At 47.8% G+C, this 288358-nt stretch overlaps 1 protein-coding gene across 1 annotated transcript; it reads right to left on the bottom strand.

The window, feature by feature from the left end:
* Positions 1-74273: 74273 nt before the first annotated feature.
* Positions 74274-252989, bottom strand: ARRDC4 (arrestin domain containing 4). Its single transcript, XM_075342830.1, has 8 exons — positions 252479-252989; positions 174855-174918; positions 127361-127508; positions 109782-109884; positions 97121-97377; positions 86897-87059; positions 84620-84774; positions 74274-74612 (listed from the first exon to the last, which is right to left on the bottom strand). Exons 1-8 carry the CDS (start codon positions 252708-252710, stop codon positions 74580-74582), a joined length of 1155 nt encoding a protein of 384 aa, XP_075198945.1. The 5' UTR covers positions 252711-252989; the 3' UTR covers positions 74274-74579.
* Between the last annotated feature and the right edge of the window lie 35369 nt (positions 252990-288358).

The following is a 288358-nucleotide window of genomic DNA, read 5'->3' as shown; positions in this document are numbered from 1 at the left end:
GGGACAACCTGCCCTGACAAATCCTCCCGTGGGGCTGTGCCCTGATTACTCCGCTTCACCGGGCTCCCACTGTCGGTTACACACACCCCGGACCCACACCGGTTGCTTCACTCACGAGGATCCGTCACCTCCTTTCTCTCCGGCGTCCCCTTTTCATTCAGCCCCCACACTCTGCCCCTAGATCTTCACCCTCTCGCGTCCCGGATCCAACAACCTCTCTCCCACACATACACACTCTCTCCCCCCCTGGTTTCTGCCGGCTCCTCCTCTCCCTGTGGTGACAGCCATCACACCCGGCCACTAGGGGTGCCCTATCACTGCAATACAATACAATATTAAAATACAACATTTTTATTAACAACATTTCCGGTCCTTTAGTAGGGGTTATGAGCACCCACTACATGAGGATAAAGCCTAATGCTACAATGGGCGCATTGTAAACTGCTATGGAGTATATATTCCACTATCTGAGCCTCAATGAGGGAGGGCCCACACCCACCCAAATGTATAAGTAAAAGCAGTCTCTCCCAAATGTATGTTACTGGGCTGCCTCTGGCCCAGCTGAAAACACACTCTGAAATCCCACTAGCAACCGGGTAGTACAGCACCTCCAAGGCGTATAAAGAGATGTGTGTTTAGTGTATCAGGCAGCACAAAATGCTAGTAGTAATACTTTGTATTTGGCAAACCCCCCAGGCAACGTAGTACCGTGGCTGATGTGGACGGCACAACTCAGGCTGTGACCACCTAAATATTGTGGAAACAGGAACGGTGTGTTTACTGTATCAGGCAGCACAAAATACTAGAGTCCTGCTTTGTATTTGCAAAGGCCACTAGCAACGTATCAATGTAGCTGATGTTGACGCCACAAGTCAGGCTGTAAACCCCTAAATATTGTGGAAACAGAACCAGTGTGTTTAGTGTATCAGGCAGCAGTAAATGCTAGACTACTACTTTGTAACTATTTGCAAAGGCCACTAGCAATGTATTAACGTGGCTGATGTGGACAGATGGCACAAGCCAGGCTGTGAACCCCTAAATATTGTGGAAACAGGCCCCGATTCCCTACCTAATCCACAATGTCTTCCTCCCTGCTGTGACCTTGTTCAGTGGTTTCAGCTCTTAAAACAGCCATTGTATTCTGGACAGTACTATGGAGGTAGTGACATGTTGCTTTAAACTCTATCCCTGCTCCAAAATCTGTCCTTCCGTACGTTACACTGACCTGTACAGTGCAGGTAGCCCTAAAAAGGGCTTTTTGTTTTATTAATAGGCCTACACTCTCCCTAGTAGCTGCTCGCTCTATCCCTATACTCATACTATGCTGGCTCCAGATGCAATGTGCGCAAAATGGCGGTGGACGGGCTTTTAAAGACCCTATGACGCTGCATGGCCAGCGAATCACAGTAATCCCACAACCAAGATGTTTTCGGCATTGCTATAATTGCTTAAGAATCCCAGCATGTTTACTGACTGCAAATCAGGCACCAAAATGGCTGGGCAGGACATCCGAATATTGTGAGGTGAATACACAAAAACTTGTAATATAAGGAATACCCCGAATACTGTGCTATTTGTGCGAGTAGCGGATAGTAACAATTACACTTGCTCATCACTACTCATATTGTCTAATAAATTATTTTTCCTACTTGGATGGTCAGACGACCATTATCATATATCTTTCAAAACAAAGGTGATAAGAGGACGACTGTCATTCTATCATCTATATGAGAGTATTAAGGCTCTGTAAGAGTGATGAATACTAGACATATGCGATCGACCATTGCATGCGATACGCACCATACCACAACCCCTTGAGTCCCTGTAAAAGACCAAAGGTGTTGGTCGAAACGTCGGACTTGTCTTATTCGCATTTCTTGATATTCTCACAAGAATACAATAAAAACACTCTCAGAAAAGCAATTTTGTAATCATTTATTAGTGTGCCAGATTCTTCACATCTACTCATATTGTCTGGCATTTTTGAGTGATGTGTCCAGATTCTCACTAAATTGACTTCCTATGGAATCTGTCCTCGGTCATGGAGGAAAACCCTGCTTAACCAATCAATTTTACTCCTTCATTTTTCTGATTCCTGCAAATCCTAGCCCCTGCTGATCAAAACTTCTTACATTTATTTTTGACATGGGAAAACATTTTTGAAGCTATAGTTACATTTTAAATATTTCTCTAGGAAAATTCAAGCTTGTCTCTGTTGCAATGTGGAGGTACAGGTTTTTGCAGTGTTATGCAACTCCTTACGGTATACAGTGTGTCCACCCATATCCTGTCCACCGCCATTAACTTGAGAATGGCGGCAGCTATAGGCATAGAAGGGGTGTCTAGGTATAGTAAAGTAGCCATGCGCTATGCAATGAAACCACCTATAACGCCACCTGGTGGAAAACAACGGAGATAGCATTTTTATCTCGAAAACAGAACGAGATAGAGAAAAAAAATGAATTACAAAGTTGTAGGGCATCATCAATTCAATACGAATTGACACCTTGCATACAGAAATGCTATGACAAGAAAAACTCACAAGGCTGCGGACGTGAAGCGATACCTCATGGAGACCTTCCTACAAGTCATTGGGTATGGTGGTTACATGGAGTGACCTCCACGCTCACCTGACCTGACCCCATTGGACTTCTTTCTGTGAGGTTGCATCAAACAGCAGGTGTATGAGACCCCTCCACCAACATTGCAGGATCTACGACGACGGATTACAGATGCATGTGCAAACGTGTCAGCTAACATATTGCACAACGTGCAGCAAGATAACGTATACTGTCCAGAGTCCAGATGTGTATTGCAGCTGACGGTGGCCAATTTAAGCATCAAAATTAAATGAGTACCATATGCGTGACCAGCATTCAATGTTTTAGGAGGGTCATGGGTTTCATATCATAGCATTTCTGTATGCAAGGTGTCGATTCGTATTGAATTGATGATGCCCTACAGTTTTTTAATTCATTTCTTTTCTCTATCTCATTCCGTTTTTGAGATAAAAATGCTAACTTCATTGTTTTCCACCAGGTGGCACTATAGGTGGTTTCACTGCGTAGCACATGGCTACTTTACTATACATAGACACCACTTCTATTCCTATAGCTGCCACCGTTCTCAGGTTAATGGCGGTGGACAGGATATGGGTGTACACACTGTATACTTGTATGAACAACTGTTTATTGTCCACACAGGTATGTAAATATGGCATACTGGATATGTGCTGTCAGCTGATCCTTCATATAACTGTTTGCAGAAAATTGACTTAAATAACTGTTAGATAAAAATGAGAAAATGTTTCCCTATCTTTCAGTTTTTGGCAAAACTTTCAAATGCCACTTTGACCTCAAAATGGACCTGGACAAATTGCCTCCATTACTTTGTATAGTGAAAATCCCTTCTAAACATAGTGGTCCCACACGACTTTTAAGTTGCAAATTTGGCATCAGTCATGTAGAAGAAATTCATGGTCTAAAACATACTAATTTTAAGTAGAATTTCACTACACTCCTATTTACATTTACTGACTGAAGACAATTTAATAAGGTAGTGGTCCCTGCAGAGAATTAGGCATGATACAATTAGAGAAAATGGATAAAGACGGTAGATTGAAGTCAAATCTTTGTTCACGATATCCTTTCTTGTGCCGTAAAGTCAAACTTAATTAAGCTTTGGTGGCAATTTCATCACAAAACTGTGCTTCCAACTACAGGTCATAATTTGCCTTGACCCAGAAATTAAGAAAGGCTCCATTTATCCAATGCACTGCAACGAGGCACTGAGGAGGGTGACATATTAAGCTCTTTAATTGTATTAAAAATTGTTGGCTAAGAGTTGTGCTGTCTCAGTTCTGGATTTGTCCGCCTATGATGAATGTAATGTAGACCATGAGCAGAGAATTTCACAGTGGGGAGCAGTCAGTGTGAACTCCAAGCTAGAAAACACATTCGAACAGAGGGATGAAGAGAGGCTGCAGGTATTCAATTAAATTCTGCCTTCTATTATCATTGCTATAAAAAGTGCATGGTTCAGCATTTTTTGACAACTGATTTAATGTGGCCTGAATGAAAAAAAAGGAAAATGGGACACATACATAGTCTCATGCACTTAGAAATATACTTTTACAAACATTCAAAGTTCAGAAGCTTAATTAGTAGATAGATAGATCACTTTGTAAATAGGTAGGTACCTGTTTGGGGCCCGAGTTTCCTTTGTCACATAAGTAGGCACAAATATTATTAATGGCATTTGAGAGGTGCACGGACTCATTAGAGTACGCTATGCTGCAGTAGAAATATTGTCTATGCACAGTTGCCAACAGTCCCGAATTTTACCAGGGTCATAATATCACGAGGGATGACTTCAAGAGTCAAAAGAAGCCTTGTCTGCAGAAGAGAAGTCAGCAGAGAAGACAATTAAGTAATTAAAGGGATCGAATTTATCATCTTAAATATTGGATGTGAGATGTGGTCTGGGGTAGTAGGAATACTGGAGTTTGTATTATGGAGTTTGAGGTCCGAATATTGAGGTTTACCTAATGGGGTCTGAATAGTGTAGTCTGGCTGGGGTCTCAGACATACAAAACGTACACTAGTGCCTCATATAATACCTGCTTGCTTTTCTATATTTGCAACTATCTGATTATAGTTCGGTAGTTGAACATTTTGGGTTTTCTTATTTGGCATATCAGAAAGGAGAACTGTTTGTTTCTTCCTATGATTTGACACATATTCCATCTTCAAGCAGTGTGACTTCTTGTTGTCATGAATGTATTAGTTTCTATGTACATACAGTCATGCTCGAAAGTGTTGGTACTCTTGAAGTTGTTCCAGAAAATAAGTACGGTATTTCTCTCAGATAATTATTGCAATTACACATATTTTGTTATACTCATGTTTATTTCCATTGTGTGTATTTAGTCAAATAAAATCATACATAGTAAGGAATACATAGTAAGGAAGTTTTACCTGTTTGATACGTGTACTAGTTTTATAATGCTGAAAACAATCTTTTTATATGTTTGATCCTTGTACTAACTTTATAATGACAATGATTCTTTGCAAAAGGTTGTAAATGTAGAAAACTTTATGCTGCTCATGACCAGTACTTGAAAATGTTTTGATTGCCGTATTGAACCAGTGAACTGTGCAGTTAAATTGTTTGCAATGTTAATGTATGTGTGTCGCCCACCTGTAGCGGTGGTCGTCCCTGGGACTTCACTCCACCTGCCGGGACGCCACAGGGGCTCCACTTGATTACCGCTGGCAACAGGTATGTCAGGTTCACTTGCATAGGAGTCGTGACGCCACTCTCGGTTTGCGGTCAGGGTGGTGACCGCCACTGCAGTTTAATGAGCATCTGGGGCTGATGGTGTCTGCAGTCTGGTGGTATGGCCTCCCGAGAGTGAGGCGGGCCCCAGGGGCTCAGGTGTGTGTGTAGAACAACAGGTCGCAGAAGAACTCAGTCCAAAGTGTCTTTCAACTCGTTTACTCACGTTCTGCTGGTGGTGTGAGATAACCCGGGCGATACTGAGATACACAAGGTGGGAACCAGGTATCCTTTAGGCTGGAATAAGGGTGACTGCTGGCTCGCCTTCCTAGCACTTCTTGTTTCGAACAACCCCTGACTTAAAGTACCTTGGGATTTATCCAGGGAAGTCGCAACTGCCTTTTCTCCCCTTTCTGGCCCGTTTGCTGGCAGCGTTGACCAAGGTGGATAGCTGCAGGCTCGATCCTCCTTATGGGCCCCCTCGTTGCTGCTGATGCTCGGACTCTGTGTTGGTTGGTGTGGGTCTTGTTGTCCACCCCACCAGCAGGTTTAGCAGACCACTAAATGGATGTCTGGCTCTAGGGACCTGTTCCCCGTGCATGCCTAGCCACCAGAAGTCTCCGTACATTACCAGCTGGCTCCCTCAGCATCCTCTTGACCAACTGACTTCCTCAGCGTCTTTCTGTCCAACTTCTGGTGACCATTCTCCCCTGCCAACAGCCACTACACGTGCAGGGTCTGATTAGCATGTCTGCGTGCCCGCTCCCCGCTTCAGACTCGGCTTGATCCTCTGCTCCTTTCTCTCTGACTGCCACTGAAACACTTCACTTCCAGGCTCTCTCCTCACCACTAGCTGAGATGTGGAGGCCATGCCCCCTCCTGGGTCTGCCCAGGGGTCCCCTCTAGGGTGTGTGTGAGACCTGGTCACTATGTGTCTGTGCGTACACATCCTATTCCAGCCTTCAGAATTACCTGTTTTCACTCACCCAGCATGGGTGCAGTACTCAGTGGCGCCTGACCACGTCAGGGGCGCCACATATGGTACCTCCCATAAAGGGAAGGTTGTTAACCTGTTATTGCATATAAAAATTGAGCTTTATTTGTTTGCAGCCCGGGAGTGCTGCCATTTGCTGTGGGGCAATGAAGCTTCAGTCGCCACAGAGTACTGCACCTGACTTAAGGTGCAGTGCTCAACCCGAGTCCAGAGGAGGTCAGTGCCGGTTCCACTTACACAACTCATATACACAACCAGGTTGCCCTCCTTTACTGTGGTCTGGGCTAGGTTTGGGTCAAAAGGGGTCACCAGCATGGTTGGGTCCTTAGGACACCACCACACCTGAGATCCCCAATCTACTAGTGGCGGGAACCTGGGACGGGAGGAGCAACCACCTGGGGGAAGTTTGGAGCCAACACAACAGTTAGGGAGTTTTCCACCAGGAGAGCAAGAGAGCAGTCGGGATTTACCAGTGGCCCTGGTGAGATGCAGGAGTCAATACAGTCGCCAAGGGGAGAGCTTGATTTCTCCCTTGGGACAAGCGCTGACAGGGTGCAGAATCCTAGGGTGGGTTATACTCCAGGCTGTCCACCAAAATCTGCAGGCTTGGGGAATTGCACGTCTTTCCAGCCCTCACAATTCCCAGAGCACAGTGGCAGATAGGATCTGGGGGCGTGTCCTAAGGCAGGCAGGCAAGTCCTACAGCGGACCTGCGGCACCTGCATACGGGAAGGGAGTATGCACTTATTAAAAATCAGGGGTCCCCAAGAGCTTTAAGCTATGGGGATCCACACCAAGTGCAAAAAGGAAGGTCCCACCGCCCATTTCCCCGGTTCTGACCTCTAAAGGATCCGGGTTCAACGGGGCCCATCACAGCGGGTGACTGGTACTATCCGGGCAAGCAGCACAACTGTGAGTAAAATAGCTGGAACCCGCAGAGACTGTGTCCACCTGTCATTCCTGGAGCCACCGCCGCGCGCCTTGGCGCCCGCCATTACTACTCCCCTCATCATCCTCCCCGGGGCCCGCTCCACCTGCGGGGAGCAGAAACATCTCGGCTGCTACTACCATCCACTTCGGAGGACAGTGACAGCAGCGGCGGCTAATTCCCTTTCCGCATACCGCAGGTGGCATCACGAAATCAACCTCCACAATTATCCTTGTAACATGTTAGCGATTCTTTTAGGTAGGCCTCTAAACATTAGTACTAGGGCATCATACACAACCATGGAAAAATAATAGTGAAGGTTTCATCATGACCCTGTTGATGTGGTGAAGGAGGACACAATAAGGCTATGTGCGCATTTACCGGATTTTGCCGCGGATTTTCCGCGGATTTGCTGCATGTTTCGCTGCAGAAAATGTTCATAACATCTCTGCAGTGAATCACCAGCAAATCCTATGGAGAAAAAGAATCCTGTGCGCACTGGGCGGAATTTGACAGCTGCATGTTTTGCTGCGGGAATCCCGCAGCAAAAACAAGTGCATGTCACTTCTTTTCCGCACATCGCTGCGGGATTTCACTCCATTGACTCCAATGTTAATCATGAAATCCCGCAGGGAATAACGCAGGCAGCAAATTCTGTGCGGTTCACTGCGTTTTCCTGCGTTATCCCCTGCGGTATTTCGCGGTTTACCTCCGGTAATGTACATCGCCTGTCTGCGGTTTTGCAGGGAAGTGATGTCATTACAGGAAGAGGAAGCAAAGCAGAGAGTAACACAAACACATCACAGACACAGATAGACATCACAGACACATAGAACACAGACACAGACACATAGAACACACATAGAAAGCAAACGGAAATATAGAAAACAAAGAACGTGGGCTCCGCTGTATATTTACCGTCCAGCCGAGGTAAGCACACAGCAGCGGCCCGGTATTCTCAGGCTGGGGAGGGAGAGGGGCAGGGTTAATGTCCCCTGCCTCACTCCCCCTCCCGCAGCCGAGAATATAAGCCGCAGCTGCCCCAGGACTGTCGCATGCATTATGCGGCAGCACCGGCGTGTCCTCGGCTCTTCTTGCCACCGTGTAGCAGTGGCAGCAAGGTAATACAAGGGGTTAATGGTGGTGGGGGACCACCGCCATTAACTCCAGGCTTGATCATGGCAGCGTCTATGTGACAGCTGACATGATCAACCCGTAAGTAAAGTGAATAAAACACAGACACCGAAAAATCCTTTATTTTAAATAAAACAAACAAGCCTCGTTCACCATTTTATTAACCCCTCCCGCACCAAAGCTCCGGCGTAATCCACAGGTCCGGCGCTGCTTACATCCAGCCGCGACTGTCACAGACACAGCGCTGAATGAAAGCAGCAGACAGCAGAGGTAATTACCGGTCATTTCCCACGGCCGGTAATGTGAACTCACAGCCGACCGTGGGAAATGCAGCGATCTGTCATCTATCTATCCCTCTATCTATCCCTCTATCTGTCTGTCTATCTATCTATCCCTCTATCTATTCTCCTGTCTATCTACTATCTCAGAATTAAATGACTTTTTTTTTTTTCTTCAATGTGCTTTATTGCATTGAATGCAATAAAGCACATCCCAACCCGCACGCGGCAAAACCGCGGCAATACCATGAATAATACCGCGGTAAAACCGCAGCAAACCGCGGCAAACCGCATGCGGTTTTCGGGTGCGGTTTCCCGCGGTTTTTTACCGCGGGTGCGGTAATCTTTGAGAGGATGCCGAATTTTCTCAAGAAAATTCCATTTCCCAGTGCGCACAAGGCCTAAAGAAAACAAGCTCCTCAGTGCGGTGAATAATCAGTGAATATAATTAGCGGGGGTCAGAAGCGGGAAGCAGCAGAGCCGAAGAAAACAGCTCTGGATACAGGTGACTATAGAAAATCTCTTTATTTCAAGGACCCGTGTTTTCTCCAGTACTTGTCACCCGTATGCAAACACATGTCACACATTTGACATACGCGTGACACACATATGACCATAACCATGCATGTGGCTTTTACCTGATTATACACAGACATCTGAAACTGGCCTTAGGCGGGGTTTGCACACTGCGACATCGCAGGCCGATGCTGCGATGCCGAGTGCGATAGTGCGATATGTGGTGATAGCTGGCGTAGCGAAACTTATCGCTACGCCAGCTTCACACACACACTCACCTGCCGTGCGACGTCCCTGTGGCCGGCGACCCGCCTCCTTGTTAAGGGGGCGGGTCGTGCGGCGTCACTGCGACGTCACACGGCAGGCGGCCAATCAGAGCGGAGGGGCGGAGATGAGCAGGATGTAAACATCCTGCCCACCTCCTTCCTTCCGCATATCCTACGGAAGCCGCAGTGAGGCCGGTAGGAGACGTTCCTCGCTCCTGCGACTTCACACACAGCGATGTGTGCTGCCGCAGGAGCGAGGAACAACATCGGACCATTGCGTCAGCGTAATTATGGATTACGCCGACGCTGTACCGATGATACGATTACGACGCTTTTGCGCTCGTTAATCGTATCATCCAGTCTTTACACACTGCGATGTCGCATGCGATGCCGGAAGTGCGTCATTTTCAATTTGACCCCACCGACATCGCACCTGCGATGTCGCAGTGTGCAAAGTGCCCATTAGAGTGAGTAGATTTTAAGTGTTTGATCTAGATCTTTCCTATATATAGAGAGATATTATAGTACCTTATTTTAGACACACATCAGTGGTCTGGCTCTTTAACCCCTTCAGCCCCCGGGCACTTTCCGTTTTTGTTTTTTGCTCCTTTTCTTCCGAGAGCCGTAACTTTTTAATTATTCCGTCAATCTTGCCATATGAGGGCTTGTTTTTTGCGGGACGAGTTGTACTTTTAAATGAAACCATAGCTTTTACCATATATTGTACTGGAAAAAAGCAAAAAAATTCTAAGTGTGGAAAAACTGCAAAAAAAGTGTGATCGCACAATAGGTTTTGGGATGTTTTATTCACCATGTTCACTATATGGTAAAACTGATGTATCTATGTGATGCCTCAGGTCGGTGCGAGTTTGTAGACACCAAACATGTATAGGTGTACTTGTATCTAAGGGGTTAAAAAACTTTCACAAGTTTGTCCAATAAAAATGGCGCACGTTTTGCGCCATTTTCAGAAACACGTAGCGTTCTCATTTTTCGGGATCTATGGCTCAGTGACAGCTTATTTTTTGCGTCTCGAGATAATATTTTTAATGGTACCATTTTTGCGCAGATGCTACGTTTTGATCGCCTGTTATTGCATTTTGCGTAAAACATGCGGCGACCAAAAAACGTAATTTTGGCGTTTGGAATCTTTTTGCCACTACGCCGTTTATCAATCAGATTAATTGATTTTATATTTTGATAAATCGAGCATTTCTGAACGCGGCGATACCAAATATGTGCATATTTATTTATTTTATAACCCTTTAATTTTCAATGGGGTGAAAGAGGGGTGATTTGAACTTTTAGGTTTTTTGTTTTTATTTTATTTTTTAAAACTTTTTTTTACTTTTTTTTTCTTATTTTATTAGTCCCCCTAGGGGGCTATAGCGATCAGCAATCCGATCGCTCTTATCTATCTGCTGATCACAGCTATACAGCTGTAAACAGCAGATTCAGTCACTTCCGGTTTCCCTCTGCTCCGTGCCGAGGAAAAATGAAAGTGAAACTTCGTAGCTGCAGGCGTCATCACATGACCCTGTGCTACGATCGCAAACACCGAACGTCACGTGATCACTCACGTGACTTCCGGTGGGGGCGGCGGTAAGTAAAAAACATGGCCGCTCTCATATAGATCTCGCTGCCAGACTTTGGCAGCGAGATTTAAGGGGTTAAATGTTGCGAGTGGAAGCGATTCCACTCGCAACATGCAGGCACACATGTCAGCTGTTGAAAACAGCTGATATGTGTGCCGACCGCCGCCTGCCCGCGGCAGGGGGCGGGGTTTAACGGGACATGATCCTTGACGGATAGATCCGTTCAAGGTCGTGAAGGGGTTAATATATAACACATTGGGCCTGGCACTGGAGATTTAGGCTATGTTCACACAGGAATTTTTTGGTAAGTTTTATTCCTGACCAAAACCTTATCTTGTGGCAGGAAGTCTCCTTTGAGTCATCTGCGTTTTTGGTGCATTTTTCATGCGGTGTTTTTGCTGCAGATTTGGTGCGGATTTGCTGCTTTTTTCTGCAAAATTGGTTGTATCAATGAAAAAATGCAGCAAATCTGCAGCAAAGAATTGACATGCTCATTTTTTAAAAACCTGACCAAAAACGCAGGCATTTGACAAAACAGTCAGCCAAAAACCTGATGTGTTTGTGTGTGTGTGCATGAGATTTCAAAAATCTTATAGACTTTGCTGGGACTGTAAAAAACAGCTTTTTATTAGCATGGATTTGCATAAAACCAAGGCAAATCTGTAGCTAAAAATCGCAGCAAAAACTTACCAAAAAAGCCATGTGTGAACATAGCCTTATACTGTTTCTTTGGGGCCTTATTGTCCATTTTTGTGCAAATCCTTGATTGTTTAAACACTCCTATGTGACTGTTTTCTGTGTTTTTTGTTCATTATTTATTCCTTAGGGCTAATTAGGGTTTCTAAAGGTCTAGGGTGCCAACCTCCGTGGCAAGGTAGGGATAACTTAGGGTGAAATAGGGTTAATCTACAAAAAAAAAACCTCCAACTTTCCTCTATGTATAATATCGTTGTAGTTGTAAGAGATCTACTAAAAATACTCGGTATAGAATTGGGAGTGCTGTCTCTTTGGTTTTCATTGATTATACTAGAAGGTCTCAGAGTATACGTGTGATGCCCTGGACTAGCCAGATAGACATGACACCACACACACCCCTTCCCCGGACAGGTGACAACAGTCAAACAGAAACCCTTGTTGCCACCCTCCAGGGTCTGATGTCCACACCAGGTGGGGCGGAGCCAGGTGGTTGGCCCCGCCCACTGAGGAGTTCACAGGCCTGGAGGCAGGAAAACAAAGACAGTTGATTACAGTTGAGGAGAGTTGAGTCGAGAGAGTAGAGGGGAGAGGAGAGACACGCATGGGCAGACCTGGGATCAGGCCTGCCACGGACTGTCTAGGTGTCTGGGTTGGAGCCCAGGCACCTCCAGCAAGGTCGGCAGACAGTGGTGGCCGTCTGCAGGAGTTGGCGCACGGTCGGTGGAACCGTAGGATCAAGGTCGGGCGGTGGCCTACCGGTACCGAACCAGGGAGCCGATTGGAGCCAAACACCAGGCAGGGTACTCAGACCCCGACTAGGCTAGAAGCCGCCCTGATAGTCGAATTTACTGATTGCGGTCTGGACCTCAGGGGGTCATTCCCACCTAAGTCCCGACTGACGGCAACAGCCCAACCATCCCGGATAAAGTGCCACCGCCACAGGCAAGAGATCCAAAAGGCAAGCGCCTGTGGGCAAACGGGCTCCTACAACCCCTTACACGCCAGGGAGCGGACTACCAGTGCACAGGCACTGGAGTCATTCACAACATAACACAGGTGCAGGGAAAGGACAGCCATCACCAACCCATCCAGGGAGAGCACCGCAGCCGGCTGTGGGCCCCGTCCATCCTGCCGTTTGATTTATCAAAGACTCAGTTTTTCCTGTGTCAGAGTGAGTACACCAGTGCCGTCAGGTACAGCACCGCGCTGCACCGCACCCCTGCGCCCTGCACCCCAGCCTCCATCCCTCCCCGTACGGGCCCCCAGGACCATCGCCCCTGTCCACAGAGGGGTTAACACCAAGCTGCATAACACCGTCACCGGGAGGCCTAGTCAATGGCAGCGGGTGTGTCCATCCTACGAACACCACAACCCGTGGGTGGCGTCACGAACTTTACCAAACAACCACCCCAAACACCTGCGTGCACCGCCACTACATCCTTCCAGAGCGACGTGACCCCCGGGTCCGGAGGCGCTTGAGCCACTGACACGTGAGCCCGGATCCGAGCGGCTTAGCGGCCGCAGCCGAGGCCGCGGGGCGGTACATATGTTTACCCTTTTAATGTATATTTAAGATTTTATAAGAGTTTTTTCTTTTTGCTTGCTCAGGCAAATCTGGATAGGTTTTCAGGAAGCACTGAACCACTAAGTTCAGCATGTGGGCCAGACATGGTACGTGTATCAGCTTCCCAATCTTCAGAGCAGCCCCCAGATTATGGTCATTATCACACATGACCATTTCTGATTGGAGGTTCAGCATCTAAAGATATGAGTTTCAGCGGAGCCTGTTGCCGTCTCATTGAGGCTGTGCTGCAGTGCTGCCAATGTGCAACTAATAGGGACGACAATTCGGTAATGAGGAGGTGGCAGTGCAGGAACATGTGTAGCGCCCCACGGGGCAGATGTTTTAACCTACTCGTTGCCGGGCTGGGAGTGCTGATCCTCTGCGTTGCCATGGGGTGGCCTGGCCCGGTTCCGTTGCCCTGAGGCGTACAGGAAGGAGGATAGCAGGGTGGCAGGGAGGATGGAGGTAGTAGTCAGAGGTTTAGGAAAGTCTTTAAAAGTGATCGTGACGCCACCTGTGGTATGCAACCAGGGATGGGGGCCGCTGCTGCAGGATCTCTCACCGGGGCAGATGTTAAATGCAGTCGGGATAGTGTCACTCCCCATAGGCGGAGCAGAATTACCCCGGGGAGGATGGCAGGGGTAGTGGTAGTCCCCGTTGGCGCCGCAGCGCTGGGCTTTTTTCTCACAAGTCTTTCAAGCGCTGCCCAGGGTACTGTTCTCTGCCATGATGGATACGCTAAGTATCGGACCCCCGTGGTGTGAAGCACTTGAGGGTCCCGGTGTCAGTAAAATGTCCCGTTCTGTATGCTGATAGCGCGGTTCCGTTATGGGGCCAATCCTCAACTCCAGATCCTATGTGCTATTTGCTGCAGACTCGTGGGACAGGTCCGGTGACTATTCGTAACCGTTCCCTGCGACACTTGCAGAGTTGGTAGACAACATGAAGTATGCCTACCCTAGGATTTTGTATCCCAACAGCGCCAGTCCTGTGGATGCAGCTGCCCTGCTTCTTCCCAGCGACTGTGTTGAACGCCTTGCCCCACAGAGCTGCTCGTGGCATGTCCTCTCTGCTCTGTGTCTGAAGCTGAACTATCCTGTTCTGGTGTGTTGTGGTGTGTTCTGAGCTGTTTCCCCCAGCCACTGCTACCAGCTGGTTCACCACTCTCACTAGGTCAACCTGCTTTTCCCACTGTGTGCTCCTAACTCCCCCTGGTGGTTGCTTCTCTCTGACCCTGAATTCTCAGTCCAGTGCATTTGGGGAGCCCCTGGTGCGGTGCCATCCTGTGAACCCAATACTGTAGTGACCCCCCCAGTGTGATACAACCCTGGCCCATTGGGGAGAGCAACCCAGTGACTGCATGTTTGTGTGTGTGTGTAAACCGGCCTCGACCTTCTTTGGACCCAGGATGAATACTACACCCTAATGGGGGTGCAGTACCCTGTAGCACTTGAAGCCGCAGGGGTGCCACATTCCCCAGTGGCAAATGGCAGCACTCCCAGGCTGCAATATTTTACAATGATCACCGCATTTTTGTTATGCATCTAAACCAAAAATATTATTTCTTCCCTCTATGGGAGGCACAGCATCTTGAATGTTGCAATCAGGATAACTCCGTACGGTTTTTCCTAGCATTATCATCACATTCACACATGAGGTATATATTCTGTACATGGTAATAAACATGGCAATATTTACATTACTTCAACACAGCATATTTACATGTCATTTACATTCGGTACATTATTCAACATTATTTACAGTTTCAGCAAAGCATTATCACACTTTCATTAAGGGCAAAACCGACCATTACGGATGGCGGTTGAGTCCAGTGTGCCACCGGTCAGTGCTCCACTTTTAGCAGTTGTCCCTCTGGACCAAAAAGGTTGCATTCATTTTAGAAAGGTGCTCAATGGGTGCAATTATTTACAGGTAAAGTTCTGACCACACAATGTCCAGTTGCCCAATTATCCATAATTTTCAAACAGTAAACATCTTAAAACTTTACTGTGAACCTGGGAGTTCCTGACCGGCCGGTCTCAGGTAACTTTCCCTTAGAGATAGGGTGGATTTGTGGCAATACCCCTCTTTGCAAGGCTCTTTAGGCACAACAGGTACCGGTTTTGGCTTTACTACTGGTGTGGGTGCTGTTACTGCAACTGCCGCGTCCCACATCCAGGGCAAACCAGCCCCACTTCCCTTACTGCCGAGTGTAAATTCCCTACAAGGATGACCTCTAGAAAGATGGGCTTCTATATCCCGCCGTGACACAAACATTTCCCTCCCCAGTCCCGGTTCAGTGATGAACCCCCACCCCTTGCTCAGGTCAAACTTGGTGACAGTACCTTTATGGAACTTTCCACGGGTCGATGGACGGGCCTGGCAGAGATACTCCACGTTAGCCAGATTCCTCCGCTCTATTGCAGCCAGCCGGGCCTGCTGCTTGCTTTCTTCAGTGGCAAGCTGGATCAGGGTGGCCTGACGGTATTCCTCATCAGTATCCACAGACATGGAATCCTCCATTGGGTCCACAGAGGAGGCAGAATAGGACCGCTCCCACACCAGTCCCGGGTGGGTGTCCTCCGGTTGTCCGGTTAGAGTCTCGGATCCTGGTTCTCCACACACTCCTGATTCAGTGGCAACAGGTCCCCTGCTACCGATGCTCATGAAACGTGGCAGGCGGTCTGGTTGATGGCAGCCTGTTCTGTGGCTACCTGGTAAGCAGTAGCTGGATCCGGGTCTGGGTCAGCAAACTGATCTTCCCCACTCTGGTCGTCATTGGCGTAGGCGTTGGCTGCCGGGTTGGAAGCAGCGGGGTCGTCAGCTACAGGGATATTGGCGACCAGGTCCCCAGCCACTAGCTTGACGGCGGCCAGTTCCAGAGTTGGGTCACAAAGCTCCCGTTCAACGGCTGCAACTTGCAGACAGGTCGGTTGGTTCTGGATGGCATCACTTTCGGCAGGGGCAACCAGGTCAGTTGTCACCCCTCCACTTTGCTCCTCCTCCAGGTGGAGTGGCCCTGGTTTACCATAGGCTCGCATCACCACCACCGAGCTACTTCTCCTGTATCCCTAAATGACTATCGTCCTGTAGCCTTAACATCTCATGCTATGAAGGCCTTGGAAAGATTAGTGCTTGCTCTCTTGAGTCCGAGGGTGAGGGCTTTTATTGATCCCCTACAATTTGCTTACCGGCATAGATCGGGGGTGCACAATGCTATTCTTTCTCTGTTACATACCGTACATTCATTTTTGGAGAATGACGGAACCACTGTGCGAGCGATGTTCTTGGATTTTAAAAGTGCATTTAACACCCTGCAGCTACTTTTTCTACACAAAAAGATGACTGATATGAAGGTGGAAAAGGGGATGAGAAATTGGATAACTGATTACCTATCAGATCGGCCACAGTTTGTAGAGATGGGAGTGTGATGCCCTGGACTATTCAGGTCGTCCCGGGTAGTCACACACACAACACCACACCCCCTTCCCGGTTAGGTAACACCAGCCAAACCAAAACCCTTGTCACCACCCTCCAGGTTTGATGTCCACACCAGGGGGTGGAGCCAGGCGGTTGGCTCCGCCCACCGAGGAGTTCACGGGCCTGGAGGTGGGAACCTAAGTAGTCAAGTTCAAGTTGATGTACGGAGTAGTGTTTTGACAGTGAAGGAGAGAGGTTGAGTCCAGAGGCAGACCTGTGCTCAGGCCTGCCATAGACTACTCCGGTGGCTGGGTCAGAGCCCAGTCACCATTGGCAGGGAGGCAGACGGTGGTGGCCGCCTGCAGGAGACCGGGAATGCGACCGGTGGAACCGTAAGGGACCGGTACAGGGTAGTGGCCCGCCGGAACCGAACCGGGGAGCCAACTGGATACCGGAGCACCAGGCAGGGTACTCAGACCCAGCACAAAGCCCTGAACCGACAGGGCCGAGTCGAATCAACTGATTGCGGACTAGACTTAAGAACCTACCCCACACAAGTCCCTTTAGAAGACAACAGCCCAACCATACCGAGTAACGCCACCGCCAAGGCATAGAGACCCAAAGGGCCAGCGTCTGCGGACAAACGGGCTCCTCCGGCATATACCAGTCGGGGAGCGGACTACCGGTGTCTAGGCACAGGAGTCAAAACATTTACACAGAGTTGCAGGAGAAAAGAGGAAACCACCAACCTAGTCTGGAAGAAGCTGCAGCCGGCTGCGGGCCCCGTTCATCACTTCGTTTGGTTTACCAGCGACTCCAGTGTCTTGTGTCAGAGTGAGTACACCAGTGCCATCGCACCACACTGCACCGCAACACTTTACCCTGCACCCCGGCCCTCGCCTACCAGGCCCTGGGACCAACAACCCCTACCCACGGAGGGATCAACACCTAGCTGCGCCATTTCACCGCTCCTGGGATCCCCGCACCTTCACCGCAGCGGTGGTGTCCACAATCACCACAACCCGTGGGTGGCATCACGAACTGTCATTCCAAATCAAACACCCAAATCCCCGCGTGTAGCGCCAACTCCCTTGCAGAGCGACGTGACCCCCGGGTCCGTGAGAAGCTCGAGCCACCACCCACAGTACGAGCACGGATCCGAGCGGCTCAGCGGTCGCAGCCGAGCCCGCGGGGCGGTACAGGAGCAGTTGTGTCTAGCAGATTATTGAGCAGTGTAGGTGCCCCTCAGGGAACGGTGCTAGCGCCCTTTCTGTTCACACTGTATACATCAGACTTTCGGTATAAATCTGATTTTTGCCACCTTCAAAAATTCTCGGATGTCTCCGTGGTAGTTGGATGTATTAGGGGGGACCAGGGTGATGAGGAATATAGAAGGGTGGTGTCAAATTTTGTGTATTGGTGCCATGGTAACTATCTACAACTAAATGTTAAGAAAACTAAGGAATTGGTGGCCAACTATAGCAGGAGAAAGATGGAATGTTTACTGATCACTATTGCTGGTCAGGAGGTGGAGCAGGTGGGGAGTTACAAATATTTAGGCGTCCACCTGGATTGCAAACTGGACTGGAGATGCCACTCAGAGAGGGTCTACAAGAAGGGGATGAACAAACTGTATTTCCTAAGGAAACTGAGGTCTTTTAATGTGTGCAGCAAAATGTTAGAAATGTTCTACCAGTCTGTAGTGGCAAGTGACATCTTTTTTGCACTCATATGCTGGGGTAGTAGTGTGCGGGTCTCTGATGCTAATAAGCTGAATAAGCTATCAAGAAGGCGAGCTCCGCTGTTGGCTGCAATCTGGACTCTTTTGAGAAGGTAGTGGAGAGAAGAACTCTGAAAAAGTGTATGGCGATTATGAATAATAATGCACATCCATTATATGAGCTATTCATGAGACAGAAGAGCACCTTCAATAACCGGCTAATCCTTCTGAGGTGTAAGTGTACCGCCCTGAGAGGGGCCCGGCCGCTTCCTCCACTTGCTCGGGCCGAGCCGCTCGAGGTCCGGGCCCGGGTTGATGGTGGCACGAGCGCCTCCGGACCGGGGGCCACGTCGCTCTGTTAGAGGGGAGAGGTAGCGGGGTGGTGGAGGTGGTGTGGGACGAGGCGCGCAGCCGGGGAGGGCCGCGCTGTTGTCCAACGGGTCATGATGCCACCCACGGGTCGTGGTGATGGGATGCACCACCGCTGCGGCTGGAGCGAAGGCGGGCTCGTCCGGGATCGGTGTTGCAGCTGCAGCCTAGATGTTAGCCCCTCCATGGGTAGGGGCGGTGTGTCCCGGGGCCCCGGTGTGGTTGGGGACAGGAGCGCTGATGTTCTTGTCGGGGTGCAGGGTGCCGTGCCGCGGTGTAATGTCGTGCCCGGATGGCACTGGTGTACTCACGATTGATTCACACTCAGAGTCACTGGTAAACCAAAGTTCGGATGTGGTCGGTTCCCGCGGCCCCTGTGGGGTTGATGGTGGCCCCTTTTCCTGTGCACCTCTGGATGTTGTGTTTTGGCCCCCCCTGCCTAAGCAGTGGTAGCCCGCTCCCCGGAGTTGAGCTGCCGGAGGAGCCCTCGGTTGCTCGCAGGCGCTGGCCCGTTGGGTTTTTGGTCCTTGGCGGTGGCGCTCTGTAAAAAACATTAAAATTAATACATCTAGTTATCAAATATTTTATAGTAGGACATATTATATGTTTTCACAGTTTTGTCTATGTTGGAGGGCATAGCTTATTGATAACAGTACTTAAGTTAAGATAAAGGTATCTGTATTGAATATCTGTATCGAATCTAGGGAAATGCTGACATGGTATGATATCTATATCCATCTGGAAGCTTCTAGTGATTACATCATATGTAATTGCGTTCAGCTGAAATACCCTATATGGATTGGACAGTTGTCATATAACACACGGTGGGAGGGGGTGGCTGCTCACTCCTGCTCCGAGAGTCAATTCACATATGTCGAAGCGGATCCATCCCATCCATCCAGCCTCTAAGAAGCATGTCTGTCTGTTCCTTTGATCCTGCTTTCACCCAAGATGAAGCAAGATATGGTTGCTCTCTCAGGAACTCAAGAAAGACTAATTGAACTCTTTTACGTAAGCTTATGCAGTATAGTTTTTTTTCCTTTTCTGTAACTGAACTACAACTTTATAATTTAGCAATCATTTTTATCAGATATAAACTACATTTATTTTTTACACATTTTGTAGTCTATTTTTCATGCGTCTTATCGCGTATTTAAAGAAAAATATATTTAAGGGTATATTTTTAACACGCTCACCCGGTCTCGGTGGGCTTTTGCCTTCTTTCGGGACTTTGGGTGTGGATGAACCCGTGAGGTCCAGCCAGCAATCAGTCAATTTGCCTATACTCAGTGGCTTCTAAGCTAGGACGGGGTCTGAGTACCCGGTTTCTGGTGCTCCGGTACACGGTTGACTCCCCGGTTCGGGACCTGCGGGCTCCAACCCAGGCCCAGTCCGTACGGTTCCGCCGGTTGCTGTACCGGTACTCCTGCAGACGGCCACCACCGTCTGCCTGCCTGACGTTTCCAAAGGGGCCCAGGCTCCTACCCGGGTCCCTGACAGCTGCTCCACTACCACTCACTGTCAACTCCAAAACTACTCTGTTTGAACTTCCTGCCCCAGGACAGTAGTCTCCTCGGTGGGCGTGCCTTTCCACCTGACTTCTCCCACCTGGTGTGCTCTACTAGCCCTGAGGGAGGCATCAGGTCTCCCTTTTGGGTGACATGTGTGTGACCTCACAGGGGATGGGAATGTGTGTGTATGTGGTTGATGTAATTACCTGTGACCCCTGGGGTCCAGGGCGTCACATACCCCCTTGGTTTAATGCAGACCGTCCGCGGGCTGCCCGACCAACTCCACTTTATTTTTATTTTTCAACTGTAAAAACGGGAAAAACGAGAAAACACTTACAATTACAATAACATTTATACAAACTATGGTTACTGAAGGTCTTCCCATAACGGAAGGCATTCTGCTTTAATGTTTCAAACTTTATTTAACGGAACGGGTTCATGTCCTTCCGCCTTTCCCACCCAAACAACCTAGCCTTGATGCTGCCCCTAAGAAATGGGCAGCACCCCTTTTCCGACACTTAGAAATCTATTTGTGTAGGTAGAAAATCAAATATAGAACCAGCAGACTACCTCAATTTAAATCTTATAAAACACTATTTATTGAAATTCATTTAAAATTCAAAAAAGTTCCACCTGTGAAAAAAATGACACACAGAACACATATATCAGGACCATGGAATGACTCCAAAAAATATCTGCCCACAGGAACAAAACCAATTAATTCATATGTTGATAATAGTCCTGCCCAAGATCAGATCTAAATGACCCTCACTCTTTCTCTCCTCTACCTACCAATGGAGGTGTGACATAAAGTCACAATTCACCCTAAAGGTAATGAGGTGCCCCCATTCCTCGGCGGCTTTCCCTTCTACAGGTATCCCTAATCTCCCTCAACTTATAATGTAGGCTAGGGGTACTTAATTTTTCTAGAGGGGAGGATGAAAAATTAAACTTATCTGAGAGATGAGTCAAAAATTAGTAGTCCCTCAGCAGTCCATTCTTTTCATAATGTGCAGGCATCCGAGCTTTCCATGGTCCTCAACCCAAAAACATAGATACACATAGTCTCAGTCTCAACGCGTTTCTCCCCAAATGATTAGTCAGGGTTCATCAGGAGACAAAATGAAAGATAGCTGGCCCAATCGCCTGTGGAACAAACAAATATCAGAGCCCCAAATCTAAACCACACAAAAACAGAGAGTCCTAGAAGCACATGGAAGACATACCTGATAGCTGTTAAGGGGGCTACTCATTTAGCAGCACACACCTCTCCTTGTGGATATGTATAATGGCCGCTTTACCATGTGCCTCGCCCTCCTTAAATAACCTCAAATTAGGGGCTGGCCCGTTCAATCACCGCCCCCAGGAACGCCCCAATTAGAATGGGACACCCTCGATGTATACATCACATGCAGTTAATTGGCTGCCATCATCCTGGGCAGCCACCCCCACAGACATCCCGTCCCCTAGGAGACCGGATGCATGCTAAATGTGCAATCACCATTTTTACAACCGGAAGTGACATATAGTCCAGATCATCGCATATCTCAGCTCACGTTGCCCAGGTGGGCATCGCCCACTATCATTTAAGGGCACGGACCATCCCCAGTCAGGATGACGATTACCTTCCATAAACGCCCTGTTGCTCAAGGACCCCGGAGGTATACAGCACGTGCATTCGCCATGTGGAGGAAACCGGAGCCCAAACCGGAAGTAAACAGACCCACGTGACCCGCCCGAATCACGTGGCTCCAGGGTACCACGTGATCGGATCGTCATATCTTCCTCCCGGCACAGGATGGGGAAACCCGGAAGTGACGTACGATCTGAGACGTCACACACCCCAAACCGGAAGTGAAAAACCTCACGTACGGGTCAAGTGACTAAAAATACCACGTCATCCGGTCTTCACGTCCTCCTCCCAGCACGAGATGGGGAAACACGGAAGTGACGTACGATCTTAGAAATGTCACACATCCCAGCTCACGCCGCCCAAGTGGGCATCGCCGCCGATAACCTGACAGCGCGGGCCGTCCCCCATATACTCCCCCCACCTGATTCAAAGCCCTCCAATCCTACACATAGTATTGATCAAATTCAAATCCAGACCCCAACTACAGCCTCTAAGTACTATACAAGGGAAATTGAATATAGACAATAGGCAGTTCAATCATCCCAATACATCATCATTTCACATAGAGACCTGAGGTCACACCGATAATATACAGACCCACATGTTCCCTCCTGATAGTATAGCAGGACAGGCAATGATACCGGGCAATATATATCAAAGGCACATGTCGACCCTATGTTCGAGAGGAATTGGAGGTAGGGAGGGGAGGGGGGGGGGGGAGGCCAAAGAGACCACCAAAGATAATCACTGCACTGATGTTAACACCCATAAAGATGTTTCCAATACGTTGGTTCCCATAAATCAGCATCCCACATAGGTTCAGAGAATGGGGTAATATAGATAAATACAGATTAATTGAAAATGGGATGGTGAAAAATAATTCCACTCATCCAGACATGACTTCTTCCTTTACGGAAGGATATTAGTCTGGCGGATATAGATAGAAATTTATTCTGATGTAGCCTAGGGTATTTATCTCTTCAGGACAGACGCCACCTATAAAAAACAACCGAACGTCAGCTGTTCATTCAGACCTTTTGGATGTACACAGTCAAAGCGATATATCCATTTGGTCTCCTTTTGTAGCAAAAGTTTATTCCAATTGCCTTTCCTAGTTGGTTCCGGGACCACTTCAATGACTTTAAAGCTTATGGAGTTCAGATTTCCCCCATGCGCTTGTCTAACATGTCGTGAGATCGAGGTATCCCTTTCATTTCGTACATCCCCCAGATGTTCCCCGATCCGCTTTCTCAGTTCTCTTTTCGTTTTCCCAATGTAGTCCAAGGGGCAAGTGCATTTGGCCACATAAATAACCCCCTCGGTACTACAATTGGCAAAATCACGAATGTCATATTCACGATGCGTACATGCCGACACTACCTTCTTCCCTGGTGAAATCCAGTTACAGAATTTACATCGTCCGCACCTATAAACTCCATTCACCTTCCTATCCAGCCATGTCCCGTCTTTTTGTGGGGCTTGATAAAGACTGTGTACTAATCTATCCTTTAAGGACCTCCCCTTACGAAAAGTAATCATGGGCCGTACCCCAATGAAATCCTTTAGGTTCGGGTCCGCCCTCAAAATTCCCCAATGTTTGTCCAAGATTTTGAAAACCTCCCGGTTACGATTATCAAACGTACCAATCACCCTTGTGATGTTCTCCGATTCCTCCCTTTCTCTAGCTACTAGTAGCTCTTCCCTATCTCTCAATACCGCGTGTTCGTATGCCTCTTTTAGGGGACCAGCCGGATACCCTCTTTCAGTGAACCTCTGACAAAGATCCCCCGCCTGTCTGTAAAAAGCGTCGCTCGTGGAACAATTACGTTTCAGTCTTAAATATTGGCCCTTTGGTATCCCTCTTTTTAACGGCTCAGGATGGTGACTGGACCAATGTAAAAAACTATTGGTTGCAGTCTTTTTTCGAAAAACCTGGGTTTCTATCTGCCCCCCAGTTCCCCTCATCAGAAGGACATCCAGAAAGGCCATTTGGTCAATGCCTATATCATAGGTAAATGACAGACCTATATCGTTCCTGTTCAGGTGTTTCACAAAGTTCTGAAAGGAGCCGACTGTCCCGGTCCAAAGGACCAGGACATCGTCGATGTAACGGCCCCAGTAGACGATATGTTTTATCCATTCCGAGTGCGGTTCCCTGTTCAGGTGTTTCACAAAGTTCTGAAAGGAGCCGACTGTCCCGGTCCAAAGGAACCGCACTCGGAATGGATAAAAAATCTTGGACAAACATTGGGGAATTTTGAGGGCGGACCCGAACCTAAAGGATTTCATTGGGGTACGGCCCATGATTACTTTTCGTAAGGGGAGGTCCTTAAAGGATAGATTAGTACACAGTCTTTATCAAGCCCCACAAAAAGACGGGACATGGCTGGATAGGAAGGTGAATGGAGTTTATAGGTGCGGACGATGTAAATTCTGTAACTGGATTTCACCAGGGAAGAAGGTAGTGTCGGCATGTACGCATCGTGAATATGACATTCGTGATTTTGCCAATTGTAGTACCGAGGGGGTTATTTATGTGGCCAAATGCACTTGCCCCTTGGACTACATTGGGAAAACGAAAAGAGAACTGAGAAAGCGGATCGGGGAACATCTGGGGGATGTACGAAATGAAAGGGATACCTCGATCTCACGACATGTTAGACAAGCGCACGGGGGAAATCTGAACTCCATAAGCTTTAAAGTCATTGAAGTGGTCCCGGAACCAACTAGGAAAGGCAATTGGAATAAACTTTTGCTACAAAAGGAGACCAAATGGATATATCGCTTTGACTGTGTACATCCAAAAGGTCTGAATGAACAGCTGACGTTCGGTTGTTTTTTATAGGTGGCGTCTGTCCTGAAGAGATAAATACCCTAGGCTACATCAGAATAAATTTCTATCTATATCCGCCAGACTAATATCCTTCCGTAAAGGAAGAAGTCATGTCTGGATGAGTGGAATTATTTTTCACCATCCCATTTTCAATTAATCTGTATTTATCTATATTACCCCATTCTCTGAACCTATGTGGGATGCTGATTTATGGGAACCAACGTATTGGAAACATCTTTATGGGTGTTAACATCAGTGCAGTGATTATCTTTGGTGGTCTCTTTGGCCTCCCCTCCCTACCTCCAATTCCTCTCGAACATAGGGTCGACATGTGCCTTTGATATATATTGCCCGGTATCATTGCCTGTCCTGCTATACTATCAGGAGGGAACATGTGGGTCTGTATATTATCGGTGTGACCTCAGGTCTCTATGTGAAATGATGATGTATTGGGATGATTGAACTGCCTATTGTCTATATTCAATTTCCCTTGTATAGTACTTAGAGGCTGTAGTTGGGGTCTGGATTTGAATTTGATCAATACTATGTGTAGGATTGGAGGGCTTTGAATCAGGTGGGGGGAGTATATGGGGGACGGCCCGCGCTGTCAGGTTATCGGCGGCGACGCCCACTTGGGCGGCGTGAGCTGGGATGTGTGACATTTCTAAGATCGTACGTCACTTCCGTGTTTCCCCATCTCGTGCTGGGAGGAGGACGTGAAGACCGGATGACGTGGTATTTTTAGTCACTTGACCCGTACGTGAGGTTTTTCACTTCCGGTTTGGGGTGTGTGACGTCTCAGATCGTACGTCACTTCCGGGTTTCCCCATCCTGTGCCGGGAGGAAGATATGACGATCCGATCACGTGGTACCCTGGAGCCACGTGATTCGGGCGGGTCACGTGGGTCTGTTTACTTCCGGTTTGGGCTCCGGTTTCCTCCACATGGCGAATGCACGTGCTGTATACCTCCGGGGTCCTTGAGCAACAGGGCGTTTATGGAAGGTAATCGTCATCCTGACTGGGGATGGTCCGTGCCCTTAAATGATAGTGGGCGATGCCCACCTGGGCAACGTGAGCTGAGATATGCGATGATCTGGACTATATGTCACTTCCGGTTGTAAAAATGGTGATTGCACATTTAGCATGCATCCGGTCTCCTAGGGGACGGGATGTCTGTGGGGGTGGCTGCCCAGGATGATGGCAGCCAATTAACTGCATGTGATGTATACATCGAGGGTGTCCCATTCTAATTGGGGCGTTCCTGGGGGCGGTGATTGAACGGGCCAGCCCCTAATTTGAGGTTATTTAAGGAGGGCGAGGCACATGGTAAAGCGGCCATTATACATATCCACAAGGAGAGGTGTGTGCTGCTAAATGAGTAGCCCCCTTAACAGCTATCAGGTATGTCTTCCATGTGCTTCTAGGACTCTCTGTTTTTGTGTGGTTTAGATTTGGGGCTCTGATATTTGTTTGTTCCACAGGCGATTGGGCCAGCTATCTTTCATTTTGTCTCCTGATGAACCCTGACTAATCATTTGGGGAGAAACGCGTTGAGACTGAGACTATGTGTATCTATGTTTTTGGGTTGAGGACCATGGAAAGCTCGGATGCCTGCACATTATGAAAAGAATGGACTGCTGAGGGACTACTAATTTTTGACTCATCTCTCAGATAAGTTTAATTTTTCATCCTCCCCTCTAGAAAAATTCAGCACCCCTTTTCCCCAGTCTGGAAACAGGAACATGGCAGGTCACCCAGGCGGGAACGGGTACGGTGTGGCGAACCCGACAGTTGTCAAGAGCTCCCTGGAGGATGGTCACCGGTCCGGTGGTGACCGGACCCCAGCCTGCTCTGCTGCGGGTCCTAACTCCAATCTGCCTCTCCGGAGGCCAACGGAACGGAAAGGCATGTTAAAGGGGGGTAGGGCAATATTTACAAGCCCAAAAGTTTTTGGGTGGCCGGCAAGTTCACGGCCTTGTCCATGAGCAGTCACTCACGCAACAGGGTAAACGAGGTTTTAAACACAAGTCCCAACGGGGACGGGTCCTTTTCAGTTAATCAGGTGAGTGTCTCGTCAATTGGTTACTAGTTCATTCAACTTATATACATAATCAAGTCTTGCACCCCTAGATGGCAGTCTCCCTGTACCTAAGCGAGGGCCTACCTAAGTTGGGGTGAGTGGATCGTCTCAGTACTGAAGCGTCAATGGAAGGTAACGGGAGAGCGGGGACAACTGGCCCCTCTTCCCGGGTGTCGGGTGGACTAGGTAGAGGCCTAGGAGAACTGGGGGTAGGTGCATCCCTGGGCACTGGCTCTGCTGGTTCTCTGGCGGGTGTTTCCGTCTCCACTTCTTCCGCGGGTTGCGGGAACATTATCACGGGAACAATCACCGCACCATTCTGCATTGGCCAGTCTGCTGGAAAATCTCCCATCACGGTATGGATCACCCCTGTCTTTGTTGCTTCATCACGGGGCACGGCAACTGGGGCTTCTTCTACCAACTTCAGGGGATCCGGACACTTCTTCAGGTGGTCCCTGGAAACAGTAGCCGTGGTTCTCCCCTGGTCGCGACTGATCAGGTAGGTCTTCTCATTCTCCCATCCGGTGGGCTGTATAATATACGGGGTCCTTTCCCACTGATCGTCAAGCTTATGAGTTCTGCGTTTACGCTTCAGCACCACATCTCCTGGTTCGAAAGGAGTAGCCAGAGCTCGTTGTTTAAAGCGCTGTTCCTGCTTCTCCCGGCTCTGACGCTTCATCACGGGGCACGGGAACTGGGGCTTCTTCTACCAACTTCAGGGGATCCGGACACTTCTTCAGGTGGTCCCTGGAAACAGTAGCCGTGGTTCTCCCCTGGTCGCAACTGATCAGGTAGGTCTTCTCATTCTCCCATCCGGTGGGCTGTATAACATACGGGGTCCTTTCCCACTGATCGTCAAGCTTATGAGTTCTGCATTTACATTTCAGCACCACATCTCCTGGTTCGAAAGGAGTAGCCGGAGCTCGTTGGTTAAAGCGCTGTTCCTGCTTCTCCTGGCTGACGCAGGTTCCGCTCCACATACTCCTGAATCCGCCGGTACTGTACTTGGCATTTGGCATCCCAGTTGGCGGTGGAGGGAAGGGCTTCGGGCACTTCCAAGCCCATTTCTAGATCTACCAGAAGTCGCCCGGGTCGGGCCCTCATCAGGTACGCCGGGGTACACTTGGTGGAACTACAGGGTATGTTGTTGTACATATCTACCAAGTCGGGCAGCTTCTCCGGCCACAAGTTCCGCTCTTCCAGTGGCAATGTTTTGAGGAGGTTCAGGACTAGATGGTTCATTTTCTCACACATCCCGTTCGTCTGGGCATGGTAAGGGGTGGTTCGGATTTTCTTGCACCCGTACAAGTGGCAGAATTCCTGAAACACTTCTGCTTCAAAGGCCAGACCCTGATCCGTAAGCACTTTCTCCGGGTAGCCGTGGGGCCGGCAGAAGTAGGCTTGAAAGGCCCTGGCGGCAGTGCGGCCAGTCAGATCTTTTACCGGGACAACCACCATGAATCTGGAGTGGTGGTCCACGATGGTTAAGGCATAGGTGTACCCGTTTCTGCTGGGCGCAAGCTTGACATAGTCCAAGGCAACCAATTCCAGCGGCTGGTAGGTAAAAATCGGCTGCAGCGGGGCTCTTTGGCTAGCTTCATCCCGTCTTCTCAGCGTACAAGGGCCGCACTCTCGGCACCACGCCTCTACGGAATCCCGCATCCCACTCCAGTAGAACTGCTCTTGTAACATCATCTCCAGCTTCTTCCAACCGAAGTGCCTAGCGCCGTCATGATAAGCTCGAAGGACCTTGGGTACACAATCCTGAGGCACCACCAACCGACGAACCTTCTCGTGGGTCATCAGGTCGATCACCTCCCAGTACAACTTCTGCTGGTACAGGCACAGGTGGTCCCTCTCTTTCCACAGTCGCTGGGCCTCGGAGGGGGCCGCCGGGTCCATCCGGCGCACGCCTTGGGCTAGCAGGGTCTTAACCAGTCAGACCGCAGGCACCTGGTCTTGGGCTTCTCGCCACTCCTGACTGGGCAACGGATCGAGATCCACCTGCTGCTGGGCCACACAGGGCTTCTCCTCCTGTGGCCGGTGGAACGCGGGCAGCTCTATCTCTTCCAGATGGTCCTCTTCCGCCCCCTCATCAGATAGATGCGGCATCCTGGATAGGGCGTCTGCATTGGTGTTCTTGCGACTGGCCCGGTACTTTACGGTGAAGTCGTAGTTAGACAGCTGAGCCATCCACCTTTGCTCGAGGGCGCCCAGCTTGGCCGTGTCCAAGTGCGTTAATGGGTTGTTGTCCGTGTAGGCGGTGAACTTTGCTGCGGCCAGGTAGTGCTTAAACCTTTCGGTTATTGCCCACACCAGGGCCAGGAACTCCAGTTTGAAGGAGCTGTAGTTCTCGGGGCTCCGCTCGGTGGGTTGAAGCTTTCGGCTAGCATAGGCGATCACCTTCTCCTTTCCGTCCTGGATCTGGGACAGTATGACGCCTAGGCCCACATTGCTGGTGTCCGTGTACAACACGAAGGGAAGGCCGTAATCGGGGTAGGCTAGGATCTCCTCTCCTGTCAATGCCGACTTCAGTTGCCGAAAGGACTCTTCCTGCTGTTCATCCCACACAAACGGGGCCCCGGATGGTCTACCGACCTTGGCCTGTCCCACGAGGAGGTCTTGCATTGGGGAGGCCATTTTCGTGTACCCCTTGATGAAGCGGCGGTAGTAGCCTACCAGGCTCAAGAACTGTCACGCCTCTCTCACTGTGGTCGGGCGGGGACATTCCTGGATGGCTGTGATCTTCTCCAAGTCCGGGGCCACACCCTCAGCACTCACCACATGACCGAGATACTGCACTTTGGGTTTCAACAGATGGCATTTGGACGGCTTCAGCTTCATCCTGTATTTTGCCAGGGCCGCAAACACTTCTGCCAGGTGCTCCAGATGGGATTCATATGTACTGGAATATACGATCACATCATCCAGATACAGCAGGACTGTTTCGAAGTTAAGATGACCAAGACAACACTCCATCAACCTCTGGAAGGTCCCTGGGGCATTACACAGCCCGAACTGCATGCTGTTGAATTCGCAGAGTCCCATCGGGGTAGTGAGTGCGTTTTTTTCACGGTCCTCTGGCGCAACAGCCACCTGCCATTAGCCACTGGTGAGTTCAAGAGTGGAGAAATAGTTAGCGGTTTTTAACGCAGCCAGAGACTCTTCGATGCGGGGGAGAGGATAGGGCATCTTTATGTGTGATCTGGTTGATTTTGCGGTAGTCCACGCACATCCTCATGGTGCCGTCCTTTTTCACTAGCACCAGTGGGGCTGCCCAGGGACTACAACTATCCCGAATGACCCCCGCCTCCTTCATGTTGTGCAGCATATCTTTAGCGCACTGATAATGTGCTAGGGGAATTGGCCTATACCTCTCCTTAGTGGGCGGGTGTGTGCCTGTAGGGATATGGTGTTGGACCCCCTTAATCCTCCCGAATAGTGATGAGCGAGCATGCTTGTAACTACTCGGTACTCGCACGAGTATCACTGTACTCGGGCTGCTCGGCGGGTACCGAGTAATTTTGCAATACTCGTGCTTTACTCGTGGTCTTCATCCCTGCATGTTGGCGCTCTTTTGAGAGCCAGCCCTCATGCAGGGATTGGCTGGCAGACCACTGCAATGCCACAGCCCTGTTAGTTGTGGAATTGCAGTGATTGGCCGGCCTGCACAGCGTGACCGAGCCTTTATACCGGCCGGCGCGCTGTGCTCTGTACACAGCCATCTCATATTCCCTGCTTTCCACGCCCACAGGCGCCTATGATTGGTTGCAGTGAGACACGCCCCCACGCTGAGTGACAGGTGTCACACTGCACCCAATCACAGCAGCCGGTGGGCGTGTCTATACTGTGCAGTAAAATAAATAAATAAATAATTAAAAAAACGGCGTGCGGTTCCCCCCAATTTTAATACCAGCCAGATAAAGCCATACAGCTGAAGGCTGGTATTCTCAGGATGGGGAGCCCCACGTTATGGGGAGCCCCCCACCCTAACAATATCAGTCAGCAGCTGGCCAGAATTGCCGCATACATTATATGCGACAATTCTGGGGCTGTACCCGGCTCTTCCCGATTTACCCTGGTGCGTTGGCAAATCGGGGTAATAAGGAGTTATTTGCAGCCCATAGCTGCCAATAAGTCCTAGATTAATCATGTCATGCGTCTATGAGATACCTTCCATGATTAATCTGTAAGTTACAGTAAATAAACACACACACACCAGAAAAAATCCTTTATTAGAAATAAAAAACACACACATATACCCTGGTTCACCACTTTAATCAGCCCGAAAAAGCCCTCCTTGTCCGGCGTAATCCAGGATGATCCAGCGTCGCATCCAGCGCTGCTGCATGGAGGTGACCGGAGCCGCAGCAGACACCGCCGCTCCGGTCACCTCCACACAGCAAATGAACACAGCCGCGCGATCAGCTGAGCTGTCAGTGAGGTTACCCGCTGTCACTGGATCCAGCGGTGGCCGCGGGTAACCTCAGTGACAGCAGCTGATCGCGCGGCTGTGTTCATTTGCTGTGTGGAGGTGACCGGAGCGGCTGTGTGTGCTGCGGCTCCGGTCACCTCCATGCAGCAGCGCTGGATGCGACGCTGGAGCATCCTGGATTACGCCGGACATGGAGGGCTTTTTGGGGCTGATTAAAGTGGTGAACCAGGGTATATGTGTGTGTTTTTTTATTTCTAATAAAGGATTTTTCGGGTGTGTGTGTTTATTTACTGTAACTTACAGATTAATCATGGAGGGTGTCTCATAGACGCCTGACATGATTAATCTAGGACTTATTGGCAGCTATGGGCTGCCAATAACTCCTTATTACCCCGATTTGCCAACGCACCAGGGCAAATCGGGAAGAGCCGGGTACAGTCCCAGAACTGTCGCATATAATGTATGCGGCAATTCTGGGCGGCTGTTGGCTGATATTGTTAGGGTGGGGGGCTCCCCATAACGTGGAGCTCCCCATCCTGAGAATACCAGCCTTCAGCCGTATGGCTTTATCTGGCTGGTTTTAAAAATGGGGGGAACCGCACGCCGTTTTTTTTAATTATTTATTAATTTTAATTATTAATTTTAATTATTTATTAAATAATTAAAAAAAACGGCGTGCGGTTCCCCCCATTTTTAAAACCAGCCAGATTACCGGCGGGTAACCTCAGTGACAGCTCAGCTGATCGCGCTACTCACCTCATTTGCTGCGTGGAAGTGACCGGAGCGGCGGTGTCTTCTGCAGCTCCGGTCACCTCTATGCAGCAGCGCAGGATGCGACGCTGGAACATCCTGGATGACGCCGGACATTAATTATTTATTAATTTATTTTACTGCACAGTATAGACACGCCCACCGGCTGCTGTGATTGGGTGCAGTGTGACACCTGTCACTCAGCGTGGGGGCGTGTCTCACTGCAACCAATCATAGGCACCGGTGGGCGGGGAAAGCAGGGAATAGGAGATTGTTTAATGAGCGGCCGGCTTTTTCAAAATAGTAAAAGCCGCCGGTCACCTCCACGCAGCTAATGAAGGGAATAGCGCGATCAGCTGCTGTCAGTCAGGTAACTCCCGGCCACCGCTGGATCCAGCGGTGCCGCGATTAACCTCAGTGACAGCAGCTGATCGCTCTACTCACCTCAGTTGGTGCATGGAGCTGACTGGAGCGGCGGTGAGTAGCGCGATCAGCTGAGCTGTCACTGAGGTTACCCGCGGCCACCGCTGCATCCACCGCTGGATCCAGGTAACCTCAGTGACAGCTCAGCTGATCGCTATACTCATCTCATTAGCTGCGTGGAGGTGACCGGAGCGGCGGTGTCTTCTGCAGCTCCTGTCACTTCCATGCAGCAGAGCTGGACGCGACGCTGGAGGACTGTGGAGTACGCCGGACATGGAGGGTTTGTCGGGGTTAATAAATTGGTAATGAGGGACTTTGTTAGTGTTTTTTATTTCTAATAAAGGATTTTTCGGGTGTGTGTGTTTTTTAACTGTAATTTACAGATTAATCATGGAAGGAATCTCGGGGAGACGCCTGACATGATTAATCTAGGATTTAGTGGCAGCTATGGGCTGCCATTAACTCCTTATTACCCCGATTTGCCAACGCACCAGGGTAAATCGGGAAGAGCCGGGTACAGCCCCAGAACTGTCGCATCTAATGTATGCGGCAATTCTGGGCGGCTGCTGACTGATATTGTTAGGGTGGGGGGCTCCCCATAACGTGGAGCTCCCCATCCTGAGAATACCAGCCTTCAGCCGTATGGCTTTATCTGGCTGGTATTAAAATTGGGGGGACCGCATGCCGTTTTTTTTAATTATTTAATTATTTATTTCACTGCACAGTATACACACACCGGCTGCTGTGATTGGTTGCAGTGAGACAGCTGTCACTCAGTGTGGGAGCGTGTCTCACTGCAACCAATCATAGGCGCCGAAAAGCAGGACAGCAGGGAATAGGAGATTGATTAATGAGCGGCCGGCTTTTTCAAAAGAGGAAAAGCCACCGGAGTTTGAACAGCTGTGCAGCGCCGCGGCAGTGATCGGGGAACGGTAAGTAAGAGAGAGGGGGGGGAACTGACCGACAGACTGTGAGAGGGGGACAGACAAGACAGAGAGAGACAGACCGACGGACTGAGGGAGATAGAATAAAAAAAAAAAAATGACCGACATCGCTAGTAAAAAGCACAAAACGTGCGTTTTGGACATCGGAGTGCCACACAAGGTTTTCATGTAAAATCTTTCATGTATTAATCTCAAAAAGTAACATACACCAGCTCTATCTCACTATTGAGTATGTGCCCTTAACATTTCCGCCATGAAAATTCATTTTGGTGTCATTTTGGAAGGTTTTCTGGTGAGTCCGTAAAAATGGCGTAAAACTCGGACAAAATTGTTCACATCTGTGACTTTTGAGTGATAAATGCTTCAAGGGGTCTTCCCCATGCTGATGCCATGTCATTTGAGCACTCTTCTGAGACTTTTGTGACATTTTTAGGGTTTCTCCATGCTGCCGGGGGGTCATTTCACAAAAATACTCGGGTCTCCCATAGGATAACATTGGGCTCGGTGCTCGGGCCGAGTACACGAGTATCTTGGGAGGCTCGGCCCGAGCTTCGAGCACCCGAGCTTTTTAGTACTCGCTCATCACTACTCCCGAAGTCTAGTGCATATTTGCTAAAAACTTGCCCGTACTCCTGAACCACCGGGTATACCCCCTCTTTGTAATGTGCTGGGATAGATTCGGTGCCGACTTGCAGCTCCCGGCACCAGGCCTCTGGCTGTAAGGGTGATATATTGTGGCTAGTGTCAGGTGCAGGGACAGTGGGAGTGGTCTCATGGATGGCGTGGGTGTCAATGGTGAACAGCTTAGCTATCGTGGCGTAGCGGCCTCTAGCGGCCATTACAGTGGGCTAGTGTTCCGAAGGCGAGGGTTCCACCCCTCCTGTCGTGGCGGACAACTCCTGCAGCAAGCTCAGCACTTCACCCATGCAGTGCTCCATCACATTCGTCCCTAACACTATCTTCGGGTTACGGTCACTGGACTCATGCAGCACTACAATCATTCCCTGGCGCTTCGGTTCTGTCCTTCCCACAGTCATGGTCACTTCCTTAAGCCCCACTTGCGTCATAGAGAGTCCGTTAGCTGCAACAACAGTCATGCCACTATCGGGAGGACTAAGTTCACTGTCAGTTCAATACCGCTGGTACAATGTATAGGGCATGGTCGTTACCTGCGATCCAGTGTCCAGTAAGGCTGTGGTCGGGATCCCATCCACTGCCACCGAGATGATAGGGCGGCCTCCAACATACTGTATCCACCAGTCCGCCAGGAGGGTCTACTCCTGAGGGTTGGCCCTTGGCCCCAGGGGTTGCTCGTTTAACAGACAGTGGCGAGCATAATGGCCAGGCTGGTTACACCGGTAGCACACCGGCGGCCCATACCGGGGGTCATTTGCCCTCCTCCGCTGCATCCACGGGACATCCTCAGGGCGATCGGCGAGCTGGATGGTCTCCAGGGGCTTGACTCTTGGCAGAAGTTTGAGGGCGGCAATCACACGGGCAAGATCCTCATTCATGCGTTGCACTTTATCAGCTAGTTCATCTCTTGCTCCCGTGGGTGCAGCCGGGGCTGGTAGGGACAGCAGTGGGGGTAATACAGCTACAGGAGTGGTGGCGGCCGGCCAGGGGGCCGCGTCCGGGGGTTGATCTCCAGGGGCTGCAGGGCCTTGATTGCCCGCTCTTTCACTACTGCAAAGTCTAGATCAGGGTGCTCGAGGGTCCTCAACCGCAGCTGATTGCGGTCTTCAGCAGACCCCAGGCCCCGTAGAAACTGCTCCACCAATATCTTGTTGCTATCGGCCTTGCTGATAGTATCCACCCGCTTCAGGGTGCGGAGGGCTGTCTGCAGACGTAAGGCGTAGTCCCTGATGCTGTCTGCTGGCCGCTGCTGGCAATGGTAAAACTGCATCCGGAGTTCGGCTGCGGTGCGAGTCTCGAAAGCGGCTTGGAGCTTTTCAAAGATGGTGGTCACAGAGGCCCGGTCCGCGTCAGCTTAGGTCTCCGTCTCCTGCTCAGCCGCCCCAGTCAGCTGCCCTAAGACTACCACCGCACGCTGCTTGCCAGTCATGGCATACAGGTCGAGAACCGAGCACATCTTTTTCCAGAAAGCCTGCAATGTATCAGGCTTCCCGTCGTACTGGGGTAGCCAGGCTGCACTGGGCACATAGGGCAGGGAGATCGGCATTACCTGGGCGACCGCCGGGACCGCGGCCTCTTCTGCTCGTGCGACCTGAGCAGGGACAACCGCATCCCCACCATCGGGCGCCGCCGCTCCGGCAGCCTGCGCCATCCCATCGTTGCCGTCGATTGCCGACATGTTCTTGCCGCTTCCCCCTAGGTTTTCTCTTTGCACTCCTCCTTCGGGGTCGGGGCTTCAGTTTTGCGCCTTCACTGCTCGGGGAAGACGACTCGAGCGGGAAACTTTCGCGCCAAGATGGCGGGGCTTCAATTTTTTCGACTGGACGCCGCTGACGGATACTTCTAAGGCGCACTTTCCACAGGTAAGTGGACTGTCCAAATCCAGTTCGTGACGCCAGAAGAGTTGATGTGTACCGCCCTGAGAGGGGCTCGGCCGCTTCCTCCGCTTGCTCGGGCTGAGACGCTCGAGGTCCGGGCTCGGGTTGTCGGTGGCACGAGCGCCTCCGGACTAGGGGCCACGTCGCTCTGTTAGAGGGGAGAGGTAGTGGGGTGGTGGAGGTGGTGTGGGACGAGGCGAACAGCCGGGGAGGGCTGCGCTGTCGTCCAATGGGTCGTGACGCCACCCACGGGTCATGGTGACGGGATACACCACCGCTGCGGCTGGAGTGAAGGCGGGCTTGTCCGAGATCGGTGTTGCGGCCGCAGCCTAGATGTTAGCCCCTCCGTGGGTAGGGGCGGTGTGTCCCGGGGCCCCAGTGAGGTTGGGGAGTGGAGCGCTGATGTTGTTGTCGGGGTGCAGGGTGCCGTGCCGCGGTGTAATGTCGTGCCCGGATGGCACTGGTGTACTCACGATTGATTCACACTCAGAGTCGCTTGTAAACCAAAGTTCGGATGTGGTCGGTTCCCGCGGCCGGCTGCTGATGTCCCCTGTGGGGTTGATGGTGGCCCCTTTTCCCGTGCACCTCTGGATGTTGTGTTTCGGCCCCCCCTGCCTAAGCAGTGGTAGCCCACTCCCCGGCGTTGAGCTGCCGGAGAAGCCCTCGATTGCCCGCAGGCACTGGCCCGTCGGGTGTTTGGCCCTTGGCGGTGGCGCTCACCCGGTCTCGGTGGGCTTTTGCCTTCTTTTGGGACTTTGGGTGTGGATGAACCCGTGAGGTCCAGCCAGCAATCAGTCAATTTGCCTATACTCAGTGGCTTCTAAGCTAGGACAGGGTCTAAGTACCCGGTTTCTGGTGCTCCGGTACACGGTTGACTCCCCGGTTCGGGACCGGTGGGCTCCAACCCAGGCTTGGTCCGTACGGTTCCACCGGTTGCTGTACCAGTACTCCTGCAAACGGCCACCACCGTCTGCCTTCCTGACGTTTCCAATGGAGCCCAGGCTCCTTCCCGGGTCCCTGACAGCTGCTCCACTACCACTCACTGTCAACTCCAAAACTATTCTGTTTGAACTTCCTGCCCCAGGACAGTAGTCTCCTCGGTGGGCGTGCCTTTCCGCCTGACTCCGCCCACCTGGTGTGCTCTACTAGCCCTGAGGGAGGCATCAGGTCTCCCTTTCGTGTGACATGTGTGTGACCTTACGGGATGGGGGTGTGTGTGTATGTGGTTGATGTAATTACCTGTGACCCCTGGGGTCCAGGGCGTCACATAAGAAGGAAAAATATAGGAAATCATTTGTGCCAACTTCTATGGGAATGTACAACAATACCATTAGTATTAAATTCATCAAGGTGAATGTTTCCTTCTTTATTTCTTCTACTTTTCAGTTTACCCACTGTGTATGACCTAATCTAATGTATAATGTTCTTCTGTCAACTCTACTGTCTTGTCAATTAAGTAATTCATGTTATTATTTAAGTTGTGCTGCTGTGATACCATAATTTCCCACGGGATCAATAAAGTGTATCCTATCGTATCGTATCATGGAAGCCTCCCATTCCCTGATGGCGTCTAGCTGCTGCAACTTCAGCTGCTGGGTTAGGCGTAGCACCTAGAGATGAGCGAACCGGTCCCGGTTCGGCTCGAGGTCGGTTCGCCGAACGGAGGTCCCGTTCGAGTTCGGCTCGTCGAACGTTCGACGAACCGAACTCGAACTGCATAGGAAACAATGGCAGGCAATCACAAACACAGAAAAACACCTAGAAAACACCCTCAAAGGTGTCCAAAAGGTGACAAACAACTCACAACACATGGGAAAGTGACAAGGACATATACTCATGGGAAAACAAAACAGCTGGACAAGGAAAAAGAGGAGGACACACAGATATAGGCATGGCACGCCCTTCTAAAATCATGTAAAACACCGCAAGGTGACTCCAAGCGTAGTCTCCCTTTTTTTTCCAAAAATTGGGCCCCACACACACCCACCCATTCAGTGGCAGCAGTTGTGCCCTAGTTGTACACTTCACAGCTAGATTTGCATCAAGCACATTCCAAAATACGCCATAATTAACCGTCCCCAGGATGACACCAGGGTAGGTAGCAAAGTCTTTCCTGATCCCAGCTCTGTTCATCTTGGCATCTTTTAAAAACAATGTAAGCAAGGCTTACTCCAAGCGGAGTCTCCCTTTTTTCCAAAAATTGTGCCCCACACACACCCACCCATTCAGTGGCAGCACTTGTGCCCTAGTTGTACACTTCACAGCTAGATTTGCATCAAGCACATTCCAAAATACGCCATAATTAACCGTCCCCAGGATGACACCAGGGTAGGTAGCAAAGTTTTTCCTGATCCCAGCTCTGTTCATCTTGGCTTCTTTTAAAAACACAGCAAGCAAGGCTTACTCCAAGCGGAGTCTCCCTTTTTTCCAAAAATTGTGCCCCACACACACCCACCCATTCAGTGGCAGCACTTGTGCCCTAGTTGTACACTTCACAGCTAGATTTGCATCAAGCACATTCCAAAATACGCCATAATTAACCGTCCCCAGGATGACACCAGGGTAGGTAGCAAAGTCTTTCCTGATCCCAGCTCTGTTCATCTTGGCTTCTTTTAAAAACACAGCAAGCAAGGCTTACTCCAAGCGGAGTTTCCCTTTTTTCCAAAAATTGTGCCCCACACACACCCACCCATTCAGTGGCAGCACTTGTGCCCTAGTTGTACACTTCACAGCTAGATTTGCATCAAGCACATTCAAAAATACGCCATAATTAACCGTCCCCAGGATGACACCGGGGTAGGTAGCAAAGTCTTTCCTGATCCCAGCTCTGTTCATCTTGGCTTCTTTTAAAAACAATGTAAGCAAGGGTTACTCCAAGCGGAGTCTCCCTTTTTTCCAAAAATTGTGCCCCACACACACCCACCCATTCAGTGGCAGCACTTGTGCCCTAGTTGTACACTTCACAGCTAGATTTGCATCAAGCACATTCAAAAATACGCCACAATTAACCGTCCCCAGGATGACACCGGGGTAGGTAGCAAAGTCTTTCCTGATCCCAGCTCTGTTCATCTTGGCTTCTTTTAAAAACAATGTAAGCAAGGGTTACTCCAAGCGGAGTCTCCCTTTTTTCCAAAAATTGTGCCCCACACACACCCACCCATTCAGTGGCAGCACTTGTGCCCTAGTTGTACACTTCACAGCTAGATTTGCATCAAGCACATTCAAAAATACGCCATAATTAACCGTCCCCAGGATGACACCGGGGTAGGTAGCAAAGTCTTTCCTGATCCCAGCTCTGTTCATCTTGGCTTCTTTTAAAAACAATGTAAGCAAGGGTTACTCCAAGCGGAGTCTCCCTTTTTTCCAAAAATTGTGCCCCACACACACCCACCCATTCAGTGGCAGCACTTGTGCCCTAGTTGTACACTTCACAGCTAGATTTGCATCAAGCACATTCAAAAATACGCCATAATTAACCGTCCCCAGGATGACACCGGGGTAGATAGATAAAGTCTTTGCTGAACCATGACTTGTTCATCTTGGCTTCTTTTAAAAACAATGTAAGCAAGGGTTACTCCAAGCGGAGTCTCCCTTTTTTCCAAAAATTGTGCCCCACACACACCCACCCATTCAGTGGCAGCACTTGTGCCCTAGTTGTACACTTCACAGCTAGATTTGCATCAAGCACATTCAAAAATACGCCATAATTAACCGTCCCCAGGATGACACCGGAGTAGGTAGATAAAGTCTTTGCTGAACCATGACTTGTTCATCTTGGCTTCTTTTAAAAACAATGTAAGCAAGGGTTACTCCAAGCGGAGTCTCCCTTTTTTCCAAAAATTGTGCCCCACACACACCCACCCATTCAGTGGCAGCACTTGTGCCCTAGTTGTACACTTCACAGCTAGATTTGCATCAAGTACATTCAAAAATACGCCATTCTTATCCATCCCCAGGATGACACCGGGGTAGGTAGCAAAGTCTTTCCTGATCCCAGCTCTGTTCATCTTGGCTTCTTTTAAAAACAATGTAAGCAAGGGTTACTCCAAGCGGAGTCTCCCTTTTTTCCAAAAATTGTGCCCCACACACACCCACCCATTCAGTGGCAGCACTTGTGCCCTAGTTGTACACTTCACAGCTAGATTTGCATCAAGCACATTCAAAAATACGCCATAATTAACCGTCCCCAGGATGACACCGGGGTAGGTAGCAAAGTCTTTCCTGATCCCAGCTCTGTTCATCTTGGCTTCTTTTAAAAACAATGTAAGCAAGGGTTACTCCAAGCGGAGTCTCCCTTTTTTCCAAAAATTGTGCCCCACACACTCCACCCATTCAGTGGCAGCACTTGTGCCCTAGTTGTACACTTCACAGCTAGATTTGCATCAAGCACATTCCAAATCCACAAGCATTTACTCTCCCCAGGATGACACAGGGGTTGTAAATTCCTTCTGGATCCATGACTTGTTCATTTTGATGAACGTCAGTCTGTCCACATTGTCACTGGACAGACGCGTGCGCTTATCTGTCAGCACACACCCAGCAGCACTGAAGACACGTTCAGAGAGAACGCTGGCAGCTGGACACGACAAAATCTCCAAGGCGTAAGTTGAGAGCTCTGGCCATTTTTCTAGGTTTGAAGCCCAAAAGGAGCAAGGCTCCAGTTGCACAGTCATGGCATCGATGTTCATTTGGAGATACTCCTGTATCATCCTCTCCAGCCGTTGACTATGTGTCAGACTTGTTGTCTCTGGTGGCCTTGCAAAGGAGGGTCTAAAAAAATTATGAAAAGATTCCATAAAATTGCTGTTACCAGCACCAGATACGGTCCTACTGGTACGTGTAGACTGTTGAAGATGACGAGACCGTCCCATGTTTGTCAAGTTACAACTGGGAGATTCACTCCCTGCACCTGCACGGTTGTTTGGTGGAAAAGCGGATCTAAGATCGAGTAACAGCTTCTGCTGATACTCCTGCATACGTGCGTCCCTTTCTATGGCTGGAATTATGTCACAAAATTTGGACTTGTACCGGGGATCTAATAGTGTGGCAAGCCAGTAGTCATCATCACTTCTAATTTTGACAATACGAGGGTCATGTTGGAGGTAGTGCAACAAGAAGGCACTCATGTGTCTTGCGCAGCCATGCGGACCAAGTCCACGCTGTGTTTGTGGCATAGAGGTGCTAACCATTCTTTCTTCCTCTGACATCTCCCCCCAACCTCTTTCAACTGAAATTTGACCAAGGTCTCCCTCATCTGCTGAGTCTTCCATGTCCATGGACAGTTCGTCCTCCATTTTCTCATGTCCTCCTGCACCTTCCTCAACATCTCGCCTGCTACCTTGCGCCCTTGTTGATCCCTGTCCCCCATGCTCCCATGCCTGGCGCCTTGGTGATGATGAACGTCTGGACCTTGGTGATGTTGTTGTGTCTTGTGCATATGAATCCTCCTGTAGTTCATCCCCTTCCTGTTGTCCCACCCCCTGACTCCGAATAGTGTTTAGCGTGTGCTCCAGCATGTAAATGACTGGAATCGTCATGCTGATAATGGCATTGTCAGCGCTAAACATATTCGTCGCCATGTCGAAACTGTGCAGAAGGGTGCATAGGTCCTTGATCTGAGACCACTCCATCAGGGTGATCTGCCCCACCTCTGCATCTCGTTGGCCCAGGCTATACGTCATGACGTATTGCACCAGGGCAGGGCAGTGCTGCCACAGTCGCTGTAACATGTGGAGAGTTGAATTCCAGCATATCCCGCTCGTCCCTCCACAATGTCACATCCAAGAAATCAACTTGCTGTTTTGACCACTGGTAGGTGATTTTAATATTCAACTCATTATGGTTCAACCAACTCATGAAATGATGGAGATCTTCCTCCGTTCCCTGCCAGATCAAGAAAATATCGTCGATGTACCGCGCCCAAAAAAGGACGCGGTCCATCGACGAATGTTGATCTGACAGGAAAAGGTCCCTCTCCCACAGCCCCAGGAATAGATTAGCATACGAGGGCGCATAAGATGCGCCCATCGCTGTACCCTGGAGCTGCAGGTAGAAGGACCCCTTGAAGGTGAAAAAATTATGAGTTAATGCGAACTCTAGGAGTGACATCAGGAGTTGACGAGTAGGAGCAGACATATTGGATGTTTTAAGGAAGAAATCTGTAGCATATAGACCATCATGGTGCTTGATGTTGGTATAAAGGGATTCTACATCCCCAGTCACCATGATGGTATCTTGTCCCAAATGTAACCCGTCTACCTTACGGAGGAGATCTCCGGTATCTTTCAAGAATGATGGTAGACATTCCACCAGAGGCTGAAGATGATAATCCAGCCACCGATTGATATTTTGCAAAAAATTACCACAACCCGAGATTATGGGACGACCTGGTGGTGTCGTCATATTTTTGTGCAATTTTGGCAACAAATAGAACGTAGAAATGCAAGGTTCCTTCACTAATAACGCGGTAACCAGATCTCTGGTGATAATGCCGTTCTCCACACCCGCCTCGATGATCTCAACCAATTCCTTATTAAAGCTCAAGGAAGGATTATACGTTAATTTCCTATAACAGATGTTATTTTGGAGCTGAGAGAAGGCCTCCTTCTCATACATCGAGGCGGGCCAGAGAACGACACTACCACCTTTGTCCGCTGGTTTAATAATCACTCCAGGAAGCCGTCTTAATTCGTTCAGACGTTTACGTTCATCACCAGATAAATTATCGCGTCTCAGATTCTTAGATAGCTTATGAAAATCATTGGAGACTACTTGCACAAAATGATCTACATGAGGTGACGTGGATAGGGGTGGAAACCTACATGATCGGGGTGCTATGCATGCTGGGACCTTACCTCCCTCCCCAGACGAGTGTTCAGTGGAAAGTTCCTCCAAAATTTTTAGGGCTTTTTGTTCTTTCTCTGATGGAAAAAGAGTCTAGATGGTATCGTCAAAAAAATGTTTCTTGAAAATTAAAGACCTAGCAAAAATATGGAGGTCCTTTATAGCTGTAAACTCATCAAATTTCATAGTAGGAGAGAAAGACAGGCCCCTAGCAAGCAAAGATAAATCAGAAGACGAGAGATTATAAGTACTCAGGTTAATTACCTTAGTCCTATCCATCTCATCCCCATTGTGTTGATGTTTTTTGTAAGTCCGACCATGAAAGCCTCCACCGCCATAACGCCGCATGCCAGATCATGTGGTTCTCATTTGGCCATCAGAGGAGTTACTCAATGAGGTCATTGATGAGGAGGAAGGCAACTCTTCATTAAGTTGTTGCATATGGGATACTTTTTTCCAAAAATAAACCTTCTTATCAGCAAAATCTTTCTGATCTCTTTTTAATTTAGACACTTGAGTCTCATTAATTTTGCGTACCAGTGTATCCACTTTTTGTCCCAAAGTAACCTCATATTCTCTGAGTTTTTCCTCCGAACATAACGATTTAAACAATGTTTGTTGGACATCAAGATTTTTATCAATTTTTTCAATGATTCAGACTAGTCTCTTCAGAAAGCCGTCAGCCACCAATGCACTGCTACATGCAACATCTTCCCATCCGAAGTTTATGATTAATGGTATCCCCACCGGACAATTTTTGCGTTTAAGACGTATTTGTTCTACCGATAGGGATTTTGAGTTACAATCTAAGGATCTGATGATAAGGTTCAAGAAACGTGGGTATAGTGGCAGAGTCCTAAAAAAGGCATACCACCGTGCTAAATACTCTGTAAGAGAGTCTCTGCTATACCCAAAGAACAACAGAGACATGCAAACTAAAGAAGTGATAAGATTTATCGCTACCTTTAATGTCGAGTCTGAACCTGTTCGAAGGTGTCTGGAGCGAGCGTGGCCGATTCTTCAGGCCGATTCAACCTTGGCTAAAATACTACCTCCCAAACCAAAAATTACTTTTCGGCGCTCCAGGAACCTTAAGGACCTTTTAGTCCACAGCCATTATGATGCTAGTGGTCAGAAAACCCTTTGGGATTTGCCTCCCAATAGCAATCAAGGTGGCTGCTCCCCATGTGGCTCTTGTATAGCTTGCCCTAATATCCTGACATGCCAAGAATTTAGTGATTCCAGTGGCAATAAGAATTTTAAGATCCGTAAACGTATTAATTGTAACACTAAAGCGGTAATATATCATGCGACATGCCCCTGCCCAAAAATTTATATTGGTCTTACAACCAGGAAATTAAAGGTTAGGGTTAGGGAGCCTGTCCTTGGCATTTTGGCAGCTTCAGAAGAGAGTGATGTATCAAAATTAAAATCAATCCCCCGTCATTTTCTTCAGTACCACAATTCGGATGGGACCCTTTTGAAGGTGAGGGGGATTGATGCTATTGACCTGGGGATTAGGGGAGGTAATATTAGCAAACGTCTTGCCCAACTTGAGACCAGATGGATATGGACTTTGTCCACTATGTATCCATCTGGTCTCAACGAAAACATTAGCTTCGTTCCATACCTTTAGTTTATAGTCCAATCTAGTTAATTTGGTGATACATTTTAATTTTAATTGTTTTTATTCTTATAGGTTGGTACAATAAATAACATCTCTATTGTGATCTGTTGATGCAGTCGTTATGGGATCATATCTAGCAAACCGATGTGAATGAACGGGACAAATATGACAAGGATTCCTTTGCTATGCAGTTCATGATTTGCATTTATGCGTATTACTTTTTCTTCGTCTCCATTTGGTCTCCATATTTTTAATGGGACAGGATTTGTCGATCATGTGACGCTCTGTTGAATATAGACATGTGTCTTCTGTAATACTCTTATGCTCTTTTAGTATATGTTTTTCCATTCTATATTTATGTAAATTATGGTGTATCGATCTTGCATATTTAATGCATACATTATCCCCCTGTTTTGAGGCTCATGTTGGTATTATATGTATGTCTATTCCTGTTATCTGTTGCATTGTATAGTTTTATGCATTATATAGTCTGCTGCATTTCTATTCATGATCCATGCTCCTATTTTCATTCACCCATTTTGCATCTACGTGTATGTGATCTGTACGCCTGCGCACCACTCTCCCTCCGTCTCCACTCGGCCTCCGTATCTTCATGGTGTAGGTGTTGACCGATCATGTGATGTGGCCGGCTCTCCTCCTCCATGACGCGGCGGTCGATTGTTGATGTTGGTTGTTGTGGTTACGCATGCGTCATCACTTAGGTCACTACACGCTGATTGGCTGCATGTTTGATTAAATACCGGCTGTTACCACCTATACCCCGCCCCTGGACGAAGGCGTGTGCCGAAACACGTGTAGGGCGTCCTGTGTATCCGGACACACTCTGAATTGTTGAATATCTATAAAGCTTTTCAGGTAATGTTGGTATCCTGCCTCCGTATGGCGACCCACTAGCCTACTCTATGTCCTTGTGATAAGCTATATCCTAGGCATTACATTGCCATATTTGTAGTATGGTTAGTACCAATTGCTGGTGATCTGGTCGATCTAATGGTAACTACTATTCTTATATAATGTGTATCATTATGTTGTATTAAATCCCATATTGGCTGGCCTGCCCTTGCAATAACTTGTTACATTGGCGCTAATATAATGCTGTATTTATAACCATTTATAATCATATCCGACTTGTTCGATCTAATGGTGACTGCATATTTCTCTGTAAATTTTACTACATAATATATTAATTCTCCTGACTGCTGGCTTGTCTCTATAAGATATTTTGCTCCTATACCAGCATTCTGTGTATAACAACATATCTCATAACACTTATTTGTTGTGGGCTATTTGAGTACTGTGTGGATATATTTTTGTCCCAACAGTAGACCTATGCAGCAAATTTGATCGAATGATGTCCATAATTTTATTATTATAATAGACCGCCTTTGTAATAGATTGCCTTAATGATAACATCCTATACCGCTGCGTTATCGGCTGTTTGTCCAATCAAATGGTGACTGTATATATTTCATGGCAAATTATATTATAATATATTCTATCTATATGATGACCTTATTGGGTCTTGCAGCCCAATTTTGATTGGACGGTGATTGGTTTCCTCGGCGGTGATCCTGTTGTTATTAACCAATACTGGCAGGTTGTGACAATTATGGGTTTGGAGCCCCATTATCACTATTGTGCCTAATGGTCATTTGCTTGGGTTTGTGGAAATATCGGATGCAATATAAATGGCATATTATCACTTTGAATTTTTGAATATCTCCATAAATCCTGCTGACTATATATTTTTTGATTGGTGATCTGTGACTCCACCCTTGACCTATTATATCACATGGCAAATACTTGATATATGTTATTTTGTCAATATGGTCGCTGCATGTGGCAGTTCTTCCTCTATATTTATATACCACAAGTATGACTTACTATAATCAGGAATGTGTCCGGATACTTATGATGTTTTATGGTGTTTTTACTTTCACTTGATCAATAAAATTTTGCACATTTATTGGACTGTTTGATCGCCCCTTTTTTTTTTTCCTTGCTTCTCCTCTTGATATTGCGATTGTCCCTGATGGTTCAGATAACCCACATAATATATTATATAGTATCCCATTGGATATGGGATTAATTATAAAATAATATATGGTTACTATTTATGTGGGTATTCGTTATGGTCTCAATGTATGTATAGTGTGACTGAACAGCTCTGCAGACTCAGCCATCTCAGTTCCACCATACTGTGCAGGGCTGATGGAGACTTCAGAGCTGGGAGAAATCAAGTTTGATTGGGATGACAACTCAGAGGACTGGTGTTTTTTGGATGCGGTACTTGAAGTGGCTGAGAGCGCACTTGTTGGACCACTTGAGATCCATTCAAGCATTTTCCTTTTTTGCCCATCATCTACCTTTGTTCCTGTTGTTCGTGTCCGTAAAAAAGGGAGCACATCGAATTGTCCACGGTAAGTAGTAGACATCTTACTTTTGCTGGTAGATGGTCTATCTTCAGAAGATGATAATGGAGCTTTGCCACCTTCCCCATGGACAAAACCTTTTTTGCCTTTTCCACCACGCCTCTTCCCCTTTCCACCAGCATCTGTCATTTTGCCACTCATGTTGATTGCGACAAGATTGTGGACTGACAATGTGGTAGTAAAAATTGAGAGGTGGTGTAGATTGCAGTGGTGGTCTAGCTTTATTAACAGCAGAATAATAAAGAATAAATATCCCTGACAAAGCAACTACGGCCCTTAAACTGGCAGCAAAAATTGCTAGTATAATGGCTTAGTTATAATGAGTTGGAGTGTGCAATGCAGGCAGAGGTGCTCTGCAAATGTGTTTGCACTAGTGTGACTATAGCAAAGTCCAATAGCCACGTTTAGGATGCCACTAGGTACACTGAGTGTTTGCTAGTATAATGGCTTAGTTATAATGAGTTGGAGTGTGCAATGCAGGCAGACGTGCTCTGCAAATGTGTTTGCACTAGTGTGACTATAGCAAAGTCCAATAGCCACGTTTAGGATGCCACTAGGTATACTGAGTGTTTGCTAGTATAATGGCTTAGTTATAATGAGTTGGAGTGTGCAATGCAGGCAGACGTGCTCTGCAAATGTCTTTGCACTAGTGTGACTATAGCAAAGTCCAATAGCCACGTTTAGGATGCCACTAGGTACACTGAGTGTTTGCTAGTATAATGGCTTAGTTATAATGAGTTGGAGTGTGCAATGCAGGCAGACGTGCTCTGCAAATGTCTTTGCACTAGTGTGACTATAGCAAAGTCCAATAGCCACGTTTAGGATGCCACTAGGTACACTGAGTGTTTGCTAGTATAATGGCTTAGTTATAATGAGTTGGAGTGTGCAATGCAGGCAGACGTGCTCTGCAAATGTCTTTGCACTAGTGTGACTATAGCAAAGTCCAATAGCCACGTTTAGGATGCCACTAGGTACACTGAGTGTTTGCTAGTATAATGGCTTAGTTATAATGAGTTGGAGTGTGCAATGCAGGCAGACGTGCTCTGCAAATGTCTTTGCACTAGTGTGACTATTGCAAAGTCCAATAGCCACGTTTAGGATGCCACTAGGTACACTGAGTGTTTGCTAGTATAATGGCTTAGTTATAATGAGTTGGAGTGTGCAATGCAGGCAGACGTGCTCTGCAAATGTGTTTGCACTAGTGTGACTATAGCAAAGTCCAATAGCCACGTTTAGGATGCCACTAGGTACACTGAGTGTTTGCTAGTATAATGGCTTAGTTATAATGAGTTGGAGTGTGCAGAGGACAGGAGGGTACAGTGGCAGGATTGTGGGGCTCTGGGTAGAGGAATGGAAGCCTGCCTTTCTATTCCCTCCTAATAGGGAAATGCAGGGAGGAAATCCCTGACCTTGGCTACACAGACGCTGTCGCTGTTTTCAGGACCTGTCACCTATGGCTCTGACCCTAACGGTTTGAGCCCTTAAAAGGACTGCTAGAAAGTGCTCTCCCTAAGCTGTCCAGCGCTGTGTATGGAGCGCATACAGCTGTATCAGCGATAGGACAAAGGACGGAGCTGCGACAGTGATGTCTGACACCAAAGACGCAGAAGAGATAATGGCGTCCTGGAGGAAAATGTCCGGTTTTATAATGCAGGGACATGTGACATGGACATCCTATCACACATGCCGTTGCTTCTCTGGCTAAAAGTCCACTTAGCTGTGTGTGTGTCTGGGATTGGCTGACATGCTGGCCCGCCCCACAAGACGCGCGCGCTTAGGGAAAGAAGACAAGGAAAAAAAAAAAAAATGGCCATTATAGAAACAGCTGTGATCTGAAGGCGCTGTTCACGCACACTATACACTGAAATGTCATAATAGTGTGATTCACAGAGTGACTTACACTATTACAGCGGAAACCAAGCTAGGAATTAGCTGTTTTTTTGATGCTAGAACCGTTCTCGAACGTTTCTAGAACTATCGAGCTTTTGCAAAAAGCTCGAGTTCTAGTTCGATCTAGAACAGGCCCCAAAATCACTCGAGCCTAGAACTGGTGAACCTCGAACCACGAACCGCGCTCAACTCTAGTAGCACCTCCACCTCCAGGTCCTCTGGTGTCCACATGCATAGGTGCACTGGTTTAACACCTTGGCAGCCGGGTTCTGCCATTCTGGAAGCTCCTCAGTAGAGTTGAGCGCGGTTCGCGGTTCGTGGTTCTCCAGTTCTAGGCTCGAGTGATTTTTGGGGCTGTTCGAGATCGAACTAGAACTCTAGCTTTTTGCAAAAGCTCGATAGTTCTAGATACGTTCGAGAATGGTTCTAGCAGCAAAAAGCAGGGCTTTTTACAGCTACAGTGTGCAGGAGCCATCGCTGGCAGCCTGCCACAAGCTGGTAACCAAGATAAACATCGGGTATCCAAGCAAAGCGCTTTGGTTATTAACCCAATGTTTATCTTAGTTACGTGCAGGAAGCCCACACTTCCCCGCTCAGCTCGCTCCGCCCCCTCCTGCCCGTGGCATGTACACACACACACACACACACACACACACACATGGTCCCGCTCGGCTTACCTGCGGTGATGAAGTCCCGCCATCCCGACCTCAGCGCTGTCACTGTCCTCCATGGCCGCCGCTTGTCACATCACCTCTCGCTTCCGACCCGAGACTGACTAGCGGTGACGTCACGGGCCTCTCGCGATACTTGGTGTGAAGGCGCCGGTCATTGAACTCAGTGACAGGGGCTGTCAGTGTGCTGGAGATCAGCGCAGGTAATGTACCTCGCTGACAGCAGCACTTGTCATCCCCTGCAGTGACCTGGGCTGACCTATTGATGTTAGCTTAGGTCACTGCATTGCTCTCCCAGCCAATGGGGAACATTCTGCTCTTCATTGACTGGGACAGTGTGGATCGTCATGGCAACCCCTTGGATTACACCAGACCTGGATTTGTTTTTCATTCTAATAAATTGGTTAAAGAGGGAATGTTTTGGGGAGTGTTTTTTCAAATAAAAATGTGTTTGTCGTCTATTTTTTTTTATTACTGACTGGGTTGGTGATGTCGGGTATCTGATAGACGCCTGACCTCACCAACCCCAGGGCTTGATGCCAGGTGACATTACACATCTGGTATTAACGTCATATATTACCCCGTTTGCCACCGCACCAGGGCGCGGGATGAGCTGGGGCGAAGCACCAGGATTGGCGCATCTAATGGATGCGCCACTTCTGGGGCGGCTGCGGCCTGCTATTATTAGGCTGGGGAGAGTCCAATAACCATGGACCTCCCTAGTCTGAGAATATCAGGCCCCAGCTGTCTGCTTTACCTTGGCTGGTGATCCAATTTTGGGGGATCCCTACGTGTTTTTTTTTTAAATTATTTATTTAATTTAAAATAACAGCGTGAGGTGCCCTCAGTTTTGGATTACCAGCCAAGGTGAGGTTGCCAGCTGTGGTCTGCAGGCTGCAGCCGTCTGCTTTACCCTAGTTGGCTACAAAACTAGGGGGAACCCTGCGTCATTTTTTTTTTCATTTTTTTGGCTAAATACAAAGCTAAGCACCCCTTAGTGCCACATGAAAGGCACCAAAGGGTGCTCCACTTTTTCTCCACTTTTTCTCCACTTTTTCTACATTTTTTTCTCCACTTTTTCTCCACTTTTTCTCCACTTTTTCTCCACTTTTTCTCCATTTTTTCTCCATTTTTTCTCCACTTTTTCTACATTTTTTTCTCCACTTTTTCTCCACTTTTTTCTCCACTTTTTCTCCATTTTTTTCTCCACTTTTTCTCCACTTTTTCTCCATTCTTTTTCTATGGTCGGTCTACCCATTAGCTCTGCCATGCATACTATAGCTCTACACCTACTGCACATGTTACTTTATGATTGACATCTCTTTCGTACCAGAGCTGTCTAAGTCTACTCTGACCCCATATTTGTCATTACTATATTGTCCTTGTACTGTATTATGACATTTGTATCATGTGTTTCATTTCTTGCTGTGTTGCAATTTTTTTGCTGCATCCCAATTGTACCTCTACATTGTTCGAGTTTATGTTATTGTTCTCTCACTCTTATGTGATACTGATTATTGTCATTTTTCATAATTACATGCAGATAAGTCCAATCTGACGAAGGCTCAGGCCGAAACGTCATTTGTAACTTGTTTTGGACAAAAACATATATGCTTATGAAAAAATTTTTTTTCTTAATACGGACCAATAAAGAGTGATTTTGCATTACTATCCGTTGTGACTTACTGACTTAGTCTGGGAGATTTAGAGTGCCGAGGTTACTCACTAATTTTATCTATTATTACCTCTGAGCACCTATATACCAGTGAGCAGAGCTTCCTCTACAGTAGTTCTCCTGATTAGGCATGCCCTTACCTCATGAGCAGGGCATTGCAGCTTTGGTAGCAACCATTACGACATGGACTCTGCTGCTGTGGACCCGAGAAGAGTGAGTGCAGATTCATTGCACCCACACTCCTCACATGAAGGGTCCGCACTGCTAGAAAATGGGGGATACGTTCCCTGAGTGTCTCCCCCCCATATTCTAGATGGTCCAGAGTCGTCGCGGGACCCCTTTATTTTTTTTCTTACAATAAATTGGTGAAAGAGGAAATGTTTTGGGGACTGTTTTTTTCAAATAAATTTCTTTTGTCGATTTTTTTTTTTTGTTAGTACTGACAGTTTATGATGTTGAGTATCTAATAGACGCCATGACATCACAAACTGCTGGGCTTGATCTCAGGTTACTTTACAGCTAGTATCAACCCGATTTATTACCCCGTTTGCCACTGCACCAGGGCACGGGATGAGCTGGGGTGAAGCGCCAGGATTGGCGCATCTAGTGGATGCGCCACGTCTGGGGTGCCTGCGGCCTGCTATTTTTAGGCTGTGAAGGCCCAATAACTATGGACCTTCCCACCCTGAGAATACCAGACCACAGCTGTCCGCTTTACCTTGGCTGGTGATCCAATTTGGGGGGGACCCTACTTTTATTGTGTAATTATTAATATTTATAAAATAATTATAAAAAAGAGCCTGAGGGGACCCCCACATTGGATCCCCAACCACGGTAAAGCTGCCAGCTGTGGTTTTCAGGCTACAGCCGTCTGCTTTACCCTAGCTGGCTATCAAAAATGGGGGGACCCAACGTCATTTTTTTTTTTAACTATTTTTTAAATAGAAAAAATTAATGGGCTTCCCTGTATTTTGATTGCCAACCAAGGCAACGGCAGGCAGATGGGGGTGGCAACCCATAGCTGTCTGCTTTATCTGCGCTGAGAATCAAAAATACCGCGGAGCGCTACGTCATTTTTTTTAAAGATTTATTTTTACAGCACTGTGATGTCCAGCAATCAAAATACAGGGAAGCCCATTTTATTTTTAGTTATTTAAATAAATAATTCAAAAAAATATATATGGGCTCCCGCTGCATTTTTTGTATTGCTAGCTAAGGGTAATCCGAGCAGCTACTGGCTGCTAACCCCCACTGCTTGGTGTTACCTTCACTGGCAATGGAAAATCCAGGGAAGCATTTTTTATTTTTTTTGCCAAAAAACTACAAAAAAGGACGTGAGCTTCGCCATATTTTTGTATGCTAGCCAGGTATAGCAGGCAGGTGCTGGAAGAGTTGGATACAGCGCCAGAAGATGGCACTTCTATGAAAATGCCATTTTCTGAGGCGGCTGCAGACTGCAATTCGCAGCAGTGGGGCCCAGAAAGCTCAGGCCAACCTGTGCTGCGGATTCCAATCCCCAGCTGCCTAGTTGTACCTGGCTGGACACAAAAATGGGGCGAAGCCTACGTCATTTGTTTTCTAATTATTTCATGAAATTCATGAAATAATAAAAAAAGGGCTTCCCTTTATTTTTGGTTCCCAGCCGGGTACAAATAGGCAACTGGGGGTTGGGGGCAGCCGTACCTGCCTAGCATACAAAAATATGGCGAAGCCCACATAATTTTTTCAGGGGGCAAAAAACTTCTGCATACAGTCCTGGATGGAGTATGCTGAGCCTTGTAGTTCTGCAGCTGCTGTCTGTCTGTATGGAGAAGAGCAGACAGCAGCTGCAGAACTACAAGGCTCAGCATACTCCATCCAGGACTGTATGCAGAATTTTTTTGCCCACCAAAAAAAGGACGTGGGCTTCGCCATATTTTTGTATGCTAGCCAGGTACAGCAGATAAGAAATCTGTGGAGAGAAAAGCGCATATAGGGTCTTACCCCAGTATATAAGGGGTGGGAGGAGGGTGAAACTACTCACCAGATGTCGTTGTGAGAGTCACAACAACTGTATTCGCATGTAGAATCTGATCCAAGGCTGCAGCCACCCAATTGGCAGATAACAGAGAGCAAAAGAGAAGGGTGTTTGATACTGCGCCAAAGGATCACAGGAACAGATGTTTAGATTAATGCATCTTTATTTCATCCAGGTCTACGCGTTTCCGGAGTCACTGCCCCCTTCCTCAGGACCGTCAGGAAAGACAAAACATCAAATCTGTCCTGGTGGACACCAGCATGCAGATAAATAGACAAGATAACATCATGACACCACCCCTTCTTGAAAAAAAGGGGTGGGAGGAAACAGTAAAAAAAAAAAAATAAATGTCCATGCTGATGCACTAAATGTATCTTTACAAATAAAATTAAACCATGACTGGTATCACATAATCGCAAATGTCAGTCAGGATACACATATTGGGTCAAGAAAAATAATAAATTATGAAAAACCAAAAAACCTGTGTTTGTTCAGTGAAATGTACAAAAATATATATTAATTTATATATTCCATAGTGTATATATGTCAACATGTGTGTTTTATACATATGAATCTGCAATCAACAGAAGAGAGTCAAGAACCCACTCCTGTCGGGCGTTCAAATGATCACCATACATAAGAGAGTGGAGGCATAAACCGGTGCAGCCACCCCTGTGTGACACATTAAACAGGAAATGAAAAGACAAAATCACTAAAATAGTGACAGTGAAGGATCAAGTGAAAGACAAGGATAACCTGGAATTTAGAAATGAAAAAACCTCCAGATGGGCTCCAGACTTTGAGGATCTACAGGCAGTTCACCAAAGTTCATAAACGTGGGAAAATGAGTGACTGCGCCTGCGTGCAAAGTCTGTGTCAAGAGCTCGCGGGTCAAAGGAGTTCAGGCCCGTGGGAACCAACCTACCACGCCTGCGTGATTCCCGACTCGTAGTAAGCTTACAAGTAGCAAGTCCTACATATTAGTATCCGTGCAGTGATCGCTAGAAAAACAGCGCTAGCAGTTGATGAGTGCTGGGAACACTGAGAGATAAGAGGAGATTAAAGTGAAAAAAGGAACAGAGACACTAGGAATTGAAATCAACCGTGAATATATAAAAGACATATAGAAGAAAAAGAAATAAACAATAAATAGGGGAAAAACAATTTTTATATAAACTATGCCGTGGGTTCATAAAACTAAAATAGAGGTATAACGCACCTTATTTTCGAGGCGCAAAAGAGTGAAAAGACACCAAGATCAAGGAAGAGATCACCCTGAAACTAATAGTGTGCTGGTATACAATCATAAAAGGAGGAATGTATATGTCACTAAAACTAGTGTATATGTATGTATACCCATGCGTTCATCTCCATCAATAAATAATAATAATAATAATAATAATAATATATATAATATATAATATAATATTTATTGATGGAGATGAACGCATGGGTATACATACATATACACTAGTTTTAGTGACATATACATTCCTCCTTTTATGATTGTATACCAGCACACTATTAGTTTCAGGGTGATCTCTTCCTTGATCTTGGTGTCTTTTCACTCTTTTGCGCCTCGAAAATAAGGTGCGTTATACCTCTATTTTAGTTTTATGAACCCACGGCATAGTTTATATAAAAATTGTTTTTCCCCTATTTATTGTTTATTTCTTTTTCTTCTATATGTCTTTTATATATTCACGGTTGATTTCAATTCCTAGTGTCTCTGTTCCTTTTTTCACTTTAATCTCCTCTTATCTCTCAGTGTTCCCAGCACTCATCAACTGCTAGCGCTGTTTTTCTAGCGATCACTGCACGGATACTAATATGTAGGACTTGCTACTTGTAAGCTTACTACGAGTCGGGAATCACGCAGGCGTGGTAGGTTGGTTCCCACGGGCCTGAACTCCTTTGACCCGCGAGCTCTTGACACAGACCTTGCACGCAGGCGCAGTCACTCATTTTCCCACGTTTATGAACTTTGGTGAACTGCCTGTAGATCCTCAAAGTCTGGAGCCCATCTGGAGGTTTTTTCATTTCTAAATTCCAGGTTATCCTTGTCTTTCACTTGATCCTTCACTGTCACTATTTTAGTGATTTTGTCTTTTCATTTCCTGTTTAATGTGTCACACAGGGGTGGCTGCACCGGTTTATGCCTCCACTCTCTTATGTATGGTGATCATTTGAACGCCCGACAGGAGTGGGTTCTTGACTCTCTTCTGTTGATTGCAGATTCATATGTATAAAACACACATGTTGACATATATACACTATGGAATATATAATTTAATATATATTTTTGTACATTTCACTGAACAAACACAGGTTTTTTGGTTTTTCATAATTTATTATTTTTCTTGACCCAATATGTGTATCCTGACTGACATTTGCGATTATGTGATACCAGTCATGGTTTAATTTTATTTGTAAAGATACATTTAGTGCATCAGCATGGACATTTATTTTTTTTGTTTTTACTGTTTCCTCCCACCCCTTTTTTTCAAGAAGGGGTGGTGTCATGATGTTATCTTGTCTATTTATCTGCATGCTGGTGTCCACCAGGACAGATTTGATGTTTTGTCTTTCCTGACGGTCCTGAGGAAGGGGGCAGTGGCTCCGGAAACGCGTAGACCTGGATGAAATAAAGATGCATTAATCTAAACATCTGTTCCTGTGATCCTTTGGCGCAGTATCAAACACCCTTCTCTTTTGCTCTCTGTTATCAGCCAGGTACAGCAGGCAGCCACGGGCTGCCTCCAACCCCCAGTTGCCTATTTGTACCCGGCTGGGAACCAAAAATATAGGGAAGCCCATTTTTTTTTAATTATTTCACTTATTTCATGAAATAATTAAAAAACTAATGACGTGGGCTTCACCCCATTTTTGTGTCCAGCCGGGTACAACTAGGCAGCTGGGGATTGGAATCCGCAGCACAGGTTAGCCCGAGGTTTATGGGCGCCTCTGCTGCGGATTTCAGTCCGCAGCCGTCCCAGAAAATGGCGCTCTCATAGAAGCGCCATCATCTGGCGCTGTATCCAACTCTTCCAACAGCCCTGGAGCCGGGTGGCTTGTTGGGTAATCATGAGTTAATACTGGCTTTGTTTTACTAGCCAGTATTAAGCCAGAGATTCTTAATGTCAGGCACGTTTGACCCGGCCATTAAGAATCTCCAATAAAGGGTTAAAAAAAAACCACACAGAGAAAAAATACTTTAATAGAAATAAATACACAGACACATTAGAGACTCCATCTTTATTACCCCCTGTCAGCCCTCCACGATCCTGCTCTTCTGTCTTCTTTCTTTCTAGTGTAGTAGTAGTGACGATTGTAGTGAGGATGAGGTGCACCAGCCCATTATGGGCTGGGGAACCTCATCCTCACTACAATCCTCACTACAATCGGGAAGCAGCGTGCAGCCTTCACTCCGTGAGTGATCAGTGCTGGCTGTCAGCGGTAACAGCGGTAACGCTGACAGACGCGTTACCATAGCAACGGTGCTCTCGGAGCCGCGGTTAGCGGTGACGTCACCGCTAACTGCGTTGCTATGGCAACGGTGATCTCCGTTAATGACCGGCTGTGTCAGCCGGTCCCTAACGGAACGGGGAGTCTACCGTGTGCTAGAGCATGTCGCCGGTACACGGCGATACACATATGTGCACCGTGTACCGGAGAGATGCACTCGCAGGTCCTACATGACGCGTCATAGTCATGTGACCAGTCTGTAGCCAATGAGATAATAGCCACGTGACTGGTCACATAGCTATTTTGACGTCACTATAGGTCCTGCATCTCTGCTGGCAGTGCCGTCACCGGGAGGATTCAGCGATCATCGGATGGAATAGCGGCAGGAGACAGAGTGCAGAAGGGATCGCGAGGACCGGTAAGTGTTATGGCAATGTTTATTAACTGTTTGTGTACATTTATAATGCATTTTTATGTGTTTGTGATTGCCTCCCATTATAGCCTATTGGTTCGAGTTCGGTTCATCGAACGTTCGACGAACCGAACTCGAACGAGACCTCCGTTCGGCGAGCCGACCTCGAGCCGAACCGGGACCGGTTCGCTCATCTCTACTCCTCAGCAAATTTACTGAAAACGTGACCACCTCCTTGGAGCTCCAGGAACGACTCTCTCTTTTGGTCACCTTTGTTTTGTTTCTCATCTCTCCTGGCATCCGGGGGGCAGAGCTTAACTTTCGCTCCACTCCAGCCCTCCAAGAGCGGGAATTTTCCCGCCACTGGTGTTCTGTAATGCCGGCTAAGTCCAAAGTTCAAATAAACAGTTCCATTTCCATAAGGCACAAAGTACCCGTTTGTTGTGGGCACGATTATCCTGTTCGTGATGCCACCTGTGGTATGCGGCCAGGGATGGGGGCGGCTATTGCAGGATTGGTCACCGGGGCAGATGTTAAATGCATCCGGGATGGTGTCGTCCCCCACAGGTAGAGCGGGATTACCCCGGGGAGGATGGCGGGGGTGGTCGTAGTCCCCGTTGGCGCCGCAGTGCTGGGCGACGGCGCTGGTAAAGGAGAGGCAGAGACAGGGGCTGCATTTTTAGGTCTTTTTACTCACAAGTCTTTCAAGCACTGCCCAGGGTACTGTTCTCTGCCACGATGGACTGAAGCCGATCCCGGATCCGTGAAAGGTCAAGTCTGGTGTGTGTGTCAGCCTATGAGCCCTTTCCTCCTTTGATGTGTGACGCCCTGGCCTATCAGGTCATCACAGGGTACTGTGCAATCTGCCCTTCTGCACAGTACCCACCTCCTCCTTTGTTATGGGTCCCTGACCTTTGGTGTTGCCAAGAACAAGCTAATAAAAATCTTAGGAACACACCCACTAGACACACCAGTGGCTGACCTGAAGTGAATAGGGTCTCCCACTTGGGAGTTGGTTAAGGGGAGGTCAGGAGTGTCAGGAGCAGTGGAGAACAGAAGTAGCTCTCAAAGTGAGAGGAGGTCAGGAGCTGGGCTCCTTGGTACTACTAGGTGGCAGTCGTTGGTTTGGGCCTGGTAGGAGTTGGACCCCTGTCGCAGGGGATCGTGACAAGGGGCACAGATTGTCGAGGAGGACAGCCGACGGCCTTGTGCCATCACCGGGCATGGGCCAGGGCACGACGGGATACGTGGACCCTAGGCCAGGAAGTAGCTTCAGGCATCCTGGTAATTTACCCGACGAGGACGGAGCCTTCAAGATCCATTCTCCACCCGCTCCAAAATCGGGGTACTAGTGCAACAAGGGGGATAGGACTTTCCCACTACATAGTCACTACATAGAAAATCCCAAGCGTGAACCCTGAGAGCAAGTTCATCCAGTTAGCCACACTGGTGAGCGGGACCCGACTACTTTTATGCTATAGGGACCAGTCAGAAGAAAAGGTGCCAAGGCAAAGATCACAGACTAACAGGCAACACCAATGGGCTCGGGATTCAGACGTGCTCCCTCCCTGCTGCAGCGATATCAAAAAGTTTGGTTTACCACAGTTGTTGGTTTCAGCGTTATTGTACTGAGTGAGTTCATAAGTTACCATTACCGTCCCCAATGGCACCTCCCCGCAGCCCTCATTGAGTCCCGGGGCATCCCCCCTACCCATGGAGGGGTTAAACACCTGGCTGCCCACACCGTCGCCACCGGATACTCCAATTGCAGCGGTAGTACTCCACCTTACCACACACCATGGGTGGCGTCACGAACTGTCCATACAGTCCCCTGTAAATACCCCCCCTTTTATTCTGAGTGGCCGCTCGACCCTGACCCCCAGGTCCAGAAATCCCTCGAGACACCGCGGATCCGGATCCGAGCAGCAGCGGCAGGCTGCTGGCGAGGGGGCGGCCCAGATGCGCTAAGTATTGGACCAAGTGCGTGAAGCACTTGAGGGTCCCGGTGTCAGTAAAGTGTCCCATTCTGTATGCTGATAGCGTGGCTCCGTTTATGGGGCCAGTCCTCAACCCCAGATTCTATGTGCTATTGGCTGCACACTCATGGGACGGATCTGGTGACTTTTCGGAGCCATTCCCGGCGACTCTTGCAGAGTTAGTAGACAACGTGAAGTATGCCTGCCTTAGGATTCTGTATCCCAACAGGACCAGTCCTGTGGAAGCAGATGCCCTGCTTCTCCCCAGCGACTGTGTTAAAACACCTTGGCCCACAGAGCTGCTCGCAGCACGTCTATTCTGCTCTGTGTCCGAAGCTGAACTCTCCTGTTCTGGTGTGTTGTGTGTTCTGAGCTGTTGCCACCAGCCGCTGCCACTGGCTGGTTCACTACTCTCACTAGGTCAACCTGCTCTTCCCACTGTGTGCTCCTAACTCTCCCTGATGGTTGCTTCTCCCTGACCCTGAGTTCCCAGTCCAGTGCATCTGGGGAGCCCCTGGGGTGATGGCGTCCTGTAAACCCACCGCTGTAGTGACCCCCTACTCTGATCCAACCCTTGCCCAGTCCCCATTGGGGAGGGTAGCCCAGTGACTGTATGTTTGTGTGTGTGTAAACTGGCCTAGACCTTCCTTGGACCCAGGATGAGTACTACACCCTAATGGGGGTGCAGTACCCTGTGGCGCCTGAAGCCGCAGGGGAGCCACACATGCGGTTTAGGATGTTCACTCAGTGTGCATTCAGGGAAATATAGCATCCCTGGCCACGAGCACTTGTCCATGGTATTGGTGGTTAAATGGACCTTCCTAGTAACTGAGTTGATGAGGGTACAGATGATGTTATGGAACACGTGCTTGTCTAAGGTGGGGATAGCAAACCGGGAGAAATAGTGACGGCTGGGAACAGAGTACCAAGGGATGGCCACCGCCATAAGGTTGTGAGAATCTTCAGTGTCCACAAGCCTAAACGGAAACATTTTCAAAGCAAGCAGTGTTGAAATGTGTCCTTTTAGTGATTAGGCGGGTGGGTGGCTGCGTATTTCCGCTTGTGTTCAAAGGCCTGGGGTAGAGACAGTTGGATGCTGTGCTGGGACAAGGAAGTCGACATGGTTGATCATGGTGTTTGCAAATGTGTAAAGACAGGTTCAGGGCAGGAGGCATCAGTGCCTGCTTCCTGGTCAGGGGGATTGGTTAGCACATAGCACAGTGGTTAGGCATTAGGGTCACTTGCAGATAATGATTGTGGAACCAGCCATTCGGCCTACCTAGTCAGGTGCTTGGCTGACAAGTGGCTGAGCATGCTGGTGGAGGTCAGGCTGGTAGTAATCTAGCCCCTACTGAACTTGGGATGGCACAGGTTGCAAATGACCATTTTCTTGTCTTCTGCACTTCTTGTAAAAAGCGCCAGACTGGGGAACACCTATCACTTGGAATAGTATCTGGCCTCATGTGAGTGTTCTAGGGAACAGTTGTCCGCCTTCTCTCTCTAGCCATTCCACTGCCTCCTCCTGCGTATTGTGGTGTTGTGGATCTTTCCCCCTCTGCACTGCTGTCCTCGCGCTGCATGCTACCTTCCTGGGTTGAGTCAGTCATCGTCCACCTCGTCTTCCACTTCCGCATTCTGGTCCTACCTTTAACTTGTAGACATAATATGATTTGTTGGCAACTGTGTCTCATCATCATCATCAATCTTTTGAGACCGTAATAGCTGTTGCCAAACTGCGCTTCTTCTGACTGTGGTTGCTCAAATATTTTGAGCACATATGTTCTCCTCATGTGACCCTTGAAATGTGTACGGTGAGAGGCCAGAAGAGGCCATACATGGAAAGATTAAGTGCTCCTCGGAGTCTTCAAGTGTGGTGTCACTTGTCTCCTGAAACTCGCCATGGGAACGGCTCAACGTTCTAAAATTTTTTGAAGCACCTGGGGGTTCAAGGTGCTCACCACACAGCTAGATAAGTTCCTTTGGGGGTCTAGTTTGTAAAATAGGGCAACTTGTGGTGGGTTTCTACTGTTTAGGCACATCAAGGGCTACCCTAACATGACATGATGCCCACAGATCATTCAATCAAAGATTGCACTCAAAGTACCCCTCTGCAATGTGTCAAAACAGAAATTTTTCCACCACACATGGGTTATGAGTGTATTCAGGAGATATTACATAAAAAACATTTTGGGGTCCAGTTTCTTCATGAAAAAGTCTTAATTTGAGCTCAAAGAACATTTTTGTGGGAAAAAGTAGATTTTTTTATTTTAACGGTCAAACTGTGATATACCTAGGGGTTCACGGTGCTCACCACACATCTAGAAGTTTCTTGAAGGGTCTAGTTTCAAAAATGGGATCATTTGAGGAGGGTTTTTACTGTTTAGGTACATAAGGTGCTCTCCACACGGGACATGGCATCTGCTAACAATTCCGGCCAATTTTGCGTTCGAAAAGTCAAATTGTTTTCCTTCACTTTTGAGCCTTGCTGTGCGCCCAAATAGTAGTTTTCCACCACATATAGGGTATAGGAGTAGAAGAAATTGCACAACAAATTGTGGAGTTCATTTTCTCCTTTTACCCTTGTGAAAATGGAAAATTTTGGAATAAAAAAATGTATGAAGAAAAAAGTAAAATTTAAACTTTTTCCTTCCACATGGCTTTAGTTACTGTGAAGCACCTGAAGGGTTCATAAACTTCTGGTATGTGGTTTTGAGAAGCCTGAGAAGTATTTTCTGTCACCTAGGCCTCTTAAAGTCCCTTCAAATGTCATATGGTCTCTAAACTAAATTGGTTTTGTAAATTTTGGTGTAAAAATGAGAAATTGATGATTAACTTTGAACCCTTCTAACTTCATAACCCCAAAAATTTATGTTTCAAAAATTGGACTGATGTAAAGTAGACCTATGGGAAAAGTTATTTCTTAACTATTTTTGTGTAAAATAATTGTCTGGTTTATGGACATAAAAATTCAAAGTTTGAAAATTGCAAAATTCTCAAAATTTGGCCAAATTTCTTACTTTTCATAAGTAAACAGTATCATCCTAAATTTACCACTACATTATGTCACGGAAGAACAACCTCAGAATCAATGGGATCTGTTGAAGTGTTCTAGATTTATAACCTCGTAAAGTGACACTGGTCAGAATTGAAAAAAAATGGCCCGATCATTAACACCTGACCGACATTGCATGTACTGTTCACGTACCAGATCATGTCGGTGTAATCACCGCCGGCAGTGATCCCTGCACATGTCTGCTGATTTGAACAGCAGACCTGTATGGCTATCAGGCGCAGGTGGATCCGCGATCCGCGATCCACCTACGCCTGTTAACCCCTTAGATCATGATGTCAAAATGTGACAGAACGATTTAAATGGCCGTAGCGGAGAAATCGCCTTTTCCCGCCACCAATGGAGGCCCCTTGACGTGATCGGTTGCCATGGTAGCACAGGGCCATGTGAAGACTCCTGTCGCTATCATGATGTAGTTCCTGTTACTGCCGACAGAGTGCCAGCTGTAAAGTAGAGCAGCATTTCTGCTGATCAGAGTTGTGCAGCCCTGATGAACAAAAATGAATCCATGATCAGACTGCTGATCCTTTTAGTCCACTAGAGGGAATAGTAATTTTTTTAAAAAAAGTAAAAAAAAAGTTACAAAAAAAAACCAAAAAAAAAACCTAAAAGTTCAAATCAAATGTACAAATGTTTGGTATCGCTGTGTTCAGAAATTCTCGATCTATCAAAATGTAAAATCAATTAATCTGATCTGTAAACAGCATAGTGGCAAAACAAAAAAAAATTAAAACGGTTGTCTCAAATTTTGTGCACAGCTCTATAACAGGTGACCAAAACGTAGTATCTGCACATAAATGGTACTGTTAAAAATGCCAGCTCGAGATGCAAAAAATAAGTTGTCATTGAGCCCCAAATCCTGAAAAATGAGAACGCTATGTGTCGCGGAAAATGATGCAAAAAGTGTGTCACTTTTTTTGGACAAACAGCTGAATTTTTTTTACCCCTTAGATAAAAGTAAACCTATACATGTTTGGTATCTATGAACTCGTACCAACCTGAGGCATCACACTGACACATGAGTTTTACTATATAGTGAACACGGTGAATAAAATACTCCCAAAACAATTCTTTTGCAATGTTTCCACACTTGGAATTTGTTTGCTGTTTTCCAATACACTATATGATAAAACTCATGGTCTCATTCACTCATTTAAAAGTACAACTCATCCTGCAAAAAACAAGCCTTCATATAAAAATGTATGGCTCTCGAAACAAGGGGAGCAAGAAACAAAATAAGAAAAAGACAGAAAATCGCCCGGGGGTGAAGGGGTTAAAGGTGAAAACCATGCTGTGGGGTAAAGGGGTTACGGTGTCTTATCTTTGTAGGGGGAATGAAGATATCTATATAGACCATAACTGTGACGGCCTGGCAAAGCACAGATGTGTACATTCTCCTTGTTACCATCAGAAACCCGCACTTAGGTATAAAGCGGGCTTTAAACGCTGCGACATCGCTAGCATCGGCTAGCGATGTCGAGCGCGATAACACCCACCCCCCGTCATACGTGCAATATTGTGTGATCGCTGCCGTAGCAAACATTATCGCTACGGCAGCGTCACACGCACATACCTGCTCTGCGACGTCGCTCTGGCCGGCAAACCGCCTCCTTTCTAAGAATAGAATTCTAATAGAAGTGGAGGGGTGGAGATGAGCGGGACGTAACATCCTGCCCACCTCCTTCCTTCTGCATTGCCGGTGGATGCAGGTAAGGAGATGTTCGTCGCTCCTGCAGTGTCACACATAGCGATGTGTGGTGCCGCAGGAACGAGGAGCAACATCGCTAATAAGCATTAAACGATTTTTTGTTTCAGGACGACCACTCAGCGGCAAATGATTTTGACCGCTTTTGCAATCATTTAGGGTCGCTCAAAAGTGTCACACGCTGCGATCTCGTTAATGAAGCTGGATGTGTGACACAAACACCGTGATGCCGACGATAATTCATTAACTATATCATAGCGTGTAAAATCCGCTTTACACACAGCCATTAAACCCTAGCCACCCCCTCATGGTAATAGTGGGCGGGATCAGGCAGATGAGAACGCCCACTGAGGGGTCCTGAGGTGTCAGAGGCGGGAACACGTCAGTTGAAGTTGAAGTTGGAGTTGAGTTGCAATTGAAGTCCAGTCTGAGTATAGTTCAGTTCAGTCTAAGTTGAGTCAAGTGCAGACTGTACAGTGGTAGTCAGGGGTAGAGGCCCTTGGACTACTTGGCTAGGTGGCAGATGGTGAGCAGAACCACAGGCGACGGAGATCCGGTCTCTGGAGACCTAAAGTGGACCGGGGCAGGGTTGTAGCCCGCCGGTACCGACAGCGGGAATCCGGTCTGGAGGCCGTGTACAGTCGGGGTGCCTGGACACTAGGGCGAGGAAGGTTGCAAGCCCCTCTCCAATTAACCAGTCGGGGACAAGGTCCCAGACATTGTCCCAATTTACTGCCCAGATAGAGCGAAACAGAAACCCAATGCAAGGGATAGGGTGTCTGCCAAGAACCCACTGAAATCCCAAGGGTCAGCTTTCGCGCTCCACAGCTCCCAACACATATAGGACCGGGAGTGGACTTCTGCATTCCAAGCAAAGTTGTCCAAAAGAGAAGGAAACACGAAGTGCAGGAGGAAGGGTTATCTGCTCATCAACCTGGGTGCGGGACTCGAATGCATCCTCCAGAGGCGGCCGACCACTGACAACTTGGTTTACTACTGGACTTGTGTGAAGTTATTGAACTGTGAGTACACCACTGTCCCCCGGTCCGGTCCAGCGTGCCACCTCCAGCAGCCATCACTCCCATGTTCGACCCACGAGCCTCAGGACTAAACCTCCCCTACCCGTGGAGGGGATCCCATCTTGCTGCCCCCTGCTCCATCAGCCCCGGGCGCCCCATTAACAGGCAGCGGCGGTGCCAACATCCTTCACCGCAACCCAGGGGTGGTGTTACAGACAACCTCCGTTGTAAATTTCCCCTTTACGATGGTTGTGAGGACGGGCGGCCGTGGAAGTCCGGTGGGGAAGATAGTGCCGGTCTCCGCCCCCATCCCTGATTGTGTTATAGAGTAAAATGAGTAGGTAGCTGTTCCCGACTACCCTTATACTGTTTAAAATGTTTACCCTTTCATTAAAAAGTTAAACCATGGACCATGGCTCATGAACTAGCAGAGCCACCACAAAAACTTTCTTGGGTCTTGTAAATACCCCACCTACTTTCTTGTTACCCCACTTCCAGGACTGGGATGCCCCTGGAGAGGTTGGTTGGAGGAAGGGCCTGCGGTAGAGTCGGCCGAGGCCCAGTCACTAACAAAACAGGTGGCCAACTTCCAGGCTAAGGGTTCCCGGAGTATGGAACTCTTGGGGTGGACTGGCTGGTGAGGGACCTTGCCCAGACATTGGAAATGCCCCCAAGAACCCGGAATGGTGTGCACTTGGGATTAGCGGTGGCACCGAGGGTGGGTTCAGGTGTTTTGGGTGGCGGGTGAAAATGGGAAATGTAGATGACTATTTTGGTTACTGCAACGTTCAAGTAATGCGCCTCCCATAAGGGATGAATGTTTTACTATGTTTTTATATCTTTGTTACTTTTCTACTTTACAGTTGCCGAAAAAAATAAATGTCATTGGCTGGACAGCCCACGGACGGGCTGTATTCAAGGGGGAGTGTGATGCCCTGGCAAAACCAGGTAGTCACAGATGGGTACATTCTCCATGTTACCATCAGAAACCCGCACTTAGGTATAACACACAGCCATTAAACCCTAGCCACCCCCTCATGGTAATAGGGACACACCAGTGGGCGGGATCAGGCAGATGAGAACGCCCACCTAGGGGTCCTAAGGGGTCAGAGGCGGGAACACATCAGTTGAATTTGGAGGGAGTTGAGTTGCAGTTGAAGTCCAGTCTGAGTACAGTTCAGTTCAGTCTGAGTTCAGTTCAGTCTAAGTTGAGTCAAGTGCAGACTGTTCAGTGGTAGTCAGGGGTAGTGGCCCTTGGACTACTTGGCTAGGTGGCAGATGGTGAGCAGAGCCACAGGCAATGGAGTTCCGGTCGGGGGAGACCTAAAGTGGACCAGGGCAGGGTTGTAGCCTGCCGGTACCGACAGCGGGAATACGGTCCTGAGGCCGTGCACAGTTGGGGTGCCTGGACCCTAGGGCGAGGAAGGTTGCAAGCCCCTCTCCAATTAACCAGCTGGGGACAAGGTTCCAGACATTGTCCCAATTTACTGCCCAGATAGAGCGAAACGGAAGCCCAACGCGGGGGATAGGGTGTCCGCCAAGAACCCACTGAAGTCAGCTTTCGCGGCCCACAGCTCCCAACACAAATAGAACTGGGAGTGGACTTCTCTGTTCCATGTGAAGTCGTCCAAAAGAGAAGGAAACACAAAGTGCAAGAGGAAGGGATATCTGTTCAACAATCTGGGTGCGGGACACGAATGCACCCTCCAAGGGCAACCAGGCATTGGCAACTTTGTGTTCTACTGGACTTGTGTGGAATTATTGAACTGTGAGTACACCACTGTCTCCCGGTCCGGTCCGGCGTGCCACCTCCAGCAGCCATCACTCCCGTGTTCGACCCACGGGCCCCAGGACTACACCTCATCTACCCTTGGAGGGGATCCCATATTGCTGCTCCCTGCTCCATCAGTCCCGGGCGCCCCATCAACAGGCAGTGGTGATGCCAACATCCTTCACCGCAACCCATGGGTGGCGTCACAGACAACCTCCCTTGTAAATATCCCCTTTACGACGGTTGCGAGGACGGGCGGCCGTGGGAGCCCGGGTCCGGTCACCACTCGTGCCGTACCAGTAACCCAGATCCGAGCAGGCCCCTGAGAGAGAGAGAAGCGGCGGCGGCCCCCGCTCGCAACATAACTATAACAATTCCCATAGCAACCACATATCCAAGAAATATGGTGGTGGTGGGGCCCAGTTGCCTTGGAATCTCTAGGACTACAGTTACTCTTCTGGTCTTCTCTCTACACTGTTTAGCTTCTAAACTCACACCGCTCATTTCCGATCCTAACCTCACCATTTTGTCTACATGACATAGTGCTCCAGTATGGCTTGTTATCATTATCCTAAAGAGGCTTAGCAAGCAATCTGAAAATACATTTAAATGATAGAAAATATTGATTTCCATCAAAAGTCAGGCAGGCCATATCTGTAATAGAGACCCTATCTGAGGAAGCAGGTGTGGAGGTCAACCAGGCTGAAATACTAGGGCTGAATTTCAGTCCCAGTCCAGGCTTGCTCATATTGATTTAATTTCTCAATGTTAATCAATTCGTAAGGAAGTCCACACCAAAAGCTGATCATGAATGGTACCAATATAACCTGCACAGAATATGTGATGCCACTCTATACTTTTACTAACTCCTATGAGATAAACTGTCAAATCCTTTTCAATGAACTCCACATGTTCCTCTGCAGCAGTCGAGTGCACGTATTGAGTAGATTTCATAAGTACCGAAATAATCTCTGCACAATTTATTTCAGTCTTTCATTCCACTCCGTAAATAGACATAATGAGATTTCCTGATGATAGCACTTTGTTCTTTTAGATTAATAACACAGCCAGTGGCTGAAGCAGGAAGGTGCATACAGTACAATGTCACTGCAGTTAATGAGAATTAGGCCCAGCAATGGTTCCAGGAGGCAGCAGGATAATTAGCTCTAACAAGAAAGACACATACGCTAGAAAAAAAAAACAAATATTCAAAACTTAAAAAGCACGCTTACCCCGCACATAGGGTGACATCTCAGACAATAGACGTTTTGTCACACAGTAAAAGTAGATTTTTTTTTTAACTGTTACCATTCAATAGATAAAGAGGTCACAGACAGAAAAGGCGTAAAGACCATCTGCGGGGCTCTTTTAGTAAATCAAGCTTATTTCATGGGGAAAATGAAATGCTCAAATTTTATTTGATTTTTGTAGGATGAAATGTTTACTTACATAAGTCTATGGACAGATCATCCATCCTTGAACCATGAGTGGTGTATAGATGAATGGTCACTTATGGTAACCTGCCTGTCTGTGCTCTAGCACCATTCCTCCTCTCACCCAGGCACAATTCATATGGCAGGGATGCTGCTCGGAAGCACATGCAGCCATAAGGCCAACTGAAGTTTTCGTCGGACTTTTTAAAACGTTTCTCCATGCCGGCTTCATCACGAGTTCTAGGTATCTATACTCTGTCAGTATGTGCTCTTTTATTAATAAGAAGTTAGATCATAAAGGGTGAATGACCTATGATGCCCTGACAGATTCGGAAGGGGAAGGCATTGCCCTATGACGTATAGAGGATGCATCCCAACCTCTTGATAAATTACTGCGCTTCTGGATCACGTAACTGCTCCTCTGTTCCAGCAATTGTGGCATGCTGTATTTCATATCTATTGGATGTATGGCTATTGGCTACTATATGTCACGATTCTCCATGCAGCGCCTCTCACAGACCTGGAAATGCTCTTCAGCGCTTACAGATCTGGCTGCTACTATTCTGATCTCGGACTGTTATTGGACCTCCCTCTGCCCACTCCCTATTCCTGTTGTGCATTCCTGTCTTGGACCCTGGACCGTTACTTGACCATGTCTTTGATTGCTCCCTTTTATTACTATGTGCTCTTCTGGTATTGTGACCCTCGGATTGTGCCCTGACTACATCTCTGTTCACCCCTTATAATTATGCGTGACCTCCTGTTACCAGACCCCGGCTCTCCTGACTTCCCTTCCGCCCATGCGACTCCATATGGTAGTGACAAGCCTACACTGTTGCTCATGTTCACCTCTATTGGTTTGCAACTGTTAAAACAAAACTACGGCCAAATTTTTATAGATAACTAAAGGGTGCTTTACACGCTGCGACATCGCTAGCGATTGCTAGCGATGTTGCGAGCGATAGCACCCACCCCCATCATTCATCTAACATGTTTGACTGGTGATCGCTGCCGTAGCGAACAATATCGCTACGGTAGTGTCACCCGCACATACCTGTTCAGCGACGTCGCTGTGCCTGCCGAAAAATCCCTCCTTCAAGGGGTATGTGCGTTCGGCGTCACAGCGGCATCACTAAGCGGCAGCCAATAGCTGAGGAGGGGCGGAGATGAGCGGCCGGAACATGCCGCCCACCTGCTTCCTTCCTCATTGCCGGTGGCCGCAGGTAAGGAGATGTTCGTCATTCCTGCGGTGTCACACATAGCGATGTGTGATGCCGCAGGAACGACGAACAACCAGCAGCATGCATCACCAACGATATTAGGAAAAGGAGCAACGTGTCAATGATCAACGATTTTTGCTGTTTTTGCGATCGTTAATCGTTGCTCCTAGCTGTCACACGCTGCGATGTCGCTAATGATGCCGGATATGCGTCACAAACACCGTGACCCTGACGATATATCGTTAGCGATGTCGCAGCGTGTAAAGCACCCTTTAGTCTGCTAATTATGGTGAATTACAGAGATGGCTGTCCAATAAAAGGAGACATAAGGATGCAAATAATCTAAGAGGGTTGTCCTTCCTGTTCTCAAATATTCCAATATTTTTTTATATCCGACTTACAATTTCAGAGATATGGGTCTTTTTATTTATTACTAATTTTAGGGTACGCTACTCACAGGTTTCTTGGGAGGAATATCTTTATGCTGATCTGCATAATTACACTGTGAGCAATTCCCTGTTTATGGAGACTATAAAACTTAGCATTAAATAAAAGGGCCCATATCCCTGAAAATATAGTGTATTAAAAAAAAAACAAAAACCATGAAATACTCAAGAGCAGTAAGAAAAAAACAGAAGCAAAAACTGTCGACTTTTGACTTTTCACTTCACCTGTCCTCTTTAATTTTTTTTTCTCCCAAGAGCATGGAATGGTATAAAGTAATAAACCAAGAAATATTACCCTTACTAACTCCAGCAGTGTTTGGTACAGAATTAGATTAACTATGAGACTCATAGACAAAGCACAGTAATCTGTTTTACAAAACATTAGGTTTATTTAAAGATATAATTTTTTTTTAAAGAATTTAAGGCCATATTTGCTTTATCATGAACACAAATACAGAGCGTAGGCACATGGATTCACATTAGTAACACTTAAATCACTGGTTGTACATTCTGTTCGTCTATTGAATTCGAGGAGTTCCAATGTTTAGCTAACTGAGCAAATATAGTGCGGTCACTGACTAATATGTACTAATATTGTCTTTAAGTACTACAGTGCATAGTCATACATGCTCCCTTTGTGCATTGCCATGTTGTTTCAAACAGCTTTGTCTCGTATAGAATACTATGTATGTGCTAGATTACATTAGGTATTAGCAAATCAAAATAATTTCACTTAAAATACAATTAAAGTCACAGTTAACTGAATTTGTCATTAGGCTGTTTTCACACATTTGTGTTTCGCGGACCAAATACAGCCATGGGTCTCACATGAACTTGACAACCTCATAGGCCTATAGATAATGAGCAGGTCCATGCATTGCAGTCTGTACTTGGACCATGAAACTGAAATGTGAGAGACCTGTCACGCTGTTGGGTGTGGGATCCACTGTGCCACATCTTGGCTTAACCTGAAGGTGGGAGGCTAAGTTTCTACAGGGTTGTCACCAGAGCTTCTGATGGTGGGGATGACCTGGTCTGCTGGCAGACACTGGGTACCACTGCAGGGAAGTCCCCATGACTGCAGCAGATGATCGGAGAGTCAGGGACGCAGTTAGGACCGGAGTCGGAGCAGTAAGCAGGAGTTGGTAGTGGAGGCCTGCAGAAGACTGAAATTCTAGTGGGAACTAGATACACTATTAACCTAAAAGCTCAGGCACCTAACCACAAGGAAGGGGCCTTATAGGGAACCTGTCAGCAGATTTGGGGCCTATAAGCTGCGACCACCATCACGGGCTCTTATATACAGCATTCCAACAAACTGTATATAAGAGCCAAGTCCGCTGTGTAGAACGTAAAAGAACTTTATAATACTTACCTAAAACGGTCACTGCAGTGGAGTTGGGTCATATGGGCATCTCTGTTCTCCAGTGCCGGCGCCTCCTCTTTCGGCCATCTTCATCCTCCTTCTGAAGCCTGGGTGCATGACGCATCCTACGTCATCCACACTCGCCGGTACCGCGCAGGCTCAATACAATACTTTGATTTGCCCTGCTCAGGGCAGATCAAAGTGCATCTGCACAGGACTTAAATGTCGGCGAGTGTGGATGCCGTAGGACGCGTCATACATCGCATCGGTAGCAGAGAATGAAGACGCCCATATGACCCAACTCCACTGCAGCGACCATTTAGGTGAGTATTATAAAGTGATTTTTATGTTCTACACAGTGGCCTGGGATCTTATATACATCATTTTAGAATGCTGTATATAAGAGCCCACTGGTGGTGGCCGCAGCTTATAGGCCCTAAAACTGGTGACCGGTTCCCTTTAAATACTCAGACTCCAAGCCAGAGGCTGGGGATAAGTTAAAAGTGCACACACTGTTCCTTTACGAAGCGTAGAGCCCGTGTGCACGTGCCCTAAGAATCCTTTTCGGTGTGAGCAGGACATGGAACCAGAGTCCAAGAGCGCTTCTCAGATGGAGCAGGAAAGGGCAGCTGGGAGAACACAGGTGATTGGCTGTAGTGCCGAGTGCGTCGGCGTCCCTGCCGGGAGGATGCAGCGGAGCAGTACAGGGACGCTGAAATTACACCTTAGTAATTGATTATATTTTACAACCAGTCTGTTTTTCCTACCCATAATGAACCATATAAATGTTTGACTAAAAAAATTAAAGTAAATGAAGCACTATAAATCGCTGTAAGAATATATCCCAGCAACATGTATAATCTGTAATATAAGTATGTGCTCATTTTAATCCACATCGTACCGAATACACACTGTACCACGTGTCAATCAATTAAATACCAATTATAAAACCAGTGGCTGAAAGCACCAGTCTGTGGAAAAATTGTACCTTTTCCTCCATATGTAATGAATAAATGTAAAATACTTGTGATGTGGTCCAGTCTTCTGCTGTACAAAGTGACTATGACCATCCAGATCACACGGCGTCTGTCTACCACTCCTCTGTCCCATCTAGCGCTTTGTTCAGGGAGAATGGCTAGTGGTCATATTGAATTGGGTTTAGGTAAAGTGTGCTTTTAGACATTATTCTGGCAATTCTATTTCTGAACAGTGAATCTATAAAACTTGATCCTTTAATGATTGGAAATTAATTAATAGACCTGACAATCATTTGAAGTGGGGCAGGAGAAGCCAACATGGGACTTGCCTTGGACTAGTCAGCTGAGGCACATATTCCATGACTGGCTTATGTTTAATCTCTTTTTATTGGAAATTTGTCACAAAAAAAACCAAAACCAAATTATAAGCCAAAATCAGGCCCACATATAAAACATGACCAATATAGTGCTAAAGGATAACAAGAGGGCTCTGCAGGGTCATAACAAGTAAATAGGTGGTTATGGTATAGGAGATGGAAAGCAGAATATGGGAATCCACCACGGGCTTTTCAAAGTAATGCCACAGGGTCACTCAGCCAGTGTCCGATTCATGCTGCCCGTGGTTCTGATGACAAGTTTTCTTTAAATGCCGATGGTAGAAACGGATAGTGGCATTTAAGTGGATACATAGCAGTGATAGGAGTGAGTTCTGATCGCTGCTGTTAGAGGCATGTTCTCTGATTATGAGTACCTGAGCTTGCTCCATACCAACACACCCAACATGCACCGTACATTTAGGGCACATGTTGGGGAAAGGCTAAAGTGGATCTGCCAACTGATTTCATGACTCAAACAGCATATATTATTAACTAGGTCTTTTAGATCAGATGAGGCGGGTGTATTTACTTTTCAAAATCTACGTCAGAATGGCGGTATAATGATGTTTCGATGTTAAACTCAACCACTGCTCACCTATCCTGATTAGCGGCTCCTCTTCTGCTGAGTACAAGCTGTAGTTGGCAGTTGGGCTTGGTAAATGGAATTATCATTTCAAAAAGGATTATGCAACTATTCAAAAAAATATATATAGTTTGCAATATGAAATCTGTTAATAGATTAATTTTGATAATGGACAATCACCACACAATGAACAAGTTGTAGGCATATTGCATAATTTCCCTTTATTTTGCTACTCAGCAGGTCGGATGCTGTACATTATATTGTCCCTGATATAGATTCCCTGATAAGCACTGCATCTTGTGCTGTAAAATATACATATAATGGGTAGGATTCCTGAAGTGGCCACCCATTCTGCTGTACTTTTGCAACCATTTGCATTGATTTTATAAATAAAAATATAACATCCACTAAATAATTGTTTGTCCATCTTCCCTAATGCTTCAGCTCCAATAAAACGTAGGTTCTCTACACTGTGTCTAAGGGCGGCTTTGCACGTTGCGATATTGCACGTGCGATGTCGATGGGGTCAAATCGAAAGTGACGCACATCCGGCGTCGCAGTCGATATCGCAACGTGTAAAACCTTTTTAATATGATGAACGAGCGCAAAAGTGTCGTTATCGTATCATCGCTGCAGCCTCCGACATTTCCATAATGCCGGTGCAGCGACAGGTACGATGTTGTTCCTCGTTCCTGCGGCAGCACACATCGCTGTGTGTGAAGCCGCAGGAGTGAGGAACATCTCTTTACCTGCCGCCGGCTGCAATGAAAAGGACGGAGGTGGGCGGGATGTTTACATCCTGCTCATCTCCGCCCCTCCGCTTCAATTGGCCGCCTGCTGTGTGACGTCGCTGTGACGCCGCACGACCCGCCCCCCTAAGGAAGGAGGCGGGTCGCCGGCCAGAGGGACATCGCACGGCAGGTATGTGCGTGTGAAGCTGCCGTAGCGATAATAATCACTACGGCAGCTTTCACTAGATATCGCACGTGCGACGGGGGCGGGACTATCGCTGCAGCATCGGTAACACATTGTTACCGATGTCGCAACGTGCAAAGCTCGCCTAAGGCTGCTTTCACACATCCGGTTTCTGCAATGCGGCACAATCCGGCACTTTGCAGGAAAATCGCAACCGTTTTTTTATGCTGCCGGTTGCGTTTTTTCTGCATAGACTTTAATTAGTGCCGCATTGTGCCGCAAGGCCTTGCGTTCCATCCGGTTTTTGCCGCATGCGGCAGATTTAGCCGATGCGGCGGCCGGATGGAACTTTGCCTGGCACGTTTTTTCGTGCGGCAAAAAAAAACGCAGCGCGCCGCATTCGGCCGATGCGGTGCATTTTTCAATGCATGCCTATGGCGGCCGGATGCCACGCGATGCGTCAAAAACCGCATCCGGCCGCCGCATGCGGTTTTTGCCACTGCGCATGCTCAGTAGCATGCCGCAAGCGGCAAAAACCGGACGGGCCGCATGGGAAAAACTTATGCAAAGGATGCGGTGTTTTCACCGCATCCGTTGCATAGGTTTCACAGCTGGATTGAGCCGCAGAGCTCAAGTCGGATGTGTGAAAGCAGCCTTACTCAGAGCGCGGTTTGGTCCTGCTACATATTGTGAACGATCAACACTTGTTGAACAAGGAACTATGAAAATAATCAAAATCATTTATAACGATGGCTCTGTCCCTTCAGGATAAATCAGGCAATCCTTTCTTACTCAGGATGGTTTTCGGGATATGGATCCACCTGTGTAGAAAAAGGAAAGGACAAAATTATTCAGAACATGAGATTGTGCTATATAGAAACTATTCACTACTAAAGGGGGTCTTCCATCTACAATGCATATTTATCACGTAATCACAACATAGGTGATAAATGTTTGCTAGGGGCCACAGGACTTAACGGGAATCTGTCACTGGGTTTTTGCTCCCCCATCTGAGAGCAGCATAATGTAGAGAGAGAGACCCTGATTCCAGCGATGTGTCACTTACTGAGGTGTTTGCTGTTATTTTGATAAAATCAATATTTTATCTACTGCAAATCTAGGAGTTATACAGAGCTCATGATTATGCTGGACTACCTGGCAGCAGGCCAAGTAGTCCTGTAATGATAATCTACTGCTGATTAATCAGTGATTTTGTCAAAACTAAACTAAGCAGCCTAGCAAATGAAACATTGCTGGAATCAGGATCTCTGCCCCTATGTTATGCTGCTGTAGGAGATTGTCGTATTGCTCCCACTCCTACTGAGTTTTATATTGTTTTATGCATATTATGTCAAGTGTGTTTTATGTGGACTGAGCTGCTGCGGGAGGATGCGGTTCCCCAATGCAGCAGAGTCGAGACTGTGTAGCAGCCGACTGCGCCTAGCGCTGAGGCCTGGTAAAGTCATTTGTAAGTCTATTGTGCTGTAATAACTATGTATATAGTAATGTGAATTGTGACCTGTTATGTGCAGTTAATGTGATAACATTGCAATGTAAAGTATAAGGATGTTATGTAGATAGACTTGATAATGAATAGATGTAGCAGTGAAGCTAGGTGCCCTGGGAATAGAGGGAGCTTAGAGCAAAGGTGGGAGGTCTTACAGATGGCCAGAGGTTTGGCTAGAGAGATGGATCTCTAAGGAGTCAGTTTTGCAAAGGGGTTCCTGAAGTTAGGATGTGACCTTGTAACTTGGGTCCATCCGGGAACCTGGAGGTATCTGTCGCGGGCGGGGAGGAGGGTGTCAGCACACTACGCTCACCCCTTCTGCTCGAGTCCGGCGGCTGCTGCTCAGTGGTGGCTCGAGCTGTGGGCCGGATCCCGGGGGTTTCTCGAGCGGCGCTCCTCGCCCGTGAGTGAAAGGGGTTTGTTGGGTGTGGGGATAGTTTATTGTCCGTGACGCCACCCACGGTTGTGGTGATTTCACCACCGCTGCTCAATGCGGGGGTCCCGGGGATGGTGATGCGGAGCAGCCAGGTGTTGTGTTGCCCCTCCGTGGGTAGGGGTTGGTGATCCCGGGGCCCTGTGTTGGTTTGGGAGGTGCTGGGCCTGGTGGGCGCAGGGACGCGGGGGCAGCGCTGTGCCTTGCGGCACTGTGGTACTCACTCAGCCTGAGACGTTGACACAGTTTTTACGGTAAACCAAACGGCTGGTAAGACGGTCCCACAGACGGCTGCACTTGCTCTCCCGGTAGGTGACGGTGATGTCCCTTTTCCTAGCACCTTTGTGTACTTGTTGGTTGCGATGGGTCCCCACCGGTAACCCACTCCCCGGCTTCAAGCTGGACCAGGGGAGCTCTACTCTTTGCCCGCAGGCGCTGGCCCTAAGAAACTGGTGCCTTGGCGGTGTCTCTTTTACACTGGCTGGGCTGTTGCCTTCAATCGGGACTTGGTTGTTGGGGGATCTACGTCCCCTTCACTGACGGATTCGGCAAATTATGGCGACTCCAAGCCTTGCCGGGGTCCGAGAGGCCCCTGCCCTGGTGCTGACTGTCCTTCCGAACACTGCTCCAGACCGCCGGGCACACAGCCTACGGGGTCCTTCCAGGAACTTCCAAACGGTCCCCCTCCAGACAGTCACCGCCGTTGCTGACCTTGCTGACCTGTCCTGCACACAGCTGGACTACTTCAGGCTTTTACACGCTCTTTCTGTTCTGTCACCACTCTTGCTTTCCTCCTTTACTATTTTTCTTCCTTCACTTTCACTTAGCTGTTTACTTTAGCTCTGTCTGGGCTACTCCTCCACTCCTTCCACTTCCTCCTCCCTGACTAGACTTTGTTGTTTACTCAAGCCCGTCCCTGAGCTGACTGCCTGGTTTCTCCCACCTCCAGAACTGTGAACTCCTCGGTGGGCGGAGCCAACTGCCTGGCCCACCCCCTGGTGTGAATCATCAGTCTCTGGAGGAAGGCAACAAGGATTTTTGGTTAGCTTAGATGTTCTTACCTGGGATGTAGGGTGTGGTGGTGTGTGACCTGTGTCCCCTGGCTTGCCCAGGGCGACACATATCCTCCAAAGGTCCTGAGTCAATGGCTCACCTCAGGGTGGGCTTAGAAGAGTCCAGGGACTAGACAGATGTTCAGATCAAGAGTTCCTCAGCATGGACTTAAGGAAGTCTAGTGACTAGAAGCTGTCCGAGGCAGTGAGAACACAACGGATAGCTGTAGAGAGAAAAACGGGAGGGAAGCAGAGGCATAGGCTCGGCAGCTGGAGGACTAGGTTCCAGTCAGTGGGATAGGCCAGATGGAGTACCCCAGAAACAGCGGCAGCAGAGCCGTCTAAGTGTGGCCATGTCGGTTGTGAAGCTGGAAGAAGTAATAAACCGTTCACAGTTATTTTTCCCAGAGGTCTCCAGTGTCCTGTGTCTATCTACTACATCGAAGATGTTTACCGGCTGTGCGGAGGTGGACACTGCCCTGAAAAATACAGTAAGGGTCACGTGTGCCACCCCCATGCCAGGAGCCGGTGCTGCTCGGGTCCGGGCCTTCAGGGGAGGTGGCTCGAGGGTCTCCAGACCCGGGAGTCTTGGGACACGCCGAATAAATGGTGGGACGTATATGTACGGGCTGGGCCATATTAAGTTCGTGACGCCACCCACGGTGTGTGGTGAGGAGGGACACCACCACTGCAGTTATGGGGCATCCGGGGGAGATGTTGTGCAGCAAGTTGTTAACCCCTCCGTGGGCAGGGATGGTGGCCCGGGACCCGGTTGGTGCGTGCAGGGGATGGCAACCGCAGGGGGTGCTGGTGTACTCACAGTTAGTAAAACACACAAGTCTCTGGTAAACCAAGGTGCCGCGGCCGGTTGCATTCTGGTCCCCCACCCGGCTGGTGGTCTCTATCCTTTTCCTGCACTGCTTTAAGTAGAAATGACTTCCCAGTTTGAAACGTAGGAGTCCGCTCCCGGCTGGATGTGGCCTAAGGAGCCGTGCCCGCAGACGCTGGCCCGTTGGATCTATGGGCCCTGGCGGTGACCTCTTATCCCTAATCGGTGGGCTGTTGTCTTCTATGAGGGACTTTGGGTGGGACAGAACCTCTAGTCCTGGCCTCAATTGGTTAATTAACCAGTTCGCTTGTTTCCGGTTTCTGGCTTCAGGGTCCGAGTACCCCCCTTTGTGCTACGATTTCCGGGTTGGTTCCCCGTGTCGGTACCGGCGGGCTACAACCCTGTCTCAGTTCACCTCGGTTCTGCCGAGCCGTCTTCCAGTCTCCTGCTAACGGAGACCACAGTCTGCCTCCTAGCCAGTGGCACCAGGGCTCCTACCCTGGTACCGTTCAACTTGAACTCTTTCTCCTGCTGGGACTACACCTAGCCCCAGCTCACTCCTCTCAACTTGAGCTACAGACTCTTACTGACTGTTTTCCCACCCTGGGCTGTCTAGACCCCTGGGTGAGTGTGTTCCAACTACCTGGTCACGCCCTCTGGTGTGTCTAGCTTTCCCTAAGGTGGGGTGACTAGGGTTTTCAGGTTGGCTGTGTGTTTCCTAATGGGGAAACGGTGTTGTGCAGGGGCCTAACTGTGACTACCTGGTTTTGCCAGGGCGTCACACACGCACCCTGCTCAAAGCAGTCTACAAGTACTGGCTCTCTCAACCAAAGGAGTGTGGAGCACTCAAGGCCAGGCATCTGCATCTTCCTTCACTGCTCAGATTAGGTCATAAAAACCTGGTGACAGATTCCCTTTAAGGTACCACTTAAGGGGCTGTTTCCGTAGACATGAAATGAAGCCTTAGGGCAAATATTTGATTACCTCTCGATTCAAGGTAATCCTCATTGTGCAACCAAAAGGGAATTGTAAGCCTTTTATCATTGAACAATAGGGCTCCCAAAAATCAGATATTTATAGCCTATCCATGAATATGTGGATTAGTGATAACCGAGCGTACTCGCCACTGCTTGATAGCGTACTCGCTCAAGTACGTTCGTTACTCATTCAAGTATAGCGAGTGCTTGAACTCCATGCTCGAGTCCCCGCTCTACATGTTTCGTTGCTATTAAACAGCCAGTCAACATGTGGCGACTGCCTGCCATACATAGTAATGCTGTAGCCATGTTGGCTATTGGCATTACTGTGATTGGCAGGCCGCATCACATCATCAGGTCTTGAATGTGATGTGATGCTCGGCACACTCTACTCTGGGAGCAGTTCATGAAGTGGTGATCTAGGACGGACAGCTTAGAGTAAAGCAGGCATATAGGTAGTTTTTAATTGCTTTTGCAGTAATAGTATACCACTTCTGCACACTTAAAACAAAAGTCTTTTTCAGGGCTACCTACAGTGATGAGCAAAAGGGTAACAATGTTTTAAACATTTGACTTTCAAGCTCCATATCTTACCATCCACTACAACTTTGAGCGTGAGACTTCCTTCATTTTATAGACAATCACCTATTTAGCATATGATTAGTCATGCAGATTCTTGTCATGTCATGCCGTAGGAACCGCTGGACTACGTCGGACCTGAAAACGCGGATTTTTAATAAATTGATGAACGAGGGACAATGTCTTGTTTTTGTTTTTCTCTGTTTACGTCATTCATGTTTCCATTTGTGGACTACGGCGGACCTGCATGGATGTTTTTTCCTCTTTAGTAAAATGGTGAACCAGGGAAAGTGTTGGGAGTGTTTTTTCAAATAAATTAGTTTTGCGTGTGTGTTTTTCTTTTTACTTACTGGGTTAGCAATAAAGAGGCGTCTATCAGACACCCCCATTACTAACACCACGGCTTTATGCCAGCCGACACTACACAGCTGACATCAACCCCAACTAGAGTTACCTCAATTGCCACTGCACCAGGGCAATTGGGAAGAACAGAGGAGAAGCATAATAATTGGTGCATCTAATGTAATGTGCCAATTCTCGGGTGGTTGTGGGCTACTATTTTTAGGCTGGGAAGGGCCCAATAACCATGGACCTTCCCAGCCTGCTAATATCAGCCCACAGCTGTCTGCTTTACATTGGATGGTTATCAAAAATAGGGGGGACCCCAAGTTGTTTTTTCATTCATTTACTTATGTATTTAAAAATAAAAAGCTGTCAAATAAACTCCACACTCCACGCAATTTTATTATGTTAGGAGGATGTGCAATTATATGTCTGTCTGTCAATATGTGTGCTCCCAGAAGCTCTTTACCATTGTAAAAGGCATACTAGGAGTTGTAGGTTCATGTGATACAATGTCAGGTCAGCCCCATGTACAATTGTAATTGATCGCTGTACTAACCTTGGTGATTTGTTCATGTACTGTTGGTATTTCTGACTCTGTATTTGTATACTGACAGTAGTTCTGACGCTGTATTCATGTACTAATGATAGTTCTGACACTGCACTTATGTACTGACAGTGGTTTTTGCACTTTTGGAGCTGCATTCATGTACTGACTGTAGTTCTGGTGCTGCATTCATGTACCGACTCTAGTTCTGGTGCTGCATTCATATACAGACATGGTTCTGATCTTTTATACATATAACAATCCAAAATGTACTTTATGGCTGCATTACAACTTCAAAAACCTCAAAACTTAAAATTTTGAGCTTATGAGGAGAATTTGGTTAAATTCTGCTTAAAAAACAGTGCAAGTCAGCATACATTCACACTTATTTTTTTTAGCAGAAATTGAGCATAATCTTACTTGGTCATGGTAATGTGTTAATGTACAGACTGTAGTTCTGGTGATGTATTTATATAAGTATCCCTTTGAGTTTTCTGCAGCTTTTGGGATTGGTTAATTGTGGAAATGTGGCTTTTGGGACCAAAATATGTTTTACAACCCTGATAAAAATGCTGATATTGTACATTTATAAACTACACCTTAGTGTGATTGTGTTTTCATATATAGATTCCAATCATTAAAAGGAAACTGGTCGGCATAAAAAAAAAAAAAGAAAAAATGATGACCTGCAACTAGAGTGGAAATTTCCAGAAAAACAAGGTTTTCAATATGTGCGGAAGTCTAAGGGCTTGTGCACATGACCGATTTGAATGTGTACCGCCCCGCGCTCGGCTGCAGCCGAGCCGCTTGGATCCGGGCTTGTTGGTGGGTGGCTTGAGCGCCTCCGGACCCGTTGTCACTTCACTTTGAAAGGATGCTAGCGCTACGTGGGGGGGGGGGGGGGTGATAGGTAGGTGTACGGCCGGAGCCGTGTTTGAGTTTGTGACGCCACCCACGGGATGTGGTGAAGGTGTAGACACCACCGCTGCAGTTACGGGGCACCCGGGGGAGATGGTTATGCAGCAAGATGTTAACCCCTCCGTGGGCAGGGATGATGGCCCCGGGACCCTTTGGGGAGAAGTAGCTGCGCGGTGTGCGGCCGGACGGCACTGTGGTACTCACTGTTATTGACACACACAAGTCTCTGGTAAACAAAGTTGATGGTGGTCAATGCCCGCAGCCGGCTGCGTCTGGTCCCCCACCCGGTTCGGTGGTCTTTGCCTTTCTCCTGCACCGTGTAGTTTATGTGTAGACTGCCTGCGCTTCAGCGATGGGAGTCCGCTCCCCGGCTGTAGGTATGTCGGGAAAGCCCGTTTGCCCGCAGACGCTGGCCCGTGGGATCTCTCTGACTGTGCGGTGGCTTTCTATCCCCCTCGGTGGGCAGTTGTCTTCAGTCGGGACTTGGGTGGGAAAGGACCTATACTCAAGACCTCAATCAGTGAATTAACTCAGTCCAGTGGCTTCTGGACCTCGTTTCAGGGTCTGAGTACCCTCATGTGTGCTCCGGTTTCCAGTCGGTTCCCCGGGTCGGTACCGGTGGGCCACTACCCTGTCCCAGTCCACCACGGTTCCACCGAGCCGTCTTCCTGGCTCCTGCAGGCTAGGCCACCATCTGCCTCCTAGCTAAGGTGTGCTGGCTACGACCCTCACACCTGTCAGTCTGTTACAGGCCTGTCACACAGGCCTGCACTCCTCCACTGAACTCTCCAACTGACTACTGACTGACTACTGACTGACAACTGGCTGTTTTCCTGCCTCAGGCCCTCTGAACTCCTCAGTGGGCATGCCAACCACCTGGCTCCGCCCTCCTGGTGTGTCCATTAAGCTCTGAGGGAAGTGACTAGGGTTTGTGTGTCTGGCTGATGTTACCTAATGTGGGACTGGTGTTGTGCGAGGCGCTATCTGTGACTAGCTGGCTAGTCCAGGGCGTCACAATTGAACTAGTGCAGTCTTTGGTTTTCATAGACAGCACTCATACTCATGACATTATATGGGACTATGCACATGTACTCGGTCTGAGGAAAAAATTGGGGATATGTCCAATTTTGAGCACTGTTGGATCAAAATCAGCAATGCAAGTCTATATGTCTGAGAAAAAAACTTGGACCCCACTCAGATGACTAAAGTGAGACTGACGTCGGGAGCAGACAGCGGCCAGTTAGTATCGCATGCAAGATAGCTAGCACATGGGGAAAAAAAATAATAATTGTGGAGTGGTCCTTTAAAAAAATCATTACATTGAAACCTGGACTTGATTTATCAAGGGACTGGATTATATATCTTCGTAAAATCAGCAATTTAAGTTATCATAGTATCATAGTATCATAGTTTTTAAGGTTGAAGGGAGACTCTAAGTCCATCTAGTTCAACCCGTAGCCTAACATGTTGATCCAGATTAAGGCAAAAAAAAAAAAAAAAAAAAACCCAATGTGGCAAACAAGTTCCAATGGGGAAAAAATTTCCTTCCTTCGTCCACATCCGGCAATCAGGCTAGTTCCCTGGATCAATACCCTGTCATAAAATCTAATATACATAACTGGTAATATTACATTTTTCAAGAAAGGCGTCCAGGCTCTGCTTAAATGTTAGTAGTGAATCACTCATTACAACATCATGCGGCAGAGAGTTCCATAGTCTCACTGCTCGTACAGTAAAGAATCCTCGTCTGTGATTATGATTAAACCTTCTTTCCTCAAGACGTAGCGGATGCCCCCGTGTTCCAGTCGCAGGCCTAGGTGTAAAAAGATCTTTGGAAAGGTCTCTGTACTGTCCCCTCATATATTTATACATTGTGATTAGATCCCCCCTAAGCCTTCGCTTTTCCAAACTAAATAACCCCAAGTTTAATAACCTGTCTTGGTATTGCAGCCCACCCATTCCTCTAATAATCTTGGTCGCTCTTCTCTGCACCCTCTCCAGTTCAGCTATGTCCTTCTTATATATTGGTGACCAGAATTGTACACAGTATTCTACGTGCGGTCGCACTAGTGACTTGTACAGAGGTAGAACTATATTTTTTTCATGAACACTTATACCTCTCTTAATACATCCCATTATTTTATTAGCCCTGGCAGCAGCTGCCTGACACTGGCCACTAAAGTGAAGTTTACCATCCACCCATACACCCAAGTCTTTTTCTGTGTCTGTTTTACCCAGTGTTCTACAATTAAGTACATAATCATAAATGTTATTTTCTCTACCCAAGTGCATGACCTTACATTTATCTACATTAAACTTCAATTGCCACTTCTCAGCCCAATCCTCCAACTTACATAAATCTCCCTGTAATATAAAATTATCCTCCTCTGTATTGATTACCCTGCAGAGTTTAGTATCATCTGCAAATATTGAAATTCTACTACGCATGCCCCCAACAAGGTCATTTATAAATATGTTGAAAAGAAGCGGGCCCAATACTGACCCCTGTGGTACCCCACTATGAACTGAGACCCAGTCCGAGTACGTACCATTAATAACCACCCTTTGTTTCCTATCACTGAGCCAGTTTTTAACCCAGTTACACATATTTTCCCCTATCCCCATTATTCTCATTTTATGTACCAACCTTTTGTGTGGCACCGTATCAAAAGCTTTTGAAAAGTCCATATACACAACATCCACTGCATTTCCCTGGTCCAGGCTTGAACTTACCTCTTCATAGAAGCTGATCAAATTAGTTTGACAGGATCGATCCCTCATAAACCCATGTTGATACTCTGTCATAAGGTTATTTTTCTTGAGATACTCCAGTATAGCATCTCTCAAGAAACCCTCAAGGATTTTACCAACCGTAGAGGTTAAACTTACCGGCCTATAATTTCCCGGCTCAGTTTTTGTCCCCTTTTTGAATATTGGCACCACATTTGCTATGCGCCAGTCCTGCGGTACCGACCCTGTTATTAAGGAATCTGAGAAGATTAAAAATAATGGTCTATCTATAACAGAACTCAATTCCTGTAGTACTCTGGGGTGTATGCCATCCGGGCCTGTCTGATCTCTATTTTAGACTAGACCAGTCCTGCGAAATTCTTAAAGCACTGTTCCAAGAAATGAAAATTATTATTGAAAGTCCTCAGACTGTTTAAAAATAATAAAATAATTGGTGTTAACCCACATTGATTTCCCACAGTTTCCTTTCTGGCACTCCCCATTGGCCTATTTTTCTTGGTTCCATCTGTGACACACTGGAATGGAATTGACCAAATATACGTAGATGCTGAGGCAATCACTGATTGAGGTGGGCCACTACTGTGCTCAGTCATTGTCTGAGGGGGCAGTTTTGGGCATTTTTGCTGTTTCAAGAACAGAGCAGGAAGAGAAGACCAAATGGGCCAAGTGATTGCTACAGCAGAACCTTAAGGGGTTCAGTACAATAAAAGATTCTTTTATCATCATTCATGATTTTTAACCAGGACTTTAAGCAATAATTGTAATACTTTTCACACTAGTTTTTAGTTGCTAATCAGTGAATAATTGTTTTCCTATATATAATTTATTACATACTAACTATTGACCTCCATTTTTTTTAATTTTAATTTTTCTTGTTGCGTTATCAAACATACCTCGGTATATGGAGGTGGTGGTTGAAACCTGAATTCCTGGATTACGTTAAAGGATAGAAAGTGAAGTCCTTCAGTTAAGTCACTTTGGTCAGTGTATAAAGTGGTTGTCCCGGCAAGTTCTTCTTCTGATGCAATATCCGCATAATTTGGTGGTGCTATTGAAAGCATAAAAATACTAAAATTATAGTTACATGATTTTTTTTAGCACGGATTTCATTTAAATTAAAATGCCCAAGGCCAGGACCAAGGTAGGGAAATCAAATGCCCATCTGTGGCGCCCCTGAGGCTTCAGTCACCACAAGGTACTGCACCTCACCAGAGATGCAGTATTCATCCCGGGTAAGGAAGAGGTCAGTCGGTAAACCACCACCATCCAACAAAACACATATTTAGTTGCCCTCTCACTGGGACTAGGTTAGGGTAGGGTAATTTAAGATGGTCACCACAACGTCTGGGGCCTCCCACCCACTAGTTCAGCAACCCGGGTGGTGGAACGTCTGATCGGGGGAGCAAGGCGACACACACACACACACTCAAAAAGAATAGTGACAACCTGGAAACAAGTGAGACATAGGAGGATATGGTCACTGAGGGGAGAGCTGCGCCATAGCTCCCTCGGGACTGAGCACACACAGAACAGGGTGCGGAGCCCTAGGCTGGTGGGCACTAAAAGTCCCGCCAACAGAATCCACCGGGCAGAGGATTTCAATTCTTCTGGCCCACACACAGATCCCGGGGCAAAGCAGCATATAGAGCCAGGAGTCTTAACTAATGGGCGGCACCAGCAACGGACTCGCACTACCTGCTGTACAGGACGGGAAAAGAACCATTCCTAGGACTCAGGTCCTAGCGTAGCTTCAAGCCGCAGTGACTCACACAACACAGTGCAGGGAGGAAGGACTCACTGAAAGAAACGCCGGTTCTGACCTCAGAACTATCCGGGATTGGCTGGAGCCCATGACAGCGGAGTCTGGCAGTCCAAAAGCGGTGACAACTCAGTGAGTAAAAGAACTTTGATTGCAACGCCTGTGTCGTCTAATCCTTCCTGCGCCTTGGCTTCATAGCAGCTGGAGACTACTGCACTTATCTTCCCTGTGGGCCAGAGCTCTGCCTGTGGAGAGCTGTACCAACCTGGCTGCAGTACCTCCGGCCCTCAGAGGAAAACCTCTTGCAGCGGTGGCTCCCATTATAGCCGCATGCCACATGTGACATCACGATTAACAATCATCCCCTGTTTTATTGACACTGCCGAGGTTATGGAACTGGGCCAGGCCACTGTGACATCCCCAACCCCTCTACACCGGCCTGGCGACGAGTAACCCCCCAAAACCCCGTGGACGTGTCACATCAATGGAGCAAAATACAGGTTCTGGATTTTTCAGGGTGGTCAGTAGACAATGAGTGGAGTGCTCCTCTGCTCCATTCAAGAAGTGACTGCAGAACTTTGTTCATAAGTAGGAAAACTATGGGACAGAACAGCGCAACTAGGGTCTTATCCGATGGCTAGATGTTGTAGGTATAATAAAATCTGTTCACCTTGTTGAGTTGTGTGATGCACAACATAAAAGACCTGTAGTCAGCTGCTACACCAAACCACGAGCCCCAAGGCTGAATAAAGAAGCGAAGGAACCAGAGATGTACCATGATAATGACTGCACTGCTGAGAAGGAATGGAAGAACAATACAAAAGATCCAGATGAAAAGCGGTTTATTTCTCAAAGCAATTCAAAATAGTCACACTTCTTCTTCAGGAGAACCATCAAAGAAGAGGTGTGACCACTTCAAAAAGCATTGAGAAATAAACCGCCTTTCACCTAGATCCTGTGTATTGGTCTTTCGTCCTTTCTCAGCAGCGCAGTCATCACCATGGTACATCTCTGGTTCCTTTGCATCTTTAATGACATACTGAGCCTCATTCTTTGGATCATTGGGGGTTTCCAAGCACAGATCCCCAGCTATCAGTAATCTATCATCCAGTCTATAGATAAGGGATAACTAGATTCTGGGAAATCGGTTTTCTTTAAACAGCCACGGTGCCATCCTCAAACTTCCCATGTGGCTCTAAAGTTGGCAATGATTAGCAACTAATAATTACTCAATCAGTGCTCTTCTCTTCCTTAGGAGGACCATCTGAGCACGACGGATATTAGACTTCAGAGTAAAAAAGCAAGGACACTAGTTACGTCCACTATTCCATCAGCACATAGTGCTCATGCCATACAAGTCATATCATATTAAATCATATAGTGTATAATACTATTCTGTAACACTTGTTACCTTCTGGTTGCTCTGGCAATGTTAAGGCGAGCCAACTCATGTCTACAGTAAACTGGCTGGAAGAACTTAAATTCCTGTATAAAAATCCATTAAATGGGACTGTGCCAATAACTAAAGGTAGTTCCACCATCAATTTTCTTGCCCCAGGAATGTGTATGTAAACCTGTAAGAGATATAGTATCATCTAATTATTGCAAATAAAGAACAACACTCAATGAAAAAATAGATTTTTTTAATCATTTGCTTCTGAATGTTTTCTCCTCTAGTTGTCTGACAACTGTCAGGTCTTTTTACTAACTCTTGGTAAATTGCAACTGATGGCAAGAGTACAAACTAAACTGTCTGGCTTCATGGAATAATCCATCCTAAAAAAGGCACATTGTTGTTTACATGTTGAAGATACTAAGGGGCAGTGTATGATGCTTACCTCTGTTCTCTTATTAAAGGAAACCTGTCAGCAGATTTTTGCTACCTCACCTAACAGAAACATAATGTTGTCAAGGAGATCCTGAATCCAATGATGTATCACATAGATTACTAGCTGAAGTCATTCTGAAACAAAGAATTTTGATTCAGCAAAACTCCAGAGCTGAGAGACCTGTCCTGCCCACGCCAGGCTCTCAATAGAGATTGTGCATTGACAGAGGTGTCACTCACAGCAGGGGGCGGGCGTGCCAGACTGCAGTGCATGCGAGTTTCTAGTCCTGTAATGTTAATCACAGGGTAATGAACCCTTTAGGTTATGTAAGCAATAGCTCACACACAGGTAAGAGAAGCACAGTTGCCTTTTTTTCTACAGCATGCTGTCCTCAGCTTACATAGCAAAAACCTGCTGACAGATTCCTCTAAAGGATATCTGTCAGGTGCAATATGCACCCAGAACCACAAGCAGTTCTGGGTGCATATTCGTAATCCTTCCCTAACCATTCCTGTATAAACTAGCATAAATAAACAGCTATTTAGAAAAAGTATTTCTAAAGATCGTTTCTTATATACTAACAAGGCCCATGACTAGTTGCAAGGGCATTAGGTCCCTTGGCTATCTGGCACACATTGCATGTTAGCTCACCCTTGTGGACGTACTAACATCCTAATGAATGCACAACTTCACCGCACATACCTCACTCTTCATGGCAGCCGACGGAGGATGGATGAGCTCTGAACATGATCCGGAGTCCGCAGGACTTCCGATCGTGTGCACTCAATTGATGCTGGGTGTAAGCTTCCTGGCTTCAGTGAGGTATAGTGCGCATGACCGGAAGTGCTGGGGACTCCGCATCATACGCAGTTCGTATAAATCTTCCGTAGGCAGCCATCAACACTGAGGTATGCGCAGCGTCGTTGCGCATTCATTAGCATGTTAGTACACCAAAAGGGGTGTGATAACATGCTTAGGGGACCTACTAGCCAGGGGAAATCATGCCCTTGAGACTAATCCCTCTCCTCATTACCATAGAATATCCTTTTTCTAAAGATCTCTTTATCTATGCTAGTGAATACAGGGACAGTTAGGCAAAGATTAGCAATATGCACCCAGAACTGCTCCTGGTTCTGGGTGCATATTGCACCTGACAGGTTCCCTTTAAGTATTACTATTACAGATTATGTTTGTTTAAAGTGCTCCTATAATATAGAACATGTTTGTAAGCAGCCACTGGTATTCATGACGGGCAAAGTTTTTACTAATAATTTTCCATTCAGAATTGATACGGTTGGTCAGACTTCACAAATTATAGCCTATTTATGGGAATAATCTCCTGATAGCTAAAAAGGTACAACCTCTGTTACCTCTGTGAAGGTCCAAGCTATGAATCAATTTTCCTTATAGTAAGATCATCTGTGTTTGTATGATTATTGTTCAGACGCTGATGTACATACCAGGATGCGCTTTTGGAATGTGTCATTGAAACAAATTATACTAAGCTGAACAATGCAAGTATTCATAATAGACTGAGAGAATTTATAATCCGTTAATTCTTACCAGCTAAGATGTATGGTCAGCAAGGTGTTAAAGATAATTAAGCCAAAATGTACAATGAACAAAGAAGTATTCAGTAGCTGGTTTGAACTGGTATTAGAAAGCCATGCTGATGACGTACAATATGGACTCTACTGTTTATCTGTGACCAATCAGGGACAATGTTGAACTGAATAACTGTGTGTAGTTTATAATATACAGGTTAGAAGGACTTTGAGCTTCTCCCAGATAGAGAGACGTTTCTGTGTGGTCATTTTTCCTCATACATACATCTGCGCAGATTTGATTTGGCCTCCAACTCTGTGACCCTGAAGACCCCTTAGCGGTCTCCCCCAACAGTTGGCGCCCAACGTGGTGCACCTAAAAGGAAGCACTGCCGTTCCTGGATACACCAATATCTTGAACGTCATGGACTATGACCTCCCTCTGCTCCAACCAGGCTGGTCACCTACAACCCCGGTAAGTGTTACATATTGTGTATTCACTACCGATGTGGTTGTTGGTTCTTGGAGAGGAGGGGGTAACGGGCTGTGTGTCCTTATCGGAGTTAAAAGGTTCCTGATGGTGACTCAGGGGTGGTGCCCGCTGGGGCCCAGAAGCACGATCCCAACCCTGAGGTGTGGATCAGTAGTGTCACACGGGATCCAGAGGACAGATGTTAGGGAAAAAGTGGTGGCCGGATATAGCCATTTAAACTGACCCAGTTTGTAATTAAAGACGCGGGGGGGGGCACACCAGTGATCGGAGATGGGATTAGGATAATATATTGGTACATCCCTGCTGTTTTGGAACATCAGTGGCTTATTTTTAGGGAGATCTGTGACCTGTTTTGGAAGATCAGTTGCCTCTTTTTAGGGACATTTGTTACCTGTTTTGGGAGATATTTAGCTGAAGAAGAAGCTAGTATAGGGTGGAACGTTTCAGTGTCGGCCAGACTGTGACGTGCACCATAGTGTCATAAATTAGTGTAATCCAATCACAACCAAGATAGAAGTAATGTTTAGAACGGGGAAGACAAAGTTGAGAAGCCTAAAGGCCCAGTCACACACAACGACTTACCAGCGATCCCGAAAACGATGCGACCTGATAGGGATCACAGGTAAGTCGCTGGGAGGTCGCAGGTGAGATGTAACACAGTCAGATCTTTCCAGCGATGCAGGAACAATACAGGTCGCAGTAGCGACCTGTATAACGATCTCAGCAGTCACTGTGACCCTGTCACACAGCGTCAAACACAGCGATGTGTCCTGCCCAGCAGGACGTCGCCTTTGAAGAAAATGACCTGGACCATTCAGCAACGACTAGCAATCTCACAGCAGGGGCCTGATTGCTGATAGATGTCACACATAATGAGATCGCTAACGGGATCGCTACTGCATCACCAAAATGGTGACTCAGCTGCGATCTCGCTAGCGATCTCGTTATGTGTGACAGTACCTTTAAGGTTTGCAGAATGTGTTGGATTTAATGAACATTCCTTAGGTGGGGGCACGTGGTGGAGGGAGTTAAGCTGAGCGTCATGCCCCAGAGATTTTCAGTATTTTCAGAGTATTGCTTGTTGGATGATGCGGAGTTGTTTGGCATAGTAGCGCAGACATTGCTATCCAAAAGAAACGTGGAGTTAGAGGATGAAGACTTAGAGGGAGATGTTGTGTTTTACTGTATGTTACCCAAGTCTGAGGACAGATCTGAGGGTCCTCCGGCAGGTTGTTTTGTTGCTACCCCACAACCTGATCCCCATTCTATTTCCCCTGTTCCGGAGCTGCTTATGGATGTTGCTGTCCCGCCCACTGGCCAAGATCCTTTAGATCCTTCTGTACCACCCACATCGACCCCTCTGATCCCTGTCCCGGCATTAGCAGCTGTGCCTACCCCAAAACTGGTAGACCCACTTACCACTACCCACACATTGACCCTGCCCACTCCGGCTCCAGCTCCTATTTATTCCCAACTGGTCCCAACTGAGCAACCACCCCCATATGATCAAGCCGGTTGTAACTATTCCCCTCCCCTCTGGAGAAATGTTTATTCTAATTGTGCAGTTCACCGCCCACAGCCTGGGCTACACCCACGAGCCTGCCCCAACCTTCCTAATGAAACAGAGGGGAGTCCCGGATAGCTCCAGTGATCCCGGTTCCAAGTCACCCGTCCTAATGGTGCCTTCCATTCCACCCCATCAATGTTAGAGCTTCTGTGATATATGTTTCTGTAATGAAAGTTCTTCCCATGAACCCTCCTGTACCTGTAATGCCGTCCCTCTCCCCACCAGCCATTCTGACACCACACCCCGACTCTGGCTCCTGCGAATCCCCCACCCCTGAACCCCCCTGCCTCTTCCGGGGCATATAGTGAGCCTTGCTCAAAGCGGTCCCAGACCCATCCATGGGTTTTCAGTCCACGATATGCCCAGATACTCACTATTCCCTCAGGGGCCTAGGTTTTGTTTAGGATAGGTACGGGAGATCTGTTCACACAGGAGACAGGGGTGTATGTTAACCCAGCTAATTCAGATTTGTATCATGCTGAGGGACTGGCCCGGCAAATGGTGTTACAAGGTTGAAGGAGAAGTGCTGAAGGAGAAGTGTCCGCAGTGATGTGTGAAAGTACATTGTAACAGAGGAATGTTGGAGCAGAGACTGCCCCCACCTTTGGAAAGGGGGGGGCTAGGCAACTCATAAGAAGTTACAGAGAGAAAAAAAACTGACTGAGTATGAAGGAAGAAAAAAAAAATAGTTCGAGCAGAGATTTGCAGGGCTGCTTGTGTCTCATTCTGTACTGATGAGTAAAATGTCCCCTCCCGGCTAGTGGGGTGGGTCTTGTTTAACCCTTAGAGTTCACAAGAAATTATTAATAGTATCCTGTTAATACCTGAATAATTAAATTAACTTTGCAGGGAAAATTAAATTTCTTGAGATATGCGAATTAGTTTTTTTTTGTTTTTATGGTTATATTTTTAATTTTGTGTTTCTGCATACAGACTGCTAGTATTTAAATAATTGGTTTTCCTTTCATTTATAGATACAGTATATATGAACAGTGTTGCTTATTATAAGGTTTCAAAATTCCCCAGCAGTGTATATTGTTGCAGAGACATGGGTTATATTCATTGTTTGTTTTGATTGAGTTTTATAATAATTTATTATCTGCTGTCTTTTTTTTCTTTTAGAGAGTAATTACTGTGAATTTTGCTAGATTGGTAAACAAAAAAAAAGGGGGGAAGAAGTTATCTATTATATTTTTCCAGCAGTAGAGGGAGCAGCAGACTTATTAGATAGGCTTTGATGCTGGCCTTTCCCTTGCACCAGTCATTTACTGGACTACTATGAAACATGTCTGTTATAAGAATGATCTAATGCATATTTTTAGTTTTTGTTTTTATAGATGGAACAAGATGCTGGTCGATTCTACACTGGATATGCTATGGTTTACACAACATGAAGTAATCTAAATTTGAAATACTCCCTCCCCTTCTATTGGTACAGGAGGCAGTGATGTATTAATGCCCTCTGTAGATGGGTAGAACAGAAGTAGGTAAGATGGTCAAATGTGTATGTAGGATGTAGATCCTTCCTGTTGTCAAATGAGCTAGGTATGCTGAAGATAAAGTCTAGATCTGAGCTGATGGAATCGGATGGAGATCCCCGCACAGGTGCAGCTGACCAAGAAGCAGTGAACGGGCCTATAGTTGAGGAGTCCTTTACCAATGCAGACAGACCATACATCGGTGGCACCTGTCATGTCAGTGACTTTTGTCACTCCTTGTGTTCTTAAATCCCTACAGGAACAAGCGAATCAACAAGGAATGGAGTGTGAGACGCAGGGAGCCAGCTTACTGAGGAAGGTCTGCGGATAAAGGGCGGTAAGCTTTCTCTTGCATGTGATCTCTTCTCATTGATGGCACAGGTAACTTATGGACTAAAATCTGTGAAAGACAGTTATCAGTGTGTGCTTTGGTGACATCAAGGTTCAGTACCCAGGTGGGCAGACTCACCCAGTCTTGTAAAACACGTCCTTAAAACAATGTGAGAAAAACTGTAAAGAGTCCGCAAAAACACACCCTGCACATGCTCTACCCATTTCAGAGACTGCAGACTGATTATAGATTTATATCATGAGCAGATTTGATGCAAGTTTGTGAGTGTTGTCTAGATTTCTTTCCAGGTTCGGTCAGAGGCATTTCAGTGGAGAAAATGACGTTATTGCTTAAAATCCACATGATGAAGGTGTTATGTAAAAAAAAATAAATGGGTTTACAGAGGTAAAAGAAGTGTATATTTTATGGAAAGGTAAAAAAACCTAACAAGTTGTGAACCAAATGTGTGTTTTGTTTCCCTTTATTAATGAACAGGTCTATTTGTGAGATGTTTTTTTGTTTTAGCACAGGCATGTACAATTTTTATATGATTGACTAAATAGTGTAATAAACAGGTGTATTTTCTCATTCCAGATCCTAAATCAGAGTTAGTAGCATCTGGTTTTCAGTCAGGGGACTGATTAATCCTAAAAGGACAAGCGAGAAGAAGCCATGAGTGAAGACTAGATGAGTTGATCCAGATTCTCCCAACCACAGAAATTTCGATGAAGCTCATGTGACGCCCTGGCCTAGCCAGGTGGTCACAGACACAACACCATACACAACCCTTTCCCTGGACAGGTTACACCAGTCACACATTAAACCCTTGTTGCCACCCTCCAGGGTTGATGTTCACACCAGGTGGGGCGGAGCCAGGCGGTTGACCCCGCCCACCGAGGAGTTCACAGACCTGGAGGCGGGAAAAACACAGACAGTCAATCAGAGAGTCCCGTTGTGGACAGTAGAGTGAGAGGAGTGAAATTGTTGGTGTCTGGGTTGGAGCCCAGCAAGGTCGGCAGACGGTGGTGGCCGTCTGCAGGAGTTGGCGAAGGTCAGCGGAACCGTAGGACCGGGGTCGGGCGGTGGCCCGCCGGTACCGAACTGGGGAGCCGATTGGAGCCAAGCACCAGGCAGGGTACTCAGACCCCGACTAGGTTCAAAGCCAACCTTTAGTCAAATTTATTGATTGCGGTCTGGACCTCAGGGGTTCATTCCCAACCAAGTCCCGAGTGAAGGCAAAAGCCCAACCGTTCCGGATAAGTGCCACCGCCAAGGGCCAGAGATCCACAGGGCCAGCGTCTGCGGGCAAAAGGGCTCCTCCAGCACGTATACGTTGGGGAGCGGACTACCGGTGCCCAGGCATTGGAGTCAAGATACAAAAGACAGGTGCAGGGAAACGACAGCCACCATCAAACCGTCCAGGGAGAACACTGCAGCCGGCTGCGGGCCCCGTCCTTCCAGCCGTTTGGTTTACCAGAGACTCTGTCCATCTGTGTCTGAATGAGTACAACAGTGCCATCTGGCACCGTGCTGCGCTGCACCGCAACCCTGCACCCTGCCAAAATCCATCCTGCGGAATCCTCCACCCCCACTATCGGGCCCCAAGACCACCAGCCCCTACCCACGGAGGGGTTAACAACTAGCTGCTCCCCGCCATCGCTCCCAGGAATCCAGTCACCAGCAGCGGTGGTGCCCACCATCACCACAACCCATGGGTGGCGTCACGAACTCTCCACATCCCGAAGGAAACCCAATTCCTCCTTTCACTCGAGGACGAGGAGCGCTGTTCGAGCCCCGGGTCCGGCCTGCTCGAGCCACCAAGGAGAAGGCACCAGATCCGAGCGCAATCTCCCCGAGCAGCCCCCCGCGACGGGGAAGCTGGCCCCCGCCCCCGACACTCAACGGCAGGACAACATGGATTTATGCCTCGCATTGCAGAAGGGTCAATCCACCGGAGCTGCACTGAGCATCTTGCTTGTATTTATCCTTTTCAAAAGACCTATACAGTCTCAGACCATCATTGCCAAAACAGTTAGAAGAGAGGACTTAGAGAACCTTGAGACATGGGAAAGTCCAACTACAAAGGGTGAGGACTCGCCTAGGAGTCCTTGGTCTCAAACCGGTGAAGAAAACCCTTTCCCCTCTCCACCCATGCCTCATCGTTCAGTCAGGCAGGTTTTCCCAACAGATCTTTCTTCCTTTCTTCCTAAGGGAACACAGTACCCTTAGTATTCGGGAATGGCAGAAGTGAGTCTTAAGGGGGGACTGTTGAGGGTACAAATTGAATAAACTGAAATACTTAATTCAGCCATTTCACAGACCTAAATATGTGGTTTAGTTGATGTGGTCTAACATATTTATGAATGTTTTTGTTTCCTACTAAATCATATATGAATATATTCAGTGATTTTCCTTAATATAAAATGCCAGCTGTGGACTCTCTAATCTCGGGAAAAGTTTTGGAACAGCCCACCCCACCAGGCTGATATCTCCCCGGTCTAGTCTGCTCAGCACTTGCAGTGACACGTGAGTTAACGTCATGTCTCAGAAACCAATGGACCTGAAACAACTGAAGCAGAGAGCGGCTGCCATTCTACCCATTATCTCAGAAGGCTTCTCTGAGTCAGCGTCACAAACTGTTCACATGAAGCCTCATCACGCTTTGGCTCTTTTTAAAGAGCAGATCATCAAGGTTCACGAGTCGGCCCTGGATGGACTAGCACCGACCAAGTATCCTCCTTCTCATTTAACATCCAGAAAAAGAACCACAGACAATCTGTAGTAGATGTTTTTTGGTTATGTGCTGATCTCAAGATAAGATCTAGATTCAACCTTCCTTGGTCAGGACAATGTGCCCTAATAAAAGTAATAACGCCAATCCTAATAGCCCCTGTAAGTCATGGCGTTACCCTTGAACAGATAAAATAGGTATCCAAGCGTGGAGCCAGAGCCCGTAAAGTTGTGTCAAATAATGACCTATTGAAGGACCCCACGTATATAAAAATGTAATTGGAGTCCCAAGGGGGTTTTCAGATGAGTATAGGGTCCGAGAGTGTGATTAGCACGTACCTATATATTGTAGCATGGGACGTAAAATTCCCTAGGAAACCCCTAGATTTAAGATGAAGGTACACAGATGATCTTATTAAGGGGGGACTGTGAAGGTCCAGGCTATGAATCAATTGTTCATATAATAAGATCATCTGTGTTTGTATGATTATTGTTCAGATGCTGATGTACGTACCAGGATGCACCTTTGGAATGTATCATTGAAACAAATTATACTAGGCTGAATAATGCAAGTATTCATAATAGACTGAGAGAATTTATAATCCGTTAATTCTCACCAGCTAAGATATATCGTCAGCAAGGTGTTAAAGATAATGAAGCCAAAATGTACAATGAACAAAGAAGTATTCAGTAGCTGGTTTGAACTGGTATTAGAAAGCCAGGCTGATGACGTACTATATGGACTCTGCTGTTTATCTGTGACCAATCAGGGACAATGTTGAACTGAATAACTTTGTGTATTTTATAATATATGGGTTAGAAGGACTTTGAGCTTCTCCCAGATAGAGACACGTCTCTGTGTGGTCATTTTTCCTGATACATACATCTGCGCAGATTTGATTTGGCCTCCAACTCTGTGACCCTGAAGACCCCTTAGCGGTCTCCCCCGACACCTCCACTGCTCCCAAGAATCTAGGCTCATGTGACTGGAGTGGTAGTCAAAAATATGCACCGTTCATTCTTAAGGCGCAGTCACACAGCCCTATAACTTGTCCGAGGATGGGATGGCAATGCTCCGACTGAACGTTTGCTCTCCTGACCCAATGTGACGGCTTGAGTTATCACACTTAGGTCAGGAGAGCCACTAGCCAGTCTGAGCACTGCGATGCGATCCTCAAACCAAGTCATACGGCTGGGTGACTGCACCCTTAATGTAAGTGCGGAAGACAAGCTGAACATTGTGTTCACCTGTCATTAGCAATCCCATTAAGAATGAATACAGCGGAGGTACGCATGATCGACCACCACTGCAGTCACATGGTGCTCTAGAGATGCCAGATTTCAAAATTGGTGGAAGTCTCAGAAGTCAGACCCCAGGGATTGGGAAGTTATCCTCTACCCTATGCAGAGGGGATAATTTCCAAACTTGGTGCAACTCCTTTAATAGTTTGCCAATATTTACAAAAATTGTATTGGGAATGTGTTAGAAAGCAGAAACAAGAATATTTTAGGATTATATATATATATATATATATATATATATATATATATATATATATATATATATATATATATACACATTTAGAGGTAGTATAAGCTTTCTCTTGACACAAGAACAGTGGAAAGCCTGCAGTATGGTGCCTAACGTGCCAAACATACGTACTGCTAGTGTGTATTGCACTCGGATGATGTCACAGTCTATAATTGTGGGGGTCACCGGAGGGATTTTTAGAATCTTTCCATTCCAGGTTTCAGTGCTTCCAGATGCTATATGATTTCCGCGCACTCTGGCCAGGATTTGTTTATGTGTTTTCATCTTCCCATGAACAATGAAACTTTGAATTTGGAATATAGCAGCTTTGGGAACCACTAATCGGGATGACCCATTTTCAATTTCTGCATAAATTGGAATGGCCTCCCCTAAAAGGAAGAAAAAAAACATTGTTGTTACAAATGTCTTTGTGACAGGGTCCTTCTCCCATATCACACAATCAACAGAGCGAGAGATGGCTGAAGAATCCAATAAGCATTTATTCAAAGCAAATCAAACGGTCCATAACATAATCCACAAAACCGAGGGTAAAATTAGTAAACAAACATGAATATAGTCCAGAAAGCGATAAATAAATGTCCAGGTCTCTGTGAGAAGCCACAGCTTCCCTCAGAGGTTCAATCTTTTTCCTTCTCTCTTCACGTTCTCCAACAGACTGACAAATCCCCCAGGTAAGCAGAGAGTTTACAGTAGGTGGATCCCAGGCCCCCTTCCCCAGACTTAGGGACAGGAACACTATAAGGGGCAATTAGTTACCTACAGACAATACAATGTACAGACAAACAATACAGATAATGGACAGTGAACCAAGTGTAAAATATGAACCTACACAGCATGATACACAGTACACCATATCCCACCATCACAGTCTTCATATTAATAATAAGTACAGGAAGATTAATAAATATTGTACATTTCATTATTTTTCCCCAGCAGCACACAACATAGAAACGTGTCATGCATACTAAAAATAAATAAATAAGCTGTCAGTGAAATTTGCTGACTTTATTGCCTATACATTTATTAGATATAAAAGGAAGTTTTATTAATACTTCAGAGAAGATATCCAACTTACAAAAAATAAGTACCGTATTTTTCGCTTTATAAGACGCACTTTTGTTCCCCCAATTTTTGGGGGAAAGTAGGGGGTGCGTCTTATAAGCCGAATATATGGGGGGGTATATCTATATGTACACTGCAGGGTCCAGGGGAGGTGGGAGCGCTGTGCTGGAGGCAGGTGATCGCTGCGGGCTGCAGCCTTTGATCTCCTGCTCCCGCTCATATAATATGCACAGCCGCTGTCCATCTCCAATGGTGCTGAAATCGCACCGCAGTGAGGGGCTGGGGGAGCGGTGCATATTATTTGTCCCTGCGCCCCCCTGTGATGGCACATGCCCCCCCTGTGTTAGATTTGGCCCCCAGGCTGCTGCTCATTCTAAAATAAAAAATCTTTACTTACCCCCTCCAGCGTTTCTCCCCGTGTCCCTGCTTCCACTGTGATCAGGCACGCAGAGATCTCAGTCTGCTGTGCCGATCACATGACCGGCACTAGAACCAGGAAGTAAGGAAGAGAAGCACGGAGGGAGACAGGAGGGAGATAAACGCTGGAGGAGGTAAGGAAAGAGGGTTTTATTTTACTATGGGCAGCAGCCTGGGGGTGATATCTAACACAGGGGAACTTGTGCGATCTATAGGGGCCATGGGCAGCAGCACTATGGGGGTGATATCTAACACAGGGGGACTTGTGCAATCCATAGGGGACCATAGGCAGCACAGGGGAATGTATGCAATCCATAGGGGGCCATAGGCAGCACAGGGGAATGTATGCAATCCATAGGGGGCCATAGGCAGCACAGGGGAACGTGTGCAATCCATAGGGGACCATAGGCAGCACAGGGGAATGTATGCAATCCATAGGGGGCCATAGGCAGCACAGGGGAACGTGTGCAATCCATAGGGGACCATAGGCAGCACAGGGGAATGTATGCAATCCATAGGGGGCCATAGGCAGCCCAGGGGAATGTATGCAATCCATAGGGGGCCATAGGCAGCATAGGGGAATGTATGCAATCCATAGGGGGCCATAGGCAGCACAGGGGAAAGTATGCAATCCATAGGGGGCCATAGGCAGCACAGGGGAACGTGTGCCATCACAAGGGGGCTATATTCAATATAAGGGGGCCATATCCAGATTAAGGGGGCTAATTTTAGGATGGGGGGCTATGAGGGACATATACCCTATATGATTTGTTAGAGGGACACTTGCATTATAAGATGGACCCCATTTAACATTAAAAAAAAAAAATTCTCTTTTCCTTCACCAAATTTGGGGGTGCGTCTTATAATCAGGTGCGTCTTATAAAGCGAAAAATACGGTAAATATACAGGGCACAGATATTAGCCTGACTAATTGATTGCAACTCACTGGACAGATTAGACACATTACACTTTGTTTCCCACCTTCCATAGTTGGTGCAAAAAAAACATTTTGTTACTCTTCATTGGCTTTCATTTGCTCACTCTCTAGCTTCTCTAGATAAATAGATATAAATATTTATATATATATATATATATATATATATATATATACATAATATTTTATTTGTTTTTTTAAACTGTTGAGGTAGATACTGCATAAGAAGCATGAAACATCTGGCACTTACCATGCACTTTATTATTATTTGGCACAGTATGTGGAACTGGTGCACTTTACATAGTAAATCTCCCCAAAAGTCTGTGCAAACAAACATATTAAAATTTCCACTTAACCCCTTCACACCTTCAATTTTCCGTTTTTTCCTCCCTTTCTTCCAAGAACCGTAAATATTTTATTTTTCCTTCAATATAGCCATATGAGGACTTGTTTCTTTGCAGGATGAGTTGCACTTTTGAAAGAAACTATTCATTCTGTCACATATTGTACTGGAAAAAAAAAACTAAGTGCCGTGAAATAAAAAAAAAAAAAGTAGAATTGCAAAATGTTTTTGTATTATTTGCCATGTTCAATATATGGTAAAACTAACCAGGTAATATGATTCCCCAGGTCAGTACGAGTTCAACGATACCAAACATGTATAATTTTATCTAAGTAATAAAAAAAGAAATGAGAAATTTTTCAAAAAAAAGAATTGCGCTTTTGTCGCCATTTTCTGAGACTCGTAGAGTTTTCATTTCTCGTAATCTGGGGCTCAGTGATAGATTATGTTTTTACAACTTGAGCCGTCCTTTTTAATTATACCATTTTTGGGTAGATATGACAACACCTGTAATTGTTTAATGCAATGTTGCAATGACTAAAAAAAACATAACTCTGGAGTTGTAATTTTTTTTTTTGCTATGCCCTTTACTGATCAGATTAATTGATTTTATATTCTGATAGATCGGGTGTTACTGAACTCGGCGATACTAAATATGTGTAATTTTTTTTATTATTCTTGTTCTATTTTAATGACCAAGGGCGATTTGAACTTTTTTTTTTTTTAACTTTTTTTATTGATTTTATTAGTCTTCTTAAGGAACTTGAAGCCTGCACTATCCAATCACTTCTGATGTTCAGAGCAGGGCTTCAGCATCACTCTGTATAGCAGAAATGCTGTTCTCCTGTGAATGCTGGTCCTCTGTCGGCATTCACAGGAAGCACGTCATGACAGCTACAGGGTTCATCAGCTGACCCCAAGCTGTCATGACAACCCATCGGCGTCCCGTGATCAGCGTGATCCCCGCTGGATCATGTTAGATCACACTGTCAAAGTTTGACATTGCGATCTAACTAGTTAGATCCACCCGCTCCTGTTAGCTGCACATGTCTGCTGATCAGATCAGCAGACATGTGTAGGGGATTAATGCGGGGTTGCCTCACAAGCCTCCATTAAAGTGACAGATCTGACCTTGGATATATAGGTACTAGAGTTGAGCGCGGTTCGTGGTTCATGGTTCTCCAGTTCTAGGCTCGAGTGATTTTGGAGCCTGTTCTAGATCGAACTAGAACTCGAGCTTTTTGCAAAAGCTCGATAGTTCTAGAAACGTTCGAGAACGGTTCTAGCAGCAAGAAAACAGCTAATTCCTAGCTGGCTTTCCGCTGTAATAGTGTAAGTCACTCTGTGACTCACACTATTATGAAATTTCAGTGTATAGTGTGCGGGAACAGCGCCTTCAGATCACTGCTGTTTGTATAATGGCGATCGCCATTTTTTTTTTTTTTTTCCTTGTCTTCCTTCCCTAAGCGCGCGCGTCTAGTGGGGAGGGCCATTATGGCTGCCAATCTTTTAGCCAGAGAAGCAACGGCATGTGTGATAGGATGTCCATGTCACATGTCCCTGCATTATAAAAACGAGTATCTGGCCGTCCGGACGCCATTATCTCTTCTGCATCCTTGGTGTCAGACATCACTGGCGCAGCTCCGTCCTTTGTCCTATCGCCGATACTGCTGTATGCGCTCCATACACAGCGCTGGACAGCTTAGGGAGAGCACTTTCCATCAGTCCTTTTAAGGGCTCGTACCGGCAGGGTCAGAGTTAAGGTGACAGGTCCTGAAAACAGAGACAGCGTCTGTGTAGCTAAGGTCAGGGATTTCGTCGCTGCATTTCCCCATTAGGAGGGAATAGAAAGGCAGGCTTCTATTCCTCTACCCAGAGCCCCACAATCCTGGCACTGTACCCTCCTGTCCTCTGCACACTCCAACTCATTATAACTAAGCCATTATACTAGCAAACACTCAGTGTACCTAGTGGCATCCTAAACGTGGCTATTGGACTTTGCTATAGTCCCACTAGTGCAAAGATATTTGCAGCACCTCTGCCTGCATTGCACACTCCAACTCATTATAACTAAGCCATTATACTAGCAAACACTCAGTGTACCTAGTGGCATCCTAAACGTGGCTATTGGACTTTGCTATAGTCCCACTAGTGCAAAGATATTTGCAGCACCTCTGCCTGCATTGCACACTCCAACTCATTATAACTAAGCCATTATACTAGCAAACACTCAGTGTACCTAGTGGCATCCTAAACGTGGCTATTGGACTTTTGTCTAGTCACATTAGTGCAAAGACATTTGCAGCACCTCTACCTGCATTGCACACTCCAACTCATTATAACTAAGCCATTATACTAGCAAACACTCAGTGTACCTAGTGGCATCCTAAACGTGGCTATTGGACTTTGCTATAGTCCCACTAGTGCAAAGATATTTGCAGCACCTCTGCCTGCATTGCCCACTCCAACTCATTATAACTAAGCCATTATACTAGCAATTGATGCTGCCAGTTTAAGGGCCGTAGTTGCATTGTCAGGGATATTTATTCTTTATTATTCTGCTGTTAATAAAGCTAGACCACCGCTGCAATCTACACCACCTCTCAATTTTTACTACCAATCAACATGAGTGGCAAAATGACAGATGCTGGTGGAAAGGGGAAGAGGCGTGGTGGAAAAGGAAAAAAAGGGTTTGTCCGTGGGGAAGGTGGCAAAGCTCCATTATCATCTGCTGAAGATAGACCATCTTCCAGCAAAAGTAAGATGTCTACTACTTACCGTGGACAATCCGATGTGCTCCCTTTTTTACGGACACGAACAACAGGAACAAAAGGTAGATGATGGCCAAAAAAGGAAAATGCTTGAATGGATCTCAAGTGGTCCAACAAGTGCCCTCTCAGCCACGTCAAGTACCGCATCCAAAAAACACCAGTCCTCTGAGTTGTCATCCCAATCAAACTTGCTTTCTCCCAGCTCTGAAGTCTCCATCGGCCCTGCACAGTATGGTGGAACTGAGATGGCTGAGTCTGCAGAGCTGTTCAGTCACACTATAGCCTGGGAATCAGAGGTCTGCTCCCAAGCTACAGTGAGTACAGAACAGGAAATGGTCTGCAGTGATGCCCAGAACCTTTGTGACTCTGATTCAGGCCGTGAGGACCAAGTTTCTGAGCATAATGTTGACCCTTTGTCACAAACTGTAACACCTGTGGTTATAGACAATGAGGAACATACTGATGAAGATGAGACGCAGATACCCGATTGGGATGACAACTTAAATATTCGGTTAGGGCAAGAAGAGGCTCGGTCTGAGGGGGAGGGGAGTGCAAACACAACAATTGATGATGAAGTTCTAGATCCCACCTACTGTCAACCCACAGTCAGGCACTCGAGGAGGTCAACAGAGGTGGTGGAGGAGGATGCAACTGATGACGAAGTTACCTTGCGCCTTCCTGGACACAGTCGGAGTACTGGTAGCACGTCTACAACTGCATCCTCAGCCACCACTCTGCCTCTGAGCATTATTCGGGGTGGATCAACAGGTCGCATGGCCTCTAAGCCTTGCCTAGCCTGGTCCTTTTTTGACATAGAAAAAGATCGCCCAAATTATGTGATCTGTAAAATTTGTCATGGTTCTCTTAGTAGAGGTCAAAACCTCAGCAGTTTGACAACTTCTTCCATGAATCGTCACATGAATAAATATCATATGTCCCGGTGTGAAGCTCACCGTGCTGCAATGCGGCCTAGCGGAGCGAACCATCCACCGCCTGCCCCTTCCAGTGCATCCGCGCGCTCTTCATCTTCTAGGACTGTGGGGACAGCTGTCACACCTGTTTTTCCACGCACAACTTCCACCACTGTAACCGCAACAGGCAGTTTGCTTGGTAGGTCGTCAGTTGGTTTGGAAGGGGAAACAAGTGAGTGTGTACAGCTCTCTCAGACATCGATAGCACCAACGTTGGATGAAGGCAACATCATGTCTCCGCCTGCACTTTCCTCACAAACCTGCATTTTTCCAGGGACACCCTACTCAACACCGTCTACACACAGCAGCCAGATCTCTGTCCCTCAGATGTGGTCAAATAAAAGGCCACTTCCTGCGACCCATGACAAAGCTAAGAGGTTGACTCTATCCCTCTGTAAGCTGTTGGCTACCGAAATGCTGCCTTTCCGCCTAGTGGACACACAGGGTTTTAGAGACCTTATGTCTGTCGCTGTGCCCCAGTACCAGATGCCTAGTTGCCACTACTTCTCTAAGAAAGGTGTGCCCGCGCTACACCAGCATGTCGCACACAACATCACCGCTTCCTTGAGAAACTCTGTGTGTGAACGGGTGCATTTCACCACCGATACTTGGACCAGTAAGCATGGACAGGGACGTTACAAGTCGCTGACTGGGCACTGGGTAACTATGGTGATAGATGGTGAAGGGTCTGCTGCACAAGTCTTGCCGTCCCCACGACTTGTGTGTCAATCCTCTGTCTGTCCAAGTTCCGCCACTGCTTCTGCATCCTCCACCTCATCTGGGTCCTCCACCTCCGCCCCAAGCCTGCCTGGTCAGGCCACCAGCGTTCTCAATGCGCAGAAGGAATCACGCACCCCTCATTACTATGCTGGCAGCAGAGCGCAACGGCATCAGGCGGTCTTTAGCTTGACATGTCTTGGGAATAAGAGTCACACAGCTGAGGAGTTGTGGTCAGCTCTGCGGTCCGAGTTTAATAAATGGTTGTCTCCACTCAACCTGCAGCCTGGTAAGGCCGTGTGCGACAATGCTGCAAACCTGGGTGCGGCCCTTCGCCTGGGCAAGGTGACACACGTACCTTGTATGGCTCACGTGTTGAACCTTGTCGTGTAGCAATTTTTAACACACTATCCCAGCCTAGATGGCCTTCTGAACAGGGCACGAAAACTGTCTGCTCACTTCCGCCGTTCAAGCGCCGCAGCTGAGCGACTTGCATCGCTCCAGAAGTCTTTCGGCCTGCCGGTTCATCGCCTGAAATGCGATGTGGCGACACGCTGGAATTCAACTCTCCACATGTTACAGCGACTGTGGCAGCACCGCTGAGCCCTGGTGCAATACGTCATGACGTATAGCCTGGGCCAACGAGATGCAGAGGTGGGTCAGATCACCCTGATGGAGTGGTCTCAGATCAAGGACCTATGCACCCTTCTGCACAGTTTCGACATGGCGACGAATATGTTTAGCGCTGACAATGCCATTATCAGCATGACAATTCCAGTCATTTACATGCTGGAGCACACGCTAAACACTATTCGGAGTCAGGGGGTGGGACAACAGGAAGGGGAGGAACTACAGGAGGATTCATATGCGCAAGGGACAACAACATCACCAAGGTCCAGACGTTCATCATCACCAACGCAGCAGGCATGGGACCATGGGGGACAGGGATCAACAAGGGCGCATGGTAGCAGGCGAAATGTTGAGGAAGGTGCAGGAGAACATGAAGAAATGGAGGACGAACTGTCCATGGACATGGAAGACTCAGCAGATGAGGGAGACCTTGGTCAAATTTCAGTTGAAAGAGGTTGGGGGGAGATGTCAGAGGAAGAAAGAACGGGTAGCACCTCTATGCCACAACCACAGCGTGGACTTGGTCCGCATGGCTGCGCAAGACACATGAGTGCCTTCTTGTTGCACTACCTCCAACATGACCCTCGTATTGTCAAAATTAGAAGTGATGATGACTACTGGATTGCCACACTATTAGATCCCCGGTACAAGTCCAAATTTTGTGACATAATTCCAGCCATAGAAAGGGATGCACGTATGCAGGAGTATCAGCAGAAGCTGTTACTCGATCTTAGCTCGGCTTTTCCACCAAACAACCGTGCAGGTGCAGGGAGTGAATCTCCCAGTTGTAACTTGCCAAACATGGGACGGTCTCGTCATCTTCAACAGTCTACCCGTAGCAGTAGGACCGTATCTGGTGCTGGTAACAGCAATTTATGGAATCTTTTCATAATTTTTTTAGACCCGCTTTTGCAAGGCCAACAGAGACAACAAGTCTGACACATAGTCAACGGCTGGAGAGGATGATACAGGAGTATCTCCAAATGAACATCGATGCCATGACTTTGCAAATGGAGCCTTGCTCCTTTTGGGCTTCAAATCTAGAAAAATGGCCAGAGCTCTCCAGTTACGCCTTGGAGATTTTGTCGTGTCCAGCTGCCAGCGTTGTCTCTGAACGTGTCTTCAGTGCTGCTGGGTGTGTGCTGACAGATAAGCGCACGCGTCTGTCCAGTGACAATGTGGACAGACTGACGTTCATCAAAATGAACAAGTCATAGATCCAGAAGGAATTTACTACCCCTGTGTCATCCTGGGGAGAGTAAATGCTTGTGGATTTGGAATGTGCTTGATGCAAATCAAAACATCCTGTTTGCAACTAGGGCACAACTGCTGCCACTGAAGGGGTGGGTGTGTGTGGGGCCCAATTTTTGGAAAAAAGGGAGACTCCGCTTGGAGTAACCCTTGCTTACATTGTTTTTAAAAGGAGCCAAGATGAACAGAGCTGGGATCAGGAAAGACTTTGCTACCTACCCCGGTGTCATCCTGGGGACGGTTAAGAATAGCGTATTTTTGAATGTGCTTGATGCAAATGTAGCTGTGAATTGTACAACTGGGGCACAACTGCTGCCACTGAAGGGGTGGGTGTGTGTGGGGCCCAATTTTTGGAAAAAAGGGAGACTCCGCTTGGAGTAACCCTTGCTTGCTGAGTTTTTTTAAAAGGAGCCAAGATGAACAGAGCTGGGATCAGGAAAGACTTTGCTACCTACCCCGGTGTCATCCTGGGGACGGTTAAGAATAGCGTATTTTTGAATGTGCTTGATGCAAATGTAGCTGTGAATTGTACAACTGGGGCACAACTGCTGCCACTGAAGGGGTGGGTGTGTGTGGGGCCCAATTTTTGGAAAAAAGCTAGACTCCGCTTGGAGTAACCCTTGCTTACATTGTTTTTAAAAGAAGCCAAGATGAACAGAGCTGGGATCAGGAAAGACTTTGCTTCCTACCCCGGTGTCATCCTGGGGACGGTTAAGAATAGCGTATTTTTGAATGTGCTTGATGCAAATGTAGCTGTGAATTGTACAACTGGGGCACAACTGCTGCCACTGAAGGGGTGTGTGTGTGTGGGGCCCAATTTTTGGAAAAAAGGGAGACTCCGCTTGGAGTAACCCTTGCTTACATTGTTTTTAAAAGGAGCCAAGATGAACAAGTCATGGTTCAGCAAAGACTTTTACCTACCCCGGTGTCATCCTGGGGACGGTTAATTATGGCGTATTTTTGAATGTTCTTGATGCAAATCTAGCTGTGAAGTGTACAACTGGGGCACAACTGCTGCCACTGAAGGGGTGGGTGTGTGTGGGGCCCAATTTTTGGAAAAAAGGGAGACTCCGCTTGGAGTAACCCTTGCTTACATTGTTTTTAAAAGGAGCCAAGATGAACAGAGCTGGGATCAAAAAAGACTTTGCTACCTACCCCGGTGTCATCCTGGGGACGGTTAAGAATAGCGTATTTTTGAATGTGCTTGATGCAAATGTAGCTGTGAATTGTACAACTGGGGCACAACTGCTGCCACTGAAGGGGTGGGTGTGTGTGGGGCCCAATTTTTGGAAAAAAGGGAGACTCCGCTTGGAGTAACCCTTGCTTGCTGTGTTTTTTAAAAGGAGCCAAGATGAACAGAGCTGGGATCAGGAAAAACTTTGCTACCTACCCCGGTGTCATCCTGGGGACGGTTAAGAATAGCGTATTTTTGAATGTGCTTGATGCAAATGTAGCTGTGAATTGTACAACTGGGGCACAACTGCTGCCACTGAATGGGTGGGTGTGTGTGGGGCACAATTTTTGGAAAAAAAGGGAGACTCCGCTTGGAGTAACCCTTGCTTGCTGTGTTTTTTAAAAATGATCCAAGATGAACAGAGCTGGGATCAGGAAAGACTTTGCTACCTACCCCGGTGTCATCCTGGGGACGATTAAGTATGGCGTATTTTTGAATGGTCTTGATGCAAATCTAGCTGTGAAGTGTACAACTGGGGCACAACTGCTGCCACTGAAGGGGTGGGTGTGTGTGGGGCCCAATTTTTGGAAAAAAGGGAGACTCCGCTTGGAGTCACCTTGCGGTGTTTTACATGATTTTAGAAGGGCGTGCCATGCCTATATCTGTGTCTCCTCCTCTTTTTCCTTGTCCTGCTCTTTTGTTTTCACATGAGTATATGTCCTTGCCACTTTCTCATGTGTTTGTGTTGTGAGTTGTTTGTCACCTTTTGGACACCTTTGAGGGTGTTTTCTATGTGTTTTTATGTGTTTGTGAATGCCTGCCATAGTTTCCTATGCGGTTCGAGTTCGGTTCGTCGAACGTTCGACGAACCGAACTCGAACGGGACCTCCGTTCGGCGAACCGACCTCAAGCCGAACCGGGACCGGTTCGCTCATCTCTAATAGGTACATCCAAGGTTATAAAGGGGTTAAATACACTTGCATCCAGTTTTTGAAGGACCTCAGCTCGGAAGTTGTTCCGAACATTTTGGAGAACAATGAATCTTCTGTGGATGTAGGCTTTCACAAATCCTCCTGTCTCTTCATGTAGTCCTTCATAGACTTATTGTTGAGATCAGGGGCTCTGAGTCGGGCCTCAGTGGAAGCCATATCTTCATTTTGCGATGACTTATTCTTATTTTTTGCTGAAGATAATTCTCAGTGACATTGGCTGTATGTTCGTAGTCATTATCCTGTTCCCACATAATTTAGGGGCCATTGAGATGCCTCCCTCCTGTAGCAACATTATACTGTGCATAGAGGGTCTGTGGGCCCATCGTACTGTTTAAAAGAAGCTGTGAGGCCATCATACTTTGTATAGTGGGGCTATCATAGTATATTGGGTTCTGTGGGCCAATCATAATGTCTATCGGAAGCTATTGGGGAATAATATTGTGCATGAGGTGGTGTAAGGCCATCATATGTTATATAGGACAGTTGTGGAGCTCTCATTCTGTGTATACAGAGCTGTTGGGACATCATGCTTTCTGTGGAGAGCTCACTTTGGAACAGAATACTGGATGGGGGAACTCTGTAGGAACATCATATTGTGTGGTGGCATCATACTTTGCTTGAGGGGACAAATTGTTTGTTTGTGAATTATGATAATTCACTGTTACATAGTTACATAGTTACTAAGGTTGAAAAAAGACCTAGGTCCATCTACTTCAACCTTCCTCCACTGTTGGGGTATTATACTGTAGGAGGGGGTGCATTTTATGATGTATCATATTCTATGGCGGCCACAAAAGGTCTATCATAGTGGATAAAAACACTAAGGAAGTTCCATAGAAACACAATTACTGTCTAAATGACAAAACACACATCCCTCTCATTGTATATACAAGATGGGACATAGGCCCTTCTATGACTGTGCCCACCTACTATGGCAAATACTTTTTTATGTGGGAGAGGAGGGGGCAATGAAAAATTATGAGGCCTATAGCAAATGTTCCATGAATGCCCCTATTAGCTAATAATAAATTATGCAGTAGAGAGGATCAGCCCCTCTCACTCATCCTAGAGCTAATACTTGGTCATCGGGCAGTGATTTCACACTGACATAGACAATGGCTTCTCTTTCCTCCTTTGTAGGCACAGCACATGCTGCAGAATGTGGAAAGAGGAGCTACAGGAACATGTTGGGGAAAATGGAGGAGGGAAAAGCCACAGGAGGAGCCTGCCCTAGAAGAAAAACAGAAGACACTTGGGGCTGGATGATTTCCTTAGGTGCCCACTGGTAGCCCTGGCCCATATGTCATTTGGATGAGCATTGATAAAGGGATCATGTATCTTGTAAAAACAAAACGCATGAGAATATCGTTTTTCTACATGAAATGCTTGGCAGCCAATTGAAAAAAAATTTGCTAAAAATGCCCCTTAGGGCCCAGTTTTCAGCTACTGGGACTGAATCTTTCAAATTAACTGATCAAATTTATATTTTAAAGAAAAAGATCAAACTTACCATTACAATAACCCTTTCTTCCAATTTTGGCACTTAAAGAGATTTGTCCTGCGGTGCACAGCCAGCAACCAACCATTTTCTCTTTGGATTGTTCTTCAGGTATCTGGAGAATAAAACCAGTTCTCATATTACATTGATAAAATAGAATACACATACTACACAAGCATGGGGATGTTGACAACAGCCGGCCATTAAAGAAAATATGTGATTAAAAGGTGCAATTACTAGATAGCAAATACCTTATGCAGATAAGAAGATGGCAGACAAATCATATAAAAGGCAAACACAAGATTATGTCCATCACATGGTCACAATTTACAGTGTTTATACAGGATTGGAGACCTGCAGAGCTAATAGCTTTTTTCCTGACAACTGGATAACATTATATTAGGGAACAGGCTTAGGGTACCTTCACACTTTAGCGATGCAGCAGCGATCCGACCAGCGATCTGACCTGGTCAGGATCGCTGCTGCATCGCTACATGGTCGCTGGTGAGCTGTCAAACAGGCAGATCTCACCAGCGACCAGTGAACAGCCCCCAGCCAGCAGCGACGTGCAAGCGACGCTGCGCTTGCACGGAGCCGCCGTCTGGAAGCTGCGGAGACTGGTAACTAAGGTAAACATCGGGTATGGTTACCCGATGTTTACATTAGTTACCAGTGTGAGCAGGGAGCAGGGAGCCGCGCACACTGAGCGCTGGCTCCTTGCTCTCCTAGCTACAGTACACATCGGGTTAATTAACCCGATGTGTAATGCAGCTACATGTGCAGAGAGCAGGGAGCCGCGCACACTGCTTAGCGCTGGCTCCTTGCTCTCCTAGCTGCTGTACACATCGGGTTAATTAACCCGATGTGTACAGCAGCTACATGTGCAGAGAGCCGGAGCCGGCACTGGCAGCGTGAGAGCTGCAGAGGCTGGTAACTAAGGTAAATATCGGGTAACCACCTTGGTTACCCGATGTTTATCTTGGATACAGCTTACCTCAGCTGTCAGACGCCGGCTCCTGCTCCCTGCTCGCTTCATTTGTCCCTCTCTCGCTGTCACACACAGCGATCTGTGTGTCACAGCAGGAGAGCGGCTTTGAAGAAAACGAACCAGGGCTGTGTGTAACGAGCAGCGATCTCGCAGCAGGGGCCAGATCGCTGCTCATTGTCACACACAGCGAGATCGCTAATGAGGTCACTGCTGCGTCACAAAAAGCGTGACTCAGCAGCGATCTCGGCAGCGAGCTCGCTGTGTGTGAAGCACCCCTTAGGTAAAAACATGATATATTGTAGGAAAACCTTATTACATGCGGTTCTATCATGGAAAACAAATTAAACGTAAAAAAAATTGTATATGAATAGTCCAAATACTAATAAATCTGTACACACACCCCATACAGTACAGAATATGCAAACACTTAATTTCTTGGTTTACAGAAAGTGGAATAGACTGGAATCTTGAAATAATAATTATAATAAACCCATCACCCCGGGAAATGCCATTTAACTGTAGATTTAAGGTTAATCAGCAGGTAAATAGCGTTGCAATGATGCCCTAATAAATGCGTGACTACCGATGAAGACATGAACTTCAATATTGGTATAAATGTTAAAAATGTTAGATACTGTATTTTTCGGACCATAAGATGCACTTTTTTTCCCCCAAATGTTGGGGTAAAGTGGGGGGTGCGTCTAATGGTCTGAATGTAGGGCATGGCTACGGGGAATGAGGGTGCTGCGGTGGAGCGGGTCATCGGGGGCATGAGCAGGCTGCAGCAGCCTGCCGTGACCACGTGGGCCCGCTCATTACATATGCCCGCCCATCCTCCCACCAATCTCTCAGCGCAGAAGCCGGGGCTGATACGTGAGCGGGATGATGGGCGGGGACGCGCGCATAATTAACAGCCGGCCGTGATCACCCCTGGCAACTAAAGCCTGGAGTGATCATGCTCAGCTGTATTCACTGCTCCCCGCGCATCATCATCAGCGCGGGGTGCAGTGAATCAATACACTCACCGTTCCCCTGCAGCACCGTGATCTCCTCCAATCTGCCTGCCGCGCTGTGTGGACTGGAGACTAGTGGTGCTCACAGCGATGACGTCATCGCTGTGCGCACGTGTGTCTTCACAGCTGCGCCGGCAAACTGGAGGACAATACATTGCAGTGCTGCAGGGAACGTGGCCGGCTCAACACAGCGCTGGCGGCACAGACAGGAGGAGGAGCGACGCTGCATGGAACGAGGAAAGGTGAGTGTAAACGTTTATTTTTTGTGTGTGCTGCAGGATGGGGGTATATGAGCAGGATGATGGGGGTATATGAACAGGATGATGGCTTATAGCAGGATGACGGGGGTATATGAGCAGGATGATGGGGGTATATGGGCAGGATGATGGCATATAGCAGGATGATGGGGGTATATGAGCAGGATGATGGGGCCATATACCAGGATGATGGGAGTAAATGAACAGGATGATGGCATATAGCAGGATGATGGGGGTACATGAGCAGGATGATGGCGTATATGAGCAGGATGATGGCGTATATAGCAGGATGGGAGCACATACCAGGATGCAGTATATAGCAAGATGGGGCTATACCAGGATGAGGGACAAATATATACACAAGGCAGGAGGATCATTACCAGGATGGGGTACCTTAGTAGAGAATTTGGGGATATTACCCCCATAATAGTGTCAGCAGCAGATCCTCGCCCCATAACAGTGTGTCATGACCACATTTTTTGCTTAAAATTTTCTTTTCCTATTTTCCTTCTCTAAAACCAGGGTGCGTCTTATGGTCCGGTGCGTCTTATAGTTCGAAAAATACTGTATTTAGTGTTGTTTGAACAGCGAGCACAAAGGCTATTCTACCATGTCAAGGTGTACCTTAATATGGATTGTCCATAAACACTATTATCCTACATTTTCACATGCCAAATGCTAATTGCCTTACATTTTTTACGTTTATAGCAATATTGGAGTTCAGGTGTTCATTAATTGCAGTGTGCTGCCTCACCCTGTATGTACATTGGAGATAAAAATTAGATAACACACAATTTCCTAAATGTTAAGGTCATTGTGTAGTCCTATGTGATTACATCCTAACATGAGTAAACTTGCAGTATTTTAAGCTTATTTCATAAATTGAATTTATTGTAAAGCCCATAATAAAAATATAAATGAGATAAATGTAAAAGAACAAATTAGAGAACACTTTCAGATAACTGCAAGTTATTGGTGATAATATGGCGCCTGGAGCTAATTTTCTTAATTATCTGACAAACCCTATGTAACTGGTAGTCTACACTGATTTTGCTAAAAATAGTGTGCCATTCCAAAGTGACTGAAACCCTCCAGCAGCATGTTCTCCAGATGAAGGTGAAAGGGGTGACCCTATCAGCCATTATCAGCCATAGCAAGAGAATTTGGTCTTTCCAAGTCTGTGATTTTAAGAATATTGCATCTTTACAACATCACAAACTCTTTCAAGTCCCCCAAGAAGGCTGCTCGCCCTCGAAAGACAAATGCAAGAGAGGACAGGATATTGCAGAGAATTTCCATTGGTAATTGTTTCAACACTGCAGCTGAAATTGCTCAGCAGTAAGGATTGGTCTCCTCATACAGCATCACAACGTTTAAGAGAATTTGGAGTGAAAGCCAACTCTGCAGTGACCAAATCTCTTATTAACAAAAAGGTGATGGAGATATGCGGGCGTAACACGATACGATCTATCGTGCAATCGCACGAGCGATCGAACCCGCCCCCGTCGTTTGTGCGTCACGGGCAAATCGCTGCCCGTGTCGCATAAAGTCGTTAAACCGCCGTCACTTGTACTTACCTGCTGAGAGACGTCGCTGTGGGTGGCGAACATCCACTTCCTGAAGGGGTTGGGACATTCAGCGTCACAGCGACATCACACAGCGGCCGGCTAATAGAAGCGGAGGGGCGGAGATGAGCGGGATGTGAACATCCCACCCACCTCCTTCCTTCTGCATAACCGGCGGGAGCCGCGGGACGCAGGTAAGCTGTGTTCATAATTCCCGGGGTGTCACACGGAGCGATGCGTGCTGCCCCGGGTACGAAGAACAATCTGCGCAAGTAAGATTAAATGATTTTTTAAAAATGAGCGACGTGTCAACGATACACAATTTACAACCAATTTGCGAACGTTAAAAGTCGCTCTTAGTTGTCACACGAGACGACATCGTGAATGATGTCAGATGTGCGTCACAAAAACAGTGACCCCAACGACATATCGCACGATAGATCGTCTCGTGTGACGCCCGCAGAAGTGTTATGGTTTGGGGAAGGTTTTAGTGGTGATGTGCCATTCTGCTCATGGGTGGATCACTCCTTTTATCTTCCCCATTTTTAAGTGTTCTTAATAGTATTTCTCTGTGTATTAATAAACTTTTTCACACTTTTTGCATGCAACAAGAGGGTCCTCTTGCTTCATTCCATTATTCTAGATTTTCCAGTACATGATTGGTGTAGTTGTGCCCACTCTTTCCCATGTGTTGTGTCTTCCAGAAACTGCAGTAGGTCTGGCAGTTGAGCTTCACTCCATCCTCAACCCGAAAAGGTCCCACAAGTTCATCTTTGATGATACCAGCCCATATTAGTACTCCACCTCCACCTTGCTGGCGTCTGAGTCGGAGTGGAGCTCTCTGCCGTTTACTGATCCAGCCTCTGTCCCATTCATCTGGCTCATCAAGAGTCACTCTCATTTCATCAGTCCATAAAACCTTTGAAAATCAGTCTTAAGATATTTCTTGGCCCAGTCTTGACGTTTTATCTTATGTTTCTAGTTCAAAGGTGGTCGTTTTTCAGCCTTCCTTACCTTGGCCATGTCATTGAGTATGGCACATCTTGTGCTTTTTGATACTCCAGTAACGTTGCAGCTCAGAAATATGGCCAAACTGGTGGCAAATGGCATCTTGGCAGCATCACGCTTGATTTTCCTCAATTCATGGGCAGTTATTTTGCGCCTTTTTTTCCCAACACGCTTCTTGCGACCCAGTTGGCTATTTGCCATGAATCACTTGATTCTTCGGTGATCACGCTTCAAAAGTTTGGCAATTTCAAGACTGCTGCATCTCTCTGCAAGACATCTCACAGTTTTAGACTTTTCAGAGCCCATCAAATCTCTCTTCTGACCCATTTTGCCAAATGAAAGGAAGTTGCCTAATAATGAAGCACACCTTATATAAGGTGTTGCTGTCATTACACCACACCCCTCCTCATTACAGAGATGCACATCACCTGATTTACTTAATTGGTAGTTGGCTCTCGAGCCTATACAGCTTGGAGTAGGACATGTATAAAAGGTATCATGTGATCAAAATACTCATTTGCCTAATAATTCTACACACAGTGTACATATCTGTATATTGGTCACATAGTGGATTTGTGCACCTTTACACTATACTAATTCAATATTAAAATGTGTGTGGGCCCTATATTTTTTCTTAATAATTAGTAAAGCATATGCACTAAGTGCAAGGGCTAAAACGCATTTACCCCTGGGAGGTATACATCTACTATATGTATGTAAGAGAATTGGAAAGGTAAGCCTCTTACACATCCTGAAAAAAATCATACACACCCTGGAAAAATTAAGAGTGAAGGTCGCATGTTCACCCTCTAAACATTTCGAGCAATGGCTGCCTATTTACCCTCTTAAAAATTGAGCAAGGGCTGCATGATAACCCTTTTGAAATGGTAGAGGAGGAGGACAAGAAAATGAAAAAATCATGAACTGTATACTTTTTTTTTGGGTAGGAAGGAAAAAAAGGAACATGTGAATTGACTACAGGTACCGCTGCTGTCATCAGTTGTGCATGAGAAGTCTGGACTAGTCTAGGCCTTATTCATTTTGATAACAGTAGGCCTGTCAGTATTTTCAGTTGACAGGTGGATGCGCCTATCAGTTATTATGCCCCCAGTAGCACTAAAAATCTGCTCTGACAAAACACTAGCGGCAGGGCAGGCCAGGCCAACACCTCCAAGTCGTTGAGGGACAGTTTATGTCATGTGTTCAGCTAGGATACCTAATAATTGTACGGTACAGAGGAATCATGGAGGATGCTGTTACGGTCGACTAGGTACTCTTCCACCATCTTGCATCTACCTGTGCATTAGGGGCCTGGGCACTTAGAGAGTCTAATTAAACTGTTCCATGTGTTTGATAGTGTTCCTCTGCCTCTGTTGGACCAGGTGTGTGTCTCCATCATCTCTCCACCTTGGTTGCCTAAGGAACTATGACCTCTGCTGCCAGATGGGAATTTTTGTACTAATTGTTCGACTAGGGCCTTCTGATATGGCACCATTGTACTAACCCTCCCCGCAGCAGGAAGGAGACATAGAAAGTTCTCCTTGTAGGATGGGTCGAGAAGGGTGAACATCTAGTAATTACTGTTGGCCAAAATGCAGATAAGACGAGGGTCACAGGAAAGTCAGCCATGTGTGCCATACTCCTAACAGGCAACACTTCCCTGTTCCCACCAAAATACCTTGTCCTAGCCCTGACAACTACCATCTTCCTGAAGTGGGTACATGAAAGATAGGTTCCAGAATTAAATTCAGGATGTGAGCTATGCATGCATTGGGAGTTACTTTGCCTCACCGTATGGCAGCCAGAAGGTTCCATGCATTGTTGAGCATGACAATTCAGAGTTACAGCTAGTTTCTGCTTAATGCATACCTGCAACTGATCTGCCATATGGCTTTTCTCCCCCATACTTTCAAGCATGCATGAAGGAACAGAATGAGAGCAATCTGTGAAATCAACGACTTGCCCTGTACAATTTGGGGATTGGGTCATGTCAGTTGAGCAGGATCTAGAGGAGGTGTAAGAAGAGACAGATAACCGCAGCTTGCTGCTGGAAACAGATGTATCTCCTGGTTGCAGAGACTTCACCATCTGTTCTAGTTGTCGTGGTGCATCACCGCTGCTGAAAATATTTACTCAATGAGCTATAAAATTGATGTATTGGTCTTGTTCATGGTTACTGCTCTGGGTATCTACAGTTCAGTGTAACAAATAGAAAAAGGGTGGCCTTTCCCCAGCATGTGAGAACATGAGCAGATACCTCTTTCACCATCATTGAGTTTCTCCATTGAGCGATATCTATTGTGAGCTTACTGCCACTATAAGCAGTTATTCTCTGATTGTCTTCTGTGCATCGAGTGTTCATCATGTATGGAATTATGAAGGATTCATCACTAATGGTAATGGGATGCTATAATGGAGTATTACAGTATTTCTACAATTACCAGTTTATGGAAAACGGCCAAAGCCTCTTTGTAGCCATGAACTCATTGACAACTGGCTGTAACATTTTTCCTCTGAACAGATTTAATCCCTTCCCGACATATGACATACTGGGTACATCATGGCAATCGCAAGGGCACATTAGCAGTGCCTGTGCAATCACTGTCGGGACTTTAAAAATTGTTTAAAAGAACTGAAGTCCTCAGTGGTTGATACCTTTTAATGGCTAACTGAAAAGATGGTAATAATAGCAAGCTTTCCAGACTACTCAGGTCTCTTCATCAGGCATGATACCATGCCTGATGAAGAGACCTGAGTAGTCTCGAAAGCTTGCTATTATTACCATCTTTTCAGTTAGCCATTAAAAGGTATTAACCACTGAGGACTTCAGTTCTTTTAAACAATTTTTTAACTCTACTGGCTAACACGGTACAAAGATATATTTTATCCTGACAGCCGGGATCTGGTTCTCACAGCCAGGCACTGTCCCCACGCTGCCTCTGGCTGTTTAACCCCCCTACATGCCACAATTGCAACATTTAGGGACTGAGAGAAGGAGTGCGCTCCTCTTTCAAGCTATCAGGACCCCCATGATGTGATCATGGGGTCCGATTGTTTCCATGCACACCCCAGATCATCATGACGACCTCTGGCTAATCCAGCTATGACAAGCCTCTGAGATCATATCAGTAGCATGGTCTTAGAGGCTTGTGTCAATGTAAAATTGCTGGAGAGGGGGAAACAAAGGCGCAATAGGGTCTTACCCGGTAATAACCGTGTAGAGGTATAAATAGGTACACTCACCTGGTGAGGTTGTGCCAGTCACAACCCCTTATTGAGCATGTGAGTGTCCGCGTGGTTCAAGCAGCGGCCCTGTGGAAACTTGGTGAAAAAATGTATATATGCATATTCATATATGAGAAAACGGGCTTAAGCCGCGCTAAAAAACCACTGTCATCAGGGTGTTAAATAAAAATCTCTTTTATTACAGTATTCCAACGCGTTTCAGAGACATGGACCGTCTCCTTCTTCAGGGAAAAGAGAAAAATTCCTGTATTTTTCTCTTTTCCCTGAAGAAGGAGACTGTCCATGTCTTTGAAACGCGTTGGAATACTGTAATAAAAGATATTTTTATTTAACACCCTGATAACAGTGGTTTTTTAGCGCGGCTTAAGCCCGTTTTCTCATATATGCATATGCATATATACATTTTATCGTCAATGTAAAATTGACAGCTATAATCTATTGCATTGCTGGTGTATTGCAGTGGATCATAAAAGCGAAGGGCACATATTTAGTATGATCGCATCCAGAACAAACCGATCTATGAAACTGTGCAACTAGTTTACCCATTTTGTAACCACAGAAGAAAAAAAAAAAATTAAAACGAGAGGCAAAAAATGTATGCTTTTTTTTTTAAAAAAACCCCAACAAATATAAATGTACCACTACTGTAATCATACTGACCTGAGGAATAATGCTGTCTTATCACTTTTAAGACACAGTGAGTGGTATAGAAGAAAACTAATTCTTTAACTGCTGTTGCATTTTTTATTGTGCTTCATAATCGCAGTAAGCTGCGGCTCACATTTATCCTGCGCTCTACGCTGAGCACTTACACTAAGGATTATATATTACTCTTTGAAAAAAATCTGATAAAATTCCCAACATAACTGTAATTCGGCAGATGGAGTCATTTGGAACTCCTGTCTGGCCAGTGGTCCGGCTGTGTTCATCTTTTTACTCGTCTTTTTAAGCATGCACAAAAGTGCAGTAAACAACAGTTTTGTGCACCTTTAATAAGAAGCTCTTCTTGAAAAAAGTCCAAATGAAGTCGAAAGTAAAGGCCACTTTACACACAGAGATAAATCTTTGGCAGATCTGTGGTTGCAGTGAAATCATGGACATATTGTTCAATTTGTACACAGCCACAAACCTGGCACTGATTGTCCACAATTTCACTGCAACCACAGATCTGCCAAAGATTTAGCTCTGTGTGTAAAGTGGCCTTTAGAGGTTCAAGATGCTCATCACAACTCTAGATACATTCTTTGAGGGGTATAGTTTCCAAAATGAGGGGTTTCCACTATTTAGGCACATCAGGGGCTCTCCAAACGTGACATGGCAGCTACTAACGATTCAAGCCAATTTTGCCTTCAACAATTCAAATGGTGCTCCTTCCTTGCCCTGCCGGAATCCAAACAGTAGTTTTCCACCCCATATGGGGAATCGACATACTCAGGAGAAATTGCACAATAAACTGTACAGTGCATTTTCACCTGTTACCTTTGTGAAAGTGCAACATTTGGGGGCTAAAGTATCATTTTTGTGGGAAAAAGGGACATTTTAATGTTTTCCTTCCACATTGCTTTAGTTCCTGCGAAGCACATGAAGAGAAAATAAGCTATTTGGATGAAGTTTTGAGGAGTGTGAGGGGAGCAGTTTTTAACATGATGTCACCTTTGGGTATTTTCAGTCACGTAGGCCCCTCAAAGTCACTTCAAATGTGATATGGTCCCTAAAAAAAGGTTTTGTAAATTTTTGGGGAAAAATGATAAATTGACGATAAACTTTTAACCCTTCTAACAAAAAAGAAATAGCTTTCAAAAATTGTGGTAATTTAAAGTAGACATGTGATAAGTGTTATTTATTAACTATGTTGTGTAACATAACTATCTAGTTTAGGGGCAACAAAAAAAAATTAGACTTTTGAAAATTAGTAATTTTTTGCCAAATTTCCAGTATTTTCACAAATAAACGTATAAAATATTGTTCTAAATGTACTACTAACATATGTCACAAAAAAAACCACTCTCAGAATTACTGAGATGAAGTGTTCCAGAGATATTACTTCATAAAGTGACACTGGTCAGAATTATCTACCTGGAAATTATGAAGGCTCAGTTCTTGCTCGGTTTATCATTTAGTGTCGCCCAGGGAATTGGGTACTCGATCCCGGGCAGTTTACTACTAGGTAATGTCACTTTGGTGGCCATTGCCCGGTCCAGAGCCCTGGGTGCTTTTTAATGGGGAGTATTTACAGGGGAGATTAAAGTCTCCCGTCCATCCGGCCGTTTTGGTTTACCAACGACTCTGTCAATGATTGTCTGAGTGAGTACACCAGTGCGGTCCGGCACCGCGCCACGCAGTCCCTGCACCCCAGCCATCCGGACTCCCCGTTACACCACCGGGCCCCGGGATCACCAAACCCCCCTACCCACGGAGGGGACAACATCCCAGCTGCATCCTACCATCTCTCCCGGGATTTCCGTTACCAGCAGCGGTGGTGCCATCATCACCACGTCCCATGGGTGGCGTCACGAACAATCTCCCTAACCAAAACCATCCCTTTTCACTCACTGGCGAGGAGCGCCGCTCGAGTCCCCGGGTCCGGCCCACCGCTCGAGCCACCGAGCAGCAGCAGCAGAAGCCCCGGACCCGAGCGCCCCGCCGCCCGCAACAACTTGGCGTCACGAACAGGATAGAACCAGTCTACCTACCGGTAGAAGTGCGCCTTGCAGTCCCCGCCGGCGGCGTCCGGCAGAAAAATTTGAAGCGCCGCCATCTTTGGCGCGAAGATTTCCCGCTCGAGCGTTTTCACCCAAGCAGGGAGGGCGCGAAAGCGAAGCCCCGGCCCCAAAGAAGGAGTGCGAGAAAGTACCAAGGGGTGGGCGGGTGAAAGCCTGCCTAATGTAGCCGAGGGCATAGGAAGCAGGGACGCCAGGACCTTGAAACATATTTCGTTCCTGGAGGCCGAGCAAGCAGGAGGTTCGTTCCGTACAGCAGGCCCACGCCCGGAACAGCGGCGTGGGTGGAAGCTCGGATGGCACAGTTAAGCCATCGGCTGCAGACTCGGCTCCAGCTTCTTGTGCAAGAATGGGAGGCTGGAATGGTGGAAGTGGTGATGACCGTGCAGGCCCGTGAGGCGAAAGCAGAGTCGGAGGAGCGGGTGAGTGACCCACACCCCTGTGTCCTGAAGGGACCGGTCGCTGCGGCCGAGGGGCCCGGTGTGCCCCCGCTCAGCCTGCTGCGTTCCCTGCTTCCCGTGTTGGTCAGTGCCACCCCGCCGGTCGGCCCGCTACTCCCGAACCCGGCAACAGATGACATCGCTCCCGCCCGCGAAGATCCACCTGCAGGCGCTGCCCGCAGATGACAGCTTGCCCGGCCAGCACCGACCCCGCTCCCCTGGAGGGTGCCCACTCTCCAAAGGGAGCCATCCAGCCCGGAAGCGGCCGCACCCAAAGAGGCCCCGGCAGAGGTGGAAGATAGCCCACCTCAAGCCCGGAAAGGGACACTGACAGCTCCCAAGCTCTAGGCCTCGGCTGAGGCTGCGGAGGGTTGCCGCTGCAAGGTAGCAAAACAGGCCGCGACACAGCGGTGCCCCCCTACCCAGAAGGTGCCAGTCGCGGCCCGCATCGGGGGGTACCTGCTGGGCCCAACCCCCGCGCTAGAGGAGCCGCCATGTTGGGAGAGGCAGCCAAACCTGATGGGCCGAGAGACAGAGGCCCAGGAGAAAGAGAAGGCTGCTATCCTGGCCCGCACTGTAGAGGCAAAGGATGCTCTCCGGAAAGCCTCTTCCGAAGCTCGGGGCCCGATCTTTGAAGGTCAAGTCCGGCATTTCTACCCCCGGCGTGGATGGGGGTTTATTCACGAGCAAAGCCTTGGGGTCTAGGCGTTCTCCTCCAGGCAAGATGTGCACAGCCAGCTGCCCCTGGGCCATCCGGAGCGTGACCTCTGTTCGGGTGAGTTGGTTAACCTATACCTGCCACCTGGGAGAGAGGGGCTGGTTCGCCCTGGATGTCCAGAGAAGGGTGAGCCATGATGACCTCGAGCAGCCCCGGTCACCTCCTCCGCCGTGCAGTCCCAAGGCGGATCTGGAGGAAGTAAGGGGCGACTGTGACCTCCAGTAAAGGCAACGGTCCTCCGTTGCAGCCAAGTTGTCCCCCGTTGGGACCCTCAGCTGAGTGAATGAATACGAATCAACCGAGTTTAATCTGATTGTCCACCATGATTACCGAAGTTGTCCCCGGAGGGACTCTACGTGTTTATTATCCGCATGAGAGACTACTCATGGACATGGCCGAGAACTGGCAGGCCACCCATGAACTTGTGGGTTTGTAAATAGTTTGGTGGGCCGTTTTCCGTCCATGCCGCCTCCGGAGAGGCAGATTGGAGGAAGGGCCCGCAGCAGAGCAGGCTGGGGCCCGGCCACCACCTGGACCAGTGGCCATCCTCTGGGGGTCAGGGGTCCCCGTGGACGTGGGGTCCCTTGAAGTGACAGCCGGGTGCGTGTTACCGTACCCGTTCCCGCTCGGGCAGCCTGACCCTGGACTGGGGTAAAGGGGTGTTGCCCACTTCTTAGGGGCAGCACCAGGGCTAGGTTGCTTGGGTGGGAGAGCGGATGACCATGAACCCGTCCGTTTAATAAAAATGTTCAACATTTGAAATGTTAAAGTACCATGCCTCCCGTAAGGGAAGATTTCTAAAGATGCATATGTTGAATGTTAAAATGTTATTTATCTTTTTCTGTTTGAAAATTAAAACCGGTGATGGACGGGCAGCCCGCGGATGGTCTGCATTTTACCAAGGGGGAATGTGACGCCCTGGTCTAGCCAGGGGTCACAGGTAACAACACGCACACACACCCCCCACCCTAGGCAGTTACAACAGTCAGACAAAAACCCTTGTTGCCTCCCTCCAGGGTCTGATGTCCACACCAGGTGGGGTGGAGCCAGGTGGTTGGCCCCACCCACCGAGGAGTTCACAGGCCTGGAGGTGGGAAAAGTGTCAGATCAGTTTAGGAGTTCGAAGTGAGAGGAGTAAACGACTGCCGTGCCTGGGTTGGAGCCCAGGCACCTACAGCAAGGTTGGCAGACGGTGGTGGCCGTCTGCAGGAGTTGGTGGAACTCCACAGAGCCGTAAGGACCAGGGTCGGGCGTCGGCCCGCCGGTACCGGACCGGGGAACGGAGTGAAGCTAAGCACACAGGCAGGGCCATCGGACCCCGACCAGGCTTGGAGACGCCGTCAATAGTCAAATCCGAATGTGACAGGAACCCCAGGGGTTTCCTAACAACCAAGTCCCGATTGAAGGCAACAGTCCACCCAGAGAGGATATACAGCCACCGCCACAGGCTAGAGATCCAAGGGCCAGCGCCTGCGGGCAAAACGGGCTCCTACGGCACCTATAAGCCGGGGAGCGGACTACCGGTGGGCAACCACAGGAGTCAGAACATTTCTAAAAGGTGCAGGGAAAGACAGCCACCATCAGCTGTCCGGGGAGAGCACAACAACAACACTGCAGCCAGCTGCGGGACCCGTCCATCCGGCCGTTTTGGTTTACCAACGACTCTGTCAGTGATTGTCTGAGTGAGTACACCAGTGCCGTCCGGACCGCGCCACGCAGTCCCTGCACACCAGCCATCCGGCCTCCCCGTTACACCACCGGGCCCCGGGATCACCAAACCCCCCCTACCCACGGAGGGGACAACATTCCAGCTGCATCCTACCATCTCTCCCGGGATTTCCATTACCAGCAGCGGTGGTGCCATCATCACCACGTCCCATGGGTGGAGTCACGAACAATCTCCCTAACCAAAACCATCCCTTGTCACTCACGGGCGAGGACCGCCGCTCGAGTCCCCGGGTCCGGCCCACCGCTCGAGCCACCAAGCAGCAGAAGCCCCGGACCCGAGCATGGCGAGCGCGCCCCACCGCCCGTGACACTTGTAACCAGTTGCTGCAGAGTCCACTTACTATAAAGGCCCAAAAGCCGATTAGGAGCACTGAAAAATGTGGATCTACCACTGCGTTTCCCCATCCTGTAGTAATGTGTCCATATTGTTCCCGTCCTGTGGTAATTTGCTCATATTGCCCCCTTGTAGTAATGTGCCCATATTGTTCCCATCTGGTAGTAATGTGCCATTATTTTCCCCTTGTAGGGAATGTGCCCATATTGTCCCCATCTTGTAGTAATGTGCCCATATTCCCCCTTGTAGTAATGTGCCCAAATTGTCCCCTTTAGTAATTTACCCATATTGTCCCCATCTTGAAATAATGTGACCATATTGTCTCCATGTTCTAGTAATATGCCCATATTTTCCCCTGTGGTAATGTGACCATATTGTAATGTGACCATATTGTCCCTCGTATTAATTTCCTCATGTTGTCCCCATCTTGTAGTAATGTGCCCATATTGTGCCCTGTGGAAATGTGCCCATATTGTAATCTGCCCATATTGTCCCCTGTAGTAATTTGCCCATATAGCCCCCTTGTAGTAATGTGGCCATATTGCCCCCTTGTAGTAATGTGCCCATATTGTCCCCTATCTTGTAGTAATATCCCGTTATGACGTTGTTCAGATGCAAATAAATAAATAAATAAAAATAAGAATTTCTCACATTTTCTCCGTTCCCTCAGTGTCCTCCTTACCTATTCCTTGCAGAGCGCAGGCAGCTAGACCCCGTGAGGGCCACAACGATTGCTGTCTGTTACACAGGGCCGCTGCGATCAGTGTTTTCCTACTGGGGAATGATTTACGGCACTGATCTCCTCACATCTTTACTAATGGCAGCCATGCTGGCCAATCAGAATACATCCACTTTAGTTTTTGGCCTCTGAATAACCAGCTGCAGCTGCCATTAGTAAAGCTGTGTAGAGGCGTGCTTCTCTGCGCGGTGCCGCAAATTATACTTGTCGAAAGGAAAACGCTGATGGTGGTGTATGTACCGACCCGCAATCATCACCGGGACTAGGTGTCTGCAGGCTGCAAGAATCAGCCTCAGGGGCCGCATGCGTCCCATGTGTTTGCAACCTCTGAGTTAGACGCTCCTAATCAACTTATCTGCATTAAAGACAACTGTCTTAAATTTTCACCTGTATATAAGACTCCTGTCCACAGACTCAATTCATCAGTGTGACTACAACATGGGCAAGACTAAAGAGCTTTCTAAGGATGTCAGGGACAAGATCATAGATCTGCACAAGGCTGGAATGGGCTACAAAACCATATGTAAAACGTTGGATGAGAAGGAGACAACCGTTTGAGCAATAGTAACAAAATGTAAGAAATAGAAAATGAGTGTAAATCGACATTGATCTGGGGCACTATGCAAAATCTCACCTCGCGGGGTATCCAGGATCATGAGGAAGGTGAAAGATCAGCCTAAACCTATACGGGGGGAACTTGTTAATGATCTCAAGGCAGCTGGGACCACTGTCACCAAGAAAGCCATTGGTAACACTTTACGCTGTAATGGATTAAAATCCTGCAGTGCCCACAAAATCCCAACATGGCACATGTGCAGGCCCGTCTGAAGTTTGCCAATGAACACCTGGATGATTCTGAGAGTGATTGGGAGAAGGTGCTGTGATCAGATGACACAAAAATTGAGCTTTTTGGCCTTAAGTCAACTTGACAGGTTTGGAGAAAGAGAAATGCTGCTTATGACACAGAGAACACCGTCCCCACTGCCAAGCATGACATGGAAACATTATGTTTTGGGGGAGTTTCTCTGCTAAGGGCGAAACTCCCTAAGGCCTCTTTCACACGTACGTGCCTCCGGTACATGTTTGGCAGTTTTTTTACGTACCGGAGACACGTACACACGCAGACCTAGGTATTCCTATGGTTTTGGACACACATAAGTATTTGCGCACGGAACGTGTGTCCGTTCTGTACTTACGTGTGTCCATGTGTTTCTCACGCCGACCTGTCCGTTTTCTCTCCGGCATCACGGGTGTCACCCGGAACGCAAACGTGTCACACGTAATGCAAATGGACCACACGGATGTGTTCCGTGTGACACACACTGGAGAGAAGACATGTGTCTATGAGAAAAAAAAAAAAACCTTTACTCACCTTCTCCTTCCCTCCTGTCTCTGCCGCTGCTGTCACTTGCTGCCGACCGCCGCTCATTATGCTCATTGCATATTCACTTCACTGCGGCCGGAAGCAGCAGCAGCGGGGAGTCTGCAGGACCGGAGACCGAAGATCAGCACCACGGACAGCAACGCCAGGGACAGGTGAGTAGAAAGTTCCCGTTCTTCGTGTGTTATCACGGAGAACACACGTAGCCCATAAACACGGGTCACGGAGAGCAAAACGCACCCCTGACACGTCCGTGAAAAACGTGCGTGGTTTTTCACGGATGTGTGAGAGAGGCCTAAAAGAGAGTGAGCAGCCATTGACTTAGATGGTTAGGTGAGGTGGAGTAGTAGAGTGAGTTGGGGAAAGATGAGTTTTAGAAATCAAGCAGAAAAGAAGGATGAAATCGCCCATTCTTTTAATAACCTTAGAAGCCCCAGTGGCCAGTGTCAAAATTACAAGATTACTAGATATGTTTTTTAATAAAGATTGTGATATAAAAACAAAATATTGCCAAGAAATTAGTAGAAAGTTACGTTACATAAAATCCGATTTAAACAAGACATTTTCTGATTAGAACTTTCTTTTAAGAGTCAAAAACTAAAGCATTATTCATTTCAGGAAGGTCAAATAAAACATGAAAAAAAAACACCAGAGGTGAATACTTTTTATTGGCGCCATGCTATGGGAGAATCTGAATGTCCTGGAGTTTGTAAAGTTTCAAAAAGTCTCTTTTATATTTTAACTTTAAAAAAACCCATCATGATATTTTATGTCAAATTGGTGTTGTTTGAAATCGGTTTCAACTGTCGGAGTATTTTTCTGTGATGATATCATTCATATTTAAATACTGAACCATTAGGCTCCTGTATAGCTGTCATGAAAGTGCAAGGTATAATTGTATATTATTTTGATAAAATGGGTGCAGATAAAAGAATAAAGCTCATTAGCTCCACATCTCGCCCATGTGTTGTTACTCATGCTCTGATCCTCCCTGCCATACTATGTATTTGCAGTCATTATGGAGTTCAATGCTTTAATGTGATCCAATTTGCCATTAGGGCATGATAGCTGAAAGGATTCCGGCAGCAGCTGCATACACTTACTTAGTGGTAGAAAATGGCATGAAAAATGGATGGATACGTGACATATAATGGTCTGCGTTAGATAGCAGACCTGCAATGATTAATAATAAGTCTGCCATAATTATGTCTTCTGCAGCTGTCATTATTCACGTATTGGACAGCGAGCCTTACAATCGCAGGCTCCGTGGTAAATGGGACTGCGTGATGTCGAGCTAATAAAACAAATTGGCACACCTGCATACATTACCAGCGCAGATACCAAATGCAGAGAGATAAAGGTGCTTGGTATTGGAAGGTAAACACAAATTAACTGCAGTCAGTCAGAGAAAAGTAAGTTTTTTTTTTTAAAAAAAAAACAAAAAAACTTCTTACAAGCAGTGGTGGAGAGTTGACATCAATACGGCTGGTGACTCGCAGCTCTCGGTGGACACAGTATGCAGGCACAAGTGGTCTTTCTAAAACTGCATTAAGCTCATACCATACCTTGCCATATTTGCCACTAAAAGATGAGACAAGTGATCTAGAAGTAACAAAAATGAACACAGGTTATTGAAGGGACATTAAAAAAATGTTCTTATGTACATTGTTGTGTGGTTGTTCTAGAAAAAGTTCTAAAACTCCATCTGACAATGATCACTTCTTCACTATGTATAATTTCAGTTCTGAGATCTCACATAAACTTTAAAGATTTAAGTATACATAATATTAACCACTTGAACACCTTTCGATAATCTGCATTTGAGAAAGTCCTGTCATCAAGTGCTTTTTTGAGAGCTTTTTTTACTAATTCCTGTAGACTGTGAGCCCTCGGGGGCAGGGTCCTCTCTCCTCCTATATCAGTCTGTGCCTTGTATTGCTCATGTATACCCATCCCTCACCTACTGTATCCTCACTCATTCCCTGTAGTCTGGGAGCCCTCGGGGGCAGGGTCTTCTCTCCTCCTGTTCCAGTCTGTATATTGTATTGTTTATGCATACACATCCCTCACCTACTGTATCCTCACCCATTCCCTGTAGACGGAGTCCTCGGGGGCAGGGTCCTCTCTCCTCCCGTACCTGTCTGTGCCTTGTAATGTTCATGATTATTGTACTTGTTTTTATGTATACCCCTTTTCACTTGTAAAGCGCCATAGAATAAATGGCTCTATAATAATAATTATATTTAAAATAATTATTATTATTATAATAATAATCCGCCATAAGGTTCCAGAGATATGGGCCTTTTTATTTTTCCCAATTATATGGAATTTACCAAAATGGCACTACTCATAGAATTTTCTGGGGGTATTTATGTAGGCTGCTCTGCATTATTATTCAATGTGAAACGCATCCTTGGGAAAAACAACAAGAATTACTACTAAATAAAAATACTATTATCTCTGTGATAGTATGATGGATTAAAAAAATAAAAATAAAAAACTACTGTGCTGCCCCCGTGCCAGCACCTGCCGCTGCTTGTATCCGAGCCTTCTGTGGGTGGCTCGGGGTCTCGCGGACACGCCGAATGAAAAGGGGGACGTAGATGTAAGGACTAGGCCATATTAGGTTTGTGACGCCACCCACAGTGTGTGGTGAGGTGGGACACCATCGCTGCTGTTATGCGGCACCCGGGGGAGATGTACTGGCAAGCTGGATGTTAACTCCTCCGTGGGTAGGGGTGGTCGCCCCGGGACCCAGTGTCTTTGTGCAGGGTATAGCGATGGCAAGGGCCGGCGCGCCCGGACGTGCAGGGGAATGCTTGATTACTCACAGTAAATGAACCACGCGAATCTTTTGGTAAACCAAGGTTCTGGTTGCCGGCCACTGCGGCTGGTTGCATTCAAGTCCCCCACCCAGGCCGGTGGTCGCTGTCCTTTCCTCTGCACTTGCTTTGTGTATGGTGGACTGCCTGGTATTGAACTCAGGAGACCGCTCCCGGCTGGATGTGACCTAAGGAGCGTGCCCACAGACGCTGGCCCGTGGGATCTATGGGCCCTGGCGGTGGCCTTATCCCTATCGGTGGGCTGATGTCTTCTTTGAGGGACTTTAGGTGGGACAGGACCTATAATCCTGCCCTCAATCGGTTAATTAGCTAGGCCACTGGTTTCGGTCCTGGCTTCAGGGTCCGAGTGCCCCCTCTGTGCTACGGTTTCCGGGTCAGTTCTCTGTGTCGGTACCGATGGGCTACAACCCTGTCCCGGTCCACCTCGGATCTGCCAAGCCGTCTTCCCGTCTCCTGCTGACGGAGACCACCGTCTTCCACCTAGCCAAAGCCATCAGGGCTCCAACCCTGGCACCGTTCAACTTGAACTTCCTCTGCTGGAGCTACACCTAGCTCCAGCCCGCACTCCTCTCAACTTGAACTACTGCTTAAAACTTCAACCTCACTTTCTGTATTTCCATCCCGGGCTGTCTAGACCCCTAGGTGGGCGTGTCCAACCACCTTGTCCCACCCACTGGTGTGCCTATCTTTCCCTAAGGGGGGTGACTAGGGTTTCAGGCTGGCTGTGTGTCACCTAAGTGAGGGAAGATGTTATGCGAGGGCCTATCTGTGACTACTTGGTTTTGCCAGGGCGTCACACTACCAAACAAAATGAAGTAGATATTTGGTACTCACTTAAAATATGCCTCGCTTTAGTCTTCATTGGGGGAACCTGGGATAATCTGCTGCCACCTTCAGGCTGACACAGATATTAAATAGCAAAGACATGAGCTCCTCCCCAGCAGACTATACCGCGCCTGCTGGTCCCTGACCTTAATTTATTTCTGTGTTAGTTTGAGGAATTTGGTTTCAGACCAGAATGGCCGGAGCACTGACCCCCCCCTCCCCCCGGGCATGTGTGGAGGCCAGCATGACACTGATTGGAGTGGAGGTCATGATGTCACGGGTAGGGGAGGGGGAGTAAGTCAGGGTATAGTAAAAAGGTGAAGCTGGGGGAGGAGCGGCACTTTTCCCGCTCTGGGACACCAGTGAGAGTCCCCATCCCTGTACCTGCTATGGACGCCGGGGATCAGCTCCTGGAGCGGCTGAGAGCTGCTGCTGGGACCATCCCCCCAGGTGGCTGCAGAGCCTGATAGCAAGGATCTTCGGTGGGAGTCCGGGGGGGGGGCAGGGACGGCACCCCTGCGACAGCGGCGCCCCCGGAGGTCTGGACTAGCAGAGAGGCGGTCACCTGACCTGACTCCCAGGGCCCAGCGTCGCCACAGAAGCCCCCTCCGGGGACCCTCCAGGCCGGACGCCGCGAGCTGCGAGGTCCGGCAGGCCCCGGCCTGGGAGGAATTCAGACGGGCGGCTGGGCCCGGCGGCAGTCGGCAGGCCTACGCTGGAGTTGGGGGCGGGGCCTGCTGCTGCCTTGTCGGCGAGTGACATCGGCGGTGCGGCGGGGCGCTCTGGTGATGTACCGGCCGAGCGCCCTGAGCCTCTCCTCCCTGCAGCGATAGTATCCCGGATGGATCCCTGTGAGGTGGGCGGAGCCAGGCGGCTGCGGTCGGAACTACATCGGGCCTGGCATTCAGGGCCTGCGGCTACAGAGGCCCTGTCTGGGAGAGGGGCCACATGGAGCGGAGCAGGGGGGGCCGTGCTTGGAGAGCCCTGAGGATAATATGCAGCTCCCCCTGTTGGTCGGCGCTACTGATCGTCATGTCCAGGATATGCGGCCGGCGGGGCCTCGGGCCGCGCGGCTAAAACAGCAATGGAGCAGAGTCGGATGGGAGGAGCCAAGTCATGCTAGATCGGCAGGAGGGACGTCAGGATACAGGTGGTCCGGCTGGCGAGGTTATACCTTTGTGCAGACTGGTGAGTATGATTACATGTTTTGTTTGTCTTCACATGCTGTTTAGGTACACAGTAAAGGGGGGGTGACGGGTCAGCTGGGGTTCGGTTTGGGGGTGCCAGCGGGTGTTAGGGGGAATGCGTTGAGTGGGGAGTTGTCAGAATTGAAGTTGCGTTCGCCAGTTGCGGGCCCGGATTAGGGGCCAGGAAAACCCCGGCGCCAGTGGCGGCTTGGGTTAATTTGTCCGTCATTGCGGCTAGTGAGTCCAGTTGGGAGTGTCTCTTCCCCAGTATTAGTGGCAGTTCAGACTGAAAGGAGTAAGGAGGTGGCAAAAATTTATTTTGACAAAGGGGGAAAAGACGATAGCAAGAAGGAAGATGGGGAGAAGTGGCGATGGCACTTGATTCCTCAGACTTATGCTAATAGGTTTAAGGTGTTGCAGTTTGGGCAAGAGTAATTGGCGACAGGCGCCAGAGAATAGTTTTCAGTGGTTTTGCTATATGGGCTCGATTGGTGAGGCCTATAGGATTTATGGGGGGTAGACCTGGATCCGTTATGAGGAGCAGTGTCATCAGAGGATGGCGACCGTCCATCCATAAGATGGGATCAGAAGGATATAGGCTTGTGGTTGCGGGTGATGGCGGCAGCCAGATATGGGCAGTCATTTCAGGGCGGGGCAGGGTTCCCCGGCCGGTCAGGAAGCTGGGGTGCCGGTGGTCAGTACGGACAGACAGGGTCCTAGAAGTCAAGTTCGTGTTGGTAAGTTAATGAGGGGGAAGGCAAGTCAGTGCCACTTGTCGTTGTTTGGACATCTCCGCACCTATTGTAACGGAGCATCCCATGGGATGTCCAAGGGTCAGACACCGGTGAGCTTAGTTGCGATGCTGCCGTACCTAAATAGGGATCCTGTTAGGGCCAAAGCTGAGGTTTGAGGTTGGGTTTTGGGGAGGGTTTCAGGATTCCTTCCCCTGTTTTTGAAGTTCCAGGGACAACCAGGAATCTCCCTCGGTGTATCAGCATTTGGCGCTGGTAGGTGGAAAGTAAGGAAAGGAGGTGGCGTTGGGGAGAATGGGGGGCACAGTTAGTCACCCCCCTACCTTTTCTTATTTTGTGGTTTCGTCATTCGGGGGGGGGGCCCAAGGAGGAGCCAGGTAAAGTTCGGCTAATCCACCATTTGTCTCATCCCAGGGGTAGGTCAGCGAATGATGGTATACTGGCTGAGCTTCGTTAGGTGTTGTATACGTCGTTTGATGAGGCTACAAAGTAGGTAAAGAGTTGTGGGAGGGGTATGTTGATGGCAATAGATGGATATTGAGGCAGCTGTCCGGCTCTTACCAGTTCATCCAAAATTGTGTTCGTTATTAGTTTGTTTTTGGAAGGGAAATTGTTTTGGAGACTCCTGCTTGCCAATGGGTAGTGCAGTATCGTGCACATGTGTTGAAACCTTTTGTTCTTTTTTAGAATGGGGGGGGCGTGATGTTTCTGGTTTGGCATCACTGGTACCTTACCGGGATGAATTGTCGGTGTGTGGGATTGGCTGTTTCGGCACAGGCACAAGAATTCTAGCAGCAATGGAATGGATAGCGAGAGGCTTTGGGGTGCCGTTGGCACCTGGGGAAGAACTGTTCGGCCAAATACCTGTATTTAGTTTATGGCCATTGTAATTGACTCAGTGATTTGGGAGGTTCGGCTTCCTGACGACAGGTTGCCACGCTTAAGGTTGAGGTAGCAAGGGCATGCCGGGTGAGGAAGTTACAATTAAAGGAGGTTCAATCGCTATTGGGGGAAACTTAATTTTGCGTGTCGGGTAAGGTCAATGGGCCGAGTTTTCACGTCGGCTAGCTTGCGCGACAGCTGGAGTGCTTGCTCTTCACCCCTACATAAGTTTGTCGGAGGAACATTGAGCGGCCTTGTTGGTTTGGGGAGAATTTTTTGGGGAGCAGGACAATGGTGGTTCGTTGCTTAAGGATGAGGTAGTGGTTAATTTCAAATTGGAATTGTTTACGGATGCTGCGGGTGACTCAGGTTTCGGGGCCTTTTTTCAGGGTCAGTGATGTGCGGATTGGTGACCAGAAAGTTGGATGGCGGAGGGGTTGACAAGGAATGTGTCGCTATTGGAAATTTTTTCCGATGATGGTCGCACTCCATTTGGGGAGTGACCAGTTGTGGAATAAGTAGATCCGGTTCAACTGGGACAATATGGGGGTGGTGCTAGTGATTAATAACGGCTCGGCATATTTTACCCAAGTTGTTCGGGTGTTGCGGCGGTTGGTTTTTATTTGTTGGGAAATTAATACGGGTCACAGCAGCTCAGGTACCAGGTATAGAGGACCTAATAGCGGATTTCCTTTCCTGTTTCAGTGAGATTGTTTCCGGGATTTTGCGGTAGTGGCGGACGGCAGCAGCTTGTAGTCCCCTGCGCAGCTTTGGAGCGTGGTCTTCAAGCAGCAAGACCACGGATTCAGGCAGTTTGACTGGTACCACGTGGGCGGCGTATTAGGCCACATGGGTTCCTGGGAGTGGTGGTTGGGTGGTGGCATGATGAATGAGGATTCCCAGTTAGGACTGTTCCTGGGAAATCGGGGGAGTGGCGATAACAGGTTGGTCTTCCACGAAGTTGAGTCATTTGATTACAGGGTTGGCATTTGGTTTCTGGTTGCGAGGTGTACAGGATTGGGAACAAATTTTTGGGTAGTTCAGGCGTTGAAGGGTGTGCATAGGGGCCATAGGTAGACGGCCTGTGTGATTTAGCTTATTGGAATGTTTGGGTAGGGAATTAAGGTATCATTGTTGCGGTTGGCTTTTCGTTGGCGGTTTTTCGGGGCTTGGTGTATTGGCGAATTGGTATTTCCCAGGGTGACGTGCCCCAGGGGCTTGGGTAATAGTGACGTCCTATTTTTGGAGCATGGGGATCGAATTTTGGATCCAGAAATCAAAAATGGATAAAGTGGGGGCAGGCGGGTTCGTTTAGGGAAGGTTATGGCATCAGGTATGTGCCATTGGCAGTGCGTTTTGAGCTTTGCAAAGGTCCACCCGAGTCAGGATGGCCCATTGTTATGTCTCGAGGACGGGTCTTTTTGTCCAGATATTAGTTCATTAGTGTTTTGTGGGCATGTTTGAAATCATTGGGTCTGGTTGGCGAGGTTTGCGTTGCATTCTTTTCGTCTTGGGACGGCAGTGGAAACCTCTGGGTGTGGTCTCCCTGCTAAGACAGTTAAACAGATTGGTCGATGGAAGTCTCAGCGTTGTAAGTCGTGGGTTCGCAATGTTTCAGGGGCAATTGATCGGAAGACTGGTTCTGATGGAGGGGGGGGGTGGGGGGGGTGTCATTCTTTGGGGTGGTATTGGAGCTACTTGGTAATTTTGTTAGTGCTTTGTTTTTCAGACACCCCCCCCCCCCCCCCGTTTTTCCAGCCTGGTCTGGATCTTGGGCCATTCTAATGTGTGCTGGGGAACAAAGAGAGCGGATACGAGAAGGAACAGGAGACAGCAAAATTTTGTCGGAGGGATAGGGCTCCTGTTGGATGGGTTGGAATCAGGGGTATGGGGTGGAATACGGTGTTGCAGGGGGTGCATAACTATGCTCATTTGGGCAGGCCCCCTGACATTTTGGTTTTACGCGTCGAGGGACCTATTTGGGTGAGCGGCTTTCTCGGACTTTGATAAAGATACTAAGCATGACTTGTTGCGGTTATGGGTGTCTTTTCCAGGCGTGATAATTGTGTGGTGGGACATTGTTCCAAGAAGGGTTTGGGCGGAAAGCATGGTCTGTGGAGAAGCTGAATAAGGTGCGGGTGAAAGTTAATAGGGTTATCTCAAAAAATTTGGGGGCTGCAACGTGGGAGTCGCAGCTCGGCTTTTTGAGCTGGAGCGAGAGGATGACGAATTTTGGTAGGCGGATGGGGTGCATTTGAATGCAGTACGGATTGATTGTGGGCACTTGGATTGCAGGGAGGTATTGAGCGAGCTTTGCTATTGAGGGGGGGTCTCAGGCACTTGAAGGTTATCAAGGTGCCCTCGTTGTGGCAGGTTTTTGGTGGGTCCTTGAAGTTGGTTCTAAATTGGTTCGGGGAACCCATCCGGGTATGGATCCCCTCATTGGCAGAATGGTTGGTCACCTGGTGATTTTTGGGGGATCCCGATGGGGTATGTCGGGGCCCCGTGGGTGTTTTTGGTGGTTAATGAAGGAATAACCCTTACACTTTGGTGCTCCTGAGCCAGTGTGGGTAACGGCTGGGAGCAATTTGGTTATATGGCTTGGTTATGGGAATCACCAGGGTTTTAGCTTCAAGGACCTTACCACAATGCAAAATTTTACATGTTATGTATTTGTTTAATAAATGGCTGCTATGGCCAAAATTATCCAAAGATAAATTGGTGTCTGAGTGGTTATTAGCAGATAAGGGGGAATTGGAAAAGGGGTGTGTGTGCCTAATTTTGGCCGGAATCTACAATTCCAGGGTCATGTCTGAGATGATTTGTTAACTTTTTTCTTTCCATAATTATCCAGATAACTCTGAAAAAGTAAGTGTAAATACGTACGCTGTTTCACACACGTTGTGATGGAGAATATAGTCTGTACCCGCAGCCTATATTCTCACGTCATTTGGATAAACCTGGATAGCATCTTGCCTGTTCATGAACAACATAAATATATGCCCGGGATCAAAGTGGAAAGAGCTGTGCACCTCAATAAAGACTAACGAGAAACAAACTTTCGGTGAATACTAAAAATCGGTTGCTTCATTGGGGAACACAGAACCCTGAGACATTCTAAAGCTGTCCCTGGGGTGGGAAAAGACACAGGATAAATATTTTGTAGAAAACATAGAATTTATCAGTGAGGCTCAAGCGGAAGCTTGAGTGACTTCTATCTGTAAAATACTTCCTGGCCAAGCAGCTTGAATCAACCAAAGCAAAGGTAATGACATGGTAAAATTTTGAAAAGCGTGTCCAGATGCTGAAGTAGCTGCCTTAGAAAGTTGATGGACCGAGGCCTGATGATGAACTACCCAGGAACCACCCACTGCTCGCGTACAATGGACCTTGAAGCTAAATGGGGGAGCTCGGTTCTTGAATTTATAAGCCTTAACAATGGTTGCTTTGATTCAGCGAGAAATAGTCGCTTTGGAGGCCCCTTTGGCAGGAGCCCCTTTGGCAGATCAAATAAGGAATCAATCCACCTAAAATCGGCAGTCGTCGATAAATAACACATGGCCCAAACCACATGTAGATCATGCAGTCTCTTTCCATGTGAGGAGATGGAGAGGGACAAAAAAGTCATGACAATGGCCTCATTAAGGTGAAAAGTGGAAATGACATTGGAAAGTAAAGTCAGAACTGGTCTTAACACCACCTTATCTTGATGAAGAACAAGGTAAGGAGCATGGCAAGAAAGCCATCCAGTTACAAAACTCTTGTAATGGAGGTGATGGCTATAAGAAAAGCAACCTTTTGAAACAATAGAAGCAACGGAATCTCCCTGATAGGCTCGAAAGGACAAAATTGGAGAACCTCCAAAACAAGATTAAGATCCCAAGATTCTAGGGATGACCGATAAGGATGCCTGATATGCACCACTCTGTGGAAAAGAAGTCTTTAATTTGTGGTTTTGTGGCCAAATGCCTTTGGAACAAAATAGCCAGAGTCAGAGGTGTAGCTAGGGGTTTGGCTCAGAGGGGGCGAAACTTCTGAGTGGGACCCTAACCAGGTAACTATATTTACAACTATGGTGTCGCAGCCTAATAGCTTGTGTAGACAACCGTATTTTTGGTCCAAGTGTGATCCAACAAAATATTGGATCGAACTAGAACCACTGTTATCCAATGAGGCAGTGCACATGTTCGATTTTGTCCTTGGACTGAGTGGTCTGAAAAAAAATAAAATTGCATCATGCATGCACAGACTGGTACGGTTAAGTGTAGCGGCAGGGCCGTAGTTGGTGTTCATGCTGTTCTAAGCACTTAAATTGATCGTGTACCCTACCAATAAGTCAGACTAAAGCCTCATGCAGATGTGGCTAGAAGTATGCCAATCACACACTTGAGCTCACATGATGGCCCGCTCTCATCGCCGGCACTGGAAAACCATGACAGTGCGCTGTGTGCACGCTATGAGGATTCACAAGTCTGCAGTCACAGGCCATTAAACAGCTGCCAATCGGCTTCATATAACTAAACGGTTGACTATCATTTAAAGGGAATCAGTCAGCAGGTTTTTGCTAATTTTTCTCTAATCTGAGAGCAGCATAATGAAGGGGCAGAAACCCAGATTCCAGTGGTGTGTCACTTACTGACCTGCTCAGTGTAGTTTTCATAACCTACTGCTGATTAATAAGTAATTTTATCATTATAGGACTACTTCGCGTGCTGCTGGTAGTCCAGCATATTTATGAGCTGTGTATAACTGCTAGACCTGCAGCAGAGAAATCATTGATTTTATCAAATTGACAGCAAACAGCTCAGTAAGTGACACATCACTGGAATCAGGCTCTCTGTCTCTACATTATGCTGCTCTCAGATGGGGGAGCAAAAACCTGCTGACAAATTCCCTTTAACCCCTTCAGCCCCAAGCCTATTTTGACCCTAAAGACCAGGCCACTTTTTGCAATTTTGACCAGTGTCACTTTATGAGGTTATAACTGTGGAACGCTTCAACGGATCCCGGTGATTCTGAGACTGTTTCTTCATGACATATTGTGCTTCATGTTAGTGGTAAATTTAGGCCGATATTTTTTGCGTTTCTTTGTGGTAAAAACGGAAATTTCGCGAAAATTTTGAAAATTTTGTAATTTTCAAACTTTTAATTTTTATGCTCTAAAACCAACGAGACATATGACACAAAATAAATTATAAATAGCATTTCCCACATGTCTACTTTACATCAGAACAATTTTGGGAAAAAAAAAATTTAAGGAAGTTATGAGCAATTTCTCATTTTTACAACAAAATTTACAAAGCCACTTTTTTTAAGGACCACATCAAATTTGAAGCGATTTTGAAAGGTCTACGTGACACAAAACACCCAAAAGTGACACTATTCCAAAATCGGCACCCTCAGGCTACTCAAAACCACATTCAAGAAGGTTAAATTAACCCTTCAGGTGCTTCACAGTAACTAAAGCAATATGGAAGGAAAAAAATGAACATTTACTTTTTGCAACAAAACTGTTAATTTAGTTTAAATATGGCATATTTACAATGGTATCAGGATTAAATGAACCTGCAAAATTTGTTGGGCAATTTCTTCTGAGCACGCAGATACCACATATGTGGCAAAAAACCATTGTTTGGGTGCACGGCAGGACTTGGAAGGGAAGGAGCGTCTTTTGACTTTTTGAACAGAAAATTAGCTGGAATCGTTAGCCGCACCATGTTGCGTTTGGAGAGCCCCTGAGGTGCCGAAACAGTGGAGCTCCCCCACATGTCACCCCATTTTGGAAACTAGACCCCTCATGGAATTTATCTAGATGTTTATTGAGCACTTTGAACCTCTGTGGGCTTCACAAAAGTTAATAAAGTTGAGCAGTGAAAATAATAATAAAAAAAATTTACCACGGTATTGTTACTTCAACCAGGTAGCTTTTTATTTCCACAAGGGTATCAGGAAAAATTGCACCATAAAATGTATGGTGCAATTTCTGCTGAGTACACAGATACCTCATATGTGGTAGAAATCAAATGTTTGGGTGCACAGCAGGGCTCGGAATGCAAGAAGCGTCATTTGACTTTTCAAACGCAAAATTGTCTGGGATAATTAGCTTTTTCCATGTTGTGTTTGGAGACCCCCTGAGTTCCCGAAATAGTGGAGCTCCCCCACATGTGACCCCATTTTGGAAACTAGACCCCCATGGCAACAAAAAAAAATCAGGGCGCATGTACGGATGTTCTGCAAAAAGGGGGGGACTAGGTGGGATGGAAAAAAAGTCCTGTCCAAAGTCGAGTACGACTGCAGGACGATTGCTGATCAGGTACCTAATTGTTCAAGTTTTGTCTTTTTTTTTTTTTATTTGGGGTGCACAAAAAAAAGCAAAAACTCAAGCAACAATTACGTACATGATCAGCCAATCACGTAGCTGATCAGCACTTGGCGGCAAGCAGGTGGGGGAGGAGGGGGGGGGGGAGTGGGAGATGCGATTGGGGATAGTTAAAAAAGAGCCACGAACAATACTTACAGGATGGATCAGAACAGCGGCAGATGGGGGGGCGGCAGATGGGGGGGCAGCAGATGGGGGGGCAGCGGCATAAAAAGGGAGCATCTGTAAATGTGAGACGGCGGCGGCTGGGATAGGGTAGCGGCGGATGGGAGAGGGCACAGTGGATGCAGGAGCGGCGGAGGATGGAGGATGGGGGGAAGGGGAGTGGGAGTAGGAGGTGAGATTGGGGATAGTTACCTTACAGGATGGACAGGTGAGCGGAGAGTGGGCAGCAGATCACGGGGTGACAGGTGAGGGAGCACAGATCGCAGGGCTGACAGGTGAGAAGAGCACAGATCACGGGGGTGACAGGTGAGGGAGCACAGATCATAGGGGTGACAGGTGAGCAGAGCACAGATCACGGGTGTGAGAGGTGAGGGAGCGCAGATCACGGGGGTGACAGGTGAGCAGAGCACAGATCACGGGGGTGACAGGTGAGGGAGCGCACATCACGGGGGTGACAGGTGAGGGAGCGCACATCACGGGGGTGACAGGTGAGGGAGCGCACATCCCGGGGGTGACAGGTGAGGGAGCGCACATCCCGGGGGTGACAGGTGATGGAGCGCACATCACGGGGGTGACAGGTGAGGGAGCGCACATCACGGGGGTGACAGGTGAGGGAGCGCACATCCCGGTGGTGACAGATGAGGGAGCGCACATCCCGGGGGTGACAGGTGAGGGAGCGCACATCCCGGGGGTGACAGGTGAGGGAGCGCACATCCCGGGGGTGACAGGTGAGGGAGCGCACATCCCGGGGGTGACAGGTGAGGGAGCGCACATCCCGGGGGTGACAGGTGAGGGAGCGCACATCCCGGGGGTGACAGGTGAGGGAGTGCACATCCCGGGGGTGACAGGTGAGGGAGCGCGCATCACGGGGGTGACAGGTGAGGGAGCACACATCACGGGGGTGACAGGTGAGGGAGAACACATCACGGGGGGTGACAGGTGAGGGAGCACACATCACGAGGGTGACAGGTGAGGGAGCACACATCATGGGGGTGACAGGTGAGGGTGCACACATCACGAGGGGGAGGGGGCAGCACATCACGGAGGGGAGGGGGTGGGCAGCCGATCATGAGGGGGCGGGCAGCGGATAACGAGGGGTAGGGAAGCTGATCAAGAGGGGGAGGGCAGCCAATCACGAGGGGGAGGGCAGCCGATCACGAGGGGGCGGGAAGCCGATCACGAGAAGGGGGTGCGGGCAGCCGATCACGAGGGTGGGGGTGCGGGCAGCCGATCGGGGAGAGCGGTGGCAAATGAAGGAGGGCGGCGGCGGCGGATGGGGAGGCTTTTCGCCAGTTTCATACAGTACAATGGCAGCGCGGCAACTTCCGGGTCCCATGCTCCGGTCACATAACAGCATGGGACCGGAGCTTGTCACCCTGCCATTGCCCTGTTTACACTCACTGTGCTGGCATGCTGCTTTGCAGGATCGACAAGTGAAGCTGACCCCAGGTCCACGTGATTGGAGAGATCGGTCACAAGGCCGGTCTCTCCAATCAGAGCTGCTGGAGCTCAGGGAGGGTGATCCAGTGAGGTCACCCAGCTCCAGCCAATGGCCAGTGCTACAGCTGCACTTACCGTGGCTGGATTTAAATGTTTCAGCCACTTTCAATGGCTGGAACATTACAGTGGCTGTGATTGGCTAACGAACTCGATCAGCCAATCACAGCCTCCGTAGGTCCGGGGAGGAGACACCACCCCTCCTGAGGTCAGGTACAGGTCCTCTCCTTCCCGAATATACAGTTTTTGAAAACCGATCACGGTCACCGGGTCTCCGGGGCCCGCGATTTCGCCATGACGGATCTATCCATCATTGGTCTTTAAGTACCAGGGCACCATGACGATAGATCCGTCCATGGTCGTGAAGGGGTTAAATACAGGGATTGTCCAGGATAAATGCTCGCTTAGATCCAGGTACCATATTGGTGACTTCTCTGATTTGCTTTGTCTTACTCCATTCTTCATCTGATCCAGACAACATGATGACTTTGGACGTACACAGCTTCTTTCTGCAGACTTCCATTTCCTCTGATTTTCCACAACATATCCCAACACGATGCCCTAAAAATATGAGTGTCATTATTAGATCTAAATTAAAAATATCCGCTCATGCTGTGCATTAAACAACCCTTATATTGTGGACCTGAAAATATATTTGCACCAGTATGCTCCCTGATCAAAAAGTGACCCCTACACTGTCCCCCTAATGACACATGGCCTCCACATTGTGCCTCTCATATGCTATAACCACTGCACCATCCCTCCACCATGAATTATGGCCGCAAGATTGTATTTCTTTATGAATATCCATAAAACCATCCCCCCTCATTAACCATGTCCTATATGTTTTCCATACAAAATAATGTACCTGTGATATGAACAATGGCCTCCCTATTGTCCACACCTTCCATACCCCTCGCCACACCACTGCCCCCTCTCCATACTCTTCTGTCTTTTCACACCGTACAGCCTTCACAATGTGCCCTCACACTGTCCCTCGTATACTGCTCCTCTCATACTGTGCCCTCACACTGTCCCTCGTATACTGCTCCCCTCATACTGTGCTCTCACACTGTCCCTCGTATACTGCTCCTCTCAAACTGTGCCCTCACATTGTCCCTTGTATACTGCTCCTCTCATGTTGTGCCCTTACATTGTCCCTCGAATACTGCTCCTCTCATACTGAGCCCTCACATTGTCCCTCGTATACTGCTCCTCTCATACTGTGCCCTCACATTGTCCCTCGTATACTACTACTCCTCTCATACTGTGCCCTCACACTGTCCCTTGTATACTGCTCCTCTCATACTGTGCCCTCATATTGTCCCTCAGATACTGCTCCTCTCATACTGTGCCCTCACATTGTCCCTCGTATACTACTGCTCCTCTCATACTGTGCCCTCACATTGTCCCTCGTATACTGCTCCTCTGATACTGTGCAGTTGTCGCGGGCGGGGAGGAGGGTGTCAGCACACTACGCTCACCCCTTCTGCTCGGGTCCGGCGGCTGCTGCTCAGTGGTGGCTCGAGCTGTGGGCCGGATCCCGGGGGTTCTCGAGCGGCACTCCTCGCCCGTGAGTGAAAGGGGGGTTGTTGGGTGTGGGGATTGTTTATTGTCCGTGACGCCACCCACGGTTGTGGTGATTTCACCACCGCTGCTCTATATGGGGACCCCGGGAGTGGTGATGCGGAGCAGCCAGGTGTTGTGTTGCCCCTCCGTGGGTAGGGGTTGGTGATCCCGGGGCCCGGTGATGAGAAGGGAGATGCAGGGCCTGGTGGGCGCAGGGACGCGGGGGCAGTGCTGTGCCTTGCGGCACTGTGGTACTCACTCAGCCTGAGACGTTGACACAGTTTTACGGTAAACCACACGGCTGGAAAGACGGTTCCCACGGACGGCTGCACTTGCTCTCCCAGTAGGTGACGGTGATGTCCCTCTGACCTGCACCTGATGTTTCTAAGTTGGTAGCGATGGGTCCCCACCGGTAACCCGCTCCCCGGCTTCAAGCTGGACCGGAGGAGCTCTACTTTGCCCGCAGACGCTGGCCCTGAGGAACTGGTGCCTTGGCGGTGGCGGTGTTCCTCCTTAATGGTTGGACTGTTGCCTTCAATCGGGACTTGGTTGTTGGGGGATCGACGTCCCCTTCACTGACGGATTCGGCAAATTATGGCGACTCCTAGCCTTGCCGGGGTCAGAGAGGCCCCTGCCCTGGTGCTGACTGTCCTTTGCACGCTGCTCCAGACCGCCGGGTCACCACCCGTCCGCGGACCTTCCAGGAACTCCCGAACAGTCACCCCTCTGGACAGTCACCGTCGTTGCTGACCTTGCTGACCTGTCCTGCACAGCTGGACTCACTTCAGGCTTTCTTTCTGTCACCTTTCACCTTCCTTAAACTTCTCCTACTCCTCCTCTACCACTTCCACTTCACTTCACTTAGCTGTTTACTCAAGCTCTCCCTGAGCTAATCTTCACCTCCTTCCACTTCCTCCTCCTAAACTCTTCTTTACTCGAGCCCTGCCTGGGCTAATCTGCCTGGTACTTCCTGCCTCCAGAGCTGTGAACTCCTCGGTGGGCGGAGCCAACCGCCTGGCCCACCCCCTGGTGTGAACATCAGCCCCTGGAGGAAGGCAACAAGGATTTTAGTTTAGCTTTGGTGTTCCTAACTGGGATGTAGGGTGTGGTGGTGTGTTGACCTGTGACCCCTGGCTTGCCCAGGGCGTCACATTCCCCCTTAGCAAAATGCAGACCGTCCGCGGGCTGCCCGTCCAACACCGGTTTTATTTTTCTGAAAAATATAACATTGTAAACAGTAACATATATACATTTTTAATGAATCTTCCCATAACGGGAGGCACATTTCTTTAACGTTGCATAACGGTTTACGGTTACGGTTTCCGCTCTCTCCCACCCAAGCAACCTGGCCCTGATGCTGCCCCTAAAGCCCAGGCAGCACCCCTTGACCCACAGTCCAGCACACGGTACTCGAGCGGGATCTGTCCTTCCCCTCCAGAGGGTAGCCACTGGTTCCTTTGGTGGCTGGGCCCCAGCCTGCTCTGCTGAGGGCCCTCCCTCCAACCTGCCTCTCCGGAGGCGGCATTGCGGAAAACGGTAACGGCAAACAACTTATTTACAAGCCACTTAACGTTTGTGGTTGCCCTGCAAGTTCACGGGCTTGTCCATGAGCAGTTCCTCATGCAAACTTTTTAAACGGTCCCCACTGGGACAACGGTGCCGGCTCCGGCCGGTTCAATCACAAAGATAATCTGATGAAGTACTCGGTATCATTTCACTTATCATTTTCTGTCAACTTTTTCAACTTTCAAACAAACTTTTAAACACAATGGTGGTCCCAACGGGGACTGGACAACGGTGCTCCGCTGCCCTACTCGTACTTTTCTGCTGAGGCGGACCCATCCTCTGCCACCAGCACATCAAACATGCACTGACATGCCTGCGGTGACAGGGGCACCCGGTACCCATTTCCACCGGTACGCGGGGTATGGACAACCACGGGGCCTCCTACATAGCAGGAACGCTCACTTGCCTCTTCAAACTCAACAGCGGACCCGAGGCTGGGGCAGGAGTCATCACCTCTTGTTCCTGCGTCAGGCGGGTTGCCGCCAGCTGTCGCAGCCTCCTGGCCTCCAGCATCCAGCACTTCAGCCCCTTCTGCGGTAGCACGGAGCAGCAGATTAGGCGAGCTTACACTGAGGCACCCCATAAGTAACGGCAAGGGTGATGCATAGGCCGAGACTAGGCCGGGCCCCTCAGCCGCAGCGGCCGGTCCAGGTAGGACATAGGGACGTGGGTCACCAGTCGACTCTGCTACATCCATTCCCCCTCCGTACCTCGGGGTAGTCGTAGTCAGCATCTCCACCTCGCTTGTCCACTGCTCCATCATCTGGAGGATTTGTTCCTGTTGATGCTGGTGGAACTGGATCACCCGGGCCCTCATCCAGGCCACGGTCCCGGGCTCAGGGTCTGGCACAGTCTCTACTGGGATTTCTGGCACCATTCTGTTAAGGGGCTGCGGTTCTAGCGGTTCCCCCTGGTGTACTTCAGGGACGTCCCGGACGTCTGCAGCCGGCTGGTCCGCCGGAGCGGCTGGGTAGGGTATCGCTACCGGTTGGGCAGGTAGCGGGCCTAATGGAGGGGCGGCAGCAGCTATTACTGTTAGCAGGGAGAGAGGTAGGGTGAGCAGAAGCCGGCCGGGCCCCTCAGCTCCAACGGCCGATCCCTCAGGACTACAGGGGCGTGGGTCGCTTACCCGCTCCTCCAAATCCTCTTCTGCCTCGCGTCTCCACATAGCAGCTACCACATCCGCCATGTCGGTCTCCCACTCCTCCAGGAGGAGTTGCATATGGGCCTGCAGACGATTATTCAGCGGGACGGTCCGGTCCCTCAACCACGTCGCCGTGCCGGGCGCGGGGGTTTCCTCGTTGGGAGTTGGGTCGTACATCTTGGCAATCGTGCCTTCCAGGAACCCGGTATTGCTGCAGAGTCCTGGCGTCCCTGCTTTTATAGCTGCAGCTACATGCAGCCAGCCGCCATCGCGTCCCCCTTAGCTCTTTCCGGCCCCTCCTCTCTCGGGGCGGGGTTTTGGCCTTCGCGCCTCTGCTACTCGAGAAGACGCTCGAGCGGGAACTTTTCGCGCCAAAGATGGCGACTTCTGAAATTTTTCAGCCGGATACCTCCGGCGGTAACAAGGCGCACCTCTACCAAACGGCAGAGCGGTAAGATCCTGTTCGTGACGCCAAGTTGTCGCGGGCGGGGAGGAGGGTGTCAGCACACTACGCTCACCCCTTCTGCTCGGGTCCGGCGGCTGCTGCTCAGTGGTGGCTCGAGCTGTGGGCCGGATCCCGGGGGTTCTCGAGCGGCACTCCTCGTCCGTGAGTGAAAGGGGGGTTGTTGGGTGTGTGGATTGTTTATTGTCCGTGACGCCACCCACGGTTGTGGTGATTTCACCACCGCTGCTCTATATGGGGATCCCGGGAGTGGTGATGCGGAGCAGCCAGGTGTTGTGTTGCCCCTCCGTGGGTAGGGGTTGGTGATCCCGGGGCCCGGTGATGAGAAGGGAGATGCAGGGCCTGGTGGGCGCAGGGACGCGGGGGCAGCGCTGTGCCTTGCGGCACTGTGGTACTCACTCAGCCTGAGACGTTGACACAGTTTTACGGTAAACCACACGGCTGGAAAGACGGTTCCCACGGACGGCTGCACTTGCTCTCCCAGTAGGTGACGGTGATGTCCCTCTGACCTGCACCTGATGTTTCTAAATTGGTAGCGATGGGTCCCCACCGGTAACCCACTCCCCGGCTTCAAGCTGGACCGGAGGAGCTCTACTTTCCCGCAGATGCTGGCCCTGAGGAACTGGTGCCTTGGCGGTGGCGGTGTTCCTCCTTAATGGTTGGACTGTTGCCTTCAATCGGGACTTGGTTGTTGGGGGATCGACGTCCCCTTCACTGACGGATTCGGCAAATTATGGCGACTCCTAGCCTTGCCAGGGTCCGAGAGGCCCCTGCTCTGGTGCTGACTGTCCTTTGCACGCTGCTCCAGACCGCCGGGTCACCACCCGTCCGCGGTCCTTCCAGGAACTCCCGAACAGTCACCCCTCTGGACAGTCACCGTCGTTGCTGACCTTGCTGACCTGTCCTGCACACAGCTGGACTCACTTCAGGCTTTCTTTCTGTCACCTTTCACCTTCCTTCAACTTCTCCTACTCCTCCTCTACCACTTCCACTTCACTTCACTTAGCTGTTTACTCAAGCTCTCCCTGAGCTAATCTTCACCTCCTTCCACTTCCTCCTCCTAAACTCTTCTTTACTCAAGCCCTGCCTGGGCTAATCTGCCTGGTACTTCCTGCCTCCAGAGCTGTGAACTCCTCGGTGGGCGGAGCCAACCGCCTGGTTCACCCCATGGTGTGAACATCAGCCCCTGGAGGAAGGCAACAAGGATTTTAGTTTAGCTTTGGTGTTCCTAACTGGGATGTAGGGTGTGGTGGTGTGATGACCTGTGACCCCTGGCTTGCCCAGGGCGTCACACCCTCACATTGTCCCTCGTATACTGCTCCTCTCAAACTGTACCTTCACATTGTCCCTCGTATACTGCTCCTCTCATATTGTGCCCTCACGCTGTCCTTACTGCCTCCCATAATGCGGTGTCACTCTGTATACTGAGTGATAGCTACTATTCCCCCACCCACACTTTACAGTAAAATTTTCTCCCATCTATAGCTCCATGGTGGAGCACTTACCTTCTTATCCCTCATCTTTACCTCCTTTGTGGCGCTCTCTCACACACCCTGCACCCCAATATGCTACACACATCCTGCACCCCCATATCCCACACTGCACCCTCATATCCCACACTGTACCCCATATCCCACAAACCCTTCATCTCAGCCTGTATCCCATATCTCACACTGCACCACCATATCCCACAGACCCTGTACCCCATATCCCACACACCCTGCATCCTTATATCTCACACAGCCTGTATCCCAATTTACACCTCTCTCAAACACTCTGAACCGGCATATTCCACACACCCGGGTCGGCATCAGCATCCGACACACCCGGGCAAATGCCGGGGCCCTGGACAGGTGGGGGGGCCAACTAGCCGTCTTCAGTCCTGCGGGCCTCGGGCTGAGTTCCAGGCACTGCAGTGCTGGGGTTGGCAGCTGCACTGTCCTGTATCCTGGATAGTGCAGTTGCCGATCCTTTAATTCACACTGGCACACACCATTCACTGTTGAATGCTCCGTGCTCCTCCTGCATTGAAGTTCATCCCCCACTCCTGAACTGTATGGGCCCTCTCAGAGAAGTAGGTGTCCCCTCTTGAGCTGTATGGGACTGCCAGAGCCATATGCACTGGCCCCACAGAGCCGTATACACTGCCACCTCAGTGCCCTATGTGCTGCCACCCCAGAGCTGTATGCCACCCACCCCAGTAATGTGTATGCCCCCCAAGAGTTGTATACTAACCCAGTAGCATCTATGCCCCCCAGGAATAAGTATGCACCTCAGAAACATGTATGCCCCCCCCCCCCAGTAATGTCTATGACCCCAGCCTCTCCTGTCATTTATATACTGTATCCCCCAGCCCTTCCTGTGATGTATATACTGTAGCCCTAGCTCTTCCTGTGATGTATATACAGCAGCCTGTGTGCACTGTGCGCGGCCATGTCTGTTAGTGATGACCATCACGCAGTGCGGCCTGCACAGCCACATGCCCAGGAGGAGCTGGACGGAGACAAGCGGGGGAGGGGAGTGAGACTGCTGCCAGCTTCCCCATAATAATAATATCACTAATGTGTGTGTGCATGTATGATGTGTATCTATGTATGTCAGTGTGTATGACTGTGTATAGATTTTTGTTTATTTATATGTAGTTTCTTTAACTTCTCTTTAAATAACGTATTTTTCGTTTTATAAGACGCACCGGATTATAAGACACACCCCAAATTTGGAGTAAAAAAATAAATAAAAATATGGGGTGCGTATTATAATCTGGTGGTGTCTTACCAGGAAGGGGGGCTGGCAGAGGAGCGGGGTTCACAGAAGGCAGGGGTGGTAGTGGAATACGGCGATGCTGTGAGTGGTGCAGAGGGAGGCCTAGATACTCACTGCATGGTTGCTCTGTGCTGGGCTTCTCGGCTCTGCTCTGTGCGGCACGGCTCTGTGCGGCAGGCAGTAAGGCACTGGCCATTCTAAAGATGTCCGTGGTGAGGGCTTCTTCAAATAATGGCAGCTGGAGTCGGCACGTGCACAGATAAGAGCTTGAGCTGAGAGCTCCATCTGCGCACAACTCGACTCTAGGTGCCATTATTTGAAGAAGCCTCACCACCGACATCTTTAGAATGGCCCATACCTTACCACCCGCCACACGGAGCAGAGCCGCGCCGAGCTGCACAGAGCAGAGCCTCGCTGAGCAGCCACGCACAGAGCAGAACCTCAGCGAGCAGAACAGCCCCGCACAGAGCAGAACCGCTTTGCACAGAGCAGAGACGTGCCACGCTGAGCAGCCACGCACAGAGCGGAACCGCGGCGTGCAGAACAGAGCCGCACAGAGCACAGCCGCTCTGCACAGATCAGAGCTGCGCCAAGCAGAACAGCCCCGCACAGAGCAGAGCTGCGCCGAGCAGAGATGCTTGTATGTGTATGTATCTGTGTATGTGTGTGCCTACGTGAGGATGGGTCCCACTGAGACTCTTTTGCCTGGGGCCCACAAAATACTGAAGCCGGCCCTGCCTGCATCCCTATATGTCATACAGTCTGTACCCCCACTTACCCCTCTCTCAAACACCCTGCACCCCTTCACACCATTCCGTCACAGTCTGCAGCCACTCACCCTGCATCTGTGACGCCCTGGGCAAGCCAGGGGTCACAGGTCATAACACCACCACACCCTACACCCCAGTTAGGAACACCAAGGCTAACCTAAAATCCTTGCTGCCTTCCTCCAGGGGCTGATGTTCACACCAGGGGTGGGCCAGGCGGTTGGCTCCGCCCACCGAGGAGTTCACAGCCCTGGAGGCGGGAGAACCAGGGAGTTGAAGTCAGACTAGAGTCTGAGAAGGAGTTCAAGCTAGATCAGTAAAGATAGAGTTTAGGGAGTGAAGTAGAAGGAAGTGGTAAAGGAGGACAGTGAGAGGAGTGACAGAAAAAGGAACAGTTAAGAAAGCCTGAAGCTGGTCCGGGTGTATGCCCCGGACTGAGACAGCAAGGTCAGCAGACGGCGGTGACTGTCTGCAGGGGTGACTGCTTGGAGGTTGCTGGAAGGACCGCGGACGGGTGGTGGCCCGGCGGTACTGGAGCGGTATACGAAGAGCAGTCAGCACCAGTGGCAGGGGCCTTTCGGATCCCGGCAAGGCTAGGAGTCGCCGTGAATTTGCCAAATCCGTTAGTGAAGGGGACCTCTGGGTCTCCCAACAAGCAAGTCCCGATTGAAGGCAACAGTCCAACCGTTACAGAGAGACACCGCCACCGCCAGGGCACCAGTTTCTCAGGGCTAGCGCCTGCGGGCAAAGTAGGGCTCCTCCGGCCCATATCCAAGCCGGGGAGCGGGTTACCGGTGGGAACCCATCGAAACCATCATCATCTTAGGTGCAGGAAAAGGGACCGTCACCGTCAACTACTGGGGAAAAGCAAGCGCAGCCGTCCGTGGGAACCGTCTTTCCAGCCGTGTGTTTTACCGAGAACTGTGTCATCGTCTCAGGCTGAGTGAGTACCACAGTGCCGTGCGGCACAGCGCTGCCCCCGCGTCCCGGCACCCCACCAAGCCCTGCATCACCCACCTCATCACTGGGCCCCGGAACAACCAACCCCCCTACCCACGGAGGGGAGGACTAACATCTAGCTGCTCCATACCATCACTCCCGGGATCCCCATACAGAGCAGCGGTGGTGTCAACAAATCACCACAACCGTGGGTGGCGTCACGGACAATAAACTATCCCAAAACACCCAATCCCCTTTTCACTCACGGGCGAAGAGCGCCGCTCGAGTCCCCGGGATCCGGCCCATCGCTCGAGCCACCGAGCAGCGGCAGCAGGCCGCAGCAGCCGCAGTGCCAGCCGGACCCGAGCAGAGGGAGAGCGCGGCGTCCCCTCCTCCGCCCGCGACAACTTGGCGTCACGAACAGGATCTTACCGCTCTGCCGTTGGGTAGAGGTGCGCCTTGTGACCGCTGGAGGTATCCAGCCGGAAAATTTCAGAAGTCGCCATCTCTGGCGCGAAAAGTTCCTGCTCGAGCGTCTTCTCGAGTAGTAGAGGCGCGAAGGCCAAAACCCCGCCCCGATAGAGGAGGGGCCGGAAAGAGGCTAAGGGGGACGGAAACAAGATGTCTGCGTCCGACGGAGCCGCTGGAGGAGCGGTGGTCGCAGCCGCAGTGGCACCCGTGGACGGGAATGGGCCTGCCCAGGTCCCGGCCGCGCTGGCGGGAGGTGCCGCGGCCCCCGCGCTCGCTCAGGTGATGCCGTTCTCCTTGCCCTATGCGCCCGGAGCTACCTGGCTACCGCAGTATGACGGGAAACCTGATGCTTTACAGGTCTTCCGGAAAAAGCTTAACCCGTTGCTAGAACTGTACCCCCTGACCGATAAGCAACGTGCAGTGGTAGTGCTGGGCCAGTTAACCGGCGCGGCTGAGCAGGAGGCGGAGACCTGGGCCGAGGGGGACCGGTTCTCTGTAGCCACCATCTTTGAGAAGCTACAGACTGCCTTTGAGACCGGTACTGAAGCTGAGCTGAGGATGCAGTTTTACCAGTGCCGGCAACGGTCTGTGGATAGCATTCGGGACTATGCTTTACGTCTGCAAACCGCCCTCCGCACGCTAAAGCGGGTGAATCCTATCAATGAGGCGGACAGCAACAAGATGTTAGTAGAGCAATTTGTACAGGAGATGAGGTCCCCTGAGGATCGCAAACAACTCCGGCTGTGGGCCCTAGAACACCCTGATGTGGACTTTGGCGTGTTAAAGGAACGGGCCATTAAAGCACTGCAGCCCCCAGCTTCAGAAATCTTGGAGCCAGCCCCGTGGCCAATTGAGACGGCCCCCGTTGTGGTGGCCCCTGCCCTACCAACCTCTCCAATACCTACAGCCCCAAGCAGCACGATGGAAGAACTGGCAGCCCAGGTCCGTCGCATGGACGGAGACCTTGCCAAGATCCTCGCTGCACTCCATCCTTTAAGCAGATCCCAGCCTCCAGCACAGATACAGCTTGCCGACAGCCCTGAGGATGTTCCCTGGATGCAGCGGAGAAGTGCTAACAACCCGCGGAGCAGACCTCCAACCTGCTTCAAGTGCCGTAAGCCTGGGCATTACTTCCGACAGTGCCCGTTAAACGAGCAACCCCTGGGGCCCCGGGCCAATCCTCAGGAGTAGAATCCCGTGGCCCCCCAGACTGGCGGGACCGGGATATCGGGGCCTGGCCCATCATCCCCGTGGCTGTGGACGGCATACCGGTGATGGCTCTCTTGGACACTGGATCACAGGTAACCACCATACCATACACATTGTACCAGCGGTATTGGGGGATAGACGAGCTGGCACCCCCAGATACTAGTATAACACTAATTGCTGCTAATGGACTCCCATTGACCCAAGTGGGGTATAAACAGGTGGCTATGACAGTGGGGCAAGCTGAACTGCAACACCAGGGTATGATTGTGATCATGAATGAACCCAGTGATCATAACCCGAAGATAGTGCTAGGAACCAATGTGATGGAGCACTGTATGGGTGATGTGTTGGCCCTACTGCAACAGCTGGCCGCCACGGCGGCGGGGAGCCGACAGAGAGCTGTGCAGCGTGAGATCCGAGCCTTGATGTACCGCCAGCATGTCAACTCAACAGGAGGAGAGATTGGTGGAGTGAGAGTGATGGATGTTGCTCCATTGATTGTGCCCCCTAGGAGTGAGATGATGATTTGGTGTAGGGCAGCAGTAGGGCCTCAGGGGCGTGACTACCCTGCCATGATGGAGCCCATGCCCTCCGAGCACTGGCCCACTGTAATGGCCGCCCGAGGGGTGGTAGACGTAAAGAAGGAGAGAGTGCCCGTGAGGGTACTGAACTGTGGGGAGTAAGAAGTCAGGCTTCCCCGGTATGCCACCCTTGCCAAGCTGCTCACCCTAGATCCCCACACCATCCACGAGGCCACTCCCTCAGCTTCCCCACCTACTACCAGCACTTCCCCGCCCCAAGGGGAGGTGAATGAGTGGCACCAACAGCTACATGTGGGCACTGACGATACCCCTACACATCACAAAGCAGGGGTATACAGGGTGGTGCGGGAGTATGAGCAAGTCTTCAGCAAAAATCCACTAGACTTTGGGCAAATCAAAGGGGTCCAACACCACATCCCCACCGGTGAGCACCCCCCTATCAAGGAGAGGTACAGGCCTATTCCCCCTGCACATTACCAGTGTGCCAAAGATATGTTGAGGAACATGAAGGAGGCAGGGGTTATTCGGGACAGCTGTAGTCCCTGGGCTGCTCCGTTGGTACTGGTCAAGAAGAAGGATGGCACCATGCGGATGTGTGTGGACTACCGGAAGATAAATCAGATAACGCATAAAGATGCCTACCCACTGCCCCGTATTGAAGAGTCTTTGGCCGCACTGAGAACCGCAAATTACTTCTCTACCCTTGACCTCACCAGTGGGTACTGGCAAGTGGCAGTGGCCCCGGAGGACCGGGAGAAAACCGCTTTCACCACCCCAATGGGGCTCTGTGAATTCAACGGTATGCCGTTTGGGCTGTGCAATGCCCCTGGAACCTTTCAACGGCTGATGGAGTGCTGTCTGGGACATCTAAACTTCGAGACCGTCCTGTTATACCTGGATGACGTGATCGTGTACTCTCAGACGTATGAAGCCCATCTGGAGCACCTAGCCGAGGTGTTCGCGTCCCTTGCCAAATACGGGATGAAGTTGAAGCCCTCTAAGTGTCACCTGCTGAAACCCAGAGTGCAGTACCTGGGGCATGTGGTGAGTGCGGAAGGTGTCGCCCCCGACCCTGAGAAGATCACTGCCATCCAGGACTGGCCAAGACCGACCACCGTGAGGGAAGTAAGGCAGTTTTTGGGTCTGGTGGGGTACTACCGACGCTTCATCAAGGGGTACACGAAGATGGCTGCTCCCATGCAAGACCTCCTCGTGGGACAGACCAAAGGTGGTAGACCCATCGGAGCCCCACTGGTGTGGGAGGACAGGCATGAGGAATCCTTCCGCCAGCTGAATGCGGCCTTGACTGGAGAAGAGGTCCTAGCGTACCCTGACTACGGCTGCCCATTCATCCTCTACACAGACGCCAGCAATGTGGGTCTGGGGGCAGTCCTGTCCCAGGTCCAGGATGGAAGGGAGAAAGTGATTGCCTACGCTAGCCGAAAACTCCGGCCGACTGAAAGGAACCCTGAGAACTACAGCTTCTTCAAGCTCGAGCTCCTGGCACTGGTGTGGGCTATCACCGAGCAGTTCCGCCACTACTTGGCCACAGCAAAATTCACAGCTTTCACGGATAACAATCCGTTGACTCACCTGGACACGGCCAAGTTGGGCGCGTTGGAACAGCGGTGGGTGGCCAGACTAGCCAACTATGACTTCACAATCAAATACAGGGGCGGTCGTGTCAACATTAATGCTGATGCACTCTCTCGGATGCCCCACTTGTCAGAAGGAGGGTGCGAGGATGACGACCTCGAAGAGATCGAGTTGCCTGCATTTCACCATTCACCAACTGAGAAGGTACATGTCCACCAACAACGGGTGAACCTGGATCCGCTGCCCAGTCAGGAGTGGCAGGAAGCTCAAAATCGGGCGCCCGCTGTCCGCCTAGTGAAGACCCTGGTGGAGCAAGGCGCTGCTGGGATAGACCCTGCCGCCCCAGCTGAAGCTCAACGCTTGTGGAAGGAACAGACCCGTCTGTGTCTACATCAAGGGAAGTTGTACCGTGAGCTGATCAACCCGAAGACTCATGAGAGAATCCGCCAGTTAGTTATCCCCCAAGCTGATGTACCCACTGTTCTGCAGACGTACCATGATGGTGCCGGACACTTCGGATGGAAGAAGCTGGAGATGCTGTTGAGGGAGCGGTTCTATTGGAGTGGGATGCGGGAGTCTGTGGAGGCCTGGTGTCGAGAGTGCGGTCCTTGTACGTTGAGGAGGAAGGACGAAGCTAGCCAGAAGGCTCCCCTACGCCTGATCATTACACATCAACCGCTGGAGCTGGTCGCCTTGGACCATGTAAAGCTCACCCCCAGCCGAAGTGGGTACACTTACGCTCTGACCATAGTGGATCATTACTCCCGGTTCATGGTGGTTGTCCCGGTCAAAGACCTAACCGGCCGTACCGCCGCTAGAGCGTTCCAAGCTTACTTCTGTCGACCCCATGGATACCCTGAGAAGGTGCTTACCGACCAAGGCCCAGCCTTTGAAGCGGAGGTGTTCCATGAGTTCTGTCAGCTGTACGGCTGCAAGAAGATCCGGACCACGCCTTACCATGCCCAGACCAACGGTATGTGTGAGAAGATGAACCATTTGGTCCTTGGCCTCCTCAAAACGTTGCCGCTGGAAGAGCGGAACCTGTGGCCGGAGAAGCTGCCTGACTTGGTCGATATGTACAACAATATGCCGTCTAGCTCAACGAAGTGCACCCCAGCGTATCTGATGAGGCCTCGGCCCGGCCGACTGCCGGTGGACCTGGAAATGGGACTGGAAGCCCCAGAGACACTCCCCTCGACAGCTGAATGGGACACCCGGCGGAGGGTGCAGTACCGACAGATTCAGGAGTATGTGGAGGAGAATCTAAGTCGGAGTCGAGAACAACAGGAGCGGCGCTTCAATCAGAAGGCGTCTGCAGGCCCTTTCCAGCCTGAAGATGTGGTGTTAAAGCGGAAGAGGAAGACCCACAAGCTGGATGATCAATGGGAATAAACCCCATACGTCATACAGCCCACAGGATGGGAAGATGGGAAGGCCTACCAGATCAGTCGTGACCAAGGGGGCACTTTGGCCACGGTTTCCCGGGACCATCTGAAAAGGTGCCCACCAGCATTGAGGGCAACGGCTGAAGTACCAGTTCCTCCACCAGCAGAGAAGGCAAAAGAGGTGATCCACACTGTGATGGGTGACTTCCCAGCAGACTGGCCTACACAGAACGGCGCGGTGATTCTTCCAGTGATACTGTTCCCACAACCTGTGGATGAAGAAGTGATGGAAGCGGTCAACCGTGAGCCAGAACCAGTGCCAGTGCCCAGGGATGAACCTGTGCCCAGATCCCCTATGCCTCCGCCTGCCCCACACGATAGCAGGGAGGAGGAACTGATTGTTCCCTCTACCCCACTGCCTAGCCCCACTGACACCGGAACCCGGAGGTCCACCCATCCCAACCTAGGTAAGCCCCCACTTAGGTACAGGGAAACCGTTCTTTAGGAGAGGGGGGGTAAGAAAGTGTGTGTTTGAAAGTTTTAAAAAGTTTTTGAAAATGAAGAATTGATTACCGAAGCCTAACCTGATTATCTACCGTGATTGGAAACCGGCCGTTGCCGGCACCGTTGTCCCCGTGGGGACCGCTTGAAAAGTTTTGCATAGGAACTCCTATGGACAAGCCCGAGAACTTGCAGGGCAACCACAAACGTTAAGTGGGTTGTAAATAAATATGTTGTGCAGCTACCGTAACCGCCTCCGGAGAGGCAGGTTGGAGGGAGGGCCCGCAGTGGAGCAGGCTGGGGCCCAGCCACCACAGGAACCGGTGGCTACCCTCTGGAGGGGAAGGACAGATCCCGCTGGGGTAACTTGTGCTGGACTGGGGTCAAGGGGTGCTGCCTGGGTTTTAGGGGCAGCATCAGGGCCAGGTTACTTGGGTGGGAGAGAGCGGCATCCGCAACCGTTTTAATGTTACCGTTTGCAACGTTTAAGTACCGAACCTCCTGATGTGGGAAGATGTCATAAGTTGTATTATGTTACTTTTTCTTTTATATATTTTTCAGAAAATAAAACCGGTGTTGGACGGGCAGCCCGCGGACGGTCTGCATTTTGCTAAGGGGGAATGTGACGCCCTGGGCAAGCCAGGGGTCACAGGTCATAACACCACCACACCCTACACCCCAGTTAGGAACACCAAGGCTAACCTAAAATCCTTGTTGCCTTCCTCCAGGGGCTGATGTCCACACCAGGGGGTGGGCCAGGCGGTTGTCTCCGCCCACCGGGGAGTTCACAGCCCTGGAGGCGGGAGAACCAGGGAGTTGAAGTCAGACTAGAGTCTGAGAAGGAGTTCAAGCTAGATCAGTAAAGATAGAGTTTAGGGAGTGAAGTAGAAGGAAGTGGTAAAGGAGGACAGTGAGAGGAGTGACAGAAAAAGGAACAGTTAAGAAAGCCTGAAGCTGGTCCGGGTGTGTGCCCCGGACTGAGACAGCAAGGTCAGCAGATGGCGGTGACTGTCTGCAGGGGTGACTGCTTGGAGGTTGCTGGAAGGACCGCGGACGGGTAGTGGCCCGGCGGTACCGGAGCGGTATACGAAGAGCAGTCAGCACCAGTGGCAGGGGCCTTTCGGATCCCGGCAAGGCTAGGAGTCGCCGTGAATTTGCCAAATCCGTTAGTGAAGGGGACCTCTGGGTCTCCCAACAAGCAAGTCCCGATTGAAGGCAACAGTCCAACCGTTACAGAGAGACACCGCCACCGCCAGGGCACCAGTTTCTCAGGGCCAGCGCCTGCGGGCAAAGTAGGGCTTCTCCGGCCCATATCCAAGCCGGGAGCGGGTTACCGGTGGGAACCCATCGAAACCATCATCATCTTAGGTGCAGGAAAAGGGACCGTCACCGTCAACTACTGGGGAAAAGCAAGTGCAGCCATCCGTGGGAACCGTCTTTCCAGCCGTGTGTTTTACCGAGAACTGTGTCATCATCTCAGGCTGAGTGAGTACCACAGTGCCGTGCGGCACAGTGCTGCCCCCGCGTCCCGGCACCCCACCAAGCCCTGCATCACCCACCTCATCACTGGGCCCCGGGACAACCAACCCCCCTACCCACGGAGGGGAGGACTAACATCTAGCTGCTCCATACCATCACTCCCGGGATCCCCATACAGAGCAGCGGTGGTGTCAACAAATCACCACAACCGTGGGTGGCGTCACGGACAATAAACTATCCCAAAACACCCAATCCCCTTTTCACTCACGGGCGAGGAGCGCCGCTCGAGTCCCCGGGATCCGGCCCATCGCTCGAGCCACCGAGCAGCGGCAGCAGGCCGCAGCAGCCACAGTGCCAGCCGGACCCGAGCAGAGGGAGAGCACGGCGTCCCCTCCTCCGCCCGCGACACATCTCCTTCAGAAATCAGTATCTCTTGATGTTTGTGTGTCGCCCGGGGACCAGGGGTACTCAGATCCGGGCCACGAGGTCACTTCTGTGGGTATCACGGTGGCGTGACCCGGTCTGTGATCCCAGGCTCCACAGTATAAAGGGATTTGGTAAGGGAGATTTATATTGTCCGTGACGCCACCCACGGTTGTGGTGATTGGGACACCACCGCTGCTCTGGACGGGAATCCCGGGAGTGATGGTATGGAGCAGCTAGATGTTAGTTCTCCCCTCCGTGGGTAGGGGGTTGGTTGTCCCGGGGCCCGGTGATGGGGTAAGCAGGGAGCAGGGCGCAGTGCTGCAGTGCGGTGCCCGAGGGCACGGGTGTACTCACAAGAAAGTCACACGGAGTCACTGGTAAACTAGGAATTGCCGGTGTCCGCAGCCTTCGGTACGGGGGTGTTAGTGTCCCACACACGGTGCAGCAGCCCTTGTTGTTCTTTCCCTGCAGCCAGGTGCCTTTCTCTCCACTCTCTTCCTCTTTCTGCTCAGCCAGGAACGGGGAGTCCACTCCCCTGTAGTGATCCGGGTCACCCAGGTACCGAGGGGCCACCGCCCTGCTCCGGCTACCTCTGGCCCCTTCCTCACTACAGCCTGTCCCGGCCCTCTCGGAGCACGCTTTGCTTTCAGCCTGGGAGCTACAGCTCCAGGCTCCACTTCTGTCTCCTCTCCAAACACTCTGCTCCAGCCCCTCCCCTCTGCTCTGCTTTTCTCCTACCCTGGGGGATGTGGTTTGTCTTGCTGCATCGGTGTGGGATCAGATTACCAAGGAGGATTAACTCTTTCTGTGACAACCTGGCTGTGCCAGGGCGTCACATTTGGTTTCTGACCGGCAACTGTGGCTCCTCTCACTCAGTCACACGGGCACAAAATCATCGCCGGTCCTGGCAGTACCACTAGCATGTATTTTCGTCACCCAGGAAAGAATTTCTGCTCTCTGCCCCTGCAGCACTGACAGGTCGTTAGCTCCTAGTGGGCCCCCACTGAGCATGGGGCCCGGGGCAACCGCCCCCCTCTGCCCCCCCGCTAGCTACGCTACTGGCCAGAGTGTAAACCTACTTTTTAAGGGAATTAAGCATTAGCTCTGTTTTTAGTCCAGACTTCTAGCAAGAAAGAAGGCAGAGTTGGCATTGGATAAAAGGACATTGGAGAAATAAACGTAGACTCATACAAGTGAAAGAAAGTGAAAGAAATATTTCCAAGTGGAATGATAAATACAACATCTTAAAGGCTCGACTTCCTCAGAACCGTGGCTTCAGCATCCATGCCACTGAAGCAAGCGGCTGTAAATTACGGTGGTAGAACAGACCCTGAGACAAGATCAGAACTCTTTGAAAGCTGCCAGTATCTAACATAAAATCCTCATGCAAAATTGGTGGCAATGCCTGGATGACTTAGAGACTGGATGGACAACTGAAAAACCACCATCTTTTCCTCCGGAAGAAAGACAGACTCCTGAGCTGTGTCGAATAACATTCCCAGGAAAAGAAGCAGATGACTGGGAATTAATCTGCAAACTCTCTAAATCTTGAGAGTGAGTGGGAGCTTCGACAGGAGTGTTGTTTAGATAAGGTATCAACATTATACCCGTTGAGCGGAGGTGAACCATACTCGATGTCAAAATGTTCGTAAATGGTCTACGCTCTGATGTTAACCTGAAAGGAAGGAGAGAGAACTGATAATAATCCTAATTGATGGTGAACTGTAAGTAATGCTGGTGAGCCATAAATATTGGCATATGCAGGTAAAAGTGCAAACCACTCAAGCAAGCAGCGACATGAGTGATGTTCAGCCCTGTGCGAGCCGCTTGCAGTGGTTGAACGGTTCACATTTTGGCTAAAATCAGCGTGATCAGATGCAGTGTACACACACACACACACACACACACACACACACACACACACACGAAAAATAAAATTTAAAAACCACGCCCACCCCCCTCAGAACTGTTCTGCTGGCAACATGTGGGTGGAGACACAAAAGCTCAATTACTGACTTCTATTGAGGATCAGATCAAGTCAGGGTCAAAAAACTGGACTTTTTTAAAGGGAACATGGTTACTGCAATATGCACACAGAACCACAAGCAGTTCTGTGTTTTTAATACTAATCATTTCCTAACCGTCCTTGTTTATAGTAGCTAATGAAGCCAGTGGCTAGTCACAAAGGCATTAATTCCCTTGGCTAGTTGGCCCCCTTAGCATGTTAAAACGCCCCTTTGGGCTTCCTAACATGCTAACAAATGCACGGCATCAGCGGCATGGTTGATCTCACCTCTGTCACCACTGCTGGTTTTCGACTCAATTCGCACCTTCAGAATAGTCACAGGACTTCTGGTCATGCGTACTACACCAGTTTGATGCCAGGATGCGAACATCTAGCTTCATAGTAGGACTGGATGGCTGGGACTTCTGATAATACGCACTGAGCCGGAATTCGGCGTCGTTCGCACTGTCAGCAGAGAGCGGTGAGACTGACCATGCCTCTGACACTGCATTCATTAGCATGTTAGCACACCCACAGGGGCGTGCTTATGTGGCGCCCCTGACCTGGTCAGGCACCACTGAGTACTGCACCCATACTGGGGACAGTACAATACAGGTAATCCAGAAGGCTGACCGAGGTGTGACTACACAGGCGCATAGTGATCAGGTCTCACACATGTACCTTTGGGAGGACCCCTGGGGATCCCAGGAGGGGGCAAAGCCTTCACCTCCACTGGAATAGTGGAGGGGGCCAAAAGCCTCCATCTCCACTCAAGGGGTGTGGTAAGAGAGCCTGGTTGCTAGGTGGCGTAGGCAAGAACAGGAGAGGAGGAGCAGTGAGCCGGTTTAGTGCAGAGTCCAGGGAGCTCCGAGGAGAGCAGACCCCTGGGGCTGTTGCAGTCTAACAGCGCCCGCGCAGTGGCTACCGACGGGGGAGAACGGTCACCTAGGAGTGCTACCCGAAATCCATCTTCAGCTAAAGAGAGAGCACGGAGTGGGAAGTAAGGAGACTGCTAGGGAGTACCAGGCCCAAACGGGCGGCAGATCCCGGAGCGGGGATAGATCTACCTTTCCTCGCTAAACCTGCCGGTGTGGGGCCCTCAAAGCCCACACCACAACACCCAAAAGCCGCAGCCACGTAGCCACAGTTAGGGCCCATAGTTCACAGGAGGCAAGCAGCTGGAGTGATCTGGTCCAGGCGACAAGCAAACGGCAACCAAACGAAGGGGAGAGAGGCTTCAGCAACTTCCCTGGGTGACCCCCATAGGGACTAAAAGTCGGGGTTACCCCAAACCACCAAGGGCTAAGGAAGGCGAGTCGGTAGTCACCATCATCAGTCAGCCTGAAGGATACCTGGTTCCAGCCTGGTTCATCCCAGCTACGCCCGGGTTACTCACCCTGCCATCAACTGTGAGTAAAACCCCTGAAAGACATCCTGCTTGTGTGGAGTTATTCTGTGCCTTGTGGTTCTACACACTTACACAGGGCCCTGGGGCTTGCCTCACTCTCAGGAGGCTATTACAACTGACTGCACCCACCATCAGCCCCAGGCATCCCTTAACCTGCAGTGGCGGTCCGCACTGACCGCAATTCTGAGAGTGGCGTCACGACAATCCTACAAGAAGGTTTCCTACCTGTGACCAGACTGAGCCAGTGGAGTCCCTGAAGGTAATGCACCGACACAGCGTTCTCGGGGCTTCACACTTACATGCTAAGCGGGCCGACTAGCCAAGGGAACTGATGCCCTTGCGACTAGTCGCTGGCCTCATTAGCATATTATAAAGAATCTTTAGAAATACTTTTTTTTTTAAAAGATCTCTTTATCTATGATATCAGATACAGAGAGGTTAGGCAGGGATCCAGAACTGCTTGTGGTTGTATATTGCACCTAACAAGTTCCCCTTAAGGTTGTAATGTACCTGGCAAACCGAACTTCCAAAGGGTCGCTCATCTCTACTCTTAAATCTGTCACTTCATTCATGCTGTCCAAACCATGGGCAGAGCTTGGCTGCACTATGGATGCTGTTACCGGCTCAAACTCCTAAAGGGATCTGTCAACAGGTTTTGTTACCACATCTGATGGCACCATAATGTAGGGACAGAGACCTCGATTCCAGCAATGTATCACTTACTTTACTGGGTACTGCATTTTTTGTAAAAACTGTGGTTTTCTCTTCTGCAGATCTACTGTACCAGTTGTCCGAATGCTGAGTGCTGTATAACCCCATCCACTCCACTGTTTGACAACTTTCTACCCATGTACAGTGTACACAAAAAGTTGCCAATCAGTGGTTATTAGCAGCTCATAAATATATTTTTCTACATGACAGGTTTACAAGTCCTCTAGTGATGATCTCCAGCTGATAAAACAGTGATTTGATCAAAACTATGCTAAGCAGCCCAGTAACTGACACATCACTGGAATCAGGGTCTCTGTCATCAGGCTTTTGCCACAATCTGAGTGCAGTATAATGTAGAGACATATTCTCTTTAAGTGCTAGATCTTAAGTCCTGGACTGCTTTGCTATTTCTAATAAAGTAATTAAAGTTAATCTGTCAGCAGTTTGTTGCTATGCAATATAAACACCGCATTCTATAGTGGTTAAAAAAACAGATTTTTAGGTTTGAGCTGTTTAGGTCTGAGCTCTTTACCTGCAATGATTGTTTTTGCACAAGGAACTTATTGCTGGACTACAGCAGCACATGAGTCCTAGTTCGGTATGCCTCCTGTTGTAATAAGCAGCTCACTGTCTGTAGACCTAGTACATGAAGAGCCTGGTGTGAGTTTGGATAGCTTTTTCAGCTCTGCTGAAGTGCTAAATGTAAAAACTCTGCGACAGATTCTTTGCACCCAGTAAACTAAATGATACATCATTGGATTGAGGGTCTTTTTACCTATGCATGCTCCTTTCAGATTAGATAGAATATGTTAGCTGTTTTTTGCTTTTTAAGACACAGATTTTGAGTAGTGTACAACCATCCTAACCTCCACAGAGTCTGTTAGGCCTAAGCCACACGGCGAGAAAATCGGTGCGAGTGGAGTGCGATAAAACATCGCATTCCACTCGGACCAATTCTAGCCTGTGTGACAGCACACATGAGCGATTATTTTCTCAGCCCTAATCGGACCGAGAAAACAATCGCAGCATGCTGCGATTGTAATCCGAGACTCTTTCTCTCGCACCCATTCAAGTGAATGGGGCGAGAGAAAAATCGCACTGCACTTGCGGTACATCGGTGTACCGTGCGTGCAGAGCGAGAATGTCTATAGCCGGCTACACAGGCGAGAGGGAGAGAAATCCCTCCCTCCCCTCCTGAGTGCCGGCCCACCCCCTGCAGCTGAGGTCTGCTCGCACGAACGGACCTCAGTTGCAAGGACACAAGCATGAGACTCGGCTCTGCTGTACTGCCAGCACGAGCCGAGTCTCATGCAAGGGGATCGCAGTAGTCCCCGTGTGGCCCCAGCCTTATGGTTGCTCTCCACTGTGTGATTCATCCCCTACCTACATCAGACTGCATTATTTGTTCTCCTCCCTATACAGTACAGACTCCATTATGTGCTCTTATTGAAAACTTGGGCATCTCATATACTGTACTATACACTCTCTGATCTCCTGTATATGTGACGCCCTGGGCAAGCCAGGGGTCACAGGTCACAACACCACACGCACCCCACATTCCCTGCAGGTACACCAAGCTAACCCAAAATCCTTGTTGCCTTCCTCCAGGGGCTGATGTCCACACCAGAGGGTGGGCCAGGCGGTTGGCTCCGCCCACCGAGGAGTACACAGCCCTGGAGGCGGGAGGAACCAAGAGTGGAGCTCAGGCAGAGCTTGAGTGAGGAACGGAGTTAAGCTAGGGAAGTGGAGGAGTAAGGAGTAAAACAGTGAAGTGGTAAAGGAGAGAAGCTGAAGTGACAGAAAAGTGACAGTAGTAAAGCCTGAAGTTGGTCCGGGTGTGTGCCCCGGACTGTGACAGCAAGGTCAGCAGACGGCGGTGATAGTCTGCAGGGGGACTGCTCGGAGGTTGCTGGAAGGACCGCGGACGGGTGGTGACCCGGCGGTACAGTATACGAAGATTAGTCAGCACCAGGGCAGGGGCCTTTCGGATCCCGGCAAGGCTAGGAGTTGCCATAATTTGCCAAATCCGTCAGTGAAGGGGACGTCTGTCTCCTAACAACCAAGTCCCGATTGAAGGCAACAGTCCGACCGATAAGGGGAGACACCACCACCGCCAAGGCACCAGTTTCCCAGGGCCAGCGCCTGCGGGCAAGAGTAGAGCTCCTTCGGCCCAGCTTGAAGCCGAGGAGTGGGTAACCGGTGAGAACCCATCGCTACCAAAGAGACTTTCATAGGTGCAGGGAAGAGACCGTCACCGCTAACTGCAGGGAACATCAGCACCGTGAACCGTCCGAGGGACCCGTCCAACCAGCCGTTTGTTTACCGAGAACTGTGTCGTGTTTACTGGCTGAGTGAGTACCTCCGTGCCGTGCAGCACAGCACTGCCCCTGCACCCCTGCACCTCCACAGGCCCCATAGCCCGCCTGTCCACCATCCAACACCCCATCACTGGGCCCCGGGATCACCAACCCCTACCCACGGAGGGGCAACACAATAACTGGCTGCTCCATACCATCACTCCCGGGCTTCCCATACAGAGCAGCGGTGGTGTTAACAAATCACCACAACCGTGGGTTGCGTCACGGACAATAAACTATCCCAAAACACCAATTCCCCTTTTCACTCACGGGCGAGGAGCGCCGCTCGAGTCCCCGGGATCCGGACCATCGCTCGAGCCACCGAGCAGTGGCAGGCCGCGGCAGCCGGACCCAAGTAGCAGAGGGAGAGCGCGGCGTCCCCTCCTCCGCCCGCGACATATACAGCCGCCCCCTCCTCCCTGCTGGCATCTGTAACACCGGGCTATTTTGGGAGAAAGGAGAGCTCGGGGAAAGAGGGCCAAGATCCAGAGAGTCATGCTCCGTCCCATCCATATTAGAAGCAGAAACATAACTAGCCATGTACAAAAGCAGTTATGTACAAATATTATCCAATTTTCATTCCGAAAACTCGGATGACTCATATGTATTGTTACCCATGTCTATGTGACACCAGCGTGCCAAACATATGCCCGTTTTTACATCTGTGCGACATCTATAATTTTACACCAACATTTTAAAATGTATATGACCAAATACACTTTCCTAGGTTAATAATGGCAATGTGTCTGTAAAAATCGGATGCAAAATAGATGTTCTGTACGGGATCAGATTTTCTTTGTGCACACAGACTTGAGTTGGCGAGTGTGATCCAAAATACAGAAGAAAATCGTGAATGCTATAATGTTTTTCATATGGTAGCCTCAAATTACTGATTAGGTGACTACTACAGGCAATTGGTCACATAGGATTTTTATTTAGGGCTATCAGACTATAGGGGGCTGAATACAAATGCACATCGAATTTTTCAGATTTATATTTTACAAATATTTAGAAAATCATGTATATCATTTCCTTTACATTTCACAAATACTTACTACTTTGTGGTGGTATATCCAATAAAATCCCAAAAGTGGAAAATTGTAGAAAGGTTATATAGGTATTAATACTTTTTCAAGGCACTGTACAAGATCCAAACTATCAGATCATAAAGCAAAGTGCACAGAAACAGTTGTACCACGTACCAATGACTGTATTGAGCCTCATGTTCAACTGGTGTCTCGGGCAGGGGGGTGACTGGCTACGTCAGGGAAAGGCTGCCCGAGGCGCTCGGATCCGGAATCGTGGCTGGGGCTCGAGTGGAAGCCGATCCGGGGCTCGTGTAGTGGCCCCTCGCTCACAACAAATAAAAGGGGGTTATTTACAGGCGAATTGTTTGTCAGTGACGCCACCCGTGGGTTGCGGTGAGGGTTGGTGACACCGCCGCTGCCTTGGTATGGGACGCCAGAGGCTGATGGAGCTGGGCAGCAAGGTGGAATCCCTCCACGGGTAGGGGAGGTATAGTCCCGGGGCACAGAGGATGGTGCGGGATTGCAGGGTGCAGGCAACTCACAGTTTGTTGTCGTGGTGCTGGATGAGCTGGTGCTGATTTGGACAGTCAGTAAACACACACAGTCTGTATTGTAAACCAAGGCCGGATGCCGGGAGCCTCTGGAGGGATGTGCTGGTCCCTCACATGGGTTGACAGGGCAGGGGCCCTTCCTCCTGCTCTTGTAGTTTCTTGTGTTCTGGTTTAACCCGCACATAACGGGAGAAATCCGCTCCCCTGTGTTTTGTATCCAGTGGGAGCCGTTGCCCGCAAAATCTGACTCTTGGTATCTCTGTGGGTTGTGGCGGACACCCTATCCCCTGCGTTGGGCTTCGTTTCGCTCTCTGGGCTACTTCTGGGACAAAGTCTGGAACCTTGTCCCCTGCTGGCTGATTAACAAGGGGCTTGCAACCTTCCTCGTCCTAGGGTCCAGGTACCCCGACTGTGCACGGCCTCCAGACCGGATTCCCACTGTCGGCACCGGCGGGCTACAACCCTGCCCCGGTCCACTTTAGGTCTCTCACGACCGGATCTCCATCACCTGTGGCCCCGCTCTGCCGTCTGCCACCTAGTCAGCTCAGGTAGTCCGGTAGTCCAGGGGCTCCAACCCCTGACCACCACTTCACACTCCTCTCCACTCGACTCTCTACTACGTTCTCTACTAACTGACCTGATCCCTCCCCGACACCTCATGACCCCTAGGTGGGCGCTCCCATCCTCCTGGTCCCGCCCACTGGTGTGTCCTTATTGTCCTGGGGTGGTGACTAGGTTTTTGTGGCTGGTGTTGCCTGTGTGTGGTGTTGTATTGGTGGAATCCCAAGGAGAAGGCGATTCCTGCACCCTGGAGGGGTAGTCATCTGTGACTTCCTGGTTTTGCCAGGGTGTCACACTGGCACCTAAGGCTGAGGCCACACGGGGATTACTGCGAGTCCTCGCATGACACTCGGCTCACGCTTGCAGCACAGAGGGAGCTGAGTGTCTTGCGACTGTGGTCAGATCGTGCGATCAGACCACAGTTGCGTAGGGGAGGTTCGAGGCTGCAGAGGGGAGGGATTTATCACCCCATCCCCTCCGTTGACGGCTGATGTGAGAATCGCACTACAGTGGTGTAGCGTGAGAGCAATGCGACGTTTCTCTCGCCCCATAGACTTGAATGGGTGCAAGTGAAACAGGATCACATTGCACCCGCAGCATGCTGCAACTGTTTTCTCGGTCCGATTAGGGCTGAGAAAACAATCGCTCATGGGAGCTGCCCCATTGAGTAATATTGGTCCGAGTGGAATGCCAATTTTTTTTTTTTATCGCATTCCACTCACACCGTTTTTCTCGACTTGTGTCCTGTGCCTAAGGGTACTTTCACACTTGTGTTAATTACCTTCTGGCGCAATCCGCCCTCTTGGAAAACAGCGGAATCCATTAACGGATTCCGCTGTTTACCATAGGCTTGTATGGATGACGGATTGTGCCAAAAGTACCTGCGTTGCTTCCGTTGGCCGACGCTGCGTTGCTTCCGCCGGGCAGAAGGAACGCAGCATGTAACGTTTTTTGAGCGGTGGAATCCTTTATTTTTCACTGCGCATGCTCATCTTTTTTTTTTTTTTATCACAGAACTTTATTTTGTCTCTCGGTGGCCAAACATTCAGCTGAGCGCCCAGCAGCCGGCTTTTGAGAGCGCTCAGCTTATCACCCAGCAGCCGGCTTTTGAGAGCGCTCAGCTGATCGCCCGGCAGCCGGGTTTTGAGAGTGATCAGCTGAGCGCCCGGCAGCCGGCTTTTGAGAGCACTCACCTGAGCGCCCGGCAGCCGGGTGATCAGCTGATCGTTCACAATAGTCTGCTGCCGGTAAAACTGTAAAGAAGGAAAAAAAAAAAAAAGCTTTCCGTTTTGTACGATCCGTTGCATCCATTGTGCCATTATATGCAACGCATCCGTTGTATCCGTCACGCAACGCAATGCCGTTCAACGCTAGTGTGAAACTAGCCTAACAAGAGGGCATTTGTTTCAAACTTTTTATTTTTATTTTCCAGGTGTGAACGCTGTTATAACCAACCTCTGCATTTTCAGCAGCATGTGAATGTATTGTATACATATGGCCATGGGACAAGTTGAAACATGCTGTGTGCCTAGCAGCTGATGGACAAAAAGTCAGTCTGTACATTTCTTTTCACAAAACATGTTTGGACACGTGGAAAGCTGTTTGCTACAGTTAATATGTTAATGCATCACAAAATGAACATTGCTTTATCGGTTTTTGTGAAATATTACAAGTTTAAAATTTTAAGCTACTTAGCACATTTTCAGATCTTGTATTTTTCTCTGAATTGTTAGTAAAACTTTATTTATTGCCCATAGAAACCAATTACAGCCCGACTTTTACATGTCCGAGCAAGTAAGAATATGAACGCTTAGCTATGATTGGTTGCGATGGGGTACAAAAATGATCTTATTGTTAAGTCATGTTCACACTGCATGTTTCATGTGAAAAAAAGCTGTAAAAAAACAACGAAAACTTGGCAGGTAAAACACTACACACACATTACGCACATTTTTTAATGCATTTAATTGAATGGGTAAAAAAATGCAGCAAAAATTGACATGGTGCAGTTTTTTTTTAATGTTTCACAGCTCAAAAATGCAAGGAAAAAAAGGCACTATGCGACTGAGATTTTAGAAATCGCATTTATTTTGCTTAAAACATTTTTTTTCCACATGTAGAAATGTAGCAAAAATGCTACATGTGAACAAGCCCTTAGACAGTTTTAATAAATCAGGCCTAAAGACTGAGATGGGTACAAGATAATTCCACCCTAAATGGAACCAACCAGCAGTATTTTCATATATAAAGTAAAGTGAGTGTTATACGGTATATTGGCACGAGGATGCTGAATGTAACCATACCTTTTGCTCAGACATTGGATGTTTTATTTCTGAAATATGTGCAAGTAAAGATACAGCAGTGCAAAGATATTTGATTGATAGGTACAACAGGGGCAGGAATATCTGGGTCGGGTTTTGCTATCTATTCCCGCCCCTGTCTGTCTGCCTGTGCCGGAATTAACATCTATGATGGTGACAGGGTGAGGAAGGCCAGGCAGGCAGGCAGACAGGGGCAGGAATAGATAGCAAGACCCAACCCACATATTTCTGCCCCTGTTGCACCTGTCAATCAAATATCAGAGTATTGCTGGAACTTTACTTGCACATATTTCTGAAATAAAACATCCAATCTTAGAATAAAATCAATTCTTACATTCAGCATCCCAGCGCCAGTAGAGCACTGCCTTTACTTTATATATGAAAATCCTGCTGGTTGGTTCCCTTTAAAGGGAATCTGTCAATAGAATTATACTACTTTAAAGGGGTTATAAGGGGATGAAAGCAGAGAAAACCCTGTTGAGTAGGCGCTGCAGTTGGAGGTAAGATCCAAAGATTCTCAAGGATAAAGTTTCCTTATTGGAATTTCACAGTAACTACGCATTTCAATGACGTTTATTTTTCCACTGGTATATACAGGTACAGTGCCTACAAGTAGTATTCAACCCCCTGCAGATTTAGCAGGTTTACACATTCGGAATTAACTTGGCATTGTGACATTTGGACTGTAGATCAGCCTGGAAGTGTGAAATGCACTGCAGCAAAAAAGAATGTTATTTCTTTTTTTTTTTTTTTAAATTGTGAAAAGTTTATTCAGAGGGTAATTTATTATTCAACCCCTCAATCCACCAGAATTCTGTTTGGTTCCCCTAAAGTATTAAGAAGTATTTCAGGCACAAAGAACAATGAGCTTCACATGTTTGGATTAATTATCTTTTTCCAGCCTTTTCTGACTAATTAAGACCCTCCCCAAACTTGTGAAAAGCACTCATACTTGGTCAACATGGGAAAGACAAAGGAGCATTCCAAGGCCATCAGAGACAAGATCGTGGAGGGTCACAAGGCTGGCAAGGGGTACAAAACCCTTTCCAAGGAGTTGGGGCTCCCTGTCTCCACTGTTGGGAGCATCATCCGGAAGTGGAAGGCTTATGGAACTACTGTTAGCCTTCCACGGCCTGGACAGCCTTTGAAAGTTTCCACCCGTGCCGAGGCCAGGCTTGTCCGAAGAGTCAAGGCTAACCCAAGGACAACAAGGAAGAAGCTCCGGGAAGATCTCATGGCAGTGGGGACATTGGTTTCAGTCAATACCATAAGTAACGTACTCCACCGCAATGGTCTCCATTCCAGACGAGCCCGTAAGGTACCTTTACTTTCAAAGCGTCATGTCAAGGCTCGTCTACAGTTTGCTCATAATCACTTGGAGGACTCTCAGACAGACTGGTTCAAGGTTGTCTGGTCTGATGAGACCAAGATCGAGATCTTTGGTGCCAACCACACACGTGATGTTTGGAGACTGGATGGCACTGAATATGACCCCAAGAATACCATCCCTACAGTCAAGCATGGTGGTGGCAGCATCATGCTGTGGGGCTGTTTCTCAGCCAAGGGGCTGGCCATCTGGTCCGCATCCATGGGAAGATGGATAGCACGGCCTACCTGGAGATATTGGCCAAGAACCTTCGCTCCTCCATCAAGGATCTTAAGATAGGTCGTCATTTCATCTTCCAACAAGACAATGATCCAAAGCACACAGCCAAGAAAACCAAGGCCTGGTTCAAGAGGGAAAAAATCAAGGTGTTGCAGTGGCCTAGTCAGTCTCCTGACCTTAACCCAATTGAAAACTTGTGGAAGGAGCTCAAGATTAAAGTCCACATGAGACACCCAAAGAACCTAGATAACTTGGAGAAGATCTCCATGGAGGAGTGGGCCAAGATAACTCCAGAGACCTGTGCCAACCTGATCAGGTCTTATAAAAGACGATTATTAGCTGTAATTGCAAACAAGGGTTATTCCACAAAATATTAAACCTAGGGGTTGAATAATAATTGACCCACACTTTTATGTTGAAAATGTATTAAAATTTAACTGAGCAACATAAGTTGTTGGTTTGTAAGATTTATGCATCTGTTAATAAATCCTGCTCTTGTTTGAAGTTTGCAGGCTCTAACTTATTTGCATCTTATCAAACCTGCTAAATCTGCAGGGGGTTGAAGACTACTTGTAGGCACTGTATGTGTTTTTGCCCAGAATCGGACTCTTTGGGACTTTAGTAATATCATTTGTGTAAATGTTTTAAAATTGTTTTTCTAAAGCTGGGTTCACACTAAGCGACAGCGACGTCGCTGTTACGTCACCATTTTCAGTGACGTAACAGCAACCTTGTAAGTCGCTGTTATGATCGCTGCTTAGCTGTCAAACACAGCGACGCAGCAGCGATCATAACGTCGCTGTGCTACATGTGCAGAGAGCAGGGAGCCGCGCTTAGCGCTGGCTCCTTGCTCTCCTAGGTACAGTACACATCGGGTTAATTAACCCGATGTGTGCTGCAGCTACATGTCACAGTGCAGAGAGCAGGGAGCCGCGCGCACTGCTTAGCGCTGGCTCCTTGCTCTCCTTGCTACAGTATACATCGGGTTAATTAACCCGATGTGTGCTGCAGCTACATGTCACAGTGCAGGAGCCGGCACTGGCAGCAAGAGCGGAGGCTGGTAACGAAGGTAAATATAGGGTAACCAGGGAAAGGTCTTCCCTTGGTTACCCGATGTTTACGCTGGTTACAGCTTACCGCAGCTGCCAGACGCCGGCTCCTGCTCGCTTCATTTCGTCGCTCTCTCGCTGTCACACACAGCGATGTGTGTGTCACAGCGGGAGAGTGACGACCAAAAAATGAAGCTGGACATTCAGCAACGACCGGCGACCTCACAGCAGGGGCCAGGTCGTTGCTGGATGTCACAGCGACAGCGACGGGACGTCGCTGCAACGTCACAGAAAATTGTGACATAGCAGCGACGTCGTTGTCGTTGTCGCTGTGTGTGACACCAGCTTTAGTGATGCCCAATCTATTTGTGGCTGGGAATGTACATATAAGCTTGTTTATTACTACCTTATCTAGGGCTTTAATTGCTTTTTTAGAACTGTTAAACTAGTTCCCTTTCACTATAATTGATGCATTAAAATGGCCTTTTATTGTTTTATTGTTTGTAAGCCATAATTATAATTGACAGGTGATTGATTTGGTAGATGGTGAAATATTGGTGTGTTCTCTATACTCAGCTCATTCGCAATGAAACCACCTGCTTTCTTTTTGTGATGTATTTCGGAAGAGAAACTACTAGTTCAGATACCAGGGTTCTGAGATTCTGTGTTCATGGGTGCATGTTAGTGTAGCGCCCCTGAGCCACTCAGGTCACTATTAGGAACTGCATCCTCACCAGGATGCAGGGCCTACCCCCCTGGGACCTGGTACACCAGTGCCAGCAATACCCACACACACCAAAATCCCAGTTTCCACTCCACATCAGGGATAATTGGCCAGTCGGACTCAAGGGGATGGCCACCTAGAGGGCGGAGCCAGACCAGAGGTACTAAACAGCCTGGTGGGAGGGGACAGTAGTCAGTACAGTTAGTCAATGTAGAGAAGTAGTAAAGAGGACAGGTGCCTAAGAGCTGGGTCATGTAACGGTGATGAGTCGCCCACCACAGCATTGCAAGACTGCAGTGCTAACCACTGACCCACCATACCTTCAATTAGAAATGTAGTATAGTTCTCATGATATAGCCATGTCTCTTACCTCATGTGCAGGGCATTGCAGGTATCCATGGTTATGGCCACTCATATAGTGACAGTTATGTGTTCATGGTTGTAACCATAGATATGTGACGCCCTGGACTAGCCAGGTAGTCACAGACATAACATCACACACACCCCCTCCCCTGGACAGTTCATACCAGTCAAACAAAAACCCTTGTTTCCTCCCTCCAGGGTCTGATGTCCACACCAGGTGGGGCGGAGCCAGGCGGTTGGCCCCACCCACCGAGGAGTTCACAGGCCTGGAGGTGGGAAAAGTGACAGATTAAGTTTGGAGGTGAAAGTGAGAGGTCGGACACTGTGTGTCCTGGGTTGGAGCCCAGGCACAGTCAGCAAGGTTGGCAGACGGTGGTGGCCGTATGCAGGAGTTAGCAGATCGCTGCGGAACCGTAGGACCGGGGTCGGGCGGTGGCCCGCCGGTACCGAACCGGGGAGCGGAGTGAAGCTAAGCACAAAGGCAGGGCCATCGGACCCCGACTAGGCTTGGAGCCACCGACAAAGGTCAAATCCGAGAGTGACCGGAACCCCAGGGCTTTCCTAACACCCAAAGACCCGACAACAGTCCACACCGTGAGGATACACAGCCACCGCCACAGGCTAGAGATCCAAGGGCCAGCGCCTGCGGGCAAAACGGGCTCCTTCGGTACCTATACGCCGGGGAGCAGACTACCGTTGGGAAACCATCGGAGTCAGAACAGTCTAACAAGGTGCAGGGAAAGACAGCCACCATCTCCCTGTCCGGGGAGAGCACAAACATTGCAGCCAGCTGATTGACCCGTCCATCCAGCCGTTTGGTTCACCAGAGACTCTGTGCATCTGTGTCTGAGTGAGTACAACAGTGCAATCCGGCACCGCGCTGTGCTGCCCCTGCAACCCTGCACCCCAGCCATTCCGCCTCCCCGTACCACCACCGGGCCCTGGGATCACCAACCCCTACCCACGGAGGGAACAACATCCTAGCTGCTCCCTACCATCGCTCCTGGGATCCCCGTCACCAGCAGCGGTGGGGCCCATTATCACCACGACCCGTGGGTGGCGTCACGAACTATCTCCCAAAACAAGCCACCCCCTCGTAGGCGAGGAGCGCTGCTCGAGTCCCCGGGTCCGGCCCACCGCTCGAGCCACCGAGCAGCAGCAGAAGTCCCCGGACCCGAGCGTAGTGAGCGCGCCCCTCCGCCCGCGACAGATACCTAAGTTGCAATGCCCTGTGCATCAGGTAAGAGAGATGGCTATATTAGGAGAACTATACTACATTTCTAATTGGAGGTATGTGCTTTTATTATAACTACTACATGTTGGGATAGGATCTTGGAGATGGGAATACCCTTTCAACTGCAGCCACCAAACTACATATAGCTACATAGTTACATAGGTTGAAAAACGACCTAGGTTGATCTAGTTCAATCTTCCTCCACTAATTCTACATGTTGTCACCAAATCATTTTTAACCAACAATGTTATGTGTACTGAGGAAATCATCCAGACCTGTTTAAAAATCTGTTATAGTATCTGCCATTACTACCTCTTGTGGTAGGGCATTCCACAGTCTGACTGCTCTAACTGTAAAGAAGGAATAAGTCAAGTGCCAGTCCTTTATATTGACCACACATTTATACATACAAAGGAGATCTCCTCTGAGACTTTTTTTTTTTTAAACAAATCTAATTTTTCCAACCTCTCATCATATGGCAGGCCTTCCATTTCTTGTAATAATCTAGTTGCTGCCTTTGAACTGACTAACATCTGAATATCCATTTTCAAATATATAGCCCAAAACTGGATCCCATATTCTAGATAAATAATAAAATATATAAACTTGTTCTAATACTGAAAATAGTGAAGTTAAAGAATATTGTTGTTGTTTTTTTTTGATTGCCAAAAGGTGCTTAAAAAAGGTAGAAAAGGTTGTGTCACACCATATATTCAAATTATCTCTCCAGGAAAGGAGACAAACTCTAGCACCACCTATTGGATTGCTACTTCCAGGAGTTTGTCTCCTTTCCTGGAGAGATAATTTGAATAACTCCCAGAGTGGTATTGCAGCTATAAGTCCCCTCACCACTGACAGCCAGACTGGTTTGTCAGGTCTCCGTAAGGAGAATAGTCTTCCCCCGTGATCCCCACAAAGCTTCTCATAAGCCAGATCAGTTACCCACACTTTGCACTGACGAGGGTCAATCGCCCCGAAACACCGTGTCTGCAAATTGGGATTCTGATCTGGTATATATCCTAGGTCATATGAAAAGGCTTGTTAAAAAGCCACTAGTGACTTTTAGGATTGCTACTTCCAATAGGTGGTGCTAGAGCTTGTCTCCTTTCCTGGAGAGATAATTTGAATAACTGCCAGAGGGGCATTGCAGCTATAAGTCCCCTCACCACTGACAGCCAGACTGGTTTGTCAGGTCTCTGTAAGGAGAATAGTCTTCCCCTGTGATCACCATATATTCTAGTAGCACTTATTCCTATGAGCAACAAATAATGTTGGTTGTGGATACAAGGGAAGAGGGTGTAGGCTCGCACCTAAAAATGCAAAAAGAATTTTAGGTAGTTGGTTTTCAGATGTATGTTTTATCTTGAAATTTTAGCATGAGCACAGGCGGAAGAAAGTTTAATAAGAAAAGTCTCATTGTGGGGGTCAAACAACAGGTAATAGCTGAAACTAATTTTTTAAAGAAGCCATCATTTGTTTGTGCTAGACGTCACCCAGAAGTGTTTGTCTATTGAATGGCAAGGGCAGCTTATTGAAAGAGAGAAATAAATAAAAAAAAAAACAAAAACCAAAAGGCATTGAAAGTATGTTATGCTCATAGTATCAAGAGTGTTTTATAAAAGGTACTTTTACAACAATTCAAAGTGGAAAAACATTCAACATGTGTGGAAATACACTTACCCATCAGGGAGCTGGAAATGAAAGTGAAGTTTGTGACTTCCGGCTGTAAACATGTGGGTTTCACCTAAAATAAATAATGGGGGATAGTATGTATTAGATTATTAAAAAATTTATATGGAATGGAAATATCATAATTATTATTTTCATATAAACTAATAATCATTGTATCCAATTAGACAAATTACAGAGGTCACGCCCTAATGTGAAGCAAACAAGTCATGACTGAAGAATATGTGTGAAAAAACGCTGATACACATGCAAAAGAAATCAATGTACTAAAGTAGAGGTAACCATTACCCTTATAATATAATGTGAGAAGTAGGAACTGCACAGATGATCTAAAATCATCCAGCAACTGTGGAAGTAAAGCTTCAGTAGGAGACCGGAAGTATCTAGCAGGGACCCAGGGGATGCCGGGAAGCAGTGAGTGTGTATCTGCCTCTGCAAAAGGAAAGAAGTGTTTTTGTCTCTCTGCAAAGAAGGAGCAGTGCTCAGAAAAGTATAGTGTATGTATCCTGAGGAAAGTGAAGCTACAGAGATCTTCCAGTTCAGGACATCGACTGCCAGGAATGGAGAACAGCTCAGGATAATTCAAAAGCAAACTGTTGTGCAGCAGAAGGATAGAGATACATGACCAGCACAGGATTCACCCTTCCCCCCACCTCACTGCAATGAGAAGGTACAGTGTTCTGCTCTGTGTACATCCACATTGTAAAGAGAAAGACTACTGATAAGGAGAGAAGATAACCTGTAAACAAATTGTTATGTATGTTTTTCTGGATTTTGTGTGTGGAGATTATTGAAGCCTTCAATTTGCTATTGCCTGGAACAGTGGTATATAGCTGTGTGTTGCTGAAAACTGGTTTCATCACCTCCTGTATAGAAGATGCTGATTAAGAGTGCCCTGATTTCATCCTCCAAATTTCCAAAGAACTCATGTTTACTTTTCCCAGCCTTCCTATACAGAGTGGTGGACATACAACAATAATGTAAAATGTTTGACAAGTTACAAGCCAAACTTTGCTGGAGATCAGGCAAGATTAGTAGAATAGATTACTGATTTGGTTATCTCATTGTTAACTTTCAGCTCTATGCGGACCTATTCGGCTACCCAAATCCCTGTCAGCTGTATACGGGTTCCGTGCTGTAACATGTGTTGTCTGCATGGATACTGGAAACTTACCCTACTCTAAACAGGGAGTACTAGAATGTCCTGATCACTCCTATATGTTTTGCCAATCTCTGACTTAATCTGGGAGGTCTGCAAACACCTGCACGTAGCAACTCTCTCCTGTAGGACCTATATAAAAACTTTCCTCTGATGCTGATAAAAACATCTAAAGTGTTTTCCACTTGGTTTTCTGGGTATGTTTCATGTCTTAGAAGGAAAAACCTAGTAAAATGCATTGTCTCGCTTAAAAATGACATGCTAGACTTTCCAGCCCACCTCCCGAGTGCCTTCTTTTTCTCTATTAACAAATTATTATCACGATTTTTATGATGTTCTAAACCTAAAATAGCATACCACATAACATTTCTGCATGCTTCAAGAAGCCTTGACCTACCTCTACCAGCATCGTAACAACTCCAGAAAACAAGACCCTGTGACAGCAGAAAAAACTTGGAAAAGAGCACAGTTCATAAAACCTGACTCTTGGTAGAGGAAGACCTTCTGATTTTTTCTTTGAGAAAATGGATACACACAGACCAAAAGATTTGAGGAGCTGGAAAATCTCAAATACTCTGAAATAAGAAAATGTATCAAATTTTGCTCCACCTACACCTCCCCATAGTACAGGCCAGATAGCTTCTTCAACCTACCTACCTCTGCTGCACAAAAATAATGCGGTTTCACTAGAAGTACAACCATTCCTTAAACTTTACCTCTGTTACAAACAGGAACTAAGAGCCCTATTTATCAAGACACGAGCAGAGAGGGCTGGAACTGGCATGAAAACAACACAATTCACAAAAATCACAAACATTTTGTGCAACTTTGTGTTATGCAAACATTTTGGGAAAGTTGAAGATGTTCTACACTGGAATTATGGTGAAAACTTCTTGATGAATAGAGACCTCACTCCACAATTGAGGAATCTAAAGAAATACTCAATTTTGAAATCTATATAAGCATTGTGCCCAGAGTCCAGATATAAACAAACCTGTGTCATAACATCAGTAAGAGTATAAAGTGCATTTATCCTTTCCCAGGTCTAGAAGTGACATCACAAGGTGGGTATGAGCAACAAAAGCCCAAAGTGCCAATGCATGTGCTAACTTTGTCTATCAAAAAGTAAGGCTGTAACAAAGCTTCCTGAAGAGCGCTAGCTATTGAATTAAACATTAGGGATGACTGTTTCGGGTGATTTTTCATGGGTATGAGAAGTACATTGGGTTGTAATCATTTTAGACAGACCAGGTAGTCTTGTAGCCGTTACCGCAGTCACACACACACGGCAGGTATAGCAGGGATCTTTGTGATAGTTTAGGAGTAGAGTTGAGCGCGGTTCTTGGTTCGAGGTTCCAGTGTTTTCGGGGGGTGTTCGAGATAGAACTAGAACTCGAGCTTTTTGCTAAAAGTTCGGCAGCTCGAGTTACGTTCGAGAACGGTTCGATCAGCAAAAAGAAGGGCTTTTTACAGCTACAGTGTGCAGGGAGCCATCGCTGGCAGCCTGTGGTAAGCTGGTAACCAAGATAAACATCGGGTATCTAAGCAAAGCGCTTTGCTTCGTAACCCAATATTTATCCTGGTTACGTGTGCAGGGAGCCGACACTTCCCCGCTTGGCTGCGCCCCCTCCTGCACTCGGCATGTACACACACACACACACACACTCACACTCACCTGTCCCCAGCCATGCAGTCCCCGGCACTGACGTCCTCAGCACCACATGGCCGGCTAGGCTCCACCCACTTTGCACTTTGCCGCCCGCACACATGGCCCCGCTAGGCTCCACCCACTTCGCACTCCCCGCTCGCACACATGTCCCCGCTTGGCTCCACCTACCTTGCACTCCGCACACATGACCCCGCTTAGCTTCACCCACCTCGCACTCCGCACACGTTACCCCGCTTAGCTCCACCCACCTTGCACTCCGCACACATTACCCCGCTCGACTTACCTGTGTGATGAAGTCCTGGCCTCCCGACCTCAGCGCTGTCACTGTCTTCCATGGCCGCTGCTTGTCAGATCTCCTCTTTCTGCTGGCCTGAGACTGTCACTAGTGGTGACGTCACAGGCTCTCGTGATACTTGGCTGTGAAGTCGGCGGTCATTGAAGTCAGTCACAGCTCTGCTGTCAGCAGTGCAGGAGATCGTCACCGCAGGTAATGTACCTCGCTCCTGACAGCAGCGCTCGTCATCCCCTGCAGTGACCTAGGCTGACCTATTGATGTTAGCTCAGGTCACTGCATTGCTCTCCCAGCCAATGGGGAACATTCTGTTCTTCATTGACTGGGACAGTGACTATGGTATGGATCGCCGTGGGAACCCCTTGGATTACACCAGACCTGGATTTGTTTTTCATTCTAATAAATTGGTGAAAGAGGGAATGTGTTGAGGAGTGTTTTTTCAAATAAAAATGTGTTTGTCGTCTATTTTTTTTTTTATTACTTACTGGGTTGGTGATGTCGGGTATCTGATAGACGCCTGACATCACGAACCCCAGGGCTTGATGCCAGGTGACTTTACACATCTGGTATTAACTCCGTATATTACCCCGTTTGCCACCGCACCAGGGCACGGGATGAGCTGGGGCGAAGCACCAGGAGTGGCGCATCTAATGGATGCGCCACTTCTGGGGCGGCTGCGGCCTGCTATTTTTAGGCTGGGGAGAGTCCAATAACCATGGACCTCCCTAGTCTGAGAATATCAGATCCCAGCTGTCTGCTTTACCTTGGCTGGTGATCCAATTTTAGGGGGTACCCCACATGTTTGTTTTTTTTTAATTATTTAATTTAATTTAAAATAACAGCATGGGGTGCCCTCAGTTTTGGATTACCAGCCAAGGTGAAGCTGCCAGCTGTGGTCTGCAGGCTGCAGCCGTCTGCTTTACCCTAGCTGGCTATCAAATATAGGGGGAACCCCACGTCATTTTTTTTTTAAATTTATTTTTTTTTTGGTAAATACAAGGCTAAGCACCCCATAGTGCCACATGAAAGGCACCAAAGGGTGCAAATTACAAAATGTAGGAGAATGGGACATTATGTGTCTTTCTGCCATTATAATGACAGAAAAGACTGATATGAAGTGTACAAGCACAGGAAAATCACCAGAGCGCTCTACGCTGTGAAAGGCAGTAGAAAATGGCACTGGAGTGAACATGTGACCGCCTCATGTAGGTTGAAGCTATGAATCCTGGGTAAATTTATGTATTTTTCCTCCTTCAGTTTTTTTGCAGTGCGCAAAAAGAACGGAAGGCACACGGATGACAATCGGATGACATACGGACCGTATACGGAAAGGAAACAGATGCCACATGGATACACCCATGAAAAAAACGGACCGTTTTTTGCGGACCGCAAAAATGGATCGGTCGTGTGAATTTAGTCTTATTCTAATCTGCCGTTTATAAACAGCAGGCAGAAATAAGTGAATAGCGCCCCCCAGAGTCAGAAAATCTCCGGGGTTTCAGGGGGTAGCGGAGACCCTGGAGATCATGATTCAGGCCGGTTTTTCCGGTCCCCGCTCACGTGATCACCGGTATACATCGTATACCAATGATCACGTTACAGTAAATGACAGCGCCGGTAAAAAATTACTTATCTCCCATCTGGCATAAACAAACATGTCAGATGGGAAATAAATCTCCTCCCCGGTCACCTCCGGTCCCCCCGGTGTCGCCAAAGTGCCCCCCACACCCACTCCCGGAAATTCAAGATGGCCACGCGCACAGCAGCGCGCCGGCCGCATTCACCCTACTCCTCCGATTTCTGTCGCATGTGCCATGACACATGCAACAGAAAACTCCTCCCCAGGCCCTGCCAGGTCACCCCCTATAACCTCACCGGTGTTCCCCGGTGTCCCACGGTACCTGCGCAGCGTTGATCCCCCACGGCCCCCTCCTTCACAAGAGACGCATGCACAGAGCGACTGTCAGCTCAGCTTCCTGTGTTCAGACACAGTGAGTGGTGGTAACCATACATCTGTAAGCTACTGCAATGTCCTGCTCATGAGGTAAGGAACATAGTTGATCAGGAGAGCTATACTATATTTCCAAATGGAGGTATTTGATTTTATAGTTGCCCTGCTGAACGACTAGCAAACATGACAGTCTGTTATATGCCACAAGAAAACACATCTAAATAGCGAGCTCTGTTGTTTAGTATTCATTCAGCTGGATAACTGGACTTAAAGGGGTATTCCATCTCCAAGATCCTATCCCCAATATATAGTAGGTGGAATAGCAATAATATCAGCAAATACCAATATTTGGAAATGTAGAATAGTTCTCCTGATTAGGCATGCCCTTACCTCATGAGCAGGGCATTGCAGCTTTGGTAGCAACAGTTACGACATGGACTCTGCTGCTGTGGACCCGGGGAGAGTGGGTGCAGAGTCATTGCACCCACACTCCTCACATGGAGGGTCTGCACTCCTAGAAAATGGGGGATACGTTCCCTGAGCGTGTCCCCCCATATTCAGAGTCATTGTGGGACCCCCTTATTTTTTTTCCTTACAATAAATTGGTGAAAGAGGGAATGTTTTGGGGAGTGTTTTTTCAAATAAATTTTTTTTGTCTATTTTTTTTGTTAGTACTGACAGTTTGTGATGTCGGGTATCTGATAGACACTAGAGTTGAGCGCGGTTCGTGGTTCGCGGTTCTCCAGTTCGCAGTTCGAGTGATTTTGGGGAGTGTTCTAGTTAGAACTCGAACTCAAGCTTTTTGCTAAAAGTTCGGCAGCTCGAGTTACGTTCGAGAACGGTTCTATCCCTATAAACATGGCTTTTCACCGTAAGGCTATGTCCACATGTTGCTATCTGCATGTGTCCTGCGTCCCCAGCACAATCCCTCTCTCTTTCCTACTCACCGATCACGGGCGTGTCGCTCCCCAGCTGTCAGAAATCTGCGGCATCTTTTCCTTTTTAGAAAATGGCTGCCGCTTCATTAGTCAATTAGTTATTCCGTACTTTCCCCGCCCACCGGCGCTTATGATTGGTTGCAGTCAGACACGTCCCCAAGCTGAGTGACAGCTGTCTCACTGCAACCAATCATAGCCGCCGGTGGGCGGATCTATATTGTGCATTAAAATAAATAAATAAATAAATTAAAAAAAAAAAATGCGGTTTCCCCCATATTTGATACCAGCCAGGATAAAGCCGCACGGCTGGAGGCTGGTATTGTCAGGATGGAGAGCGCCACGGTATGGGGAGCCCACCACCCTAACAATATCACCCTGCAGCTGCCCAGAATTGCCGCATCCATTAGGTGCGACAGTCCTGGGACTCTACCCAGCTCATCCCAAATTGCCCTGGTGCGGTGCCAATTGGGGTAATAATGAGTTTAATCATGGCAGGCGTCTCCCCGAGATACCTTTCATGATTAAACTGTAAGTGAAAATAAAGAAACACACACCGTGAAAAATCCTTTATTTGGAATAAAAGACAAAAAAACAACCCTGGTTCACCCCTTTATTAATCCCAAAAATACCCCTCCAGGTCCGAAGTAATCCACTTGTAAGAAGCAATAGACTAGTGGGTAAAGCGCCCGCCTAGGAAGCATAACGTTGGGAGTTCTAGTCCTGGTTAAGAATTTTTTTTTTTATTTATAATTTCAAATTATATTTATTATCTATTTATAAAGTGAAAGTAAATAAACACACACCACGAAAAATCCTTTATTTGGAATAAAAGACAAAAAAACACAGTTTCACCATTTTATTAAAATCCTCCAATACCCCTCTAGGTCCGACATAATCCACACAACACTGTCATCTCTGCTACACAACATGAGTGCTCTGCATGAGCTTCACATAGCTTTAAATTAATCATGTGGTCAGCTGAGACTTCAGCAATCCAGACTTCAAGACTATTAAATGTGCCTATCATTCACATTAGAAGCAATAGCTGAGTGGATAGAGTGCTCACCTAGGGAGTATTAGGTCGCGAGTTCTAGACCCGTAAAATTTATTATTTTTTTTTATTTTTAATAAATTATATTTCTAATATATTTATAAATATAATTATGCACTGAGTTGAGGAGCTGGACATCAGCTGTGACCTCTCTCTATCTCTCTCCTTTCCCTCTCTCCTATCTCTCTCTCTCCTTTCTTTCTCTCCTTTCTCTCTCTCTCTCTCTCCTTTCTCTCTCTTTTCTTTCTCTTCTTTCTCTACTTTCTCTTCTTTCTCCTCTTTCTCTCTCTTTTCCTTCTCTTTCTCTTCTTTCTCTCTTTCTCTTTCCTTTCTTTCTCTCCTATCCCTCTCGCCTTTCTTTCTCTCCTTTCTCTCTCTCCCTTACCTCTCTCCTATCTCTCTCTTCTTTCTTTCCTTTCTCTCTCTCGCTCTCCTTTCTTTCTCTCCTATCTCTCTCTCTCCTTTCTTTCTCTCCTTTCTCTCTCTCCTTTCTATCTCTCCTTTTTCTTCTTTCTCTACTTTCTCTTTCTCCTTTTTTTCTTCTCTCTCTTTCTCTCTCTTTCTTCTTTTTCTTCTCTCCTTTCTCCTCTTTTTTTCTCTCTCTTTCTTCTTTCTCTCGCTCTCTTTCTCAGACCTGGCGATGATCAGCTGATGCGGTCACCTGACGGAATCAGCTGACACTACAAGTCGAGCGGTGAGGCCGTTTTTTTACCGCCCGGCCGGCTAAACTATCAGCTGATGCTGTCGGACAGGAGTCTGCACTGAAGTGTGTAGTTTTTTTTTTGTACTGATGCATCAGCTGATTGTATAAAAGCCATTTATACAATCAGCTGCTGTGTCATGTGAATCAGGCCCTTGAACCTGACACATCATCTGATCGCTTTGCCTTCCAGAAAACCGATCAGATGATATTGGATCCGGATTGGACGGCGCGGGACCCTTGACCCAGGATTACTGCGGAGGGGGGTTCTTTATTTCAATAAAAATAGCATCACTAATTGTGTTGTGTTTTATTTATAATAAAAATATTTTTCTGTGTGTTGTGGTTCTTTTTATCGGTACTAGAAATTCATCGTGGCCATGTCCAATATTGGCGTGCCACCATGAATTTCAGGCTTAGGGCCAGTTGATAATAGACAGCTAGCACTAACCCCATTATTACCCAGCAAGCCACCGTCACCAGGGCAGCTGGAAGAGTTGGATACAGTGCCAGATGTTGGCGCTTCTATGAAAGCACCATTTTCTGGGGCGGCTGCAGACTGCAATTCGCAGCAGAGGGGCCCAGAAAGCTCAGGCCAACCTGTGCTGTAGATTCCAATCCCCAGCTGCCTAGTTGTACCTGGATGGACACAAAAATATGGCGAAACCCACGTCATTTGTTTTTTAATTATTTCATGAAATAATAAAAAAGGGCTTCCCTATATTTTTGGTTCCCAGACGGGTACAAATAGGTAGCTGGGTGTTGGGGGCAGCCTGTAGCTGCCTCCTGTACCTGGCTAGCATACAAAAATATGGCGAAGCCCACGTCATTTGTTTTTGAATTATTTCATGAAATTCATGAAATATTTAATAAAAAAAGGGCTTTCCTATATTTTTGGTTCCCAGCTGGGTACAAATAGGCAGCTGGGGATTGGGGGCAGCCCGTAGCTGAATGCTGTACCTCGCTAGCATACAAAAATATGGCGAAGCCCAAATAAATTTTTTGGGGGGGGCAAAAAGTCCTGCATACAGTCCTGGATGGAGTATGCTGAGCCTTGTAGTTCTGCAGCTGCTGTCTGTCTGGAGGAGAGCAGACAGCAGCTGCAAAACTACAAGGCTCAGCATGCTCCATTCACTAGTGTATGCAGGAGAGCAGACAGCAGCTGCAGAACTACAAGGCTCAGCATTCTCCATCCAGGACTGTATGCAGGAGTCTTTTGCCCACCAAAAAAATGACGTGGGCTTCGCCATATTTTTGTATGCTAGCCAGGTACAGCAGGCAGCTACGGGCTGCCCCCAGCTGCCTATTTGTACCCGACTGGGAACTAAAAATATAGGGAAGCCCGTTTTTTTAAATTATTTCACTTATTTCATGAAATAATTAAAAAACAAATGACGTGGGCTTCGCCATATTTTTGTGTCCAGCCAGGTACAACTAGGCAGCTGTGGATTGGAATCTGCAGCACAGGTTAGCCCGAGGTTTCTGGGCGCCTCTGCTGCGAATTGCAATCCGCAGCCGCCCCAGAAAATGGCGCATTCATAGAAGCGCCATCATCTGGCGCTGTATACAACTCTTCCAACAGCCCTGGTGACGGTGGCTTTCTGGGTAATAAGGATTTATTCTGGCTTTGTTTTAATAGCTATTCTTAAGCCAGAGAGTCTTAATGTCAGGCAAGTTTGATCCGGCAATTAAGAATCTCCAATAAAGGGTTAAAAAAAAGACACCACACAGAGAAAAAATACTTTAATAGAAATAAATACACAGACACATTAGAGACTCCATGTTTATTATTCCCTGTCAGCCCTCAACGATCCGGCTTTTCTGTCTTCTTTCTCCTTCAACACATGCAGCTCTACTACATCAGCGCTGCATAGGAAGAAGGCGGTGCTATTTTCCGAGCTGCTGCTTGTGAGCGGTGATGTCACCACTGACAAGCGCGTTGCCATTTCAACGGTGATCTCCGTTATCGACCGGCTGTGGCAGCCGGTTTATAACGGAACGGGGAAGCAGACCGGGAACCTGACCGCGTGCCACAGCATGTCCCCCGGTACACGGCGATACACAAACGATCACCGCGTACTGGATAGATGCACTCGCAGGTCCTACATGATGCGTCATAGTCATGTGACCAGTCTGTAGCCAATCAGATAACAGACGTGACTGGTCACATGGTTATTTTGATGTCACGATAGGTCCTGCATCACTGCTGGCAGTGCTGGTTACCGGAAAGATTCAGCGATCATCGGATGGAATAGCGGCAGGAGACAGAGTGCAGGACGCATTGCGGGCACTGGTAAGTGCTATGGCAATGTTTATTAACTGTATGTGTACATTTATAATGTGTTTTTATGTGTTTGTGATTGCCTCCTATTGTTTCCTATGGGTTCGAGTGGTTCGCCGAACCGAATGAGACCTCCTTTCGGCGAACCAAGCTCGAGCCGAACAACGACCGGTTCGCTCATCTCTAATAGACACCATGACATCACAAACTGCTGGGCTTGATGTCAAGTGACCTTACAGCTAGTATCAACCCCATTTATTACCCCGTTTGCCACCGCACCAGGGCACGGGATGAGCTGGGGTGAAGCGCCAGGATTGGCGCATCTAGTGGATGCGCCACTTCTGGGGTGCCTGCAGCCTGCTATTTTTAGGCTGTGAAGGGCCAATAACTATGGACCTTTCCACCCTGAGAATACCAGACCACAGCTGTCCGCTTTACCTTGGCTGGTGATCCAATTTAGGGGGGACCCTAATTTTTTTTGTAATTATTAATATTTATAAAATAATTTAAAAAAAAGAGCCTGGGGTGATCTCCACATTGGATCCCCAACCACGGTAAAGCTGCCAGCTGTCGTTTACAGGCTACAGCCTTCTGCTTTACCCTAGCTGGCTATCAAAAATGTGGGGACCCAACGTCATTTTTTTTTTAACTATTTTTTTTTAAATAAAAAAATTAATGGGCTTCCCTGTATTTTGATTGCCAGCCAAGGTAACGCCAGGCAGATGGGGGTAGCAACCCATAGCTGTCTGCTTTATCTGCGCTGAGAATCAAAAATACCGCGGAGCGCTACGTCATTTTTTTTAAAGATTTATTTTTACAGCACTGTGATGTCAGGCAATCAAAATACAGGGAAGCCCTTTTTGTTTTTAGTTATTTAAATAAATAATTAAAAAAAATATATATGGGCTCCCGCTGCATTTTTTGTATTGCTAGCTAAGGGTAATTCAAGCAGCTACTGGCTGCTAACTCCCACTGCTTGTTGTTACCTTCACTGGCAATGGAAAATTCAGGGAAGAATTTCTTATTTTTTTTTGCCAAAAAACTACAAAAAAAATGATGTGGGCTTCGCCATATTTTTGTATGCTAGCCAGGTACGGGCTGCCCCCAACCCCCAGCTGCCTATTTGTACCCGGCTGGGAACTAAAAATATAAGGAAGCCCTTTTTTTAATTATTTCATGAATTTCATGAAATAATTAAAAAAAAAAAAAAAAAGACGTGGGCTTCGCCTCATTTTTGTGTCCAGCCGGGTACAACTAGGCAGCTGGGGATTGGAATCCGCAGCACAGGTTAGCCCGAGGTTTCTGGGCGCCTCTGCTGCGAATTGCAATCCACAGCCACCCCAGAAAATGGCGCTTTCATAGAAGCGCCATCATCTGGCACTGTATCCAACTCTTCCAACAGCCCTGGTGACAGTGGCTTGCTGGATAATAAGGGTTAATACTGGCTTTGTTTTACTAGCTAGTATTAAGCCAGAGATTCTTAATGTCAGGCAAGTTTGACCCGGCCATTAAGAATCTCCAATAAAGGGTTAAAAAAAAAAAAAGACACCAGAGAAAAAATACTTTAATAGAAAGAAATACACAGACACACTTAGAGACTCCATCTTTATTAATCTTTCTCACCCCTCCACGATCCTGATCTTCTGTCTTCTTTCTCCTTTAACCCATGCAGCTCTGCTACATTAGGCTGCACAGGGGAGAAAGACGCTGCTGCCCCGTGCAGAAATCACTCAGTGAGAGTGACCACAGGCTGCCGGCTGTTAGCGGTGACTTCACCGCTCTCAGCCGGGTTGCCATAGCAATGGAGTTCCGATCACGTGATTCCCGGTGCCGCTATTCACCGGCTGTGTTAGCCAGTCCTTGCATGTGGGCTGACCCTGTAAAGAGTGCCCCATGCAGGAACGGGGAGTCGTCCGTGTGCCAGACCATCTCGCTAGTGCACGGAGATACACAAACGATCACCGCGTACTGGAGAGATGCACTGACAGGACCAATGACAGGACATGACGTCTAGCCATGTGACCAGTCTGTAGCCAATGAGATAATAGACACGTAACTGGTCACATGGCTATTATTTTGACGTCACGAAAGGTCCTGTCATCACTTCTGGTTACCCGGAGGACGCAACGATTACCAATGGAAAAGCTGCAGGAGACAGAGTGCAGGATGCATCGCGGGCACCGGTAAGTGTTATGGCAATGTTTATTAACTGTATGTGTACATTTATAATGTGTTTTTATGTGTTTGTGATTGCCTCCCATTGTTTCCTATTGGGTTTGTGTGGTTCGCCGAACCGAACTCGAACGCGACCTCAGTTCGGTGAACCAAACTCGAGCCGAACCGCGGCCGGTTCGCTCATCTCTATTTAGGAGCCATATTTAAATAAAAATGATTCTCTTAAGATACCCACAGACTAATACTGGGATCATGCAATGCACAAAGACTATTCAAACAAGACATACTTGGCTACAAGGTTCTTCAATCCTTGATATGACCATAACTGCTGAGAGCCATAGAAAGAGCCAGGCTCACATTTTTACATGTGGTCATGAGCCAAGATAAGAAAGAAATAATGGTTTGACATTGTTTAGACCACATCACAGATGGTTACAATTCCACTGTTGGAGATCCCAGAAATTTCTTAAGGGGGCTTTACACGCTACGATATCGTTAATGTTTTATCGTCGGGGTCAAGTTGTTAGTGACGCACATCCAGCGTCATTAACGATATCGCAGCGTGTGACACTGACCAGCGACCTTAAGCGACCTCAAAAATGGTGAAAATCGTTCACCATGGAGAGGTCGTCCCAAACTCAAAAATCGGTAAGGGTTGTTTATCCAGGTGGTTCATCGCTCATGCGGAAGCACACATCGCTGTGTGTGACACCGCACGAGCGAGGAACATCTCCTTACCTGCCGCCGGCCACAATGCGGAAGGAAGAGGTGGGCGGGATGTTACGTCCTGCTCATCTCCGCCCCTCCGCTTTGATTGGTCGGCCGCTTAGTGACGTCGCGGTGACGTCGCTGTGATGCCGAACGTCCCTCCCCCTTGAAGGAGGGATTGTTCAGCAGTCACAGCGACGCCGCCGACCAGATAAGTGCGTGTGACGCTGCCGTAGCGATAATGTTCGCTACGGCAGCGATCACAATCAATCGCATGCGCAACGAGGGCGGGTAATTACACGCTCGCTATCGCTACAAATTGCTAGCGATATCGCTACCGTGTAAAGCCCCCTTTACTTCGAGAAAAAAAAACCCACACACAAATACACAAATCCATATATACAGTGGGAAAAGTCAATTTTTGATACTCTGACAATTTTGCTGAAATTTTCCCACCTGCAAAAGAATGGAGAGGGCTGTAAATTTTATGGTAGGTACACTTAAAACTGTTACAGACAGAAAAAAAAAATCCAGAAAAACACATTGTATGATTTTTAAATAACTAATTTGCATTTTGTTGTATGAAATAAGTATTTGATACAATAGAAAAAGAGAACTTAATATTTGGTGCAGAATTACAGAGGTCGGATGTTTCCTTTAGTTCTTGACCAAGTTTGCAAACATTGCAGGAGGGATCTTCTCCAGAACTTTCATGTTTCATGGCTGTCACTGGGTAACATTGAGTTTCAGCTCCATCTAAAGATTTTCTATAGGTTCAGATCTGGAGACTGGCCAAGCTAATCCAGGACCTTGAAATGCTTCTTACGGAGCCACTGATTAGTTGCCCAGACTGTGTTTTGGGTCTTTGTCATGTTAAAAGACTCAGCCATGACCCATCCTCAATGCTCTTACTGGAGGGAAAGAACATTAAAATCTCACGATATATGACCCCATCCAACCTCCCTTCAATATGGTCAAGTTGTCCTGTCCCCTTTGCAGAAAAGCACCCTCAATGTATGATGTTTTCACCACCATGCTTCACGTTTGAACGGTGTCGTTAGGGTTGTATTCATCCTTTTTCCTCCAAACATGGCGAGTTGATACCAAAAACTTCTATTTTGGTCTCATCTGACCACATGACCTTCTCCCATGCCTCCTCTGGATCATTCAGGTAGTCATTGGTAAACTTCAAACGGGGCTGAACATGTGCTGACATGAGTATGCACTGCACGATTTTAATCCATGATGGCATAGTGTGTTACTAATGGTAATCTTTTAGACTGTGATCCTAGCTCTCTTCAAGTCATTGACCAGGTCCTCCCGTGTAGATCTGGGCATGTTCCTGACATTTCTCAGCATCATCCTTAACCTATGAGGCGAGATCTTGCATGGAGCCCCAGACCGACTAAGATTGACAGTCATCTTCTGTTTCTTCCATTTTTTAATTAATTGCACCAACAGTTGTTGCCTTCTCACCAAGCTGCTTGGCTATTGTCCTGTAGCCCATCCCAGCCTTGTGCAGATCTACAATTTTGTCCCTGGTGTCCTTAGACAGCTCTTTGGTCTTGGCCATGGTGGAGAGGTTGAAGTGTGATTGATTCAGTGTGGTTACAGTTCTCTTTTATACAGGTAACCAGTTCAAACAGATACAATTAATACAGGTCATGAGTGCAAAGTTGGAGGGCTTCTTAAAGAAAAAAATAACAGGTCTATGAGAGCCAAAACTCTTGCTGGTTGGTAGATGATCAAATACTTATTTCATGCAATAAAGTGCAAATGAATTATTTAAAAATCATACAATGTGATTTTTTTTATTCTGTCTGTCACAGCTGAAGTGTACCTACGATAAAAAATTTACAGACCTCTCTATTCCTTGTAGGTGGTAAAACTTGCAAAATTGGCAGTTTAACAAATACCTATTTTCCCCACTGTATGAACATTTCTCAAAACACATAATGCCTGTAAACAGACAGGCCACCAACCTGCTCCCTTTTCTACCTGGTTTAATTGTGTAGTACTGTGACGCCCTGGGCAAGCCAGGGGTCACAGGTCATAACACCACCACACCCTACACCCCAGTTAGGAACACCAAGGCTAACCTAAAATCCTTGTTGCCTTCCTCCAGGGGCTCATGTTCACACCAGGGGGTGGGCCAGGCGGTTGGCTCTGCCCACCAAGGAGTTCACAGCCCTGGAGGCAGGAAGAATCAGGCAGTGGAGTGAGGGAAGTGGAAGTGAAGTGGTAGAGGAGCTGGAGAAAAAGAGTAAAAAGTGACAGCTAAGGAAGCCTGAAGTTGGTCCGGGTGTGTGCCCCGGACAGTGACAGCAAGGTCAGCAGACGGCGGTGATAGTCTGCAGGGGGACTGCTCGGAGGTTGCTGGAAGGACCGCGGACGGGTGGTGACCCGGCGGTCTGGAGCAGTATACGAAGAACAGTCAGCACCAGGGCAGGGGGCCTTTCGGATCCCGGCAAGGCTAGGAGTCGCCATAATTTGCCAAATCCGTCAGTGAAGGGGACGTCTGTCTCCTAACAACCAAGTCCCGATTGAAGGCAACAGTCTGACCGTAACGGAGAGACACCGCCACCGCCAGGGCACCAGTTTCTCAGGGCCAGCGCCTGCGGGCAAAGTAGGGCTCCTCCGGCCCATATCCAAGCCGGGGAGCGGGTTACCGCTGGGAGCCCATCGCAACCATCATCATCTTAGGTGCAGGAAAAAGGGACCGTCACCGTCACCTACTGGGGAAAGCAAGTGCAGCCGTCCGTGGGAACCATCTTTCCAGCCGTGTGTTTTACCGAGAACTGTGTCATCGTCTCAGGCTGAGTGAGTACCACAGTGCCGCAAGGCATAGAGCTGCCGCGTCCCTGCACCCCACTGAGCCCTGCATCACCCACCTCATCACTGGGCCCCGGGACAACAACCCCCCTACCCACAGAGGGGAGAACCAACAACTTTGCTGCTCCCTGTCATCAGTCACCGGGATCCCCATACAGAGCAGCGGTGGTGGCAACAAATCACCACTACCGTGGGTGGCGTCACGGACAATAAACAATCCCCACACCCAAACCCTTTCACTCATGGGCGAGGAGCGCCGCTCGAGTCCCCGTGATCCGGCCCATCGCTCGAGCCACCGAGCAGCGGCAGGCCACAGCAGCCGCGGCAGCCGGACCCGAGCAGTGGGAGAGCGCGGCGTCCCCTCCTCCGCCCGCAACAACTTGGCGTCACGAACAGGATCTTACCGCTCTGCCGTTGGGTAGAGGTGCGTCTTGTGATCGCTGGAGGTATCCGGCTGAAAAATTTCAGAAGTCGCCATCTTTGGCGCGAAAAGTTCCCGCTCGAGCGTCTTCTCGAGTAGCAGAGGCGCGAAGGCCAAAACCCCGCCCCAATAGAGGAGGGGCCGGGAAAGAGGCTAAGGGGGACGCAATGGCGGCTGGCTGCATGTGAACGCAGCTATAAAAGCAGAGACACCAGGACTCTGCAGCAATACCGGGTTCCTGGAAGGCACGATTGCCAAGATGTACAACCCAACTCCCAACGAGGAAGCCCCCGCGCCCGGCACGGCGACGTGGTTGAGGGACCGGACCATCCCACTGAGTAACCGTCTTCAGGCCCACATGCAACTCCTCCTGGAGGAGTGGGAGACCGACATGGCGGACGTGGTGGCAGTTATGCGGAGACGCGAGGTGGAAGAGGATTTGGAGGAGCGGGTAAGAGACCCACGCCCCTGTATTCCCGAGTGATCGGCCATTGAAGCTGAGGGGCCCGGCCTGCCTCCGCTCACCCTGCCTTTCGCCCCGCTACCCGTGTTAGCTGCTGCCGCCCCACCACTAGGCCCGCTACCTGCCCAACTGGTAGCGATACCCTGCCAATCTGCCCCGGCGGACCAACCGGCTGCAGACACTCAGGACGTTCCCGAATCGTTCCTGGGGGAACTGCTGGAACCGCGGCCCTGTAATGAAAATGTGCCAGAAGCCCCGGCAGTGATTGTGCCAGACCCCGAGCCCGGGACCGTGGCATGGATGAAAGCCCGGGTGATTCAATTCCATCAACGTCAGCAGGATCAGATCTTCCGAATGATGGAGCAGTGGACCAACGAGGTGGAGATGCTGATTGCAACCGCCCCGATGTACGGAGGGGGAACGGATGTAGCAGAACCGATTGGTGACCCACGTCCCTATGTTCTACCAGGACCGGCCGCTGCGGCTGAGGGGCCCAGCCTAGTCTCGACCTATGCATCATCCTTGCCGTTACTTCTGGGGCACCTCAGTGTAATCTCGCCTGACCTGCTGCCCCGTGGTGCTGCAGAGGGATCTGATGTGCTGGATGCTGGAGGCCAGGAGGCTGCGGCAGCTGGCGGTAACCCGCCTGGCGCAGGAACAAGAGATGATGACTCCGGCCCCAGCCCCGGGTCCGCTGCTGGGTTTGAAGAGGCAAGTCAGTGTTCCCGCTATGTAGGAGACCCCGTGGTTTTCCATACCCCGCGTACCGGTGGAAATGGATACCGGGTACCCCTGTCACAGCAGGCATGTCAGTGCATGTTTGATATGCTGGTGGCAGAGGATGAGTCGGCCTCAGCAGAAGAATCAGAGTAAGGCAGCGGAGCACCGTTGCACAGTCCCCGTTGGGACCACCACTGAGTGTGTCTGAGTTTTGTTTGTTTGGAAAAGTTCTACAGATGATGATAAGCAAAAATGATAACCGAACAGTTACCAGATTGTCCTACCGTGATTGAGGAAACCGGCCGTTGCCGGCACCGTTGTCCCCGTGGGGACCGTTTAAAAAGTTTTGCATGGAGAACTTTCCATGGACAAGCCCGTGAACTTGCAGGGCAACCACAAACATTAGTGGCATGTAAATAAGTTGTTTTACCGTTACCGTTTCCGCAGTTGCCGCCTCCGGAGAGGCAGGTTGGAGGGAGGGCCCTCAGCAGAGCAGGCTGGGGCCCAGCCACCACAGGAACCGGTGGCTACCCTCTGGAGGGGAAGGACAGATCCCGCTCGGGTAACTGGTGCTGGACTTGGGTCAAGGGGTGCTGCCTGGGTTTTAGGGGCAGCATCAGGGCCAGGTTGCTTGGGTGGGAGAGAGCGGAGACCATAACCGTAAACCATTTGCAACGTTTAAGTACTGAATCTCCCGATGTGGGATGATGTTATAAGTTGTATTATGTTTACCGTTTTACCTTTTATATATTTTCAGAAAATAAAACCGGTGTTGGACGGGCAGCCCGCGGACGGTCTGTATTTTGCTAAGGGGGAATGTGACGCCCTGGGCAAGCCAGGGGTCACAGGTCATAACACCACCACACCCTACACCCCAGTTAGGAACACCAAGGCTAACCTAAAATCCTTGTTGCCTTCCTCCAGGGGCTGATGTTCACACCAGGGGGTGGGCCAGGCGGTTGGCTCCGCCCACCAAGGAGTTCACAGCCCTGGAGGCGGGAAGAATCAGGCAGTGGAGTGAGGGAAGTGAAAGTAGAAGGAAGTGAAGTGGTAGAGGAGCTGGAGAAAAAGAGTAAAAAGTGACAGCTAAGGAAGCCTGAAGTTGGTCCGGGTGTGTGCCCCGGACAGTGACAGCAAGGTCAGCAGACGGCGGTGATAGTCTGCAGGGGGACTGCTCGGAGGTTGCTGGAAGGACCGCGGACGGGTGGTGACCCGGCGGTCTGGAGCAGTATACGAAGAACAGTCAGCACCAGGGCAGGGGGCCTTTCGGATCCCGGCAAGGCTAGGAGTCGCCGTAATTTGCCAAATCCGTCAGTGAAGGGGACGTCTGTCTCCTAACAACCAAGTCCCGATTGAAGGCAACAGTCCGACCGTAACGGAGAGACACCGCCACCGCCAGGGCACCAGTTTCTCAGGGCCAGCGCCTGCGGGCAAAGTAGGGCTCCTCCGGCCCATATCCAAGCCGGAGAGCGGGTTACCGGTGGGAGCCCATCGCAACCATCATCATCTTAGGTGCAGGAAAAAGGGACAGTCACCGTCACCTACTGGGGAAAGCAAGTGCAGCCGTCCGTGGGAACCGTCTTTCCAGCCGTGTGTTTTACCAAGAACTGTGTCATCGTCTCAGGCTGAGTGAGTACCACAGCAAGGCACAGAGCTGCCCCCGCGTCCCTGCACCCCACCGAGCCCTGCATCACCCACCTCATCATTGGGCCCCGGGACAACCAACCCCCTACCCACGGAGGGGAGGATTAACATCTGGCTGCTCCATACCACCACTCCCGGGATCCCCATACAGAGCAGCGGTGGTGTCAACAAATCACCACAACCGTGGGTGGCGTCACGGACAATAAACAATCCCAAATCCCAATCCCCTTAAACTCACGGGCGAGGAGCGCCGCTCGAGTCCCCGGGATCCGGCCCATTGCTCGAGCCACCGAGCAGCGGCAGCAGCAGGCCGCAGCAGCCGGACCCGAGCAGTGGGAGAGCGCGGCGTCCCCTCCTCCGCCCGCGACAGTACCAATTGCCTTGTTCTATCATTTTATAGTGTATGTAGCAGATACTTTGCAATGATCTCCCTATGTCCTTCTAGGCTTGAGCCATTCTGAAGATCTGTAGGTGGACTTGAATGCACTGAACATCTCAACTTAAAACACTTTAAAGACAACCTGTTAGCCTGATTTTGTAAAGTAAAGACTTGGCTGTAATGGTGCTGCAATACAAAATAAACTGATACTATTGGTGAAGAAATCCAATTTGTTGCTCCTCTTTAATCAGCATTTACAGTTTTCTGCTATTTAGAATTAAGTGCAAAGTGGGCTGACTATACATCGTTTTCTCCTCCCTGTCTGTGATTTCCCTGTTCTCTCCTCCTTGACTTGTGCTTCCAGTTTGTCAATGACAGGTCACTATTGAGAATTCAAACAGAAGAGGCAGGACATTCACAGACCGGAAGCAAGCGGAGGGGTTGGGGAATCACAGAAAGGGAGGAGGATACACAGAGTACAGTCCAGCCCCTGCGCAGCAAAATTAATTAGCAGATTTCTTTTCCAAAGGTATCTATTTAATGTATATTAAAGCACAATTTCAGCTGTGTGTTTAATTTACATTGCAGCATCATGCATACAGGTTCAGGTTGTTTAAGTTTGCTCTAAATGACAACAACGTGCAGTGATGTCTGTTGTTAACTGAACTCACCTGAAATCTCTATTATTTGCTATTAATGTGTTGACTGTTGTGAACTGATTAATATGCTGTTTGAAAATCAATAAAGAGAAAGTAAACAGAGAATAGACAGGAATTGCTGGGATATCGGAGCGATATGCATTTACTTCTAAGCTGGGAACACCTCTTAAATGCCATAATTTCCTCCTTCTACAAGAGGAACATGGAATAAAAGGAACAGAAAATGATAAAGAGGAAGCGAAAAACCATGTCCTTTAGTTACATAGTACAATCATTATGTACACATAATATGATGATGGACATATGATTGACATACTGCTAAATGACAGCTTTAAATTTTGACCTAGCTACAGTAGTTTTCTAGCTAAATAAATGCTATCTGTCCAGCACAACAACCGATAAACCATACAGTGTGCTTATCTCTACTCCTGCCTTTGGTATACAGAAGGGATGCTATACAAAACAAATTATAAATACGAAATTAAATAACACCTATAAGCGATGCAGAGCATTCACTTGCCATTTTATATGCGACAACGGGGTAAACACTCCTGGACTATAGGCTAGTATGCCACCCCTGAGTCAGCAGCCTGCCGCTGCTGCTCGTATCTGGATCAGTGGTGGCTTGAGGGACCTCTGGACCCGGGGGTCGGGGTCGCACGGCCACTCTGAATAAAAGGGGGGGTATTTACAGGGGATTGTATGGACAGTTTGTGACGTTTAACCCCTCTACTGGTAGGGGGAATGCCCCAGGACTCGATGAGGACTGCGGGGAGGTGCTGTTGGGGACCGTAAGGGTCACTTCTGTACTCACTTAGTCCAATAAACGCTGAAACCGACAACTGTGGTAAACCAAAGTTCTTGATACCGCTGCAGCATGGATGGAACACGCCTGGATCCTGTGCCCGTTGGTGTTGCCTGTTAGTCTGTGACCTTTTCCTTGGCGCCTTTTCTTCTAACTGGTCCCTTTAGCATAAAACTAGTGTGATGCCCTGGCCTAGCCAGGTAGTCACAGACACAACATCATACAACAACCCCCCTTCCCTGGACAGGTCACACCAGTCACACATTAAATCCTTGTTGCCACCCTCCAGGGTTGATGTCCACACCAGGTGGGGCAGGGCCAGGCGGTTGACCCAGCCCACCGAGGAGTTCACAGGCGTGGAGGCGGGAAAACACTGTAGTCTGTCCAGTTGTGGTCTGTAGAGAGTGAGGAGTGAAACTGTTGGTGTCTGGGTTGGAGCCCAGGCACTTCCAGCAAGGTAGGCAGACGGTGGTGGTCGCAGAGATCCGTAGGGCCAGCGTCTGCGGGCAAATTAGCTCCTCCGAGATGTATACGCTGGGGAGTGGACTACCGGTGCCCAGGCATTGGAGTCAAGATACAAAACACAGGTGCAGGGAAACGACAGCCACCATCAACCCATCCAGGGAGAACACTGCAGCAGCTGCGGGCCCCGCCCATCCAGCCGTTTGGTTTACCAGAGACTCTGTCCATCTGTGTGAGTGAGTACACCTGTGCCATCCGGCACTGCGCTGCACCACAACACTGCACCCTGCAAACCCATCCTACGGAACTCTCCCTCCTCCCGGGCCCCGGGACCAACAGCCCCTACCCACGGAGGGGTCAACACCTAGCTGCTCCCCACCATCGTTCCCGGGAACCCCGTCACCAGCAGTGGTGGTGCCCACCATCACCATAACCAGTGGGTGGCGTCACAAACTCTATATATCCCGAAAAAAAAATCCAATTCCCCTTTTCACTTGTGGGCGAGGAGCGCTGCTCGAGCCCCGGGTCTGGCCCACTCGAGCCACCGAGGAGAAGGCACCGGATCCGAGCGCGATCTCCCCGAGCAGCCCCCGCGACGGGGAAGCTGGCACCCGCCTCTGATAACTTGGCGTCACGAACAGGATTGAACCAGTCTACTTACCGGTAGAAGTGTGCCTTGTGATCCCCGTCAGCGGCGTACCGCTGAAAAATCTGAAGATCCGCCATTTTGGGCGCGAAGATTTCACGCTCGAGTCGTCTTCCCGAGCAGTGAAGGCGAGAAAAGTGAAGCCCCGCCCCCAAAAAGATGAAGTGCTGTAGAAAGACCAAGGGGGGGCGGGCGAAAATTTGGCCCCATGTGATCCTGGGGATAAGAAGCGGGGACGCCAGGACTCTGCAACCCGTCTTGTTCATGGAACCCGTGCGTGCAACATGTCTGCCCCGTCCGGAAGGCCCGAATCCCCGGAGCCCGCGCTCGGGACAGCGGCCTGGTTGAGGGCCCAGACAATCCTGCTGTGTCGCCGCCATCAAGCCGAGGTGCGTCGCCTGATGGATCAATGGACAGCCGCAGTGGGGGAGCTGGCTGCGGTTGTACGAGGTGGAGACCACTTTTGCGGAGCCGGTAGGTGACCCACGCTCCTATGTCCCTGAAGGACCGGCTGCTGCGGCTGAGGGACCCGGTCTGCCCCTGGCCCCCATCTGGCCTTCCCCGTTGCCCGTGCCGGCCACCTATGCTTCTCCGCTCGGCCCACTGCCACTCCCATCAGCAGCGGAGTCTGTGGCCTTGGCTCAGGAGGATTCGGATGCTGCCAAGACCGTAGGCCCGGAAGAGGGTATGGTGGTGACCCCCAGTGTGATAGGTGGCGGTGAGCGGCCCGCAGCTGAACGAAGGGCGGGACCCGGCCCGCAGGGTCCCGTCGTTAGCCACGCTGAGATGAATAGCAGTGACTCGGGGCCCGACACGGAGCCGGTCTCGGAAGACGACGAGATCCCCGGCCTGTTCACCATGGAGGCCACGTACATCCCGCGGTGCGGGAATGATGGGTACCAGATAGCCCTTACCCGCCGGGCCTGCTACGTGCTGGAGATGCTTGAGGGTGAGGGAGAGTCTACCTCAGAGGATGAAGCACCTAACCCTAGCACAGAGGATGATGAAGAGGATGAATAAGGCAGCGGATCCCCATTGCTAAACTACTGTCCCCGTTGGGACCCTACAGCAAGTCCAAGTCCCTGTTGGGACCTACAGTTGTTTATGGCAGCTAAAGGCTGTTGAAGCGCCCGTCCCCGTCCCCACTCCCAAAGAACAAGGCCGAGAACTTGCAGGCCACCCAAGAACTATTGGGTTTGTAAATATTCTGCCCCAATTGCCCTTCCCACCACTGCCAGTCTCCGGAGAGGCTGGTTGAAGGAAGGACCCGCAGTAGAGCAGGCTGGGGTCCGGTCACCACCAGGACAGGTGACCATCCTCCGGGTAAGGGGTCCCTTGGACGTGGGGCCCCTGAGTGACTGCCGGGTGAGAAGCACCGTACCCGTTCCCGCTTGGGTAGCCTGGGCTAGGTTCCTGTTTCTGGATTGGGTAAAAGGGGTGCTGCCATTTCTTAGGGGCAGCATCAAGCTGGTTGTTGAGGCCTGATAAGAATGGCCTCAACAACATCCAGTTGTGGAACTTATTATTACAAGATCTATTGACTGAAATGAACTTTGTTTGTGGGAAAACCCCTTTAACTATTTTGCTGGAGTGGCACTTTGATGCATTATTGAAGGCTGCAGCCAATTAGCGGCCATCAATTGTAACTGTAGTAACTGAGGTAAATATCGCGTAACCAACCCGATATTTACCTTGGTTACCAGCGCACACCGCTTAGCGCTGGCTCCCTGCACACCTAGCCACAGTACACATCGGGTTAATTACCCGATGTGTACTCTGCTACGTGTGCAGGCAGCAGAGAGCCGGCTTCTGCGGACGATGGTAACCACAGTAAACATCGGGTAACCAAGAAGCCCTTACCTTGGTTACCCGATATTTACCTTCGTTACCAGCGTCCGCCGCTCTCACATTGCCAGTGCCGGCTCCCTGTTCCCTGCACTCCTAGCCACATTACACATCGGGTTAATTACCCAATGTGTACACCGGCTACGTGTGCAGAGAGCAGGGAGCCGGCACTGACAGCGTGAGAGCGGCGGACGCTGGTAACGAAGGTAAATATCGGGTAACCAAGGTAAGGGCTTCTTGGTTACCCGATGTTTACCGTGGTTACCAGCGTCCGCAGAAGCCGGCTCCCTGCTGCCTGCACATTCAGTTGTTGCTCTCTCGCTGTCACACACAGTGATGTGTGCTTCACAGCGGGAGAGCAACAACTAAAAAATGGTCCAGGACATTCAGCAACAACCAGCGACCTCACAGCAGGGGCCAGGTTGTTGCTGGATGTCACACACAGCGACATCACTAGCAACATCGCTGCTACATCACAAAAGTCGTGCCTCAGCAGCGATGTTGCTAGCGATGTTGCTTAGTGAGACGTGGCCTTAAATCTGGGGAAGGTGGCCTGGGATCCATCTACAGTAAACTCTTTGCTTACCTGGGTGGAAGAAGCAGTCTGTTTGAGAACTTTAATAGTGAAGCAGGAAGATTGAACCTTTGAGGGAAAAGCTGCGGCTCCCCAAAGAGACCTGGACATTTATCACTTATTGGAATAATTTTACTCTCTGTATGGTGGATTATGTTATGGACCATTTGATTTGCTTGGAATAAATGCTTTTTGGATTATACAGCAATCTCTCGCTTTGTTAAATTGTGTGTTATGGGAGAGGGACCCCATCACAATCGGTATGAATGCTGTTCCCCTGCTGCTTTGTTTTGATCTTATGCCTGCAATTATATACTGTTTTTATAGGAGTGGCACACTTTTAGCCTTATTCAGATCATATTATCACTTTTTGCCATTTTTCCCTCAATTTAATTTGCACCTTATTTACTTTCAAGCTCTGACTTTAAGGGTGTGTGCCCACGATCAGCGTTCCCAGCGTTTTTGGTTGCAGCATGTTTCAGCTGTGTCCAAAACACTGCGTCATGCTGTACAAGTACAGTGGATGGGATTTCTAGAAATCCCATACCCCCTGTGTGTGTACTGCCCACAGCAGAAACTGGCCTGTAGTGCGGCTTTCAGAGCCGCAATCATGTCAATTCTTTGCTGCGGAGTTTCAAGCATTCTCTGCAGGGAGAACACAGCGAGACATCCCTAATCGTGGGCACGAGCCGCTGTGATCTCCTGCGGAGGAGACTCACGACCCTGCAAGTCTGTACGCGCCGTGTCCAGGACGTAGCAGGTTCTGATTGTGGGCACGTACACTAAGGACAGGGCGGGCTCTAGGTTTTTGTGAGCCCAATGCAAAAGTCTCAGTGGGCCCCATCCACATGCAGATGTGCACATACACAGATACGTACACATACAGGCAGAGATATACAGGTGCATCGCAATAATTTAGAATATCAAAAAGGTAATTTATTTCAGTAATTCAATACAAAAAGGTAAATTCATATATTATATAGAGTCATTACACACAGAGTGATCTATTTCAAGTGTTTATTTATGTTAATGTTGATGATTATGGCTTACAGCCAATGAAAACCCAAGTCATTATCTCAGAAAATTAGAATTACTACAAAACACCTCCAAAGGCTTCCTAAGCAATAAAAATGGTCCCTTATTCTGGTTCAGTAGGCTACACAATCATGGGGAAGACTGCTGAGTTGACAGATGTCCAGAAGGCATCGCTAGCCATGTCGCTCGTGAAAGCACCCACCCCCGTCGTTTGTGCGTCACGGGCAAATCGCTGCCCATGGCATACAAAATCGCTAGTACCCATCACACGTACTTAACTTCCTAGCGACGTCGGTGCGGCTGGCGAACAGCCTCTTTTCTAAGGGGGCGGTTCGTGCCCCGTCACAGCGACGTCACACGTCAAGCGTCCAATCAAAGCGCAGGGGCGGAGAGCAGCTGCATAAAAGTCACGCCCACCTCATTATTGGAGGACGCAGGTACGGTGTTGTTCGTCATTCCTGGGGTGTCATATGTAGCAATATGTGCTGCCTCAGGAATGACGAACAACCTGCATCCAGCACTAGCAATGATATTTGGGAAATGGACGACGTGTCAACAATCAAAGATTTGGTGAGTATTTTGCATCGTTAACAGTCGGTCGTACGTGTCACACGCAATGACGTCGCTAACGAGGCCGGATGTGCGTCACGAATTCCGTGACCCCAACGACATCTCGTTAGCAATGTAGTTGCATGTAACGGGGTCTTAAGCCACAAAAAGTCATTGCTATGGATGCTGGCTGTTCACAGAATGCTGTATCCAATCATATTAATGGAAAGTGCAGTGTAAGGAAAAAGTGCGGTAGAAAAAGTTGCACAAGCAACCGGGATTACCGCAACCTTGCTAGGATTGTTAAGAAAAGGTCATTCAAAAATTTGGGGGAGATTCACAAGGCGTCGACTGCTGCTGGAGTCAGTGCTTCAAGATCCACCACTCACAGACATATCCAGGACATGGGCTACCAATGTCATATTCCTTGCGTCAAGCCCCCTCATGATGACCAATAGACTGTGCCAGAAGTGTCTTACCTGGGCCAAGGAGAAATAGAACTGGACTGTTGCTCAGTGCTCTAAAGTGTTGTTTTCAGATGAAAGTAAATTTTGCATTTCATTTGGAAATCAAGGTCCCAGAGTCTGGAGGAAGAGTGGAGGTGCCACAATCCAAGCTGCTTGAGGTCCACTGTGAAGTTTCCACAATCAGTGATGGTTTGGGGAGCCATGTCGTCTGCTGGTGTAGGTCCACTATGTTTTATCAAGACCAAAGTCAGCGCAGCCGTCTACCAGGAAATGTTAGAGCACTTCATGCTTCCCTCTGCCGACAAGCTTTTTTGAGATGGAAATTTCATTTTCCAGCAGGACTTGGCACTTCTCCACACTGCCAAAAGTACCAATGCCTGGTTTAATAACCACAGTATCACTGTGCTTGATTGTCCAGCAAAATCACCTAACCTAAACCCCATAGAGAATCTATGAGGTATTGTCGAGAGGAAGATGAGAGACACCAGACTCAACAATGCAGACGAGCTGAAGGCTGCTATCCTAGCAATCTGGGTTCCATAACACCTCAGCAGTGCCACAGGCTGATGGCCTCCATGCCACGCCGCATTGATGCAGTAAATCATGCAAAAGGAGCCCCGACCAGGTATTGAGGCAGTTACTGTACAGACTGTTCAGTAGATGCCAACATTTCTGAGTTTAAATTCATTTTTTCAGTTGGCCTTATATAATATTCTAATTTTCTGAGATAATGACTTTTGGGTTTTCATTGGCTGTAAGCCATAATCATCAACATTAACAGAGCTAAACACTTGAAATAGATCCCTCTGTGTGTAATGACTCTATATAATTTAGACATTTCTTTTTTTTGTATTGAATTACTGAAATAAATTAACTTTTTGATGATATTCTAATTCATTGAGATGTACCATATATATATATATATATATATATATATATATATATATTATATTTAAAAAGAAATTCAGAAAAACACAAACATAAATCTATACACAGTCATATACGATGACATACATATATACATACATATGTACATCATACATGACACATTAGAGGCATTTTAATATGGGGAAGCCAGCAGCAGCCTCACTCACCTCTACCGCTTGTCTCCCGTCCAACTCCTTCCAGGTATGTGTCTGTGCCACGCTATTTGGTAGATGTCACTAACAGACATGGCACATGACCATTGAGGAAGGATTCTCCAGTCGTGATGCTTTTGTGTTACCTTCATCATTAACCACTTACAAATGAAAACACAGACTGCTTGCGACTTGGTTCAAAATTGGCCACAGCAGCCTTTATTACCTATTGTTTACATACTAACATAAAAGAGGGCGCCATCCAACGGGCGACCCCCAACAAATAACAGTAGGTAACACCATGCAACCAATACCGTACAGGTAACCCTAGGTAGGCCCAGTCCAGAAAACCACTTCTTACCCCCAATATCCCTGGCCGAAACACACTGACCCAGAGATGAGGTAATAATCACCCCGCAGATTAATACCTCCTAACTTTTGCAGAACCCCGTGCCTGCAATTTCCCGGAACCCGGAGCCACCATACCAAGACAGTGTCTCTAGGTCCAGTTGCCATTCCCTTCAAACCGCCTCTGGACCAGACCTACCCCTGCCGCTGTGACAATCACTTCCTATATATTTTTTTTTATTGCTAGACTCAAACCTCAAGGGATGGTGGGCGAGGATCAGACTCCATCCGGAAACGATAAGGAAGGTAAGACACCTCTCCAGCTCCTAATATATCCCCCCCTCCTATGACACCTCCTTCACTCCAATCCCATTCTGCATCCTACAAAATCCACCAATCCCCTTTTCCCTTTTATTAACCCCATCACTCCTTCCCTTCCCTCTGGTCATGTCGCCCCTCCACCCCATGGGTTCCATGGCTTTCTATGCACACTGACACAGCTGTATATACATCACAGAAAAAATGTAACATGCTGGAAAATATGCACCCGCTATGTGGAATGTAAAATTGTGTAAAGAAATGAACCATGCAGTAAACAGTTGATTAAAGTAAACTGTTGGTCTGCTTGTGAGTGCGAGTCATCATCCAGGCCTGGATAGCCAATGTCTGTGGCAGTATGCGGCTGACATTGGTTCCAAGCCCACACAGTGAAAGTTCACACACCCCACCAGGCCCACGTATTTCATGTAGCATCCCAGGGCGTATGGAGTCAATAACTCTCCCATTACTACTGCCTCATGCCACTCTGCACTTAGATTAGTCGGCAGGATGAAGCCTTGCTGATATAGGATCCAAGTGTTGCAAGGAAGGGACGATCTACGCTGAAGATGGCGACCCCAGTGAGGTCGAAGATATCACTGATCTTAAGCCCTAAGATGGTGGTTAGTGGCACAGCTCCAAATGCAAATGCAATCTCCACTCACCGCGGGTGTTGGAGAATCAGAAGGACGCAAAAATCTGGCCAGTTTTCGAGAAGCTACGCCCATCAGCGGAAGTGCACATCTAGAGATACCGGCTCACGACGACCAGTATCCTCCCTTGATGGATGTAGCGTAGGGAGAAGGTCTGTCCATTGACAGAACCGTATTGGCGGTGCTAGTAGAAGCAGACTGCACCCTGCCAGAGGTGGAGCCATACATCTGACCACTATGGGTTGAGTGGGACAGTGCTATTTTGCAAAGAGAAGTCGGAAAAGAAAGGAAAGATGCAGAATGAAAGTGTTTCCTCTGAGGCTGTGAGTGTGACAGGGACCCAGGGTTCTATTCTTGTTGGGGTTGAAAAAGCTCTGTCCGAAGATACAGGACTCTCCATGTAGCATCTCTAGTCCGCAAAGTCGGGGGTTGCCAATTAGTTCCTGGAGTGCATGTTCGAATCACCTGCAGTAGCTTATGGTTCCAGCTGGTTTCTGTCCCACTGATGGGTCAAATATCTGGAAGTTGTGTGGGCTAAGTTGATAACAAGCAGCACATCGACATTGCCAGGAGCTGTAATTCCTGAAAGAGAGCAGGAGACAAGGCTTGGAACAGAGAACAATGGCAACAAGAGCCCCTCGGCTGTTGGCTGGATGGAGGCCCAGCTACTGCACCTGGTACGAGCTATGAGGCAAATCCTTTATATGGAAGTTGGGCATATCATAAGTGCCAGTGTCGCGGGCGGAGGGGCGCGCTCGCCACGCTCGGTTCCGGGGCTTCTGCTGCTGCTGCTCGGTGGCTCGAGCGGTGGGCCGGACCCGGGGACTCGAGCAGCGCTCCTCACCCGTGAGTGAAAAGGGGTGATTTGTTTGGGGAGATAGTTCGTGATGCCACCCACGGGACATGGTGATGATGGCACCACCGCTGCTGGTGACGGGGATCCCGGGAGCAATGGTAGGGAGCAGCTAGGATGTTATCCCCTCCGTGGGTAGGGGTTGGTGATCCCGGGGCCCGGTGATGATGCGGGGAGGCTGGATGGCTGGGGTGCAGGGTTGCAGGGGCAGCGTGGCGCAGTGCCGGATGGCACTGGTGTACTCACTCAGATGCAAATGCACAAAGTCCTCGGCAAATCAAACGGCTGGATGGATGGGTCCCGCAGCCGGCTGCTGCGTCTGTGCTCTCCCCGGACAGGTGGTGGCGGCTGTCTTTCCCTGCACCCTGAAACTGGCTTGACTATGATGGTTTCCCAACAGTAGTCCACTCCCTGGTGTATATGCCCTAAGGAGCTCTCGTTGCCCGCAGGCGCTGGCCCTTTGGATCTCTTGCCCTTGGCGGTGGCCCTCTATCCGGATGGGTTGGGCGGTTGCCTTCTGACGGGACTTGGTAGTTAGGGAACCTCGGGGGTTCCGGTCACACTCGGATTTGACCTTTGCCGGCGGCTTCTAGCCTGGTCGGGGTCCGATGGACCTGCCCTTTCGTGCTGATGCAGGTTCTGCTTCCCGGCTCAGTACTGGCGGGTCACCGCCCGTCTCCGGTCCTTCGGTTTCACCGACCTGCACCTACTCCTGCAGACGGCCACCACCGTCTGCCGACCTTGCTCTCCGTGCCCGGGCTCCTTCCCAGACACCGGCAGCTCCACCTCTCCTTTACTTCACTACACTTCACTCCTGCCCACCCTGGGCTCCTCACTTCACTCCTCACTCACTGCCACTCACTGACTAACTAACTGCTCTTTTTCCCGCCTCCAGGACTGTGAACTCCTCGGTGGGTGGGGCCAACCGCCTGGCTCCACCCCACCTGGTGTGGACATCAGCCCCTGGAGGGGGGCAACAAGGATTTGAGTTTGACGGATGGACCTGTCTAGGGGAGGGGGTGTGAGCGGTGTTATGCCTGTGACTTCCTGGCTAGTCCAGGGCGTCACACCAGAGCCCCCAGATAGCTAGGATCCTTGTGGTACCATGTGGTTGTATATGTGAGGAGTGAAGGATAGCAGAGTGAACTCAGATGACTGAAGATCTTTGTTGTGCCATTGGCACCCTTGGCAGGGATAGTTGCTGAAGTCCCCAAGGGACTTTTTGTTGTTGACTGCGGACAGCCAAAGTTTGGGACCCCTCCTTTATTTTGTTTTGCACGTTGCACAGTCCCCGACTGGATTAAGGGTTCTGAGCTGCGAGTGAGTCCTTCACCTTCACCCTTCGCTCTGGACTTTACCCTAATTGCCTCATTGTGTACTGTTCCCCAAAGCCTCATGGACTTTGCTCAAACCTCCCTGATAGACTCTACCCCATGCTGGACTTGTCCCCTCATGGACTGTGCCCTCAGACCACAAGGCCTCTGTATTGCATTGGTTTATGGACCCCCAGTTAAAGTACTTGGACATTATGTTATAGGGTCCCAACCCAGTAGGACCGATGTCGTTCCGACCCAGATGAGGAGAATCTCATCCACGTCCTAGAGTAGAGACTGTATTTTGTGTTATGTGTGATGTGATTGGTGTCTTCCAGAATGTTGCATGATTAAGGACGACCATGGGTAAAGAGGGGCTGACTGTCACGTTCCTACCCATGAAGACACTTATCTCATTAATGTATTGTCATGCGTTGTAATGTGAGTAATGTCCTATGTCTTTTGTAAATATTATTATGTGATGTGCCATGTGGAATGTAATGTATTCCTGTGCAGTGTACATTGTGATAGAGTAATGTATATGTGCCCCCCTGCCAGCAGCCTGCCGCTGCTCGGGTCCGGACCTTCCGGTGGGTGGCTCAAGGGTCTCCGGACCTGGGGGATCCCGCGGACACTCCGAATGAAAAGGGGCATTTGGTGGACGTATATGTGCGGGCTAGGCCGTACTAGGTTTGTGACGCCACCCACGGTATGTGGTGATATTGGACACCACCGCTGCAGCTACGGGGCACCCGGGGGAGATGTTGTGCAGCAAGTTGTTAACTCCTCCGTGGGCAGGGATGGTGGCCCTGGGACCCGTTGGGGTTGGTGGTGCAGGGAGATGGGCGACCGCCGGGTGCTGGTGTACTCATTATTAAGAAAACACACGAGTCTCTGGTAAACCAAGGTGATGGTGGTCGGTGCCCACAGCTGGCTGCGTTCTGGTTCCCCCACTGTGATACCAATGTGATATGACTGAAAGAATGTGTGATTAGATAGGAATCATAAAAGATAGGAGTGATCCCAGATATTATTTGACCTATCAATAATTCAGAAAAAACAAAAAGCCAGCACCAAATGTGCACTACAGCACTAAACATTCCAAACTGTACTTATTATAAAAAAAAGAATTATTATAAAAAAAGTTTTGAGATTTTTGGCAAAAAATTGCAATTTCTTGAGCTGCTTCGCCACGTCACGGCCAATCTCATTTGAAGCAGTCCTACACTAAAATATTTTTATAAAATGTGCCATACGGCCTCACATATGAATAGTAGAACTGCTCTTAGCAGCACTCACCTGGTCTATTTCAATCCCGTACCCATGACTGAGTCATGGCTGTGGGCGGGACAGGTCCAAGCAAATGCTGCATGAAGTAAATAGCCTGTGGACAAAGCCTGATGACTTAATGTGAACAGTCACCAACCGCCAAAATCCAGACAGATGGAATACATCCCAAATTGGGGTGCATAGCAAGGTGGAGGTCAACCACCAACCAATTCAATGAAGAAAAAACAAAAAGCCAGCACCAAATGTGCACTACAGCACTAAACATTCCAAACTGTACTTATTATAAAAAAATTTTTGAGATTTTTGGCAAAAAATTGCAATTTCTTGAGCTGCTTCGCCACGTCACGGCAAATCTCATTTGAAGCAGTCCTACACTAAAATATTTTTATAAAATGTGCCATACAGCCTCACATATGAATAGTAGAACTGCTCTTAGCAGCACTCACCTGGTCTATTTCAATCCCGTACCCATGACTGAGTCATGGCTGTGGGCGGGACAGGTCCAAGCAAATGCTGCATGAAGTAAATAGCCTGTGGACAAAGCCTGATGACTTAATGTGAACAGTCACCAACCGCCAAAATCCAGACAGATGGAATACATCCCAAATTGGGGTGCATAGCAAGGTGGAGGTCAACCACCGACCAATTCAATGAAGAAAAAACAAAAAGCCAGCACCAAATGTGCACTACAGCACTAAACATTCCAAACTGTACTTATTATAAAAAAAATTTTGAGATTTTTGGCAAAAAATTGCAATTTCTTGAGCTGCTTCGCCACGTCACGGCCAATCTCATTTGAAGCAGTCCTACACTAAAATATTTTTATAAAATGTGCCATACGGCCTCACATATGAATAGTAGAACTGCTCTTAGCAGCACTCACCTGGTCTATTTCAATCCCGTACCCATGACTGAGTCATGGCTGTGGGCGGGACAGGTCCAAGCAAATGCTGCATGAAGTAAATAGCCTGTGGACAAAGCCTGATGACTTAATGTGAACAGTCACCAACCGCCAAAATCCAGACAGATGGAATACATCCCAAATTGGGGTGCATAGCAAGGTGGAGGTCAACCACCAACCAATTCAATGAAGAAAAAACAAAAAGCCAGCACCAAATGTGCACTACAGCACTAAACATTCCAAACTGTACTTATTATAAAAAAATTTTTGAGATTTTTGGCAAAAAATTGCAATATCTTGAGCTGCTTCGCCACGTCACGGCAAATCTCATTTGAAGCAGTCCTACACTAAAATATTTTTATAAAATGTGCCATACAGCCTCACATATGAATAGTAGAACTGCTCTTAGCAGCACTCACCTGGTCTATTTCAATCCCGTACCCATGACTGAGTCATGGCTGTGGGCGGGACAGGTCCAAGCAAATGCTGCATGAAGTAAATAGCCTGTGGACAAAGCCTGATGACTTAATGTGAACAGTCACCAACCGCCAAAATCCAGACAGATGGAATACATCCCAAATTGGGGTGCATAGCAAGGTGGAGGTCAACCACCGACCAATTCAATGAAGAAAAAACAAAAAGCCAGCACCAAATGTGCACTACAGCACTAAACATTCCAAACTGTACTTATTATAAAAAATTTTTTGAGATTTTTGGCAAAAAATTGCATTTTCTTGAGCTGCTTCGCCACGTCACGGCCAATCTCATTTGAAGCAGTCCTACACTAAAATATTTTTATAAAATGTGCCATACGGCCTCACATATGAATAGTAGAACTGCTCTTAGCAGCACTCACCTGGTCTATTTCAATCCCGTACCCATGACTGAGTCATGGCTGTGGGCGGGACAGGTCCAAGCAAATGCTGCATGAAGTAAATAGCCTGTGGACAAAGCCTGATGACTTAATGTGAACAGTCACCAACCGCCAAAATCCAGACAGATGGAATACATCCCAAATTGGGGTGCATAGCAAGGTGGAGGTCAACCACCAACCAATTCAATGAAGAAAAAACAAAAAGCCAGCACCAAATGTGCACTACAGCACTAAACATTCCAAACTGTACTTATTATAAAAAAATACTGATGATGGAAAATAATCCCTGGGATCAAGGACCGATTGTGATACCAATGTGATATGACTGAAAGAATGTGTGATTAGATAGGAATCATAAAAGATAGGAGTGATCCCAGATATTATTTGACCTATCAATAATTCAGTATCAAAGAGATGTCCTTTGGAGGGCCAATATGATGACCAAAGAATACATGTCTTGAAGCAGTTTTCAAGATAAAGGAAGTAACATTTACAGTTCCACTTACCGGAAACTTGTGGTTAGCTTAAAGACAGGTTTAAGGAAGCTTGCATATGAAATTTACGGCTCATTGCAATATTTCACTAAACTGTGGTCAGCCAGTTGACCACTGGCTAAATGTGCAGGAAATGTGCAGGAAGCTACTGGTGCCCACAGCAGCTTGTGGTCAAGTTACATGAACATGACTCAGCTGTCATATGCTGGTGACCATTTTAAACCCAGCCTACAAAGTTTTCCTATAAAAAATACACCGAACTCGCTTAATGTTAGGGGAATACCTTCCAGGACATTGAAGTGTACGTACGCACTGTTCCTGTGATGCAAGATGCCATGATGTTGATTCCTTATCATTAACTCGAGTTCCCTCCGATGTGAAAGGATTGCTACAACATAACGGTAATGTTGATGCATATTTCTGTTATTGTATAAGTTTCTATGACTATAGTTCTTATGCCTATGTACCATTGATTATATTCATGTGCTATTAAAATAAATAGTATCTTGCTATAAAGAATATTAGTATTCGTGCCTGATTAGGATATCAGTGAGCGCTTCGTAAGTACGGGCTTTCAGCCCCCTTTTTAGTAGAATTTAGCAAGACATAAATTGGCGTAGTCGGCAGGATTACTTCTATAAGAAGTAATTAACGAATTTTTGTAATTTAGAAATTAAAAACATATATTTGGCAAATTTCCAGATATTTTTCAATCTTTTTGCATGGTGTCAAAATGTTCAGAAAACGTAAGGATAATGTTAAGGAGGTTGTTGTGGAGATCGCCGGCTGGACTGAGGCTCCCTACAATCTTATAGCACATGAATTGGTCAATTGTGGATTGGCAGAACAATGGCAGAATAAGCTCAAGGGTAGTGAGATTACTGATGTTGTTAATGTACTCAGTGGTGTCCCTGTGAAAGCAGGTGATGTAGTGTCTTTAGGACGGCGCATCTGGATTTTGGCAAGTGCATATCGCGAAATGCATGAGCGTAATCTAAAGATTCAGAAGAAATGTTCCCAAATGGAACAAAAGATGATAGAATTAGGTGGCCAGAAAACAGTTCTGGAATGTAATACCAGACTGTTGAAGGATAAATTGGAACATTATCAGAATGTGGCACAAAAAGCTGCCATAAAATTTGCTCAAAATAAGTACAAGAAAAGAAGAGGAAAGGTAAATAAAATCCAAATTGCTCAAAATAAGTACAAGAAAAGAAGAGGAAAAGTAAATAAAACCAAAGTACATAAAAGTATCGCCTCAGCTTCTATAAACTGGGATCCCGATACTTGGGATGGGGATGTGTGGGATTCATCTTCATCATCTGATGAGGAGGATTACCATAAAGGGAAGATTCAGGCTAATCCCGTGAGGAGGCGCCTAGAGAGGACAGAAAATGAGATCATCCGGGAACATGTCCGGGATGGTCAGGGGAATCTGCAATATGACGAAGATGGTAATGCCATCACAAATGAGAGAACGATCCCTCATGTAAAAAATCAAGTAACCATTGAAGATTACTCTCAAGGAGAAGTTGATAGCATTTTAACACAGTTTAGACAAAAACCAGGAGAAGGAGAAATTCCCTGGTTGGTCAGAGTGCACGATCTCGGAGGAGGTGGAGTGCACTTTGACGCTGGAGACGTGGCAAAATTTGTCACCATGTCTCGTGACCCAGTAATTCAGAGATCAATAAAAAATTATTTTGTTGATCATAATGAGCATGGTACTCAAAACTTAATCATGATCTTAGCCCATGCTTTTCTGGACAAATATCCATCAGAAGCAGACTTTCCTATCAATGATAAACCTTGGTATACCTTAAAAGATGGTATGGAAAGGCTGAAGGAAGAAGCAATGAGGAATGCTCTTCCTCTTTTGGGAATGGATGATGATTATCTCCAGTACCCATTAACAGCCAGCATAAGAAATAGGCTGGTTAAACATGCTCCCCCAGCATACAAAACAGTTATTTTAACCTTAACTGTAGCGCTGACTGGAGAATCAATCGGTGTAGTTCTAGGGAGGATGAGGGAGTTACAGGATATGGGACAGTGGGATAAACCGTCCCCTGGAGGCCATGTTGGTAACAGTAAGCTAAACAATCCTGATTGGAAAGAGAAATCAGTAGGGGAGGCCCCACGGGTGTCTCGCAAAGACATGTTCCAGGCTTTGCTTAAAGCCGGGATCAATAAGGAAAGGATTGATGGAAAGGAGACAGGAGAATTATGGAAGTTGTACAAACAGAAAGTTCTATCTGCAAAGAAAGTGACCACTACAAATATGGAAGGGGGTTCAAAAACCCCCAAGGTAAAGAAATCAGAGGAAAAAGGGGAAAAACCCCGAAAGAAAGTGTCTTGGGAAGATTTTCAGTCAGTTTATCCATGGGAAGAACTGGCTGCAGCCGTGGCCACAAAGGTTACGGAAGGAAGGGCTAATACACAGACTGAAGTCTGTGTAAATGAAAGTTCAGAAGGAAGTGATTTACCATAGGTAGCCAGCCAAGCCCCCCTATTGATAAAAAGGGACGAACGTCCCTACGTCAATCTTAGCATACATTGGAAAGGGGGAAATGTTCAAAGAGTCCCAGCTTTGATTGACACGGGGGCGGAGGCTACTTTAATTCATGGAAACCCAGAAAAAATAAAAGGACCTAGAGTAAAAATTGCTGGACTAGGTGGTCAAGTGATCACCGGGGTTCAGACACAGGTAGCTTTAAAGATAGGTAATTTACCTATCAAGAAGTATACGGTGCTGGTAGTTCCTATACCAGAATATATTTTGGGAATTGATGTCCTAAAAGGGATGACTCTTAATCTAACAGAAGGAAAATTCTCCTTTGGGATTAAGTCTTGTCATAAGGAAATGCGACCAGTGGTGGTGGGCAAAGTCAAAATGCCCCCTGTACATGTGCCTCCAGCTACAAAAATGGTAGCTATGAAACAATATCGAATACCAGGAGGTCACAGAGAGATAGGAGAAACCATTAAAGAATTGGTAGAAACTGGGGTAATGCGCCCTACTACTACCGCATGGAATAATCCTGTCTGGCCAGTTAAAAAGAGTGATGGCTCCTGGCGCATGACAGTTGATTATAGGGAGTTAAACAAGAATACTCCTCCCTTGACGGCTGCAGTTCCGGATACAATAACGATTGTGGAAAATATTCAGACTCACTCTGGAACTTGGTATGCAGTAATTGATTTGGCAAATGCTTTCTTTACTATACCTATAGAAGAGAAGGCTCAAGATCAATTTGCATTCACTTGGTTAGGAAGACAATATACCTTTACCAGGTTACCCCAAGGATGGCTACATAGCCCCACAATCTGTCACCGGACGGTGGCAGAGCATTTGGATGGATTTGATCTACCATCAGAAATGCAGATCTCACATTATATCGATGATATAATGATACAAGGACAAGATGAGCAAAGTGTGAAAGATCAATTGACAAAACTGATTGCTCATATGAGAAGTAAAGGATGGGAAATCAATGATGCCAAGGTTCAAGGACCGTCTCAGGTGGTAAAATTTCTAGGGATTCAGTGGAACAAGGGGCACAGAGAGATCTTGCCCAATGCCAGACAGAAAATTATTAATTTCCCGGTCCCTAAATCCAAACAAGAGACTCAGTCTTATATTGGATTATTTGGTTTTTGGAGACAACATATCCCTCATTTGGGACAAATGTTGGCTCCTTTGTACAAAGTAACGAGGAAAAAATATGAGTTCCACTGGGGAGAGGAACAACAAAATGCGTTTGAGATGGTCAAGGAAGCGATACAACAAGCCGTGGATCTATGGCCAATGTTGTCAGGACCCGTGGAGCTGCATGTGTCAGTTCAACATATGTATGCTAATTGGTCACTTTGGCAAAAACAAGGGGGAAAAAGAGTTCCTCTTGGAATTTGGAATAGAAAATTACCAGATGCTGGAGAAAAATACACTCCTTTTGAACAGCAATGGTTAGCTTGTTATTGGGCTCTGGTAGAGACCGAACAATTAACCATTGAACATGAGGTATTGCTGAGACCAGCAATACCCATAATGCAGTGGGTGTTGTCCAATCCTAAAACCAATAGGGTGGGGCATGCCCAGGAGCAAAGTATCATTAAATGGAAATGGTACATTTCGGAAAGGGCCAAGAAGGGAGAAGGCGGGATCGCCACTCTACATGAGAAAGTGGCAGAGGTAGCTGAGGAAACATCTTTTCCCAGCAAAGCTGCCATGCTAGAGGAGTCCCCGGTGAAGTGGGGGAAAGCATATGAAGATTTAACTGAACCACAACAAACACATGCATGGTTCACAGACGGATCGGCCCGTTATGTGAGTGGGAAAAGGTTGTGGAAAAGTGTTGCATATAATCCCAGATTGGAAAACTTTCTGTCAGTAGAAGGGGAAGGCAAAAGTAGCCAATATGCAGAACTCTATGCCATATTCTTGGCATTATCTTTTGAACAAGGAAAAGAGTGTCATCTTTTTACTGATTCCTGGTCAGTAGCAAATGGATTAGCCACATGGATGATGGGATGGAAAAAACACAATTGGTTAATTCATGGAAAAGAGATTTGGGGCAAGGAAGTGTGGCAAGAGATTGAAGAGATTATTCAATTTACCAAGACCACTGTATTTCATGTCGATGCTCATGTCCCTACTAACTCACTTGAACGTTTGTTTAATTCAGAAGCAGATAAAGCAGCAGCCATCAGACAAGTCAGTCCAACAGTTGACAAGGCAAGGTACAGCTGTTTGGGCACACCAGAAAGAGCGACACCTTATTCAGCAGGTTTAGACCTCAGTACATTGGAAACTGTCGTGGTACCCCCAGGTAAGGTAAAACCAATTTCAACAGGATTGGGTTGCCATATACCAAAGGATCATTATGGTCAAATAGCCACTAGTTCTAGTTTAGTGTTAAAAGGAGCCATAGTGGTGGGAGGGGTAATAGAGGCAGATTATCAGGGAGAAATCAAGGTACTGATGCTAAATTTTGGAAATGAACCTTTGATATTGATGAAACACCAGAGGGTGGCTCAGATGTTGATTATCCCAATAAACTTGTCTGAAATAAGAGAAGGAACTGCCCCAGCAGAATTAACAATACGGGGTACTAAAGGTTTTGGATCCTCTAATATTACAAATGTAGGAGCAAAAATATGGATTCAAAACCTCCAAGGACCGCCCTCAGAGACAGAGGTAATAGCGGTCGGAAAAGATCGTACTTTCCTGATGAGACCAGGAGTGGGGAAGTGGGAATATGTCCCACAAGAAAAATGTTATTTACGAGAATAATAGTGTATCTTTATTTGCAGATGGTGTTGTAAATAAGCGGAATCCATGGTATCGGTTACTGGGAAGAGCTCGATAGTGATGAGATGGAGAAATTCCTGTGTTTGATGTTTGCCTCTCTGGTCGTTGGATGGACAAGTCTACATCAGGAGGAACCTATGGCGAATAAATTTCTGATGCACCATCACATTTTCAACACACAGATTGCTGGATCTGTACACATTCTTCGGTTACAGCCACCAGTATCCCTTATCTGGATGTCCCGGTATCGATGGAGGAAATCTTAAAGTAGACAAGTTGTTCTGATCATCTTGCTGATAAAGACACTCGAACTGTTCGTCTATAGAATACTACAGTACCCATTTCCATAGTGGGATGGATCAATCTTCCACGGTGGCAAGGCAATTTGAATGCAGCAGTCACCAATTTGCAATATCTGGCTTTTAAGGGAGGAATTTGGGTACTAAGATATAAGACTGGACTGACTAACCTGGGATTCATTCCTATGGGGAATATAAAAATAAGTTTTGGGACAGCTATAAATACTGTAGATGCCTTTAAACCCAGCTTAGTGGAAAGGACAATTCATGATATGTTATGGCCTTATGCCAATATGTTCATAAATGGGTCTAGTGAAACTTGTAGTAACATATCGGGAAATGTAATGTGTAATGATTCCTTTGAATATCGAGCAAATGCCAAAACACATGATGTTCAAGGGAGCTTTTCAGATAATATTGCTTTTAGTTTTAATATACTGAACAAAGCAGTGAAAGTGATTATATTTGTGATTCAACGTTTATCTAGACATAAATAAGAAAACAAAATTTGTGGCAAACAATATTTCTTGGTCATGGTATGGTATATTCCGAGTGATCTTCTTCTAGTGGAATACTGATGATGGAAAATAATCCCTGGGATCAAGGACCGATTGTGATACCAATGTGATATGACTGAAAGAATGTGTGATTAGATAGGAATCATAAAAGATAGGAGTGATCCCAGATATTATTTGACCTATCAATAATTCAGTATCAAAGAGATGTCCTTTGGAGGGCCAATATGATGACCAAAGAATACATGTCTTGAAGCAGTTTTCAAGATAAAGGAAGTAACATTTACAGTTCCACTTACCGGAAACTTGTGGTTAGCTTAAAGACAGGTTTAAGGAAGCTTGCATATGAAATTTACGGCTCATTGCAATATTTCACTAAACTGTGGTCAGCCAGTTGACCACTGGCTAAATGTGCAGGAAATGTGCAGGAAGCTACTGGTGCCCACAGCAGCTTGTGGTCAAGTTACATGAACATGACTCAGCTGTCATATGCTGGTGACCATTTTAAACCCAGCCTACAAAGTTTTCCTATAAAAAATACACCGAACTCGCTTAATGTTAGGGGAATACCTTCCAGGACATTGAAGTGTACGTACGCACTGTTCCTGTGATGCAAGATGCCATGATGTTGATTCCTTATCATTAACTCGAGTTCCCTCCGATGTGAAAGGATTGCTACAACATAACGGTAATGTTGATGCATATTTCTGTTATTGTATAAGTTTCTATGACTATAGTTCTTATGCCTATGTACCATTGATTATATTCATGTGCTATTAAAATAAATAGTATCTTGCTATAAAGAATATTAGTATTCGTGCCTGATTAGGATATCAGTGAGCGCTTCGTAAGTACGGGCTTTCAGCCCCCTTTTTAGTAGAATTTAGCAAGACACCCACCCGGCTGCAATCTGGTTCCCCCACCCGGCTGGTGGTCTCTGTCTTTCTCCTGCCCCTGTTTAAGAACGGTGGACTGCCTGTGCTTGCAACTTCAGGAGTCCACTCACGGCTGGTTGTTGCCTAAAGAGCCCTTGCCCGCAGACGCTGGCCCGTAGGATCTCTGAGCCATGGCGGTGGTCTTTTATCCCCCTCGGTGGGCTGTTGCCTTCAATCGGGACTTTGGGTGGGACAGGACCTCTAGTCCTGGCCGCAATCAGTTAATTAACCAGTTCCAGTCACTTCTGGGCCTAGCTTCAGGGTCTGAGTACCTCCCTGTGTTCTCCGGTTTCCGAGTCGGTTCCCCGGGTCGGTACCGGCGGGCTACAACCGCCGTCTGCCTCCTAGCCAAAGGCACCAGGGCTCCCACCCTGATACCGGTCAGTTTTCCTTCAGGCCTGAGACACAGGCCTGACCTCCACTCTCCTTGAACGCTACACTTGAACTGTATGAACTCAACTGACTTATCCCCGCCCCGGGCTGTCTAAAACTCCTAGGTGGGCGTCTTCCAACCGCCTGGTTCTGCCCCCTGGTGTGTCTATCAAGCCCTTAGGGGGTGACTAGGTTTCTAAGGGTTGGCTGATGTCACGTGTGAGGGAAGGGTGTTGTGTGGGGCCCTATTTGTGACTACCTGGCCCGGCCAGGGCGTCACATATAATGTAAAGTATAATATGCATAACGTATAGCAGTGTAATAGAATGTGATAATGTAATGTGTTATAGTATTGGTAGGAGAACTGTGTGAAAACCTAGTGAGTGAAGGTGACAGACATATAGTCAGTCGGTCTGTCATGAAGGTCTCCTACAATGGGTGGTTTGTGACAACAGAGAAAAGGAGACAAGGCAAGAACAGAGTTATAACTAGAGACGAATCCTTGAACGGAGTGGCCCCATCCGATAGGAGCTGGAGGACAGAACAATAGCAATCAGCCCCCATAGCTGTCAAGGTACCGGGTTAGTCTCAACTGGCATTTGAACGTAGTCAATCAACAGAGCGGTTTCCTGCTAGCCGTCTGTGAGTGCAAAGCTTTACTCTGGTCATTATAGCACCCCTATAGATACTGGAGGTGGGACTGCAGGGAAAGGAAGATGGTGTGCTGTAATGCTGGACAGAGTTTGCACTGGGACTCACCAACATAGTTAGATAGCGTGAAGTCTAAAGGGTTTTCTTATAATGATGAGTAAAACTAACATGCTGAAAGACATGTGCCTTCTCTCTGGAACATAGAATTGTGAAAGATAATGAACCATGCAGTAAACAGTTGTTGTTTAAAGTAAACTGTTGGTCTTCTTTTGAGCGTGAGTAATCATCCTGCGGCAGAATGCTGCCACATGGGTTCCCAGCCCACACAGCAAAAGTTCACATGCCCCGCCAGGACCAGGTATGACATTTAGCATGTGTGACGCCCTGAACTAGCCAGGTAGTCACAGTCAGCGCCCTGCACAACACCTGTCCCCTAAAAAGGTGTCATCAGCCAACCATTAAAACCTAGTCACCTCTCTCAGTGCTTGAGGGACCCACCAGGGGGCGGAGCCAGGTGGTTGGCCACGCCCACCGAGGAGTTCAGAGGGCCTGAGGCAGGAAGCGGTGGCCTCAGCCTGCAGGAGTCGGGAAGACAGCTCGGTGGAACCGTGGTGAATCGGGAAAGGGTAGTGGCCCGCTGGTACCGACCCAGGGAACCGACTCAGAAACCGGCGCACAAAGGGGGGTACTCAGACCCTGAAACGAGGTCCAGGAGCCACTGGACCGAGTTAATTAACTGATTGCGGTCTGAACTATAGGTCCTTTCCCACCCAAAGTCCCGACTGAAGGCAACAGCCCAACGAGGGGGATAGAAAGCCACCGCACAGGCAGAGAGATCCCACGGGCCAGCGTCTGTGGGCAAAAGGGCTCTCCAGACATCCACAAAGCCGGGGAGCGGACTCCCATCGCTGAAGCGCAGACAGTCCACAGATACACGACACGGTGCAGGAAAAAGGCAGAGACCACCAACCGGGTGGGGGACCCGACTCAGCCGGCTGCGGGCACCGACCACCATCAACTTGTTTTACCAGAGACTTGTGTGTGTTACTAATCATGAGTACAACAGTGCCCTCCGGCTGCGTACCTCCCTGCACTGTTCAACCACACAACACCCAACGGGTCCCGGGGCCATCATCTCTGTCCACAGAGGGGTTAACATCTTGCTGCATAAACATCTCCCCCGGGTGCCCCGTAACTGCAGCGGTGGTGTCTACCTTCACCACATCCCGTGGGTGGCGTCACGAACTTAACTACGGCTCCGGCTGTACACCTACATCCCCTAAACCGCCAGCCCCCCTTTCAGATCAAAGTGATCACGGGGCCCCCGGGTCCGGAGACGCTCGAGCCACCTATCAGCGAGCCCGGATCCGAGCGGCTTAGCTGCAGCCGAGCATGGGGTGGTACACATGCCTGTAGCCCTCTACATCAACAACTGGTAAGATTATGGCTAGGTACACACGGAAGCACATGATACTGACTCTCCTGATTCATTAATAGGTGTGCGTCACTTAATGAATTATTGCGCTATGCTCTCTCATTAAAACTAATGTGAACAAGAACGGTCTCGATGAATCAAAATCATAATCTTTATTAGTTGATAAACCATTAAACCGCATAAAAACATAGGCATGTAAACACAGGAACAGAAACCCGACCATCTAAAACACAGACACAAAAGGCTGGCTTGTCACAACTGTCGAGTATATGTGCCTAGGACTTATACATCTGGCAATAGTCAAAGTCTGGATGAATTTCCCAATATCTGTTTCCCAGAGAGAAACATTGCAAAAATGTATGACCATTAGTATACTTTGTTTTGTGGTAGGAAAGTACATTCTGTTGAACACTGTAAAATCGCATTGTGTAAACAAAGCCTAAAAGAGCAGTTTCATTTGTTAAAATGTCCTCTGCTTATGGCTGGTGTAGCCACCATGTCTGTTTTGCATTAATCATCTTATGGTGTGTAGCAAAATGTGGTCGTTATGGGGAATTTTTTAGCCTCAGAGTTGATCTGAAGTTACCCAGCATTCGTTTGAATGATGAACAGTGCAAACTGAAATCAAGTAACTTCGAGACTGAGCAAAGTAGGAAAATGGCCTACCCAGAACTTTAGAAAAGAGTGGGTTGTCATATGGCATTATCAATGTACCTAGTACTCTGCTCCTAAAGGGATTACTTGGAGGGAAAGTTAATTTCCTGCAGTTTGTACCTGCACATCCCGGTTTTCTGATTGGAAAACACCAGTCAGCTGGTCGTCACAGGGGCAAAATTATAGTTCCCTCCCAGTGACCGCTAGTGATTGGTACTATTGTTCAGAAATAGAAGGCAGCTCAGGGTTAAAAAATGGTGACACCGAAAGTTGGTGTCAGACCTAGATATGGGCAGTTTGGCTCTTTTTGGACATCCAACTCCCTCACCAAAAAAGACCCAGATCTTTTTGATTCCTATTAAGTATGATTTCAACCCAGGTGAACACATATTTAAAATGAAGTTAACACATCAAGAACCCTGCCCACCCACTGTCCTCCCACATCCAATAAACCAGTTAAATTGTTGAGTGGGCAGGCTTTTGTTTAGGGGAGTGGGTTTTCGTCCACCGAACACAGTAATTTTACACCCAGTGAGAGCCATTAAAATAATTTAGGCTTCCATCATTCACAGCAGGGCTGGCTATTTGTCTTGATCAGTCACGACTGACACATTACTGGTGAGTCCCCCGGCGTCTACTACCTGAGAGCTGACCCACCCTCCTTCCCCGAGTTATATTTTTGTAACGCCTTGGGTTTAGTCTTTCAGGTAACTGAATAGACAAAGTTTTTGGTTAAGAGGCTTGAGCATGCCCAAGTTAATTTATATAAGTTCATGGGGTTTAGCTTGGATATATTTTGGTTATAATGTAACATTTTTAAATAAAGGCCAAAATATTTCCACCAAGTTAACGTGTCATATTTTAAATTTTATTATCTGTTGTATAGGTAAAAGGTAAGTAATATATTATGTAGTGGCATACAACGTATGTAGAATGGAGGCTATATTAATTTTTGTCGGAAATTCACTTGCTGTTGAATGTGTTTATTATTGATTGAGTGGGGTCCAATTTAACATCTGCTATGGGGATGTCATTAGTTCCAATTGTGAAGCCGTACAGTTCCACAAAAGGTAAGGGGCTCGCTTCCACCTCCAAAGCTGCACCATCTTCTGTCACAGACACATAAATGGTGCATTATGATGAGCTATCAGACTAGTATATACTGTTCTTGAGCAGGGGTCCACTTCTATCTGCGTCCACCTTTGCTTCGATGTGACACAAATGAAGAGAAGAGCTTATCTTATTAGTAATATATATTGACCAATATAGACAAATTCATTTTAAAGACAAATAAAGTCCATACTTACAAAAGTATGTCATGTGAGGAGTTCAACTATCAGATTACAAACATTACCAACTATGCAAACTATGGAATTTTGTGTAACGCAGAAATCTTTACCATGCAGTCAGATTACTTTTGGTTGCTGGGATACAATGAGATCACACATTCAGGGCATACTGTGCACAATGTCACGTACGTATATGTGAAGCCCCGCATGTGCAGTGTCGGTGTCGGTGCATTACCTTCAGGGACTCCACGTTGCTGGATCTCCGTCACTGGTAGGGAATCTTCTTATTTGATCGTGACGCCACTCTCAGTATTGCGGCCAGTAGGGACCGCCACTGCAGGTTGAGGGTCGCCTGGGGCTGATGGTGTGTGCAGTTAGATGTAGGAGCCTCCTGAGAGTGAGGCAAGCCCCAGGGCCCTGTGTAGGTTTGTAGTACTACAAGTCGCAGAATGACCACACAGGCAGAGTGTCTTTCAGGGTTTTTACTCACTTCAGGTGGCAGGGTGAGTAACCCGGGCGTAGCTGAGATGAGCCAGGTAGGAACCAGGTATCCTTCAGGCTGACTTTATGAGGGTGACTACTGACTCGCCTTCCTTAGCCCTTGGTGGTTTGGGGTGACCCCGACTTTGAGTCCCTATGGGGGTCACCCAGGGAAGATGCTGCAGCCTCTCTCCCCTTCGTTTGCCGTGTGCTTGTTCCCCGGACCAGGCCACTCCAGCCTCTTGCCTCCTATGACCTATGGGCCCTCACTGCGGTTACGTGGCTGCGGCTTTTGTAGTGTTGTGGTGTGGGCTTTAAGAGCCCCACACCGGCAGGTTTAGCAGGGAAAGGTGAATCTATCCTCGCTTCGGGATCTGCCGCCCGGTTGGGACTGGTGCTCTCTAGAAGTCTCCTTACTTCCCACTCCGTGCACTCTCTAGCTGAAGCTGGCTTTCAGGCAGCACTCCTAGTTGACCGTTCTCCCCCGTCTGTAGCCACTGCGCGGGCGCTGTTAGACAGCAACAGCCCCACAGGTCTGCTCCTCACTGAGCCCTATGGAGTTCTCTGCTCTAACTGACTCACTGCTCCTCCTCTCCTGTTCTTGCCTACGCCACCTAGCAACCAGATTCTCTTACCACACCCCTTGAGAGGAGATGGAGGCTCTACCCCCTCCACTATTCCAGTGAAGGTGAAGGCTTGCCCCCTCCTGGGATCCCCAGGGGTCCTCTCATGGGTACATGTGTGAGACCTGATCACTATGCGCCTGTGTTCCACACCCCTGTCAGCCTTCTGGATTACCTGTATTGTACTGTTCCCAGCATGGGTGCAGCACTCAGTGGTGCCTGACCAGGTCAGGGGCGCCACATATACAAATCAAATATTTATGAGTACCTTTTACAAAATATGGTTATTAGTCATTAGCCCACTGGTAATTAATTCTGTTGTGATCATAAAGGGGTTTATTAGGGTTTAAACTTATGAAAGAGTGAAAAACTTTCGGGCCCGATCGCAATCTCTGCAACAGTGATAATTACATCCCTGCCTTCAAGATAAAAGTTGCAGAAAAGCAATACAACATTCAAAAAAAAAAAGTCAGCTTCTTTATGGGACGTACTACCTCACCATTTTTGTAAGGCAATTTATCCCTAGCAATAATACTGGTGATGAGCGAGTATAATTGTTACTATTCGCTACTCTTACGAATAGTACGGTATTCAGGTTACTCGTTATATTGCGAGTTTTTGTGTATTCACCTCACTATATTCGGATGTCCTGCCCAGCTGGTTTGGCGCCTGATTTGCAGTCACTAAACATGCTGGACTTCTTAAACAATCAAAGTAATGCCGCAGACATCTTGGTTGTGGCATTGCTGTGATTGGCTGGCTGAACAGCATGATAAGATCTATAAAAGCTCTTTTGCCGCCATTTTGCGCACATTGCATTTGGAGCCAGCATTGTATAGGGATAGAGCGAGCAGCTCTAACACAAAAAGCCCTTTTCAGGGCTACCTGCAGTGTATAAGTCTGTGTAGTGTACGGACGGACAGATTTTGGAGCAGGGACAGAGTTTAAAAAAGCGTGTAACTACCTCCATAGTACCGTCCAGAATACAATAGCTCTTAAAAGCTGAAAACACTGAATAAGGTCACAGAAGTGAGGGAGAGATTGTGGATTAGGTAGGGAATAGGGACCTGTTTCCACAATATTTAGGGGTTCACAGCCTGGCTTGTGGCACCCACATAAGCCCCATTAATACATTGCTAGTGGCCCTTGCAAATAGTTACAATGCAGTACTGTAGCATTTACTGATGTCTGATACACTATACGTACTGGTCCTATTTCCACAATATTTAGGGGTTCACACCCTGACTTGTGCCGTCAGTCCATCCACATCAGCCACATTAATACGTTGCTAGTGGCCTTTTCAAATACAAAAGCAGGACTCTACTATTTTATACCGCCTGGTACAAAGTACTCACTTGCACTTTTTCCACAATATGTTTGGCGTCAAAGTTTGCTTGGCTTGGGCCATCAAAAGCTGCAAATATTTCACCAAGACCCAAAATGACAAAAAATCCAGTTGTTAAGCGACAGGGACGTGGACGTGGGCGTGGTGTTGTCAGTGGTGGGTGACAAGGCACCAAGTCTGTGTCAGGTCAGAAGAAGCTTGATGCATCCACTATGTTCCTTGCCAAATTTCCTGGTCTGGAATATAAATGTGTGTGGAAGCCAGAAGAGCGAGATAGATGGCAGACAAGGGTGGCAGACAAGGATGACAGACAAGGATGGCAGAAAAGGCCTCTTCACATTTGCCAAGCAGCAACAAATCTTCCACGACCACACAGTCTACTGTGGATACACAGAAGGCTGGCCCATCCAATCTTCAATCTAGTCCTCCTTCCTCCCCCCATCATCAGTCGCAGGACACATATGACCCTAAGCTTGGCCACTCTGAGGATCTGTTTCGTACATATCCTTTGGTCTTTCACTATGCAGCATTGAAGAGGAACGTGAGGAGGTGGCGTGCATTGAAGTGCAACTATTTGAGGACCTACGGCCAGAAGAAAGTCACTTTGAGGAACATGATTTACTGTCTCCAGAGGTGGAGGCTAATGATGATGTTGATGATGAGACACAGTTGCCATCAGGTCAGCCTACAATCTCAAGTGGGAAGGAGGATGAGATGGAAGACGAGGTGATTGATGACGAGTCCACTGATCTAACCTGGACTGTCGACATGCATAGTCAGCACAGCAACACAGAGGAAGATGGATATGTAGCACCAACACAGGCAACAGAGGGTAATGGTTTGCCTATAGTGATAACTGGGTCAACTGTTTCGAAGAGCACCCCAACAGTGGCCCAAGCCAAGGTAAAGGGACATTCAGCGCTGTCTGGAAGTTTTTTTTTCTGAAAGTCCTTCAGAGGAAAACATTGTAATATGTAGCATCTGCCATACCAAGATGAGCAGAGGCCAGGGCAAAGGCAACCTGAGGACCACCTGTATGCAGAACCACATGGCACCCAAGCACCCCAGTAGGTAGGCAGAACACCAGAGTACCAAATTTGTGACTGCTGGTCAAACCACTGCTTTGTCGTCTGTGCTTCGTGGTCTGCTGTCCAGGAAGCAGGCGCTTATACATCCTACCCACAAGGTGAGATTGCACAGACACAGCAAACATCAACCACCACTGCCTTGTCCCAGAAAAGCGTCCAGTTGTCCGTGCCTGAGATCTTGGAAAGGAAGTGTAAATACAGAACCACACACCCACGGGTACAAAACCTAAACTTGCACATTTCCAAATTGCTAGCCATTGAAATGCTGCAGTTTAAGCTTGTGGGAACACAGTGTTTCCATGATCTCTTGGCTGTGGCTGCCCCACGATACAGTGTCCCCAGCCGCCACTATTTTGCTCATTGTGCCATCCCCGCATTACGCAAGCTTGTGTTAGGCTACTTTCACACATCCGGTTTGAGCAGTGCGGCTCAATCAGACTGTGAAACCTATGCAACGGATGCGGCGAAAACACCGCATCCTTTGCATAAGTTTTTACATGCGGCCCGTCCGTTGTTTTCCGGTTGCGGCACGCTACTGAGTATGCGCAGTGGAAGAAACCGCATGCGGCGGCCGGATGCGTTTTCTTCCGCATCGCGCCGCATCCGGCGTCCATAGGTATGCATTGAAAAATGCGCCGCAGCGGCTGGATGCGGCGCGATGCGTTTTTTTTTTTGCCAGAGCAGAAAACGTTGCAGGCAACGTTCCATCCGGCTGCGGCATCGGCTAAATCTGACGCATGCGGCAAAAAACGGACCGAACGCAAGCCCATGCGGCACAATACGGCACTAATGTAAGTCTATGCAAAAAAAACCCACAACCGGCGGCAAAAAAAACGGTTGCGGTTTATCTGCAGAGCGCCGTATTGTGCCGCAGAGTAAAAACCGGATGTGTGAAAGTAGCCTTAAACAATCTCAAACATGCCCTGACTAATGCCGTAAACGGGAAGGTCCACCTAACAACAAACTCGTGGACAAGTTGTTGTGGACAGGGACAATAAATATCTGTCACGGCATACTGGGTGAACCTGGTGGAGGCTGCGACATAGTTGCAAACTGGAACATCACACCTCCTACCCACACCAAGAATAGCAGGCCCAACTTCTACCAGCATTTTTACACCTCATCATATGCCCCTTCCTGTCTCCCCTCCTCATCCTCTGCTGAATTAGTCTCCCCATTACTGCCAAGCTGGGAGCTGTGCAGCAGCACATCGGCAAAGCTGCAACCTCCTTTTCTGAAGCTGATATGTTTAGGTCACAAACCACACACTGCAGCAAAGCTGTGGCAGGGTATAAAAGAGCAGACCGATCATTGGCTCTCCCAACTGCACCTCCAACCTGGTCTGCTCATTTGCATTAATGGGCGTAAGCTAGTGGCAGCTTTAAAGGTCGGCAAACTGGTACCTGTGCCATGCATGGCTCATGTGCTGAACCTAGTTCAGAAATTTCTGACAACAGACTTGCCGTACCTACTTGAGAAGGTGCGCTGTATTGGCGCCCATTTTTACCATTACTCTACTGTTTTTGCTGGTCTTACAGCGCTGCAAAACTGCTTGAATTTGCCAAGTCACTGACCCATGTGCGATCTTCCCACGCGATGGAACTCTACATATCATATGTTGGCGAGGTTTAGTATGCAGCATGAGGGCAGTAGCTGAATACCAGCTTCAACATGCTCGTGAGACAAAGAGTCAGCCACCACACAACTGTCGAGTGGGTGTGGATCGCTGACATTTGTGAGGTTCTTGAGAACTTTGAGTACTGCACCAAGCTCGTGAGCAGTGATCAGGCTATTATCAGCAAGAGCTCTTTTCCATCTTCGATTAAATAAGCACTGAGTGTCATGCGTATGGTGTGCGTTTTTTTTCTCACCTAGCATTCATATAACATGTGGGTGTCATGCGAGTGCAATTTGAGAGCTATGCAAGTCTGTAGATTTTTAACACCAAAGATCTGTGTCACATGCGTATGCCATCTGTATGACATGCGTATGCCATCCGTAGTGCGATTTTTTTCTTGCTCCCAAAGGCTTGCATGGGGGTGTGAGAGCTGAGACTCGGTACAAAACGCAGTATGCTGCAATTGTACCGAGAGAACGATTTGTGTGGAGAAAAAACGTGACAAATGAAACTGCATCATTGATTAACACTGCTGCGAGTGTAATCCGTTTTTTTGTCAGATCACACTCGCACCAGAAAATCACAGATGGAAAAGAACCCTAACCATCCTGCTGCTGTGTCTGTTGAAGCAATCAGTGAATAATCTCAAAAAGGAAGCATTGAGAGCCCAGCATGTGGTTATGGAGCCAAATATTTCCAAATGGGTGATGACAATACTACCCAGACCAGCCAATATTCTGAGGCAACATTGGGTGATGATTAGGAGAGAGAGGAATTGTTTTTTTGTGCTACCAAGTAGACTCCCAATGCTACACAGAGGACTCTCAACCCCAGCTTCATCTCTGTCCAGCATGGATTGGCTGGAGAAGAGGAGGTGGAGGAGGAGGCGAATCAGCATGAGGAGAGGAAGGGTATTGCTCCTCTTGGTGGGGATGCAGAACCTTTGACTGTTTGCAGCTTGGCCCACATAGCACAGTTCATATATAAGTGTCTGTGACAAGACCCTCGCGTGATACACATTTATCCAACAACCAATACTGGTTGGCCACCTTTCTGGATCCAGGGTACAAAAAGAAATTTCCTTCTTTCCTTTTGGAGTCAGCAAAGAGTTGCACAATGGAATCCTTCAAGAGGGTTGTTGCAGATCAGTTGCTGAAAAAAAAAAAAAAAAAAATCACACTCATGAAAACACTGGTGGCAGAGTTCCCGACTCTTTTCAACACCAAGGATTGATGGGGAGAGACATGAACACCAGGTCCAACAGAGGTGGGGGAAAATATGCGCAAACTGGGCCATTTTCAATAAACCAGCACATCAGCAAGGGCTATCTGTGCCTGTAACAATGCCAAGGAGGGAGAAGTTGCACAACATGGTCATGGGGTACCTACATGACCATACCTGCGTTCTTACGATTCAGCTCCCTTTAATTATTGAGTGTCCAAGCTGAACACTTGGCCCAACCTCTTCTTACACACCTTGGAGGTGCTGGCCTACTAGGCTGCTAGTGTGATGTCAGAGCGTTTTTTAAGTTCTGCTGGGGCAATCATTACTGATAGTCGCACATGCCTCTCCACAGAAAATGCAGACAGACTTACTCTGATTAAATTCAACAAGGGACTGGATTTCTCCACAGTTTGCAATCCCTCCAGATGAGAGCAAGCCAAACTAAATTCCCCAAAAATGTTGATTTTGACTAATGCTGTTAAAGTCCACCCCTTCTCATATAAAGCCATTTCCTTCTTGTGTCAACCATGACTCAGGCCATAGAGCCAATTATTGGAAACACTAGGCACATTGTGCAGTGGTGTGCAAACCAGGACAGTACTCCTACTCCAGCCTAACTACTATTTTTCATTGGAGACTAGAGATAAGCCACCCCCCTAGCGTTCGAGTTCGGTTGGGTTCGTCGACCGGAGGCTCTGTTTTACGAACGTTCGACGAACCGTTCGACGAACCACTCAAACGCCATTGAAAACAATGGGAGGCAAACACAAACACATAAAAACACATTATATATATACACACACAGTTAATAAACATTGCCATAACACTTACCGGTAACCAGCACTGATGATAGGACCTATCATGACGTCAAAATAGCATGTGACCAGTCACATGTCTATTATCTCATTGGCTACACACTGGACACATGGCTAGACGTCATGCTAGGTCCTGACAGTGCATCTCTCTGGTACGCGGAGATCGTTCCAGCATCTCCGTGTACCGGCGAAATGCTCTGGCCCATGGTCGGCTTCCCCGTCCATGCATGTGGGCGCTCTTTACAGAGTCAACCCACATGCAAGGACTAGATGCCACATCTGGTGAATAACGGAGATCACCATTGCTATAGCAACCCACCTGTCAGCGGTGACGTCACCGCTTACAGCACGCAGCTTCTGCTCACTCACTGAGTGAATAAACTGCACGGGAGCAGCAGCGTCTTCCTCCCATGCAGTGCTGTCTGATGTAGCAGAGCTGCATGGGTTGAAGGAGAAAGAAGACAGAAGACCATGAATCGTGGAGGGATGAGAGGGAGTAATAAACATGGAGACTCTAAGTGTGTCTGTCTATTTATTTCTATTAAAGTATTTTTTCTTCTTTTAACCCTTTATTGGAGATTCTTAATGGCCGGGTCAAACTTGCCTGACATTAAGAATCTCTGGCTTAATACTATTTAGTAAAACAAAGCTAGTATTAACTCATTATTACCCAGCAAGCCACCCGGCTTCAGGGCTGCTGGAAGAGTTGGATACAGCGCCAGATGATGGCGCTTCTATGAAGGTGCCATTTTCTGGGGTGGCTGCGGACTGAAATTCTCAGCAGAGGGGTCCAGAAAGCTCGGGCTAACCTGTGCTGCGGATTCCAATCCCCAGCTGCCTTGTTGTACCTGGCTGGACACAAAAATGGGTCGAAGATCACGTCATTTTTTTGGTGGGCAAAAAACTTCTGCATACAGACCTGGATGGAGTATGCTGAGCCTTGTAGTTCTGCAGCTACTGTCTGCTCTCCGCCATACAGACAGGCAGCAGACAGCAGCTGCAGAACTACAAGGCTCAGCATACTCCATCCAGGACTGTATGCAGGAGCTTTTTGACCCCCCAAAAAATTACGTGGGCTTCGCCATGTTTTTGTATGCTAGCCAGGTACAGCAGGCAGCTACGGGCTGCCACCAACCCCTAGCTGACTATTTGTACCCGGCTGGGAACCAAAAATATAGGGAAGCCCTTTTTTTTTTTTAATTATTTCATGAATTTCATGAAATAATTAAAAAAAGAAAGACGTGGGCTTCGCCCAATTTTTGTGTCCAGCCAGGTACAACTAGGCAGCTGGTGATTGGAATCCGCAGCTCAGGGTGCCCAAGCTTTCTGGGCACCCCTGCTGCGAATTGCAGTCCACAGCCGCCCCAGAAAATGGCGCTTTCATAGAAGCGCCATCTTCTGGCGCTGTATCCAACTCTTCCAGCTGCCCTGGTGACGGGTGGCTCGCTGGGTAATAATGCGGTTAGGGCTAGCTTTATATTATCAACTGGCCCTAAGCCCGAAATTCATGGTGTTACGCCATTAGACATGGCCACCATGAATTTCTAGTACAGATAAAAAAAACAACACACAGAAAAATATTTTTATTATAAATAAAACACAACACAATTATTGACTCCATCTTTATTGAAATAAAGAACCCCCCTCCGCAGTAATCCTGGGTCAAGGGTCCCGCGCCGTTCAATCTGGATCCAATATCATCTGATCGGTTTGCTGGAAGGCAAAGCGATCAGATGATGTGTCAGGTTCAAGGGCCTGAATCACATGACACAGCAGCTCATTGTATAAACGGCTTTTATACAATCAGATGATGCATCAGTGCAAAAAAACCAAACTACACACTTCTGTGCAGACTCCTGTCCGACAGCATCAGCTGATAGTTTAGCCGGGCGGTAAAAGCCAGCCTCACCGCTCGGCTTATAGTGTCAGCTGATTCCATCAAGTGACCACATCAGCTGATCATCACCAGGTCTGAGAGAGAGAAAAGAAGAAAGAGAGAGAAAAGAAGAGAGAGAGAGAAAAGAAGAGAGAGAAAAGAAGAGAGAGAAAAGAAGAGAGAGAAAAGAAGAGAGAGTAAAGAAGAGAGAGACAGGCAAAAGAAGAGAGAGAGACAAAAAGAGAGAAAAGAAGAGAGAAAAGAAGAGAGAGAAAAGAAGAGAGAGACAGAGAGAGAAGAAGAGAGAGAGAAAAGAAGAGAGAAAAGAGAGAAAGAGAGAAACGAGAGAGAAGAGAGAGAAGAGAGAGAAAAGAAAGAAAAGAAAAAGAAAAAGAAAAAAGAGAAAGAAAAGAGAGAAAAGAGAGGAGAGAGAGGGAAAAAGAGGGAAAAAGAGGGAAAAAGAGGGAAAAAGAGGGAAAAAGAGGGAAAAAGAGGGAAAAAGAGAGAGAGAAGATAGAGCAATGCAGCCTCATTCCGTGAACTACTCCGATTTTAGAGGTGTGTCCTGCATCTCAAAGCTGATGTCTGCGGTCGGGACTTGAACTTGTGAACTAATGCTTCTTAGGTGAGAGCTCTAACCATTTAGCCACTGGCTCTAATAAGAAACATAGGCAGATTTGGTAATCTTTAGCTCTATACTGCAGTAGAGAATCTAGAAGCAGATTGTTCAGCTGCAAGGATGGATGGATGGGCGGATGGATGGATGGGCGGGCGGATGGATGGATGGATGGGCAGATGGGCGGGCAAACACCGGCAGTACCGCACTCATCACCGCACACATGCAGGCACTACAACTGTGGCACCCTGGACCAGCCAGGTCGTCACAGGTACCACAACATACACCCCCACCCAGAGACAGGCACATCAGCCAGACATAAAATCCTTTTTGCCTTCCTCCAGGGGCTCATGTCCACACCAGGTGGGGTGGAGCCAGGCGGTTGGCCCCACCCACCGAGGCGTTCACAGTCCTGGAGGCGGGAAAAGGAAGCAGATCAGTTAGGGAAGTGAAGGAGAGAGGAGTAAACTGACTGTGTCCGGGTGCGTGGCCCGGGCACCAAAAGCAAGGTTGGCAGACGGTGGTGGCCGTCTGCAGGAGAGGCAGATCAACGTGGAACCGTAGGACCGGGGACGGGCGGTGGCCTGCCGGTACCGAACCGGGGAGCAAACTTTTTTGCCCTTGAGAAAGTCACTAAGTGTGACGACACACGTCGGGTGGGTAAGGTGATTCCCTGGACCTTCAAACAGCTTTGTGCTTTACATTATCCTGCTTTAACCCTTTGGACTTTGGTGCATAGACACACGAGTCAAGTCAAAGATCTATCTCCTTGAGGAGGGCTATTTTTTGCACTCATTTTCTCAGCCCAGGGCTGGGGATTATCAGGCTGCAGCTCTGGGAATTGGGGTGCTCAGGTTCAACCTGGGGTTATGCTAGTTGGGATATTGGGGTTTTTATAATTTCTCTGCACAAGGCTGCTTTGTCTAAGTATCAGGGTATATTATGACTGCATTATAAGCTGTTGCTGGGTTCAATATGTATTATAATTATTTGTTATTATTATTATAAACATTTTTTGCTATGTTGCAACATCATGTGCTTTGAAAATTTAACTAACTTCTGATCTGTTTATTATACCAGCTAGCTTGGTTTGAATCTTGGTCCACTTCATATAGGGAATCACATGGTCTCCTTTTTGTATGTTTTTAAATGTTTTTAAAATTTGTCTATGGTTGTTGTGATACCATTTGGTGTTGTGTGACACAAATGTGCTTTTTATATGTTCTTTGATATACAATAAAACATTTTTGATTAATTATGTATATGGTGATCCCTCAGTTTTTTGGCACTTCTTTTCTCTCTATTAATTATTAACTTTCAGTGCCAGGGGTGATCCCAGGATTTGGTGCCCTCCTACTTCTTGTGTAAACGAAGTGAAGCCAGCACACACAGGCAGGGCCTACGGACCCCGACCAGGCTTGGAGTCACCATTAGAGGTCAAATCCGTCAGTGACCGGAACCCCAGGGGTTTCCTAACAGCCAAGACCCGATTGAAGGCAACCATCCGACCAGTAGAAGGAAATACAGCTACCGCCACAGCTAGAGTTCCAAGGGCCAGAGCCTGCGGGCAAAAGGGCTCCTCCGGCACATATACATGCTGGGGAACGGGTTACCGGTGGCAATCCATCGGGGCCGAACATACACAAAGGTGCAGGGAAAGGCAGCCACCACCAACTGTCCGGGAGAAGCTACAGCAGCCGGCTGTGGGACCCATCCATCCAGCCGTTTGGTTTACCAGAGACTTTGCGTACATTTGTGGCTGAGTGAGTACAACCGTGCAATCCGGCACCGTGCTGCGCAGTCCAGGCGACCCTGCACCATGCCAACCCTGCCTCCCCGTCACTTCACCGGGCCCCGGGATCACCAACCCCTACCCACGGAGGGGGAAAACAACATCCCAGCTGCTCCCTACCATCACTCCCGGGATCCCCGTCACCAGCAGCGGTGGTGCCCCAACCTCACCACAGCACGTGGGTGGCGTCACGGACTAAATCCCCAAACCCAAACTACCCCTTTCACTCACAGGCGAGGAGCGCCGCTCGGGTCCCCGGATCCGGCCCACCGCTCGAGCCACCGAGCAGCAGCAGTGCCGGACCCGAGCATTAGCGAGCGCAGCGCTCCGCCGCCCGCGACACAACCACCATCATCACCACAGGCACTACAACCCCCATCATCCTCCCCTCAGTACATAATTAAAATTAAATTATAAATTATAATTAAAAATAAAATTAAATTCCTTCCCAGGGCGGGCGGGACTTGAACTTATGCTTCTTAGGTGAGAGCTCTAACCATTCAGCTACTGACTCTAATGAGAAAGATAGGCAGATTTGGTAATCTTGACGTCTGCATTGCAGACTGAAGTCTCTGGTGACAGCGCAATTCACTTCAGGTGCTGCGTGGAGAGGACACAGCGATCGTGTTCTATGGGACTCCCTGTCATCTTCATGTAGCAGAGCTGACAGTGTCGTGTGGATTACTTCAGACCTGGAGGGGTATTTGGGGATTAATAAAAAGGTAAATGAGGTGTTTTTTCTCTTTTATTCCAAATAAAGGATTTTTTGCTGTGTGTGTTTCTTTACTTTCACTTACAGTTTAATCATGGAAGGTATCTCGGGGAGACGCCTGCCATGATTAACTCCTTATTACCCTGATTGCCACCGCACCAGGGCAATTTGGGATGAGCTGGGTAGAGTCCTGGGACTGCCGCATCTAATTGATGTGGCAATTCCGGGCGGCTGCTGGGTGATATTGTTAGGGTGGTGGGCTCCCAATGACGTGGTGCTCTCCATCCTGACAATACCAGCCTCCAGCCGTGTGGCTTTATTCTGGCTGGTATCAAATATGGAGGGAACGGCATTTTTTTTTTTATTATTATTTATTTATTTTACTGCACAATATAGACCCGCCCGCCGGTGGCTGTGATTGGTTGCAGTGAGACAGTTGTCACTCATCGTGGGGGCGTGTCTGACTGCAACCAATCATGGGTGGCGGTGGGCGGGGAAAGCACGGAATAACTAATTGAATAATGAAGCGGCAACCATTTTCAAAAGAGGAAATGCCGCTGGAGATTTGTGACAGTTGTGCAGCGAGACGCCCGTGATCAGTGAGTAGGAAAGAGAAATGGATTGTGCTGGGGACGCAGGACACATGCAGATATGCAAGGTGCGCACATACTTACTGTGAAAAGCAACGCTTTTAGTGATCGAACCGTTTTCGAACGTAACTCGAACTGCCGAACTTTTAGCAAATCGTTCGAGTTCGTCGAACGACTCGAACACCCCCTAAAATCACTCGAACATGAAATTGACGAACCTCGAACATCGCTCATCTATATTGGAGACCCTTGTCATGGGTTGTCCCACGTTGTGACTGAGATAGGGGATACATTTTCAATAGAAATCTACTCTCAGTCACCATAGCTGGCAATAAAACATCCCTGGGTTGTCCTACATTATGACTGAGATAGGGGATCCATTTTAGATAGCAATTTACAATGATTGTTGATGAACAACTAATGGCCCTCTGAAAACTTGAATTGAGGGCTGCAGAATGACACAGAGGAGCAGGAAGAGGAGGAAGGTAAAGTCCAATGCTACAATGGGCGCATTGTAAAATGTTATGAAATATGTATTCCCGAGTCTCATGGAGGGAGAACCCTCCTAAATGTGTAGACTAGAGCCCTCCCAAACGTATCTTACTGCGCTACATCAGGGTCCTCACCAAAGTCAGGTTTCCTGATACCTTCAGTCCCTCTGAAAACTTGAGTTTAGCGATTCAGAATGACATGGAGGTGGGTAAAGCCCACGGCCTCCATGGACACATTGTAAACTCCTATGGAATATATATTCCATTATCTGAGTCTCAATGAGGGAGCGACCACCCAAATGTATAAGTAACAGCAGTCCCTCCAAAATGTATGTTACAGGACCACTTGAGGCCCCTCAGGTCAAAGATGAACATACCAACGGGCACATTCTAACTGGCCTTGTAAGGTGCTGGGGAATAGCTATCTAGAAATTATGTATGACAGAGGGACCTACAAAATGTATGAGTGACGCCCCTGGACTATTCAGGTCGTCACAAGGTACTGCACAAACTGCCCTCCCCGTGCAGTATTCAACCCCCCATGGTTCTGGGTCTCCATCCTACAGTACTGCCTCCATCAGCATTCACAAATCCTAGATACACCTTGCACCACACCTGTCAGGCACACCAGTGAACTGCTTAAGCAGGAATAGGGACGCCCACCTTGGGGTCAGACAGGGAGGTGGGAGGTGTAAAGTCAGTTCAGTGGTAACCCTCGAGCTGAGAGGAGCTCTGAGGAAGCTGGGAGTTAGAGCTCCCAGGGGAGAAGTAAACTAGGTCGCAGACGGTGGTCTGGACCTAGAGGAGTCAGACCCCCGGTCACAGGGGATTGAGGCTAGGTGCCTGGAATCCGTCAAGGAGGACGGTCAGCAGCCTGATCCTTTCACCGGTCCGGGACCGATAGCACGACGGGGTCATGGACCCTAGGTGTAAGAGAAGCTTCAGGCGACCCGGCAATTAACCTACGGAGGTGTTACGGGGGGCTGTCTGATAATAACCTAAAGGAGTATCAGACAGTCAGGGTCCACCGTGCAAAGACTTTGCTGCAGACTATGGCAGAGTGCAATACCTCTGTTAACTCACAGAAGGATAAAATAAGTAAGTAAAGCAATTCCTCCCTTACTTGGAGGGTGTGTGGCATGATCTCTGTTAATAATCACAGAGACAAAGGCAATATGTGCAAAATGGCACCTACCTAGGTCCGCTCTTCTAGTGGTGCAAAAGAGACGAACAGCAGCGTAAGCCGCACAAAGCTCCTACCTGCGTTCGCTCCACTAGTGTGCGAGGACACGAACCACTAGATATGGCACCTGCCTAGGTCCGCTCTTCTAGTGGTGCAAAAGAGACGAACAGCAGCGTAAGCCGCACAAAGCTCCTACCTCTGTTCGCTCCCCTAGTGTGCGAGGATACGAACAACTGCCAGACGCAGTATAAGGAACGTTACCCTAGCGGCAACGTCCACCTACGAGTCGAATCACAAGGCCCAGCCAGACCATGTGCCTCAGGCACCTGCCTATGTCCACTCCCCTAAGAGGTAAGGATACGGACAACAGCCGAAGCTGTAAGGTATAAGAACGCTACCCTGCCGGTAGCGCTCACCTAGCATAGACAGAGGAATGCCTAGAGGAACGCGCACAGAGCGTCTACTCTTATGCATAAACCAAGAGGACTGAGCGCCATGCGGCGTGTGTCAGGGTCTCATATAGACTCTGTGCCTCATCCAAGATGGAGGACACCAGAGCCAATCCGCTGCCAGAACGACAGGAGTGACGTCATGCTGGCCTATCACCGAGCAAGGCGTCACAAGCACATGACCAGTGACCAATCGGCATAGAAGGTGTCAGAGACATGTGACCTCGTGTCAGCGATGATGTCACCCGCACATGTGCAATGGCTCCAAGATAGGACTTAGTCTCCGGCGCTCGCACATGTGCAGTAGCAAGAAATCTGGACATAGTCTCCAGCGCTCGCACATGTGCAGTAGCAAGAAATCTGGACATAGTCTCCAGTGCTTGCAGCAACCGTAACAGGAGGACAGGGTTTTTATGGACTGTTCCCACCAGCTCACAGATCGGGGGCACTAGCGCAACGATGGGGATAGGGCTTTCCTAGCAAGCAGCCCACTGAAATCCTAAGCGTGAGCTCCTGAGAGCAGGCTCTTTCACTTAGCCACAGTGGGGAGCGGGGCCCGGATAGCTCCAAGCTACCGGGCCACAACGAACAGTCTAAAACTTAGTGCCAGGAGGCAGGTTATGGATCACCGGCAGTGCTGTAGGGGACGGGACCTGGACGAGCTCCCCTCAAGAGGCAAAGGCATTCAGAGACTTGGTTTACCCTGTTGTCAGAGTCTGCTTCATTGCTGAGTGAGTACTCGTCTGACCCCTGCACTGCGTCCCCACATCCTCAACCAGAGTCCCAGGGCCTACCCCTACCCGTGGAGGGCAACACCATCTTGCTGCCCCACTCCATCACCCCGGGTACTCCTAATGGCAGCGGTGGTACTCCCAATTACCGCACACCACGGGTGATGTCATGAACTGTACCAAATTCCCTGTAAATACTCCCTTTTTCCATTTGAGTGTAGCTCCTAAGCCCCCGGGTCCGGACACCCTCGAGCCACGAACGATCACCACCCCCGGATCCGAGCGGTTCGATCCGCTGCAGGGGCGGCACATATGTAAGGACCCTCCCAATTGTAAAAGTAAAAAAAAAGCTAAAACACTACGTGTGAACAAATGTTCAAAAGGATATTTTTTTTCTCCCGTTTATTTAGTCTTATAAACAAGTGATTATGCAGGAAAAAATGTTTCTTAACCTTTTTGGACTGTAAAATGCAACTTAGGTGAGGTTTGGTAGGTGTTCTTGTGCATCTGTAAAAGTGGCGTAATACTGTGACATCCTCAATCTCAGAAACCATATGTGAGTCAGAAATGCATGCAGGCATATTCTCCAGGCTCTCTCCATTCGGTTTCATCACTTTCCCATCCATTTCAGCCTTTTCCTCAGGCCCCCAGACCTCTTTGTTGGGTCCAGGAGAAAATCACTCGCATTTCCCACTGACTTGTATTGTACTTGCTATTTGGAATGAATATACGAATATTATAAAGTACTTGTTACGAGAAAAGCGACTACGAATATTACGGTACTCGCTCATCTCTAAATAATATTTCAGTTATCTATAAAAATACCTACTTTGACCTGTCCATCAGTATCATCCCTTACTTGTATGCATTTTTGGGAAAGCTGTTGGCAACCAAAAATGCATTCAATAAAGCTCACACAAATATCACACTGACACATCCATCTACATACATAATCTCCAGTTGCGTCTGTCCACTTATTCTGGCATGAACCGTGGCACTGTTAGTTGTGCAACCGCAGATCCAACAATGCTCCGGCTTCCAGGTCCTCACTGCAGACGCACACACACACACAGCACACAGGCATGTATACACTGAACACAGACACACACATATGTCTTCACACACATACACACACTGCTGTATACTCACCTGTCCGGAGCCGCTGCTTCTGCTGTCAGCGCTTTTTTATTTCAGTTGAATGCTTTGTGGCGCCGTAAAGCATTCAACTACAGTAAAGCCATGACAACATCCTGCAGCGGCTGCTCCATACACCGGGCGCTATCATGGAGAGGTCTGTGTGCCTGAGGACTTGAAGAAATAGCTGGAGGCTCCGCGGGCACGGAAGAGAGAGGTGAGAATATCTTTTATTGTGTGTAAACAACGGCATAATAGGGGACAGAAGGGAGTACATTATTAAACAATGGGCTCATTACTGCAGGGGACATTACAGCAGGGGACATCAGTTCCCCCTCACCAGATCTGTATGCTCCCAGCCCCTCCCCACCAGATCTGTATGTCCCCTGCCCCCCCCCCCCCACCAGATCTGTATGCTCCCAGGGCCCCCCCCCCCACCAGATCTGTATGCTCCCAGGGCCCCCCTCACCAGATCTGTATGCTCCCAGGGCCCCCCCCCACCAGATCTGTATGCTCCCAGGGCCACCCCAACCAGATCTGTATGCTCCCAGGGCCCCCCCCCACCAGATCTGTATGCTCCCAGGGCCACCCCGACCAGATCTGTATGCCCCCAGGGCCACCCCCACCAGATCTGTATGCCCCCAGGCCTCCCCCCCACCAGATCTGTATGCCCCCAGGCCCCCACCAAATCTGTATGCCCCCAGGCCCCCCCACCAAATCTGTATGCCCCCAGCACCACTCACCACTGCTCCTGTCAGCACCACTAAGCATAGACAGATGTTCATTTCACCGCACATCGGGCCTATTTCTAGTATAGTTATAACTTTGCAGATTACCTCTTGGTGTCTGGGAAATCTGGATGATAAATTACATTGGCCATATTGATTGATTGGTACTCAGCTTTCCAATGACCAAACATAAACTAGACTTCACTCAGATGTGCATGTTTTTCACACATAAGACACTTACCCATTATACTCTGTCATGTTGCTTACATTTTAGGTATTTTATCTGCAACTTTTACCTATGAGTAGTATTTGGTGAGTTTTTGGTGTAGTATTTCAGTATTTCTGAACCAATTAGCTAAATTAGGTTACTTGTGTTTTTTATAGCATTTTTTTGATGATTTTGTGTTTCCTTTATGCATTGTAGTTTTTTTCAGCTGCAGTTTTTGTTTGCCATTAGTAAGTGATGTTGGAAATTAAACTACTTTATTTTGGAGACTGCGCGTAGCCTGTGACTTAACTTTGATAAAAGTTGTGTGTAGAATACATGAGTTTAAAAAGTTGCATTTTTTGCGCTACAAGAGTTTGCGACTTCTTGCATTTTATGCTATTGACTCGCCCACCCCAGGGCTAGGGGACACCCGGTGCCGGGCCGGACTAGTCCGGTGGTAGTCAGTGGTGGCTGGGCCCGGCTCCGTGGCCCTGGTGGGTGTCAGTTGAATATGTGGCTGATGAGTTGAAGTTAATGTTCGTGACGCCACCTGTGGTATGCGGCTATTAAGCCGCCGCTGCTATGGGAGAACTCCGGGGTGATGTTATGGCAGCTATGATGTTACTGCTCCCCACAGGTGGAGCGATGCCCCGGGATACAGTTGGTGCCCGTGAAAGTCTATGGTGTTGTGTGGCTAACACGGTGCAGGGCCGACAGGCGAGGAAAGAACCAGGCACAAACAACAGTCTCTTTACCTTCTCCTCTTTTACTCTGGGAACAGTCCAGTCCTGGGAGACCGTTACAGGTGGTGATGGGGATCCGGTCGGCCTGGAAGTACTTGGGATGATCTTTCTGGCCAGCTGAGTATGAGGCCTACTCCTGTACTTTGCTTTGTGATGATAGGACCCTGCTTCTCTGAATCCCGCAATGGCCCTCTTTGCTGCTGGGACCGATGGCACGTCCCTTCTTTCTGTAGGTGGCTGCGCAGACCCTCTCTCTGGTGCTTCTCCGCTGGAGTCCACACCGGGCCCTGATGCTGCAGCTGTACCTTGGATGTTTCTGGGCCAGGGGCTTGCAGCTCTCCTGCCCTTCGGACTCGGCTACCAGGGGCGGATTTTATACCCTGGCAACCACAGACTCCGATGTCTGAGTCTCTCTGCTGCCTCTCAGCTATTCCTGCTTCTCTGGGCCAAGCTGCTCCAGCTCTAGGCCCCAGATTCACAGGACAGCTCACTCTGCGTCTGTTCACTTCCACTACTCCCTACAGACTCGCTGCACTTCCTCCCTCTGGTCAGGTAGAGGAAGGCTCCCTGGAATTCCAGGTTCAGAGCTCCCCCTGCTGGCCGGAGGGAGAACTGTGTTGGGTGTTAAACCTGCTGGCCAATGGATCTCCCAATTACCTCCAGGCTCAGCATTAACCCTTTGGGAGGGCAATGCTGCTGTGGCGACCAGGTCCTAGGGCGCCACACTCCCCCTTAGTTAAATTCAGTACTCCCGGACTGTGGAAACAAAACATAACATGTCATACATTTCATCCCAATATGGGAGGCACATTCTCTTTAACGTTACAATCTTAAACATTTCTATAAGAGTCCAGTGTGGCTCCCTGCCGGGTGTCCATTACACTGCTCCATGGGGGACCCGCCGCGATCAAACCCCCAACGTAGGCTCTGGGCGTGCGTCAGAGCATTGATGACCCCACTCTATGCACGCCGGACGGGTTTTTCTTCAGGGGTGTTGAGCACACTGGTGCTAACTATAAACAATTTAGGTGTTGGCCACCCATAGTCCAGTGGCCCAATTGTCCATTTTCGCAATCACAAAAAAAAACATTTTGTACACGACATTACAGACTTTTCACATAACTATTTACATTCTAATAAATACTCTTTCTTTATATAGTTGATTCCCTATACCTTAGAGGGGGTTGTCCCCGAGTGCTGCGTTGAGACCTGCGTAGCTCTGGTGTTTGTCCCTGACTACTTAGTGTGTCTCCTATCTCAGCACTACCGGTAGGCCTAACCCCAATAGGTATGCATGATGATTGCCTATGTGGTCTAGGAGTCGCCAAGGGTATGACAGGTTCACCACTGACAGGGGGTTGATCCTCCTGTTCCACTGCTGGCGTGTCACCGCGTGTCGGGGCGGACGGTTCTTTGGGTGGATCCGGAACCTGTTCTGTTTCTGGCTCGACCAACTGTGGGAACGTCAGGACCGGTACCACTACGGCACCATTTATGCGGGTCCAAGTCTTGGGGAATTTGCCGAGGATCGTTTGTATCATCTCTTCCCCTTCTTCTCGAACTTCCTCCACTTCCCTTTGAACTTTGCACCGCTCAGGGCACGTCTTCAGGCGGTCTCTGGATATTGCTTGACAAGTCTTGCCTTCGTCCTTGCTTATGAGGCACACCTTACTGTTGTCAAAGTTGGAGGGGATAATGGTGTAGGGCTCGTTCTCCCACTGATCATCCAATTTATGCGTCCTCCGCTTCTTCTTGAGGACTTGTTCTCCAGGTGCTAAGGGAGTTGCTGGGGCCGTTTGATTGTACTGCTGCTCTTGTCTTGTTCTGGCTTGAGACAGGCTCCTCTCTACGCATTCCTGGACCTTACGGTACTGCTGCTGCCGTTCTGTATCCCAATCCTCTATTTCTTGAACCGCCTCAGGCGACACAGTCCCCATCTCAAAGTCTACAGGCAACCTGCCAGGTCTGGCTCGCATCAGGTAAGCGGGGCTGCAGTTGGTCGAATTTACTGGGATATGGTTGTACAGGTCGACCAGATCTGGCAGCTTCTCTGGCCATTGGTTCCTTTCTTCCAGAGGTAGAGTCTTCAGCATATCAATAACCACATGGTTCATTTTCTCGCACAGTCCATTGGTTTGGGGGTGGTACGGTGTTGTTCTGATTTTCTTACAACCGTACATGTTACAAAACTCTTGGAACACCTCCGCCTCGAACGCAGGGCCTTGATCGGTCAGTACCCTTTCCGGATAACCGTGAGGCCGGCAAAAGGATGCCTGGAACGCTTTAGCTGCTGTTCTGGCTGTCTGGTCCTTCACAGGCACTACTACCAGGAAACGAGAGTAATGGTCCACAATTGTGAGGGCGTACACATAGCCTGACCGGCTTGGTGTTAACTTCACGTGGTCCAGGGCCACCAACTCCAGGGGCTGCTTCGTAACAATTGGCTGTAGGGGAGACCTTTGGCTGGCATCATCCTTCCGCCTCAGGTTACACGGGCCACAGTCTCGGCACCACTTCTCGATCACCTTTCTCATGTGCACCCAATAGAACCGATCATGGAGTAGGGCCTCCAACTTCTTCCACCCAAAGTGGCCTGCGTTATCATGATAAGCTGCTAGGACCATTGGAGCATCCCTCTGCGGAACCACGATCTGCCAGACAAGTTCATTTGTTCGCCAGTTGACGTGTCTCTTGCAGAGCTTGCCTTGGTAGGTGAACAGTCGTCCCCTCTCTTTCCACAACTGCTGGGCTTCTTCTGGAGCATCTGGACCAAGATGAGTCTCAGCTTGTGCTAGCTTTTCTTTGACCAATCGCACCGCCGGGTCACCGTTCTGTGTCTCTTCCCAATTATGGTGGAGTAATGGGTTAACCGGGACCTCGTGTTGGCTCGAGCGCTTCACTCCCACAGCATGCTCACACTGGGAAACGCCCTGATGATGGAAAGCCGGTAACTCTATCTCTTCGAGTTCATCCAGGTCTTCTCCAGATTCGGATAAGTGAGGCATTCTGGACAGCGCATCAGCATTGTTATTCTTCTTGCCAGCCCGGTACTTGATGGTAAAGTCAAAGTTAGACAGCCGGGCCATCCATCGCTGTTCCAACGCCCCTAACTTGGCTGTTGCCAGGTGTGTCAACGGATTGTTGTCCGTGAAGATGGTGAACTTGGCCGACGCCAGATAGTGTTTGAAGCGTTCAGTCACTGCCCAAACAATAGCGAGGAACTCCAGCTTGAAGGAACTGTAATTTTCTGGATTCCTTTCTGTGGGCCGAAGCTTCCTACTGGCGTACGCTATCACCTTCTCCCTGCCTCCCTGCACCTGGGACAAAACGGCTCCCAGGCCCACGTTGCTGGCGTCTGTATACAGTACAAACGGCTGGCTGTAGTCAGGGTAGGCCAGAATTTCTTCTCCCGTGAGAGCCCCTTTCAGCTGGACAAAGGAGGTTTCTAGTTGGCTGTTCCATTCAAATGGAGGGCTCTGCTTCTTAGCCTGCTTTGGCTGGCCCACCAGGAGATCTTGAAGGGGCGCTGCTATCTTGGTGAAACCATCAATGAACCTTCGGTAGTAGCCCACCAGCCCAAGGAACTGCCGCACCTCCTTTACCGTGGTGGGTCTTGGCCAGTCCTTGATTACGGTGACTTTCTCCGGATCAGGTGCCACACCTTCTGCGCTGACCACATGACCCAGGTACTGTACCTTTGGCTTCAAGAGGTGACATTTGGACGGCTTGATCTTCAGGCCATATTTTGACAAAGACTCGAATACTTCTGCTAAGTGCTTCAGGTGGTCTTCATAAGTCTTGGAGTAGACTATGACGTCATCCAGGTACAACAGCACGGTTTCGAAGTTGTGGTGGCCCAAGCAGCACTCCATCAACCGTTGGAATGTCCCTGGGGCGTTGCAGAGCCCGAATGGCATGCAGTTGAACTCGCAGAGGCCCATCGGCGTCGTGAATGCAGTCTTCTCCTTGTCCGCCTCTGCCACGGGAACCTGCCAATACCCACTGGTGAGATCCAAGGTGGAGAAATAGTTAGCTGACTTTAAGGCTGTTAGTGACTCCTCTATTCTGGGTAGGGGATAAGCATCTTTATGTGTAATGCGGTTAATTTGCCTGTAATCTACACACATTCTCATTGTACCATCCTTTTTCTTTACGAGCACTAGTGGAGCTGCCCAGGGGCTACAACTATCTCTGATAACCCCAGCCTCCTTCATTTCCCGTAACATTTCTTTGGCACGCTGATACTGTGCGGGGGGTACAGGGCGGTATCTCTCTTTAACGGGAGGATGATCACCCGTGGGGATTTGATGTTTAACCCCTTTCACCTGCCCAAAATCTAGGGGGTGTTTGCTGAAGACCCGCTCGTACTCCTGTACCACCCGGTAAACCCCATTCTTTTGGTGTGAGGGGGTGGAGTCGGTGCCCACATGTAAGTTTTGGCACCAGTCTTCCAGCTGCCCCTTGGAGCCCTTGTCTTCCGCCTGGTCGGACGGGATCAAGGGTTCCACTGCTTTGATGGTGTTGTTGCTGACAGTGTACAGTTTTGCTACAGTGGCGTACCGGGGCAATTTGGCTTCCTCCTCCCCACAATTCAGGACACGGATGGGCACTCTCCCCTTGCGGACGTCTGCTACCCCTCTGGCTATCAGGACTCCAGGCCTACTGTCTGAATACACCGGTTCTACCAAGGCATGGTAATCCTGACCCTTGAGGCCTATTGCTGCCCGACACCATATCAACATTTCACTTCTTGGGGGTATTGCAATGGGTAGGGGGTCACTTACCCTCACACTGCCAATTTCTCCTCCGGCCAGCTCCACCTGCTGCCTCCTCATCAGGGCTCTGATCTCCCTCTGTAGGGCACGCTGCTGCCCGGAGCTGGCAGTTTCAGACGCCTGCTGCAACAAAATTATCACTTCGGCAATACAATTTTCTATCACATTTGTACCAATGGTTACCAGCGGGTCAGATTCTTTGCGATCAATATCTACAATTATCATCCCCTGACATGGCAATTCCACCCGCCCCACTTTAATGGTTACTTCTTTATACCCAATTTGAGGTAAGGGCTGACCATTACTGGCCACAATTGTTAAATCATCATCTGGGCCATGGTCAATGTCTGAATCAGCCCAATATCTTTTGTACAGTTTATAGGGGATGGTCGTTACCTGGGACCCAGTATCCAGGAGGGCATTCAAAGGGATCCCATCCAGCACAATAGGAAGGACCGGTCGTCCTCCCACATACTTGCTGCGGCTGGGGGTTGAGCCGGGCTTCCTTACACCTGGGGGTCGGCTCCTGGCCCCAGGCTCGGCCCATTTAAAGGACAGTATCGTGCAATGTGGCCCGCCTGGCTGCAGCGGCGGCAGATCGGTTGTCCCGTTGAATCATACCGGTCTGTGTCTCTGCCTCGGGTCGGCGGAACCCTCCTCTGTCGCATCCATGGGACGTCATCTGGGCTGGAGGCCAACTCGATTTTTGCAAGCGATGGGGTCACTTGTAGGGACTGCACGATCTTGGCAAGGGCAGCTACAGTCTTGGTCAGCTCCTGGAACTGCTGTCTGAGCTCTGCAGTGGGATCCTTATCCAGGGACTGCGCCTCAGCCCCTGCAGTGGCTCGTGTTGCAGGCACCACCCCGGGGTACGTGATAGCAAGAGGCCGGAGGGGCACTGGGTCATTCGGTGTAGATTCTCTCAGTACCCGGATGGCCTGGTCCTTAAACTTTGCAAAGTCCAGAGCAGGGTTCTGCAGGACCATGATACGCAGCTGGGTCCTGTGGGCATCTGACAGGAGCCCCTCTATGAACTGCTCAGTTAGGAGTTTGTGTTCTTCACGTACACTCTCTGGGTCCACTTGTTTATCCGCTTTCAGGGCCTCCTGCAGGTTTAAGGCATAGTCCCTTATGCTGTCTGTGGGCCGCTGCTTGCACCCAAAGAATCTCATCTTTATCTCTGCTGCGGTGCGGGTGTCAAAAGTACTCTTTAGCTTGGCCAGTATCTGGGTTACTGTCCCTTTATCTGTATCAGGCCAGGACTTCACTTCACGCTGGGCTGCGCCGGCTAGCTGTCCCATTAATATGCCCACCTTCTGGCTCTCAGTCAGCGGATACACCCGGAATAAGCTGTGCAGGCTTTCTCTGAAGTCGCTCAAGGTATGGGACTCCCCGGAATACTGCGGCAGCCATTCTGCGCCCGGTATGTACGGCATGGTGATCGGCATTACCGGCGCTACAGCGGGGGATGGGGCGACGGCGACAGGGATCGCTTCGGCGGGCGCTGCGGCGTCTCGGGCTATGGCAGCCACCTGCCCTCCCTCTGCGTCGGACATCTTCCTCCCCCTTAGTGAACCTTACCAGGCTCCGTTCACTTTTCAAATTTCCTTCCGGGTCGCGCGGGGTTAACAGCGCTCTGCTCTGATGGCGCGCTCCCTTCGCGCTCTTTGTCAGGCACGCCCCCCTTCTTCCTGCGCTCAGTGAGGATAATGGCGGCGGCAGTTTTCAAACAGTGAAACACGCAGTAATACAGTCTTTAAAGCGCAATTATTCAGGCGCACAGTACCCGGTGGAACCGGGCACGAAATCCTGTTCGTGACGCCAAAAGTTGACTCGCCCACCCCAGGGCTAGGGGACACCCGGTGCCGGGCCGGACTAGTCCGGTGGTAGTCAGTGGTGGCTGGGCCCGGCTCCGTGGCCCTGGTGGGTGTCAGTTGAATATGTGGCTGATGAGTTGAAGTTAATGTTCGTGACGCCACCTGTGGTATGCGGCTATTAAGCCGCCGCTGCTATGGGAGAACTCCGGGGTGATGTTATGGCAGCTATGATGTTACTGCTCCCCACAGGTGGAGCGATGCCCCGGGATACAGTTGGTGCCCGTGAAAGTCTATGGTGTTGTGTGGCTAACACGGTGCAGGGCCGACAGGCGAGGAAAGAACCAGGCACAAACAACAGTCTCTTTACCTTCTCCTCTTTTACTCTGGGAACAGTCCAGTCCTGGGAGACCGTTACAGGTGGTGATGGGGATCCGGTCGGCCTGGAAGTACTTGGGATGATCTTTCTGGCCAGCTGAGTATGAGGCCTACTCCTGTACTTTGCTTTGTGATGATAGGACCCTGCTTCTCTGAATCCCGCAATGGCCCTCTTTGCTGCTGGGACCGATGGCACGTCCCTTCTTTCTGTAGGTGGCTGCGCAGACCCTCTCTCTGGTGCTTCTCCGCTGGAGTCCACACCGGGCCCTGATGCTGCAGCTGTACCTTGGATGTTTCTGGGCCAGGGGCTTGCAGCTCTCCTGCCCTTCGGACTCGGCTACCAGGGGCGGATTTTATACCCTGGCAACCACAGACTCCGATGTCTGAGTCTCTCTGCTGCCTCTCAGCTATTCCTGCTTCTCTGGGCCAAGCTGCTCCAGCTCTAGGCCCCAGATTCACAGGACAGCTCACTCTGCGTCTGTTCACTTCCACTACTCCCTACAGACTCGCTGCACTTCCTCCCTCTGGTCAGGTAGAGGAAGGCTCCCTGGAATTCCAGGTTCAGAGCTCCCCCTGCTGGCCGGAGGGAGAACTGTGTTGGGTGTTAAACCTGCTGGCCAATGGATCTCCCAATTACCTCCAGGCTCAGCATTAACCCTTTGGGAGGGCAATGCTGCTGTGGCGACCAGGTCCTAGGGCGCCACACTATTCTCGCCCTAGCTCTGACAAAGTAGCATTGGCTTCACCACAACATTTTTTTTTTGTGCATACAAGAACAACAGATACCATACTGATGGCGAAAACTCACACGAAAGACAAAAAAATAGACGAATTGCTTTAAAAAAAACAAAAAAAAACAAATTTAACTTTTTTTTTTCGTCGTAAGTTTGTAACCACTCTGACAGGTCAATGACTCAATGAATATATATTCACATGTAGTAGATATGCTGCAGATTTTCAATCAAGATTTGGGGGTAGAAAATCTACACCATTTTAAAATAGCATCAAAGTGGTTGAGAGTCTACCACATCCACCATATCTGAACTTTAGTGTGGATTTTTAATCTGCGGATTGTCTGTTTATGGTGCAGATTTAAACTACTGTATGTATATGTAATGCATGCAGTGAACTTTACAATGGATTTTCTGAAGCAAATCTGCCGCAAAATCTGTGGCACAAGTTTGTTCCAGATTTTGATGCAGATTTCCTGCAAAGTATTCAAGTGTGAACATTCCCATATAATGTTACTTGGTGAAATCAGAAGATTCTGTATATTTCTGCACTGAACTTCACACGAATTCCGGTCTTCTGTCTCTTGCTAACTCCTTTTCAGCACCAAAACCTGAAGATTTAAGGCCGCTTTACGTTACCGATATCGCTAGTGTGCGTACGGGCTACAATCGGTTGTGCGATATGGGCAAATCGCTGCCCGTGGCGCACAACTGCTCAGACTCGTCACACTACTTACCTGCCTAGCGACGTTGCTGTGACCGGCGAACCGCCTCCTTTCTAAGTGGGCGGTTCGTTCGGCTTCACAGTGACGTCACTAAGCAGCCGCCCAATCGGAGCGGAGGGGCGGAGATGAGCGGGACGTAACATCCTGCCCACCAACTTCCTTCCTCATTGCGGGCGGCCGCAGGTAAGGTGAGGTTCCTCGTTTCTGCGGCGTCACACATAGCGATGTGTGCTGCCGCAGAAATGACGAACTACATCGTACACGCTGCAGCAATGATAATTGGGAATAGGGGGGCATGTCACCGATTTTGATCGTTTTTAAGACGATGCAAAATCGCTCATAGGTGTCAACCTCAACGACATCGCTAAAGCGGCCGGATGTGCGTCACAAATTCCGTGACCCCAACAAGAATTGCTTGAGTGATGTCATAGCGTGTAAAGCGGCATTCAGGTCACGTACAATTTGGTGAGTTTTTCTTTTTATTGCAGAATTTGTAAGCAAAAACCAAAAGAGGAACAATCGGAGGAAAAGATAATAGAAATACGTCACTATTTCTGTATTTCTTACCCACTCCTGGTTTTAGCTACAAATACTGAGCTAAAAAACTCACTAAATACTCAACGTCTGCATGTGGCCTTAAGCAAATCTGAACTATCTGAATTATTTACATCTGTGCTACTTTATTCTGCCAGGGTTCACATGCAGCACTTTTCATACAATACTTCTCCAAAACCTGTCTTTAAAAAGCACTAAGAAAATACCCAAAAAATAAAATATTGTCATATTCATTTCTGTGTAAGAAGGAGATGGTGTTCATATATTTGTATTTTGAGTGTCTATTAATTGCTTCATATTTTCAGACGGAAGTGTGATTAATGAAGGGACCTGACAATTCTTCTGTTCCATACAGGTAAAATATATCTTTGTACAATGTTAGCCAGTAGAGATACTGAGCCTGATTAAGGCCTAAAATACACTTCCGCAAAAAAAACGTCCGTATGACACGGTCCGTTTTTCGGGTCCGTGTTCCGTATTTTTGGGTTGTTTCTCCGGTACGTATGGCATCTGTGCGATGGCATATGCGAGCCGTGTGTACGTGTAAAATGTCCGTGTTTGTGTGTAAAATGCCCGTGTATGTCTATGTGGAATGTCCGTGTGGAATGTCCGTTTGTGTGTTGCACAATGTCGTTGATACATGTCGTCTGACAGCAGACAGAGTTGCGCGATGAGAATAAGATCGGGTGAACTTCACCCGACTTCATTGTCATGCCGCGGCTCTGTCTGTGTGCCGCGTACTGATTAGCGGTCACCTGTGAAGGATTCACCAGTGACCGCTAATCCCCCGAGTGACTGATGTTAGCAGCCCTCTCTCATACTTACCGCTCCCCGATCACCAGCGCGGCGAGGAACAGCTGTGCAGAGAATACGCGGCAACAATTACTTTGAAAATGCCGGCCACTCATTAATTAATCTCGTATTCCCTGCTTTCCCCACCCACCGGCGCCTATGATTGGTTGCAGTCAGACACGCCCCCCACGCTGAGTGATAGCTGTCTCACTGCACCCAATCACAGCAGCCGGTGGGCGTGTCTATACTGTGCAGTTAAATAAATAAATTTAAAAAACCGGCCCCCATTTTAATACCAGCCAGATAAAGCCATACGGCTAAAGGATGGTATTCTCAGGATGGGGAGCACCACGTTATGGGGAGCCCCCCAGCCTAACAATATCAGTCAGCAGCCGCCCAGAATTGTCGCATACATTAGATGCGACAGTACTGGGACTGTACCCGGCTCTTCCCGATTTGCCCTGGTGCGTTGGCAAATCGGGGTAATAAGGAGTTATTGGCAGCCCATAGCTGCCAATAAGTCCTAGATTAATCATGTCAGGCATCTCCCCAAGATTCCTTCCATGATTAATCTGTAAATTACAGTAAACACACACACCTGAAAAAATCCTTTATTAGAAATAAAAAACACAAACATATACCCTGGTTCACCACTTTAATAAGCCCGAAAAAGCCCTCCATGTCCGCCGTACTCCAGGATGGTCCAGCGTTGCTTCCAGCTCTGCTGCATGGAGGTGACCAGAGCTGCAGAAGACACCACCGCTCCTGTCAGCTCCACGCAGCAAATGAGGTGAATTGCGCAATCAGATGAGCTGTCACTGAGGTTACTCGCGGCCAACGCTGAATACAGCTGATTGCGCTATTGCCTTCATTATTTGCGTGAAGGTGACAGGAGCGGCGGTGTCTTTTGCAGCTCCGGTCACCTCCATGCAGCAGAGCTGGAAGCGACGCTGGACCATCCTGGAGCACGCCGGACATGGAGGGCTTTTTCGGGCTTATTAAAGTGGTGAACCAGGGTATATGTTTGTGTTTTTTATTTCTAATAAAGGATTTTTTCGGGTGTGTGTGTTTACTGTAATTTACAGATTAATCATGGAAGGAATCTCGGGGAGATGCCTGACATGATTAATCTAGGACTTATTGGCAGCTATGGGCTGCCAAAAACTCCTTATTACCCCGATTTGCCAACGCACCAGGGCAAATCGGGAAGAGCCGGGTACAGTCCCAGAACTGTCGCATCTAATGTATGCGGCAATTCTGGGCGGCTGCTGACTGATATTGTTAGGCTGGGGGGCTCCCCATAACGTGGGGCTCCCCATCCTGAGAATACCAGCCTTCAGCCGTATGGCTTTATCTGGCTGGTATTAAAATGGGGGGGGACCGCACGCCGTTTTTTTTAATTATTTATTTATTTATTTTACTGCACAGTATAGACATGCCCACCGGCTGCTGTGATTGGGTGCAGTGAGACAGCTGTCACTCAGCATGGGGGGCGTGTCTGACTGCAACCAATCATAGGCGCCGGTGGGTGGGGAAAGCAGGGAATACGAGATTGATTAATGAGCCGCCGGCATTTTCAAAGTAATTGTTGCCGCGCATTCTCTGCACAGCTGTTCCTCACCGCGCTGGTGATCGGGGAGTGGTATGAGCCGGGGGAAGAAAAAAACCGAGCGCCAATGTAAGTATGACTGAGAACAGCAGAAAAAAAGGTAAGTATACTGACTTTAATTTAAAAAAATAAAAAAAAAAAAAAAAAAAGGATCGCTAGTAGTGTAAAAACGCACACTCACGAAATGTGCTGAACACGGACATACTCCGTGTGCGGTACGTGCAGGCACGGACCCATAGACTAAAGCGGGTCCGTGCCTGCGTGCTGCCGGCCAAAAACGGACATGATGTCCATGTAGAAAAGCGCACACATGTACTTACCTCACGGACACACGTTCCATGCGATTTTACGTGTGTGTGCCATCTACCATTGATTAACATGGGTCTCCGTGTGTACGTGTCTCCGGTACGTGCAAATACATACCGCACACGTACAAATTACATGGATGTGTGTTGCGGGTCTAAGAGACGAAGAGACCGGAGTAGTCTGGAAAACTTGCTATTATTACCATCTTTTCAGTTAGCCATTAAAAGGCATCAACCACTGAGGACTCTCAGTTCTTTTAAACAATTTTTTCTGTTCCATAGACACGCCATGCTTTCCTTTACATGTCAATGGGAAAGTTCAAAAGGGCATTCTTGTAGTATTGGGGACCGGAAGTGCCGCCTGTAAATAGTGTGCAGAGCGAATACAGTGGGTAAGAGCGCCCAGAGATAGGGTGGCACGGCATTTGTGGCGCAGTGGAATAAATATAAAATTGTTAAGTCCACGTGGTTATGGAGTTCTTTATAATAAAAGCAGGCATCTGGGGGTAAGACACCCTTGCATAATTAATTATTAATTTAATTATGCAATGGTCGGGATGCACCCCCCCGCTAGGGCATCTTCCCCCAGACCTCGCTTCTATTATAAAAAAAACTCCATAACCACGTGGACTTCAGCCCACTAACTCTGAGTGCTCCCGCCGACTGTCTCCATTCTCAGGGCGATCACGCCCAGCCACTTCTGGTCCCTGATACCATAGGTAGGCCATTCAAAAGACACCTGGGAGTTTTATTTTTTTTTTCAGTATTTTTGTTTATTTTAAAATAACACATTTTATTTTCTTTGTTGAATGAAGTTAAAAAAAAAAGTATAAAAAACACCATTAGGCTTTGTGCGCATGCACCTGCTGAAATTTCTGCAGCGATTTGGCAGTGCATGTGCGCTTCAAATCACTGCAGAAACACTGCGTAATGGATGCAGTGTGTCTGCAGAATGGATGCTGATTTCATGGGCTCTGGATGCTGCCTCTCCCATAGACAGAGTGGGAGCAGCATCCAAAGCGCACAAAATAAGTGACATGTTGCTTTTTAGAACGTAGCAATTTGGCAGCATGCAAAGCGCTGCATTCTAAAACGCAACGTGCGGATGGAATTTGCACAATCTACATAGATTGTGCTGGGGACGCAGGACGCATGCTTTTACGCTGCGGTGCAGAACGCAGCGTAAAAACATGTAATTACACCATGTGCGCAAAAAGCCTTAGAATGACACACAAAAAAACCCGCCAGATATAAGAAAAGTAGAATAAAGCGATTTATAGGCATTTTTTTTTCTTAAGAAAATGCCTATAAGCTTTAACTGTATGGCACCAACATATTCTGAAGCGATGTACAAGTTAGAAAAGTAATGGTAATAAAAAGTAATGACCACTCCTGAAAGCTTACGTAATAATGTTCTAATAGCATTAACCTTATAGCCAATACATGATAATGCGTGTTTCTCTCATGTCCTCTCACCTGTGGATGTTTCCAGGAGGGTAATCTTCTCATTAAGACATTCAACAGATTCTCCTCCACTCTTCCCTGTAAAGGATGCGAATGCTCCTCCATGTGCAAGTAGGTGAAGCCCTAACACTCGAGTATCTTCCAGCAGCTTCAAAATCACCTGTCCTCTTACAGAATCACCCGCAGTATATCCATTTTTCCCTTCATTTTCAAGCAGAATGTTCATAATAAGTCGCCCAACCATTTTTATCCCAAAATTTAGGAAAATACTTTCGCTACGACATGATACATGAATAGATTAATATTATTGAGGTCCTTCAAGGAAACAGATACCGGGCTGTCTGCAAAGTTTGCATAAAAATAAAAATTGTTGGTTTAAGGGGGCAAAAAGACCTCAGACAGGCCCGCGCTAAGTTTGGCACAGGTGTGCCTTAGTTGCAAAAATGTTAAATTTGTTGAATAAATGACAAAATGATCTTGTGGATTCCAAACTGAACTTTGGTCAGTTGCTTGGAATAAGTCACCGCCGTCTGTCATCAAACCTAAAAATGCACACAACGCAAGAAAATTATAAGGGAAAACTTGTGACCAAAGGTGAAAAGCTGAATACTAATTGTCATCTGACCATGAGGTGTAAAGTCAAGCTCATAACAAGGGAAACCTGGAACACTTCCAAATGTGAAGAAATTTGCCGCTGCTTGTAAGAGTGCAAGATTCCCTAAGGGTGTGCGGTTGAGATGAATGCTCCGTCCAACTGTCCACTATCCTCTGCTGTTTTGAGCCCCTGAAGGTGGCTGAGTTCACAGTGTAGCGAGAGATCAGTCTACACACTTCCCTATTACCAACCCTGCCTCACTCCTTCCTCTGCGCCTAATGATAGGCTGGATGTCTCCCTCCACCCACTGCCTCATTCATAGCCCTGCACGTAGAATATGTGACACTGGAGCTGAGCAGCTGACTGCAGAGCATAGGTTAAATGCTCCTGTTAGAGGAGCATATGTGATAGAGATCTCTATTCTAAGGCTATGTGCCCACGCTGCGGAAAATGCGTGGATTTTTCCGCGGATTTCCCGAAAATCTGCAGCTCAGGCACTTCCCAGCCATTTCTATGGCATTTTGGAAATGCTGTGCCCACGCTGCAGATTTTTCCGCAGCGGATTTCGTGCGGATTTTGATCCGGAAAAATCTGCAACATGTCAATTATTGTTGCGGATTTTCATCCGGATTTTGGCTTTAAAATTGGGGAAAAAAAAAAAAATCTGCACCAAAATCCGCATCCAAACCGCGGCAATTCCGCGGTAAATCCGCGGCAAATCCGCACCTTTGAAAAGGTGCGGATTTTGCGGGAAAGCTGCGGATTTTGATGTAGAAAAATACGCAGCTACATTCTCCCGTGGACACATAGCCTAACACTGACGTAAAAAACAGATGAGTGCTATGGGAGTAAAAAAAAAAAAAATAATAGCACTGCACTCGCACCAATGCTAATCAATTTATTTATTGACTATATTTATATTTTTAATGGTTTCAAACTATTAGTTTTATTTCTCTCTTGTATGCGTCACATTTTTTCTTCTTGATTTCTCTCCCTCCAATATATTTTTGTTTGAATATCATTCCACCTTGATAGATTTCATACAAACACACACACATAAAATTTCTTCTACATATCCATTGATTTTTCTCCCTAGCGTAGCTTTGCACAAGCGCAGTAATCTTTTTTTTCCACGGTGTTGTACTCAAATAATCCCTAGGGAGCATGCGCTACCCCCTCTTTCCCATGGTAGTGCATTCGAGTAACCTTCCAGCGCAGGCGCACATTGAGTCCTTGCGTTCCCGCAGCGTACCAGTGCCGGCATCGTTTTAATGTATGACATGTTTAGATGTCCCATTCAGATTTTATATGCTTTATATTCCTTATTTATTATTTTCAATAAACTTGATAATTTCCACTAGCACAAAATAGTTCTATATATTGTAGAGAATAAGCATCATAAGCATCAAAAATCATCTGAAAACATTCGGGCTCTGATTTAACTAAACATTTAGCTTTTTATTACTTGTCAATAATATACAATTTTCAAACAAATACATGTTATTATTCTAACAGGTTTTTTTTCACATTTCTATATACATTTCTTCTTATTTATGTTTGTTAACTAGAAGTTCTCCATTATGTCCATGATATTTCTTCTTTTCTTCTTTCAAATCATCCCTGGTGGATTATCTCATAGGGTTTCACACCCACCGCCCGTGACTGTCTGGGTTTGTCTGCTATTCAAACTATTGAAGTGATCACACATATATAAAGTGCCTTGTGAAAGTATTCGACTCCATTGAATTTGTCAACCTTTTCCCACATTTCAGGCTTCAAATATAAAGATAAAAATTTTAGTGTTATGGTGAAGAATCAACAACAAGTGGGACATAATTGTGATGTTGAACGAAATTTATTGATTATTTTAAACTTTTTAAAAAAAAAATAACTGAAAATTGGGGCGTGCAATATTATTATTCATCTCCTTTACTTTCACTGCAGCAAACTCACTCTAGAAGTTCATTGAGGATCTCTGAATGATCCAATGTTGTCCTAAATGACTGATGATGATAAATATAAGCCACCTGAGCAGGGTCGGATTGGGGTGTCTGGGGCCCACCAGGGAAATTGATTCTAGGGGCCCATCCTACAGCTACATGCAAATACCTATTAGCCGTTATCCCCGTTATAGTTAAGCACTGAGTGTATACACAGGTGGCTCCTGCACATCTCCTGTGCACCATAACTGATGTATAATTACAGTAGTTTGCAATAATGGGGTCTTTGGTGACAAGTTATTGTGGCGCCCCAGGACCTGGTCACCACAACAGCATTGCCCTCCCAAAGGGTTAATGCTGAGCCTGGAGGTAATTGGGAGGTCCATTGGCCAGCAAGTTTAACATCCAATGCAGTTCTCCCTCCGGCCAGCAGGGGGAGCTCTGAACCTGGGATTCCAGGGAGCATCCCTTAAGTCTGATCTGAGGGAGGAAGTAGTGTTCAGTCTGTAGAGAGCAGTAGAAGTGAACAGACGCAGAGTGAGCTGTCCTGTGAATCTGGGGCCTAGAGCTAGAGTAGCTTGGCCCAGAGAAGCAGGAGTAGCTGAGAGGCAGCGGAGAGACTCGGACATCGGAGTCTGTGGCCACCAGGGCTTAAACATACTCCCTGGTAGCCGAATCCGAAGGGCAGGGGAGCTGCAAGCATCTGGCCCATAAACATCCCGAAGGCACAGCTGCAGCATCAAGGCCCGGTGTGGACTCCAGCAGAGAAACACCAGAGAGAGGGCCTGCGCAGCCTGCTACAGAGGGAAAGGGACGTACCATCAGTCCCAGCAGCAAAGAGGGCCATTGCTGGATTCAGAGACGCAGGGTCCTATCATAACAAAGAAAAGTACAGGAGTAGGCCTCATACTCAGCTGGCCAGAAAGATCACCCCAAGTACTTCCAGGCCGACCGGATCCCCATCACCACCTGTAACGATCTCCCAGGACTGGACTGTTTCCCAAGTAAAAGAGGAAAAGGTAAAGAGACTGTTGTTTGTGCCTGGTTCTTTCATTGCCTGTCGGCCCTGCACCGTGTTAGCCACACAACCCCATAGACTTCCACGAGCACTAACAGTGTCCCCGGGGCTCCGCTCCACCTGTGGGGAGCAGTACCACCATTGCTGCTATAACATCACCCCGGAGGCCTCACACAGCAGCGGCAGCTTAATAGCCGCAGACCAGAGGTGGCGTCACGAACACAAACTGTATTCATCAAGCCACATATTATACTGACACCCACCAGGGCCACGGAGCCGGGCCCAGCCACCACTGACTACCACCGGACTAGTCCGGCCCGGCACCGGGTGTCCCATAGCCCTGGGGTGGGCGAGTCATTATCACCAATCCACAGGTTTGGTAGGTGATAACTTATTGACTGGTGGAACCAGACCAGTGGAAACTCCACCGATCGGAAGAATGAGGAACTTTTATGCCCATTATTCAATGCAGCGGTGCCAGGTGGGATGTGTGACTGCAACTCCATTCATCCTCTTTGGGGCGGTCAGATAAAAACAAGCACAGCGCTCACAGCCACTGAGGGAATGAATGGATCAGGGGACGAGTCGGACACGAGCTCCAGTGTAATGGTGATAAAAATTGCACAATTTGCAGATCAGTGCAGGTCCCAGCAATCAGACCCCACTGATGAATAAGTTATCACTTATCCTTAGGCCACGTTCACACTTTCAGTATTTGGTCAGTTTGTTAACTCAGCATTTGTAGCCAAAATCAGGAGTGGGTAAAAAATATAGAAGGGGTGCCCATGTTCCTATTCTACTTTTCCTCTGATTTTACAGTTCCTAGTTTTGGCTTCAAATATGGAGATAAAAAACTCCCCAAATACTGTGTGCACGAGGCTTTAGAAGAGGTGCTTACTTGATTTCACTGGAGAGCCTCTGTAAGTGCATAGGTGCTACAGTGCAATATTCACAGGACAGGGAGGGGTTAAATGTTGAAATATTTAAACTATTGGAAATAAAGAATCTTCCCCATATTCATATCAGAGCGAAAAAGTGACCTCTGTTGGGAATGTTAGTTATGTTTTGGCTGCTGGGAGGCTCCCTCTGGTGGCCAGGAATGGTTTGGACTTTGACCAGGTGTGTTGTGCAATGGGCGCTTCCTTTGCTAACTCTCTGCTTATTTAACACTAGAACTACTGAGGTAGTTATTTTGACTACTTTGCACCATGTATTTCTATATAGGTGTCACGAGTCCAGTAGTTCTAGTGTTAAATCCTGGTCTGATAGCTGGCTATGTCGGATGTCAGTTGTTCTTTGTATCTCCAGCCTGCTTCATTCTGCTCCACACCACATCTACCCCAGATAAGTGCTTGCTCTTTATTTATTGTTTGGTTCTTTTGCTCTTATCTGGGTTTGTCATTTGCTGTGGTTGTTTTCAATTTATTTGCATGCAGGGTTTTTCCCCTCAGTCGCTTGGCTGGGGAACTGCCTGCAGTTCTGTTTGGAGTATAGCTCCTTTGGGTCCATGTGTTTGTGACTTGTTGAATTTGTTATGATTCTTGTTTTCTGTTCATTGGTATGACAAATGCACCTGGTATAGGACGGAGTTCAGATCGTGCGATCTGAGGGCCTTTTTGTACTATCAGGAATTTGGAATTTTGCAGGGTTTTACTCTGGCCACCATCAGTCCCTTTCCTGTCCTTTCCTATTTTAGTCAGTGGGGGCCTCATATTTTGCTAATCCTGTCATCTATCTGTGTATTGTGTTTTTCCTATATCACCGCAGTCTTTGAATTTGGGGGGCTTGCTATTCTTGTGTATTTTCTGAGGCAGAGAGTTATTCATCTTTCCTTCCTTTAGGATAGTCAGTTCTCCGGCTGGGTTCGCGGTGCACAGAATGTTAGTTCACCCCTTGGCTACTTCTAGTTGTGATGGTTAGTAAGGGGATGGCGGCCAGATTAGTTGCCAATGCTCTTGTCACCTTTTACCAATGATTTGTGGTGGTCTTCCATGGTTCCGGATCATAACAGACCTCCCTACACAACACAATCCACTATACCAAGACCACCACATACAAGGGAGAAATACCACCACATAGTTATCAGACAACATATTACCACCACAGTGACCGAATGCAACCACATACAAGAGAGAAATACAGCCACACGGTGACCAAACATATTACCACCACATAGTGATCAAACACAACCTCATACAAGACAAGAGAGTAATACAGCCACATCATAATTAGACCACATAGTAACCAAATATTAACACATACAAGGGAGAAATACCGCAACACTGTGACCAGACTACATAATGAACAAATAATACTACATACAAGAGACAAATACCATCAAAACCATAACAAGACCACATACAGTTAGGTCCAGAAATATTTGGACAGTGACACGTTTTGTTATTTTAGCTGTTTACAAAAACATGTTCAGAAATACAATTATATATATAATATGGGCTGAAAGTGCACACTCCCAGCTGCAATATGAGAGTTTTCACATCCAAATCGGAGAAAGGGTTTAGGAATCATAGCTCTGTAATGCATAGCCTCCTCTTTTTAAAGGGACCAAAAGTAATTGGACAAGGGACTCTAAGGGCTGCAATTAACTCTGAAGGCGTCTCCATCGTTAACCTGTAATCAATGAAGTAGTTAAAAGGTCTGGGGTTGATTACAGGTGTGTGGTTTTGCATTTGGAAGCTGTTGCTGTGACCAGACAACATGCGGTCTAAGGAACTCTCAATTGAGGTGAAGCAGAACATCCTGAGGCTGAAAAAAAAGAAAAAATCCATCAGAGAGATAGCAGACATGCTTGGAGTAGCAAAATCAACAGTCGGGTACATTCTGAGAAAAAAGGAATTGACTGGTGAGCTTGGAAACTCAAAAAGGCCTGGGCGTCCACGGATGACAACAGTGGTGGATGATCGCCGCATACTTTCTTTGGTGAAGAAGAACCCATTCACAACATCAACTGAAGTCCAGAACACTCTCAGTGAAGTAGGTGTATCTGTCTCTAAGTCAACAGTAAAGAGAAGACTCCATGAAAGTAAATACAAAGGGTTCACATCTAGTTGCAAACCATTCATCAATTCCAAAAATAGACAGGCCAGAGTTAAATTTGCTGAAAAACACCTCATGAAGCCAGCTCAGTTCTGGAAAAGTATTCTATGGACAGATGAGACAAAGATCAACCTGTACCAGAATGATGGGAAGAAAAAAGTTTGGAGAAGAAAGGGAACGGCACATGATCCAAGGCACACCACATCCTCTGTAAAACATAGTGGAGGCAACGTGATGGCATGGGCATGCATGGCTTTCAATGGCACTGGGTCACTTGTGTTTATTGATGACATAACAGCAGACAAGAGTAGCCGGATGAATTCTGAAGTGTACCGGGATATACTTTCAGCCCAGATTCAGCCAAATGCCGCAAAGTTGATCGGACGGCGCTTCATAGTACAGATGGACAATGACCCCAAGCATACAGCCAAAGCTACCCAGGAGTTCATGAGTGCAAAAAAGTGGAACATTCTGCAATGGCCAAGTCAATCACCAGATCTTAACCCAATTGAGCATGCATTTCACTTGCTCAAATCCAGACTTAAGATGGAAAGACCCACAAACAAGCAAGACCTGAAGGCTGCGGCTGTAAAGGCCTGGCAAAGCATTAAGAAGGAGGAAACCCAGCGTTTGGTGATGTCCATGGGTTCCAGACTTAAGGCAGTGATTGCCTCCAAAGGATTCGCAACAAAATATTGAAAATAAAAATATTTTGTTTGGGTTTGGTTTATTTGTCCAATTACTTTTGACCTCCTAAAATGTGGAGTGTTTGTAAAGAAATGTGTACAATTCCTACAATTTCTATCAGATATTTTTGTTCAAACCTTCAAATTAAACGTTACAATCTGCACTTGAATTCTGTTGTAGAGGTTTCATTTCAAATCCAATGTGGTGGCATGCAGAGCCCAACTCGCGAAAATTGTGTCACTGTCCAAATATTTCTGGACCTAACTGTATTACTACTACACAATGACGAATACTACAATAAATTATCATGAATAGAAACCACAATACTAATAACACTAATATTACCATCAATGCCATTATACACATGAGCTCTGTATATATTGTCAGTGTACAGGTTATACATTGATCACTGATGACTTTATAAAAAGGAGATCTGTATATAGGTAATACAGTGATCACCAGTGACATTATACACAGGAGCACTGTATATAGTGTACAGTGTGTGTGTACATGTAATACATTGACTTACCAGTGACGTCTCTAGGTGAAGTTATTCATCTCCACGTCATCACTATTTGCTGCCATGACGCGATCCTGCAGATAATAACACACAGTCACCTATAGCTGATCACTGTCTCACAGAGCACATTCCACACTTTTTCCCTAATTTCTACACTACATCAGACTTTAGTTCCCCCATGGAAGACAGTATCCTCAAAATTAACTTATATTACAGCAGTAATAATCCCCCCTAATTTGCCCCTACAGTAATTATCTCCATTTGCCATCATAAACGAATAATGTATGTCCCTCATCCTGGGCCCTTTTATTTAATAACTAGAAGGTGGCCCGATTCTAACGCATCGGGTATTCTAGAATTTATTGTGTAGTTAATGTATGTTTTTTGTTATATATATCGATGTTGTTGTGTGTAGTTGCCAGTGTTTGTGTAGGGTGCTGTAACTGTTCTGGGTGTTGTCTGGGTGGGGGTGTGTGAGAGCGGTGTTGTGTGTGTGTTGCGTTGTTTGTGGAGCCCTTTGTGTCTGCAGCGTTCTGTGTGTGTGGTGCTGTGTGTGTTGCGCGGTTTGTGTGGGTGTGGAGTGCGTGTGTGTGTTTTGGGGGAGGTATGTTTTGTGCACTGTGTGTGTTGCGCGGTATGTGCGCATATTTGTGTATGCCGTGCTGTTTGTGTGTTGGGTGTTGTGTGTGTGCAGCGTTGTCAGTGTGTGGGTGTCTGTGTAGGGCGGTGTTTGTGGTTCCGAGTGTGTGTCTGGTGTGTTGCGCGGCGCGCGTGTGGCGCTGTGTGCGTGTTTTGGGGGGAGGTGTGCACCGCCATCGTGCTCCATCCCCCATGCTGCGCACCCCCCATCATGCTCCATCCCCCATGCTGCGCACCCCCCATCGTGCTCCATCCCCCATGCTGCGCACCCCTCATCGTGCTCCATCCCCCATGCTGCGCACTCCCATCGTGCTCCATCCCCCATGCTGCGCACTCCCCATCATGCTCCATCCCCCATGCTGCGCACTCCCCATCGTGCTCCATCCCCCATGCTGCGCACTCTCCATCGTGCTCCATCCCCCATGCTGTGCACTCCCCATCGTGCTCCATCCCCCATGCTGCGCACTCCCCATCGTGCTCCATCCCCCATGCTGCGCACCCCCCATCGTGCTCCTTCCCCCATGCTGCGCGGCCCCCATCGTGCTCCTTCCCCGATGCTCCGCACCCCCCATCATGCTCCATCCCCCATGCTGCACACCCCCCATCGTGCTCCATCCCCCATGCTGCGCACCCCCCATCGTGCTCCACATTCACACATCTGATCGCATACACTCACACCCCACTTCTCCCTGTGCTTTCCGGTGGGCGGTCCCAGCAGCTGTGCTGCACGCCTTGCTCCTCTGCCTTCTGCCGACACTCACAGATCCGATCGCATACACTCACACATCAGAACACACGCACACATCCGATCGCATACACGCACACATCCGATCGCATACACGCACACATCCGATCGCATACACGCACACACACACACACACACGCACTGACGATATCGCACATACGCGCTCACACACTCACAACATCCGGAGATACCACATGCTGCCGGCCATGTGATCCTCCGGCAGGTCCTGGAAGGTCACTGCACGCACAGTATCGCCGCCGAGAAGTAAGCGATATCACTGGATGTTGTGAGTGTGTGGATGCGATCTGATGTGTGTGTGAGAGTGAGTGAGTGTGATCTGATGTGTGTGTGTCTGTTCTTATGTGTGTGTGTGTGTTCCGCCGCTGCAGGACCTTGATGCGCTCACCTGCTCCCGGTCGGCGTCTGGTGAGTATGACTGCGGGGTGTTCTTTCTTCTGTCTTCTCTCTTCTGGGGGTGCCCGCTGCCTATAATGAAGTGTCTTGCAGTGTCTTTAACTCTTTCACCGCTGCATGACACTTCATTATTGACCGCAGCGTATGCCAGCTCCCTGCACATGTGTACCGGGAGCCGATGTTCGCTGGTAACCATGATACACATCGGGTAACTAAGGGAAGCGCTTCCTATAGTTACGCGATGTTTATCATGGTTACCAGCGTACACCGGCTCCGTCACGATCCCAGCATCGCAAGGTTATGTCAGCCGGGGTGGGGCCGAGTGTGCCAACGTGTGGCGGGGGCGAGCGGGCGAGGCGTCAGCATATGCCGGCTCCCTGCACATGTGTACCGGGAGCCGGTGTACGCTGGAGCGGGGCTGAGCGGGCGAGGCGTCAGCGTATGCCGGCTCCCTGCACATGTGTATCTGGAGCTGGTGTACGCTCAAGCGGGGCTGAGCGGGCGAGGCGTCAGTGTATGCCGGCTCCCTGCACATGTGTATCGGGAGTCGGTGTACGCTCGAGCGGGGCTGAGCGGGGCTGAGCGGGCGAGGCGTCAGCGTATGCCGGCTCCCTGCACATGTGTGTCGGGACCCGGTGTACGCTCAAGCGGGCGATGCGTGCGGAGCGCCGGGGCGAGCGGCTAATCCATGCGGGGGGCGGGGCCAGGCCGAGGCGAGTGGCCAATCCATGGGGGGGGCCAGGCCGAGCCCAGAGCGGCTAATCCATGCGGGAAGCAGGGCCAGGCCGAGGCGAGCGGCCAATCCGACAGTTGTCACTTTTATGACACTGTCACGGTGACACAATTTTGGAGCAAGACAGACAGACAGACAGACAGACAGAATAAGGCAATTATATATATAGATATCTGGGGGAACAAGTGGAATCAGAAGGGGTTGTTAATTGCTTCTTGCACAAAATATCCCCCCACACACTGCTCCTCTCCCAAATAGGGCCACAAAGTTCCCTTTTCCATAATGTACCCCCAAAACTTGCCATTTCTATAATATTTCTCTGCATAAATTCCTCCCGCTCCTCATTATACTACGCTGCCTGTCACAAATCCCTTCATAATTGCCTTATAATGACCCTCATTTCCCCATAAAGTTCCCCACTGCCCCATAATGTCACTTGTAAAGTAATACCGCTCCTTCCCCACCAAGGCCCCCTCATCTCAAATTACCATATATACTCGAGTATAATCCGACCCGAGTATAAACCGAGACCCCTAATATAACCACAAAAAACTGAAAACTTATTGGCTCAAGTATAAGCTTAGGGTGAGAAATGCAGCAGCTACTGGTAAATTTAAAAAAAAAAATAGACCCACAATAAAATGTAATGCCCCCATCCTTGTGCCATGTAGCAATGGACCCCCCCCATCATTGTGCCATGTAGCAATGGCCCCCTATCCCTGTGCCATGTAGCAACAGGCCCCCCCTTCCCTGTGCTGTGTAGCAACAGGCCCCCCCATCCCTGTGCCATGTAGCAATGGGCCCCCCATCCCTGTGCCGTGTAGCAATGCCCCCCCCATCCCTGTGCCATGTAGCAACGGGCCCCCCATCCTTGTGCAGTGCAGCAATGGGCCCCCCAGCCTTGTGCAGTGTAGCAATGGGCCCCCCCAGCCTTGTGCAGTGTAACAATGGGCCCCCCAGCCTTGTGCAGTGTAACAATGGGCCCCCCAGCCTTGTGCAGTGTAGCAATGGGCCCCCCAGCCTTGTGCAGTGTAGCAATGGGTCCCCCAGCCTTGTGCAGTGTAGCAATGGGCCCTTCAGCCTTGTGCAGTATAGCGATGAGCCCCCCAGCCTTGTGCAGTGTAGTAATGGGCCCTCCAGCCTTGTGCAGTGTAGAAATGGGCCCCCCAGCCTTGTGCAGTGTAACAATGGGCCCCCCTTCTTGTCCCCTATTATGCCGTTGTGTACACACACACACAAAAAAAATATTCTCACCTTTCCTGCAGTATCCTTACCTTACCAGTCGGCAGGCTCATAGACCCCTCCATTTCCTCGTCTGGTGCACGGAGCCGCCGCCGCAGGATGCCATCAAGACTTTACTGCAGTTAAATGCTTTGCGGTGGCATAAAGCCACCCCTGACTAAAATAGGAAAGGACAGGAAAGGGGCTGATGGTGGCCAGAGAAAAACCCTGCAAAATTCCAAATTCCTGATACCGTGTTTCCCCGAAAGTAAGACAGTGTCTTACATTCTTTTTACCCCCAAAAGTGCCACTATGTCTTACTTTCGGGGTATGTCTTATATTGGAAAAAATCCCACAGCATTCGCAGCAAGTCTCCATGCAATGTACCGTATGAGGACTTGCCGCGATTGCTCCCTAAGTGTACCGCAAGTTAAGGAAACTTAACCACTAGCGGCTGCACATGAGGGCAGTGAGGCTGCATGATTTTGTATGTTGTCCATGGTCCTGATGGACCACGGACAACATTACTGCAACATTTCAACATTTCTCGGTAGCCGAGTGTTCAGCTGAGCGCCCGACCGCCGGCATGTGTCAGCTCTCAGCTGAGCGCTCAGCCGCCGGCATGTCAGGGCGTGCAGCTGAGCGCCAGACCGCCGGCATGTGTCAGCTCTCAGCTGAGCGCTAAGCCGCCGGCATGTCAGGGCGCTCAGCTGAGCGCCCGACCGCCGGCATGTGTCAGCTCTCAGCTGAGCGCTAAGCCGCCGGCATGTCAGGGCGCTCAGCTGAGCGCTCGGCCGCTGGCATGTTAGGGCGCTCAGCTGAGCGCTTTGCCGCCGGCATGTCAGGGCTCTCAGCTGAGAGCTGTCACATGCCAGCAGCATGTCAGGGCTCTCAGCTGAGCGATCGGCCGCTATAACTGTACTGTAAAGAAGAAAAAAAAAAAATTTTTTTACTACGTCTTACTTTCGGGGTACGTCTTACATTGGCCGACCCTCCCAAAACCCCCACTACGTCTTACTATCGGGGGTGTCTTACTATCGGGGAAACACGGTAGTACAAAAAGGCCCTCAGATCGCACCATCTGCACTCCGTCCTATACCAAACGCTCTTGTCATACCAATGAACAGAAAACAAGAATCATTACAAATTCAAAAAGCCACAAACACATAGACTTATAGGAGCTATACTCCAAACATAACTGCAGGGAGTTTCCCAGCTAAGCAACTGAAAGGGAAGATCCCTGCATGCAAATAAACTGAAAACAACCACAGCAAATGACAAACTCAGATAAGAGTAAAAGAACCAAACAACAAATCAAGAGCAAGCACTTATCTGAGGTAGATGTGGTGTGGAGCAGAATGAAGCAGGCTGGTGAACAAAGAACAACTGACATCCGGCATAGCCTGCTATCAGACCAGGATGTAAATAAGCAGAGAGTTAGCAATGGAAACGCCCATTGCTCAACACACCTGGTCTATGTCCAAACCATTCCTAGCCACAAGAGGGAGCCTCCCAGCAGCCAAAGCATAACTGACATTCACAACAGTACCCCCCTTTAAGGAGGGGTCATCGAACCCTCACCAACGCCACCGGGTCGCTCGGGATGAGCATGATGGAAGGCGCGAACCAACCTGTCCACATGAATGTCAGAAGCCACAACCCAAGAGTTATCCTCCTGCCCATAACCCTTCCATTTCACAAGGTACTGAAGCTGACGCCTACTGCGACGGGAATCCAGAATTTTTTCAACCTCATACTCCAGATCCCCTTGTACCAAAACAGGGTCAGGAGGCGCTGCTGCAGGAACTGTTGGCTCCACATGTTTCTTCAACAAGGACTTATGGAAGACATTGTGAATCTTAAATGACACAGGCAGAGTCAAACGGAAAGATACAGGGTTGATAATCTCCGAAATCTTATAAGGTCCAATAAATCTGGGCTTAAATTTAGGAGATGGAACTCTCATAGGAATATTTTTAGAGGACAACCACACCATGTCACCCACTTTAAACCGGGGACCAACAGTCCGACGCCGGTTGGCAAACTTTTGGGCAGTTTCTTGGGACTGAAACAATTTATCCACTACCTGCCCCCAAATCTGCTGCATTCTGTTTACCACCGAATCCACCCCTGGACAGTCAGACGCCTCAAGCTGCCCCGAGAGGAACTTGGGGTGATACCCAAAATTGCAGAAAAAGGGGGACACTAATGTGGTAGAGCTAGCTCTATTGTTAAGGGCAAATTCAGCCAAAGGCAAAAACGAAACCCAGTCATCCTGATATGCAGAAACAAAACACCGTAAATAGGTCTCCAGGGTCTGGTTAGCCCTTTCAGTCTGACCATTGGTCTGAGGATGAAACGCCGAGGAGAAAGACAGCTGAACACCCAATGTGGAGCAAAAAATCCTCCAAAACATGGATACAAACTGCACCCCCGTCAGAAACAATGTTTTCGGGAATACCGTGCAAACGAACAACATGTTGGAAAAACAAAGGCACCAACTCTGATGAAGACGGCAACTTAGATAGGGGAACCAAGTGGACCATCTTGGAGAATCTATCACAGATCACCCAAATCACACTCATTTTCTGTGAGACGGGAAGCTCTGAAATAAAATCCATAGAGATGTGTGTCCAAGGTTTCTTAGGTACCGGCAAAGGCAATAATAGCCCACTAGAACGTGAACAACAGGGCATGGACCTAGAACAAACTCCACATGACTGCACAAAATGACGGACATCCCGGGACAGGTAGGGCCACCAAAAAGAGCGTCTTACAAGATCCCGAGTACCAAAAATGCCAGGATGACCCGCCAAAACATAGCAATGAACCTCAGAGACAACTCAGTCTCTCCATTGGTCCGGGACAAACAGTTTCCCTATAGGACATCTCTCAGGTTTATCCCCCTGAAATTCCGCCAGTGCCAACCGCAGATCAGGCGAAATGGCCGAGAAATTACACCATCATTCAGGATAGTAGACGGCTCGACAACCTCCAAAGAGTCAGCGCAGAAACTCCTTTAAAGGGCATCGGCCTTCACATTCTTGGTGCCTAGCAAAAAAGAGACCACAAAATTAAACCGGGTAAAATACAAAGCCCACCTGGCCTGCCGAGGATTCAACCTCTTGGCCGATTCCAGATAGGTAAGATTCTTGTGGTCCGTAAGCACCACAACTTGATGTCTAGCCCCCTCCAACCAATGCCTCCACTCTTCAAATGCCCACTTCATAGCCAATAATTCCCGATTCCCCACATCATAATTCCGTTCAGAAGGGGCAAACTTCCAAGAGAAAAAGTCACAGGGCTTAAGTTTACCCGAAGTAGCGTTTCGTTGAGACAGAACAGCTCCTGCTCCGATCTCTGAGGCATCGATCTCAACTTGAAATGGGCGAGAACCATCAAGTTGCTGCAGCACTGGGGCAGAAGTGAATCGCCTTTTAAGCAAGTGGAAGGCCACAATCGCCTCTGGGGTCCAATGCTCAGCATCATCTCCCTTCTTTGTCAAATCTGTCAGAGGTTTGACAATGGCAGAAAAATTGGCTATAAATTTACGGTAAAAATTAGCAAACCCCAAAAACTGCTGCAGGGATTTTAGAGAAGTCGGTTGCACCCAGTCGTAAATAGCCTGAACCTTAACTGGGTCCATTTCAATAGCGGAGGGAGACAAGATGAAGCCCAAAAAGGAAATCCTTTGCACCCCAAAGAGGCACTTTGACCCCTTAACGTACAGTGCATGATCCTTAAGTATCTGAAAAACAGCCCGTAGTTGCCCAACATGAGAGTCCGATTCATCAGAAAAAATCAAGATGTCATCCAAATACACAATCAAAAATTTACCAATAAGATCCCGAAAAATAGCATTCATGAATGCCTGGATGACGGAGGGTGCATTAGTGAGCCCAAAAGGCATCACTAGATACTCAAAATGCCCCTCTGGAGTATTAAAAGCCTTCTTCCATTCATCACCCTCCTTAATACGGATGAGATTATATGCACCCTTGAGATCCAGTTTCGTAAACCATTTGGCGCTCTTCACTCTAGAGAAAAGATCAGACATCAGAGGCAAAGGGTACTGATATTTGACCGTAATTTTATTAAGAAGACGGTAATCAATACAAGGCCTCAACGACTCATCCTTCTTAGCAAAAAAGAAGAAGCCAGCACCCAAAGGAGAAGATGAGGGCCGAATGTGCCCCTTCTCCAATGATTCCCTATTGTATGACCGCATGGCATCATGTTCGGGCACAGACAAGTTGAAAATCCGCCCCTTGGGAAATTTACAACCTGGCACCAGCTCAATGGCACAGTCACAGTCCCGGTGTGGGGGCAGAGAATCAGATTCCTGGGCATTAAATACATCACGGAAATCAGACAAGAAGGCTGGAACATCAACTGCCTGAGCAGACATGGACGACACGGAAAGTTCCTGATGTAAACCTTGACAACCCCAACTAGCTACCAACAAGGATCTCCAGTCAAGAACTGGATTATGGTTCTGCAACCACGGAAATCCCAGTACCAAGGTATCCTGTAGATTATGCAATACTAAAAATGTACAAGTTTCCTGATCCGCTGGTGCAACTCTCATAGGCACCTGGGTCCAAAATTGGGGTTTATTTTCAGCCAAAGGGGTAGCATCAATGCTCCTTAAAGGAATAGGAGTTTGCAAAGGAACCATGAGGAAACTACAATCCCTAGCAAACCCAAAATCCATAAAATTGAGCGCTGCCCCTGAGTCCACAAAGGCAAATGCAGAAAAGGAAGACAATGAGCAAATCAATGTGACAGACAAAAGAAACTTTGGTTGCAAAGAACCCACAGTAACAGAAGTGGCCAATCTCCTTTCACGTTTAGGGCAGACAGAGATGTTATGAGAAGCGTCTCCACAATAGAAGCACAGTCTATTCTTCCATCTGAATCCCTGCCAACTAGCATTAGAAAGGACCCGATCACACTCCATAGGCTCCCAAGGCTGTTCCACAGGCACAAAACCAGCAGGTATCTTCCTGCACTCACGTAACCGACTATCAATCTGAATGGCCAAGGTCATAGAGGCATCAAGACCAGAAGGGACGGGAAATACTACCATTACATCCTTCACAGTATGAGCAATACCCTTCCGAAAAAGAGCTGCAAGCGCATCATCATTCCATTTGGTAAGGACCGCCCACTTTCGAAATTTCTGACAAAACGTTTCTGCAGAATCCAAACCCTGAGTTAAGGACAACAAGACCTTTTCTGCTTGGTCCACAATATTAGATTCGTCATATATTAAACCCAAGGCCTGAAAAAAGGCGTCCACATCACTGAGAATCGGATCATCAGACACTAAAGAGAAGGCCCAGTCCTGAGGGTCACCACGCAGTAAGGAGATGACAATCTTAACCTGCTGTACGGGATTCCCTGAGGAGGACTTAGGGCGCAGGTCAAAAAATAATTTACAATTATTTTTGAAACTCAAAAATCTCGACCCATCTCCCGAAAAAAAATCAGGAACGGGAATCTTAGGCTCTGCAAGGGGTGTCTGTGCAAGATAAGACTCTATACGACGAACCTTAGCATCAAGATGAGCAACACGCTCACCCAATTCATCCATGCTAGAAAAAGAAATCTTCCACGGAACCCAAAGAAGAGGAAAAACACACAAAAAAAAATTTCAGCAGACCTATTTTTTTTTCCCTTCTTAAGAGTACCCTTTAAATTTGTAGGCCGGATGTACTGTTATGATCCGGAACCATGGAAGACCACCACAAATCATTGGCAAAAGGTGACAAGATCATTGGCAACTAATCTGACCTCCATCCCCTTACTAACCATCAACACTGAAAGTAGCCGAGGGGTGAACTAACATCCTGTGCACCGCGAACCCAGCCGGAGAACTAGCTATCCTAAAGGAAGGAAAGATGAGTAACTCTCTGCCTCAGAAAATAGATAAAGAATAGCAAGCCCCCCACATTCAAAGACTGCGGTGATATAGGAAAACATAATACACAGATAGATGATAGGATTAGCAAAAGGTGAGGCCCCTCCTGACTAAAATAGGAAAGGACAGGAAAGGGGCAGATGGTGGCCAGAGAAAAACCCTGCAAAATTCCAAATTCCTGATAGTACAAAAAGGCCCTCAGATCGCACGATCTGTACTCCGTCCTATACCAGGCGCTCTTGTCATACCAATGAAGATAGGTAGATGTGGTGTGGAGCAGAATGAAGCAGGCTGGTGAACAAAGAACAACTGACATCCGGCATAGCTTGCTATCAGACCAGGATTTAAATAAGCAGAGAGTTAGCAATGGAAACGCCCATTGCTCAACACACCGGGTCTATGTCCAAACCATTCCTGGCCACAAGAGGGAGCCTCCCAGCAGCCAAAGCATAACTGACACTCACAACAGTACCCCCGCCCTTAAGGAGCGGTCATCGAACCCACACCAACGCCACCCGGTCGCTCGGGATGAGCATGATGGAAGGCGCGAACCAACCTGTCCGCATGAATGTCAGAAGCCACAACCCAAGAGTTATCCTCCTGCCCATAACCCTTCCATTTCACAAGGTACTGAAGCTGACGCCTACTGAGACGGGAATCCAGAATTTTTTCAACCTCATACTCCAGATCCCCTTGTACCAAAACAGGGTCAGGAGGCGCTGCTGCAGGAACTGTTGGCTCCACATGTTTCTTCAACAAGGACTTATGGAAGACATTGTGAATCTTAAATGACACAGGCAGAGTCAAACGGAAAGATACAGGGTTGATAATCTCCGAAATCTTATAAGGTCCAATAAATCTGGGCTTAAACTTAGGAGATGGAACTCTTATATTAATATTTTTAGAGGACAACCACACCATGTCCCTGTCTTGCTAAATTCTACTAAAAAGGGGGCTGAAAGCACGTACTTACGAAGCGCTCACTGATATCCTAATCAGGCACGAATACTAATATTCTTTATAGCAAGATACTATTTATTTTAATAGCACATGAATAGTTAATGGTACATAGGCATTTAGAACTATAGTCATAGAATCTTATACAATAACAGAAATATGCATCAACATTACCGTTTGTTGTAGCAATCCTTTCACATCGGAGGGAACTCGATTTAATGATAAGGAAACAACATGGCATCTTGCATCACAGGAGCAGTGCGTACACTTCAATGTCCTGGAAGGTTTTCCCCTAACATTAAGCAAGTCCAGTGTATTTTTATAGGAAAACTTTGTAGGTTGTGTTTAAATGGTCACCAGCATGTGACAGCTGAGTCATGTTCATGTAACTTGACCACAAACTGCTGTGGGCACCAGCAGCTTCCTGCACATTTACTTGTACATCCTGCCAGTTGACAACTGACCGACCACAGTTGACCATAGTGTTAGTGAAATATTGCAATGAGCCGTAAATTTCATATGCAAGCTTCCTTAAACCTGTCTTTAAGCCAACCACAAGTTTCCGGTATGTGGAACTGTAAATGTGACTTCCTCATTATCTTATTCTTTGGTCATAGTGAAATTGGTTATCCAAAGGACATCTCTTTGATACTGAATTATTGATAGGTCAAATAATATCTGGGATCACTCCTATCTTTTGATTATGATCCCTATCTAATCACACATTCTTCAGTCATATCACATTGGTATCACAATCGGTCCTTGATCCCAGGGATTATTTTCCATCATCAGTACTCCACTAGAAGATCACTCGGAATATACCATACCATGACCAAGAAATATTGTTTGCCACAAATTTTGTTTTCTTGGTTTGATTAGATAAACGTTGCACTTTCACTACTTTTGTACAGTATATTAAAACTAAAAGCAATATTATCTGAAAAGCTCCCTTGAATATCATGTGTTTTGGCATTTGCTCGATATTCAAAGGAATCATTACACATTACATTTCCCGATATGTTACTACAAGTTTCACTAGACCCATTTATGAACATATTGGCATAAGGCCATAACATATCATGAATTGTCCTTTCCACTAAGCTGGGTTTAAAAGCATCTACAGTATTTATAGCTGTCCCAAAACTTATTTTTATATTCCCCATAGAGATGAATCCCAGGTTGGTCAGTCCAGTCTTATTTCTTGGTACCCAAATTCCTCCCTTAAAAGCCAGATATTGCAAATTGGTGACTGTTGCATTCAAATTGCCTTGCCACCATGGAAGATTGATCCATCCCACTACGGAAATGGGTACTGTAGTATTCTATAGACGAACATTTCAAGTGTCTTTATCAGCAAGATGATCAGAACAACTTTTCCACTTTAAGATTTCCTCCATCGATACCGAGACATCCAGATAAGGGATATTGGTGGCTATAAGCGAAGAATGTGTACAGATCCAGCAATCTGTGTGTTGAAAATGTGATGATGCATCAGAAATTTATTCGCCATAGGTTCCTCCTGATGTAGACTTGTCCATCCAACGACCAAAGAGGCAAACATCAAACACAGGAATTTCTCCATCTCATCACTATCGAGCTCTTCCCAATAACCGATACCAAGGATTCCGCTTATTTACCACACCTTCTGCAAATAAAGATACACTATTATTCTCGTAAATAACATTTTTCTTGTGGGACATATTCCCACTTCTCCACTCCTGGTCTCATCAGGAAAGTACGATCTTTTCCGACCGCTATTACCTCTGTCTCTGAGGGCGGTCCTTGGAGGTTTTGAATCCATATTTTTGCTCCTACATTTTTAATCTTAGAGGATCCAAAACCTTTAGTACCCCGTATTGTTAATTCTGCCGGGGCAGTTCCTTCTCTTATTTCAGACAAGTTTATTAGAATTATCAACACCTGAGCCACCTTCTGGTGTTTCATCAAGATCAAAGGTTCATTTCCAAAATTTAGCATCAGTACCTTGATTTCTCCCTGATAATCTCCCTCTATTACCCCTCCCACCACTATGGCTCCTTTTAACACTAAACTAGAACGAGTGGCTATTTGACCATAATGATCCTTTGGTATCTGGCAACCCAATCCTGTTGAAATTGGTTTTACCTTACCTGGGGGTACCACGACAGTTTCCAATGTACTGAGGTCTAAACCTGCTGAATAAGGCGTCGCTCTTTCTGGTGTGCCCAAACAGCTGCACCTTGTCTTGTCAACTGTTGGACTGACTTGTCTGATGGTTGCTGCTTTATCTGCTTTTGAATTAAACAAACGTTCAAGTGAGTCAGTAGGGACATGAGCATCGACATGAAATACAGTGGTCTTGGTAGATTGAATAATCCCTTCAATGTCTTGCCACACTTCCCTGACCATCTCAAACGCATTTTGCTGTTCCTCTCTCCAGTGGAACTCATATTTTTTCCTCGTTACTTTGTACAAAGGAGCCAACATTTGTCCCAAATGAGGGATATGTTGTCTCCAAAAATCAAACAATCCAATATAAGACTGAGTCTCCTGTTTGGATTTAGGGACCGGAAAATTAATAATTTTCTGTCTGGCATTGGGCAAGATCTCTCTGTGCCCCTTGTTCCACTGAATCCCTAGAAATGTTACCATCTGAGACGGTCCTTGAACCTTGGCATCACTGATTTCCCATCCTTTACTCCACATATGAGCAACCAGTTTTGTCAATTGATCTTTCACACTTTGCTCATCTTGTCCTTGTATCATTATATCATTGATATAATGTGAGATCTGCATTTCCTTATGACAAGACATAACCCCAAAGGAGAATTTTCCTTCGGTTAGATTAAGAGTCATCCATTTTAGGATATCAATTCCCAAATTATATTCTGGTATAGGAACTACCAGCACCGTGTACTTCTTGATAGGTAATTTACCTATCTTCAAAGCTACCTGTGCCTGAACCCCGGTGATCAATTGACCACCTAGTCCAGCAATTTTTACTCGAGTTCCTTTTATTTTTTCTGGGCTTCCATGAATTAAAGTAGCCTCCGCCCCTGTGTCAATCAAAGCTGGGACTCTTTGAACATTTCCCCCTTTCCAATGTATGCTAAGATTGACGTAGCGACGTTCGTCCCTTTTTATCAATAGGGGGGCTTGGCTGGCTACCTATGGTAAATCACTTCCTTCTGAACTTTCATTTACACAGACTTCAGTCTGTGTATTAGCCCTTCCTTCCGTGACCTTTGTGGCCACGGCTGCAGCCAGTTCTTCCCATGGATAAACTGACTGAATATCTTCCCAAGACACTTTCTTTGGGGGTTTTTCCCCTTTTCCTTCTGATTTCTTTACCTTGGGGGTTTTTGAGCCCCCTTCCACATTTGTAGTGGTCACTTTCTTTGCGGATAGAACTTTCTGTTTGTACAGCTTCCATAATTCTCCTGTCTCCTTTCCATCAATCCTTTCCTTATTGATCCCGGCTTTAAGCAAAGCCTGGAACATGTCTTTGCGACACACCCGTGGGGCCTCCCCTACTGATTTCTCTTTCCAATCAGGATTGTTTAGCTTACTGTTACCAACATGGCCTCCAGGGGATGGTTTATCCCACTGTCCCATATCCTGTAACTCCCTCATCCTCCCTAGAACTACACCGATTGATTCTCCAGTCAGCGCTACAGTTAAGGTTAAAATAACTGTTTTGTATGCTGGAGGAGCATGTTAACCAGCCTATTTCTTATGCTGGCTTTCAATGGGTACTGGAGATAATCATCATCCATTCCCAAAAGAGGAAGAGCATTCCTCATTGCTTCTTCCTTCAGCCTTTCCATACCATCTTTTAAGGTATACCAAGGTTTATCATTGATAGGAAAGTCTGCTTCTGATGGATATTTGTCCAGAAAAGCATGGGCTAAGATCATGATTAAGTTTTGAGTACCATGCTCATTATGATCAACAAAATAATTTTTTATTGATCTCTGAATTTCTGGGTCATGAGACATGGTGACAAATTTTGCCACGTCTCCGGCATCAAAGTGCACTCCACCTCCTCCGAGATCATGCACCCTGACCAACCAGGGAATTTCTCCTTCTCCTGGTTTTTGTCTAAACTGTGTTAAAATGCTATCAACTTCTCCTTGAGAGTAATCTTCAATGGTTACTCGATTTTTTACATGAGGAATCATTCTCTCATTTATGATGGCATTACCATCTTCGTCATATTGCAGATTTCCCTGACCATCCCGGACATGTTCCCGGATGATCTCATTCTCTGTCCTCTCTAGGCGCCTCCTCACAGGATTAGCCTGAATCTTCCCTTTATGGTAATCCTCCTCATCAGATGATGAAGATGAATCCCCCACATCCCCATCCCAAGTATCGGGATACCAGTTTATAGAAGCTGAGACGATACTTTTATGTACTTTGGTTTTATTTACCTTTCCTCTTCTTTTCTTGTACTTATTTTGAGCAATTTTTATGACAGCTTTTTCTGCCACATTCTGATAATGTTCCAATTTATCCTTCAACAGTCTGGTATTACATTCCAGAACTGTTTTCAGGCAACCTAATTCTATCATCTTTTGTTCCATCTGGGAACTTTTCTTCTGCATCTTTAGATTACGCTCATGCATTACACTATATGCACTTGCCAAAATCCAGATGCGCCATCCTAAAGACACTACATCACCTGCTTTCACAGGGACACTACCGAATACATTCACAACATCAGTAGCTTCACTACCCTTAAGCTTGTCCTGCCATTGTTCTGCCAATCCACAAGACACTACATCACCTGCTTTCACAGGGGCACCACTGAGTACATTCACAACATCAGTAGCTTTACTACCCTTAAGCTTGTCCTGCCATTGTTCTGCCAATCCACAAGACACTACATCACCTGTTTTCACAGGGGCACCACTGAGTAGATTCACAGCATCAGTAGCTTCACTACCCTTAAGCTTGTCCTGCCATTGTTTGCGCCGTGCTAAAGGCACTACATCACCTGCTTTCACAGGGACACTACCGAATACATTCACAACATCAGTAGCTTCAGAACACTTAAGCTTGTCCTGCCATTGTTCTGCCAATCCACAAGACACTACATCCCCTGTTTTCACAGGGGCACTACTGAGTCCATTCACAACATCAGTAGGTTCACAACCCTTGAGCTTATTCTGCCATTGTTCTGCCAATCCACAATCCACCAATTCATGTGCTATAAGATTGTAGGAAGCCTCAGTCCAGCTGGGGATCTCCACAACAACCTCATTAACATTATCCTTACGTTTTCTGAACATTTTGATACTATGCAAAAAGATTAAAAAAAAATATCTGGAAATTTGCCAAATATATGTTTTTAATTAAAATTCGTTAATTACTTCTTATAGAAGTAATCCTGCCGACTACGCCAATTTATGTCTTGCTAAATTCTACTAAAAAGGGGGCTGAAAGCCCGTACTTACGAAGCGCTCACTGATATCCTAATCAGGCACGAATACTAATATTCTTTATAGCAAGATACTATTTATTTTAATAGCACATGAATAGTTAATGGTACATAGGCATTTAGAACTATAGTCATAGAATCTTATACAATAACAGAAATATGCATCAACATTACCGTTTGTTGTAGCAATCCTTTCACATCGGAGGGAACTCGATTTAATGATAAAGGAAACAACATGGCATCTTACATCACAGGAGCAGTGCGTACACTTCAATGTCCTGGAAGGTTTCCCCTAACATTAAGCGAGTCCGGTGTATTTTTATAGGAAAACTTTGTAGGTTGTGTTTAAATGGTCACCAGCATGTGACAGCTGAGTCATGTTCATGTAACTTGACCACAAACTGCTGTGGGCACCAGCAGCTTCCTGCACATTTCCTGCACATCCTGCCAGTTGACAACTGACCGACCACAGTTGACCATAGTGTTAGTGAAATATTGCAATGAGCCGTAAATTTCATATGCAAGCTTCCTTAAACCTGTCTTTAAGCCAACCACAAGTTTCCGGTAAGTGGAACTGTAAATGTGACTTCCTCATTATCTTATTCTTTGGTCATAGTGAAATTGGTTATCCAAAGGACATCTCTTTGATACTGAATTATTGATAGGTCAAATAATATCTGGGATCACTCCTATCTTTTGATTATGATCCCTATCTAATCACACATTCTTCAGTCATATCACATTGGTATCACAGTCCCCCACTTTAAACCGGGGACCAACAGTCTGACGCCGGTTGGCAAACTTTTGGGCAGTTTCTTGGGACTGAAACAATTTATCCACTACCTGCCCCCGAATCTGCTGCATTCTGTTTACCACCGAATCCACCCCTGGACATTCAGACGCCTCAAGCTGCCCCGAGAGGAACCTGGGGTGATACCCAAAATTGCATAAAAAGGGGACACCAATGTGGTAGAGCTAGCTCTATTGTTAAGGGCAAATTCAGCCAAAGGCAAAAAGGAAACCCAGTCATCCTAATCTGCAGAAACAAAACACCGTAAATAGGTCTCCAGGGTCTGGTTAGCCCTTTCAGTCTGACCGTTGATCTGAGGATGAAACGCCGAGGAGAAAGACAGCTGAACACCCAATGTGGAGCAAAAATACCTCCAAAACCTGGATACAAACTGCGCCCCCTGTCAGAAACAATGTTTTCGGGAATACCATGCAAATGAACAACATGTTGGAAAAACAAAGGCACCAACTCTGATGAAGACGGCAACTTAGATAGGGGAACCAAGTGGACCATCTTGGAGAATCTATCACAGATCACCCAAATCACAGTCATTTTCTGAGAGACGGGAAGCTCTGAAATAAAATCCATAGAGATGTGCGTCCAAGGTTTCTTAGGTACCGGCAAAGGCAATAATAGCCCACTAGGACGTGAACAACAGGGCTTGGACCTAGAACAAACTCCACACGACTGCACAAAACGACGGACATCCCGGGACAGGTAAGGCCACCAAAAAGAGCGTCTCACAAAATCCCGAGTACCAAAAATGCCAGGATGACCCGCCAAAATAGAGCAATGAACCTCAGAGACAACTCGGTCTCTCCATTGGTCCGGGACAAACAGTTTCCCTGTAGGACATCTCTCAGGTTTATCCCCCTGAAATTCCGCACTAGAACCACAAAGGTTAGTATTGAGGTAGCAATTATATCAGAACACCACTACTATGACTACTCTCATAAAAATATTTTATTAAATTTCATAAATATTAAAACAGAACAATTGTCATGTTCTTATTTCTTCAAAACATTTAAGATCACATAGACATACATATAAAGTGCAGCTGTCAACCAAGGTTATTCCCACGCCTGAGCGCGGCCTCAGAAAGTGGTTGATATAGATGAGGACAGAATATAGTTGTTACTAGGTCACTGTCAGGCTGATACTGGTTGAATGTATACTGAATCTTCCTTATGGCTAGTGTATAAATGTCCTAACTATCATTGAACCTCTCTCTACTTGAGGTATATGTGCGCCTCACTGTCCTTATCGACCTCTAGCGGGGGTAACCACCATCAAAAAAAGTGATAAAGTGCATGAACAGAACCATAGACAAACAGGTACAAGAATGCGTTAGATGTCCAGGGTTCTTATGTTAGGTATAGTTTCCCTAATATAAATTTGCTGGATTGGTTAGGTAAGAGCCTGGAGTACCACTTAGCTTATGGACCCCTCAGCTCTCCCGACGCGTTTCACCCCCCTAACGCAGTAAAAGGGGATCATCAGGGGATATGATATGAGTCACTTCTCAGAAAAGACACCTGAAAAGATCAATGAAAACATGGTATCAATAAAATAAAGTAATGGAGACTGCACTGCTCTAGGCACAATTATACACACAGTTATATAGGTCGTATAGGAAACTTACAGGGGAAAAAAAGGGTCCTCTTATTCAGGAAATGATGCCTGTTCCCTTTTGATATAAAGTTATAGTGAGAGAACTATTTCATGTCCGAGATGGTTAAGGTTATCAGAGTCTAGTTCCTGTGGAACGCAGGAGAAAATAACTTATAATGCTTTGTATATCGTCAGTACAGGGTATAAGTTTCTCTACCTGGATATGGGCGTGGTTGTATATACACTTGTTTGCGAGTAGGCGGGCTCTTGTATCCACTCTGATTCTCAGGGAGATGTATAGTCTTATCTAACAGTTCTATAGAGCAGTTTGTGTGCCAGTCCTATAAGGGTGATAAGATACATGTATATAATACCCTCCATATTTACATACTGAATAAGCACATTCTAGGAGATCTGTTTATATTACCTCTTGGCAGATAGCGAGGGCGAAATAAATTTGCTAGCGATGTTTGGGAACCATCACATCACTCAAGATATGGAAGTGACCCCTTTGAATGAAGGATTGTGGCAAAAGTACTTCTTCTGTAAGGGAAGACATAAAAAACCTGGTTCGCCTTTGCGATTGGAATATATACAGGCATAATATCATGACACTCAAACTATACCTGTGAGAAAAAGCAACTGGGTGTGTACACAACAGATGAGGAAATGTACCCTGTCATAGGAATGTAATGGTGAGTCGTATGTCAAATGTTTCCTGTAAGAGAAAGCATACTGGTAATCCAGTTTGTCTGGATATTCAACACATCACAGTGAAAAATAATACTCTATCCACTGGAGACTAAGATTCATAGGGTTAGTATATGATGACAAGCCAGAGTAGTAACAGGTATATAGTAATAACCCATTCCAAAGCATGTCACAATATGCTACATGGTCTGGTAAACGGTCCACAGGTATCACTTATATAGTTTTAGAGGATGGTAGTTTACCTTGCCTATAAAGAAAAATTGGATTGCGACAGGGTTCCTGGGCAGTGGGATCGCTCCAGATATACAGTTAGGTCCAGAAATATTTGGACAGGGACACAAGTTTTGTTATTTTAGCTGTTTACAAAAACATGTTCAGAAATACAATTATATATATAATATGGGCTGAAAGTGCACACTCCCAGCTGCAATATGAGAGTTTTCACATCCAAATCGGAGAAAGGGTTTAGGAATCATAGCTCTGTAATGCATAGCCTCCTCTTTTTCAAGGGACCAAAAGTAATTGGACAAGGGACTCTAAGGGCTGCAATTAACTCTGAAGGCGTCTCCCTTGTTAACCTGTAATCAATGAAGTAGTTAAAAGGTCTGGGGTTGATTACAGGTGTGTGGTTTTGCATTTGGAAGCTGTTGCTGTGACCAGACAACATGTGGTCTAAGGAACTCTCAATTGAGGTGAAGCAGAACATCCTGAGGCTGAAAAAAAAAAGAAAAAATCCATCAGAGAGATAGCAGACATGCTTGGAGTAGCAAAATCAACAGTCGGGTACATTCTGAGAAAAAAGGAATTGACTGGTGAGCTTGGGAACTCAAAAAGTCCTGGGCGTCCACGGATGACAACAGTGGTGGATGATCGCCGCATACTTTCTTTGGTGAAGAAGAACCCGTTCACAACATACACTGAAGTCCAGAACACTCTCAGTGAAGTAGGTGTATCTGTCTCTAAGTCAACAGTAAAGAGAAGACTCCATGAAAGTAAATACAAAGGGTTCACATCCAGATGCAAACCATTCATCAATTCCAAAAATAGACAGGCCAGAGTTAAATTTGCTGAAAAACACCTCATGAAGCCAGCTCAGTTCTGGAAAAGTATTCTATGGACAGATGAGACAAAGATCAACCTGTACCAGAATGATGGGAAGAAAAAAGTTTGGAGAAGAAAGGGAACGGCACATGATCCAAGGCACACCACATCCTCTGTAAAACATGGTGAAGGCAATGTGATGGCATGGGCATGCTTGGCTTTCAATGGCACTGGGTCACTTGTGTTTATTGATGACATAACAGCAGACAAGAGTAGCCGGATTAATTCTGAAATGTACCGGGATATACTTTCAGCCCAGATTCAGCCAAATGCCGCAAAGTTGATCGGACGGCGCTTCATAGTACAGATGGACAATGACCCCAAGCATACAGCCAAAGCTACCGAGGAGTTCATGAGTGCAAAAAAGTGGAACATTCTGCAATGGCCAAGTCAATCACCAGATCTTAACCCAATTGAGCATGCATTTCACTTGCTCAAATCCAGACTTAAGACGGAAAGCCCCACAAACAAGCAAGACCTGAAGGCTGCGGCTGTAAAGGCCTGGCAAAGCATTAAGAAGGAGGAAACCCAGCGTTTGGTGATGTCCATGGGTTCCAGACTTAAGGCAGTGATTGCCTCCAAAGGATTCGCAATAAAATATTGAAAATAAAAATATTTTGTTTGGGTTTGGTTTATTTGTCCAATTACTTTTGACCTCCTAAAATGTGGAGTGTTTGTAAAGAAATGTGTACAATTCCTACAATTTCTAGCAGATATTTTTGTTCAAACCTTCAAATTAAACGTTACAATCTGCACTTGAATTCTGTTGTAGAGGTTTCATTTCAAATCCAATGTGGTGGCATGCAGAGCCCAACTCGCGAAAATTGTGTCACTGTCCAAATATTTCTGGACCTAACTGTATATGTATATCCTGCGAAGCAAACATACAGATAGGGCAATCAGATACCCCCCCAATTATGTATGGGTATAAAACCTAGGTAAGGAGGCTACTGTATAATGCAAGGCAACACTGTAGATAAAGTGGATGTATGAGATCCACCATATAGGGAACTAAAGAGTCTCACCTACCTATATCTAGAGCTCTACCAGCAAGGACTGTTGGTCCCGAGAATCAGCACTCTAACACGCTGGGAGCTCACACTGGTTCCCGGTACCCTGTCTCGTCCTCTGTCTGTTGCTGCCGTCCAGACCGCTGACCAGGCAGGTCTGCGGGACTTTAAGAAGGGGATCCCGGAAGTGTCCCGGAGGTGCCCCATGATCGGATGTGATGTATCGGCATGCACCTCATACGCGCGTCACAGATCAGGTCATGTGATCTGCATGGGGCGGTGTCTCTAGATCCACCCATTCCCATACTATATGTAATATGGAACGCATATCCGTTCCATAGCGGCAGTGACAGACGTATACAAGGATTAGTGTAGCAGGCTCATGCTATATACGCAGCAGATGGTAATGTAGTATAGAAGGGGCGATACATTCTCCCTCCATAGTGTTATAGCTGCATCGGGCGGTATCTCTAGATCCACTCATTCCCGTACTATACGTAGTTTGGAACGCATCTGCGTTCCAAAAACGGAAGTGTAAGTAGTATGCAGAGGAGGGGTTAGTGTCGCAGGCTGGTGCTATATGCACAACGGGTGGCACTGTAGTATAGAAGGGGCGATGGATTCTCCCTCTATTCCCGTACTTTATGTAATTAGGTACGCATCTGCATTCAATAAATGGCAGTATAGGACGTATACAAAGAAGGGTGTAGTGTAGTAGGCTCGTGCTATATTCGCAACAGGTGGCATTATAGTCTAGAAGGGGCGATAGATTCTCCCTCTATAAGTAATAACCCCCACATTTGTTACCTGAGAACAATATAAAAGGCTATAGTCCCTGCCATTTTAATATATGGCGTAAGGGTTCGAAGTATCAGTCCTATAGTAGACTGTACTGGACCAATATGGGTACAGCGTGAGTCACTGCGCTATTTGAATATAGAGCCTAATACATGTTGATATGAGTTTATTACATTAAGTTTGTGGACTATACTAGTAAACTACATGGGGCCCTATATAGTTACTCTCATTTAGAGCTATTATAAAAATGAGAGTACTAGCAAGAGGCATAGTTATCTGTTCTAAAAATATTCCTGCTCCAGAGCTTCCTCATACCTATACGTACGGATGATGCCTATAGGGGTATTCCCACTAATGGGTGACACATAAGTATGTTATCGATATTGGACCAAAGGAGGAAATTAGACATGTGCTTTCTCCTATAAGGGGAAATGTGGTTAATCCATAATAAATGTGTGTGCTAAACTAGTAGATTGATCTACCTATCAGCTATCGCAGTCTCAAAAACAATATGCTAAGGGTATACAATGACCATATGCGGAGCATGTAGTAAAATGCTGAAAAAAACCCCTCCTATCAGTAATAATTGCTAAGGGCTATGATGTTAGATGAAGCTATGAAAACTAATTATCTCATTAAGGCCACCGGGAGAGACCGAATCAAGGAGGAAAGTCCATCTAGCCTCCCGTTGAAGTATTTTTCTATCCCAGTCTCCTTTACGAAGAGGTTTTGGGATCACCTCGATGGCCTGAAAAGATATACTCTTTAGGTTACCTCCATGTATTTGGTTGACATGCCTGGCTATCGCTGTATCTCTTTGGTGCGTAATATCTCCTACGTGTTCTCCAATTCTTGTCCGTAGCTGTCTTTTTGTCTTGCCAACATATCCCATGGGACAGGTGCAGGTGCAGAGGTAGACCACACCTTCTGTTCTACAGTTGGCAAAGTCTCTGATCCTGAATATTCTGTTGGTTTTATGATTGAGAAAGGTTTTGGTTTGGCTAATATAGGGACAGTAGGTGCATCTTCCGCATCTAAATGTTCCTACAGGTTTCCTTTCTAGCCAAGTGCCTGTGCCTTTGGGCGGTGTAAAATGGCTATGGGTTATGTGATCCCTGATGGACTTACCCCTCCTGAATGTTACACTCGGATTTTCAGAGATCGAATCACAAATGCCAGGGACGGCCTTAAGTATGGGCCAGTGTTTTTTTAGTATTTCCATAACTTTACCATTTTGGTCGTCAAATGTTGCTATCAATCTCGTGATATCTTTTATTTTCTTCTCTTACTTTCTGTGTGAGCAGATCTCTCCTACTTTTGCTTGTTGATATGCTTGTTCCACAATATACGTCGGGTAACCCCTGTTATGGAACCGCTCCTTCATATTGTCCGCTTGCACCTCAAAATCTCTCAGAGATGAGCAGTTACGTCTGAGACATAAGAATTGTCCTTTTGGGATGCCTTTCTTCAGTGGTGTAGGGTGGTGACTTTCCCATCTGAGGAGGCTGTTAGTGGCCGTGGGTTTCCTGTATATAGAGGTGACTAGTGTTCCATCCCTATTCTTGGTTATTCTTACATCCAGAAATGCTAATGAATCACCCCCTATCTCATGTGTATATTTAAGCCCAAGGTCATTGGTATTGAGATATTCCATAAACTGCAGAAAGAGGGATGTCCCCCCCGTCCACAGAATGAGGATGTTCTCTATGTAACGACCCCATAGGTAGATATGGGGACAAAATGTGACATCCTCCTCTCTGAAGACGCACATGTCCTCCCACCAGCCAAGGAATATGTTGGCATAGGTGGGGGCACAGGGGCTCCCCATGGCTGTACCCCTTAGCTGGTGGTAGAAGTTCCCTCCAAAAATGAAATAATTGTGCGTGAATACAAATTGTAGCATTTCAATAACGAAATTGTTATGCACATTGAAATGATTTCCTCTTGTGGAGAGATAGTATCCTACCACCTCCAGGCCTCTGTCATGTGGAATGCTGCTGTACAACTGCTCTATGTCTATAGATACCAATAGAGTTTCAGATTCCAAAGTAATCCCATCAAGTTTAGCTATTACATCGTTGGTATCTCTGATGTAAGATGGTAAACTTAAGACAAATGGGCGGAGAATCTGGTCCAGATAGATGCTTGCGTTTTGACTCAGTGCATCTATCCCGGAGACTATGTGATGGCCCTTCAGAGGTGAGAGTCCCTTATGGATTTTTGGGGTGGCGTAGAAGGTAACAATTACCGGAAATTTTTGTAAAAGGAAATCCAGTTCTTTGTCCGAGATCAGCCTTAGTTCTAAAGCTCTCTCAAGAATATCCCTTAATGTGTCTGAATATTCATTTGTGGGGTCTGATGATAATATCTCATATGTGGTAGTGTCTGACAATATCCTTAAATACATGGTGGGGTAATTGTTTGTGTCCATCACTACAATATTACCACCTTTATCTGATGGTTTAATGGTGAGGTTTATGTTTTTCTCCAGTCCAATGAGTGCTTCCCATTCTCCTGATGTGAGATTTGGTTTGGTAGGTCGTAGCGTCTCACAAGATCCCGAGTGCCAAAAATGCCAGGATGACCCGCCAAAACAGAGCAATATAAACCTCAGAGACAACTCGGTCTCTCCATTGGTCCGGGACAAACACTTTCCCTGTAGGACATCTCTCAGGTTTATCCCCCTGAAATTCCGCCAGTGCCAACCGCAGATCAGGCGAAATGGCCGAGAAAATTACACCATCATTCAGGATAGTAGACGGCTCGACAACCTCCAAAGAGTCAGCGCAGAAACTCCTTTAAAGGGCATCGGCCTTCACATTCTTGGTGCCTAGCAAAAAAGAGACCACAAAATTAAACCGGGTAAAATACAAAGCCCACGTGGCCTGCTGAGGATTCAACCTCTTGGCCGATTCCAGATAGGTAAGATTCTTGTGGTCCGTAAGCACCACAACTTGATGTCTAGCCCCCTCCAACCAATGCCTCCACTATTCAAATGCCCACTTCATAGCCAATAATTCCCGGTTCCCCACATCATAATTCCATTCAGAAGGGGCAAACTTCCAAGAGAAAAAGGCACAGGGCTTAAGTTTACCCGAAGTAGCATCTCGTTGAGACAGAACAGCTCCTGTTCTGATCTCTGAGGCATCGATCTCAACTTGAAATGGGCGAGACACATCAAGTTGCTGCAGCACTGGGGCAGAAGTGAATCGCCTTTTAAGCACCTGGAAGGCCACAATCGCGTCGGGGGTCCAATGCTCAGCATCATCTCCCTTCTTTGTCAAATCTGTCAGAGGTTTGACAATGGCAGAAAAATTGGCTATAAATTTACGGTAAAAATTAGCAAACCCCAAAAACTGCTGCAGGGATTTTAGAGAAGTCGGTTGCACCCAGTCGTAAATAGCCTGAACCTTAACTGGGTCCATTTCAATAGCGGAGGGAGACAAGATGAAGCCCAAAAAGGAAATCCTTTGCACCCCAAAGAGGCACTTTGACCCCTTAACGTACAGTGCATGATCCTTAAGTATCTGAAAAACAGCCCGTAGTTGCCCAACATGAGAGTCCGATTCATCAGAAAAAATCAAGATGTCATCCAAATACACAATCAAAAATTTACCAATAAGATCCCGAAAAATATCATTCATGAATGCCTGGACGACGGAGGGTGCATTAGTGAGCCCAAAAGGCATCACTAGGTACTCAAAATGCCCCTCTGGAGTATTAAAAGCCGTCTTCCATTCATCACCCTCCTTAATACAGATGAGATTATATGCACCCTTGAGATCCAGTTTCGTAAACCATTTGGCGCTCTTCACTCTAGAGAAAAGATCAGACATCAGAGGCAAAGGGTACTGATATTTGACCGTAATTTTATTAAGAAGACGGTAATCAATACAAGGCCTCAACGACTCATCTTTCTTAGCAACAAAGAAGAAGCCAGCACCCAAAGGAGAAGATGAGGGCCGAATGTGCCTCTTCTCCAATGATTCCCTATTGTATGACCGCATGGCATCATGTTCAGGCACAGACAAGTTGAAAATCCGCCCCTTGGGAAATTTACAACCTGGCACCAGCTCAATGGCACAGTCACAGTCCCGGTGTGGGGGCAGAGAATCAGATTCCTGGGCATTAAATACATCACGGAAATCAGACAAGAAGGCTGGAACATCAACTGCCTGAGCAGACGTGGACAACACGGAAAGGTCCTGATGTAAACCTTGACAACCCCAACTAGCTACCGACAAGGATCTCCAGTCAAGAACTGGATTATGGTTCTGCAACCACGGAAATCCCAGTACCAAGGTATCCTGTAGATTATGCAATACTAAAAATGTTCAAGTTTCCTGATGCGCTGGTGCAACTCTCATAGGCACCTGGGTCCAAAATTGGGGTTTATTTTCAGCCAAAGGGGTAGCATCAATGCTCCTTAAAGGAATAGGAGTTTGCAAAGGAACCATGGGGAAACTACAATCCCTAGCAAACCCAAAATCCATCAAATTGAGTGCTGCCCCTGAGTCCACAAAGGCAAATGCAGAAAAGGAAGACAATGAGCAAATCAATGTGACAGACAAAAGAAACTTTGGTTGCAAAGTACCCACAGTAACAGAAGTAGCCAATCTCCTTTCACATTTAGGGCAGACAGAGATGTTATGAGAAGCGTCTCCACAATAGAAGCACAGTCTATTCTTCCATCTGAATCCCTGCCGACTAGCATTAGAAAGGACCCATTCACACTCCATAGGCTCCCAAGGCTGTTTCACAGGCACAAAACCAGCAGGTATCTTCCTGCGCTCACGTAACCGCCTATCAATCTGAATGGCCAAGGTCATAGAGGCATCAAGACCAGAAGGGACGGGAAATACTACCATTACATCCTTCACAGTATGAGCAATACCCTTCCGAAAAAGAGCTGCAAGCGCATCATCATTCCATTTGGTAAGGACCGCCCACTTTTGAAATTTCTGACAAAACGTTTCTGCAGAATCCAAACCCGGAGTTAAGGACAACAAGACCTTTTCTGCTTGGTCCACAATATTAGATTCGTCATAAATTAAACCCAAGGCCTGAAAAAAGGAGTCCACATCACTGAGAATCGGATCATCAGACACTAAAGAGAAGGCCCAGTCCTGAGGGTCACCACGCAGTAAGGAGATGACAATCTTAACCTGCTGTACGGGATTCCCTGAGGACTTAGGGCGCAGGTCAAAAAATAATTTACAATTATTTTTGAAACTCAAAAATCTCGACCCATCTCCCGAAAAAAATTCAGGAACGGGAATCTTAGGCTCTGCAAGGGGTGTCTGTGCAAGATAAGACTCTATACGACGAACCTTAGCATCAAGATGAGCAACACGCTCACCCAATTCATCCATGCTAGAAAAAGAAATCTTCCACGGAACCCAAAGAAGAGGAAAAACACCAAAAAAAAAAAAATTTCAGCAGACCTATTTTTTTTTTCCCTTCTTAAGAGTACCCTTTAAATTTGTAGGCCGGATGTACTGTTATGGTCGGGAACCATGGAAGACCACCACAAATCATTGGCAAAAGGTGACAAGATCATTGGCAACTAATCTGGCCTCCATCCCCTTACTAACCATCAACACTAGAAGTAGCCGAGGGGTGAACTAACATCCTGTGCACCGCGAACCCAGCCGAAGAACTAGCTATCCTAAAGGAAGGAAAGATGAGTAACTCTCTGCCTCAGAAAATAGATAAAGAATAGCAAGCCCCCCACATTCAAAGACTGCGGTGATATAGGAAAACATAATACACAGATAGATGATAGGATTAGCAAAAGGTGAGCCGACCCCTGACTAAAATAGGAAAGGACAGGAAAGGGGCAGATGGTGGCCAGAGAAAAACCCTGCAAAATTTCAAATTCCTGATAGTACAAAAAGGCCCTCAGATCGCACGATCTGCACTCCGTACTATACCAGGCGCTCTTGTCATACCAATGAACAGAAAACAAGAATCATTACAAATTCAAAAAGCCACAGACAC

The sequence above is a fragment of the Anomaloglossus baeobatrachus genome, chromosome 4 (genome assembly GCF_048569485.1).
Source record: "Anomaloglossus baeobatrachus isolate aAnoBae1 chromosome 4, aAnoBae1.hap1, whole genome shotgun sequence".
Classification (NCBI taxonomy): Eukaryota; Metazoa; Chordata; class Amphibia; order Anura; family Aromobatidae; genus Anomaloglossus; species Anomaloglossus baeobatrachus.
The sequence above is the reverse complement of the archived record's forward strand: the minus strand, read 5'-3'. Positions and strand labels throughout refer to the sequence as shown.

Excerpts from the sequence above, each read along its gene's own strand:
- ARRDC4 (XM_075342830.1), bottom strand. The coding sequence starts at position 252,710 with ATGGTTGGGCGACTTATTATGAACATTCTGCTTGAAAATGAAGGGAAA. Across the intron at positions 87,060-97,120 it reads GAGTGCAATACACACTAGCA|GTTTACATACACATTCCTGG; the intron begins GTACGTATGTTT and ends TATCTCTTACAG. Across the intron at positions 84,775-86,896 it reads ATTGCCAGAGCAACCAGAAG|CACCACCAAATTATGCGGAT; the intron begins GTAACAAGTGTT and ends TGCTTTCAATAG.